This window comes from Ambystoma mexicanum, chromosome 1q (genome assembly GCF_040938575.1).
Source record: "Ambystoma mexicanum isolate Mex_15411 chromosome 1q, UKY_AmexF1_1, whole genome shotgun sequence".
Lineage (NCBI taxonomy): Eukaryota > Metazoa > Chordata > Amphibia > Caudata > Ambystomatidae > Ambystoma > Ambystoma mexicanum.
The window spans coordinates 58,559,705-58,848,062 of NC_090922.1; positions in this window are offsets into that span (position 1 = coordinate 58,559,705).

Sequence of the window (288,358 nt, forward strand, 5' to 3'; positions counted from 1 at the left end):
ATGTTTTCTCTAACGGTGTTATAATTTTCAGCGGATTTCGAGGTGTAAGTGGTCAAATTTTGTTTGCTCATGATTTCTGTATTATGTATTAATTGTGCCATTTCTGTCACAGGCGGAGTTCGGGGAAGTCCTAGCCAGGGAGGAGAGTACGCTGCGGCTTGAACCGTGGGCAGGTCTCCCGATGGCCGCACGCAAACCAAAATCGGACGAAGGGCACTGAGTCCCTTAGGGACACTTGAGATTCCTCACCTTCAAGATTCAGTGGCCCAAGGAGGAAGTACTCCGTGCAGCACAGAGCTGGAGCCTATGTCCGGTGCCTTGCGGAAGCCAGGGGTGGCAAGGGGACACCGAGAACATTCAGCAGTAGAACTTTGCCCTGCTTTTGGGCCACTTTGAAAGTATGGTTGTGAACCATGATGTTTGTGGGCTGGGACTGCCCCCGAGTTGTATGCTCCAATAAATTGTGACCTGTTGCTTCCAAATGTAAAACCAGTGTCTGTCTATTGTAATTAGTATGTAGGTCCCTAGGTATGTTTCTTCCTCACAACAAGAGGGGGTTGGTCAATGGGGGCTGACACTGCTATGTCCTTGGTTTGGTTCAGAGATTCTCTGGCACTTTCCACCTAGGATGCCTGCTTGCAGAGCCAAGGAGGGCACGCTGTGTGCTGGCTGGGTCCGGTCGTGGAGCTGCTGGAGGGTCCTCTGAATTCAGTATCTCCCTCTCTTCCCTGGGAGATGTTTAGGGGAGGGATCTTGCTTCTCTCTTTGAAAATCCTGGCATTCCTTCACTAGAGGAAGCTATAAGGCAGACTGTACCTTCAGCCAGGGTCCAATGCTGAGTTCTTCTTGTTACTCCTTGCAAAGTCTTCAGATGATCTGCCCAAGAGAGGGACGAAGCCTTCTTTTAAAGCCAAAAAGGCCATAGTGATAGGTGTAGACTAAGCCTACCTTAATGAACCAATCATGGGTCCCCACCAACAACCTAGTTTATGCATGAGATCATAATCAGAGAGCTTTGAAACAGAAAAGGTAGAGGTGAAAACATGTAATACAAAGTCCCACCCATCTTCATGTCTGTTGTGGATCAAAGGGTCTCTCTAGCTAATGGAGTTCTCTATGGTTCCTGATTAAAGTGGCAGGTCACTATTGAAGGTGCAGCGAGAACAGACTTTCTGTCTCTGTCAAATCACGTACTCCTACCTTCTGAATGGGATTTCCCTGCGGGGATGACTACTGTAATCCATGCATTTCCACAAATGACATTTCACTGTCCATTGATGCTAAGGGTGGGACCTGGCTTCAGGTTGACACAGTGCATACCAAAGGTTGTTGGGGTTTCCTGTCTCCTTTGTTAAACCTCCACAGGCAGGCCCCATGTGGGCCTGGTTGAAGTATACTTTATTGCTATGTTAATTATGTTAATTGCTGTCACCACCTGCAGAGGGTAAACAAAAGGACATGGTGGATCCATGTAGCCATTGATAGTTAATTAGGCTGGCCATGGCAGGGGGAAGGTTTGCCCCTCCCCTTTCTTGAGATAAAGTGTGCACTACACGTGTCCGATCCCAACTAAATAAGGCAGGGATGACTGTGCCTGTAGGCTGTGTCCACCCAGAGTACACAGGTCTATGTGTATGTCATGTGGTGAGCATAAGAAAGTGTGTTGAGATTAGCCCCACATATTTTTCAGAGGTTGATCTACCATCATTCAATTTCATATACAATTTTTAAAAAGCCCAGGTGAGTGCACACCCACCGTGCGGATGGTCGAATTCCTCACAGAAGGACTTTTTTGATTTGGAGTGTGAAACCAGTAGAATCAAAACAAAGAATCTACATACCTAATATTGAGTAAACCAAGATATACAAGAATGTGAACATTTAGTTATCTCTGAAAAACAGAAATAACATAATACAATGTCAACATATTGTGAGCAGGAGAGGACACCAAAGGAGGTACCACAACAATATATTTGTATACAATTAACACAATGCCTAAATACTGTTATGATATGTGTACACACTGCATGTTACTAACAGCACACGGATTTGAATCCCTGATGAAAAGCAGATTGCTTGGTACATGCGTATGCTGAGGTTTGCCATCCTTTACAGGATGCAGCCAGGTGCACGTATTCACTATTTGCTTCTAAATGTTGATATGTAGTTACCAGCGTAATCCCATAAGCAATACATGGCACTGTGAACAATGTACAGTGAACCAGGTGAAGACAGGTTCAGGACAGGACATGAAGCAGAGAGGAGTAACTGCTGGTGGTTGCCAGCATATATACACAATGAAGATATGGGGGGGTGGGTGGGGGTTCATGTGTGGGGCAGGGATGTACAAGGACAGTGTGGGGCCGCCTCAAGGTTTAACAGAGGTAGCTTCAGGGGCATTTTGAATGATTGAATTCTGGTAATGTTTGTGATATTGTGGACTAGGAAGTTCTAGTTAAGGGAGTGAGGAGGGGGGAGGAGGTGAAGCAAAGGTATGCACAGGGTGGGCGAGGGGGCAGCGAGATTAGAGGACGTGCTAGAATGAAGGGAAAGAGTATGGGAGAGGCTGAAGCTGGAAGTTGCCAAGCGGGGTTACACTTGCTGAGCAAGACAGGTAGACCTTGGGAACGGGAAAGTGCCATTACATAAATAAACATTGTTTGGGCTATACAGAGGCAGGGAGGGGTTAGGTAATGTCTTGTTGTTGTAGAGCTGCTGCTTTAAATGTGGCAGTTCTGTCATTAGGAATAGATTTGTCGAACGCAGCGCTCAAGCAAGTGCGTCTGTCTGCCAGGCGGGCTCAGACCTCGCGCACTTTGCCAGCCTGTAATGACATCATCACCATGAGGCCGAGGGCGGCAACTGAAGACGCAGCTGTGGGCCCCGGGCCGGCCAAGCAACCCTCTTATCGGCTTAGGACATTAAGCCAACTCTCCCCTTTTTTAAACCCTGGGAGTGACGCTGCCGGGTTGCACTGCCTAAAACTGCAGACGCTGATTTCAGCAAAGGCTTTAACCCGCCCTTTGAAAGGAAACATGGCAGGCTTTTCATTACTAATGAAATTAGGAGCGCTGCTTTGGGAGATCCTGTATCCAGGCCGCGTTTCCGCAGAGCAGAGCGGGATCATTTTACCGAGAGCAGCGCAGTGCATGGGTGTGAAAAGGTTTCGCCTGTCAAAGGGAATCGGATCTGTTGCACAGGGGCACGTTTAGCTCGCTTTGTTGAAAGCCTGACTTTGGACTACTGAAATCACCATTAGAAGTGGGAGAGCCAGGAGACTCAGAGGGAGCGTCGAGCCAGGGCCGAGTCAGGGTGACTGGCCTGGCTCTAAGGGCCAAACGCTAGCCATACCAGGAACATAGCCGGGGGTGGGGGGTCCCCCATTGGCCATCCCCCACCTCTTGTGGCCAGTAGGTTATCATTAAATCAAGCAATAACCACAGACAACTTTGTAAGGTTTTTGGAAGAAACAAGGTTACAGTTTTATTTGGAGCAAACATAAAAATGGGACGGTGGCCAAAGGCGGCGGGGGCTGCTGGACAAGAGACTGAATCACAGCAGCCCCCGCCTTGTATGCGTCCACCAGGTGCCTGCCTCCGGAGGTCAGGGCCCGGGGGATGCCTCTTCCGCCTCCACTGGGGAGGATGATTACAGGCTGGCCAACCCCCCGGAAGGTGACAGCCACAGGGGACAGCCCCCTATGTAGGCTGTCCCTCTAGCGCCCCCTACTGGGGCCGGTCCACCTCTTTGCTGTGTGATATAGGTGCCAGGGCCAGTGTTTTCATGCATGGTGGCACCAAGTGAGGGGCTAGGAGAGAAAAGGGGATGTTGGCGCAGGGATGGGAGCAGTGTAGTGTCAGCTACAGTGTTTTGGGGATGGAGCAGGGGAGGGTGCCAGGGGGAGAGAAAGGGGGCGAGCAGCTTCTAAGGACAGTAGGGAAAGCACTGTTTTTTTTGGATGACATGGCGGTGGGGGACTGGGGAAGGGAGAAAAGGCGATGAACCCGGCGTGGGAGTGGGCTATGGGAGCTGTTGGATTTCAGGAAGGGGAGGGTAGAGGAGTCAGGGCTGCTGTAGAAAGTGATGGCAATTATCTTTCGAAGCATCAGACATGCTTCAAATTCACCTCCAGTTGGTCAATGAGTGGCAGTGGGTGGGACAAGGAGTCCGGCAGCCGCGTTCCTGTACATGCAGTCATCATGTAAGCAGTGTTTTTTTTTTTCTTTTACAAAACAAAAAATTATTATTCCATGACGGGAGGTGGGCAGTGGGTGAGGCTCATGGACGGCCCCTGCTTTGGGTAGGAACTGACCTAAAAGGCAGGTCAGGCCACAGCTGCGGATTTGACCCGGGTTGCCCTGAGCCAGGCCAGGCTCGCCCAGCTCTAATCACCACGCTTTACATACCTATAAAGATATTGAAGCCAAAGGGAAAGATCTGCATTTTTGTTGCTATATGCAACACTATCCATTACCTTCATGGCACGCTTCTTCAATGCAGTCCTTAATTTTAACAAGGTCCTTCCTTCCTCTCAAGAAATGTTTCAAAAATATAAATACATATATTCACTGACCTTATGGGGCTTCCCTGGAGACCAGCACCGACGCCCGATTCGCCAGCCGTGCCTTATAGCCTATCAGGAGGTACCGGCAGGCGTGAGCCGGCCTCCAAGGAAAGGCAGACAAGAGAAGGCTCCTAACCTGAGCCTGACAAGAGACTGCCAGAACCCGGGGCCAGATTCTCTGCGGGGATGCCCCCATGATTGTCAAGGAACTCAACTCTCCACGTGGACCCTTCCGAGACGTACCCATAACAAAGCGCACACAATCTGTGCAAGGTGCCACCTTCGTCTGGTTCCTCACTAGCTGCATGCACTGCCCATTCAGCCGGTAAGCGAGGCCCCTGTCCGTTACCTCTGCCTTGTAACAAACATTGTGCAAGAAAAGCCTTTATACTGTGCTAGAAGGTGTGACTTTATGACCGCACGCAGTCTTGTGTGTTGACTCTGAACCGCAAAAATTTTCGCCTTAACTTGATACGTAACCAATGCCTACTGTATGACTATTACTAAATGTGTTCGCCTCCTTAGTAAACGTTAGCATGTGCCTTCCGTACTGCAGCCATAACCACACATCTCGCACACCTAGCCTGCCCTGCCGTCTTTAATTCACGGGCCCGGTCTACTGTTGAAATAGCCTATTCTACCGAATCAATCCCAGCAGACTGCACATCACAGCTGCTTATATCTTACACAGTCCATCACATGTAACTTCCATTCAGCCCGCTCCAACCTGTCTAGATGCTTACTGTATGCAACATCGATAGTAACTCGCTTGGCCCACTACTCGTAACTCCCACCTTACCCATTCCTAACATTGTGTCTTCAGCATACTGTTTGCACTGAATACAGCTGACCCTGTTTCATCTTTCAGCTTACTGTACATAATTCCGACTTCTGTCTATCTTAACTTGTGCTTCTACCCATCGCAAGCAATGTTGATTCCAGTATGCCTATCTTAGCCCACTGCATGTATTTTTGAGTACAATTCCCTTGTAGTCCTTTTAAACTTGAACCATTATAAGTAATGTGGAATCTAGCATGCCGGGCTATACTTTAGCTTACTGTATGAGTATCACTTCATTTTTAATCTATTTAAACGTGTGCTTTTAACCGTTGCAAGAAATATGGAATTTGATATGTCTGGTTACATTTTAGCCCAATGCACGTAACTCCAAACCCAGCATATGTATGCGAACTTGTTGCTATTCATTACCCACTGTATGTAACCTTGAACTTAGCTTACTGGCCTACACCTATTTAGCGCACTATATGCCAGCCCGATTCCAGTTTATTCTACAGTTATTTGTCCCTACCTACCCTATGCAATCCTGAACCTACCTTAGCCATACTCACCTCAGTCGTAGCTCTCTACGCCTAGCTCGAAATAGCCATTAGCTTTACTGTGTAACACTCGTTATGCTATGCGACCCAACTTGCTTGCATATACCTGACTTAGGGCCTCATTACACGGTAGGCGGTAACCATGGCGCCATGGTTGCCGCCGGTATTTTATTGTGTCCGCCTTGGTGGATGGCGGAATTACCGCCCTACTCCAAGGTGAGCGGGGGCGGTAATTCCCCATTCACCAGGGCTCTTCCCCATTCCCATTTTTGCCCCCATAGGGCATAATGGGAATGGGGAAGGTGCTAATTATGGTACCGCAAATTGCGGTACCGTAATTAGCTCCGAGGTCCCTTTGCGGCACCCAACTTTAACGGCTGGTAAAACCAGCTGTTAAAGTCGGGTCCCGCAAAGGGAACTCGTAGTAAGGCGGTAGGGGTTTACTGGTACCGGTGCCCTTACCGGTACCGGTAAACCCCTACCGCCTACTGTGTAATGAGGCCCTTAGACTTAGCCCACAATATGTGGACCTATGGTAGCCTACCTGTCTCCTATTGTTCTATGCCCCTGTTCAACTAGCCCTGAAACTTAGACTTGAACGTACCTTCCAAGTGTTCCACTCATACTTAAAATGTTCACATTAAGAAACCTCCTGCCCCTGCTTAACATATTTGTGGGCATATCCTGCATATTTACTAATCTCCCAGTACATCACGTCTACACCAGCACTGACTGTAGCACATCCCTATACACCACCTATATAAATAGTCCAAATCCTACTAAACAGTCAGCTGAACTTATCATGGCCCTTCAACTACTACCTACACTAAACTCCTACCCTTGCAATACAATTGCTAGAAATAATAGACTCTGCTCGAGACTTGCTAAAATATTTGAACCCCTAACTAGAACCCGTACATGCCTTAACAAATGAACTATCCCACACTCTGAAGCTCCCAATCTTATAAAAAAAAGGTGACAGTAGGTCGTGCTCTGCATATGTTAAATGTTAAATGTTAAAGTTATTTGTACCGTGCACCGTCACCAACGGAATTGGTCCCCAGGCGCTCTGGCGGATCTGTAAATGATAAGGGGGGGATTGGTTAGTGGGGTGAAGAGGGAGTAGGATAGTGAGAGGAGTGGTGTTCTGTTGGCAGCTTCAACTCGGTGTACACCGGGTGCTGAGCTTTGGTGCGGGTAATGGATCGGTGTCAGTCCGCGTGTACAGTTGCTCCGGCTTATGTGTTGTTGCAGTGTTGTGAAGTGCGTGCGGCTTGTTGTGCGAGAGATGGTTGTGTGAGTTTTTTGAGTGAGATAAGTATGCAGAGTTTGAGCTTATATTGGTTAGTGGGTTACATGAACTTTAGCATGCTAACATTCACAGTTTTGTCTAAGTGTGGCACTTGTTGGCCTTCACATGCGGGAATCCCAACATTCACAGACTTTTCCAGGTGCGGCGCAGGCTAGTGTTTAGAAATCTGTCCAGGTGTGGGCATGCCAGCATTCATAACCTAATACGGACGTGGCAGAGGCTGGTGCCCACAACTCCAAGTGCGGCACCTGCCAACATTCAAGTTTCATCTAGGCGCGGGCATGTTATCCTTCAATCAATCCTATCTGCCTCATTTATCCGTATTTCACCCAGAACCCAAAAGTCCAAAACCTTGCCAGTACCAACATTAGCTATCCCTAGCCTAAAAGGTGCACTGTTAAATGTTAGATCATTGGTAGCACATGCATCTGTGATAGCTGATATCATCCATTCAGAAAACCTTGATTTCCTGGCAATCACCCAATCCTGGTTACACCCTGCGGCAGGCCCAGTCCTCTCGCTGGCCATACCTAATGGTTACACCATCCTTAGATCTGACAGAAACGACTCACGAGGAGGAGGCATTGCCCTCATTACCAAAGTGAATCTACCAATCAGATTAGTAACACCGCTCGATGTTAAATCATGTGAACTCCTCACAGCCAAGCTTACTATTAACAACACTCAGACTCTCACAATCCATCTGATATACAGACCTCCAGGCAACATCAGCACTTTTGAGGAAGGTATCTCAAATATTGTGTCTAATAACCTCAAAAATACTTCTCAAGTACTATTACTAGGAGACATGAATTTAGGACTAAACGACCCTAAAGATCTACAGGCAGCTAGCCTGACAAATACCTTAACTGAATTAAGCTTTACTCAGAGAGTGCTGCACCCTACTCACTTCAAAGGTAGAACGTTAGACTGGGTGGCAGACCATAACTGTAACACTATAATATCCTCCATATACCCCCAGATCTGGACTGACCACCACATGGTCTCCTTCTCCCTAGTAACTGAAAGACCTATGCCCATGCCTACACTACCTACCCCTTCCACTCTGACCAGGAAGAAAAAGAACATTACCCATGACAACCTACTCCCTCTCATTCTCCCCACACTCAACGCGCTCCCAGCCGATTTAGCTCCGGACGATTTAGTGAAAGAATTCAATCAAATTATGTCCATCTAGGTCCACCTAGTTAGATTTTAAAGTGCCACTCAAAAAAAGACAAAGTAAACCTAAGGCCCACCTCAACTCTTGGTACACACCACACTTGAAAACTCTGTGAAAGAAAAAGGCAATGTGAGGTATCTTGGAGATCACTTCCATCTGAGGAAAATAAAATTAACCTTGCTTCCATAACTGCTCTCTATAAAAATGAAATACTCTTAGCAAAGCGTGAAACCTACAACTCCAGAATTTCCCAGGCCAAATCAAGTACGAAGGAACTCTTTGCCATATTGAAAGAGCTTGAAGCCCCTATCGCTATACCGGATAATTGTATAAAAGATAATCGTTGGTGCTCAAATATTCAGCAAGCACTAGCCAACAAAGTTATAGTTATGACCCTACAAACTAAATTTTCCAAGAAAAAAGCCTCACTAACTAGCATTCCCTCTACCTCTGACATAACACCTAACAGCCATGACCACCCCTCACGTTTCAAATTCACTAAAGTCACTATAATAGAAACTGAAAAAATCATCTTATCGCTCAAACCTTCCAACTGCAAGGGAGATCAATGCCCTGCACAACTCATGAAGGATGCTGCTAGAGACCTGGCCCCGTTTATCACTAAACTTATCAATGCCTCATTCTCATCAGGTAAAATTCCAGCTAACCACAAGGAATCGTGGGTGCTCCCACTACCAAAAAAACAGCCGTTGGACCCAACAATCTGCACTAACTACCGACCAATCACTACAGTGCCATTTCTGTTGAAGATTCTAGACAAAATGGCTTACTCACAAATCCAAAAACACTTGGAATCTAACTCTTTATTGGGTTCACATCAGTCTGGCTTTCGGCCTCAGCATGGTACTGAAACAGCCTTGCTAGACTTGAAGGCACAGATTGACGAACTTAGAGATAAGGGGTTCTCAGCCCTTCTTCTTCTCCTGGATTTATCTGCTGCATTCGACCTAGTCGACCATGGGGTCTTATGTAGTCAGCCCACTTTTCAGACAAAGCTATAGTCTGGATACAATCTTTTCTCAGCAACCGGACTATGAGAGGCTTCTCTCCTACTTAAGCCGCAGACCCTATCCCTATCACTTGCGGAGTGCCGCAGGGATCTTGTGTCTCACCTACCCTCTACAATATTTTCACTAAGCCCCTTTTCGATGATCTGGACCATCTTGGTGTCCCCTACACTAACCATGCAGATGACACTCAGATCCTCCTACCTCTTTCTGGTGATTGTGACAAGGATTTGGCCTTGGTGAACAGGATATATCTCATCATCCAGGCATGGATAGCCACCCATGGACTATGCCTGAATGATGATAAGACTGAGATTATCATTCTGGGCACTACTGCATCCCTTAATAAATTGAGCTCTAACTACTCTGCCTTTAACATTGATAATAATATTATCTCTGTGGCCAAAGAGGTGAAGACCTTAGGTTTGTACCTAGACACAACCCTATCTTTCAACAAGCAAGTCAACGCTGTGGCCTCATCCACAGCTAACACGCGTAAACTGATCAGAGCAAGCAAACCCTTTCTATCAAACAGTAGCTGCATCACCTTGGCCCGAGCGCTTATTTTGTCAAAATTGGATTATTGCAGTGCTTTGTACATAGGCGCTAACAAACAAATCATCAAGAAAATTCAGCTTTTGCAAAATAACACCCTTAGAGCAGCTCTAGGAATTGCCAGGAGAGAACACATTTCCTTTACCAGAAGAGCCAATAATTGGTTCTCCACTTATGACAAAATCAAGCTGAAGGTTACGACACTGACCTACAAATGTTTGAACAATACTGCGCCCAGTTACCTGTCGGAAAGATTCACCAGGAAATCTGCGACCAGGACTACCAGACTTTCCAACACTAGCTACCTTGCCATCCCTATATTCAAGCTATCGAGAATTGGGGGATGCAGTTACCCAGTCAAGGCAGCCCAACTGTGGAACTCACTTCCTCCTACCCTAAGAGCAGATCAATCCCTCCATAACTTCCGACAGAGCTTCATTAAATGGCTCAAAGACTCAGACTTCTAGACATCAACTTGTTATTGTATTGTACTGACCTGCAACTGCAAATTCTCTTAGCTATCAAACTCACCTACGGATGTATCGCTTACTCCTATGCTACTTGATTTGCACTTTCATGACTCTGCTTCTACTGTATTGCCTTCATGCTACCCACCTTATGCCCACTTGACTTCTTTTGTATTATACCCTTGTGTTGTACAAATCTTGTAATTTTAATGTTGTGTAACTAAGCTGTGAATTATCTTATGCTATGTGCCCTGATACCTACGGGTCCGGTGTGCAATAAAAATAATAAACAAACAAACAAACAATAATAAGTGACGAACAGTGCAGTCACATTATAAGACACATCCTGCAATAAAGACATTAGTTGAGGGGACGTTATGGGTAAACTTATGCTTTAAAAACCATCAAAATTCGGTGGGAAAGAAACGTTACAGTGACGTTATGTTTGCAGAGCAAAAGCCAAAAACTTAAACATTCACCTCTCAGCTACGTAACCATAGCTTGTGCCCCCACCATGTACTGCTCATACTAACACACATAACATCACAGATGACATCACAAAAAGCATCATCAACACCACTGATGAAAACACGTATGACATCACCAATTACAACAGGAATTAGACGATTACTGCGCCCCCATCACTGCGATCTCCGAATATGTTGACTTTTTTTATTTTGACCCTTTACAGCACATATATATATGGGGGTGGACTTATGGTATATAATGCAAGTAGGGGGGGGGGCTGCGAGGCGTCTCCCCTGCATATAAATGTGGTGTCAAGGGAATCGCAGTGATGGTGGTCACAGTAATCGTATAGATTCATTACAACATATATACATGGTGGCACTTTAAGAACAAGGCATAAAATAAGCAGTTTCGAAGTAGCAATTTGCTATGCAATTCTGTAGGTTTGCTAATTAAATTGGCACTTTTGGAGAAAAACTAGCTATATAAGTTATCCTGTTCAATGAAAGCACAGATCGCCCTGCATTCCTCACTTGCCTTCTGGGCTCCCTCCAACCTCTTTTCTCTGTTCACTGCAAGTTCAAAGGGCTAATGGGAAGAGGGTGCAGCAGTCTTCTGCACCCTTATGCGCCAAAGACCTATGTGGGTAAGCAAGCAAGAATTTAATTTTCTTTTTCAAATAATTGCACACCAGAAGTAATCAAGATGCTACCTTTATTAAGCTAACTCTACACTGTCTGCCAAAGGCAAATATGTGGTAACTTTATATATTTTTTAAATTCAGCCATTCAATTCCATTTCTAAAAATGTAATTTGTTACATAATGCATATTTACATTATTGTTACTGTAAAACTCTGCATTGTCTCCATGTGTTGCTGTAAAGTGTAGGGTAGTGTATCTAAATATCACAATGTCAACTATATTTCATTTAGTTGGGGAAAAGGCATCATATTGACAAATGGACACTTTTGAAAATGTACATGATCAAACGGTCAAATGCTTTTGATGGCAAACTTAGTTCTGTAACCTGTTGGTTACATGCAGCTTGCAACTGGTGCTTACCTCACAAGCTGATCCAGTGCTCCTTGACATTGGGCCTCATTACAACTCAGGCGGTAAGGGTTTTACGGCGGCGTAAACAGCGCCGACCCTTACCGCCTGAGTACGAGGTCCCTTAGCGCCATGGCGGACTTAACACCTGCTTTTAGCAGGTGTTAAAATCCATGGCGCTAAGGGACCATGGAGTTAATTACGCCACCGTAATTTACGGTGGCGTAATTAACGCCTTCCTCACTCCCATTATGCCCTATGGGGCAAAATGGGAATGGGGAAGGGTAAATGGGTAAATGGGGATTTACCGCCCCGCCAAGGTTGGAATGGGGCGGTAAATCCGCCAACCACCATGGCGTAAACGTAGTTTACGCCATGGTGGTAAAGTCACGGCCCAGGCGGTAACTTACCGCCTGGGTCGTAATGAGGCCCATTCTGTCTTATTACCCTGTTGCTTTATACCAGTTACCCTGAATGTAAGATGGACGCTAACTCCAATATTCCACCTTGTTTGCCCAGTTATATGCATGCTTCACCATCCACACTGCTTAGTCTCTTACTTTCTTTCCTCTTACACAATGAATAGACAATGCTAACTAGATGTTTACGCATAATAGTGATCAATAGTTCCATCCAGTCTGTACATCTATAGATCTACTGCACTAACATGACTATAGTTGGCCTCCAGAGCTCGATCTGCTCTAGGATTATGATTGCATTATATATTAGCATCTGCCGTAGAGAGAGCTGGCCAACTGTTTCCAGAGCCTTTATATCATATTGATTTGTGTCCATTCATGCACTTGACCTTTCTACAGACACTCACCCAGTGCTCGCACAATATATTTTCGCTCACTCACATAGTCGAGTAGATTTTAAGAAGCACCAGTATTATTTGGAGCGGATTTTTTAAACATTTATTTAAACTTTACTTTGTTTGCAGTAAATATCAAATAAAGGTTTCACTGTGCAAGGTTGGCCTCTGGGTGGCAGCAGTGTGCCAAACCAAAGTGGGGTTGTGGTGACATGCACTATTTTACAGAAAGCACATTTAAATGTGTTGCCATCCGTTGCCATGGGTCTAATGCATTTCTCTTCGGTCGAGTGAGTGTACTGAGTTACTCAACCTGCAGGTTTAGTGGAATTTTAAAGAACTTGCAAGGTCTGACTTTCAGTGGTACACAAAACTGGTGCACTGTTGTTAATTTTTATTTGTATTGCACAATTAATTTCTGGTGGCGTTACAAATATTAGTCCAACTTTGCTAATCAAATGGATGTGTTTGCTAATCAAGAACATTTTATTTACCAAACTTTGCTAATCAATTTTGGAAAACGTATTTATGCCTTGAAGAATCCTATGCAGAGAGTTTACACAATCAATTTGGCCCACACAAAGGCTATGCCATATGAGGTTCTTCTTGTGTAGTGATGGTAAGCAGGGCCCTTGTCCTGTAGTCCGTTGAGAACATGTTATGGTATAACGCTTTTAGACTGCGCCAGTCACCACAGCAGTAGTCTTACAGCGCTGGCACCTTGTCTGATGAAAAGGATTGTTGTGCCCCCCCCTGCGAAGAGATAGACTGGAAGGGCTGTGTTAACTTTGTGGACTGGGCTTAGGGTAGAGTCTTTAGGATGTGGCTTGTGTACCTGGTGTACATACACTGAACCTATATGCAGCACAGATTCCGATTATGTAATAATTTGATCATCTGATATTTATATAGCGCTTTGATCCAAAGTGATTTACATATCACATATTTAGATACATTATCATGATATCCTTTGCATACCTTGTCTGTATGATAGCTGTCGCTAGCCCTAGGTGCATGCGTTTACTCATTACCAGAGGTTAACTGACTGTGCATCAGATTAGTCTACACCAATTCTTTAGGAATACTCTTTATATCCTCATGCATGTCCAGTGCATGATCGATATTTAGACCGTGTCCTCAAGTTTAACCTTACCCAGTGTTCGGATAGGCGTGGACATTTAATTCTCCTTCTAAAATATACCACACGAGGCATGCTCTTCTTCCATGGTCCATGGTGTAGCCTATGGTAATCTATTATAAATTGCTATAGTCTCCACAGAACGTCAGTAGACAGTTTCTCTTAGGAAAAGTGCATTATGGGAGGCCGACCTGTCAACCTGCATGTGCTGTCTGACATACCCTAAACACCTCCCCTACTAGGAACGTTCTGTCAGGATTTCTACAGTTTAGTGATGTCATCAATGATATCGATGATGCCATTTTTGACATCATCTGTGATGTCATATATGTCAGTATATGCAGTGTTTGGTGAGTGCGAGAGTTATGACTGTGTAGCTTACCATGACTGGCAAAGTTATATGGGTTTTCGATTTTCCGCCGCAACCATAATGTCCCTTTCACAAAGTCTTTTCACTGGCTTTGCATGTTTTTTTTTTTTAACAATAGCTTCACTATATGTCTTTCCAACTAAGATTTTCACTGAATTTTAAAGGTGTGACTAAGTGAAGGTGTCTCATAGTGTTACTGTGCTGAGCATCAATTATTAATAAGCTCTCTTTCTACAAACATTGTTTAACAATAATGTCTCTTTAACGAACTTTTAACTATGTTTCCATGTTTTCTAAAACATATGCTTAATCATAATGTACGTTTCACAAAGTTTTTCCAATGAATTGCAGAGGTTTTTGTAGAACTGAAAGTGTTTCATACTGTTGCTGCACTGCATGAAACGTATTGAAATACTGTATTTTTAGGCAGATAACTTAACCCTTTTAAAAAATGTTATTTTTCTGCGCCGCATTTGGCTTTGTGTCAGTATAAGTAGCGCATGCAGGGGGCACGCGTTATGGTTGCGTAAACCTGGCTTTGACTTTCGGCCATGAACGAAGCCTTGAAAAACCACCCGCAGTGGTTTCCCTGGTCTGTGGCAAGACCAAGTGGCCGCTTTACCCCATAGCATCTCAGAGGGCCACTGGCCACCCTGTCTGGGTAGCCACATTAGACACTAGGGCTGGCCAGAGCTAGTGGTCACTTTACTCCCATAGCCAGTACATGTTCCTCTGGCCATGGCCAGAGGATACACTGCCCATGGCATAGCAACAGGTCTGGCTGCATGCCGCACCAAGCTACAGTAGCCTCTTTACCCTCACAGTGGATCTGAGGGCCACTAACCACATTTCTCTGTGCATGACCTTCAGCTGGGACAGGGCTCCATGTGGTCGGATACCTCCCTGAGTTAGTCCAGTTTCTCTGCAACTTGAAGAAATGACTATGTCCCATGGAGCCTTGACCCGGACACCTCAGTTGCAAGGTACTGCTGAAAGCTGGCATGAGGTGGCTGGATCAAGGATCTACGTGGTCCTATACCTCTACGGATTGGTTCTGTGCCTCTGCAATTTAAATGCCATTGAGGCTCATCATTTGTTTCCAGATGTGGAGGACCGGGACAATCCAGAAGAAGTGTCCAACCTCATGGAGCCATGATCATGCCACTGCAGGCTGAATGTCTCTTTAAATGATCTGCAGATCTGGACAGGATCTTTATCTCCTGTGGCCAAAATGCAGTGGTCGAAGTGGGCGGGAGCTGTCGGGAGCGGTGCCCCTTTACTTTTTTTAATTAAGTTTTACCGTTCCTCTACTTTTATTTTAAAAAGAAACTGTTCCCGAACGGTTTCGTTTTAAAATAAAAGTGTAGGAATAAGTCGAAACTTGCACGTTCAGTGCACTGCACTGGACATTCCCGTAAACAGCAGGCACATGGGTTTTGGGGTTTGTATTGTGCATGGGAGGGTCGTGGCGATTGGGTTTGTGGGGAGTGGTGCTGACCAGTAGGGAACATAGTTCCACTACCTCTTTTCGTACACTTCGACCACTGCCAAAATGCATTGTTTTTTTATACAAAAAAGCCATATTACACCACTCTGGCCATACCCTCACCCACCAGGGGGGAAAGCATACTCTAAGGGGTGGGATCCATTTGCCTGTTCTTTTTTTTCACACGGATTTAAATGCACCGGATCCACGGGTCTCGCATCGGACCTGCAGATCCAACATGGCAGATTTTTAAAAATATCAGCCAATTAAAATAGCCGATTTTGTGACCTGGCGATGCACGAATATCAGAAGATATCCTCAGCCAATCAAATTGATTTGTTTTACCAAACAAATTGCAGTTTTTGATCTTCAGATACAAATCAACTATTTTAACAGCCAAAAGATATGTAAGTAAGATTGTGCTACATTGTAATTTATTTTTGCAAAAAATACACTGAAGCGATTTTCACAAAATCATGCCCAGGTGTCCGCACCTTACAAATGTTTGTTGCAAATCCAACCAGCAGTTTTCTCTGTAGATGAGAGCCAAAATTCCCAATGATAAAATGGATAGAAAATGCAACTTTTGGGAATGTTCCCCTATATGGAGCTTCCCAAAAATGTCCAAAGGAAATCGAAGGTGCATGCATATATTTTTTCTCCCAAGTTTCCTGCAACTACATAATGTGCCAAAGTTACAAGCATCTCAATATATGGAAACTTAAGTATAACTTCAGAGTCACCATCGCCTGCTCTGTGATATAAATCCATGGACGCATAAACCCTCCTGCGGCTCATGAACTTCATTTGTTTTTTTCTATCTTTCTGTATGGGGACACCATTCAAGCATTCTGGACAATGTTCAATTGTTGCCTGCAGAGCACCCCAGAGTTATTCCAGGCATGAAGAATTACCATCAAAACTCCCAAGGACCATGCTGCTGAGCGTTGAAGGTTGCAGTTCAATAAGGGCCGGTCTGACCATAATGGGTGCGGGGGCTGTGCCCTTCTCATTATGCATGGGCTACCGCCAGCGACTGGAGATCACTCGCCATCAAGTCCACTGGGCTCAACAATCAGCTCCACCCTCACCTGCAGGAACAGTAGCCCTGCAGGTCCGTTTGTCTGATGGGGCGTGGCCCACATCCACATCGGAGGACCTGCAGGGCCTTTGTCCATGCAAGCAGATGGTTGCGCTTGTGAGAGTCGCCCCATCGAGGCAATTAGTGTGTACTATTTAGAAACTCCCATGGCCTCGTAGTGGTTGCAAGCAGATAGGACTCAGGGCGCCAACTTGCCATTCAACCCCCCACCCCCGCTTCTTGTTTGCACCCCAGGAGCCAAGAGCTGGAGTCAGTGAGGAGCGGCAAAGAGGGACCTGACAGAAAACAAGAAAAAAGGCACGTTTCAAAACATTTGTTTTGTGCATGTGTTTGTGTATGTGGGTGCGAGTGTTTATGTATGTTTGCATGTGTGCGGGTTAATGGGGTCGTTTTCGGGCCAATGACAGTAACACTGCAGAACTGGGGGTATTAGCATACCTGATTGAAAGTCAAATTGCCCTTTCCTAATTGACTGAAATGTTTTGATCATTTTTTTGTTAAAATTCGGTCAAAATAAAATAAATATATGTGTGGTGTGGGGTAAGGGAATAGGTTAAGATTGGTGGAAATGGGGAAGGGGGTGCTGGTGTTCTCCCCTCGCCATTTCCAACAAAAAAACGACCAAATAAAATTGGGTCAAAAAGGAAAAGGTCCATTTTTTTGGGTCAAACAGACCTAAACCGAACTGAGACAGGGAGAGCAAAATAGAGCTGATTGGGGCAATGAAAGCGTATGTGGCAAACGGAGGCAGTGGGAGGGTGATGTGAGCAAACTCGGAGCAATGGGGTTTTATATATAAAGCATTATAATATGGGTTCCCGGGTTTCCCCTGCAACTACCAGCACCAGTGCATTTCCACTCAGGCAACTCCTTGGAGGAGGAGTTATCATGGTCACAGTACATGCACCATGGAGTGCCACCCACCGGTTTTATATTTTCAGAAATTCCCTAAGATACTCAAAGATACCGTCAAGTTCTAAAAGCAAATGCAGGTCATCATAGATTGCTACTGCAACACGTGTGCAAATCTGAACCAATTACTGCGAGCAGCTCTTCCTACCAATACTGTTACTCTACTAAATGTGCACTCCAACTAGCAAAATGAAGAGACCCTCATTGAGGGGTTAAAGGCATTTACCGATAGGCTAGTACAAACCATTCTTGAAATGTGTCCCCGAAGACGGATTGGTTAAAAATTGAAATAAATCCTGCAGAATATCTTGAGCACCTAAAACGATGCTTTGAACAATATTCTGGAATCATTGATGCAGATGTCATAGCTCCCGAGGCTGTCGTGGCGCGATTTGTTATGGGGTTCAAGACAAAGTTATGTACGGTAAAAATGTGGTCCTAATAGGCTGAGAGGGAAAGAACTTGACTGAGGTTTTATTAGCTGCACAACACTTTCAAGAGAATATCGAAAGACAAAAATAAAATACTGAAGCCAAGCTTATGGCATTACAGATACAGCAATTACAACCTTCCCAGGGAGGAGGGTTCTGCTGCATGCCCAGTGGACAGGGGCAGGGGCAGGGAAGAGAGAGAGGTGCTGCTCAGCCTCAGAAACAAGGGCTGGGTAACGAGAGATATCACAGGAATGCTTACAGTGCCAGTGCATTTAGTGAAAAGAGTTTGGGCACTGGAAAGCGAAATGTCCAAATTAGCCCCAATATGACAGTCGTGGCGGTCAGCCAACCGTGCAGATCGGATTGGCTGTGCCCTCGCCTTTCCCGCCATCACCAAAGAACAATCATTAGGCTTGTCAAGGAGGCCCCAGAACCTGTTGCACCACTCAAACCACATAATCCTGCTGCTCCCTATGTTGATTGTACTATTGCTGGTCACAAGATATCATGTTTGGTTGACACAGGAGGATGATGCTCAGCACTAAATGCTTTTGGATTGCTGCATGCTGTGCACTCTGATAAAATGGTCAAGGCTGTTGGTATTGGAGGTACCCCAATACTTCACCGTGTGTCTCCCCAGCTTATTGTCACACTCGGTCCTATTTCAGATAACCATGATTTCCATTGAGCCCCTGTTAATTTGTTTGGGTTAGATTTGTTATGTGATCTGAGTTGCTCTATTTACTGTTCCCAGCACGGCATATTCCTTGACATCCCCGCCCACAAAGAAGACAAGGTTTTGGCTGAGTATGTATGAATGTATGTATGTAACTGTATTTGCTAAGCGCAAACCAAAGCCCAAAGTCATCTGAGCGCTGACAGCCAACAAAGAAATCCCTGCAATTGTGTCACAGTTAGAACAGAAACGTTTTTCGGAACTGAAGATGGTCAGAGATCCCTTGCAAATGACCAGGAAGAGAGTTCCACAGAGATGCGGCCAGAACAGAAAAAGATCTCCCTCTAGACCACGCTTTATGAAAGCACAGGAAGGTTTTGAGAAGCAGGTCACACGACCCATGAGGGGGCATAACAGGTTAGCTTAGCTTAAAGAAAGGTAGGGCCAGAAAGAAGGCTGTCCCAATGTACAATACAAAGAACCTTAAATTGAATACAGCTTCTCACTGGGAGCCAATTAAGCTGAGCCAAAAACGCGGCAGAGTGAGCAGATCTAGGATCCTTCACAGCTAAGCGTGCTGCTGAATTTTGTAAGATCTGGAGCCTCTGGATTCGCATGTCAGGCTGTCCCAAGTAAATACCATTACAGTAATCCAGGGAGCTCATGATTGAAGCAGGGATTACTGAAGAGTGAAAGTGATCTGGAATAAATGAGACTCTTCCCTAGAAGTTCAAGTCTAAGGAAGCCAGTCTTGCACAGCGAGGCAATCTGGTCTGCATGAAAGCCAGTGGGAAGAAGCTTTATCCCTAGACTCTTAACACAACTCCTAGGAACCGGGCAGGGACCTAGAGAGTCTGGCCAAAAGTCTGAATGGCAAAATGATTGAGAGCCTGAAGATCCCACCACCAAGACCTCAGGTTTCTCCCCATTCAGCCAGTTTGCAGACAACCATTAACCAATCTCCACCAAACACCTCTTAATTTTAGATGGATACTCTAAGATTGCGGAATCAGGGAATCTGAGGCCGTAGATACAAGTTGAAAAGAAGTGGGGACAAAGAAGACCCCTGAGGCACCCCACATGAGAGAGAGGATGGTGCAGAACAAAAAGGAAACACAGAGAATGTCTGCTTGCGGTCTACAAGGAAAGAGGCAAACCCAGCCAGAGGGGCACCTGAAAGCCAAAACACTTCCAGCCGATAGAGGAGAATTCCATGTTCGACAGTATCAAATGCAACAGAGAGATTTTGGAGAATCAAAACTCTGACCTCCCCTGGTAAAGTCAGGTCGTGAAGACAGTGCTACAGGAGATTCCCCATTCAAACCCTGGTGACCGAGCCAATGCTTCCTTGCTGCAGCAAGAAGTGTTGGGCCGATAGTTCTAGCTAAATAGTGGTCTACCCATGCCAATAAGCCGGTAATATGCTCAAAGACGAGACAGTGAAGATCACCCTGAACCCAGTCAAACCTCTGTCAAATGTGTGCCTTTGTATCCCATATTTTGACAGGCGGAAGATGGCATCCACCATATAATAGAGTGCCGGCTTGAGCAGGGTACTATTGTAACTACATGGAGCCCCTGTAACACCTCGATTTTGCCCATTTCATACAAGAGCTGAGGGCAGTTAATGCTGCTATCCTGCTAGCCTTTCTTGTGGTTCCCAATCTAGCCACCATCCTGTCTTGTTTCCCAGTGTCAGCCACCTGCTTTACTGTTGTGGATTTGCGCTCAGCTTTTTTCTGTATCCCGACCCACCATGACAGTACCTGAGCCGCCCATAAGGAGTATCAGGTAGGGGTTCTGCAGGTAGACATTGAACAAATCAGCTCTGGGGGACAGAAGCGTTTCAACAACAATTAGGCAATCATGCGGTTCCCTGTCCTGCAGGGCTGAATACAGAAAGGCGGGGTTCAAGATGGGATAACAGTTCAAAGTAACATTCAAAGCACATGTAGCAGATTCTAGTACTTGGTGAGGCAGAAATTAGACATATGTTGTAGCTTTCCCTTAAGCAGCAGGGCCAATACGGAGTTGGGTACAGAAATGGACAGAGTGACCTTTTACCAATCTATCAACAGGGTGTCAAGAGCCCACAGGCAAGCTAGGAGTCCTGCCATTACTGGGTCTAGGGGTACAGTGTAGTATGTCACAGGCTGATGCTTTTCCCTAGGCAACTGTGCTAACACTCCTTGAGTGAATGCATCACGCTCATCGCAATACAACACAACTTGCTTATCATAATCAGGAAGGCCCAAGGCTTAGGCCGTTGCGAGTGCCTGCTTTATGGGGAAAAAGGCGTCTTCAGCATCCTGGGACCATGGCAGGGGTTCTTGGGTCGAATCATGCATGAGGGTCTGAAATGGCAATTAACCCTCTCGTTTGCTTCTTGTCAGGGGCTTGGGAACTTGTGGGATCTCCACAATACGAGGAATTACTGAGGGTTCTTTGTTTTTACTTGCACTGCAACTTGCTTGAACACGCTCACTACCACTGCGACACCAACTTGTTACAATGTTTAGCAGAAAGGTACGTCATAGAAGCCCTTCTTGGGCATTCCCTTCTCTGCTATATTGAGTAGAGAAACTAAGGTTTTGACAGAGCAGTTGATGTGGATTTCATCCCTGCAGGTCCCACTTGTTTGGGCAATTTCATAAGAAAATTCTACCCTAGTTGAATTGTTGTTCGATAAAATCAATGTCCAATAATGTTGTCTGCATCTTTGCAATAATCAATGAGAAGAGGGCAATCCAAGCTATGAATAAAAATGTGTGCCGTTGGTCAGTGGTGGTTAATGGAAAAAATGTGGTGGGGGATCCCACAAGGGCCGGGGTGGGGGAGGAGTTTGGGGGGCAGTGCCATAGGGGGCGTGGTCTAGAGGGGGCGGGGTTGGTTGTGGCCATCTAATCAAATGAATACTTAAGAAAATAAAGCACCCGCAACTGCAGCATTGCCTTTTACCGCCGGCTTTGGTGTAATGTACATTGCTCGCTACATATAAAACTGATTCCTTTCAGTTGTACATGTAGCGAGCATTGTGCATTACACACCAGTGCCAAAGCCGGCAGTAAACGGCAATGCTGCCGTTGCGGGAGCTTTTTTTTTGTAAGTATTACAGTGCGGTTCATGGGCTTGGGCGGCTGACTCTGGCCGGATCCTGAGATCCGGCTACACATCTTGTGCCGGATCTCGGATCCGCCGAGAGCTGGCCCAATGACCAGCACTGCTGTTGCTAAGAGGAATGATAACTTATTCGCACATGGATGTCATTATCGACCTCCTCTAAACCAATCAGAATTCTAAGAATGCAGTCAATAACCTCGGCTATTGACCTCATTCCAAACCTTCTGCCTTCAGCAATAACCCAGTTGACATTGCATACACTATTTTAACAAGAGCCGTATAGGCCTTGGGTGAGGTCATTAGCTCCTGGGATAATGCCCTTGTGGTGGGCAATATCCTGAAATAATGACCAGTCTTTTGGTCTTTAAGACTTAAGTAAGGCTATTGAAATGTACGTACTGTGAGCATTGTCAAGCTGTGCCTCGTTTTGCACTCTAATCACGGAAAGGCATTTGTGTTCATTCAGATCTCCCTGATGTGGTTTGGAGGCACAATGAGACTTGGTCAAATAAATTAATAAGCAATAATAAAGTACCTTGGTGCTGCAAGAGGTGGCCAAATAAGCTCTCCCTTCATTACAGTTTGCGATTGAAGTGTTTTTCTCACCACAACACCTCCCTCCCAACCCCCCCCCCGCACCCCCTCCACTCCCTCGTTCCCCTGTCCTTCGATATCAGTGCTCATGAGCTGGGTGGCCATATAAAATCGTCAGCTTGGATTTGTCGCGTCGACGACACGCAGCTGTGCTCCTTCCAGGCTACCACCCCCGTCGGGCAGCTTGTCCAAACTCTTTGGGCCTGTTCCTCTGCCAAGAATGCGCCGCCGTCTCTGGCCTGACTGGAAAGAGACCTCCAAAAACCCGAAGTCTTATTCATCCGTAGCCCAGGAATACTGGCTCAGACAGCCATCTGGGAGCCGCGTTAATTGATGGCGTAAACCTACGGATGATTTCTGATCCAACTCTTAACACGGTCATTTTAGTAATCTCAACATAAGGGCTTTCTTTTCTTTTTTTCAACACAAGCTGTTATGAAAAAATGGAATGCAGTCGTTAATTCCTTTGAAACAGTAATTCCTACAATCATTAGTTCCAGGTCGAGGGTATGGAAATGTTCCAGGCCTGGCCTTCCATGATCTGGACCTCGAGAGGGTCAAAAAAATGGAGACCGCCCGTGATATATGAGGGATGAAGAAATTTGAACGCATTACTCGGGTGCTTAAACAGCTGCTCTGGTGTCCTCTACGTTGGGGGAAATGACTTCAATGGGCTTAATGTTGCGCAGGGCTTTGCTTCGCCTCTGCCCAGGCTACTGTGCTCCCAGGGAGCTGGGGCACTCCCACGAAGCGAGACCTCTAGGCGTCTGCGCCACTGCGAGCGCTGCAGATTGCCATGGATCTAATCTGTATGTTATTATAATTATTATTGGGGTATTTGCATAGCAACAGAGCGCTTTCAAGTCAGAGGGGGAAGTACGCAGCAATTGAAGCAGAGATACAAGCGAGCAGGAGCTAACTATGGGAATGGGGAAGGGCGGGTCATTTGTCAACAAGTGATCGACACGGGGAGTGCGCATGTGCGAGCCGCGGATGAGGACCTAACCGAGCTCGCTCCTGGCGGCCGCTAAACATCCTGGCAATTATCCTTGCCTCTGCAATAAGGCATAGCGGATAGCCCACCTGCCGACGGGTGAAACTGTGCTTCACCAGCGGAATACTTCACTGACACGAATTGTTGCGGACAAAGACATAGGCGGCCGAGCAATCCCCCATGGGGAGGATTGGCCGCCATCTTGCCCTTGCCACAGCCGGGGGATACGCAGAAGACAACCCCCGCCGTGGTCGGACAGACTGTAACCACGACCCCCCTCTTCCCCGGCCCAAGGGGGAGCCAAAATAGAGTGTGACTGTGCCGAGTTCCAGCGCCAGTGTCAGAAGACCCCTGCAGACCCGTATGGGTGCCGGCTGTGCGGATACATATCCGGGATGCCGCAATCCCCGCACGGCTCCTGGAATGGAGGTATGAGCATGGTCCAGCCCCCCCCGAAATTCTGCTCCAAGTGGAGCTGTGGTAGCTCCTTTCTCCCTCCCCTCTCGCCCGACGCCCCCCGGTTTGGCGCTCCATCTGTGTGGAGGGAACATCACCGCTCCCCTGCATTGACTTGGGCTGAAGCAGGCAAAGGTCTTGAGGCCACCGCATGCACTCCACCCTTTACACTGTGATACTCTGCAGCTGAGAGGCCCGACCCGCATATACCTCCCAGCGGGGCCAATATGTAGAGGAGGACACCTGAAGGGCTGCACTACATGACCAGGCACTCCTGATGTAAGAAAACACCCTTTAACACGTGGGGAAAGAGAACGGTCTGTGCCTGGGACCTGTAATAACAGACTGTAGCCTGGAACGGGCAATACCGGCTTGCCGGACAACGGAACCTGGCGGTGGTGTGACACAACCCAGTGAGGAGGAGCAACGAGGGCCCCCTCTGAAGGTATAACGGCCAAAATGACACAGAACGAACATATTCTACGCCAACAGTACCCGGGGGCCGGCGCAAGGTGCTGGGAACACTTGGTGCACAAAGGGACAAACACCCTCACTCTGCAACTACTATACATGGATAAGGGTCCAACTTCTGCAATGCAGAGACGAATGTGCAGGGACCAGGCTGGCGAATACCAGTGAAGAGGCCCTTCAAGGTGGAACTGCTCCTCCCTGGTTCTCTGCAAGACCTGCGTCCTGACAAGCCCATCTCCTCTCGCAGGTGGCACAGAGGCAGGGCTAACCTCCACGCAAAATTGTCCCCAATCACTCCGACACCCCCTGTGGACTGGCATATTGGGTCTTGCACTGTGCGGCTAGTGGCATAGCGGGATCCACCCCGAGTCCGCTACAGGCACCAACAGTAGGAACCCATTGACAATAAAGATGGTCAAGGACAAGGCCAAGAGGCAAAACCTGCAAAATTGACCTCTTCACGATCGGAGCCCCCCCCCCCAGGTCTACAACACAAATCCCTGTAGGCGAGGAACCAGATGAGGAAAGCCAGAACCCTGCCATATCCCTCACGGACGTCATGAAGGCGATTGGAGACTCAAGGACGTCACTAGAACTGAAGATAGGGGGCCTTTCCGCGGAAGTGTCCTTCCTCCACCAGGACTTCCACAACTTGGCGTCCAGGGTGGGAGAATCAGAACAAAGGATCTTGAACACTAAAGACACGGTCCAACATATGGAAAAGCAACTGGCCACAATCTCCAATAAGGTTGATCAACTGGAATACCATGCAGAGGATAGCGAGGGAAGGGCACGAAGGAACAACCTAAGGATCCTGGGGATCCACGAAAAAGAGGATGGCCCTAGCACGGAACTTTTTCTTGAGGACTGGCTCGCCCATCTCTTCGCCCCCAAGAAACTCTCCAAGTTCTTTTCAATAGAACGGGCACACAGGGTCCCCACAGGACGGCCCATCCCTGGGGCCCCAACAAGGACCATCATCACACGGCTCCTAATCTTCCGGGATGGAGACACTATCCTCCAGATGACCCAGGCCGCTGGTCCTGTCACATACAACGGCTACTGTGTTGGCTTCTACCCGGGATTATACTAAAGAGGTACAGAAGGCCCGTCAATCTTTTGACTCTGTGAAAAAGAAACTCCAGTCCCTCTCGATCAAATATGCACTGTTCTTTCTGGCATTGTTGAAGGTTCACCACGAAGGGGCCACACACTTTGTTTTACACACCCAAAGAAGCATTGGAATGGCTGGAGACTCAAATCCTTAACGACTCCGGATCTCATCGATCTCCGAACGGACCAACTGGACGCCGGCCAAGAATGAGACGCTCTCCCCCATTCGTGACTCCATTGGACCAGTAGCCGGTGGTGGCACTGCAACCCGGAGAGAGAAACACGGAAAATGGGTGAACGCTGCCACACCATGTCCGTGGGCTGCAATGCACTAACTAATGAAGGGTTTTGACACAGGTGGCAGCGCCTAAAAGGTGAATTTCACTATCACAGTCGGGATCAATGCCCCATAATGGTTGGTTTACAAGTTCCCTGTTGGCGCTTGGTTCGGTCTACAGTTGCTCTGGTTGGGGGAAGTACAGGGTGGGGGGAAGGGGCAAGCAAAGCAATCACTCTTGTCACTTGGGAACACGGTTGGGTCTGAGCTATGGGCGGTCAAGTCAGGATACGAAAGGATATGGAGGGAGACCGAAGCGGGGGAACACCGCCCTTTGAGGCAACCAGGTTATTAGACCACGACAAGGGGGGGGAACACCACCCCGAGGTAAAAGCAGCCACCATACACATACCAATGGCACAGACTAGCCAGCTAACACTAATCACATGGAACGTAAATGGTAAGGGCTCTGGAGTGAAGAGGCGACTCGTTCTCCAACAATTGAACAGACACTCATCTGACATTGCTCTCTTGATGGAGACACACCTCATGGGCATGCAGTGTACATTTTTCAAGAGGTCCAATTATGCAACCACCTTTCATGCAGGGTTTTCCAGCGGGTCTCGGGGCACCATGATCTTCTTTCAGAAGCGGGTCCCATTCCAACTGAAAGGGATCCATACGGACCAGAGAGGGTGCTTTGTTGTCATCATGGGTGATATCGGGAGAGTCTCCTGGGATATTGTGGCAGCTTACACCCCCCTAACCCACAAACTCCTTAACGACCTACAGTAGGTAATGCTGGGGAAACACGCAGACAATTGGGTACTGGGTGGAGACTTCAATGATGTGATGAATGTGCGTAAGGATAGAACACATATGGGCAATAGGAACCCCGAAACACAAACCAAGCTCCACTCCTTCGCATCTGCACTCAGGTGGGTCCGAGCATGGCGCTCTCTTCACCCCATGGATGCAGGGTATTCCTTCTTTTCCAATACCCACAACTCCATGTCCCAGATAGACTATTTCTTCGTCCCACAAGATATGTCACATTTACTGAAATCTAGCTAGGGGTATCTCGGACCACTTCTCACTTCTACTTACCATCAAACAGACTCAAACCATGTGCAAACACATACTACCTAGGAGTCCCCGAGGTGTATGAGGGCCTCGTCCAGAAGATACCCAAATACTTTTCCCTGAATGAAGGCTCCGTAGCCAGCCCCATAAAACTCTGGGAGGGATACAAGGCAGTGCTCCGGGGGAGACTCTCTCTCTGGTCACAACAAACCATCAGCAAAAAGTTCTAGAGATCACTGAAAAAGAGGAGGCCACAGCAGGTGCGAGGATGATTTTCTCACCTACGGGACACCAGAGTCTAAAGAGGCGATGATTACGGCCTAATAAATATTTAAGAACCTGGCGCTGGACAATGCCAAGACCGCTCACTGGACTATGCGCAGTCAGATCTATGCCACTGGGGACAAAGCCGGCAAGACCCTGGCCTGGCTGGAGAAGAGGGGAAATACCCAAGGACACGTTAGGGCCATCTGATGGGCTGAGGGGAGTCGCTCCAAGAGGATGAAGACATAGCAGATGCCTTCGCCGCCATCTATGAAGGTCTCTATGCCTCCAGAAAGGCCACGGCCGGGGGGGGGGGGCGGCCCTGCACTACCTGGACTCCATTGAGTTCCCCAGACTCTCTGGGGCCCAGACAGAAAAGCTGGAGGCGGGGGTCACGGAAGAGGAGGTGGCTGCGGCTCTGTCCCAGCTCCAGTCTGGCAAGACCCCGGGCCTGAATGGCTTCTCAGTAGAAACTTGGAGGCAAATGAGTGATTCTGTGGTGGACACATGCACCGCATGCTGCTGAACTCTCGGACAGAGGGAATTGTCCCACACAACCTTAAACAGGCTACCATAGTCGTCATTCCCAAACCCGGGAAGCCCCCGGACCTCTGTGCCTCGTACAGGCCTATCTCGCTCATCAACGGGGAGGCCAAAATCCCCTAGCCCGGGTCCTGGCCAATAGAATGATATGGGTCATTCGTTCTTTAGTCCACCCGGACCAATGTGGGTTTGTGCCGGCGAAGTCCACCAGGATGAACCTGCGGCGGGTCCAGTTTGCAATTAGCCAAGCCTCAATAGTTAAGGAGCCACTTGCCCTACTCGCAGTGGACTTCGAAAAAGCTTTCAACTCCATCGGGTGGTCTGCCCTATGGGATATCATGGACCGCATGGGGTTTGGGCCCAACTTTATTTCGTGGGTTAAGATACTATACACCGCCCCCAAAGCGGTAGTGCGGGTGAACGGGATCTCCTATAGACCCTTCCCGCTGGGCAGCGGAACGAGGCAGGGATGCCCCTTCTCCCCCTCCTATTCATACTGGCCATAAAACCCCTAGCGATCTGGTTTAGGACGTCTCATGGGTGGACCAGGTTTGTTTGGCTGTTAAGATGGATTTCTGAACTCTGTCCTGGAGGGGCAGAGGTTCAGAAGGCCAGCCTAGTTTCTTGGAACAGGGTAACATCTGGACATGCCAGACCAATCAGGGTAGCGATGGAGGCGGTCAAGACTAGGTCTCAAGAGGGGTGAGGGTGACTGAAAGCCCGCAATGAGCACACAAAGCAAGGACACTTACAAATCACTCCAAGCAGGTGTTATATAAAAAATATAGACACATTTATTACAAGGCCTCTGTAACATTGACCATAGTAAAGAATCACGGTAAATCGCAAGTAAACCAACACATCACAATCAAATACAATATATATACAATTACCGAAGGGTCTCAAGAGTTAGAAGCACGAAATATGCAGACCACCTAGATGGGGAGGAAAACAGGCAGTGCAAGTAATCTTTAGACCCAGTTCGCCTTCAGAGGCCACCTAACTAGAAGGAAGTCCGAGCCCAACGAAGAGTGGAGCCTTGTGCTCAAAAGTACCTGCACACGCTGGTGCCAACGGACCAAGGGGAGTCTCTTCAAGGAAATCAGGCAGTTCAGAGCGGTGAACAAATGAGGACGAACAGATCTCCGCTACTCAAGCGTGGCCTCCACTTGTGGGCAGAAGCAGAGCGCGAGTTCGAAAAAGGCGTGCTGTTTAACACAGTGAGGAAAAGCTACAAGTTACTGCAGGAGGGCGACCGGTTCCTAGCGTTGCTACTCACCGGTGCCCGATGCAGGAAGACCCAGGCTTCTCCCCGTCAGTTTCAGTGCTGGCAGGTTCAGATACGAGCAGGGGACATCTCAGCCTCGTGTAGATTCCATGGCAGCAGAAGTTAGAGGTGAGGATGTCCCAAATGCAGCGAACCCACACAGATTGTTACCACAGAAGGGCAACGCAGCAGCCGTGTGTATTTTAGCCCAATGCACACTTCTCACTTCAGACCTGGGAATGCCACGTGTACGAATCGTGTGAGAGTGTCAAGGACTCGGAATACAGCAGCAACCTGACGGCGGTGACAGAGCAAGGCTCCTGGGTAGGCTGGTCAGTCCACTGGATGGCCCCGGGACGCTTCCGAAGGCTTACGTGCAGGAGATGATGAAGATGCCAAGAATAGTTGTTCCCACTATTCCAAAGGGTCGAAGTGCCAGTACAGGCCTTCTCGTTCGATCAGAGGCAGAATGGTCTCACAGGGCGACAGCAGTGCAGAGGAGCAGTCCTTCAGCGGGTCACCAGCGATTCCTCGGTTCAGCCTCTTATATTGCAGGATACTTGGCTCCTTTATCCTTCGTTCGTGAGAACTCAGGAGATCGACATGGTAGTGGTGTTTCCAGCCTCCTCTTATCCAGATTTCCCTTTGCGCCAAAATGGAGAGGACCCAATGGGAGATCTGCTCACAAAACACTCACACCATACGTGGACCTATCACGGACCACTGTGGTCCCAGGCATTCAAGACACACTAGCCTCTCTGGCACCCAGGATGTGTATTGGGACCAGACATCCCAGCCCACATCCTGGAGGCACACACAAGGCATGCATAAGCCTGCGAAAGCATCTGTGTTTTGCGGGAAAGTACATGCCCAAATAAGGAAGGCCCCGGGTCGGCTCGACCTGGGGAAGATGAAGGGGGCAAGACGGTCAGCGGGCAGGACAAAGAACCTTGTGGTCTGGCCATTTCGGAAGCCAGGCCACCCTTTTGGGCTAAGCGCGAGAAACACGCTGAAACAGCCAAAAGGAGCTCAAAACACAAAGAAACGATCGCTGCCACCAGTCCCGTCCGTGATTCACTTGCACCGTTCGTTAACAATCCAATGAGAGTTTCTAGGGCCTGTAGAGTGACTAGAGACCCAAGAGAGCAGTAACTTAGTTTACAGTGCCCTCCTGTGTCATGTTGCGCAAAAGCTGCAACATGAGACAAAGAACTACGGAAAACAACGTTTCCCGGTACTGACTGTCTTAAGGGCATGTCAGTTTCCCTGTAAGAATGGAGCGAAAGCCCAGAGGAGTGCGGCGGAAGGCTGTGCTTCTCTGGTAAAGTCTAGATCAGGGTGTAAAACAACAGCAAAAAGTTTAGGGGTTGCCACATGGAAGGAAAATTACCTACAATTAAGACATCCTTCCTAACAGTGGCCTTGTGGGGAGGAGGACCGGGTCTCACTATACACAGACAACCTGCTTATCTACATGAGTAACCCCAGAATCTCGTGCCCCGAAATCACCTGAATCCTTACCGAATGCCAGGAGTTCTGTGGGCTTAAAGTTAACAAGCACAAGACCATTTTCTTCCTACTCCAAGGTGGAGATGATGTGATTCCATAGCACTGTCTCTACCCGGATTCTCCATCCAGAGTTTTGTCTTCCTTTGCATTCGAGTTGCCCCCAACTCTGACGATTTGCTCCACCTTAACCTCCACCCAGTGGTGAGTAGATTTGGAGCAGATGTTACCCACTGGAAATCCCTTTTGCTAGGCTTACTGGGGAGGGCTGCCCTCTTCAAAATGCTCTCCCTCCCGAGGATCCTTTATGTCCTCCAGAACCCCACTTTCCATATTTCGCACACAACCTTCTTGACCATAGACTCCACCCTCTGGAAACTGCTATGGGGTGGGAAGCAACCCTGTATCACCCTGACCACGCTACAGGGGTCAGTCTGGGAAGGGGGTCTGGGAATACCCTGTCTCAGAGTATATTATTGGGCAGCACAGCTGGGGTCTTGAATGACTGGCTCCACGTGAACCAGGCGCTTATACATATCAGGAATGAGACCAGATGCATGGACGAGGGAACGCCCCTCTGGGTATTGTACGGACCGGACACAGCAGTTGCTGACCTCCCAGGGATGATACGGCAGATACGCTAGGTGTGGGAGGAGGCACTCCAACATATCGGGTGGGGTAGACGGCCGACATTAGGTCAACCTATATGGGATAATGGGTTTAAACCGGGGCTCCTGACAATGGGCCGCTTTCCAAGCTGGGAGGAGTGGGGGATACAGACTTTAACAGAGGTCCTACAGGATGGACACCTGAAGCCATTTGAAGCAATATGAGAGGAGTTTGGTCTTCCTCCCGGGGACATATACAGATACATACAATTGATACATGCCCTACGTGCCCAATTCCCTGTGATCTCAGACGTCCCAAAAAGTTCCCCCTCGAGGTAAATGTCCTTCACGCAAGGATTCTGGTAAAACCCACGTCAACACTGTACCAGGTGATCACTGCATTCGGGGCCCAGGACTTAGCCCGCCTGCAGGAGATATGGGAGGGGTTGGTGGGACCCTTGAAATCGGAGGAGTGGGTGAAGGCACTAATGTTCCCACGCGAAATAGGCATAGGTGCCAAACTCAGGCTTATTCAATACAAATTACTTTACCAGGCATATCATTCCTGGGGTGCGATGGCTAAATGGGGGCTGGCGGAGGACGCTGACTGTTTAAAATGACAGAGGGTCACAGGCACCTTTTGCCAAATGCTGTGAGAGTGCAAGGTCATACAGGAATTCTGGCGCAAGTGTATTGCGAAATCAACACAGTCCTTGATACTACGGTTCAGCTGGAGCCTAAGGCGGCTCTGCTGGGGAACTGGGGGGGGGGGGGGTGGGGACCATATACGAGCTAAAAAATCATTCTTAGCTGTTGCAATGGGCCTAACCAAGAGACTCGTGGCCACCATGTGGGGGGCGCCTGAAGTTCCAGCCCTGATTAGATGGACCAATGAGATGGACAGATGTGCGTCCCTGGAAAAATGTATATACACTGCCAGGGGCTGCCCCCAAAGATTTCTCAAGATATGGGGAAAATGGATAGGTACGGCATAGTCAGAGCAACCACTTGTAGCAGCCTGGATTCAGCTGCTGCAGCCCTGGGCCCTACCTTATCGGTGCTCCTTGCTTCTTCTTCCTGCCATGGACTGTTGACGCCCACAAGATCTGTAATGTAATATACTTCACCTGACCTCACTTGTTCGTTTGTACTAAATTTGATATCTTCTCCTTGTTTTGACTCTGATCTACTGTAGAACATTTAGTTAGCTGCCACTGTGTTTGGCGCAATGGGTCTGCCTGTCCGTTGTTGTTATAATCAATGAAATGAATTTATCCCAAAATAAAACGAGTGATCGACAAGTAGGGTGACCAGACGTCCCGGTTTTGCCAGGATTGTCTGGGTATTTGCACCTCCGTCCCGGGGTCCTGAGACTTTTTTATGTTTAAAAACTCTGTGCCGGAATTTGGGGATCGGGTGGATACCATTCCGCTTTTTTGCCCAGATATCCTGATTTTAACACCAGTTTGCCAAAAACCGGGATGGTCGCCACCCGATCCCCAAATCACGGATGGGTTTTCTAAATTTAAAATAGCCTCGGGACCTGAGGCGCTGCAACATGACACGGGACAGGCCACCCACGTAGAATTAAGACTACACTTTCACTGCTGAAGTTGTAGTCCTACTTCTATGTCAGTGGCCTGTCCCGATTTTTATTTTTGAAATCTGGTCACCCTATCGCCAAGCAACCAGCGGAGGATAAAGCAGGGGAGCAGCTGATCTCCCAGTCTCAGGTTAGGTTGGCAGTGTGTGGACCTAGGCAGTGCTTTAAGTGGCCTGCACAACCAAGCTGGGGCTCTTAGGGAGCGTGGCCTGGCAGGTGGTCAGTGCTGAAATTAGGAGGCAACACTTACCTCACCTGAATGATGCCTGTTAGGCCACACCTCTGTAAGAGCCCCAGCTCGATCGTGCAAAAGGGAAGGGGCTGTGGCCTAACAGCTACCATTCAGGTCAGTTAAGTGTTTCCTTTCTGCCATGCACCCCTTTCACTGGAGATGCGGGGATCATCAACCTCTCACTGAGGGTGAAGAGCCTGACATCTCTAATGAAAGGAGTGCCTGGAAGGGAGTCGGAGAGGCAATGAAAAGCTAGGCTTTTTGTGTGTAAAGAGTGAAGTTCTCGCTTGCACACAACAGTTTCAGGCTTTACAAAAAAAAAAAAACACCTTCTGATTGTGTTGTCGACCCCCCACCCCCGCCAGAAACCGCTTTCATTAGAGATGCAGGGAGGTTCGCCACACAATGACAAGGCAAGGCTTTTTTCTAAAGTCTGAAGCTCTCGCTTACACGCAAGAGCTCCAGACTTCACAAACAAGCCTTGCCTTGTCATTGTGTGGCCAACCTCCCTGCATCTCTAATAGCAGCTTAATGGGTTGGGGTTAACAGGGGCCTTCGGGGCCCCAGCAGGGCCCCATCTCAAATACCATTTTTGCAACCTGCTGGTACTCTGCCCCAGCTAACCGAGGCCCACTTACAGCCCTGGATGTAGGTGTATGCAACATTCGAGCGTGCATCTCATCGGTGCACACCATCATTACTTACCACCTAGGCATCCGTGCTGCTTAATCTGTTGTACCATTTCTTCTGTGTAGTCTGGCCTATCCTGAGGCATACTAGCCTGCCATGACATTATGATACAGTAGCATACTTGCCAACCTTACTGATTTAAGCAGTAGGCTACTGCTTTTTAAGGAGTCCTACCGCCTACAGATTTGGGTGACAGATCCTACTGCTTTTTACAGGGGCTGGTAATGTATGTGACTCTAAGGCAGGCTGCTTGAGACCGGCCCAGTACAAAGCATGCAACACATTAGTTAGTCTCTCTGGGCAGTGGGTGGGTAAGTGATTACTTTGAGTGATGGGCTCAGACCAATCCATTGACCTGACAGCTACATGACTCTGCCCTGCACTCTGGCCCGGACAGCCAGGCCTTAGGTGAACCACCAGTGAAGGCAAGTGTCGGAGCGTACCACCATCACACAGCATCTGCCTATCAGATTGAGGAATATATCAATCTCCATGTTGTTCAGTTATTCATCTTGCACGGCAGAAATACATATGTATTGCCCAGGCTGCTACTACAGAGCAGTGGCAAACTTTGCCTACTAGCTCTGTGTGATTACCTCCTGTGAAGTTAGGTAATTAAATTTGGCGTTAACTTACCATTCGGAATTATACATTTTATACACTTGAATATCCTTCCATGTTGTGCTGTTTGATGTGTTGTGTTTTTTAGAATCCTCCAGTGGGGCCAACAATGTAAGTTTTGTATTTTCCTGTGATGTAATTGTTATGCGAAGTATTATTTTTGAAACTTGAAAACTCCTACATCTTTTTGGTCACAGAATGTTGGCAAGTATGATATGATATGATAGTTTATTTATATAGCGCCTATACACAATGTGTTTCAAAGCGCTTCAAGGCAAGGGAGGGAACAAGGGAAAAAACCATGACATTCTTACAAGCCATGAACAGTAAGGATGTGAAATTAACTATCGTACTCGGCCTGACGACATTTCAGATAGTGCAAGAGCTAAGACATAGATAAGGAAGGGAGGGGGAGAGTGGGAAGGAAATGGAACCAGACAGGCGACTACCGTACTAGGCCTGACGACATTTCTGGTAGAGCTGGAAAAAAAACAAGAGGTGAGGGAGAGGGGTGCAGAAAGGTAGGGGAGGAACAAAACAAGCGACTATCATATTAGGCCTGACGACATTTCAGATAGTGCTGGAGGGGTGGTGGGGTGGAAAAAAACAGTAAGGGGAGGGAGGAGGTTACAGACGAGGTTGATATCATACTAGGTCCAGGGACAATTCTGATAGAGTAAGTGCATAGAAGAAAGTAAGGGAGGAGATAGGAAAAGGAAGAAGGGAAAGGAGGAGAGAACAGAGTTAGCAGTCAAAAGAGTGGAGAAGCAAGAGGGGAGAGTGAAAACAATTGCAGACGTCAGTAGTAACACATAATGTTGCAAGCCAGGATACAATATGAAGATGGGAACAGCATGAATCAGGGCCACCATGAGTACAAGATGCAAAGAAAGTCCAGCATGAGAGTTGAGAAAGGGTGACGCATCATGAATGAATGAAGTCCATAAAAGTCAAATCCAGCATTGTCCACAAGACGATGATGGTGAAACCAGAATGTATCAGGACAGACTCCTGCAGAAGTAGGCTTGAGTGGGGTGAGGGGGGAGCAGGGTAGAAGAATCAAGCAAAACAGGCAACACCTGTGTGCGAGAATGGGGGGCACAAGGGAACATCACGGGGGGACCAGAGGGAGTAACACATGTTGGTGCATGCTTACCTGCTGTCTGAGCAGGGGGTCGGGCCCTGGGTCCTCCAGGTCCAATTAGGAGCTCCCCATGAGCAGTTGAGAAGGAGGGAGAGCAGGACGACAAATATATGCAACAATACTTTGCCTGAAGGTCAAATGTTTAGGGTTTGCGCAAAGGACTTCCAAAATAATTGTATGTGTTAATACTCCACCGGACTGGGGTGGTGGATGTGTATCTGAATCCCCAGGATTACTCTCACCCCTCCAGATTCTAAGCCTTACCCCCCCACTACGCTACTCTACCTTGACTCAGTCGACCAAACTTTAGTCTTTCCTATTCATCATAAAAGGTTGGTCGCTCAGAATTAATTCTGAAAGTCCATCTTAACATCTCTCTAAAAAGAAACAAAAATAAAAAAAAAAAAACACATGTAGCAAAGACTGCATATAAACATTTGTAAAAAAAAGGACACTGTCCAGAACACAGCTTCATCAAGGATGTGCATTTGGGTAAAGGATTCAGTTCAACATTGCCCTTTCCAAAATTCTCCACCTCCAACAAGAGCATCTTGCGTATAAGCATGTAAAGTACATCATTGTTGGGAGCCAAGTCATGCATAGCTTCTGCACCTCTCCCGACCCAATACCACACAGGTGAGAACTCACTGAGGCAACAGTACCACGCTTATCCCAGGCAGGTACAGCAAGACAGACCTTTTAGACAGAAGATAGAAACAGCAGAAAATGACACGGTGAACAGTAATAAGCACACGCATTAGACACGAAGCTCACATGCACTCCACATGAAGAAACGCAGACATGAGGTAAAATCTGCATTTATAAATGACATTAAGTACACAAACAGAAGCAAAGTACAAGTTAGATGCAACATGAAAAACATGCAAATAAAGCTAACTAACACAGAAGCAGCAGTATAACCAGGCAGCCATCTTCCAAGGCATAGAACAAGCAGTGTTGCATAGCAATTTGCTATGCACTTGTGTAGGTTTGCTAATCAAATGTGCACTTGTGTAGCAAAGTTAGCCATTTAAGTTGCCCTTGTCAATTAAAGCACAGCTTGCCCTGCATTGCTCTCTTGTCCTCTGTGCTCTCTTCGCCCTCTTTTCTCTGTTCACTTCAAGTGCCAATGGAGAGAAAGTGCAGCAGTAATCACCTCCTCCACTCTTAAATACCAAAGGCATGTGTGGAAGTGATAGGCAAGAATTTCTTTTTCAAATAATTGCAAATCAGAAGTAATTGGCGTGATACTTATATTAAGCTTTCAATATCCTCTCTGGCAAAGACCACTATGTGTCAATTTCTTTAAAGAATCATTTAATGCCAGTACTAAAATGTAAGTTTTTACATAATGCATAATTACAGTATTGATACTGCAAAACACTGCATCATCTCCATGCTTTACAGCTAAGTTTAGGTTAGTGTATCTAAATTTCATAGCGTTACCTACATTTCGTTTTGTTGGGGTGATGCATCATATTGACGAGTAAACACTTTTGAAAGTGCACATGATCAAATGCTTTTGATGGCAAACCTAGTTCTGTAACTTACAGGTTGCATAGATCTTGCAACTGGTGTTCCCATGAGCGAACCCATACTTCTTGACATTCTATATCATCACCCTGTCTTTATAACCAGGTATCCTGAAAGTGAGATGGCCACAAACTACAATATTCCACCCAGTTTGCCCAGTTCTCTGCCTGCTACGCAATCCACTTTGCTTAATCTCTTTCTTGCCTCTTACATAATGAATACACAAAGCAAACTAGATGCTTACACAAAGTATGCAGTAGCAAGGATACAATTAGAAGAACTGACTAGGGGATGGCTAGGAGAGGGGGCTGCAATCTGAGTCGCTTCAGATCCTTCAGGCTACGCCTCACCATTGACTACACTGGGTAGGTAGGGGTTGTCTGGAGAACCAAAGGTTGCAGACCCCAGAGCTAGAAGGATACTGCAATTGCGCATGGTGTGTGTTACAGGCAGGTGATACGGGTTAAGGAGGGAAAGCCGGACTCAGTAATCTGGCGAGGTTTGGCAGCTGTGTTGCTTTTGTTGCTATATTTTCAACAGTCTAATCTTTCTAACTAACATGCTACGCCCCCCGGTCTCCTTCAGTGATTCCCGTGTACTAAGTACAGTGGTCGAAGTGAGCAGGAACGGTCGGGAGCGGTGTTCCACTACTTTTCTTTTTTACTGTTAACAGCTCCACTACTTTTTGCAACTATTTTCACCGTTCCAGAACTGTTCTTTATGAAGTTAAAGCACACTTCTTCACTTCACCATCGGATATCAGTTACAGCTAAACTGAAATGTATTTCAACTCAATTGGCTGTCAACCAGCAGGACTGCAACCCTTAAAAATGTGTTGCACGCTGCTCCTTTCCTTCCTGCTCTGTCCCCCGCCGAAGTCACAGTTCCACTACTTTTTTGGTGCACTTCTATCACTGAAGTATATGGGTCTGCATCAGCATCCCTCCTTGCCGCCTTCTTCGGTGAGACCGGAAGCAAAGTTGCTCCCCTTAAATCGCCCCGGGAAACCCCAAAGGTGTCAGATCATTAAGCAACTCCTCCCTCATGTTCCCCGCCTTTTTTATGGGAACACTTACTAAATGAATACAAGCAACACTTGTTTTATTTTGGGAGGAGGTGTCCAGGATTCACCGCTTGCACTTATAGTCTCTTCTATTTCCAATGCATTTCACTAGGCTACAATCAGGAGAACATTCGTAGACTTCAGAGGAAGGTAGAAGGGGAACAGTGGGGTTCATCACAGGCACAGGAAAGGGAGCAGGTCCTCCCGGCCCAACACAGGCCCCAGCAGCATCAGCCCCGGGCTCGCAGCTGTGCTTTTATGCAGTAGATACAGCTGAACACAATAGAACGCATGCGCGCAATGACTCAAGAGAGGCCTACCAATGTTAGGCTCTCATGTGTATGCATTGGGGTGTATGCAGTGCAGATCCGGCTGGGAAGCTGTGCATTGACAGCAAGCAGCTCACAATGCCTGAGCCCTACTTGCTTTCCAGACACACCAACCTCAAAGAGAATCTCTCAATATCCCAGCATGCCAATCGGATCCTAACAACCTAGTGCACAACAAGACCATATCATGGTGCATTTGCTACCAACGCTCTGTAGAGCCAAGGTTCGGATTCTGGGAGTGGTGGAACAGCCATATCCTGAGCTTCCCCTGCCCACGAAAAGCAAATGGTACACTTCCACCAATCTTCAGCTTTGCCTAAGAACCAAAAGGACTTGAACCTGCAACCCCCTTTACAGCACCACAAGGGGAAGGAATTACATTTGGGGGTATGGAACACCGCACATGCTACTGATCTTATAGCCACTCATGCATTGTTCTCAGCCTGGATACCCTTTGCACTGAGTGTAAATAAAATACCTAACATCAGTGGCGGCTGGTGAATTTTAGAATTCGATGGGCATAAATACTTGCCATAAATACGCTTGAGTGTCCAAGCGTAGCGAAGGAACCCAAAGCAACCTACGAGGGTTTGCAGGGGTTCTCGCCCCGACAATATTCTTTGAATAATGGGTGAACCTGATGCATTAAACAGCAGATGTAGTGTTCGAAAATGGGTATAAGGCCAGACAGTGTTCAATTGTTTTTGTAGGCTAACGTGATATAATCCAATAAATGCAAGTCACCAGCATTGCACAGCAGCATTTCCAACACATTTTCAGAATGCCTTTACCCACAATATATGCCAGTATAAAAACATTGTCCTGCTGGCTGTGCCCTTACATTTCCAGGCTGGCTTCACCTATAAATGCCAATATGCCCATACAGGAGTAGTGATACTATAAGAAAACTTGTCCAAGCTGGGTCAGCCAATATATGTGAGTCCCTGCACAGAATATACACGTGTTTGCTTTGCTATTAAAAATGGCTTGCCACAATAACAAAACGTGGCCGACACAAAATTACACATATGTTTGCTCTATCATAGATGCCCAGTAAAAAATGTCATGCCTCAGTAGGAAATGGCTAGACTGGCTGCACCAGAATGCCAGTAGAGCCATGTAATAACACTTAACATACTTGATTTATCATAAATTCCCAGTAAAAATGTTATGCCACAGTTAGAAATGGCTGAATTGGCTGCACTAAAAAGCCAATCTGGCCACGTATTTACACTTAACATGTTTTATCATAGATAAGCAGTTACGATTCCATGACAGAGGCAGGAAACATAACCAGACTGGTTGCAGCAATGCAGTCAAGTCTAGCCAGGTAGCTTTCATGGTAATTTGTGTTACCTGGCTAGACTGGACTGCATTGTTGCAGCCACTCTGGTTACGCTTCATGCCTCTAGAATTGCATTTTATTCCTGGGCATCATTGTTAAAGCAACATCTTTTTTAATAATTTTTTTTTTATTTAATGAATGAGACCAGAGACCCACAGGGTAGCGGGTCTCTGCTTTGATTCATTAAATAAGAGGCCTGCTCACCATGCAGACGATCTGGCCTCTGATTTGATTCATTAAATAAAAGTAACTGTGCTGGTTAGCAGGCCCCTGATTTGGGGCACACCCCCGCACCCGATATCAGCTCTGATTTGGGAGTGCAGGGTAAGGGGGTGCATTTTTTCACACATTCATACACATACAGAAGGATTTAGGGTTGGAGAAGGGGTTAAGTGTATTGAAGCGGGTCCTACCAAATTCTCCAGTGATGGTCACCCCCAATCTCATAGGGGAATTCCTTCCCCATGTGATCCTCCCTTAGTGCACCACCCCCAGAGGGACTATTGTACTTTGGATGTACAGCCCTGGCCCCATGGGAAAGGTCTCCCCTTAGGGGGGAAGGGATGACATCTTCAGATTCGTCACACAGTCAAGAAAACAATGGAAGGCTTAACGAAGGAAGGAGGGTAAAATAGTTTATGAATGGGAAGGGCAAAGGAGAGTTTAATCAAAGAAAGATAGGAGGGAGGGAAGGAAGGGAGAGAGAGAGAGGGAGCAGTCAGGAAGATAGAGAGGGGAAGAAAAGAGCAAATTGAAACATACAGGAAATAGTGGCAAGGAAGGAGCGAAGAAGGTGGGATATAGAGAGAGGTTGAGGGGACGATTGTTCGAATAGTGTGATGAAATTATGACTTTTCTGCAGGAGAACAGGCATGAGTAGTGACTACAACGCCTACTTAGCCTCACACTATTACTAGATCAGCATTGACCCCACTCATAAATGGGGAACAGACACAACCTGAGTGGTATACCTCTTGCACCTTTTATATCAGCTCAGGCCGGGGGTAAGCAACACTCTCCAATAGGGGTGCGAGCTGGCACGGAAGCAATCCATACAATAATAGGCACCAATCAAAAGAAATGTCCAATCAAGATTCAATTAAATACAAAACTTTAATCAACTAGAAGTACACACACATCTTCTAAGAACACTTCCAACCCACCCCTGCAAGAGAGAAAATAGAGAATGCAGACTTGCCACAGTGAAGAAGTATGTCCAGACTGGCCCCACCATGGTGGGCCTGTATCATGTAAAAAACACTCACCATGCTGCCTGCACCCTAATTGCCCAGTAACAAAATGCTATGCAACGGTAAAGAAATATGTCGAGATTGGCACACCTATGTGGGCCAGTGCCTTGTAAGAACACTCAGCATGCTGCCTTCACCCTTGATGCCCAGTAAGAAAAGTCATGCCACAGTAAAGAAATATGTCCAGACTGCACCCCCTGCCCACAAAGTGGGACCAGTCTGCACATATTTTCAGACTGCTCCCCTCCCCCCCGAATGTGGGCAAGGATCACATAGGAACACTCATCATGCTGCCTTAACCCTTGATGCCCGGTAAAAATGCTATGCCACAATTAAAATAAATGTCCTTGTGGCTGCCACCCCCTACCCTAATCAGAGGTCTGCTTCCCAGCCCAGTACACATGCATCAGCATTCATATGGCATTTATTATTAATTGCCATTGACATTCAGATACACCCATCAGCAGGCATATGGCATTCATTCTTCATTCACTCTCGCTTTCACACACACCAGCAGTTATCCTTTATTCACTACGCACCTATACAGCCTTTATTTCACATGCACTCCTAAACAAGACACACTCTCTCAGTCACGCAACACTTACAAACAGAAATCCTCACATATACGCACACACATACTTTATTTTTAATTTTCTTACCTGCAGCCATGCTGCAGATTCCAGTCGACTGGGGCTTGTGCTGCCTGCTGCAATGAAGGCCCGCCTGCTCCCATGCATCATATAGTACCAACTTCCTGGTCCTTGGTACCAGGCCAAACCTCCTTTGCCCTTCAGCCCTCCCTTCCTCTTCTCCCTTCCCGCCCCCTTCCACCTATTGGCTGCTGCACACGAGTAAGCTGACCCGGGTATCCAGCCCAGCCTTGTCGAGGTGAATCCCCCCTTCTTGCTGTCCCATGTGGCTCAATCCTTTCCGCTGCTGCTGCTAGGAGAGGTAAGTCTCAGCTCTGCTCCTTTGTTTGGGCCTCAGCATTTATATCGCTCTTGGCCCTCGACGTGAGCCCCTGTACCTGTTCCCGCTTCCTGGTTCTCAGCATCAGGCCCAACCTCCTTTCAAATCCAGCCTTCCCTCCCTCTTCCCCCTTCCCGCTCCCCTCTACCTCTCCCATCCACTGATTGGCTGCTGTGCAAGTGTCAGCTGACCTCATAAGAAGCACCCCCAGGGCAATCTTGTCTGGACAGCCGGCTAAAGGATCAGGCAAAAGGCACCTCCCTGTGCACCCCTATTAGCTGTTTGCCTGTTCGCCATTGTAACGGTTTATTGAGAGGCCACCCTCAACACAGGAAGTTCCTTCCCTCTCCAATAAAGGGTTCACCCAACAAACTGCCCAACACATTTTTGTTATTGGCTCTACTCTTGTCCCTGTAATGCCACATAGCCCCCTCACCCGTGCCACAAATGAGCCAAGAACCAGGCTCGTGTGCAGAAAAATATATATATTTATTTGAATTACATGTTAAGAAAATCGCACTAAATTACACACGCCTCCTTTGTGCCACACAATTGAACTTCTTTTTACATAAATAAATCACACAGGTTGTTTGGGACAAACACAAACCACAATACTTTATACCGATTTCAATTCAAGAAATAATCAACACTGGTCAATGAACAAAATCAATTTACATATGCAGGGCAGTGCAATTTCAATTTTCCTATACGCTCAAAAGGCTAGGAGTTTGGTTTACAGATTTGTATAAATGCATATTGCAATTATTATTTCACACACACTTTTGCTTTAAAAACAAGGTGATTAACCAGTTTGTTTTTCAGACCCCCCCTAATTTTGTCTGTGTTGGAGTAGCTGGACAGAAAAATTGGGATGATTTAGGAATTTGAGATTTTAGACCACCCTCCACTTAAAGGCCCTGGTAGGTAGGGAATTATGTCTCTAGCACATTGGCACTGCTGTGAATGTGCATTTGCATCCTGCTGTATTTTGAATCTAGGTACTGTTTTGTGCCACTACCCTGCATCTTTTCCCAGAAGGATAGTGCTGTAGGCCAGTACTCTGATTTAAGCTGTAATTAGCTACCACTTTGTGCCACTACCCTGCACTTATCCCATGAGAATAGTGTCGTAGGCCTGTACTCTTAATTTTGCTGTATTTTGAAACTAGCTACTCTTTTGTGCCACCACCCTGCATCTTTTCTCTCAGGGATAGTACCATATGCCTGTATTCTGAATTAGCTACCACCTTTTGCCACTATCCTGCATCTTATCCCACGGGGATAGTGCTGTAGGCCTGTACTATGCATTTAGCTGTATTTTAAATCTAGATACTTTTTTGCACCACTAACCTGCATCTTTACCCACAGGGATAGTGTTGTAGGCCTGTACTCTGAATGTAGCTGTATTTTGAATCTAGATACTTTTTTGTGCCACTACCCTGCATCTTATCCCACAGGGAAAGTGCCGTAGGCCTGTAGTCTCAATTTAGCTGTATTTTGAATCTAGCTATTGTTTTGTGCAACTACCCTGCTTTTCCTCAGGAATAGTACCATAGGCCTGTACTCTTAATTTAGCTGTATTTTGAATCTAGCTACTGCTTTGCGCCACTACCCTGCATCTTTTCTAACAGGGATAGTACCATAGGCCTGTATTCTGAATTAGCTACTACTTTGTGCCGCTTCCCTGCATCTTTTCCCTTAGGGATAGTACCATAGGCCAGTACTCTGAATGTAGCTATATTTTGAATCTAGCTACTGTTTTGCGCTATTAGCCTGCATCTCTTCACACATGGGTAGTACCATAGGCCTGTGTTCTGAATTAGCTACAACTTTGTGCCACTTCCCTGCAGCTTTTCCCACAGGGATAGTGCTGTAGGCCTGTATCCTAAATTGAGCTGTATTTTGAATCTAACTACTGTTTTCTGCCACTACCCTTTTTTCCCCACAGGGATAGTGCCATAGGCCTGTATACGGAATTTAGCTGTATTCTGAACCTAGTGACTGTTTTGTGCCACTACCCATCATCTTTTTCCACAGGGAAAGTGTTGCAGGCTTGCTTTTACTTGCGCAGGAGTTGGGCAGAGTTGTCTCACACCTCACATTGCTTCCTCCCCTCCTCCTTCCTGCGCCCACCTACAGACTACTCCCTATAAGAGATCCGCCAACACTCTCATCTAGCCATCCCGGACATCGCGCTCAAGTGTGGCTGTTCTCAGCTCTCTTGCCACTTTCGTGCACCTCCCTACCTTAAGGCAGAGGCAGGATGCAGGTCCCTAGCAGGAATTTGTTTACTGCATGGAGAATGAATCCACAAGCGTCCCGTCACCGTGACAGGATGCTTGTGGTTCCTGCTAGGGACCTGCATCCTGCCACCACTTACCTGCGGTCTGGCGGTTAGGAGACTCACTCCAGACCCGATAATACCTCATGAGCCCTGCTTTCTGGACCCATTAGGACCCACCCAGAGACTACACTTTGAATATATTTTGAAACATGAGCACATCCAGTCCTGAAGATGGATTAACGTAATCCAAAACGTGTTGACACCCAACACCACCTAGGAGTGCTTATTCTATGTTGAAAACTTGAAAAGATTGATGTGGGAAGTTCTAAAAGTTATCATCAATGATGTAATTGTGATACAACCTGTAACACCCATTGGATTGACCTTATTTTGGTTTACACAATCTTTTACAGCTCAAACGGTACCATTGTTGTTTTATGAAACACTGTCTTGTGACCATTTTTTACTATTCTTTACTGTTTACACACTGCACTGTGGAAATTAACAGTGCAACGCACAGAGCCTTTTAAATATAAACATTTGAAGCTTTCTGTTGAACCTGCCTTGAATTAGTCTGGTTGATTTCCTTTCTCTACTCTAGCAGACAGACAGAAATATTGAAAGAAGTGGATACTTGAATGATTATAAGATTTTGTTAAATTGTGGAGCACCTTGACATGGTACTCTCCACGAAAATTGCAACTTTATTCACTCAGCTATTGTGGATATTTGACTCAGTTGAGTCTTCTTTCTCGCACTAGTTGAGCTAACTGACCTGGGATACGATCCCGTTAGGAGTGCGGCATTGGGCACCTGGGCAGCAACGTCCAGGGTGTGTTTTGTGCCTTTGTATTTTGGATCTCGAGTGGCCTCGAGATTTCCTCCAACAGACATGGCCCTTCCCCCATTTGGTTCACCCCAACTTTCAAATCTCTCAAAACCAAAAACTGCATCCTTGAACACAGGTGGTAGTGTCCAATTCTGTAGCTTCCAGCCCTTCTTCCTCCCCACTCTCCTCACCTGCGTCGTGGATCTCCAAATCTCTGGGGCTGAGGTGCCGACGTGTCAGGTAATCTCTCTCTTTCTTTGGTGGTGTGTGCCTGCCTTGAGAGGAAGCCACAGTGACTGCTAACAAACCAGCAGTCCTGCGGCCCCGTTCCCGTGGCCAGGCAGAAAAAAAGGGAAAAAGCCGAATCGGCAGAAAAAACCCTTTTGCAGCAACGAAGTACCAGGGAGGTGAGATGAACCAGCTATGGGCGATAGTGCTAGCAATAGGAAAACCACAGCGGAACTGCACCAGTTTCCTAGCTGAAGGATACCACAAGAGGCGTGGCAATAAACAAATACAAACTGCAGGAGGAAGGAGAGTACTCGCAGTGGCGGAGCTGCGCCGAACAAGAGAGAACAGCCGAAGAAAAGGTAAGGAGGGAAGGATAATAGGCAGAGGTACGGAAACGCCCGAGGAGCGAATCCGAGGGAAAAGAGAGTGGCTGAGAACAAGCAGAGAAAGGAACACTTAGCGTCTTACCCAAAGATGAGCGAAAGCCTAAACTGAGGGGTTGCAACGCAATGGTCACCGGAAGGAGGAAGAACAAGTACCTCCCAGCGGCCGCCATCTTGGACAACAACTAGACCTGCACCGCACGTATGGAAAGGAACATGCCGGAACTAGTGATGCACTCGTCCGCGATGAAGCCGCCAACGCGGAAGTAACCGCCACTCAGTGCAGCGGATGACAAGTAGGTGGACCATTCACCGCAGAACAAAACATCTTACGCACAGCAGATCAAAGCACACATGGCAGACTTTTGCAAGGTCAAAAATCCTTTTACTAGAACAGAATGGCCAATATCCCTAACAACTACGGGGAACTCCACAAGATCATTTCATAATTCAAGGCCCCTCTTTCCACCTCCCCCTCCTCAACCCACATGCATGCTCTCTGTGACTCTCTCTTTGACCACTTCCACAGCTTAGCCCTGGAAGGTAACCTCAACATTGGCTCGAAAATAGCTATGCTCATGCCCCAGTCCATTGCATCCATGCATGGCTCTCAGAACCACCAGTCGCCTGCCCACTCTTCTCTTCTTTTTCTCCTATCTCCCACCATGAATTTAAAAGGTACTAGTTAGCAGCCGTCCCTCAGGATCCCCTGGAGATCCCTGCCCTACTTCTCTTCTTAAATAAATCCTCTCCTCAACCTGTGCCAGCAGCATCGCAAGATCAATTATTCATAAATCCCTTACATCAGGCACTTTCCCAGCAGATTTCAAGGCATCACACATCAAACACCTGCTCAAAAAACCTACTCTGGACCCCTTTCTCCTGGCCAACTATAGACCTGTCTCAAGCAACTAATTGGCTGAACAGCCTACCCCCAGCTTTATGTTTCCCAGGAGGTAAGGATCTATGATGCCCGCTAGGACATCCAGACACAACTTCCAGGCCAGGCCAGATTTTGGAGCCAATCTTATATAAAACCCTTGAGGGGGTATCAAGACTAAGGGCCTCATTACACAGTAGGCGGTAAGGGTTTACCGGTACCGGTAAGGGCACCGGTACCGGTAAACCCTTACCGCCTTACTACGAGGTCCGTTTGCGGGACCCGACCGTAACGGATGGTGTAGACCAGCCGTTAAAGTTGGGACCCGCAAAGGGACCTTGGTGCTAATAACGGTACCGCAATTTGCGGTACCGTAATTAGCCCTTTCCCCATTCCCATTGAGCCCTATGGGGCAGAAATGGGAATGGGGAAGGGCCATGGAGAAAGGGGGAATTACCGCCCCACCAACCTTGGAATAAGGTGGTAATTCCCCTTTTCTCCATGGTGGTACCGGTATAGTACCGGCGTCAACCATGGTGCTAATAGCACCATGGTTTACCGCCAACCGTGTAATGAGGCCCTAAGTCTCTGGGAATCATTCCTCTTTTGCCTGGAGGGATAGTAGCTTCCATGCTGCTACAGATATCAGAACCTATGGATTCTTTCATGGTGATAGAGGGATCTGAGGCTCTATGACTAAGGTTCTGGTATTTGAGGGTTCCCATTTCGTCGCAATTGAGTCGCATCCCACTCCTAACACCATATATAACAAAGGCCTGGTATCAAACAGTAAGACAGACACAAGTGATCACAGTTCAAGGGTGTTTATTGAACTTCCACTGGGTTTGAAAATGGCTATCTAATCCGAAATCTATAGATGTGAGCAAGCTACAAACATCAAATAATAATAACACAGTCCTAGTGGTGTCTTGTCAAAATAAAAGGGCCTATTCTAATAAACCAAATGCCAATCCTTACTTCTAAATACAAATAGTGTGGGAAACAATATTATGCAAAAAGAAAAGTGTTCAAAAATTGATATATCCGGATATTGAAGCCGTTGGCTTCCCTTCTCCATGTTTTCAGCATGGGACAAGGTGGCAAACTCGAGCTTAGCACAGTCTCTGTCTTCTCTAGCACGAAGATGCAGGTCAAGAATTCAACACCAGGGCCTTCTGTGCCAAAGTCTCTTTGCCATTCAAAGGGCCTCATCACGACTTGGGCGGTAACGCTATTAGCGTGGGCGGTATTAGCCCTACCGCCGAACTCCCCGGTGCTAATAGCGCCGGATCACGAGTTTGGCGGTAATGTAAGTCCCCATTCCCCACTGAGCCCATTCGGGAATGCCCCATTCCCCATTGGGCTCAATGGGGAATCTTCGCGCTAATACCGCCGGCGGATTTCTCGCTGGCGGTAATAGCGCAAATTTTCGGCGGATCTCCCCCTAGCTCAGAGCTGGGGCGAAATCCGCCAAAGCCCTGATTCGGCGGACCCTTAAATCCGGCAGTAATAGCGCTACCGCCAGATTTAAGGGTTACCGCTGAAGTTGTGATGAGGCCCAAAGTCTCTTATTTCAGAGGGCCTGATGCAATACAACAAACATGAAAGTGCCTTTAGAATTTCACATGTATCAATTATCAGGTGATTTTCCGTTCACCCCGGGACCCCCTCTGTCACGCTCAGACCCAAATTAACACAAATCCTTCACTTGGTCTGCTTCTGCCGGGCTCAGGCCAAACTCATGTAATTTTCTAAACATTCTCGGTTTCATCAAAATCGAATACTTTTGAATGTGTGCAGGGTTTTGCTTGACCCATCACAGCACCACTTCGATTCACATTTTTAAATTCTCTTTCAATTGGTCTCCCGGGCTCGGACCAAATGTATCTACTGTAATTACTTCTCATCTGGATACCTTACAGAGACCTTCGATTGAGCACCCACGCAGTGCCGCACCACTCCATAAATGATATTGTAGCTTGCTTTAAAGTTCAATCACTCATCAGCAGTTTTACTTTTCTGTTGGCTGTTATCACATGCGTTTTAACAATGTTCATTCAAGAGTTGCTGCTTGCAACCTTGTATTCAAAACAGACCATTCTTGTATCAGTCTCCCCAACTCACCGGCTGTGCTGACTTCACTGATGCTGCTTTGTTCTTGGAGCTAAGGACGGTACCATGGTGGCTGGTGATTCTCCACGCCTGATTACTGACGCGGGAGGGCCATGGGGTTCTCCGACACACAATGCAGGATTTTTTAGACTGGTTTTCTGGTCTTACACTTTCTATTCTCGAGGCCTTTGGAAAGTAATGGTTCCTTTTCGAAACGGTCAAGAGAATTTCCCTCCTTGCTATACCCTTCAGTTTTTCTGTCTTTCCCCTCGTTCTCAGCTGTCGTTTTGAAACTGCTGTTTCCTCATGTGCTTTGCCGCACTCAGGGTGTGGTCTCGTGCTCTGCCTTTATCCATGTGGGGAAGTGTAATGGGCAGTCAGGTGTGAATGATTGTGGATAATTGCCTGACCTCACCTGACCATAATATTGGGACATGTCAGGTACACGGCTCGGGTGTTAGTCTGTTTTCCCTTACAGCGGGCTGTCCGTGAGAAAGTGTTTGCATTGAAAAAGGGGGTGGGGGTACATTTCCTAAATATCTTACAAGGTAGGAGAGTGTAAAGATGTTACAGAGAAAGGGATGCCACGTATCACCATCCAGTGTCCCACTCCCATTTCCCAAAGACCCCTCACCCAGTTGATCCTCCCACACTGCTCCACCCCCAGGAACAGGATCCAAAAGCGATGGCTGTGTCCTGGCCACCTCGATGACAGATCCCCAAGGACTAGTGGGTGGGACACCTTCTGGTTTTTCACACATCTTTGACATTGAACTTGGAGAAGAGAACCCTGAGACCTGCTGCCAGGAAACTGTGTTGAACTTGGGGAAGGGTGTCCTGACATTTTGAAAACATGTAGAACTGTATAACCGTATCACCAAGAAAAGGTGACTTGAACATTGTGGTAAACAGTTTTATATTTAAAGAGAAGAAGCTGAAGAGTAAGCTTGAGCTGGAAATAGCTCAGAACTTTACCCTTGGAACAATGTTTAGTGTATGGTTGACATTCCTACACATTGTTATGATGTTAGTTGTGAGGGACAGACTTTTAAGTTAAACTTACTGACACAGATTATCCTTAGTTTTGTTGGGCAAGGAAGTCCCACCTTAGCATAGGGCACGTTAGGCCTTTCACCATCCTGACATTTAAGTTAATAAAAGTATTTTTGTTATGTTCAATCGGATGTCTGTGTCTCCTTCCATGATGCCAACCCCATAGTCCTTTGGCTCCCCAACCCTCGTCGGGAAAATGGTATATTTTGGTCATGGTGGATCACGCCACCCAGTACCCTGAGGCTGTCCCTCTGAGAAGCATCAAAGCACCTGTGGTCACAAAGGCTCTCATTGGATTCCCTAAAGATGTCCTATCGGCATATATGAAGGCAATGTAGGACAAATGTGGAGTAGCCTACAAGTTCTCCACAGCATTTCACCCACAAACCAACTGGCTTGTTGAGCAGTTCAACAAGACCCTAAAGGGAATGATAGGTGACTTGGAAGAGCACCTCAGGAAAAAGTGGGATATTTTCCTGCCATGCCTGCTGTTCTACTACAGGAAGTGCCAGAGAACAGTTTTGAGTTCAGCCTCTTCGAGCTTCTGTTTGGTCTTCCCATTAGGTGCCGCTAAGTCTGGTGCAGGAAGGATGGGAGGGCATTCCTGGAATTCCTCCCCATGACATAGTGGACTATGTGCTTGGTCTTCGATCCAAGATGACTAAGTACATGTAACAGAGAACCCAGAACTTGAAGGCAAGCCAGGAGCTCATGAAGCACTGACTTGACCAGAAGGCCACCATGACAGAGTACACGCCAGGCCAAAGGGTCCGGATCATGGAACCAGTCAAGCCAAGTGCCTTGTATGACAAGTTGACTGGGTCTTAAGTGGTGCTGGAAAGGATCAGTGAGATTAAGTATCTCATTACCACTAAGACCCCAAGGCAGATGCATCGGGTCTTCCACATCAACCGGCTTAAACCCCATTACATCCGGGATGACTTATTGATTGTTCTGGTCATGGACGATGAGACCGAGGAGGATGCTGACCCCCCCCTCACCCCCTGACTTGTTGCACGCTGAGCTCACTGACCAGTCTCTTGAGGGCGCCCAAATCTCCCCAGACTTCACAGAACAGCAAATGCAGGACTCCCATTGGTTGCTGAATCAATTTGCAGGACTGTTCTCTCTAGCTCCCAAGAAGATTGATTGGTGTGTCTATGATATCAACACCAGCGACAGTCAACTGGTGAAAAGCAGGATACACTGCATGTCTGACAAAGTCAAAGATACCATCATGAAGAAAGTCTCCAAGAATTTGGCCTTGGCGCTTATCGAGCTGCCCACAGCCCCTAGCCTGGCCCAGGGGTCCTGGTCCCTAAAAAGTCCAGTAGTGGGAAAATCGAGGTCTGCTTTTGCATGAATTATCCAGGGCTCAGCTCTGTCATGAAGATGGATGCACACCAATCCCTTGGGCAGATTAACTCATTGATCAGTTAGGTGCTGGCAAGTTCACGAGTACCTTTGATCGCACGGCCGGATACTGGCAGGCTGTTCTGACCGGCTATGCAAAATAAAGGTCTGCATTCTCCACCCCAGACAGGCATTATCAGTTTACGGTTATCACCTTCAGATTAAAGAATGCCTGTGACATCTTCAAGAGGATGGTGAAACAGGTCCTAAAGGGGATGGAAAACGTCAGTGTTGCCTACTTAGATGGCATGGCAGTATTTAGCAACACCTGGGAAGCCCATCTATCCCTTCTGGAACATGTGCTTTAAGCCATGCAGAAGGCTGGCTTGACTATCAAGGCTTCCAAATGCCAGATAGCGCAGAGTACTGTGACTTACTTAGGTCACCAAGTAGTTGACGGTAAGAAGCAGCCTCTACAGGCCAAAGTCCAGGCAGTGAAGGATTGGACATCCCCACCACCCAGACTCAAGTGAGGGTCATGTGAGGCCTCACAGGCTACTGCTGACCTTTTATTAAGGGATGTGGGACCCTTGGCCTTCCTTTAAACAATATCATATCAAAGAAAATGCCGGTCAAGAAGGTCACTTGGACTCCTTCCTGTCAGTCATCCTTCCATAGCTTGAAGGATAGGCTGTGCCAGTACCCAGTTCTGAATATCTTGGATTTTGGGCAAGAGTTTATCAACCCGACTTGTGAATTTGGCATTGGTGCAGTATTAGCACAACTGAACTCTAAAAGGGTAGAACAACCTTGCACGTACATAAGTAGATGCTTGACCAAGCGAGAATGCAACTGGGCCACCATTGAAAAGGAGGCATTTGTGGTAGTTTGGCCAGTACACAAGTTGAAACCTTACAGTTTTGGGTCTCCCTTCACTGTCCAACCTTACACAGACCTCTGAGGTGGCTTATGGCCGTGCAGGGAGAGAACCCCAAGTTACTGCATTGGGCCATATCCCTACAGGGCGTGGACATAGACGTCCAACATAAACCTGGGCCACAGCACTCCAATGCAGATGGCCTCAGTCAGTACTTTAACCAGAAAGATGAGCCAGACCCTTAGAAGTAAGTCCCAACCTTTTTGGCTGGGGAGCGTGTGAGGAACTGCAATCTGGCCTGGGTGCAAAGCCGTGGCTTTTTTGAATAATAAAACATTGCGGGTTGTTCTAACTCAGAAATGGCAATCTGCTGCCCCCCTTTAGTCCATAGTATACCTCTGCTGCACCCTCACACACTCCATTTGGACATTGGTGGTTAGCAGGGTATTTGCCACCATCACATAACATTAATGGCTGAAATGCACACACATATAATAGCACCTCTCAAATTCCCTCAAATGTTTGGACTCCGGTCCTTCCGAGGGCGTTCAACCAAAAGTGCTTTGGGACCATACTTATGGTGAAAGGTGCTATAACAAATGACAACATTAATTAAATGAATGAATGAATAATCTCTAAAATAAATCTATGTCTGAGTTACGGCATAATGCATGGTACTATTTATGTTCACGGCCGCCGCATTCCAATTGATATCGCGTATGGGTCAGCTCCTGTGAGTCAGCTCTGCTGTGAAAAGTGTTGTGTATTCTGGTCAGCTGGGTGTAGCCTGCCAAATGGCAGGACAGGAACCTTGAGGGCTAGTCCTCCTCTTTGAACTCTTTGTGAGGGCAGGTAACACCCTCTGCCGATACAGCCACCAGAGGGCAGCTCTGGTGGGCCCAGGCATCAAGGGAGCACACCCTTTCAAAAGGAGTAGCTCCATGCCAGGGTGCTATGTCTCTAAAGGCCTTTGTTCTCAGAGAGAATGGAAGGGGCAGGATTATGATAGGCAGGAGGGCTCTGGGCAATGGAAAAGGACTTCCACCATTTTGATTCTCTCTGTCCCTCTCTCTCTTTCCTGTCCCCTCCACTTCCTCTGGAGCAAAGCACTTTGGGTGTGACATCTGAAGGGCAAGGTCCACTATGTTCAAGAGCAGGGATTGAACCACTAAAGCAGGCAAGCTACAATAACCTTTGCCTTTAATAGAAGAGGTCTCCCACTCCTTGTTCACATTTGCTCATATCCTCTCGGATCCTTTAACGCTGCAGATTCGCTCGGAATATCTCACTGGACTTTCTTTGGGAAAGTTGTACTTTCCAAATCCCTCAGCCTGAGGTGAAGAAGGAATCACCCAAGACAGATGAAAGATCTGTTCCCGATCCACTCCCTGGGCACATCGGCCCACCCAAGATCACCATTTTGACTGTCGCCCACCAACTTAAACTGCTAGAGCGTCACTCATCGAACCCCTTCTGGTGGCTAAAACTCAACTTGGTCAGGCCAACTGCGAAGCATTCCCGGGACTGCTCCAACCTGCATCTTTGAGAGCTGCCCTTCTTCCCCATACAACACCTGCCTTCGCCTCTACTCAGCACCCGCTTGCTGCTTAGGCCAAAACGATTCAACAGGCCCGAACAAAGCTTCATCTTTTCTCATTGACGTTCGACACTGGATCCGATTATGTCCACAAAAGAACTGAATCCAGGTACTGTTCACTTTGAACTTCCCCCTTGGTCCACTTGGACCGTAGAGACTGGTTATGTCATGGGGAGCATGTGCAAGTGGATCTAGGTCACCTGGCCTAAGCCCTGCCCACCTGGCACCTTCCAGGTTGCCGTTCTTTTCCCCCACTTAGTTAGCAAGCCCCAACCACCTGGTGCCTTCCTGGTTGCTGCTCTTTTTCCCTACTTGAGGAGCCCTCCAGCCTCTTTTCCTTTGCAGGTGGGGAGCAGATGCAAGTGGATCTAGGTCACCTGGCCTAAGCCCCGTCCACGTGGTGCCTTCCATGTTTAGCTCTTTTTCCCCACTTAGCAAGCCCCGCCCACCTGGTGCGTTCCTGGTTGCTGCTCTTTTTCCCTACTTAAGGGGCCCTCCAGCCTCTTTTCCTTCGCAGATGGCGAGGAGGTGAAAGTGGATATAGGTGACCTGGCCTAAGCACCACCCACCTTCTTAGCCCTGCCTTTTCCTTCCTGCTCTTAACTCTTAGCTCAAGGGCGTCTCTCGCCCTGGCATCCGAAGCAAAGGGCTGACGAAGAAAAGGGCAATTCCTGTTTGGGCCTGTTCAGACCAGGAGGACCCAGGGCCTGACCCAACTGCTCAGGCAGCAGGTATGCATGCATCAACATGTGTTTACTCCCTCTGTCCCCACAGGCCATCCCCAACCCCTATACCCCCCCTGTGATGTTCCCCTGTGCCACCCTCCCTTCTCCCTGTTGCCTATTTATTTTGCTTGATTCTTCTACCCTGCTCCCCCTCTCCACCTGCCCCCCTCCAGCCTACTTCTGCAGGAGTCTGTCCTGATACCTTCTGGTTTCATCATCATCGTCTTGTGGCCAACACTGGATTTGACTTCTATGGACGTCATTGATTCACGGTGCGTCACCCTTTCTCAACTCTCATGCTGGACTTCCTTTGCATCTTGTACGCATGGTGGCCCTGAATCATGCTGTATCCATCTTCATCTTGTATTCTGGCTTGCAACATTATGTATTACTATTGACTTCTGCAATTGTATTCGCAATCCCAGCTTGCTTCTCCACTCTTTTTGACTGCTTACTCTCTGTTCTCTCCTCCTCTCCCTTTCTCCCTTTTCCTATCTCCTCCCCTCCTACCCTTACTTTCTTCTATGCATTTACTCTATCAGAATTGTCCCTGGATCTAGTATGATAGCAACCTCGTCTGTCGCCTCTCGCCTCCCATTACTCCCCCCCTCCAGCACTATCTGAAATGTCATCAGGCTTAGTACGATAGTGGCTTGGTTTGTTCCTCCCCTCCCTTTCTGCACCCCTCTCCCTCACCTTTTGTTTTACTCAGGCTCTACCAGAAATGTCGTCAGGCCTAGTATGGTAGTCGCCTGTTTGTTTCCATTTCCTTCCCACTCTCCCCCTCCCTTCCTTATCTATGTCTTAGCTCTTGCACTATCTAAAATGTCGTCAGGCAGAGTATGATTGTTAATTTCACATTCTTACTGTTCATGACCTGTAAGAATGTAATTGTATTTTCCCTTGTTCCCTCCCTTTCCTTGAAGCGCTTTGAAACACATTGGGCCTCATTACATGATATGCAACCGCGGAATGAACGGTGCTGGTAAGGTACCGGCACCGTTCATTATGGGCCGCCATATTATGGGTCCGCTTGCAGGTGACGGTAAGCAAGTCTGGTCCAGACCAGACGTGCTTACCACCACCCGCGAGCAGACTAGAATGCTAACAATGGACCCATCATCAACGGATCCGTTGTTAGCATCCTCCCCATTCCCAATTGAGCCCTATTGGGGTTCAAATGGGGATGTACCGGGTCCGGGTCCCGAGAAAGGGAATTACCGGGCCCACAAAAGTCAGCATGGCCCGATAATTCCCTATTTTTGGGACCCGGACCCGATACCCGGTTTGGGGGTAGCCAAGCCAGTAAGTACGGCATGGATACCTCCAAACTCCTAATGAGGCCCATTGTGTATCGGCGCTATATAAATAGATTATCATATCATACCATATCATATCATGATCGCTGCTGATTTCATCCAAGATATCTTTTTTGTGGCTAGTAATTTACCTACCACTCTTGGAGCTACGTTCAGAGTGCTACTTTCTCCAGTCTGTTGCACCTTCGCTGTGCATCCTTTGTGGTTGTTTTTTGTACAGTATTTTCTATTTGTTCTATGTGCATATGTTGTGTTTCATCAAAGTATATACATTTTTATAGAAGTTTGATTGGACATTTCCTTTATTTTGTACTTTGATACTGTCTTGTTTAGGTCACTGCTGGTTCACCTTCGCACCCTATTAAGAGCATAGCCTTCTCTCGGCCCACATCACCACAAAAGCCGAAGTAAGGATATCTCTTAACTGTCCCTGTTTTACCTTTATGATTGCGTTGTGTATTGGTTTGTAAATGTGTGAGGGCTGAGTGGCCCATTTTACCCCTACACACCCTTGTATTCCCGCAGAGTAGAATCCAGTTTGTCATACTATGTCTGCAGGAAGTGAGGAGGGGCACAAGGTGTTTGAGAACCCTAGGAAGTCCGAAGATGGTAAAACTATTCTCCAACTGGAAAGTCTGATCCTGGGCTACTCTAATTCTGTCCCTTTCCTCTGTTTGCCTACATGAACACGTCTCTAGCGATGAGCACCCTAGTGGGAGAGGTCCATTGCACTGCCAAGACTGCCTTTGAAGTGACTGGCTCCCAACCAATCCCCCAGGAAGATACCCTGTTCGCTGGAGAAGCCGACAAACTTTCTCAAGGGTTTATAAAGGGAGGGTGAACCCAAATGGTTGTTTTTGGTGAATCCCAGCCCAGCTGACTGAATACACATAAGGCCTCGTGAGGGATGAGACGCTGTCCACTAAGCAGACCCTTCAGGATATTGCAGCACGAAATCAAATATACTGCAGCAAATAAAACTAATTTTGCGCCCCAAATTGCATTTATTGCTTCTTTTTTCCAGCATGTTTTTTATTGACTGGAGGGTGTAATATTGACAGGTTGCAAGAAAGGCTGCAATAAAGCCAGGGTGTCATGTTTTGAGCTTTTCTATCAATGTAATGGGAAGAGTCCCAGAGGTCCCTGATTTGACAGAACAATGTTTGTTTTACCCTATTATTTTGGTTTAATGTGGATGCCTAATTATTTTTATTTATATTATTGCTCATTATCAGTTCTAATGGTGAAAATATTCACCCTCTGTGTTCTACAATCCGGCAAGCACCCACATACTCCACTCTGCAACATCCCTCACACTGCTAATTGCCCATTCCAACTTACACTCCCAAGATTAACCCAACATATAAACCCAACGCACAGAAAAAGATCCAGACGACCCCCGACTAACCCTACTAAAAACCCTCTAATACTCTGCATGCCGAACACTGAAGAAACAAGACGCGTACCTTCACCACAAAAAACGACAAACTACTAGCACTCTGCTGACTCTTCACAACACCCAAGACGCACATAAAACACCTGCATTCACCCACCCACCAAACACCACACAAACGTCGATCAACTGAAAACATACCAACACACAGTGACACTTTGTTCTTCCAAACTGAAACCACCAACAGCATTTCAAAGCTATTTTGCGCTTTTCCCTCTCAATCGCACTAACTAACCCATCCCCTCCCCCTTCCTTTTCAGATGCGCCTGGGCACCTGGAGACCAGGAAAATGGCAGCGGCGCACGGTATAAATCACAGTAACATAACATGCCTCCTAAACCTATCACTCTGCCAGCCATGTGCATACTCGCGTGATCTGTCACACTGCCAAGTCACAACGTGCACTCCCCACTCCCTGCCACACTCCCAACAATGTTCTGCACACCGTGCGCTCCCCCGTTACTCCTGGAGTCTGCAGTCCTTCATTCTTTCTCGCTCTTACAGTGTCTTGCATTCTTTCTCCCATTCTATCACACTCTTCCCCCATCCTTGCTCCCAATCTGCAGCTCGTGCCTCTTTCCAGCCAACTGCTAACTCTGCTTTCTGGATCACTGATCCGGCTCTAACCGGCCCCTCCCTCTGTTTTCAGGCCCACCTCCCCACCGCCGGCATACCACTCGCTCTCTGCTCTCTTGCCCATCACTTCCTCCTCTGGCCGACTGCTCTCCCTTTGCTTTCCTTCCCCATCACTCCTCATCTGACCCATTGCTCCTTCTCTCTAAATACCACCTCATATTTTGATTATTTGTTAAAAATGTAGATTTTGGAACAGCACCTCCACAACATTCTGCAGATAAATATAGAGCAGAGGATGCACTGCTTTTAGATGTCCCATTTTTGGAAATGTATAGGTCACTTTATTCTCAAAGGTGACCTGTGCATTTCCAGGAGGCTGAGCGTGAGCGCAAACAATGCGCTGGCCCGCCACGTCGAAAACATTAGTGCCAGGAGTGCTCTCCCGACGCTAATGTTCCACAGGCTCCAAGTAGACAATGGGAGTGCATTTCACTGCGATGGGCCCTTAAAGGGACCGTCACTGTAAAATGTGATCCCAAAAAAACATTACTATACCTGTTTGAGGAACAGAAATGCAAGTGAGACAGCAGCGTTTCATACCATTGCAGGGTGAGCAAAGAACCCCAAAATGCTATGCGCACCTCCTGCGCCTATTCCAAACAGGCACATGGGGTTACCTTGGTTTTTTGCGCATTTGAAAGAGCACCCTGTTTGTGAATTTGGGATGTGCTTTTAAATGCGCAGTAACACACCCCGACCCCCACCATTTGGGCAAATGCACAAAGGGATGAAAAAAGGGCATCTGAATGGGAGCATAAAATGCACTCATTCAGAGGTCCTTTGGGAATTGGGTTGTTCCTTTTTTGGGCGCATGTGATGAGATGCGTTCACGATAGAAATAAAATATCAATATCAAAAACTCTCAACAATCATTTTTACTGACATAGCTTTGGAGGAGACAACCAGCCTAGCCCACGTCTAAGGCCTGATGCCACATCACACAAAGCAGGTGCATAGAAAATGCCCAGGAAGCATGCCCTTTGGTTTCTGCAGCTAGAGCATCTGCGACCCTTTCAGAGGACCGGACCAGCACCCTTCCACCCCAACCCTGGGTGAAGAAACGGGCCTCCCAGTTACTTTGCTGAAAATGTTGGGGGGACATGGCATCGAAAGGAAAGGGGCCCCTGCCAAATGAGGGGGACAAAACGGTGTGCCACGAGATTTGCGGGGGGGGGGCAAAAACCCTTGCCCCCGCAAAAAAATGACGCCATGCACCCAATCAGAGAACAGTCCGCACAGTGAGGGAAGAAACATTCGCCAAGGGTAACTGACCCGAGTTCGGAACTTCAGGCGTGAGTTCCGGGGTGACAGCAAGGTGAGCAAGACCACACCTGCATGGATGACTAAATTAATACCTAGTCACCTGGGCCTCCTCTTGCTGCCGGAAGTGGGGCCAGGGAATAATAACACGGAAGTGTAGGCATTCACAAGCAAGAGACCATCAAAGCCACTAAAATTCCAGCAGGCGAACAGCATGCGCCGGAGTGCAATTACATGAGAAAAATACCAAATACAATATGAGCTATGAAAATAGGACGAGAAAAAGGCAACGTGAGAAGAGGCCTTCAGGGATTTGAGTGTCCACCCTGCCCACGGCACCTCTGAACACCAGTAACCGCCTACCTGGGAATAACAACTGTTGACTGATTTCCTGAAAGATTTGTGCGTGTGTTTTATCATTGTATTTCTTTCCTGAGGCTGGAAGAGAAAGGCAGGTGCATCCCATATGTACGTCCATTACAGAACGGGCTGCAGAAGATTTGGAGCAGGTGTGGGAAAGGGGGCGGGAGCCTTTTGGCCCAGGTGCGCATTGATGGGCAATCGAGGCAGAAGGAAGTCAGGTTTGAATCGCTCTGCGATTCGCCTTCACTGCCAGGATCAGTGCCAGCAGTGCAAACACAGTGCTTGGGGAAGCAGGACTTCCAATTGGTGGAATGGGGTGCCCTGAGGCCTCCATCGCAGTTCTTGAACACTGGCACCTCATTAAGAGTATGGAGGCAACGGTCAAAAAGTGGTATTTCAAATCCCACTTGTTTTTAAAATACCACTTAGTTGGGAGCACATTAGTTAATGCCCGCATGGGGCACATAGAAAGTTCCACAGGGCATAAATAACTCAAATTGAAGATACCACACGCCTTTCCCACTACCACCGCAAACACTACTAACTGGATAGCAAAGGCACTGCGCAGGGTCGAGCGGGGAGGACGAGCAGAACTAGTCATTGGTCCACGCCCAGAGACCAATTCTGTGATTCATCTGTTGATGGAGGCCACTTGCAAAAAGGAGGTCGAATAACACAGACCACGTCTTGATTACAGTCCCCCAAAACGGACCTTGTCCTAATGGCGGTGGCTCTACTCCGACCACTTCCTTTTTGAATCAGCTCAAGATGGATCACTTCCTGAAACCAAAATGCTCAGAAAAAAAGTGTTGCATAAATGATGCAAAGCAGGAAAAAGAACTCCTAAGTTTCCCAATGAAAAGCACCAGTCACAACAACACCACTCTGTATTGAGCTCTGAAATGTCTGGCAGCGTCTTGGTGCACTGGATTGGTGTAGCAGCGTCAGCGCAAAGGCCGCTTCCTCATCATCCAAACTGTTCAATATGGGCTACTTCCTGGTTGTAGTGGTTCAGTACAGACCGTTTCCTGATTCAAGCGGTTCAGCATGGATCATTTTCCTAATCAAGCGTGTTTATATGGACCACTTCTTCATCAAAGTGATTCAGTGGGGAGTTACTTGTCCTGACTGTTCTGGTTCAGAAGGGAAGGCACCAATTCTTGATGGAAGTGGTCAGAGCAAACCGATTCTCAATTAAACTGGTTCAGCAGGGACCACTTTCTGATTGAAGTGGTTGGGCACTCTTCACTTCTTAAATAAAGTAACTTCTTAGCTCATTAGTGACCACTTCCTTCTTGCTATGTCTTAACAGGAGAGCTTCCTGATTGAAGTGATTCAGTAGAAACCACTTCCGGATTAAAGGAACTACTGAACATTTCCTTATTGAATTGTTTCAATAACGGTAATTTACAGGTTTAATTGGGATATCTATAATCACTTCACATTTTAATTGTGTTCATATCAAACACTTACTGATTGAAGTGGTTAAACACCTGTCTCAGACATGGAGAAAGCCTGCACTTCCCAAGTTCGAATGCTGCCGCCCTTCATCCTTCTGGGGTCTATACATGACGTACCATTATGTTATTGCAGTGCTTAGAAGTGGGAGGAATATGGCCCGAACCGCTACACAAGAACACAAATTATGATTATTATTATTATTGTTGTTAATAGTACTGCTACTACTACTAATAATATTATAGAAGAGGCCCCATGGAGATTAGATTGGCTCACCACCGTTCACTTACTAGCAGAAAGGGTTAATTAGGGACCAGCTCATGGTTGTGAAAGCTGCGTTCAACAGGCATGAAGCAGATGATGGCTTGCAACAGCAATCTTCCATATATCCTGCGTTGCCCATCTGGTCTGGGGTCATGCCCTCTTCACAGATAGGGTTTTCATTTTTCAGTGCAGTCACTATGCACAGCTGGTGCCTTCTCTGTTAACTAACCTGGTGCCCTCTCATGTGAGCATGCATTCAATTGAATGACTCCTGTGCCATATGCAGCCAGGGGCAGTACGCCCTATTAAACAAATTACATGTAACTCCTGTGTGCTGTGCACAGGAATGTTTAACAACAGTGATGGCCGGTGAATGTTTTAGTTGGAGTGGAGTAAATGTTTCTCAAGAAAATGCATAAGCTTCCGAGCATAGCGGGGGAGCCTGAACCAACCAAGTGTGGCATCACGGGTGTGCTCACTTAAGATCATTTTTAAAATGATGGTTAAAATTGTGAATTTTACAGCATGCTTTCAGTGAAAAATTGGGTCAAAAGCCACAAAGTTTACCTTTGGTTTTGGAGGGTAACACATGAAAAAAACCAATAGATGCAAGTCACCAACAGCACACAGAGCATTTTCTAACCCATTTTCATGATGACTTTTCCCAATATATATGCCTGTGAAAAAACAATTTCATGTCTGCTGTGACCATACATGTCCATGCAGGCTGCATCAATACATGCCAGAATAACCATAGAGAAAATACTCCTGTTGGCTTTGCAGGTAAACAATGCCATTACGCGGTTAGAAAATATATTCAGACTAGCTGCATCAATGTAGGCAAATCTAGCCTCGTGATAACACTCATCATGTTAAGTTTAACCTTGATGCCCAGTAAAAAATGCCATGTCACAGAAAGAAAAAGTAACCAGACTGGCCGCAGAAATGCATGCCCGTCTAGCCACATAACAACAATCATGTGTGCTTTAACCTTGATGTCCAGTAATAAATATCCATTTGCATTTCAGTCTTTGTCCTACGCACAAGGGTAATCCAGACATGGACCCCTTGCTCACTGTGCCATAGAGAGGCTCAGCTTCACCTCACTGAGTAGACCCAACAAGGCCGAAACACATGTTCGGGTTGCTGATAGTACTCTTGTTCAGAGGAGAATTGCCTAGCATTTTGGTGCTGGACTGCCCTTGTGGGTGGCACAAAAAATGATATGCACATTGAACCTTCCCCTCTGTGAAGGGTGCTGTGAGCTAAAACATGGTTTTAGATCCTCCTGAGTGGAAGAAATTCCATAGAACAGGGTATTTGACCTATGTTCGCTCTCAGTAGAGGGGCTCCCACACTCCCTTTCAATTATGTTAAACTTGGAGTTTCACCCTAAGTAACCAGGGGCAATCTAGACATTGACCCCTTGCTCACTGTGCCTTAGAGAGGCTCAGCTTCACCTCACCAAGGAGTATAAACAAGGCAGAAACACATGTCTGTGATTGCTGATGGTACTCTTCTTCAGAGGAGAATTGCTTAGCATTTTGTTGCTGGACTGCCCCTCTGGGTGGGACAAAGACTGATATGTAAATGGATTCTTCTCTTCTGTGAAGGGTGCAGTGAGCTGAGTTGAAGAAATTACATAGAACAGGGTATTTGACCCATGTGCGTTTGTTAAGTATTTCAATCAGGCGATACACTCTGGTCTCAGCCTAGTATCCAGCGCACAGCTGAAATGCTTATTTTATTATGTCTATAGGTTCAATATTCTGAGTGATATACCACTCATATCACACCCCTTCTCAAATACCCCAGGTCACAATGGACCAGGAATCAGGCTGGTTGGTAAAGGTAATATTTATTTATTTATTTAAAATTCAATCCAACATATACTTTTGAATAGGGAGCAGCAATCACCAATGTGATGACAATAACAAATAAAAAGGTATGTAAGGCACTTAAATTCACTATTTAGCAACACAGAATATAAAACACCAGTGAAAATAACACTTTTGGCTTGTTTAGAAAGATGGCATTTAAGTTAAAGTTTCCTCTTGCAGGATTCCTCAATCCACAAATAAACAATTCTAATTAGATATAAGGAAACAGCAGGTAATAAGGAATAAGGAATGAAAAACAGAATTCGAATCCGGCCTTCCCTCCCCAAACAAGAGAGAAAAACAGATTTGAAGTCTTACACTTTAAAGTGATATTTCGGAAATGGCAGTGTAAAACAATAAGAGGCCGATTCATGGAATAAATAGTGCGGCGCAAGTGGGCAAAAACGTGCGAATCGCAGTGGAATTGCCAAAATCGCAGTGCAATTGCAAAAATCGCACGAAAAGCAGCGCACATCGATTCATGGATGGGCGTGCGCGAAAAAACCATCTGATGTGCCCTAAAAAAGTGCGCGGCGCACGTTGGCGCACAGGCCATCTAACGGCGTGCGCCAGGTCACAGCAAAAATCGCACAGGCCACAGCGAAAATCGCACATAGCGCGGCGCACGCTACAAAAGTAGGCGGAACACGGGGCGTAACACTCGGAATGGGGAACAACTTGCCAAAATGTGGGCGTCACGGGGGAAGTACAGGGTGCAAGTGCGCGGAACGCCCACACGCTCGCCTACAACACGTATTCATGGAATCGAATAGGGCAAAACAGCGCACGGTCAAACCAGCGCACAGGCACAAACACGACCGCCACAAGAAAGCAGGCGGTAGCGTCCCTGCGCCTGTAAAAAATGTGCGCCAAAAGGTGCGCCAACAAATAGCACCTATATACAGCTATGATGAATGTCCAATACTGTGGCCCTCCAGGACAAATGACGTGCAAAGGGGTACCCACAAACACGGACACCCGCTGACTGAAAAATAACGTGTGCGTGTATTTCGGGGTGCGCGGGAAGTTTCACACGCGAATTGGCTGGGTACGTGGATTTCAGGGGTGCGCGGGAAGTTCAACACGCGATTTTGCTGGGTACGTGGATTCCAGGGGTGCGCAGGAAGTTCAACACGTGATTTTGCTGGGTACGTGGATTCCAGGGGTGCGCGGGAAGTTCAACACGCGATTTGGCTGGGTATGTGGATTCCAGGGGTGCGCGGGAAGTTCAACACGCGATTTGGCTGGGTACGTGTATTTCGGTGTTGCAGGGGAATGCTACACGTGATATGGCCATGTGGGTCCCCCCAGGTGTTCCCCCTCCACGGCCCCTGCAGGCAGCCCACACCACAGGGTACTACCCTGCACCCCTGCTCATGTCCCACAGGCAACCCATCCACCATGGCCATGCCCACCAGCCAACCCACATGTCACCTTGCACCACTGATCACCAACACATGTCTCCCACCACCCCCACCCCCCAGCCACCAGGGGCAGCCTCCACCAGGCTCCCACTCATGTCCCCCTGCACCCCCACCCCCCAGCCACCAGGGGCAGCCTCCACCAGGCCCCCACTCATGTCCCCCTGCACCCCCACACCCCAGCCACCAGGGGCAGCCTCCACCAGGCCCCCACTCATGTACCCCTGTACCCCCACCCCCCAGCCACCAGGGGCAGCCTCCACCAGGCCCCCACTCATGTCTACCACCACCCCCACCCCCCAGCCACCAGGGGCAGCCTCCACCAGGCCCCCACTCATGTCTCCCACCACCCCCACCCCCCAGCAGTGCAGGGGCAGCCTCCACCAGGCCCCAACCCATGTCTACCACCACCCCCACCCCCCAGCAGTGCAGGGGCAGCCTCCAACAGGCCCCCACACATGTCTACCACCACCCCGACCCCCCAGCCACCAGGGGCAGCCTCCACCAGGCCCCCACTCATGTCTCCCACCACCCCACCCCCCAGCAGTGCAGGGGCAGCCTCCACCAGGCCCCCACCCATGTCTACCTCCACCCCCACCCCCCAGCAGTGCAGGGGCAGCCTCCACCAGGCCCCCACCCATGTCTACCACCACCCCCACCCCCCAGCCACCAGGGGAAGCCTCCACCAGGACCCCACTCATGTCTCCCACCACCCCCACCCCCCAGCATTGCAGGGGCAGCCTCCACCAGGCCCCCACTCATGTCCCCCTGCACCCCCACCCCCCAGCCACCAGGGGCAGCCTCCACAAGGCCCCCACTCATGTCCCCCTGCACCCCCACCCCCCAGCCACCAGGGGCAGCCTCCACCAGGCCCCCACTCATGTCCCCCTGCACCCCCACACCCCAGCCACCAGGGGCAGCCTCCACCAGGCCCCCACTCATGTCCCCCTGCACCCCCACCCCCCAGCCACCAGGGGCAGCCTCCACCAGGCCCCCACTCATGTCCCCCTGCACCCCCACCCCCCAGCCACCAGGGGCAGCCTCCACCAGGCCCCCACCCATGTCTACCACCACCCCCACCCCCCAGCAGTGCAGAGGCAGCCTCCACCAGGCCCCCATTCATGTCCCCCACCACCCCCACCCCCCAGCAGTGCAGGGGAAGCCTCCACCAGGCCCCCACCCATGTCTACCACCACCCCCACCCCCCAGCAGTGCAGGGGCAGCCTCCACCAGGCCCCCACTCATGTCTCCCACCACCCCCACCCCCCAGCAGTGCAGGGGCAGCCTCCACCAGACCCCCACTCATGTCTCCCACCACCCCCACCCCCCAGCAGTGCAGGGGCAGCCTCCACCAGGCCCCCACCCATGTCTACCACCACCCCCACCCCCCAGCAGTGCAGGGGCAGCCTCCACCAGGCCCCCACTCATGTCTCCCACCACCCCCACCCCCCAGCAGTGCAGGGGCAGCCTCCACCAGGCCCCCACTCATGTCCCCCTGCACCCCCACCCCCTAGCCACCAGGGGCAGCCTCCACCAGGCCCCCACTCATGTCTACCACCACCCCCAGCCACCAGGGGCAGCCTCCACCAGGCCCCCACTCATGTCTCCCACCACCCCCACCCCCCAGCAGTGCAGGGGCAGCCTCCACCAGGCCCCCACCCATGTCTACCACCACCCCCACCCCCCAGCAGTGCAGGGGCAGCCTCCACCAGGCCCCCACCCATGTCTACCACCACCCCACCCCCCAGCCACCAGGGGCAGCCTCCACCAGGCCCCCACTCATGTATCCCACACCCCCACCCCCCAGCAGTGCAGGGGCAGCCTCCACCAGGCCCCCACTCATGTCCCTCTGCACCTCCACCCCCCAGCCGTGCAATTTGCCTGGGCATGGTGCGCGTGAAGTTCCACACGCGATTGTACGTGTACTTCGGGGTGCGCGTGAACTTCCACATGCGATTTGGCCGGGTACGTGGATTTCAGGGGTGCGCGTGAAGTCCAACACGCGATTTGGCTGTGTACGTGGATTTCAGGGGTGCGCGGGAAGTTCCACACGCGATTTGGCCGGGTACGTGTATTTCAGGGGTGCGCGGGAAGTTAAACACGCGATTTGGCTGGGTACGTGGATTTCAGGGGTGCGCGCGAAGTTCACACGCGATTTGGCCGGGTACGTGGATTTCAGGGGTGCGCGGGAAGTTCAACACGCAATTTTGCTGGGTACGTGGATTCCAGGGGTGCGTGGGAAGTTTCACACACGATTGGGCCTGTGAGAGTGGGTCATATGTATTCCAGGGGTGGGCGGGAATATTTACCCGCGACTGTGCCTGTGAGAGCGTGCTACGTGTATTCCTGGTGTGGGCGGGAAGATTCACACGTTCGCCTACGACGTGCCGAAAAAGTGTCCAATCCTGACACACGTACGCCAGCATGAAGCAGGCGTACGTCGACCCACGCAGCATAAAAGTGCGCGAAAACCACAAACAAGCTCATACGCCAGGATGAATATACCATTCCTAGCAGCAGTGGCCGTGGGTTACCAAAGGAGGAGGAGGAGGATAGTGAGGGCCCGAATTTTCACTCCCAGAACCAGCCTTTTTGGGATGCCTGATGACCAGGTGTATGGGAGGTACAGGTTTCCCCCACACTTGATACTTGACCTGGTCAGTGAGTGGGAGGATGACCTCACATCACCCACCCTGTGCTCCCAAGCACTCAGCCCCCTGGAGAAGGTCCTCAATGTACTGCACTTCTTGGCCACAGGATCATTTCAGCGGACAAGTGCCATAGTGGGTGGGGTGTCACAGGCCACGCAGTCACACTGCCTACACCAGGTCTTGAACATCATCACTGCACGCCCATCAGTCCGTAGGCACATATACCTGCCCAGGACACCTGCAGAAAGGCAGGCTGCCACCCTCGATTTCTACAGTGTGGCACAATTTCCAAAAGTGCTAGGTGCCATTGACTGCACCCATGTGGCACTACGTCCCCCCAGGGCATCTGAGCACATCTATAGGAACCGCAAGCACTGGCATTCCATCAACGTGCAGGTAGTATGTAATGCTAAGGGAATCATCACCTCAGTATATGCAAACTATCCAGGGTCCACCCACGACAGCTTCATTTACCGAATGTCTACCCTAAGCCGGGACCTCGAAGCTGGGCGGCATGGTGATACATGGCTGCTTGGTGAGTATGAATGCCACTGCACATGCATGCATGTCAGATGCAGAGTAATGTCACTACCCCACTAATGATACCCATCACCTCCTCACCAGGGGACAGTGTCTACCCTCTGAGCACCCACATGATGACGCCAATTCGGAACCCCATCACGCCTCCAGAGGTAAGATACAACAAAGCCCATATAGCAACCCGGGGCATAGTGGAGCGCACATTCGGAGTGCTCAAGTCACGCTTTCGCTCCCTTGACCGTTCTGGCGGGCAGCTGTTATATGCGCCTCCAGTAGTGTGCAGGATCATAGTGGCAGCATGTGTCCTGCACAATGTTGCAACACGCCGGGGCCTGGCCGTGGACATGCTGGTGCCCCCACATCCCCAACCACATGCACGCCCGCTGCGCATGGGAGGGGAGAGGGCACGGGGTGAGGCAGCCCGTACGCAGCTGGTGGCTAATTACTTCACATAGAAATCACACCCCAGTGGAGTGCACACAGGCCTGGCACATACCATCTGATTAGCAATGATGACTCGGCCTGACAATTAAGACGAACAAAGGGACTGTCAACTGTCAGAACCATAGCAGCCTGAGATTGTTCATGTGGAAGTGTCACAATGTGTGCATCCCTACCTACACAAACACCACCAATGCAGTGTCATGAAAATACACTTCCATGCTGCATAAATGAATACCCACTTGCAAAATACTACATGAAAACAGTGCCATGTCACCCACCCCCTCCGCGGCACGGCCACACAACACACCATGGCATGTCATGCAATGTGAGAGGAAAGAAATGAATCCCCACAACATGCCCCAAGTGTCAGCAGCTGCAGTGTCCCTAATGGAAACCTGTCCACACATGAAATGCTCACAGTAATGCAGGACCTACAGCCCACATTACCAAATACTTACCAATAATACCAATCACCTACACAACCTCCAACCCACCTCAAACATGACATTACAGACTTAAAAATTAGCTAGCCTCACCACCTGATGAGGACAGCCCTCCGAACACTTGCAAGTATACAGTGTTGGCGCCACGCAAGAGTGTAGGTGCACTGCTTACAACATGGACTCCAGTTCCAAGGTGGACCGCATTGTGAAGACATGAGGAATGGACCTGCAAATATGGAGGATGAGATGGATGCAGAGGCACATATGAATACACCACGCAGTGTACAATACAACAACAATATGCACTATGAATGTATACACAGTATTGACTACAGACTGCCCACACAGCTCATGTTAGTCCAATGTCACCATGTACGTCAATGTCACTTGGGCACACCCTTTGCAAGCCCATGGAAACGGGAAGCAGGAGGGGTGTGTGTGACAAAAACCCAAGCATCTGAACCAAATCCATGACAAGTCTGCATGTGCCCAGCCACAATGCAGCGTATGCCCACGGGAGCCACACAAGGCAACACACTGTCCCAAAAAAAAAAATAATTATAAATAAAAATGGCCTTTAATGGGCCCGGGGGGGTTGGGGAGGCCACCCAGGAGGTCCGAGGACAGGGTGCACACCAAAACCCACCTGTGTGGATCTTGCGAAAAAAAAACACCTCCATGGGCTCATGGCCCACACGGCTACCCTATTGTGGGAGTATCACTGCTGTCGCTATTCTCACCCTGTGCAGCTGCATCCAGAGGTAGTGGCACTATGGGAGGCAGCCCACACAAGGCCCTAGTCTGTTCCTCCATGGCTGCAAGCATGCGGGTGTGGTAGGTCTCGTTCTGGAGGATGAGTGTGCGGAGGTCCCCATGCAACAACTCACGGGATGCCCGGACCTCCGCCCTAGTTGCCTGCATCTCAGCTGAGAGCGTACGGGTGAGACGCTCCAGCTGCTGTTCTGTCCTTCGGTCTGTTGAAGCCTCAAGCTCAACAAGAGTCGTCCTGAGGTGAAGGAGTTCCAGCCTCAGGGCTTCCCTGTGGCCCTGGGACTCTATGGAGATGGCTTCCTGCAGAGTCGCCAGTGCCGCCCGCCTGTCCCTGTTGGACACCAACATGTCCTCCCTGTGTGACTGGCAGATGGAGTCGGTTGCCTGCTGTAGTCGCTCCATCAGCCTCTCGGGGGGGACAATGGAAGTGGCCACCCTATCCATGGCCTGAGCCATCATCTCTGATGATGCTGCCTGTTGGGTTGCCATACCGTAAATGGATTTCTCCCATGCGGTATTGCCAGGTGGCGTACGGCCACCACGTCGGCGGGCACCACACCTGTCTGGGGCAAGGCGAACTGCGCCTTGCTGTGCCGGCACTGCATGAGGCTGCAGAACTGCATTCCCCCTCTGATCTGCTGGCCCAGGAACATGATCAGATGTCGCGGAGTGTGACCCTGCATCCGTAACCACCAAAGGCGTACCTGCCAACACTGACATCCCCATTGAGGGTTCTAACCCTGGTGCAGGTGGGTCGGACAGAACAGAATCCCTCCCAGGAACACTCACCTGCGACGACACGTAGGTCTCATCATCCGAATCAACACCTGAGTACAGCTCGGGGGAGGTGCAGCCAGAGACACCCCTTGAGAGCACGACCTGCAGCAGTTGTGGGTTCTCACCCACCACCACACCACGTCCCTCACTGGTTGTCGGTCGGCCCTCAGACCCCCCCTGGGTCTGCACCATCTCCACAACCCCAGCAGTATCAGGTGCGTCTTCCCCTGCAAAGACATAAAAGAAAACAAATGGAAACAGGCATTAGCACCATGGCACACAATGAGGGCTGAGAGGCTATAGAAACAGTACTTGATTGACACATGTCCCACATGACTAAGAGACTCCCATGCATGCACCGTCACTGCGTGTGATGGGGAGGCAGATGCCACACATTGATGACACCAAGATGGAAGATGAACACATTTGCTGCATGCTGCCTAGCAGTGGCATAACACATTGGCCAGTGATTGGCAGGTCAAATACACATGCCATCACACAGATGGCATGTACCCTAGCCATGAAGTGAAGAGGGAGAGGAGGTCACCAATTGTTCATTCAGTCCAGTTTGTTCATATGATTGATCATTTTCATTGTAATGGTTCTAATGTTTAACATGCAGCTGCCAGTCAAAAATGGTCCTATAGCACAGGGACATGTCCAAACTAATCATGTCCACGAAACAGAGCCAGTCCACTGTACCATAGCCATGTCAGACATGTGACAATAGGACTGAGAAATCCCGAGTAAAAGTGGTGGTATGCAAACAATCTGCCTGAATAAGCAGAGGTAAATAAGCAACAGTGTAGTGGCAAGATGACACTCCAAGGGCAACTGGCGTGGTGTTGGGCTGGATGTCTAATGTTGGCCGAAGGGACGCTGCTATACCCAAATGCTGGTGCAAAGAATGTTTTGGAAGAGGCACATGGGTGAGCCGAACCACTCAGGCACACACACCCTCCCCTGGCACCCAAACAGAAGCCCTCCCACACACAACATGCACATGGATGACACACACATGCATGTGCACTCACCGGACAATGCCTCGTAATCTGCCACTTCTCCCACGCCTTGGATCTGTTCCTCCGTGACGTAGGTCCCAGCAACCTGCTCATGTGGAGTGAGTTCTATGTCGTCTGCTGGAGACCCACCTCCAGTCACTAGAGTTGCGGCATGACTTGAGGCCAGCTTATTCTTTGCCCTGCGCTTCAGGTCATTCCAGCGCTTGTAGCAATCATTAGCTGTGCGCCTCACGATTCCAAGGGCACTTATGATGTCCGCAATGGTCTGCCAGTGTGCCTGACGTTGTGCAGGTGTGGTCTTGGATCCTGCAACAATCACCATTTCGCGGTCATGTGCGGACACATACTCTACAAGTGCATTCAGTTCGGCCTCATTGAAGCTGGGCTTCCTTGACGGGCCGGACTGTGTAGCCGTGTCTGGGGCATCAGCCTCTACTGGACGAGCACTCTTCCTCTTCCGCTTGGAAGGTGGTGGGGATCCGGAGTGTCCTGCGCCGCTCTGGACACTAGGGGCAGGAGCGTGGGATTGCACACTCAGCATGGGAGTTGGTGCAGGCATTATCTCAAGTGTGATGGTGTCAGGGGGAATGTCAGCATGATGGACTTGGACCGACACTGTCCTGGCTGGGTGTGTGAGCGGTGGGGTGGATGGAGCCGCAGCTGCCCCTGCAGCCTCCCCAGCCTGCCTACGCGGGGCAGCAGATGACCTAGCTGCCCCTGATCCACGTGGCCTGATGACACCAACGTTCACCGGCGCACGTGGCCTAGACCTGCTGACCTGGAAGTCAGCCATGGAGTCACCCTGTGCCAGGTCTGGTTCCACAGTGGGCTGGTCCAACAAGGGCTGAGCATGGATGGTGTCAGCCATGGTAACCTCAACCAGGGAGGGGGGGCATGGGTGTCCCTGACTGCTCCTCCACACATGGGGGGCTAGGGACACCCTGCAAGTCACGGCCACGTCCCCTACCGGATCCACCACGGCCACCACTTGGGGCTCGGCCACCTTTGCCACCCTTACGGCTTGTTCGCCTCCCAGCCATGGCACTGATGTTATTATGCGTATGGGAGTTGATGTGAACTATTGTCCTGGGCAATTGGGGGTCAAAGGGCTTGGGTACCAGATGGTAATCGTACCCTAGTGCTCTAGCAAGGCTGTATGTCACCCCTGGGGAAAGATGACGGGTCACGCAACGCACAGGCAGCCCAAAAAAGGGAAGTAAGGTGCACGCAACCCCTCCTAGACCACGTGCGTGGAAAAAAAAACCTCCACTACGCTGTGGCACCCAGGAACACAAGAATGAACGTATGCGTGTCACACGCAGCCTAGAATGACCTCTGAAGGGGTACGCGACACACGGGGCAAGCACAGATGTTAGATACGTGCGCGACTCACCGTCTGCCAGGAACAAAAGCGTGAAAAATATGCGCGTGTGCGCGTTGGCAAAACCCCGCCAAAAGAAGAATTGTACGCTGTCTGAGGAGACAGGACAACAGTAGTAGGGGAGCTGTTTGAGGAAACAGGCCCAGGGAAAAGAGGAAAAGAGAAAAAACTGTCAGAGGTAACAGGGAGTACGAACTGGAAACGCCGTGAAGTAAATCGCGTGTGAACCGACAAGAAGTACAGATTTCACCCACTCGCTCTCCACGAAAAGCACGTACAAGGAAATGGCGTCCTACACGTACCTTTTATACACACGTCACAGACGCGCATACGCGATGAGGCCATTTCCACCAATTACGCGCTTTGACACTCGGACGTGTATCTCTTCATTTTTACACGCGCCATTCTCTACGGCCATGCGCGTGACGTCACAGCTGCGCATGGTGGCCTTTGGGCCAATGAAATGAAACTGCACGTCCGAGTGTCATCGCGTGTAATCGGAGGGAAGTGAGCGTACACGCAATTGGCCTGGGTACGTGTATTTCTGGGGTGCGCAGGAAGTTCCACACGCGATTGGTGGAAATCCACGTGTGCTCTGTCATCACGTGTAATGAGGGAAACACCCGAGCGCCTCATGTCACAGACGCGCTCACGCACTAAGGGTCTTTGGTCCAATGAAATCGCATATGCGTGCTGACGTGCATACGCGCTAAGGGCCTTTCCTCGATTTACACGCAGACGTGCAGGATTTTCACGTGCCAAATCACTCCGTATCAAGCTGGCCACGCATAAGCACACGGAAGACCACGCTCCTGCCCAAAAGGCCGAATTACTGCCCCCCAGAACCCTGGGCAGCCTCCCACGAGCCATCTGCTGCTGCCTGCCTACCTGCCTGCTTGCTGCCACCGTTCCCTGCCATTTGGTGCCTGCACATCAGCCATCTGCAGGGGTCCATTTGCTGTGTCCACCCCTGCTGGAACAGAGTACTCCCGACTGGGATACCATCGCTCCACAGCCCAGCCCCAGGACCCAGTTGCCCACCCACTCCTGCCTCTGGGGTTGCCATGTCGGGCACTGCTACATCTGGCACCACTGGCATTCCCCGGCCAGAGAGGCAGAGGGGCACCAGCTTCAGTGCCACCGAAGTTGGTGTCCTGGTGGAGCAAGTCCTGGGGCAGTATGATGCCCTCTTCGGAAGTAAGTGCGCCAACAAGGAAGGACGGACTCGGATCTGGACGGACATCGTGACTGCCATCAACGCGGAGGTGGTGGCAGTCCTCGACTACCAACATGTCAAGAAGCGCTGGGATGACTGCAGGTCCAGGACCCTCTTGAAGGCCCAGCGCCTCGTGGAGGGGGGCCGGGGCCGCATGAGAACCATCCAGATGAGGGTCCTGGAACGCGTAGGCCCAGCGCTCCACGGCCAGATCCTTGAGAGGCAGACCCGTCTGGAGTTGAGCGGTAAGTGGCCAAGCATTGCTGTGTGAGACAGGGCATGTCGCAGTGTGCTGGTTGTCTGATACCTGCCTGTATGTGTGACATAGCCCGTGTATGCATGTGTGTGTGCAGGGACGTCATGCATGTGAGACCAGTAATGTGTGAACCACACGGTTGGTGCATGTGTTCAATTGCAACATGGGTTGCCCTATGCGGAATGGCCACATGAAAGCATGCCAGTCTCTGTTCCTGGACATGGGTGAGGGATGGGTGCTGATGCCATGTACATATATGCTGTCCATGTCTGTGTGTCTGACCAGCGTGTCTGTGACTTGTGAATGCCTGGGATGCATGACACATGTCTGTGGCAATGTTCCGGTTCACTGATGCAGCCTAGTCATCCTTGTATCCACTGTGTCTGTGGTGTACGAGGCCAGATGGATGAAACTATGGTGAAGTGTGTGCATGTGATAGGCATGGCACATGATGCATGTGAGTTCCAAAACAACAGTGTATGTTTGAAGAATAACTTGGACATGTATGCTAATGTCCATAGCATGCAGCATGCCTGTTACTGCATGTGTTTTACCTGCACTGAGCCATGTGTTGTGGAGGGACATGATGGAAGTGATCTTTGACAGTGCCACTCATCTGCTATTGCTTCCTGTCTAGGGGACCATTGTACAGTACCCTGATGCTTGCGTTCTATGTCTCCCTCTACACAGCGCCACGTGAAGAAGAGGGCGGAGACGGCTCTGTGGAGCAAAGCGGCGGGGATGCCCCCACGGCTGCAGCGGAAGGGGGAAGGGGTGGGTGAGCCCCCACAGGGGCTTGCAATGGCGGAAGACGGGGTGGAGCCATCCAGGTTGGTAGTTTCCACAGAGGAGGAGGAGGCCGCTACTGAGGCGCACATGGGGCCTGGTGGGGGCATCCCTGCTGGTGCAAGTGTTGCAGTCCAGGGGCAGGAGGCAGCACAGGTCGCCGTGGAGGGGCCTGTGCATGTCACTGTCCCTGACACTGTGACTGCACCCCCATGCACCAGCAGGGATGCCCCACCCCAGGCCCGTCCGCAGGTAGGGGGGATGTCCATGTCATCTGACTCCCCTCCACCTGCGTACGAGGGGACCCCTGGCCGTATGGAGAAGGTCCTGATTGGTGTCGCGTTGCGCACAGGTGCAATTTGTGATGAGGTGCGTGCTTCCCGGGAGGAGCATGCATGTCATCACGGAGAGCACCGTGCCGACGTGGCCCAGTTGGGAACGGCCATGGTCGGGGGTTTCCTACATGTGTCGGCCAATCTGGCGACCCTCTCCTCCTCTGTGGAGACTATGCACCAGTCGTTCCCCATGCCGTCTTCCGGCCCAGATGCCACCGGGGCCCCCTGTGGACCTGCCCCGACCAATGCAGCCGGCTCGGTGGGGATCCCATCCCTGCCACAGTCGGGAGACGGAGGTCCAGCAGGGGTGGACACACCAGCAACTGGACCCCAGCAGATGGAGGATGTGACGGCATCATCGGGCAGGGCACGTGCACGACGGCGTCGGTGGATACCATCAGCCTGGATGCCGTCGTGCTGGCACAGACAGTTGCGTCTGAGGCAGCGGCAGGCTCGACGTGGGAGGCATCATGGCTCGGGGCCATCAACATCAGGAGTGCAGGCATCGGCCGGAGGGCAGGAGAACCCTGGAATGGGAGTGGCTTCCGTGTGGGAGCAGTTGGGCCAGCGGATAGGTGCGGAGCGGCAGCGGGCAGAGGAGGAACGGCTCAAAATGGTCAGGGTGGAGAACTCCATGCGGAGGGCGCTGAGGCGGGCTGAGTGCCTCGAGGGTCTTCGCAGGGAGTTGGAGCTGGACACTGCTTTATCCCTGCGAGACCTCGGGGCCAGGGAACATGACCGCCTCCAAGCCATTGAACAGGAGTTCGATGATGCCCTGGCCCATGACAACATCCAGTGAGCCGTTGGACTAGCCCGCTGCCCATGTAAATAGTTATGTAGTTAGTGTTAGGTTTTCTTTGTTTTTGCTTTTTCTTTGGACCTTTTGGACAATGGGCCACATTTTTGTATATAGTTATTTTTTATTAGGTAGTGTTGTTAGATAGGTTTCATTTCTTTTGTTGGGATCATGGACCCTGGCTTGTTCACCTGTACATAGTTATCTGTTGGATTTTCGTTTGTTTTTACCATTTACCCATGGAGCAATGGCTTTCTATTATAATTTCACATTGGATTTTCTTTTCAGGACTGTGACTTTGGACACCATTCCTTTGGATTCTGATTTTTGGTTTAGCTTTTTTTCATGGACATGCTTCTTTTTACTTTTTTTAAATTCACATTTCTGTTAGTTTATGTTTGATTCAATTCTTGTTTTCTTTAATACATATTTTTAGATCAAACTTCAATGTGTAGTATCATCTCATTGGTTTCATGCATATCATGATACAGTTTTGGAGATTCACTGACACCCATTGGGTGTATGTGAGGGACATGTGTTCGTTTCCAAACTTGCAATTGCAGTTCTATCATGTTATTTCCATTTCTGAGTGGGTGGATGCAATACTCGGGTGGGTGTTTTGCATTTGGAGGCTGACCATGGGGACCGGGATCTAGATTGTGATGACATGTGGGCTGGGGTACATGAGTTGGACATGAGTGGGGGCCTGCTGGCAGGTGCCCCACGGTGCTGGGGGGTGGGGGTGCAGGGGAACATGAGTTGGACATGAGTGGGGGCCTGCTGGCAGGTGCCCCACGGTGCTGGGGGGTGGGGGTGCAGGGGAACATGAGTTGGACATGAGTGGGGGCCTGCTGGCAGGTGCCCCATGGTGCTGGTGGGTGGGGGTAATAGGGGACATGAGTGGGGGCCTGTTGGAGGCTGACCCTGGTGGCTGGGGGTGGGGGTGGTGGTAGACATGGGTGGGGGCCTGGTGGAGGCTGCCCCTGCACTGCTGGGGGGTGGGGGTAATAGGAGACATGAGTGGGGGCCTGGTGGAGGCTGCCCCTGCACTGCTGGGGGGTGGGGGTGGTGGGAGACATGAGTGGGGGCCTGATGGTATCTGCCCCTGGTGGCTGGGGGGTGGGGGTAATAGGGGACATGAGTGGGGGCCTGGTGGAGGCTGCCCCTGCACTGCTGGGGGTTGGGGGTGGTGGGAGACATGAGTGGGGGCCTGGTGGAGGATGCCCCTGCACTGCTGTGGGGTGGGGGTGGTGGGAGACATGAGTGGGGGCCTGATGGTATCTGCCCCTGGTGGCTGGGGGGTGGGTTGGTGGGAGACATGAGTGGGGGCCTGGTGGAGGCTGCCCCTGGTGGCTGGGGGTGGTGGGAGACATGAGTGGGGGCCTGTTGAAGGCTGCCCCTGCACTGCTGGGGGGTGGGGTGGTGGGAGACATGAGTGGGGGCCTGGTGGAGGCTGCCCCTGCACTGCTGGGGGGTGGGGGTAATAGGGGACATGAGTGGGGGCCTGTTGGAGGCTGCCCCTGCACTGCTGGTGGGTGGGGGTAATAGGGGACATGAGTGGGGGCCTGATGGTATCTGCCCCTGGTGGCGGGGGGTGGGGGTGGTGGGAGACATGAGTGGGGGCCTGGTGGAGGCTGCCCCTGGTGGCTGGGGGGTGGGGGTGGTGGGAGACATGAGTGGGGGCCTGGTGGAATCTGCCCCTGGTGGCTGGGGGGTGGGGGTGGTGGTAGACATGGGTGGGGGCCTGGTGGAGGCTGCCCCTGCACTGGTGGGGGGTGGCGGTAATAGGGGACATGAGTGGGGGCCTGTTGGAGGCTGCCCCTGCACTGCTGGTGGGTGGGGGTAATAGGGGACATGAGTGGGGGCCTGGTGGAGGCTGCCCCTGCACTGCTGGGGGTGGGGGTGGTGGGAGACATGAGTGGGGGCCTGGTGGAGGCTGCCCCTGGTGGCTGGGGGGTGGGGGTGGTGGTAGACATGAGTGGGGGCCTGTTGGAGGCTGCCCCTGCACTGCTGGTGGGTGGGGGTAATAGGGGACATGAGTGGGGGCCTGTTGGAGGCTGCCCCTGGTGGCTGGGGGGTGGGGGTGGTGGTAGACATGGGTGGGGGCCTGGTGGAGGCTGCCCCTGCACTGCTGGGGGGTGGGGGTGGTGGGAGACATGAGTGGGGGCCTATTGGAGGCTGCCCCTGCACTGCGGGGGGGTGGGGGTGGTGGGAGACATGAGTGGGGGCCTGGTGGAGGCTGCCCCTGGTGGCTGGGGGGTGGGGGTGGTGGTAGACATGAGTGGGGGCCTGTTGGAGGCTTCCCCTGCACTGCTGGTGGGTGGGGGTGGTGGTAGACATGAGTGGGGGCCTGATGGTATCTGCCCCTGGTGGCTGGGGGGTGGGGGTGGTGGTAGACATGGGTGGAGGCCTTGTGGAGGCTGCCCATGCACTGCTGGGGGGTGGGGGTAATAGGGGACATGAGTGGGGGCATGTTGGAGGCTGCCCCTGCACTGCTGGGGGGTGGGGGTAATAGGGGACATGAGTGGGGGCCTGTTGGAGGCTGCCCCTGCACTGCTGGTGGGTGGGGGTAATAGGGAACATGAGTGGGGGCCTGGTGGAGGCTGCCCCTGCACCCCTGGGGGGTGGGGGTAATAGGGGACATGGTTGGGGACCTGGTGGAGGCTACCCCTGCACTGCTGGGGGGTGGGGTGGTGGGAGACATGAGTGGGGGCCTGGTGGAGGCTGCCCCTGGTGGCTGGGGGGTGGGGGTGGTGGTAGACATGAGTGGGGGCCTGGTGGAGGCTGCCCCTGGTGGCTGGGGGGTGGGGGTGGTGGGAGACATGAGTGGGGGCCTGTTGGAGGCTGCCCCTGCACTGCTGGGGGGTGGGGGTGGTGGGAGACATGAGTGGGGGCCTGGTGGAGGCTGCCCCTGCACTGCTGGGGGGTGGGGGTGGTGGGAGACATGAGTGGGGGCCTGATGGTATCTGCCCCTGGTGGCTGGGGGGTGGGGGTGGTGGGAGACATGAGTGGGGGCCTGATGGTATCTGCCCCTGGTGGCTGGGGGGTGGGGGTAATAGGGGACATGAGTGGGGGCCTGGTGGAGGCTGCCCCTGCACTGCTGGGGGGTGGGGGTGGTGGGAGACATGAGTGGGGGCCTGATGGTATCTGCCCCTTGTGGCTGGGGGGTGGGGGTGGTGGGAGACATGAGTGGGGGCCTGGTGGAGGCTGCTCCTGGTGGCTGGGGGGTGGGGGTGGTGGTAGACATGAGTGGGGGCCTGGTGGAATCTGCCCCTGGTGGCTGGGGGGTGGGGGTGGTGGTAGACATGGGTGGGGGCCTTGTGGAGGCTGCCCCTGCACTGCTGGGGGGTGGGGGTAATAGGGGAAATGAGTGGGGGCCTGGTGGAGGCTTCCCCTGCACTGCTGGGGGGTGGGGGTGGTGGGAGACATGAGTGGGGGCCTGGTGGAGGCTGCCCCTGCACTGCTGGGGGGTGGGGGTGGTGGGAGACATGAGTGGGGGCCTGGTGGAGGCTGCCCCTGGTGGCTGGGGGGTAGGGGTGGTGGTAGACATGAGTGGGGGCCTGTTGGAGGCTGCCCCTGCACTGCTGGTGGGTGGGGGTAATAGGGGACATGAGTGGGGGCCTGTTGGAGGCTCCCCTGGTGGCTGGGGGGTGGGGGTGGTGGTAGACATGGGTGGGGGCCTGGTGGAGGCTGCCCCTGCACTGCTGGGGGGTGGGGGTGGTGGGAGACATGAGTGGGGGCCTGTTGGAGGCTGCCCCTGCACTGCTGGGGGGTGGGGGTGGTGGGAGACATGAGTGGGGGCCTGGTGGAGGCTGCCCCTGGTGGCTGGGGGTGGGGGTGGTGGTAGACATGAGTGGGGGCCTGTTGGAGGCTGCTCCTGCACTGCTGGTGGGTGGGGGTAATAGGGGACATGAGTGGGGGCCTGTTGGAGGCTGCCCCTGGTGGCTGGGGGGTGGGGGTGGTGGTAGACATGGGTGGGGGCCTGGTGGAGGCTGCCCCTGCACTGCTGGGGGGTGGGGGTGGTGGGAGACATGAGTGGGGGCCTGATGGTATCTGCCCCTGGTGGCTGGGGGGTGGGGGTAGACATGGGTGGGGGCCTGGTGGAGGCTGCCCCTGCACTGCTGGGGGGTGGGGGTAATAGGGGACATGAGTGGGGGCCTGTTGGAGGCTGCCCCTGCACTGCTGGGGGGTGGGGGTAATAGGGGACATGAGTGGGGGCCTGTTGGAGGCTGCCCCTGCACTGCTGGTGGGTGGGGGTAATAGGGGACATGAGTGGGGGCCCTTTGGAGGCTGCCCCTGCACTGCTGGGGGGTGGGGGTAATAGGGGACATCAGTGGGGGCCTGGTGGAGGCTGCCCCTGCACTGCTGGGGGGTGGGGGTGGTGGGAGACATGAGTGGGGGCCTGGTGGAGGCTGTCCCTGCACTGCTGGGGGGTGGGGGTGGGGGTGGTGGGAGACATGAGTGGGGGCCTGATGGTATCTGCCCCTGGTGGCTGGGGGGTGGGGGTGGTGGGAGACATGAGTGGGGGCCTGATGGTATCTGCCCCTGGTGGCTGGGGGTGGGGGTTGTGGGAGACATGAGTGGGGGCCTGGTGGAGGCTGCTCCTGGTGGCTGGGGGGTGGGGGTGGTGGTAGACATGAGTGGGGGCCTGGTGGAATCTGCCCCTGGTGGCTGGGGGGTGGGGGTGGTGGTAGACATGGGTGGGGGCCTGGTGGAGGCTGCCCCTGTACTGCTGGGTGGTGGGGGTGGTGGGAGACATGAGTGGGGGCCTGGTGGAGGCTGCCCCTGGTGGCTGGGGGGTGGGGGTGGTGGTAGACATGAGTGGGGGCCTGGTGGAATCTGCCCCTGGTGGCTGGGGGGTGGGGGTGGTGGTGGACATGGGTGGGGGCCTGGTGGTGGCTGCCCCTGCACTGCTGGGGGGTGGGGGTGGTGGGAGAGATGCATTGTTGATCAGTAGTGCAAGGTGACATGTGGGTTGGCTGGGGGGCATGCCCATGGTGGATGGGCTGCGTGCGGGACATGAGCAGGGGTGCAGGGTAGTCCCCCATGGTATGGGCTGCCTGCAGGGGCCGTGGAGGTTGTAGAGCGAACACCTGGGAGGACCCACACGGCCAATTCACGTGTAGTACTCCCCAGAACCCCTCAAATACACGTACCCTGCTGAAATTGCGTGTGTGGAACTTCCCGTGCACCCCTGAAATATACGTACCCTGCTCGCAGGGGGACAATCGCGTGTGGAATTTCCTGCGCACCCCTGAAATACACGTACCCTGCTCGCATGGGGCCAATCGCGTGTGGAACTTCCCTCGTTCCCCTGAAATACACGTACCCTGCTGGAATCGCGTGTGATACTTCCCACGAACCCCTGTTATACACGTTCCCCGATTGGCGTTTACTGTTTGCCAGCCCGTTCTTGGGGGCGTAACTGGCGCTGCTGCAGGGTCGCTGCGCCACGCTGCGCCACGGCTGGTTTTGGATGCGAAAATCCATGAATACGCTGTGCGCGGAAATCGATTTTAGCGCACGCGGCTGGCGCAGACATTCGCACGGACATGCTGTGCGCCAGTCGCATGCGCCACTTTTGTGCCATTTTCTATGAATTACCCTGTTAATGTGTGCAAAAAATCTTAAATCATTACAAATCTCTATGGGAGCAACATTGGAAAGATGCTAACAATCATGAACTATAGTTTGAGCAAAAATGCAAACACTTTAAATGTGAATGGAAGGTCGAAAATAATTTATACTGAAAATCACACGTGTAAAACTTTGCTAAAACGTGGCTTCCCGCATAAAATTCACTGAACGGTTTTTAAGAAAAACGGGTGGAATACACTGATTTTGGTTGGGATGTAGCTATAGGTCCTAGGTAGAATTCAGAGTTGAAATGAAGTCTCTAGCTATAAAACTGAGGAAGATATGCAAGGTTGAATGAGAGGCGTTTTTAGAAAAATCGGGCAGTGAAAACAGAAAAGAAACTCAGTTTGGACAAGAAAATATTTTCCATAGTTTTAGTCTATGCTAGAGCAGTCCGGACAGAATACCAAGGAGGGACAAAGTAAGCTCTAGAGTTGATTCATGACTTCAACCCAGATCCCCAGAATCCTCTCCGGCGGAAGCAGTCGGATCACTCGAAGTAGGATTGATGATTTAAGATTTACACAAGAGAAAAATGACTAAAGAAATGGTGCTTAACAAGATAAATCAAGTTAGGATTGCAATAAGGATTTTGACAATGTTACAAGTTATTAAGGTCAGGATAGGATGGTTTAGAGATTGGGATGAGACAAGGCAAGGCAATTTATGCTATGGTTTACTATGATTCCTATTAATACTTACAGTCCACTTTAATTTAGGATTTTGGACCGTCAAGGGTTCTGGTCATCACACGGATCAGGTCTAACCAAGGACAGCTGGGCAACTCGGGCGGGACAGGATCATCTAGGCCGTTCTGGACACCGGACTGTACTGGTTACTGGAGACTGGAGATCAGTGGGATGGCGAGTTTGCAGGCATGCATCTAGCAGTAGCTAGCCAAATTGGATAAGGATGCTTCCCTTGAGTTTTTGGGATTTTTATAATTTGAGGCCTAGCTGAAAAGGGGTTCAGCAATGCATAGGCCTTGGCTTAGCAAAGAAAATCTGGAATCAGGATCAAGTAGAATGAAGAATTCAGGAACAGGATGCCACGCAGAAATTCAGGAAGAAAGACAGGAATCAGTCTGTTTGTGTGTTGTCAGGTGCCCTTATTTATCATTCCAAATGACATCAGTAAAGTATATGACAGGGGCAGGCTTACTACCCACACCCATAATGCTATGATTGGGCAAGAACATAGTTTCTGCCTTGCTCTTTGCTGATTGGATCACAGAAAAGGATGTCATGTTTATGGGATGATTTTTACAATGACTAGAAACCTCCCCTAGTCACTGGAACCAAAATCTAACTTTCCCACAAATACATATATATACAGTTATAACTTCTGAGAAAATCAGATGCACCGGTTACATATTTTGTGGGTCACATTTCAATTCAAACCCCCAGTCTGTGGGACCTGGTTTAGGCTTTCTGCAACATTTTGGCAATTTTAACCATGAAAGATTTGGCCTAAAATTTCCCAAATTTGTACACAGATGCGCTTTTACCCCTGGGATATGTGTACAAAATGTCAAGTGCGCAATATCAATACTTTCCCCACAATTTGTTATTCTTTACAACTTCTGTTCCTTATGCAGTACTGTATTCAATCACGCCTTCAAAGAAAGAGCATAAAATTAGATTTAAAACTACAACTTTTTATATTTTTTCCTCATTGTTGCTGCAAAGTTAAATGTCTTTAAAGTTCAGTTACAAAATAGGCTTTTAAACCCAAATGTCACTTAGTCAGTTTTTTTTCTTTTCTTCCAACTGCAGGCAGCTGTCATTTCCTTTGAAGCAAGATGAGGGGCCTCTTTCCTTTGATTGAAATTTCCTGCCCTTTACACTTGACAGGTGAGAGTCTTAGCCTGCTATTGTCTCGGCCTTAGGCAAAGACGAATGTCTGATGCACTGGGGGAAACCCCATTGTCCTGGGCATTCAAAGACTGCATGCTAGCAATTAGCCTTTCCTGCTCCAGAGTTTATGAGGTGTCACCCTTTCTCAGGGCTAGCAACTGGCAGAGCAAGTTTTTTTTTCTTTGACATAGTTTGCCAACTCAGCCTGGGTTTTAGCTTTGATGTATAATTTTACATCTTAACTTTAAACAGGTAGAATTAAAACCGTTTATAAGTGTATCTTTACCATTAACAAATTATTTTACATTTCTTAAGGAATTAAGCATTGACACAACAATGTACTTTTAAAATAGGCGATTTTCCTACTTCAGTCAGGAAAAAGCCTGTTTTACTATTCCTTTAAATTCAGTTTTCATCTCAGCAAATATACACTTTGTGCATTTTATAGTTCTTGTCTTGAGTGCTAGAATTGTTTTGCAGCATGGATACAGTTACAGTCATCTATTCTGAGTATCTCTATGGACAGCTGATCCTTCATACTGTTGCAAAGAAATAGCAGTGTTTCCCATGAAAATGAAAACAAAGCCTCAGGTGGATTTTCCAAAGATGAATTGGACTGTAGTTGTCTTTCAAATGAGGCCCTGTTTCTCTGAGCCACAATGAATGATCCTGGCCATTGCAGGTCCTTTATAATCACAGTGGTTTATGAGAAACTGATACACTTAGCGCCAAGCAGCACTTTTAAGGCTGGGAAAGTGTCATTTTAAAAAGGCATTTTGGGGTTTTCAGCACAATGATGCTGCTTCATTCACTTTGCTACATGTAAAATGTTGCAGAGCACACTGGCACATTCCTGCAGTGAGTATTCTGTTTTACCCCACCTGAACTGTGTGTGGCAGGACATGTGCAGCCATTTTCTGGTTGTGACGAAAACACAGTTTAAAGATCTTGGCGCGCACAGGAGTCAGCACAGTCATTTTGTGCTGTTTCTTGCACCAACGCAGTAAAGTAATGTAGTGAGGCACATCTGAGTGGGTCAAAATATCCCACACGTTCTCAGTATTTGGGCTCCCACACTCCTTTTAAATGAATCAACAAAACATAACATAACATAACACTTGTCATGTTTGCTTTAACCTTGATGACCAAACAAAATGCCATGCCACACTAAGAACACTTGACCAGTAGCTGCAGCAATGCAGTCCAAGCAATGTAACAACACTTATGTTTGCTGCATGATAAGTATTTTTAATGGGCTAGACTAGACTGCATTGCTTCAGCCAATCTGGTTACGGGGTTCTGCCTCTTGCATGGTACTTTTTCTTTTACTGGGCATCATGGTTAAAGCAAACATACGTGTTATTATGTGGCTAGACCAGCTTATATTGCTGCAGCCAGTCTGGCTATGTTTTCTGCCTGTGGCATGCCATTTCATTTACTGTGTATCATGACTCTTTGTTGTTCAGTAAAAGATGCCATTCCAAAAGCATAAAACATAACCAAACTGGCTGCAGCAATGCAGTCCAGTCTAGCCACATAAAAACGCTTTTGATGTTTGCCAGACATGATCATTGTTGTTACATGGCTAGACTGCATTACAGCAGCCAATCTGGTTATGTTTTCCGCCTCTTGCATCCCGTTCCTTTACTGGGTATCATGGTAAAGAAACATGATACATGTTATTATGTGGCAAGACTGGCTTACGTTGCTGCCGCCGGTCTGGTTATATTTCCCCCCTCTGGCATGGCATATTTTTCTGAGCATTAAGGTTGAAGGAAACATTGCTTGCTTTAAATGTTACGGGCAGTAAAAAATTCCATACCAGAAGCATAAAACGTAACCAGAGTGGCTGCAGCAATGCAGCCAGATCTAGACACATAACAACCCTTTTCATATTTGCTTTAACATTAATGCCCAGTAAACAAATACAGCCCCTCTCCACACACCTCCAAAGTAGAGGTCCGCTCCCCAGCATGACCTCTGATTTTGGGGTGCGGCAACGGCGGTGCATTTTTCATGCCAGCAACCACTCTCATTTAGCATTCATACCCATTCACTCACGCCCCATACCCATTTACTCACGCACCCATATAAATTCACCATCATCACAGGATCCCACTCTGCTGCCATCTGGACAGGACCGACGATGGGCATCCAGTTCCTGCACACAATTAACAGGAGCCAGGAAGCAGCAAGAGCTTCCTGGTTCCTGCACATCCGTGCAAGAGCTGAAGCACCCTTTGGGGTACACCTGAGCAGCTCTAAATGTGTTGGGAGGTGCAGCAGCACCCTGTAACATATTCACAGCTACAGTACCTCAACCTGCCTCCCCAACAGACCATGCAAGGCTGGGTAACTAAAACACCCATGGCCCTGCATATCCCATTAGACATGCGCACTGGGTTACGTAATATCAAAGGGAAACCTTGTCTCCCTTTGACAGTTCAAACCAGCTCAGGTTCTACCCCTCAGCTGCTTGGTGCAGCTGAGACAGCGCTTAGTGTTTTCAATGGGCTGGCTTGGTGGATCATCCCAAAAGGGTGGGACGATAGACCGTCACCGATTGTGGACGTGCCACTCCCACACACCAAACACTGAGAGAATTGCGGCTGAATCGGGCACTCTGTCAGTGTGTAGAGGTGGCTGCCTGATCTTTAAGGGCAGCCTAACCCAGCCTCACTTGTGAGGGTAAGTGGCGTTCGAGAGTGCACCCAGTAAGGGGGTGATGTGACAAAGTCACATTTGGAGGGCTAAGTGGGGTGGATCAGGAGACTCTGGGGATCACAGACACCCATGTGATTTATGAGGAGCAACCTGGAGAAGGCATAAGATGGATCACGTAGGGTCTCTTTCCCCATCCCAGACTCCTCAGCCAAGTACGATCTACCACGAACTGCATAGGAAGGGGGGACACCTTCTCCTAAATGCTCATTCCGCTCCACCCCTGATAGGATCATGTAGCACAGCAAGGTGATGGCGACAGGCAGTCCACTGCACTCTGTGCGCACCAGTCCCAGCACAAGTCACGCATACATCAATCATGTCAGGAAGAGCCCCCAGTCTCGCGGGCCTCAGTCAGAGAGCAGGAATGCTTCCCAGCACACATACATACAGCCTCTCTATGGAGCTGCAGGCAGAGCATGGAGCCCTATACCGCTGCCTGTGCTTCCTCTGACTTCAAGAGGATGCCCCAATGCTTTAAGCTTCGGTCTGCGTTCAGAAATCCAAGTGAATAAAGAGGGAGAAAAAGAGCCTCAGCTGGGAATGCTTAAGCTATCAACAGAATTATTTTAGAAGGAGGAGGGGAGCGTATGGCCTGGTCAGTCCCATGATCTGCAGAAGACATGGATATGCCTGGCCAACCCCAGAGTTTGTTAGCACAGTCCTTTAAAGGCTGGAGGACAAATCAAGTGATGGCGCACGTGAACAGTGATTCAGAGGGCAGGAGCTACAGGGGAGGCATAGAGAGGGAGAGACCTCTGACACGGCTGACGGCTTCTGCTCAGCTACTGGGCGAATGCCACACTCCATGAAGCAGAGAGAGCAACAGCTTCCTGAGAGCTACAACATAGACACAAATTACACTCAAATAACAATACCCCAGTTCCGCGTGGCCTTATAACATTTCGATTTTTACATACATGTTCAGCAGCCTGTGCACTGAGTTTTCATAGCCTAAATTCCTGACGTGTTTTGTTCTTTAAAGGCACTTATGGAGTTAGAAGATTAACTCCCCCTTTTTTCTCAGTTGGACCAAATAATGCTTCTTGACGTACTCAATCAATAATTGACCTGACTGACCGTCTCTACACTGCTGCTTGCGCCTCCTGAAGAAGACCCATAAGTGCCTGTGGGGAATGAAACATGTTAAGCATTTAGGGTATCAATACACAGCACACAGGCTCTTAGAAATGTGTGTAAAAGTCTAAATGAAATGGGGCCCTACTAAATTAGGGTATTCTTACTGAAATGTGTGAATTATAATACTGGCTGCAATCATGCCATAGTTATGGCCTGTTAGAATGTCAAGAGGCAGGATTGTATAATACTACTACATATTCTGCCATGTTTTGGGCATGATACAACCAGGTTTTATTACTTTATCTATCTATGTGTAAAGTGAATTGTGAATAAAGCTAATTGTATGTAGGTGGAGACGGGTCATGATTGAGACAGTTCACCGAGGCAGAGTTGTCCAACTCCAGGCCTCGAGGGACAGATTCCTGGTGGGTTTTCAGGACATCCCTCATTAATATTCATGGGGAAAAATGTGCATACATTTAGAATCACTGTATGCAAATTTATCTCATGAATATAAATGCGAGGTATCCTGAAAACCCAGCATGGATCTGGCCCTCGAGACCTGGAGTTGTTCAACCCTGCACTAAGTGATACCTTTTGAGTTGAAACATGAGTTCTTCAAGGAGCCACTGGTGGTTACTTCCATTTTATAAAACACAATGATTCATGACAGCGCTTTTAAGTGACTGTTTCATGCGTATGAGTTTTTATTTCTGCTTGCTGCTTCCCTTGTACCCCAGACAAATGAACTCGTCAGCCGATCAGAAAACCACCACAACCTATCGAACTGACAGAAGCATTTCGTGCAAGCAATTCCAGAAAGGAAAAACCCTAACTAAAATGACCACTGTGAGCAGACATTGAACTGCAGATATGCAGTGCCTCTCATCAAGATGACAGTTAATCAAATACTGAGCAAGGAGCAGTCAGAAAGCAACATTTTGGGAATGTGAACAGATCGCAGTCAAATTCATTACGACCCTGGCGGTAAGGGGTTAACGCCAGCGTTAGCTGCGCCGACCCCTTACCGCCAATTACGAGGTCCCTTAGCGCCATGGTGCTTTTAACACCTGCTTTTAGCAGGTGTTAAAATCCATGGCGCTAAGGGACCATGGAGTTAATTACGCCACCGTAATTTACGGTGGCGTAATTAACGCCTTCCCCACTCCCATTATGCCCTATGGGGCAAAAATGGGAATGGGGAAGGGTAAATGGGGATTGGGGACTTACCGCCCCGCCTAGGTCGGAATGGGGCGGTAAGTCCGCCAACCACCATGGCGTAAACGTAGTTTACGCCATGGTGGTAAAGTCACGGCCCAGGCGGTAACTTACCGCCTGGGTCGTAATGAGGCCCAATATGTACTATGGCGCTTTCTAACATATTTTTACACACTGCATATACTTAGAAATTCTGGAGGTGCTTAAAAAAAATGGAGCTGGGCCTCTACTTTGGCCGACAGAGATCTTTATCTGTATGAAGTACCAATTCTGCCCTAGATTTGTGTATGTATGTATGTATAAGTTTGTCATTGCACAACTGTTTTTATTCTGTAAAAATAAATTTAGAATTGAACACCATAGAAACACAATATAAAATTGTTATAAATGCGCATAGAGTTAGGGAATTCATGCATATAGTAAATATTTTGGCATACGCTGAACAATACTGTGGCTAAAATTGCCTTTTCAAGATGGCCACCGCTAATCTGCAAGTTGTTTTTTCTTCTGCATTTGTCAGAGTAGAGGTAAAGGCAACAAAGAAGATCAGTGAACTACACGCAACTGCAGCTGATCCTATTGTGGCAAATAGCACATCATCTGTTAACCGATATTACAAATGAGTCCCACACTTCGACACTGACAACATCCATAAAATAGAAAATGGACAAGCATTTTGAAGCAGACACAAGGTTACTTGCAACACTCTACAAAACACCCAACAAATAATAATAATACACTCTAAGTGGCACTTGGTTCATCAATATGGCTTTGAGTCCCAAACATAGCCCTGCAAATGTTGACTAAAGAGGGATACTTCACCCCAGCAGCTTGGCAGAAGACATTGAAGGTGCACCTTCTTGCCACCCTTTAAAGCAAGCCAGTAACTGTGGCTCAGGGACGGAGTTTGGGGAGAAATAATAAATGCAGATGAATTCCAGAGCCTAGAACCGGTTAAGATGGACTGTGTCTAAACAACACCAATGGAACCGCAAAAGAAAAATCAGGGTATGGGGGACTGCTGGTAGACCTAAAACAGGGCTTGGAGACTCAGCTAGAAACTTTCAAATCAAAACACACTATCAATTTAGGTGTCCTTGTGACAAAATGACTACTTCTTTGCAGGAATACAGGGATGAGCAGTGGCTAAACCTCCAAATCAGCCCTACACTACTAAACCAGCAGTGATCCCAATCATAAAGGTAAAACAAAGACTGACAGACAGGCAAACCTTCTTCGCTTTTTATGTTAACTTGGGCCAAGGGCAGGCTATACTCTCAGTGGGAGTGTGAGAGGTAACAGCAGCAATCCAAACAACAATAGGACAAGGATTCCAAAGTAAAAGAATGTCCAATCAAAGTTTTATAAAACAAAAATATATTTATTTAAAGAATACAATCAATTACAAAAGGGAATATCTGGAGGGGACTATTGGGGTTAACTACGTATACCCCTGTTCAGGCAATTCGCCTTGAACTGGGATTGATCTCTTTATCCTCTCGTATAGAACTAAATTGAGCTATTCTCTATATTAGGATTAAATATTCTCATCCTGATACCCTGTTATATATTCACCGAGAGCGATTAGAAGGCGGAAGAAATAAAACTCTGAATGGCTTCCATGAAAGAATTTGCCAACTGTTTGATAAAATAGGTTGGTCACCTAAATGGGAACATGGTGAAGGAGCAGTCATGAAATCCTGTAAAAAATCCATGGAGAAATGGGACTGGATTATCACTCATGAGAAGGTGGCTAGCATGCAATCATTGAGTAAGTATACTAGAATGCCCTGTGGATTTAAAAAAAAAAAAATTACTTAAAATTGATACCATCGCAAGCCACACGTAGAATCTTCATGGATATCAGATTCAATTGACTTAATGTATTAGCAATCAGAGGTGCGTGGCTGAATATTCCTGCTGATAAGAGGACATGTAGACTATATAGGGGGTCAATCCGAGTTGGGCGGTAAGGGTTTACAGGCACCGGTAAGGGTGCTGGTGCTGGTAAACCCTTACCGCCCTATTCTGAGGTCCCTCACCGGGTCCCAGCAGGAACGGGTGGTCTGACCACATGTTGTCTGCAGTTCCTGTTAAGGGACCTTGGAGCTAATAACGGTACCGCAATTTGCGGTACCGTTATTAGCCCCTTCCCCATTCCCATTGAGCCCTATAGTGGCTCAAATGGGAATGGGGAATGGTTTACTGAATGGGGACTTACCGGGTCCTCCAGGATCGGAATGACCCAGTAAGTCCCCATTCAGCCAGACCAGACCCGGACCCGGTATTGGAGGCAGCCATGGCTAATAGCACCATGGCTACTTCCAATCTCGGAATGACCTCCTATGTCTTGAGGATAGCATAATTGAATCTGCAAGACAAGTACTCACTTGCTGTCCAAAGATGGGTGGGATATATGATAAATACTTTGCCAAGTTCGAGTTTGAGCAAGAATATATTGAGAATGAAACCTGGCTTAGATTTCTAGCAGGATTCAGTAAAAGTCTTATTATTGCTATAACACAGATCTGGAAGATGGCAAATGAGCAGCTACGTAAATTTGAGGAAGAGGTTAAATTGTTGACTGACCTTGATAAGTAACATCTACTAAATGCTAATATGCTTCCTCTCCTTCCATCGCGACTTGGTTGCTGAATGATATTCATCATGGTTTAGTGTCAGATTGTCAAACTAGAAATTATATCGTGCCTCCTATTGCTATGAATATATGTATATTGGCATACGCCAAGCTGCTAACAAGCTGCTTATAAACTACATGAGAATAAACTCGCATTGCAAGGTCCTGACCTTAGAAACCATGTAAACTGTCATTTTGGGTCAAGCCGCCATTTTAGGTTTTCTTGCTCTATAAAGTCACCATGTGAGCTAAAATGGTAGCCTATGTTATTCAGAACAGAACTCGATTGTCATGACCCCTGTACAGCTAATGTATAACTTGCCTGCAGGCCACTTGTTAGGGTCATGAGCTGAGACCTTGCCCTTCTGCTGACCTGTGTGCAATGGATTACCTGTATCACCGAAACTGATCTATAATTGAATGAGAACACCTGCTTAACTATATTGTATAAATTAAGTCCCGCATTGTAATGTTAGGCCTAGAGCATACATTATTACCATTTCTTCTCGTTAATGTATAAACCTAAGATGAACTAGATTTGACCTGGCAAGGGACCCTAGAGCAGTAACTTATTTATGGAATGGTTAACCCAAAGGAGGGCTGAACAGCAGGCTTGAAATGTATAAAAGCCTGACTGTTTCAATGAATATTTGCACTCACTGAGCACACCGAACCACGCCGGAGTTCGCTGTGTTGTACTGAGGGTCGATAGCTATCTGAATTTTGTTCTGTTCTTTTGTAACTGGATTCAGTATAAAATAAAGTACTTTGTATGTTCCTTTGTAACCTATGTTTGGTGTGTTTCCTTTTTGGTTACCCTGCCTCATATTATTTCCTTGTTTTCACAGTTGGCGCCCGGAATAGGGACCCTCAAGATTGATGCCGGATTATTGAAGGTTGACGCACGCTATCGGACCGGGATCGGACGGTGTGACATAACGGGCCCGACTGAACGAGAAGCGACACCTCAACAGCGCTGCACGATCCGTTCCCTGGACGATAGCCGTGTGGTCTGAGACGGCATCTTGACGAGGGTCAATTTTATGAGGCGGGCAGATTTGCCGAAATCACCATACACAAGGTAAAATTAGTTAGGTAAGTCCTTTGTAAACCGATCGGTCCTCCTTAGGTTTGGTCAGGTGAGTCGTTACCCGACTCTTAATTCAACCCTGACAATTTGAATTTGGCGCATTGTATCTGCAGACACAATTATTGACCAGGTAACCCCGAGTATTTGAGAAATGCCTGGGAAATTGTCTAGCTGCTTTAGGGCATTATTCCGCAGCGATAGACAATCTTTGGAATTTAGCCGCCCGGCACCACAGGAGGGGTCGCCGGCATGTACTATGTACTGTAAGCTTGGCATTGGAAGTGTAGTATTTAATAAAATTTGGCACAGACAAACCAGATCCGAACTTCAGTGGCCAGTCAATGGTAGTTTTGAGATCCCTCGTATTGAATATTTAGAGTACGTCTTGTTAAAAAAGAAGGCCAGACCTGCAGCATTTGATGTTTTGCAAAATTGGAAAAGAGAAGCGTTGCAGCAGCTTAAAAGTAGGGAAAAACATGTGCGCCGTCATAAAACAAATGCTGAAAAGGCGTTGTTATATGATCAGGACAAACAGTCTGAGTTGGTTAGGAATATGGACAGGGCTTTCTCACTCGGTATTCAGAAAATCTATCCTTCTAAAGATCTTCATGTTTCTGATGAGTTTATCGACAAATTGTTAAATGAACAAAGGCCTGGTGCCTCTGCACCACCTCCGTATGTTCCTCTTCCTCCTGCTGTACCTCTTCCTGCTGTTATTCCTGCTCTTCCTGCTCAACCTGTTGTTCCTATTCCTCCGGTTGTTGTTCCTCCACCTGCTCCTCTGCCTCTTCCCATTGCACCAGTAATAGTACCTCCATTGAATTTGCCTGCACCCTCACTCCCAAGTAGTTCTGTACCGCTTGTAGTTGAATAGGGTGCGGGGTCGAGGATTGTTACTCGTAATACTGTTCCTACAGAAAAGAAACAGGATTTGTTTGCATGGGCTAAGCATTGCATGGAGAGAGATGATCGAGCTAATGCTCTTGCCACACTTTCTAATATGGATAATTTTCCTGAGAAAAATGTTTTCATTGAAGGTTTAGGGATTCATTTATGTGTAATGTGGGGTAAATTAAATAATGCAGACCTCCCACAAGGGTTGAGGGACCTGAATATTTTAGCGTTTTCAAGAGACACTGTGGAGAAGGTACATGAGCATGTTGAGAGGATATTTGAGTATAGAAAGGAGTTGGAAAGGTTACGGAATGAGGATGACGAAGAAGAAAGTATGTATGTACAGAAACGATTTCTTCCGTGTCGTAAATCGACATCTGAGGAGGCGCAAATTTGTACAAAGGATGCGATTAGATGGATTTCAGACATATCGATAACTCCAGTTGAGGTATATGACACATACAGTCAATACACGCTAGAAATGCAGAGGAAAGTGATACAGGTAATGGTAGAGTACGTGCAGGATGAATGTTTAAAGAGAAAGGTTAGTTGTCCCACAGAGTTATTGAGCATTTATAAGAGAGCTTTTTCACTTGACACTTCTTCAACTGCTTTAGCGCTCGACTTAGCTCTGTTGCTTAGTAAGCGTTCGGAGTTGCCTACATCTCAGTTGCCTATGAGAGAGGTTCCTCCGACATTTGTCCCAAAGGTTGAGATTCCTGCTAATGCTGCAGCAGGTACACCTGCTGTGGACATTCCTGCACATTATGTATCGCAGTTTGTTCACGTCCCGTTTTCACGGCAGGAAGTGAATACTATTAGACAAAATATTCCTGACAATAGGAAAAATCCGACAGGGTGCTATAAAGAGATAGGGCCTCATTACGACCCAGGCGGTAAGTTACCGCCTGGGCCGTGACTTTACCACCATGGCGTAAACTACGTTTACGCCATGGTGGTTGGCGGACTTACCGCCCCATTCCAAGTTTGGCGGGGCGGTAAGTCCCCAATCCCCATTTACCCTTCCCCATTCCCATTTTTGCCCCATAGGGCATAATGGGAGTGGGGAAGGCGTTAATTACGCCACCGTAAATTACGGTGGCGTAATTAACTCCATGGTCCCTTAGCGCCATGGATTTAAAACCTCCATGGCGCTAAGGGACCTCGTACTCAGGCGGTAAGGGTCGGCGCTGTTTACGGCGCCGTAAACCCCTTACCGCCTGGGTCGTAATGAGGCCCATAGAGTCCGTTTTGCAGTCCTCAGTGTTTACCCTAGGCGACATTGATTTGCTATTCCCTGTACTCCTGCCTGTAGATTTGTGGAAACAAGTTAGAACTATAGACGATGTACCATGGTTGGGAGATACATGGGCTAACATAGTTAGGCTTGATGGGGAAAGGCCAGCTGGTGAGAGACCACCTCAGGTGATACTAACTGTGCCTGACAGAATCATTGCAAAACTGAAAACTATAATCCCCGAAAAGAGAATTATTTGGGACAAGCTTACGGCCTGTGTCCAAGGAAAATCTGAGGGTGCTACCAAGTTCTTTAATCGGTTTGAACAGGTATTCTCGGATTTCAGTGGACAAGACTTAGGCACAGAGTCTGGGAAAAGATTATTTGTGGACAAATTTGTACGTGGATTGCTGCCTGACATCCAGTCACAAACTATGTCTTCTGAGAGCGCTTGGCAGGCGAAATCCCAATCAGAAGTACTGCACATGGCTCAGTACTACGAGAACCATGTCAATAATGAAAAAGATAGAGTCGAGAAGAGAAAAGGTGATTTGAAGACTAAAGTATTGTTACAGCAAATTGTTAGAGGCCCCAGAGGGGGTTATTTCGCAGATTAGAGGTCAGTATGTTCCACAAGGGAATGTGCCCTTGGGTCCTGTGAATATTAACCAGTGTGCCTATTGTCACCAGGAGGGTCATTGGCGTGCACAATGCCCCGTCCTTCGACAGAGGTCGAATAACACATTTGGAAATATGGGTAGACGATCCAGAGTTCGCCCGGGTGTAGGGGGCCCTGGTAGAGGCCAGTTTTCGCAGGATCCCCAACAACCTTTTTCACAGGATAATCAGACTTCGAGTGTGGATACTAGAAACATATTTGATCATCCTTCTGCTGCATATCTATCTGAAGAGCTTCCTTTTGATGATATTTTGTTTTGTTAGGATTGCCCGAAGCAGGGTTTGGAACCTACACCTATTCCCGTTAATCAGACAGGTCCCTACGTTGAAATGGTAGTGGGAAATAGGAAACATCAATTTTTGATAGACACTGGAGCACAGAAGTGCTCCATTGATCATTCTCGGGTTCCAAACATTCCACTGTCAGGGCAAACCAATGTTTCTGTAGGGTTTTCTGGCACACCAGTTGTTTGTCCGGTTTCTTCACCGGTACCTTTTCTTTGGGTCCCTTTACGGACCACTGTCCATTTCTCTTGACTTCGAATTGTGGAGAGAATTTGCTGGGGTTGAATCTGTTGAAGGAATTAAATGCGGTAATTCATTGTTCTTCTGATGGAGTGCGTTTGACGATTTCACCACAGCAATGTTCTGTTTCGCAATTCTTGACTAGACCTTTGCCGCCAGAATTCAGTAATGTACCAGAGTGTTTGTGGGCAGTTGATGACAATGATGTTGGTGTTTTGCAGATTGAGCCTGTTAAAATAGTTTTGAAACATGGAATTAAGCTGCCCCGTATTCCACAGTATAAGATCTCAGTTGAAGGCGAGCGAGCTTTGAAGAGCATTGTTTCCGATTTTGTGCATCGTGGGGTGATTGAGGAGATTGCAGGAAGTTTGTGCAATAGTCCGATTTTACCCGTGTACAAAAAAGGTGATAATGCAATTCCATTTCGTTTTATAATTGATTTACGTGCCATTAATAAAGTCGTCGCTCCGCAATTTCCAATTGTGCCTGATGTGACGACAATATTAACCATGATTCCAGCTACGGCTACTCACTTCAGTGTTATGGACCTAAAGAATGCTTTCTTCAGTATTCCTATACATGAGGATAGTAGATACTTGTTCGCGTTCACCTTAGGGGGACGCTCATTCACATTTACTCGTGCACCTCAAGGTTATACTGAGAATCCTAGTATTTATAGTAGGGCTTTGAAAGAGCAGCTTGATACCCTTGGAATTCCCCCTACTTGTACGTTGCTTCAATATGTTGATGATTTGCTTTTAGCCGCTGACTCTGAGAGCTCTTGTAAAGAGGGCACTGTGTTGTTGCTCATCCATCTAGCTAAGCATGGTCACAAAGCTTTGCTCAAAAAGTTTCAATATTGTTGCCAGGAGGTCGCCTATTTAGGCTATCTCCTGTCAAAGGAGGGAAGAAGATTGACACCTGAAAGAATAAAACACATTTCTGGCATGTCTGTCCCAAATACACTAAAGGAAGTTAGAGCCTTGATAGGTATGGCTTCTTACTGTAGGTTATGGATCCCAAACTTCTCACTAGTGATAAAACCGATGTTGGCCTTGACGAAGAAGGGTATTTGTTTGCCATTGCCATGGAATACGGAGCATCAACATTCATTAGAGTTGATCAAGACTGCATTATGTTCGGCGCCAGTTTTGGGCACACCGAACTATGAGAAGGCCTTTGTGTTGTTTGTGCATGAATGTGATGGATGTGCTTTGGCTGTATTAACGCAGGAACATGGAGGGAAGAATAGGCCATGCGGTTACTACTCTTCCGCCCTTGATCCTGTTGAATGCGCTTTGCCAAGATGTTTGCGCGCTGTCGCTGCTGCTGCTGCGTCTGTAAAACAGAGTGAGGGAATGGTCCTAGGCCATGATTTAACCCTGATGGTGCCTCACTCTGTAGATATTCTATTGAACAAAACCCAAACGCAACACCTCACTTCCGCACGACTGACAAGATATGAATTAATCTTGTTTGCTCCCCAGATTCAAATTAGGAGGTGCTGCGTTCTTAATCCGGCTGAACTCCTACCTTTCCCGCAAAATACTGTTTGCGGTGACGAAGAGTCACATGACTGCCTGTATACTACTGAACAAGATACAAAAGGCAGAGTTGATTTGAGGGACACTCCTTTGGATAACCCACAAGGGGAGCTGTTTTGTGATGGCTCCTGCTTCAAACTACTGGATGGTACATCCACAGCTGCTTATGCAGTCACTACATTGAGTACGGTTGTGGCGACCAAGAGAATTATGCATAACTCTGCGCAGGCCGCAGAGATTATAGCATTGACTCGAGCTTGTGAGCTTTCCGAAGGGCTAACAGTAAACATATATACTGATAGCCAGTATGCCTTTGGGGTGGCTCACAACTTTGGGAGACTTTGGTCAGAGAGAGGGTTTTTAACTTCGCATGGCACCAAGATCCAACATGGCTCCCTGATAGTACAATTGCTTTCAGCGCTTGCGCTCCCTAGTCAGTTAGCAATCATTAAGTGCGCAGCACATCGCAAGATTATAGATGATGTAGGGAAAGGGAATGCTTTCGCTGATCAAATAGCTAGACAAACTGCCTCTGATCTCTTCACGGAGATGTATGTTTCAAGGGAGACTGTAGATGCCTATGCAATGGATGAGGGTGTTGGGTCTGTACGGGATATCCAAGCCGATGCCACATTAGAAGAATCCAAGAGGTGGGCTGAGGGCTTGGGGAAACTCGATGATGATGGGTGTTGGGTGGACATGGTTGAAGGGAAATGGTTGCTTCCTAATGCCTATATAGTAATGATGGTTACCATGGCACACGGTCCCACACATGTGTACGCTCAACAGATCACGAAAATGTTAGATAAAGCCTGGGTAAATGATAAGATTTCAAAAATTGCCCAGCATTATGTCCAAAATTGCATGATTTGCCTACAACACAATGTGGGAAAGGGGACAGCAACTCCAAGTGGTAGCTTTGGGCCTCCTTCTGTCCCGTTTGAAGTGATTCACTTTGACTTTATTGAAATGGAGCGATGCAACAATCTAAAATATGTCCTTGTGGTCATTTGCGCCTTTAGTAAGTGGGTCGAGGCTTTCCCTGTTAAAGACGCTACAGCCATGACCACTGCAAAGACCATGTTAAAGGAATTCTTCCCACGGTTCGGTTTGCCAAGAGTTATCTGGTCGGATAATGGTCCGCATTTTATCGCTGCTGTAATTCTACAGATATGTACGGCATTGCAAATTGACAAACGATTCCATTCGGCCAGACATGCTCAGAGCGCCGGATTAGTGGAAAGACACAATGGTATCATAAAAAACAAGCTCGCTAAGACGTGTGCCGGCACCAAACTAAAATGGCCGGACGCCTTACCGATCGTGTTACTTTCAATGCGGACAACCCCTCAAACTAAGACTGGGCTCTCTCCCTTTGAGGTGGTAATGGGGAGACCTGCTAATATTTGGGGTTTGCCTAAAAGCTGCGCATTGCGCGATGTAGAAAATGTACTTCTCTCCGACTATTGTAACCGATTGACTAAAAACCTGTTTTCAATTTATCACCAGGTGCGAGAGGCATTGCCGGTGAGGTACGAGGGCCCCGGTCACAGTCTACGACCAGGGGATTGGATCCTCGTTAAATCCTTCGATGGAGCGTCTTGCCTCGCACCACGTTGGAGGGGCCCCTACCAGGTGCTCCTGGTCACTCAGACTGCGGTGCGGGTAGGAGGACGTCTCCACTGTATCCACGGCAGCCACACCAAATGGATCCCACACCCAGTGCCATACGATACAGAAGACGCAGAACCCCTTTCCGACATTGAAACCAACGTACCCGAAACGGCAGACGGTTGAGAGAGAGTATCGGAGGCCGTTCCGGAAGTTGTAAGGCCCGACAAAACGGCCATCTTGCCTCCTTGCTCTCCCACTGCATCGTTTGTGGATCATCCATCTTCTGATCCAACTTCCGTTCACTCGCCACCTCCTGTGGGAAGTGACGACACCCTGTCTGCTGATTCTTTTGCACCGGAAACTGTGAAGTATAATCTCCGCCCAAGGAGATAGGTTTGCAATACGGCTCTTGCTGTACAATTGAAAGAATTTGAGGGCTTGCCTTTTTTTGGACCAGTTGCATAAAGGGTTCTGCTGGCTAAGGGTTGTGGGAAAAGACATTAAGAAGATGCGCAACCGGAGTCGCCAGCAAACGAACAATTGGTGTTTCTCGATTGAAGACGACAATGCCCGCATCCGCTACCGTTTGTACTGAACTTTTGGACAAAAATGTGACTAGGAGAGACAATGAGCAGATATGTATGGGGGCCCCGAAAACGTTTTGTTGTCTACTGGTGATAATCACGGGACTTTTAGTAACTGTTGGTTGTGGGTTTTGCTATTTGGAGAGAATGTACCCTTTGAATGATTTCTTACTTGTTGAAAATATAACTGTTGTTCCCACTCCTTCTGTGCAACTACATACCTTGTCACCTAGAGATCTTTCGCATAGACGTAATTATCAAAATAACACTCTACTTCTAATTATGAATGCTACCCATGCAATCTTTAACAGAACCAATTGTTGGATCTGCTCGCATTTACCGCAACATGGGGATAAGGGGCTAGGTTGGTATATTCACCCTTTACCTTTGACAACTGCTTGTTATGATTCACTTAGAGCACTGTTCTTTGGCCGATGGAACGATAGCATCTCGGGGAACTTTGATGGCACTAATTTGAATAGTTTTGAGAAACGTGTTCTGACTCCCCTGGGATGCTCGCTTTTCGCAAATAGGAGTAAGCTCAATATTGCTTCTATTAGGCCTTCCGATAGATTGTCTCGTCCTTTCCAATCTTTGGTTTCCTTTAAAATGGCTCTGATAGGCAATAAGGATGCCGTGCCTCCTTCTTATACTGTTAACCATAGCCCCGATTCAGTTTCTTTCTGCATACAGAGGAATGGCACCCGGTCAATGGGAGATTTTAAAGGTTGTGCCAACGTTGCAAATTTGACTGGGGAAGACAGACCTTGTATGTAGGCGAACCTATCTATTTTGTTTGCGGTAATGTAGCATTTCCATGGTTGCCCAGGGATTGGCAGGGAACTTGTTATCTAGGAATCCTGTTACCTGGGGTGTTTATAGCAAGCACTGTAGAGGTTTCGAAGGCTCGTCCACGGCGGGACGAGAATGGCGACACTCCAGCACAGGTTTTAAGAGATGTAGCGAAATCATTCCTTCCATTCTTTGGGCAGATAGCGAATTCCGAGGATATCAGGAAACTAGCGAGAGTACTGGAGAGAACCATCAACCGGACCACAGTATACTCTATAATATGACTTTAGAGCAGAAAGCGATCAGATTGGTATCGCTTCAGAACCGGATGGCATTAGATGTCATTCTGGCTGAACGTGGTGGAGTATGTAAACTAGTGGGGTCCGCTTGCTGTGTTTTCGTACCGGATTCCTCCCCAACTATTTTTAAGGCAATACAGAATCTGCACATTCTTAGTTCAGAAGTGCATGTTCCCGAGGGAAATTGGGATCTTAGCGCTTGGTTTTGGGACTTCTTGCGGTCTTGGGGTTGGAAAGTGCTTTCAGTTTTGCTGATTATTTTAGGAATTCTGCTATTTCTTTGTTGTTGTATCCAATGTCTACCAAGTATATGTTCAATGCTAGGGGGATGTTGCGCTCAGGCGATAGGTACAATAGGACATAAAGTGTATGCCCCGGATAAAACCTCTAAGGAGTATGTACTGAAAGAGATCTTAGTAAAAGGTCTAATGGCGATAGATATTTCTGACAGCTATTCAGGGTGTATGGACGATGACACATGGAGTTATTTGCAGGGAGATCAGAAGTAGTTTAGCACTTGGCATAGGCCAAAAGGAGGGTTTGTCAAACTAGAAATTATATCGTGCCTCCTATTGCTATGAATATATGTATATTGGCCTACGCCAAGCTGCTAACAAGCTGCTTATAAACTACATGTGAATAAACTCGCATTGCAAGGTCCTGACCTTAGAAACCATGTAAACTGTCATTTTGGGTCAAGCCGCCATTTTAGGTTTTCTTGCTCTATAAAGTCACCATGTGAGCTAAAATGGTAGCCTATGTTATTCAGAACAGAACTCGATTGTCATGACCTCTGTACAGCTAATGTATAACTTGCCTGCAGGCCACTTGTTAGGGTCATGAGCTGAGACCTTGCCCTTCTGCTGACCTGTGTGCAATGGATTACCTGTATCACCGAAACTGATCTATAATTGAATGAGAACACCTGCTTAACTATATTGTATAAATTAAGTCCTGCATTGTAATGTTAGGCCTAGAGCATACATTATTACCATTTCTTCTTGTTAATGTGTAAACCTAAGATGAACTAGATTTGACCTGGCAAGGGACCCTAGAGCAGTAACTTATTTATGGAATGGTTAACCCAAAGGAGGGCTGAACAGCACGCTTGAAATGTATAAAAGCCTGACTGTTTCAATGAATATTTGCACTCACTGAGCACACCGAACCACGCCGGAGTTCGCTGTGTTGTACTGAGGGTCGATAGCTATCTGAATTTTGTTCTGTTCTTTTGTAACTGGATTCAGTATAAAATAAAGTACTTTGTATGTTCCTTTGTAACCTGTGTTTGGTGTGTTTCCTTTTTGGTTACCATGCCTCATATTATTTCCTTGTTTTCACAAGATATCTAGTGGGATCTATATACTTATGCATCTAGAACATAGTAACGGATAATAATATTACTAGCCGTGCAATGACTGTTTATAGGCTATTTTCATGATGCATAGGTGTATACGTGTGACACGTATAGATTGTTTTTGTTTTATTTTATTTAGATAAGATGGATTTGGAGTAAACAAACGTGAGACTTTCACGATTTTATCTGCCTGCATAGCACATAAGCTTTTATACTTTGTGTGTTGTACTAAGCGGCATACCAACAGCCCACGCTGACCAATTTAATTTACATCCTTTTGTTGAATATCGTGTTGAAACAGTGAGCCCAGTGTAAACAACATGTCGCTACTACCTACAGGCTATTAATGCGCTCAGCTGATTGAATCGGCCCACGCGCATTTGTCGACCAGTTGCGGTAGTGTGTCTGAGCAGTTCACTGCTTTTAAGTCTTTCACATATGTGCCCTAGTAGCTTGCGGCTTTACGACCTGCAAACTTGTGCCATGATCAGCGCGTCTTGTATCTATGTCATGCACATCTTGTACCATGCCTATTAGCATTAATGGCACTCGAGTGCATTGTGTGCAATCCTTGTACTAGGACCCCTGCTTTCATTAGGGCTCTTATTGTGCATCGTCGCTGATCTCGCTCACCCCTCTGCCTAATGAGCATTTGACTGCAGCCACCGACCTACTTCTGTGTCTTTATGCTACGTTTGCCATGCTTATGCTATATTAGGCGCTATACTTCGTTTGCTTTGCCTATTCTAGATTAGGCACTATATTACTATTTGATTCGGTATATGTCTGCAGTAAAATGCTGGAGTGAAGAAAGATCAGATGTACTAGCAATTGTAACACTTGTGTTTAGGCGCGTTACAAATGCCATATCATATCATATCATATCATACCTCCACCGCTTTTCGTATCTACGGGTATTACTAGCTCACCTTCTGTGCCTGTATAACTGTGATAGTTATTAACTCCTGAGGCTCTTCGAGAACTGATTACAATTTATTCTAACATACAATCTATTCTAGTGTAGAGACAAAAGCTTATTCTTAAAAGAAATGAGTCATGCTGTATCCTTTCCATACACTAGCGTACTTACTGACTTGCCTGGTTCACTGAGACCCACCACCCCCAGAAGCAAGCACTGTCCACTCCCTCCCCAGAAGCATGAACCCCCTAAGAAATCCTTATAGGAACACTACTACGAACCTTACCATGGCTCCAATTCTCCCAGCCTCAGCTGCTATACCACTTTCAACCTTTTTAAAATCAGGCCTGTACCCTGATCTGAAACATCCTCTAAGAGCACTACCTAAGCTTTGCATCAAACACTCCTCTCAGGACAGTCACCTAACAACTTACCTCACATCTCACCAGGAAAACCCCCAGCACTCCATCACCCCCTTCAACCCACATACCGCTTCATGCTCACTTTCTCTCAGGAATCATAAGCTCAGATCCCGCTTCATACCTCATATTCCAACTAGTAACAACAACCCCAGGTCAGAACTCTCAGCCTTATCCACCACTCCCACCTTGTACTTAAAATCTAAGAATAGACCACACCCAACCAAACAAAATACCACTACTCCTACCATCAAAGCAGGCCTCATCAACGCTAGATCGCTACCTACACACGCACTTGACATCGCTGACTACATCACGACCCATGACCTTGACTTCATTGCCATTACCGAGACATGGCTCCACTCAGCATCTGGCCCAGCTCTAGCCTTAGAATCATCGATTGGGTAGCGGCTCTCAATTGTAATATTACCTGTAAAGCCCCCCAACCTCTCGCTTGGACTGACCACTAACTCATCCCATTAGATATTATTATCAATAACTTAGATCCTAAACAATTCCCTATGGCACCAGCTTGTCCAACCAGGAACAAGCGTAACATCACTGCTGAAGCCCTAATACCTTTAGTCCTCCCCACTCCCAACGCACTACCGGCCACTGCTGACCTTAACCTACTGGTCAACACCTTCAACTACTCCATGGCCATTGCCATTGATACCATCACCCCATTGAAATTGCGCAAAAGAAAACCTAGAGCTCATTTGAACTCCTGGTACACCCCCGAACTCAAAATATTGAGAAAAAAGAAAGCTAAGCTAGAAATACTATGGAAAATGGAAGCATCTATTGAAAACAAAACCAATCTTAGGAATATATCCTCCCTATATAAAAAAGGAGATAATTCGCACCAAGAAAGAAGCCTACAACGTTAGGATAAATCAGGGCAGGATCCTGCACCAAAGAACTATTTAATATACTAAAGGAATTAGAAAACCCTATTCCACCCACAGATACTTGCACGAAAGACAAACCCTGGTGCACCAGTATCCAGAATGCCCTTGCCAATAAAATTACAGGGCTCCAAATCAAAATAGAGGATAAACAACAACAACTTACCAGTAATAAGCCTACCAGCCTAAGTTCACTACCGACCTCTGACACCTACTTAGGCTTCACATTTAAAAAGGTAACTATACTGGAAGTACAGAAAATTATAGCCTCTCTAAAACCATCCAACTGCAAAGGGGACAGGTGCCCGGCCCAGATCATGAAAGACGCAGCGAGAGATCTATCCCCTTTCATCACTAAACTAATCAACCTGTCTTTCTCTACTAATTCAGTCCCTAGCAACCTGAAACAATCATGGGTTCTCCCACATAAAAAAACCAATCATTAGACCCTGCCGTACCCACTAATTACAGACCCATCAACACGGTCCCATTCTTGTTAAAAATCCTTGACAGAGTTGCCTACCTGCAAATTCAGGACTACCTGAAGACAAACAAACTGTTCGGAATACGTCAATCTGGCTTTAGACCTCAACATGGAACCGAAACGGCCCTTGTTGACCTCAAAAGTCAGATTGATGAAATCAAAGATAAAGGCAACACCGCCATCCTACTCCTTTTAGACCTCTCAGCGGCCTTCGATTTGGTCGATCACAAAATCCTCTGCAACCACCTATCTTCCGCAGCTCACTTCTCCTCCTCTGCTGTCATATGGATACAATCCTTCTTGGCTAATAGAACCATGAGGGTTTTCTCACCAGTAGCGGCAGCAGACCCTATCCCTATCACCAGTGGTGTCCCACAAGGCTCTTGTGTTTCGCCCACTTTTTACAATATATTTACAAAGCCACTCTTTGACAAACTGGACCATCTGGGTGTCACCTACACCAATTATGCAGATGACACCCAGATACTTCTTACCCTCTCAGGTAACTACAATGCTGACGTCACCCGGATTAATGAAATCTTCTCCATCATTCAGGCATGGATGGCCATACACGGCCTCTGCCTGAATGATGAGAAAACAGAGCTTCTCCTTGTCGGTTCACCCAATAACCTGTCGAAACTCAGCCCTAACTACAATAGTATCATCATCAATGGTAACACTATTCCTATTGTAAAAAGTGTGAAAACCCTTGGTTTTTACCTTGATGCCAACACTAACCTAACCAAACAAATTAACATGACTGCCTCAGTCACTGCCTACACTGGTAAACTGATCAGGGCCTGTAGACCTTTCCTGTCCTCTAATAGCTGCCTTACGCTGGCCAGGGCTCTCATACAGTCCAAACTGGACTACTCTAACAGTCTATACCTAGGTGCAAACCAATCCATAATTAATAAACTACAGGTACTCCAAAATAACGCGCTACGAGCAGCCTTAAACATCCCCAGGCGAGAGCACATCTCTACCACCAGAAAATCGTTCAAATGGCTCTCCATACAACAAAAAATCGACCTTAAAACCATCTGCCTCACATACAAAGCCTTAAACCATCTAGCCCCACCTTATCTCACCAACAAATTCACCATGAAATCTACCACCAGAATTACTAGATCCTCCAACACCTTATGCCTTACAGTGCCCAGATTCACCTTAAAAAGAGCTGGAGGATCCAGCTTTACGGTCCTTGCCTCAGAACCTTGGAACACCCTACCACTTAACATCAAAACTATCGAGTCGTTTCAGTCTTTTAGGAAACAGGTTATTAGATGGCTACTGGATAAAAACTAGCATTTTCCATCTGCTCTCCCCTTTGCCTGACGATACTGCCTTTACTTAATTGTGCTTTTTACCTGTAAACTGTATAAATGTAAACTGTATAAATGTATAAATGTAAACTGTATATTATGTAGCATGTAACTGTTTCCCGAAGCGCCCTTTTACCTCTGGGTCTGGAGCGCTATATAAATAAATATAACAAACAAACAATGCCATGTGATGCCAGTTCCTGTTTTGTCAAGGGGTGAAAGGTTGTGTGCCATCGCTTTCTGTGATATCACTTCGGGGTGGGGTCAAATGACATCACTCCCTGTGATGTCATCAGATGTCAGGGGTCTTGTGATGTCACTTCCACTACCCCTGGCATTTTGGTGAAATGACGTCCCTGAAAGTGCAACATTTATATAAAACCATAATGTCAGTCATCCATCCTCATCCTCCTTGTTCTGTCTGCAGTTTTTGACACAGTTGACTATCTTTCCCACTCAGGATTTCTCACATTTTGGCCCTCATTACAACCCTGGCGTTAAGGGATTGCCGGTACCGGTAAGGGTACCTGTACCGGTAATCCCTTAACGCCTGATTACGAGGTCCCTTTGCGGGTCTCGACCTTAACGGCTGGTCTGTACCAGCCGTTAAGGGAAGGACCCGCAAAGGGACCTTGAAGGTGATTGTGGTACTGCATTTTGCGGTACCGTAATTACCGCCTTCCTCATTCCCATTGAGCCCTATGGGGCAAAAATGGGAATGGGGAAGGGCCAATGGTAAATGGGGAATTACTGCCCCGCCAACCTTGGAATGGGGCGGTAATTCCCCATGTCACCATGGCGGATCCGGTAAATTACCGGCGTTAACCAATGGCGCTAGTAGCGCCATTGGTTAACGCTGGGGTTGTAATAGGGCCCTTGTCTTTCAGGGCACCATTCTCGCTTGGGCAGCCTGCTATCTGGCTCATTGCGGCTTTTTCTTTACAGGAACACTGGGGCCTACCTGAACAGCTCCCTCTTGATAAGTCTTCCAGAAGGGTCTGCCCTTAGTCATCTTCATGGCCTACACCTCCTCTCTCTGCTGAAAACATACCTTTCTTTGGATTCTCAATAATCTATTTGCCAATGACATCCAACCTTTTTCTTCCCTTCGTTTCCCTCTGAACTGTCCTCTCACTTCACTAACTGCCTGGGCCTCATTACAAGTGTGGCAGTCTGAAAATAAGGGCACTGGTCGCACCGTACTGGCACCCTTTCCGGACTGCCAAACTACAACTCTGCCTCTCTAGCAACGGTGCCGTTGCTTCTGTGTCCCATCGGACTCCATTGGAATGGGGACTTACAATTTCCGCTGCCTTATATCCCGGGCCACCGGGACTTATAATGTCCCGGTGGCACTGGGATCTCAGGCAGCGGAAATGGTGTGACGAGTCCGGCGGCAACCCGGTTGCCGCCAGACTTTTAATGAGGGCCCCTATCTGTTATCTGTTAATGCGTGGTGCTGTGTTGTTTGGTTCTCAAAGCCTATGAAACTAAAGTGAACTTTTGCTTAGGGAGCTGCTATCCTTCCTCCATCTGTTTGAGTATATTTAATAGTGTATTTCGATTTTGTAAAGGTTCACAAAACACCCAGCAATGGGACCGATGTATGGCCTTTTTACCACCCTTATTGGAGAAAAACGTCCTGTTTTTAATGATAAAGTACAATTACATAAATTAAAAAAGTGCTGCAAAGTGAGCAGATGATCCTTCTGGCTAGGCCATGTATTTCAAATAAGCCCTCCTAAAATGTTTTATCATGTTGCATTTTAGGAGGGCACGGGGCCCAGTTGCACATGTGTAGTATCTAGCACACCCATGCCTACTTAGTATGGGCCTCATTACGGGTCCGGTGGTAACCCTGCTGTGCTGCCGGAGGGTTGCCGCCGCACCTGTAATATTTTACCGGGCCTGACTTCCCGGTGCCACCGGCTCATTACGAGTCCGGCGGCCCGGAAGTCAGGTGCCGGCATATTGTAAATCCCCATTCCCATAGAGTGCTACAGGACTCTATGGGAGTGGGGACACGGAAGCACCAGCACCGTTGCTAATGGTGCCAGTGCTTCCGTGAAGGGTTTGGCTACCATGGCCGCTGCGCCCGGCAGGGTCAGACCTGTCGGGCACAGCAGCCACAGCAGGCAAACACATAGTGTCCCAGTCCGGAAACAAGGGTGACAAACTCGTAATGAATCCCATAGGGCTTCTATCTGCATGCAGGGCTCCAGATAACCAGCCTACCTGTCCATTTCACTCCATAAAATCCAACGAACACGTTCAAGAAAATAAAATGGGGGTATCCATTTGCAGGTTGCTGACTCTTGATGCCACCTGTACTACTCATTAATGCTTGAGACCAGTGGCATCCAAAAAGGCCTAGAAAGAGGAGCTCTACAGACGTGTTTCCTGATCTTAAGACGGCCTGCAAGAAAACAGCACGCTGCTTCATTTCCAGGTATTACTCAGTTCAAAGACAATGTGGATCAGACACAAATCTCTTTAAAAATGAACACAAATCTCTTATAAAATAGCACATATATTTTTACTTGATTGAAAATACTCCAGTCGAGAGAGCGCGCGGAATGCTAACCACTAGACCACTAATACCATTCATTTCACAGAGCACGAGCTGGTCCCAGAGCATGTGGTCATGACGAAGGAGGAGGTAACAGAGCTGTTGGCAAGACACAAGCTGTGAGAGTCCCAACTCCCCAGGATACAGGCTGGTGACCCTGTGGCACGAGACTTTGGCATAAAGCGTGGCCAGGTCGTGAAGATTATGCGGCCTAGTGAGACTGCAGGAAGGTATATCACCTATCACCTGGTACTATGAGTGGCTGTCACAGCTTACTTCTAATAAAGATCCAACTACCTGAGCTGTGCCACCAGCATCTCCTCCTGTCCTGCCTCCTGAGCTTCCAGGTGACGTCTGCCATCTACCCCCATAGAGCGCAAGCAAGCTCCTTCCTTGACTTTTGAACACCATGAAGAATTGCACTGTGGGTTTGGAAGACTCTCCATTTTCTGACTGAAGCCTCCCATTTACTATCGGAAAGAGTGTTTCCACTATGCGTTTTATTTTTTGTTTTATTGTATAGTCAACTATTCCCTAGCTTTGCCTCTTAAGTGTTTTTTATGATGCAAAATAACACATTTTTTCTGTGAAAAAACAAAAAAGAAAATAGTCCAGTCGATAATGGAAACACTTTTTCACTTGCTAAGCTTCCTTCACACTCCCAGCTTCCGGAAGTAGGGAGTACAATATTCCTGTCTCAAAAGCTTATCTTATGCAGCGTCTGTGTGATCTACTGGAACTTGACAAAGCACATTATGTGAAAAAAACATTGTCCTCTCCTATTGGGGGTCGTTATGACTCTGGCGGTAGGCTGCCACTGGAGTCATGAATTTTCCAGCGCCCGGCGGACCTGGTATTTGCCCATTTCCGAGTGCTGAAAATATTACTCCCCATTCCCATTTGAGTCCCAATGGACTCAAGGAGAATGGGGAGGAGGGATTCACCGGCACCATTCATGAATGGTGCCGGTGCATCCATCAAGGTCTGCGAGCAGGTGCCGTTCCGGCCGCCATGTCAGACCTGGCGGGCTGAAAGGCACCCGCTTGCAGAACTCGTAGTTTGCCAGTCCAGAAATAACAGTACCAGCAAGCTTACCGGTACCGTTGTTTCCGGACTGGCAAACTTGTAGCACACATCTGTCCTGATTTGGGTTTCCCAAAAACTGGAAGTAGATAGCGCTGCATCTCTGGCCTGACGCAGGCATCGCTGTTTACTCTGAAGATCGGGGATCATCCATATGCCTGGAGGAGCTTATGGATTCTAAAACTCAGGCCTTACTGTGGCACACAGAGCTGTTTCTCTAGAGCTCTCCTATGTTATGGCAGGTATGTTACGGGCCTCTCTACACACACTCTCAAATGAAGTATCAGTAGAGCACCCAGTATTCCATAACCAGCCCTTCTTTTGAGCGCCTGCTGTTCCTGTTCCCCAATAGTTCCAAGAGCGGGGACCTCAACACTTCATATGGCTTGAGATCAATGCATTGCTAATCATAAGCTTTTCCAGGAGAGATCTCCAGATTAAGAGGACTTGAGGCAAAGGGAATCACACTTCAATCGCATGCCGACTACATGGACAACTGAACAGGTGCTCCCTTCCTGTGTGCAATGGAAGAGGCCTTTAGATGTCAAACTCCATGGGAGACATTCCCCACAATTGAGCTGTTGGAAATAAAACGGGTACATGCCAGCAGTTGCATTATCATTTACATAGACTTTGGGCAACACCAATGATGCCACGGCAAGAGGTGGCGGGGCCAGGGAGAGACACCATACACAGATATTGTTTGGAAGGCATAGGCCGCAATTTATTATTTTTTAATTCTGCAGGTCTACTGTTCAGTTCTTGGGCGGGGGCAAAAGAGAGGGAGAGCCTCACCCTTCTCGTTCGTTATACCTTGCCCGAGACCCCTGAACATCATGCATTCGGCGCGGGTGGCAATGCCAGAAAATGACCTCCTTTGCGCCGCCCGGGACACTGTTAATCCTCACAGCCCCCTGGTGTCCTCCCCTTTTAGCCCACCACCACGCCCCCCAAGTTGCATCCCTCGCTATGCACCCAGGCTGCTGCTGGAGTATCACAAAGTCCACATTCTGGAAAATATGGGAGAACATTCATCATAAACACAGATATCAGCTACCACGCAGCTACGCTTTGAGTTATTTTCCTGTGCCATCCTCCACGCACCATAGTAGGATTAGCTAATGATCACACAGCATGGAGCAATTCTAAATGACTTTGGGGCGAATTACAGTTTCCCAGGTCTGGAATAAATGCTGGTAAAATTGCCAGTAATTCTGGCACTGGCATTTTTTCCAGACTGGGGAAACAAAAGTTTGCCGGTGGGTGCCACAGAGTTACTTCCAGGCCGGACCTGCCGGTAGATCAGGCCCCCAGTGGCAATAAAATGCTGCAATCACCCTGATGGAGTCCCATGGGACGCCATTGAAAGGGACGTTACCGGCATGCATGCTGCCCGGAAATATCCTGGTAATACCGGGATATCAGGCGGCGGGAATGCTAATTCCGTTTTGCTGGCATTACGCCAGAATTACTGGCAAAATACCACCAAACTCGGAATGAGACCCTTTGTCTTTATTGCGTTAGCACTCCCGCTGTCGCTAATAACCAAATTCAAATTGCACCAGCAGGCGAGGGCACTAGAGGCCCAGCACCGCTGCTGAGTTCTTCAGAATATCCTGGACCACCACCACAGGCAGTACCTGGCCATTGGTTGCAATTCAATCAGCCCTTACACATATCTAATTAGATTTCCCTTTAAAGAAATAAGGGAGGAGAGAAATGGTGCCATGACGAGCGAGCACAGCGCGAGACACCGGGATAAAGGGATGTAGTCAGCGCACCTGCACCCGTGGCAGGGAATCTAGCAAAGGGAAGAGGGCCTTAAAACGTGGTGCAAGCACCCCACACAAGACATTTAAGAACAATGCACAAAACAGAACGATGCAACAAAATGGCCGACATTGAATAACAGATGCTTGAAGGTCATCGCCGTCAGGATTGCCCCATACCTTAGACATTATTGGGTTTAATAAGTGTGGCTTTGAATTTGAATGGTCATATCAAAACGAGCCTGCGGTAAACAGGTAACTAGAATTTGGGCTTGTGTGTGCTAAGAAATGGTCCTTGTGATGCACAGATAGAGGATGAAGGTCTCTGTGCCCTGGGTTGTAAAACAGTGATTCTCTGTGGGGAGGGTTGTGCCCAGACACAGTGCCAGTGATGCAGAGACAGGCACCACTTGGGGTCCCTGTAGTCTGGGAAATAGTACAGACACGAAGGCTCCAGCATCCATGGGTAATATTAGTCATGTGCATAGTCAGTCACTCGACTGCACCAGTGGCCAGGAGCCATATTTGTGAATTACACACACAGACATCAAAATGTACTTTTGTTGTTCAAGGGTCCAATATCTCGAGGGTGCTTTTGGCCAGGGCTAGCATCAGTGCCCAGGGGTACCAATAGTGATACACACATACAGACAATGTGCGCCCCCTGTATATCAGTGAAGCACAAATATAGTGCCTGTTGTATTATTAATCAACATATGCACAGATGCTGAAGGAGTCTTTGCTGTGATGAAAGCCAGCATCAGGGAACTATAGTTACGGACACGAGAATGTTCCGGAATTTCCAACACCTCTAATACTTGGCCTGGATGTTAGGCTCATCCGTGCCCAGGTCTGCTTCCTTCTTCTTAAACTCCTCGCAACAAATTGAACGTGCCCCTTTCCTACCCAACACCCACCATTGGGCATGACACTACTCCCCAAGTGTCACTCCCTTTCGCATGTTAGGTTTACTGCCACCAAAACCTCCTTGACTCTTTTATCTCAAGGACTTTCAGCCCTGCCCAAGTTAACATCATCTGTGTGGAGTTTCCTCAAACTACAACCCTTCAACACTCAGCTACGTGACACTTGACACACAGAAGAGTGAGTGGTCAGCGTAGTCCGCCATTTTCTCTGTCTCGTCCGAGATTTGACTCTATTTTGTCTCCTGTATGGTAAAAACGCGATAGAATGAGCCAGCCTATTCTGCAGACTCAGCAACGCTGCTCTCTCTATCCAGGTCTGCCAACGTTCTACATGCCCTGCAGTCAGCTGGAAGGCTGCACACAGTTTGGTAGTGGGTTAACACCCTGGGACCTCATCAATACCATCCTTGAAGATAACCCATGAACACCATTCCAAAACTCTCTGCCTTAACTGCAGATGTATTTACAGCAAAGCTTCAAAGCACATCAGCAGTAAAAAGACACCACCAGGCCCCAGGAGGGCAACCTTTTCCGGATGAATGAAACATATATAAACAATATCCCCAGCATATCGGGCACATTGGAAGGTATGCAACCATGAATGAAACATATATAAACTATATCCCCAGCATATCGGGCACATTGGAAGGTATGCAACCCTCCTTATGTAGGAACTCAGATTAAGACTCAGATTAAGGCTGCCCTCTTCAGCTTCACAACCATAATAAGGCAAGTCACCTGGCCTTCAGAAAGAAACTCAACGCCTGCACTGCCTCCTCAGCTAGGGGCCTCATTACAAGTACGGCGCTATCAGTACTGCTAAAGTACCGCTACCGCCAGTGGTAATGGCAGTTTCTGTAGGACTTCTTTGGGGAATGGCGGTATTCCCACATGCGGTAATGAAGCCCAAACCATTACCGCCGTTGTCAGCAGAGGCAACGTCTCCACTCACAAGCAGGCAGTTGTTTTGTCCTCTGTGTTTCCAAACCCATAATCAGGTGGCGTGGCAAAATAAGCAGTACTGCCTGTTTTGCCATTACCGCCATATGTGCGACCAAGTCCTACGAAGCATCTACTGTTTATTCACTTTAGAGTGATGCAGTGTACAAGTCCCCTCATTCGTGCATCATTTTGTCTCCTCCCTACAAGACTTCAACCCTGCCCCTCCTAGCTCGAGTCAGGAATGGAACATTCATGGCACCTTGTACGTTTTCCCGTCTCTTCCCACTGCCTTGCCACTTCCAAGTTTCTTTGCACTTTGAAGTGATTTTATGTGGCAATGTGTCACATTGCAAACAACAAATAAAATACATGTAGCTGTGTGGATTAATGCCCAGATATGCGATGCCTTGGGGCGTTAACAATACAGCAATGCGAAGAGATGGAGTGCCAGAAGGCCGCTGCTGCTAGAAGCTATTGCAGCAGAACACATAGCGGTGTCAGCCTCCATTGGCGCCCCCTTACTCCTCTTGTCATGAGAGGATGACATACCCTGAGAACCTAACCTGCTAATAAATAATAGCCAGACGCAAGTTTATATTTTGGAGACAAAAGATCACAGTTTATTGGAGCATACAACACAGGGGGCAGTCCCAGCCCTAAAGCACCATGGTTTACGACCATCTATACCATAAAATCTAGTCCAAAAAATAGGGCATCCATCTAAATGTTCTCGGTGTACCCTTGCTACCCCAAGGCTGTCGCAAGGCACCGGACATACGCTCCAGATTCTAACTGCACAGTTCTGAATGTTCTCGGTGTCCCCTTGCCGCCTCCATGCATGTCGCAAGGCACCGGACATACGCTCCAGATTGCTGCACAGAGTACTTCCCCCTTGGGCCACTGCACATGAAGGAGACGAGTCTCCAGTGAGACGGCCGCCCTCCCCACTTCCTGGAGGATTAGTGAAGGAGTACAGTCGATGGGGGGGGGCAGCCACAGGGGTGTCCCACTATGTGGGATGTCCCTTGAGCGTCCCCTGCGGGGGCTGTCCCCTCCCCTCAGCATGTGCTGGGCCCTGCTTCTGCTGGTATGCATAGTGGAGCTCCTTTTGAAAGGTCCATGGATCATTAAGGAAGATGTAAGGGCAGGAGTATGTGGGTTACACCTGTCTAAAGACCACCTTTAATGGTCAGTGGGATTTTTTGTTTTGAGGCGGAGTGGGGGCACTGAACTGACAAACAATGCCTGCCGTGTTTCCCTGTTCCGCCGACATAAACAACACTTGGTTTAAGGCCGGCATGTATTTTCATGCTGTGTTAAACCAATGGATTCCCAATGAATCTGCATGACTTTTGCAACTGGCAAAGGCAGGTGGATTTCGTGAGAATCAATTGTAAATGGATTGACGTGATTCCATCAAGTTTTTTTTGCCACAGATGATTTCATCGAGTTTTTCATTCCGTTTCACCGCAAATATATGCAGAGACACACACACCCCACCCCTTGCAGCACTCCCTCACCCTCCACCCCCTTTATTGTTACTCTAACCCACCTGGCACACACATTTGAGGTGAAATTCCGTGAACAAAATTGAATGAAATCGTCTGCGACAAATTCTAACACGATGGAATCTATCTGTATGGTAAATGCTCCCCACAATCGGTAACTGTCAAAAGTAAAGTTCAGGGCGATTTCTCCTGTGTTTGACACTTTGATTTTTCCACTACTTGCTGGAAATGCACGGAGGAGTCCTTTGGCAGAGAAGTTCAAATGGACGTACTCCCAACCAGTGCAATTACCATTTTATTGAAAGTGCGTCAGACAGATGTGTGAGATACTCAATCAGAAGAAGAATACAGCAAAGGGACACAGGCCCCTTGCATGCAGCACCCCGTGAGCAAGAGTATTAATCCCCTTTGTGACAGGATATGCACATTCTGGGTCATGGGACTCGCTGAGTGTCATTGCTTAAAATATCACATGTGGAACTCAAGATTCTGCCTAATTATCGCTCGGCAGTTCCACCTGATGAGAAGGTGAAGGTTATCCCTAATTAGCTAAATCCGTGTTTGCCCTCATTTACCACACTACATATCACGCCTCAATGTGCAAATGAAGGCCATTATCTTGTCAGCATCCACCCGGTCTGCCTAGTAGCTTCCGTAAACACTGGGCCCTCTAGCTCCCAGGCACGCCTTGAGCCCCACAGGAGAGGGTTGGCCACAGGTTGGCATGCTCTCATTTGCTTTACCGGCACGTGTGAACTGGGAACACTTCATTGGTCTCATTAGCACCTTGCTGTAGAACAAACACTGATGTCACCTCGCTCCCTTGTTGCCATTTGGCAGCCAGGGCTGGGATAAGAGCCAGGGTTTCCTTCCTAGGTGGGCTTTTACATTATACACGTGAGTCCTGCGCAAGTGCCCCTTCAAATGAAGGAGATATGGTATCCAGTGATATTATCGAATAGATAACAACGAACAACTGCAACGAAACAGTGAAAAAGCACAGAATTTTAGTTAAAAATATGTATGGGGTGGAGCAAGGGATGAAAACGGCTGAGGAGGGGGTTGGGACGTGGTTATAAATCTAGGAAAACTGCGGTCTTGAGATGGACTCCCCACAATAAAACAAATAAAAATAAATCAATATTTTTCGCCGTTTATGTTTAATCAGGCCTTATTGCCATTAGAACCCCAGCCTTCTCCCTTTCCATGGCAGCCATTGATGTACATTGAAAATAACATTAAAAAAAAAGGCTGCCATGTAATAGGGAGAAGGGACTACACGTAGTCCCTTCTCCCTTTTCATGGTGGCTGGAAGAAGAAAAAAACCAAGCGGGGCGAGGGTCATGTAAAAGCGTGAAAGGGCTTACAATCAGGTAAGGCTCACAAACGAACCAATCGGTTCATTTGCGAGCAACAAGAAAACCTGCGGCGGGTACTAATGTCTATAATTTGGCTACCTACTCATAACTCCTGACTAACACATTGTGGTCTTCATTGGGGGTGGCTGCCCAGTTTTTACAATCCTAGCTCTAGACCTGCACAATACTGATGTTATATAAGTTTTTATAGCTAGCTTTTTCTAGCACTGGTACGTTGTTTCGTAACACATTGCAGTTTATACTATCAGCAAAGTTTCTATATGCACGTTTATCAACCTCAGAGAGAGGAGAGGTTCGCTCTGCCTAGCCAGGATTTGCCACTGTGATCTGGCAGGGTAGTCTACTTACCACATCCTGCATAGGCAGCAAGCACTATCATGTCTCAGTGTTGCTATACTTTCATAGCCTACTTACAAGTAAGGCACCATCCTGTCTCATCTTGAACTACAATAAAGCCTAGCACGACATGCCATGGTACACACTCCTATTAACAACCTTTCTGAAATCAGGTGGCAGCCTTTTATTAATCTGACCACTCCATTCCCTTACTTTCTGCTGCCAAGAACATTCACCTTTGTGCCCAGTCTAGCCTTGCCTGTACTACTTTGGGCTCAATTTTGTCTGTCACTGAATTACCGTTCTGGAGTTTGAAGTGAGGTGCGCAGCATAGACACCACAGGCAAAAAAGCCCTCAAACTTCCAGGATTGCCGAGCACCCTCTCAAGCCCCTCATGCATCCAACATCACATTGAGTAGTAACTCACAATTCTCCAAACACCACCCAATCATCTCAATACCTTAGGACACATCTGCTTACTCATTTTTGCAGAACCAATGGCCACCTAACAGGACTGACATGCACGTATGATATCACAAGATATTCTCCCCCTGCATCAATCCCTCCCTGTGCTTGTAGCGTCTATTTCCTGCTTTACCATCCTCTTATCTTCCCCTCGCTCTTTTTCATACTTCCAGCAAACTCAGGCTTGGCTACACCTGGGGTGGGACACAGTATGCCACTCCACAGACAAGCCTGTTTGCTCTGAGACTAACATGATGGTGATTTGATGCAGTACAGAAGTGTATTAACATAACATATGAACACAGATGTCTGTAACATTTGGTTGATACTGAACTATGTAATGAATCATTCTAGTACTCAACTGATAAAGCTGCATTATCAATACATTCCCCAAAGAAATGCGAAAATACAATATAAGCACTGCTATGTTGATCTCACAATCTGTATGTACTGTAGAGGAGGAGCCAAGTACCTCTACCGGAAGTCCCACCCCCATTTTGCCTATATGCTGGCAACCGGAAATTGCGACATGCACACAGCCATTAATGGTACCTATACAGCAAAGAGTCCTTGAAACAAGGTATCCATTGAAATAACCCTATATGATGTACCCGCAAAGAAATGACAGTCTTCTGAAGGACATTCTGGAAGAAGTGTGAAGATGAGTGAAAGAGAAGACTGGTGACGTCACATGAAGTAGAACTGACGCACCCAGAAGAGATGCCAATGAAGAGAGTACATAGACCTTATAGAATCTGACGGCAAAGTAAAGAATTGAGCAACATTTCATGAGCACACGTAAGGAGAGCACTGACGAAAATGCAAAGCCATTCTATAATTGTACAGATGCATTAACGCAAGTAGACTAAGTAATCATAAGACTGGCTATACGTAGTGAATAGACTACATTCAGTGCTGCAAATATATATATATATGTGTGTATAGAATATTGATGTTCCATGACACATTTTAGCAAACATGGACCCCATGAATAGAAGGGCTGAAAGTGTGGCGCAGTTGAAGAAAACAGCTGACAGCGAAGGAAGATTCGAGAAGGCTTGTCTGGCCCAGTATCAAGGGTTGGGGCAGCCAAGAAACTGGCTATCTATTTGAGGAGATACAATGAATGTGAGAAGCAAGACGGGCTCCTGTTAAGGTGTAATGGAAAACCACTAGAAGCGCCAGGTTTTAAATAGTGTTAAATAAAAAGAAGACGCTTAAAACATGGTCTCCTGTCACATGGTCAGATCAAAATAGACTTTGGGCAACCTACATCGAGACCAGAAGATAAGGCCATGTTCACACTCCCTTTTATTCTCAGGCACAGTGATCCTTTGCAAGGCCGAGTTCAAAGGACTAATTGAATAGCAGACAGTAGGAGTGATGATGGATGTTGGGCTAAGTGGGTGGGGAGGTATGGTCAAGTCCAGCCTTCCAGCACCTGGGGTACCAGCTTGCGTGCTGCTAGCGAGTGCAATATTCCAGAAGGGTACAAGCGTGCCAACCACTTGTAGAGGGCCTTGTTGCAAAGAGCCCTATAGTTTCAAAGCCAATGAAACAATGAAATGTTGTGTATTAGTATGACACGGAAGATGAATTGCACTAGGGGTGGTTTTAGCAGTCCTTCTGACTGTAGAGATCCAATCAGAACCCGTCCCTATAGAAAGTATACTTAGATGTTCCTCTTAAGCCTATCACCACTCCAAGTAGGTTTTCTTACTTTGCCACATGGTGTGCCGTCAATGATGATGGGTTTTTGCTATAAGCTGTGTTGTTTCATGTGAATCATTGAGAGAAATGCTTGTGCGACACCCGTTGATGCCTGTTGTACTCCCTGTGTTAGATAATTGTTATTAGTACCCGGCGAGGGCGCAATCAGAATGAAAGAGCCATTCTGATTGGCCCTCGCCGAGTCAATACCAGGCCGGAAATCCCTCCGTTAGGATTCCATGGCCTTTGTCCCCGGCGGGGGGTGTGGCAGCCCCTCAACCAATGAGGAGGATCGAAACGGGGCCATCCCCACTCCGAGCCTCTCTGCGGCTGAGAGGCTGCCTTTGCCCCCCACCGGGGACTCGGGTAGGTCTTTTTTTTTTTATTACCTTCCCTCCCTCCCACCCCCCCAACTTACCTTCTTGTTCCTGCGTCCACGGCGGGGCACGAGGGAAGCCTCCAGCCATGTGGAGACTCGGAGCGGGGCCATCCCCGCTCCGCGCCTCCACAGGGCTGGAGGCTTCCCTCGTCTCTCGCCGGTGGTGCAGGTATGTTTTTTTTGTTTTTTTTCTTCCCCCATCCCACTCCCGCCCTCCCAACCCCACTTACCTTCTTTTTGATCCTTTTTCGGTAGCGGACATGCTGGGAACGCTTGTGTTCCCAGCGCGTCCGCTCCCGATGGCCGCCATGGAAAGGCAAAACGGAATCCGTTTTCCCTTTCCATGGCGGTGGCCATTTTCTTTGTCATCAACAATTTTTTTTCTCCCGAAACGCTGCAGCGTTTCGGGACAAAAAAATGCTTTTAGTGCCCCGGTCATGCAGTTTTTGCGGGCCGGGGTACTAATAGCTATATGCCCCTTGCGGCGGGGGCATTACCGACTCTGGTAATGCCCCGGGGCCTTCGTTAAGGCCCTCGCTTCACTCGTGACCTATAACTATGGCCCCGGGGCATTACCTGAGTTGGTAATGCCCCCGCCGCTCGGGGCATATTGCTTAAATAAAACAGCAACAGTTTTTGCCAACTTCCTGAGTCGGTCTGATTATTGGTGCGAGAGTAAGATCTGCATCCCCATCCATCCATAGAGTGTTATCTCATTTTAAAGGGCCTACGGGTTCACTTGGTAGCAGAAGGAGGATGGATCATGCCCATCGGTTAGTAGGTCTTTAGTTTTTGGAAAATCGGACACCCTCCGCCATCTAGCGGGAGGATCACGAGGGTTCCTGTGGAGAGCGGCCGATTTAGAATTCTTGCTAGAAAATCAATACAGGTGGGACGGGTCTCTCTTTGACGAAATCTCTCCTGGTTTCCACAGGCGTTGAGTGGACCAAAGGGTATGATGGCCGGTTGGAGGAGGGGACGATCCCGAAGATCTTGAGCTTAAAAGTGAATGGTGAGTAGATTGAGGGGACAGGCAAAGTTAGGCAATGGGGTTGTGGTGATAAAGAAAAGTAACAGGGGGTTTGTTTAGTATATGATGAGAAGTGTGTGTATGAGGAGCGTTTTATAGTGCCCAGTTCCTAGCTGAAGGAGCTTTAGAAGGAGTCATTTCAAAACCCAAGTGGGTACCTAGGTGGCACCTAAACATGTTTATGATAGGGAATGATTAAAACTCCAATCAGGGTATTTTAGGGGCTAAGAGAAACGGAGTATCATGATGAGATATATGTAAAGTTGACTAGTCTGTCTGTTTGAGTATTTTGAAATGGAAAAGAAGTGTTGAGGAGCGACAAGGGCAAACTGTGAGGTTAAAGAAGAGATCAAAATGTGTTACCTATTCTTTGGTTATTGTCGGCGCTGCTGAAAAGATAGGATGAGATCATTGAGAAGTAGAGAATTTAATGCACCGGTGCAAGACACTGCCAAAACACACACCCAAGCTCAAACAGTACAGTGCGGAGTCGGTACAGGCCACAGCAGACAAAATGTTCATGCCATGGCCACAAGGCGGATCGCTGTAAAAGGCGGTTTTGCAACACATGACCACAAACCTGCATGCTGCGTACACAGGAAAGAAGTTGGAAAAGAGGTTAGCTATTCTAGAACTCTAGAAGATGTACCAAAGGAACGGGAAGATCCACCTCCTGAGGACTGGATGCTTAATCAGTGTAGGGAGGCAGGTGTTGAGCCTTCTGCTCCCGTTACCTCGCCCGAAGTAAATGGCAATAGTTTTGGAGATGTAGAATATGTCCGTCAAGGGAACTGAAAGTGGCAACGGGATATAGTAATCCGATATATGAACCAACTGCCTATGGCAGTGACGATAGTCCAGAGGAAAGTAAGAGAAAATAGGAGATATTTAAGGTCTTGAAAGACAAGGAGGAGAAAAGTAAATGACCAAATGTGACCCTAATTATAGAAACAAGAGATAAAGAGATGAAGGGAGAAAAGGATAAAGCTGACGAAGTAACGCTCATGCAGAACGAATGGATGGGTGGACAGATATTGCTCAAACTCCATGGAAAATGTATTGAGGAAGTTAGGCAAAGGGATGATCAGGATGAACAGGATAGAAAAGACAGGGAACGAGAGAAAAGATTGAAAGAGGATGAACAGAAGAGAAAGAATATGCAGAGGCGAGAACAGATGTATCAAGAGGAGTAGCAAAAAAAGGAAGAAAGGGCAGAGAAGAGGAAGTATGATAACTGACAGAGAGCAATCGAAGAAGAAGACAGGCAAGAGAAGAAGAGAAAAGAGGAGAAAGCACAGAAATTACAGGATAAAAGAATGCAAAGATGAAGGGAAGAAGAAGAGCGTAGAGAGAATGAAAGAAGGGCAGAAAAAAGACAAGAAGAGGAAAGGGTTCGACAGGAAGCGAGAAGGCGAAGAGAATTAGATGAAGAAAAGGAGCGAAAGAGGAGACAAAGGGAACGCAATATTGATTGCATTCAGAAAGAGTTCATGTAATCATGTCCAGTAATATCATGGAGCCACATAGAGAAGTTCCTCCCGTCTCAGCAAGCAACGTTAGGGCCATCTAAAGTTACATTAGATGAGAACTTCGAGATAGGGAGTACCAGGGATAGGATTGATAGAGTTTATCAAGATATGAGAGCAAGAGGTGAATCAGGAAGCAGAGGAAAAGAAGTTTGATCAAGAATTGCCCAATCACAAGGTGAGGAAAGAAGCCTGTTTAGTCTCGAGCATAGATACTTGTCCTTAGATAAGGGCGAAAGAGAAGCAAGCCATACTAGTTGAGGACTAGATATGTCAGACGAAGAGAGAGGAAGCTTCCGTGGGGAGGAGAAGAAAGTGCATGCGGTCCTGATGGATGTCTGCAGACAGATAAGGAAGTAAGATGGTCTGATTTAGAGCAACCTAAGGATAGGACGCCAAATCCTACTGCATATCCAGAGCACCCTAAAGGACGATCCCATAGTGAGAAGGGAGAGCCACCACTATATGTGTGCAGGCTGAGGTCATGCCAGGAAGAAGGTGATCAGGAACCATTGTCCCTACTATGCAGACAATAGGAGCTGATTGCGGATTTGGGTTCATGCAATTCCCTTTATTAGACAAAGGAGGGGTCAGACTACAGGATATCCTCTGGCCACAAATGGATGAGGATAATTTAATGTGCAAACTCCCAAGTTTAACAGCTCGGGTGGGGAAATGGATTTATGAGCTAGAAAAGATGACAGGAGGAAATACTCTGGCAATAGGGGACAGTAAGGGTCTCTTAGCAGCCATTCTTGGCGAAAGGGAAAGGGCTGATGACATTTGGACACGAGCAGGCTATTCAGTGTCATGGCACAGAACACAGTCCATGACGGAGCACCATTTAATAATTGTAGAGCAGATGTCTGGAGAGCGCTCAGGATACAGCATCCTAATATGTCAGATATGGGTGCAATTATGGCATGCAAGATGAAAGATGACAAAGATCTGCTTGCTTATATTCAAAGTATTTAGGAATGCTGGACTTTGGAAACGAGGGAGCTGTGGGGGAAATCAGTGCCAGTATTTTACCTTCATTCTGTGTGAGGGATGCCAGAACAGGTACAGAGGCAGCTCAAGAAATTAGTGGGAATGGAAGCAAAGCCATGGGTGGAGATACATAAGATGCTAGAAAACTTGAGGAAGCCAAGTTAGTTCAGAAATTGTCAAAGTACACCACAGGCAAGCGGAGAGGGACTGGGAATGCAGCAAGCAGTGGCTGCATTACAGGCAGATAATCAACTCCACATGGACCAAGGAGGGAATGGGTTTATGCTGCGGGCAGAGGAATGGGCTACAGAGGAAGGAGTGGTTTTCAAAATAACCAAGGCAGGTTTCAGAATATGCAAAATGATAATCAGAATGGGCAAAGGGATTCAACCAAGGAGGACTAGTCAGAAGAGCTCCCCCTATATGATGGACATGTGGAATGACAGGGCGCATCATGCAAACATGTGGAAGCCTAGAGTATGCACAGAATGGGCAATTCTCAAGAGGGGGAAAGCTTATCCTCCAGCATATAGCTCACAAAATAAGGATAGGTTTCCCAAGATCAGACAGTGTATCAAGCACAAGCGCTGCAAATGCAACAGGCATTGCAACCACAGTAAGCACCATTGAATCCACAGCAAGGGCTGTCACAGCACGCACCCATGCAGATACAGCAAATGCAACACAGGACAGTTATTGACACCCAGATTAAGTGGTGTCACTATGGTGGGAGGAAGTAATTTTACAGGTATGGGGTTAAGTAGGTATCCACAATAGGACAGCTCACAGGGCGACTTGATGTGTTCAGTACTATCGGTAACACTAAAGCCCCAAGAGGAACCAAGGGTTGATGTTACCATAGGAGGCAAATCTTTTTCTTTTTTAGTAGACATGGGTACAACGCGCTCATGTATTCAAGAAGGAAAATATCCATTATCGGGAAATGCCACGAATGCGCAATTTTTCTCTGGACTACACAAAGAGTTCCTTTTACTGATGAATTACCAGCCTCCATAGGAGAGTGTGACATGTCTGTTCCATTATTGTATTCAGGCCTAACACTGGTTTAACATTCTGGGCCGAGATTTAATGACAAAGCTAAATATAACAATTTCTTTCACTGATGAAAGCATGGTGTGTCCCACTCCAGGGATACATTATCTAAACATGGGTGAATTTATATTGGCATTTACAGGGCAAATGGCTCTGCGAGGAATGCCATTAGAGCCAGAAGTCTTTCTTTATGGGGTATGCATTTTGTTGACATGGCTACCCGGCCTAGTGGGAAAGATTATGAGAATACCTGATGAATTTTTGTTCAGGCCACAGATACCTGTGGATGAAGACTATTCCCCTAGGGTTAACTGCAGCCATAGTGTGAGGGGAATTAGCCATGCTATAAGGAATCGATGACTAGGGCATGCCATGGAGAGCAGTGATTGCCATTGTAGAAGGGTATAGATTGACTGATGTCACTGACGAGGATATGTTCAGAGATGACCCGTCAGATGAAGGAGTAATATTCGAGATGAGTATTACATATTGGATTAGATAGAGAAAAGGGAAATCCCACAGCAAATGATAATAATGTGGCAGCGCCCAGCATTTTTTGATGAAGATTTGGAAAAAGTGCCAACCTCTTTATGCACTACAGTCCCCTATGACATAGGCCTATTGAAGAGGGTAGGGGCGGATAAGATTAAGCTGACGCCAGGAGCAATTTGACCTCAAGCAAGGCAGTACCCAATGTCTTGAGAGGCAGATGAGGGTATTTTCAAGCCTATATCAGCACTAATAGAACATGGTATCCCAGTGACGTCAGAGTCACCGTGCAATACCGCAGTGTACCCTGTGAAAAAATAGAAAGGGGGGGTCACAGAGACTAATTCAGGACATGTGACCAATTAACCAGATTGTAGACGCAGATTTTCCTTTAGTTCCAAATCCAGCAACCATATTATGTTATATCCCCACAAAGGCACAATATTTAATGCTGATTGACTTGAAAAGGGCGTTTTTCTCAATCCTGTTGCATAGGGACTCCCAAGACCTTACGTCATTTATGTTTCATCAGACTACGCTGAAGAGCACTTGTTTGCCCCAAGGGTACTGTGAATCTCCATCGATCTTTAATAGGGTCCTGCAGATGGACCTAAGCAATGTTGATTTGCAAAGTGTTGTGCTGCAATACGTAAAGGACTTTCTGGTTTGTAGCACAACAGAAGATGAGTGCAGGCAAGATTTGATTCAGTTAATGATTATTTTAGCAGACAAGGGATATAAAGCAGACAAGGAGACGTTGCAATATTGTCAAAAAGAAGTGTTGTATATTGGTCAGTTAATCTCACACAAGGGAAAGAAAGTTACACCTGAAAGAGCTGAGGCAATTAGGAAAACAGAAAAACTGCGCACGATAAAACACATGCAGCAGTTTTTGGGACTGCGCAACTATGTTAGAGCATGGTTATTTGATCAGAGTTCATACACAAGACCCCTTTTGCTGCCTCTGAAGAAAGCACAAGTGAACAAGGAAAAAATAGAATGAACTGAGGAAATGGAGAGAGGTTTTGAAGAATTGAAGAAAGCAATTTGTACTGCTTCAGTTTTAGGAATTCCGAACTATTCTGAGGAGTTCTTCTTATTTTCACACACAAAGGGGACAGTTATGACAGCGGTGCTTACACAGATGACTACACCAGGGTACAAACCTCTGGCATATTGTAGTGGGATTTTAGATCCAGTTATGACAGGGCACTTTCCTTGCAAACAATCGCTGGCAGCAGCCGCGTTCACCATTGAGAAGTCTACCAGCATTGTGATGGGGTGTTCTATGACGTTGTTTGTTGAGCATGCATTGTTTGCTGTGTTGGAGAAACCTAAGGGTACATTGACATTTCAGAGGGCTTCTGCATACAAGGTAGTTATACTGAATCCAGCAATCAAAATAGTCAGGTGTAAAATAGTGAATGCTGCCACGTTTGTAGCCAAGCCTGTGGCAGAGGGTGAGCAGGTGCATGATTGCTCGAACTACGAGGAGTTCTCTGATGATATCCCAAGGGTAAAGGAGAATGCGCTAGCAGGAGGGGAGGTTCTCTTTATTGATGGGTCTTCAAAAATGTATCAAACTGATGTGGAAAGGCATTCAGGTTCAGCTGTGGTAAGGCACATAGCTAATGGGGAATTTGAAGTGGTAGCAAGTGCAAGACTACCGTCTCACTTTTCAGCCCAAGCAGCAGAATTAGTGGCGCTTATTATTGTCATGCTCGAAAAACACTCAGGGCAACAAGTGACGGTGCACATTGACTCCGCCTATGTGACGTCAATTGTGCACACAGGGCTAGCACTTTGGAAAAGGAGGGCCACCTTCGAGCGGATGGCACTTCAGTGCAACACCCAGGATTATTAGACAGGCTTATCAATGCACTACAACTCCCAGTAGCCATCGAAATAGTTAAGTGCGCAGTACATACTAAGCAAACTGACTTTATCTCTTGCGGGATCAAAGCCGCAGACAAAGAAGCCAAAAGGGTTGCATATTCACTAGATATTTCAAATTATGATATCCGAATGTAAAAGAGAAAGTAGTCACAATTATGATTGTAAATGAAGGGTTCAATCATTTGTCAAGAACACAGTTGAGGGAGGTTCAAGGCAGTGCTCGACAGGAAGAGAAAGAATTGTGAACACAAAGGGGCTGTTCTTTATCCCCCTCTGAAGCATTGTGCCGACAGGACATCACTGGAAAGACGGTGATGCCTGTAGGCTTGCTAAGGGTAGTGCTTGAACAGCTGAACTACCCTGCGCATGTAACTAGGGAAAGTCTTACAGCAGCTATTGGGGATGACTTGTTTGTACCGAACCGGTTAGAACATATTGCATTTTATGCAGTAAATTGCATTGTATGTCAAAAGTTTAATGCTCTGCACACACTGCGAACAACCACAGGAGTGATTCCTCAACCGAATGGTCCTTTTCAGCATTTACATATTGACTATGTTGATATGCTGCAAGTATGTAGTGGATGCAGGTATATGATAGTGGTGGTGTGCCCCTTTTTGAGATGGATTGAAGCAGGTCCATGTAAACACCCTAATGCCACTTGCGCTGGAAGGTTTTTTGTCTATATTGCCTGCCCCTTGCATTATATGCAATAAGAAATCAGGCTGGGTCTGACCACCACCTCACACCCCATGAGCTAGTGACAGTGAAGTGAAAGAGAATGCCCTTGTCTCCTCTGCAGCTTCCTGAGCATTTAACAATATTGCTTGATTTAAAAGTTTTTTTCCTTCCTTAAAAGTAGTACACAGGCACAATGTGGACTGTTGAGAATAATGCAGTTCCAGAAAATGAGCAACCTCAGCGACATGTGGAGAATCGAAAGTGGTTGGGACTTATGTATTGGTGCATATTTGTCACGACCCTCAGGCCTGATCCCCACTAGCAAGCCCATTGGCCACGTCGAAACAGGGCTCGGATCACTAATAAGGCCTGGCATCCACTTTTCAGGCCCTCTTGGGGCCAGTCCTGGCACCTTTGGCGCCAGGCTCATCAGTAAGGAAAGACATCTGCTTGAGGAACTACTTTATTTAGGCTTTCAGCCAACATGGAGGTATCCACATAGCTTGATTCCTAGAACCAAGCTATGCAGTCTAGTGTTTTGAGTGTGGTGGCCTAGGGACTACTTTACCTGGACTACTTTACAGTGGCTATTCAAACCACACCCGAACAAGACAACACGCTTCGCGTTACTTTGCTTCTGCAATGTGACACTCACCGTGTCCAGCTTTCTCACGAGCTTGGTGAATTCCGGACCTGCAGAAAAACCAAGAACATTGTTAGCAGCAGAATCTTACCTGCATTCATCATCCTTCACTGCTCGCAGCTCCTGAGGAGCTCGGTTGATGGAGTTCACCGCCCGGATCGAAGGACCTGAGAAAAAGAGGAAGACATCATTAAAGGAGGTAGTGGAGACATTACAACCACAAAGCACTTAAAGATTTACCTGGTTGGTTGCTTTTCGGCCAGCATAGCTCTGGAACTCCATCTGCGCTGGGAACTCACCGCGACCTACGAAAAGAGAAAAGCACAGGTCAGTGAGGACAAGGCATCGCTGCGCTATGCAAAGCGCCTCCTTACCGCATCATAGCGCTATAGCGCGCCATCATCTCCCGGTGAGAACCAGCATATCCAGTTCTCCAAGCGGAAACTCCGCGCTCCTGGGGAGATAAAAAAAGAGACATTTAGAACAGAGAAAAGCATGCAAGAATTACGACTCCATCAATCGCAGTAAGACCTACCTGAAAGACACTACAAGGGCAGCAGTCAGTGAAGTAACTGGACCGCCCGCGCCCACAAAAGACAACGCGCCCCTGCCCAGAGAGCAGGACGGAAAGCCCAACGATTCCGACAACCAGGCGGAATCCCATCGACACCGAGACCACACCAGGGAAAAATTGGGAAGGGCACCAACGACCAACTGGCTGGGTGGCGTCCCCGTGGATACCAGGTGAGCGTAACAATATTATACACGTGTTCAACATTCATTATTGTTTTTCTGATTTTACTGATCCATACTGTCTGCTTCATTGGCCCCAAAAAGAAAGGAGTCCCCTTGATTCTTCCCTCTCCAGTGATTTATGCAGAATTAACTGTTGCAAAGAGACCAAGGTCTTATGTGATTATCCCTACCCCAGTGACACATGTAAAAACACCTGTTTCTCTGACAAGTGTTCCTATGATCCCCCCTGTAAGAAGGTCCATGGTTGATATACTCCATGAACATTATGCACAAACTCACCTTGCAAGAGGGAGATACAAGAGAAGTACAAGGAAAGATGATTATGAGTAAAATAATTCTATAAACAGTACAGCATATTTGAGGAATAACATGTGGTATAAGCACATGAAAGAGGTGGGCAAATGAACCTCTGAGAACAGTTGCTATGTTTGTGCTTTTCTACCTTATGGTATGGGGAAGTCCAAGAAATTCATAGCTATAGAAATAGAAGTCCAGCTCATCGCCTGACTCACATTGCACTCTGCCATACAAGAGGTCAGTTCCAGGGTCGAACAACATCCTTGGTATGGGTGACTGAATCGTCAGCTCCAGAAGAAGATGATTATGTGCAAGATTTGAAGACAAGAGCGAGAGCACACACCAGAGATCACGTGATAAGATACAAACAGCCTTGAATGAAGGGAGCAGGAATCAGATGGGAAATAAATAGAAAGCTCAATTGTCAAGGAAAGAATGATGAAGAAATATGAAGATGCAAGGAAAGAGGCCAGATGCAAATCTGGGGAACATTACTTGCTCCAGATGGATGGGAAGAAGACATAGTTGTATGCAGAGCAGTGGCAGTAAAGGACATCACAAACCAGTTATATATCGTGTGGAAAAGGGATGCAAACCTCTCTGGCCAAAGCTTGCAAAGCTTCTAACATGGGTTGGGGACAAAGGATGCCAAGAACTATGCTTTAGAAACAATGGCACTGGAAAAGTTGGAGAGGACCAGCAGTGTGGTTGAATCTTTGATGTACCAGGAATGAAGGATGGGACAGTAGTGATAATGGACCACTACTGGGCCTGTGGGTCCAGAGTATACATGAAGTTGCCCAAGGACTGTGGAGGGCTGTGTTCTAAAGTACTTGTCCATGTTCCAGCATTGGTGATTCTGAAGAGTGACCTCAACATTAGAGAGTTTCCAAAAGCAGATGCTCACCTGAGAAAAGAGGCGAGCAGTTGAATTCCTCAATTGAACAAAGAGGGAGAGATACTTTTCAGCTAAATCAATAGAAGCCTTTAACTCTATTCCGTATGAGCACAGGTTGTTCAGTCAGACTGCTGCAGTATTCACGACTATCTTCATGCCAGGGATCCAGACGATGGGGAATGTGAAGTGGTTGCAAATCACTCACAAGGAGCTCCTGCAGACGATCAACTTTACCATAAAGTGATTCAATGCTATCAAGGAAGAATTGAGAGCCATAAGACAGATGACTCTTCACAATAGATATGTCCTGGACATGATTACAGCCATGGATGGAGGTGTTTGTGCTAAAATAGGAGAATCATGTTGCACATTCATACCTTCTCATGATGAGGAGAATGGGACCTTGCCAGAGGCCATAATTGTTAACTGTATGCTACGTTGGTAGGAGTGATATCAATACACAATCTCACAGGCTTACAAAATGTATTGAAAGACTGCCACAGTGATTAGCAAGCAAGTAATAGAATAGGAGGTACACCAACCTGGTCTTCGGGTTCTGAGTGTTGATTAGAGAAATCTACCTGATGCCCTCTCATCCCGCCTATGCAACAGGCGCTGTGAAAAAGCGCCAGGGAAACGCTTGTGGGGATGAAAACCCTGCGAAGCTGGGGAGCGCTGCACGGTTCATCAGAGCTGTTTCTGAGGCTAGGGAGCGATGTCAGGAACAGTGGGTAAGTGCAGTGTTGAGTTGAAGATCGTACCCCCGGGAGACACAGATAATGAGGGAAGGAGAGAGCTTGGTGTACCTGTGGGATGTCGGAGTGTACCTTATTCAGAAGCCTCAGGGTTTCGTATGAGAAGGAGGTGGGGCTTCGTTAGCTTTAGCTGAGACCCGTCCTTTGGGAGAGATAACATAACTGTGAGGAGTTTGTATCGAAGAGAAAGGGAAGCGTGTTGTAGATGTGGGTTTAAAACCTACCAGGTTTAGTGGATTACAATGAATACACCAGCGTTGAGGTTTCCTTGATGAAACTGCAGGGTATGTAGGACTATGTAGTCCGAGAGAACGTGAAGGCATACTCTCACTGAAATGAATAATGGGAAACCGTTATTCACTCTAGGGAGAGAGAGAGAGAAGAGTGAACCCGGGGGAGAAAGACACGTTATATGTAAAGCACTTACGCCAAAAAAGGACTTGTCGTATTCAGTTTCTGGAAGTAACCGAATAGTTCAACAAGATTTCGCCAAGGAACAGAGATTTTCTTTAAGCATATGGAAGAAAGAGAAGTGTTAAAGGAGAGGCAAGGGTAAAGTAGATAACAACAGATGTGTCTAAGGGAGCGATAACTCACGGAGCATAGCCGCAGAAACTTGTAGCAACGCACTGCAGTGCCAGATCAGTGTCGTGAAGTACAATATCCAGTTGAAGGGGAGGAGCTACTTTCTCCCATTTCTTCTGGAGAACTGAACCGTAACCCTGTGTAATGGACGCCATCTTCGTAGAATGCATCCGTACGCTGGAAAGATGACGCCAACGGCGCCATAACGACCAGCCCTGGTGACCACCCATGACAATAATAATGCTGACGAACTTGCACATCAAAATGGAAGATGAAGTAGAAGATATTGCAGATGACAGCTGGTTTGCATCAATCTTCTCGTGGGTTCCATAATGGATGGCGAATATCTTCAAGTTTCTCAAAGCCTTGTTGGTGATGATTATGTTCAGATTCTGTGTGATCAGAATAATAATCACACAGTGCAAGAAAACAGCAAAGAAAGCAACAGGAATGAAGATCATGATAGATGTCAAGTCAGGGTTTGGACCCAAAGAGCTGACAGATGAAGAAATCAAAAAACATATAGAAGCCAGTATCTATGCACCTGAGGGAATGAAGTTCCTGTATCCGAGAAACCACAAGAAGTATGTGGGAAGATGGATCTACTGCAGTCCGAATGGACAATGTAATCTTATGACCTGGAGTGTTGATGAGCATGTAAAATCAGCAGGATCTCTGAAAGAAGTAATGAAGATATGGACTCCAAAGAAGCACTTTTTCAGATGGGGATGTCTAGATGTGAAGACTGATGGGAGAGTGGTCGATGAATCAACCAGAGGGGGGAGTGTAGAGTAGGAGCCAAGTGCCTCTACTGGAAGTCCTGCCCCCCTTTTGCCTATATGTTGGCAACTAGAAATTGCGACATGCGCAAAGTCAATAATGGTACCTATACCGCAAAGAGTCCTTGAAACAAGGTATCCATTGAGAAAACTCTAGATGATGTACTGCAAAGAAATGACAGTCTTCTGAAGGAAATTCCAGAAGAAGTGTGAAGATGAGGGAAAGAGAAGACTGGTGATGTCACATGAAGCAGAAATGATGCACCCAGAAGAGATGCCAATGAAGAGAGTTCATAGACCTTATAGAATCTGATGGCAAAGTAAAGGATTGAGAAACATTTAATGAGCAAAATGAATATTGCACGTGCGTAAAGCAGTGACGAAAATGCAAAGCCATTTTATAATTGTACAGATACAGTAACGCAAGTAGACTAAGTAATCATAGGGCTGGCTATACGTAGTGAATAGACTGCAGGCTGTGCTGCCAATATATATATATATATGTGCGTATACAATCTGGATGTTCCACGACGCATTTTACCAAATGTGGACCCCATGAATAGAAGGGCTGAAAGTGTGGTGCAGTTGAAGAAAACAACTGACTGTGAAGGAAGTTTCGAGAAGGCTTGTCTGGCCCAGTGTCAAGGGTTGGGGCAGCCAAGAAACTGGTTATCTATTTGAAGTGATACAATGAACATGAGAAGCAAGTCGGGCTCTTGTTAAGGTGTAATGGTAAAACACTAGAAGCGCCAGGTTTTATTCATTTAATAGTGTTAAATGCAAAGAAGGAACTCAAAACGTAGTCTCCTGTCACATGGTCAGATAAAAATAGACTTTGGGCAAGCTACACCAATACCAGAAGATAAGGCCATGCTCACACTCCCTTTTATTCTCAGGCACAGTGATCCTTTGCAAGGCCGAGTTCAAAGGACTAATTGAATGGCAGATAGTAGGAGTGATGATGGATGTTGGGCTAATTGGGTGGGGAGGTATGGTCAAGTCCAGTCCTCCAGCACCTGGGGTACCAGCTTGCGTGCTGCTAGCAAGTGGAATATTCCAGAAGGGTACAAGTGTGCCAACCAATTGTAGAGGGCCACATAGCAAAGAGCCCTATAGCTTGAAAGCTAATGACACATTGTGTATTCGTATGACACAAAAGATAACTTGCATTAGGGGTGGGTTTAGCTGTTCACCTGACTGTAGAGATCCAATCACAACTCTTCCCTATATAGAAAGTAAACTTAGATGTTTCCTTTAAGCCTATCACCACTCCAAGTAGGTTTTCTTACTTTCCCACATAGTGTGACGTCAATGATGAAGAGTGTTTGCTATAAAGCTGTGTTTATTCATGTGAATCATTGAGAGAAATGCTTGTGCAGTGTCCGTTGAAGCCCGTTGCACTCCCTGTTTTAGATAATTGTTAATAAAACAGTGACAGTTTTGCCAACTTCCTGAGTCGGTCTGATTATTGGTGCGAGAGTAAGAAATGCAGCCCCATCCATCCATAGATTGCTACCTCATTTTAAAGGGCCTACGGGTTCAGTAATATAATGAATTTAGAACTAATTACATGATTAATCAAGCAATTCAGAACTTAGTTAACAACAGCTATAAACACATTTAGTGTCTCATCAGTGAACCCTGCAATGGGCCTCATTAAAACTGTGCCGGTATCCTGGCGGCAAACCCTACAGGAAACCGGCAACGGCTGTTACCGTTTACTGCAATTGGTCCGGTGGCACTGGCGCCAGATTCCGAGTGCCGGAGTGACAGTGTTAATCATAGGACCCTATGAGGGGATTTACCATCATTACCGGCAATGCTGGTGCCGGTAATTATTATTTTTTTTTCCAGTGGCGCGCCTGCCTTACCGCCAGCTTTTAGCTCAGGTGTCCCACCGACAAACCGGTACTCAACCTGTCCGGTATACAACAAGACCATCACTTTTTTACTGGACTGGGCGACCTGGAATGAGGCCGAATATAACGTGTCATTTTTTAATAAAAATGTGCAGTGACTACTTTATATCAGACAACCAAGTTGGGGTCCCCTCCCATGGTTTTAAGTGTGTTCACTTATCAGTTTACCTCAATCAGTTTTCCAGTGAACTAATGCACAAGGCAGCGTCCCACTCCACACAGGTTTGGGCCCTGTGGAATAGAGGTCGGGCCCTGCCCCTGAAGCCAGAGCCTGTCTACATCACTAGATAAGAGACACCCGAGGAATCAGGACTCACAGGGAAACATTTCCATGTGTGCTTGAATCAAGGTTTAGGACTATAAACCAAGTTCTCCATCATTGGTATCTTCATTAAAATCATAAACACTGAATGGCTGTCCCTGTGTCGGGGATCTCGAAACACTTTTCCCAAAACAGAAAAGAGTAAAGACTACTCCAAAAAAGCCAATTCCAGATATTTGAAACACAGTCTCAATTTAATCCCCAGCAGGAACATTAAATAATTAGGAAACAAATCGGCATTCAAAGACCAGCAAGAAAAAAAAGCAAGCTTGACAAAAGCAGTCAAGTGTCTCCAGTATCCTGTCATGCAGTGACATTAAGAATCAGCTTATTTTTCCTCGACAAAGCCTGTTTGGTCTCTAAGTGTACATTTCCTCTTTTGCCCCGAGTTCACGAGGGATGGTGGTGATTCCATGATTTCAGAAAGGGCCCTGCATTATTTTAAGATGGTAGCTCTGGGTGAGGAGAGGGGCAGGAGGTTTGGAGGAGGCAGTATGGAACATCCCTTCAGTGATGGGACAAGGCACTCCTGGTAAAGGCTTTCAATTAAACCTCTATGTTAAACTCACCCAGACACACCCTACGAGACCCCGAGCAACAACCATGAATCTGTCAGAGAACTCGCTACTTTAAGTCTGGCTTTGACAAAACTGTAGCATAAGCCAACGTGCCCGATCATGCCACTGTTAAGATGTGTTAAGATGTGATCTTTTTATAGTTGCTTTTTTTTCCTTTGTGTCTGGGACTTTTGGTCTTCATTTCCCTATATTTACTTTATTTTGAGTTTTGCAGTGTGCCAGATTGCACTGCACTCGTGTTGGAGCGTGCATCAAGGACTATAAATCTGGGACTACAAGACCCAAAAATCAAAGAAAACAACTGGACTGCACGAGCATTTCCTACAAAGCCTCAGGTATGCTGGTATGTATTATTTATTTATTTGTTTTTACATTTGTAAAGTGCCTAAACCCTCAGGCATCAGGGCGCTGTTGCAGACCAGTTACATTAAAAAGCTTCTTAAGCGCTGTATATCATGATAGCACCTATCAGATCGATCTAGTTGGGTACATCGTTTGAGCAAGGGCAAGCAATTAGGCAAATAACCAGGTTTTCATAGTTCTTCAGAATGCCCAATGCGAATCCTCTGCTTTTAGTTCAGGAGGTAGGGAGTTCCAGTGTCTTGCCGCAATAAATGGGAAGCTTACCCCCTCCTTTGGCTCTTTCCACTTTGGGTAGTTCCAGTCTGTGGGTGTACATCTTATTGCTCTGTTAGACTTCGATCTTTCTATTTTCTGTGGTAGGTATTTTGGGGTGGTTTTACTCAAGCATTTGAGAGAGCCTTGAAAAGGATCCTTTCCTGGATGGGGAGCCAGTGCTCCTTTTTTCTGACTGCAGTGATGTGGTCCTTTTTTGGGATGTTCTGTGCCGCTCTTAGGGCGGTGTTCTGTATAATCTGTAGTTTGTTTAGGTTCTGTTCAGAGGTTCCAGCTAATAGAACATTACAGTAGTCTAAGCTAGCCCCCGTTATTGCTCTGGCAATGGTCATGCAGCTCTCTGTTGTAAGGAATTGTCTCGCTGCACTGATGAGCTTAGCCGTACATGCTGCTGATGATGCAACTGCACTGACTTGTTTGTTGGAGAGGGAGGAGTCCAGGTCTACACCCAGCGTTTTTTAATGCATCAGAGACCGGTAACTGGATCGCATCTATCCAGAATGAGGTAAATTGCTGGGTTGCGTTTTTTTAGTTTAGCAGTGTGGCTGGAGCTCTTTACAACACCTCCTATGTGTATGTGTGTGCACATCTTTTCTGTTCAAGTGTGTGCTGGGAAATGTTTTATTGGAACAGTGTGATATCAGGCACCTTTGGAGGAGGAGTAGGAGGGTACTCCAGTGCTGATTGCCCCATTTAAATAATCACAGGACAAAACTATCTTTGGAGACCTTCCTTGTAGTGGTGTAGCACAAAATATGGGAGCCATCATGAGGGCCCTTCAATTCCCAAAAACAAAGCACAGGCCGTGCCACACTCTGGGGCAGCCTTAACCACCACGCACGTGCAATGCGCATTATGATCATACTGCTGCAGGGGCACGCCACACACTGCACTATGTGAAAGATGTATGTGTTTTAATCAAACCTTAAATCTTTCACCTGGTGTAGAAACAAGAGGGCCATGCCTGGATTCTGAGTTCTGACACCAAAATATACCATTCAACTCTGTGTGTAGCCAGTAATATTACATACAATAACAATCACATTTTATTTTTATTCTATTGTGTAAAGCGTGGACCTAGCTCAAGAGAAGCACAGTGCTGTACAGAGTGTGGGTAGCCAGCATTTGGGCTTGCATCTTTTAACAGTAGCGCAATATTGTGAGTTCAGCTCTGTGTGTCAGTATGTGCATCCATTGGAATGAGTCCTTGGTCAGATACCTTAAGAAAACATGCCAGTATTTGCCAGTATCCCCATGTACACACATTCTCTTGTTGGCTTTGCCCTTAATGCCACTTAAAATCTCCTGACACAGGAAGGAAATATGTTATTGCTGGCTGCACAAATGCTTGCCCAAACCCTGCATGACCATGTAAGAATACTCTTCATGTTGGCTTTGTTGTCAACGCCAGAGAAACATGCAATGCTACAGTAAGGAACCATTTCCTGTGTTGGCAGCACAAGTGGCTCCACCCACCATGGAAGAACATGTATCATGTTGATGTTTCCCTTCCCAATAGTAAAGCATGCAATGCCACAGTTAGAAAACAGTTACTTACTGACTGAACAAGTGCTCCAACCCTTCCCATGTAAGAACACCCATCATACTGGTCTTGCCCCTGATGTGAGTAAAAAATGCCATGTCACAGAAAGAAAATGTCCAGTCACCCTGCCCCATTGTGCTATAAACCCATCAGCCCCAAAACCTCCTCTATGTAATTTCATTAATCAAGTTGTCTTTGCCAAAAAACATGTAAGAAAACATCCATGCACCAAATACCCCTTTGCCTGTGCCCAGTCTTGCACACAAATATGCCAGTGCGACCGAGTATACATTGTTTTGTCAGTTTTGTGTGTGGAATTTGGACATTGCATTATTGCACTTTAGGTGGTTAGACAGTTGCTATACAATTGTGGAGTTTGCACAGCATGTGATATAAATGTCAGGCGACCTTAATCTTTTCAAACTGGGCTGTATGCAAAATTCATATATTACTCCAGGTATCTGTGTCTGTTTATGTTTATTTTTGTTTTAACAGAGTCAAATAATGGGACACCCTTGACCAAAAAATATCTGTGATATGTTTTCAAAAAGTCTTTTCTCTTAAAAATTGTAATTATGATATAAAATATTAAAATAATTTGAATGAGTGATATACACACTCGAACAGATGATCAATTTCTTGAAGGACTGTTCATTTGTGCAGACATTGAATGTCGGACAAAAGTAACAATGCCTAATATTCTTTACTAACTATGCTGTTAGGCCTTCCTCCCTCTCGTTACTAATACTCTTTTGAATAACAGTCTGACAGGGTACATGGTTCTCCATATATGGAGCGTATGTGTCATTCTTGATTAATCACACTGCACATCTTATGAAGTTATTTCGTGGAGTGAAGTCAGATGTGAGTGAACTCCGTGTTTATTCACCTGCCACCAGATTCCTTTTTTGGATACATTATGAAAGCATAGGAATAGGACTAGTATATGAATTGCTGCACAGGCAAGGCTGCAGCACAGAGCGTTAGAGTGGGTGTAGTAGGTTGAGGTAGAAGAAAAGGGAAGGGCAAAGGCAAAGCCAGCAGTGAGCATGGACATAGAAATGAAGAGATAGAAATGGGTGTATAACTGAAAGACACCTCCTGTGTGATTACTGCTGCGTGTCAGTAATTGGCATGCCAGTAGAACGTGCATGGCACTAACTTTAAAAAGTACTACTGCTGATGTTTTTCACAAAAGAGTATAGCTACGATTCTGTTTGCCAAACCTGCTACAAAAGAACAAGTCTAGAATTTAGGGAGACCATTGAAGACTACCATCTGGCATTTGTAGTACGCAAGTTGCGTTCACGTTGACCTATTTTGGACTAAAAATAGAAATCCCATTGAAAATAAAAAAAGCTTTTTTGAAATTATATATAATTGTGTAACCCCACAGTCGAGTGGCAGTTTGATTAACATAAATACCAGTCATATCTAGTTTGATATGTTTGTCTGTGGCCATATACAATTATGAAAGCCAAAACCATTTGATATCACTTTATTCGCAGCATGATTGCTGGAGTCATTTAACTGTCAGAGTTGATGGATTTCCCTGCCTTGGTTGACATTTACCCGATTCACCCAAAACACACCGTTGGGCCCAGCCCAAGAAACACCCTTTTTGATTTCTCTGGGAAAGCTTTACACTTCTCCAGATAACAGGACATCTCTCAAAGAGGATAGAGCTGGGGGGTATTACCCAAATTGACCTTTTACAATTGACCTTTTGCACAATTGACCTAATTATAGTGGTCCTAATTGACCTTCTGCACAATTGGCCTTTATATTATTTTAATTATTTTATATATGTATTGGGTTGGTTTTGGATTATAAATAATATAAGGGGATTGGGTGGGGGTGTTGCAGGGGGTTTCCCCCCGCATATATGTCCTAAATGACCTTCTAAATGAGGTAAATTCTCCAGAGGTCAATTCTCCTAAGGTCAATTGTGAAAAGGTCAATTAGTATACAACCAGCTGGGGACCAGTGCTTCAAAGGTGGGCCCAAGCAGTACAGTGGGCAGGTCCCACCAGGCTGTTACTTACCCTGGCCTTGCCCCTTTGAAGCAGAGCAAATAAGAAGAGGATGGGGTTAAGGTAGCTCAGGAGGGTAATGAACCACAAAATAAAGGTTCCACCATCTCAGTATTTCTCAGGCCATCGAATTTTCTGTGCCCCCCACCAACTTCCTGCAGACAAGGCACTCTGGATAGGGATCATGAGGCAACAGACTCTGCTCATGATTGGGGCCTCTTACAGAAGGGTAGAAGAGAACCAATCAGCAATGGCAGATTTCCCATTTAAGGGGTGAGGCCACTACCATAGTGTAATCATTTTTTGGACATCAGAAGAAAAAGGATTTTGCTGGAACTGGGGTACACTCTGCCCAAAGTCCTCAGCCAGTGAGGTGAAAGTAATGGTTTTGTTGCAGGGTGAAATGAAAGATCTGATACTCAGGTAAAGGAAGTGAACTTGTTTACTAAGTTCCAGTGACAAGGTATATACATCTGGTAAGTCCCAGGGTAAGTAAGACACTACTTAGCAGACATCCACCGGCCTCCTCTGTCACAGGCTGCTTCACTCCACCTGACATTGATGGAGCTTACAGGGGCACTCACACCACAACATTCCACAGACATTACATTCCTTCAGGCATTCTCTCATGCAAGCATTCATGCAGGAACAAGGCAGGGAACAAAAGACACAACAGGTTTCCAAGAAAGGAGCAACACGTTTCCCCCAGTGGAACATTTCGAGTGACTTGCTGTTTGGACCAGCCCTCCTAATGCCGTGAGATGAATGGTATCCAGGACTCTGCCTGCTGGGTAGGGGCCAACCTCCAAGTGCTGTCTGGCACACTTCCTGGCTGGGTAGTACAGGAGACAGACTTACCATATACTTTGACACTCTAGACTGAGTCTCACAACAACGCCAAAACAAAGGAACAGCTCTGGACTCTGGTTCCCACCTCAAACTGCTTGTAAACTACATTGACCGAGACATCAACCGTCCACCCTAAGATTCTTCGTGCCAAGTGACATTGCCTCTTGTTGAGCCGCACCAAGTGTTGAGCGCAGTCGACCGGCTCATCAACCCAATGCTGTATCACTGCCTAAGTAATCGTTCAGCCTTGTGTATTGTTGCTGTCAAGCCAAAAGCAATCTGTATGGTATTGTCTGATGTTATGTTCTGCTGGCGATCATTTAAGGGCCCTGTTGACATTTAAGACCACACTCTTTACCTTTCCACATGACATATTCTCTAAACTTAATATTTCTACAAAGGCTATTGCCTGTACACCATTTCTACTGTTCCAGATTTCCCCTTTTATCCAAAGGTCTGTGTACTTTATGCCTTCATTTATAGGTGTGGATTATTAGTAATTTTAGTAGTTTGTGTGGATTTTAAATGGATTAAAGTTGGGTATTTTTTATAGAACATTGATCGGACATTTATTTTATTTTGGTACCACAATACTATTATTATTTTGGATGCTTCTGTGCTAGCTCACACCTGCTTGAAGAGTACAGCCTTCCATTCGCCGATGCTACTCTAAAGAGGAAAGGGAGGTTTAACATACATGTTGTACCTATTTCAGCTTTATGATTGAGATCACTGCTGGTTTAGTAGTACTGTGAAGCTGAGTAGGAGTTTATAAACCACTACTTTTTCCTGTATTCCTGCAGAGCAGTAATCATTTTGCCACAGGATCCTCCCGGCCCCCAAGCCAACATCCAAATAATAATCCCCAAGCCAGCATCCAAAGGATTATCCAAGCCTTTGTCTTTGGGTTGCAGGTTTCCAGGGCTCCTGAACCATCTTCCAGCAAATCCACAGCACGTGCCATTTGAGTTCCACAGGCCCCTATCCAGGGGTGCACTGGGAACCAAATGATGCCATTGAATTAATTTTCAAAGTGGCCCCAAACTACACATTTTTAGCAAGCCCAACCCTTTTCCTACGTGAACATTTGAAAATAAGAGGCCCAGGGTGCAGAGGCCTACCAGGAAATCTCGAGAGGTTCCTATAGGTCAGTCCACCCCTGCTCCTGGCCTGGCGCAGTCCTCGGCTCCCTTTGAGTAGCTGTAAACATTGGTTTATCTTTCTCAGTACAGGTTTGTTCTCCCAGGATCGTCTGCATGGATTTGAAAGGAGGATCTGCATCCCCGGACTGCCTCCCTGCTCTAGGGCCCTTGTCACTGGGGTGCCCGCCTCCTGACTACACCTGATGTGGCCTCCCTGGCCCTCTTTGAGATTGCACCAACTCATCTCCCTGCCCACACCTGAATTCTCCCCTGGATGGACCTGGTTCACTCGAATCTCATGACCTTGCTGGCTATTGGAGGTGGATGCAATTACTCACACTTCTTCAGGTCTTGCACCTTTATTTCCTTCTCTTGCTTTTCACAATCCTCTTCCCCAGAAGGGAACTTTCTTCTCAATAGAACTCTGCAAATAGTGACTTTATCCTTCCAACCTCCTCAATACAAATTTCCTCAAATGGTGATTTTTCTCCCTCCAACATCCTTAATAAACATATCTCTCGATAAGTGGTGTTCAAGCTGGGGAGATTTCCATGGAGCACAACCCCTTTAAAAAGGGATTAATCTGACAGTTTTTAATATCAAAAAGGATTATGGTGACTGCTTTTAATGGAAAATCGAAGGAGTGGAAAATCGAAGGAGTAGAAAATCTGCGTGCCCTCTAATGGGGCTAACGCTAGGTGCGGGGCAGAAACAAGATTTTTTCTCCGGGGGAGCTAGGTATGAAAAAGTTTGACTACTACTGCACTAGATGATAACATTATCCCTCCAACCTCCTCATTACAATTCTCTCCCTCCAGCAATCTCCTCCCAGCTTTCCTCTAACTATACTGTTCACTTGCCAGTCTCATCAAAACCCCTTCCTGAAGCTCCTTCTCGAACATGTCACCCTGCCAGACTGAACTGGCTTCTTTTGAAAGTGTGGTCTCTTCTCACCTAGGTAGGTGCTTGGGAGCATGGATTGCACCTGGGTAGAGTGGGATGTGCTGCTTTGTGATGGGGTCATGTGCTTGTGATCAGGTGGTTTGTGTGGGGGTTGACCAAAGCTTACATTAAAGCCTGCTGCCATCTTGTCTTTCCAAACTGCTGAGACATGTGTGAGACCCCCTTCCCTCCCTCTGGAACTCCTGCTGCCATTGCCTCCTTAACACTGTGCCTCTCTGCTTTGCCACTGTGTAAATCTACATTTTGGAAATCCTCTGCTGAGCATAGGGATCTGTTGGCTATAACTGAAACTTAGTTGCAAGGAATTGTAAGCTTTGTTTCTTCCATGGTTGCAGAGGTAGCAAGGAAATAGTGTTTCTTTGTTTCATTCCTTGCGTGAGCAACCCGGGTCAGTTTAAGCATATGCAAGTGCAACTATGTATCAATGGGACTCCCACTGACTGAGCAGTCTGAGTCAAGTTCAAAATGATTTACTTGGGGTTGGTGTTGAAGAGAAAAATGTGGTTCCCTGTTCATTTGTGTTTTAGAACAGTCGTAACTTTGTATCCTTAAATTGTAAGGCATAATTTCCTGCACTGGGGTTTTGATCTGGTTTGTGGGTGGGGATGGCTCCCTAAAGGTCTCAACCTACTGATGTGGGGTACTTTTAAGTGTCCCCTTTTTCCTGGTGGCCACTGGAGTTTGTGAGTCTGGGTAAGTTCCTGTGACTGCCTTAGTTGGGAACCGCGTTTGGGTGGTCTTGGGTTCCCCTTAGGTCCCTGTGGTTCCAACATCAACTAGCTTGTGTCACCCCTTGACCCCTTGGACAACTTGTGGTTGCCCCCCATGGTTATGCAGGGGGAATACGTCACAAGTGGTACAGGTGGAAAGGTGGAAGGGTAGAGGTGGTAGGGCTAAGAGATAGTGGTGTGGAGGTAGAGACAGAGGTTGATCTGTGGCAAGTGGGTGGATGATGTGTAGTTAGAGAGAGTAAGGATGAGGGCTAGAGGTGGAGTGTGGGTAGAGGGTGGTGTAGGGAATATTTACATAGAGCTAGACTTGGGTATAAGATAGAATTGGAGAGATAGAGATTTAGGCCAGAAATGTAAAGCGATAGAGAAGGTGGAGTTGGAGAGATATTGATGTGTAGTGGTAGAGAAGTAGAGGTTGGGCAGTAGAGGAGTGAGAGGGTGGAAATAGAGAGGTAGGAGTGATGAATGGTAGAGAGGGGAGTGCATTGTGATGGAAAGAAAGCGGTAGAGCTCAAGATCGAATGGTGGTGTGAAAAGGTAGAACAGGGAATAGGCAAGCGAGTGGGTTAGGTTGTAACTTTAGAGCCGTCAGGGTTAGTTGCTGCAGAGGTCGTCGCAGTGAGAAGTAGAACAGGAGGCGAGTAGGCTTGGGTAATTTGAGGGGGTGGAGGTGAAGAGGTTGCGGTTGGTGGAGGTAGAGGTAGGTAGTGATGAGTCAGAAGGTGATCCTGTAAATTTTGAGAGCACACCATTGAGCTCAGACAGGCACTAGAGGATCAAAACACATTGTAGGAATTTCCTTTAAAAACCTATCAAAAAGAACTTTCCTGAAGCAGCCTGGCACTCAAATGCCAACTCTCAAATATCCCACAGAACCGCAATACCAGAAAAAAGGTCCATTAACAAGCAGACAGCGAGATAGGCCAAGACCATCTGAGAGCCAGAAAATAGAAATCCAAATTGAGAACGATATAAAACAAGGGAGAAAAAATGGTGCGGCCCTCAACTTCTTCAGAAAATGTTCAAATGATGAATACAAGAGCTATTGGATATAAAAAAGCTTTGATATGGTGCTTCCTACCTCTAAGCCTCTAAGCGTGGGACCAGGAGCTCTGTGTTATTTTGTTTCCAAGACAAATGCATTGCCCCGGCGCCATTCTCTCGGTTGCAAAACACTCACTTGATTACATGTTTATATGTCTGCTGTAAATATGGTTGCTGCCAACGTGTGAGTCACTCAAAATAAAAGGAAATGCGGGACACCTTTGCACAGAATCGCAAAGCCAGACTAAACCTCACAGCCTTACACCCATAGGTTTAAGGTGTATGCCTTGGACCTCCAGGTCTGTGTCGAATCAGAATTTCCTGAAAGTGAGAGACTAATATTGACTAGTTGAGGTCTCCTCTTACTAGATCCAGTGATATTTATTTCTTTGGATTTTATATTCTATCATTTGAGGAGGACAAGGAAAGAGTATTTCAAACAGAAATACTGTACAATGAAGAGGTAACAGCGATCGAGCAACCTTTGCTCTGGTGCCTTACAAAAGGAGAAGTGACTGATTTATACAGCGTCAACTGAGTGATGGAGCGCAATCCTAATGGCAACATTGGATGAGAGAGCATGAGCAGAGTTATCAATCAAGCAATCATAATATAAATCTGCAAATAGTTTCTTTTTTTTCTTTTTTTTATTAGCATTTGGTTTACAATAATAAACCATAAGCTATTTATCCAAACATCACAATGAATCACAACAGGCATTAAGTAAAAAGGAAAATAAGAGAAAGAGAGAAAGAGAAAAGAATAAAAAAAGAAAAACAAAGTGAAAAAACAGAAAAGTATATCAAAGCTAAAGCTCACGAGAATCAAGAAAGCCAAGACAGAATTTAACAGCAAAAGCTATAACAAATCAATAGCAAGAAAGAATTCCATCACCTTCGCTAAAACACAGTAGGTTCAGTAAAGACCAACTTGAAAGAGTTTGGGGAGGAATTTGAGAAAGTGTACATGGGTTCCTCCCACGTCCACCTCTATGTACAAGTGCCTTGCTTCCCTTGTTTTATCACATTGGCACCTTCTCCATCAGTTCTTTTATCTATCATAGCAAACACTTCTTTCAAAAATGATAGGAGGGTAAGGGTTAACAAAATACTTTTGCCTATGAGAATGGCTGACCACCAGTCCTCTAGTGACCTCGTAGTAAATTGCAAGAAGAATTTCCCCAACCATCTATTTCTCTGTTGTTTTAAACCAGGACATTTCAAGGTCAGATGTCATAGCGTCTGCCTTTGCCCTTAACAAAGTCTACATCCATAAATTCTAAGCCTTCTTTCTTTTCTTGCTTCCAAAAGCTCTTGAGTCGGCATCATCCAAAATTGTATAAATTCTGCTCTCGATTGCTTGCAAGGAAATATTTCCGAATATTGCAGAGGATTGCCTCTTGCTCTATGTTCGAGACCCTTATGGCCATAGAGCTTCAATTCTCTGACCTTCTTTCTTGTATTGGCCCAGTCTTGGTCCAAAAGTTTTCTTTTTACTTTGGCTGGGTCTTTCAATAATTTATCTTCTGATGTATTCAAGATCGCTAACGTATTTAAACAGGAGTTTTGCCAATTTTGTAAAGCTGTTTCTGAATTATCCTTCAGGGCTCTATTCAATACTTTCAATCCCCCGTTTGATGTACCTAGAAGACATTTAAGGAACCATCCTTCCATTTTTGGCCAAAGCACAGCTGGAAGAAGGAGTGACGTTGACAAGCCATACGTAATTATGGGCACCACCTTCATTTTTATAGAAGTCAATTACTGGTTGTAATGTGAATTTGCAATATTTGTTTAGAATTAGTCTTGCCTGCAAGGTTAGGCTTCTGATCCTTATTTTTAGTCTAATTTCTTGGGGGGCTTCAACCACGCTGTCATTCTTGAAACTTCCAGTTTTGTTCTCCTTTTATGAACGAAGATTGTTTTTTCGATAGGTTGTGACCAGTTTTCCTTCCCAGAGACAGAATACAAGATTTTGCCATATTACATTTCAGGGTGTTGTTGTCTAAATATTTTGCTGTTGCATCTAATTGTCTTTGCAGACCGACTTTTGTCTGATCTCACAGAATTAGATTGTCTGCATATAGCAATCTTCCCACTGCTTCTCCGGCTAGTCTGGGAGGAAACATTCTGATGTCATTGAAGGCATCCGTTAAGTCAGAGATAAATTGGTTGAATAAGGAGTGGGCCAATGTGCATCCCTGTTTCAACCCTTTAATGTTCTTATTGGGTCTGTTAGGTGACCGCTTTTATCCAATCTCACCTGCAAGCTTGTGCTAGTATGCAGGACCATAAGTGCTTATCTTATGTCATTTGGACAGTTCCATATGTTGAGTTTGTCCCACAATTTGGATCTATTGATCGTATCGAAAGCTTGTGTGAGATCAATTGATGCTAAATAAACCCTCCTTTTAGGCTTTGATTTCACAGATGCTTTGATTAGATTAATTAAGAAGAAGTTGAAAGCGGTGCCTATGCCATTCTCAAAACCAACCTGCCATTTGTCATAATGACCTGAACTTATTTTCCAAATGTTGAAGTCCTTCAGAATTAAGGCCCCGAAGATCTTGCCATTACATCTAGAAGGGCGATAGGCCTATAGTTAGATGGATTAGACCTATTACCCGTCTTAAAGATTAGAATGACGATGGAGGAACTCCATGATGTGGGTATCGTCTTGGTTCTCTTAATTTCCTTGAATGGATCGTGCATCTCTCCCGTCCATCCATCCGGATCCTCCTATAAGTTACAATTTGTCAGGCCATCGGGCCCTGGAGCCTTTGAATTGCTTGCCAGCAGGATCAATGTTTTTATTTCAGATCTTTCTGTTTCGAGAAGGACCAATCCGTTTTTGATAACGCCAGCGCATCTCTCATCTCTTTGTCTAAGTTAAACAGGACTTCAAATTGTTTCTGCCAGATCTCGGCTGGTACTCTATTAGTGATTAGCGAATTTTGGGGTGCGTTTAGATTGTTTGAAGTCCTCCAAATTCCCATGGTATTTTTTGTAGAGACCAGATGGAGCATTTATTCAGCATCACGTAGGTGTGGGAGCCACTTATGGCTTTTTATCCAGTTTTTATATTGCTGCTTCAATTTTCTAATAATGGTAATGCCCTAGGATTTATTCCTGTCTTGCCTCATGTTCTTTCTCCTTTCTCCTCCTCATTACCTCAACATCAAAGGAGTGGTGTTTCTTGAAGTCACACTTTCCGGACTCCTTGGGCACCTCCCCAAATGCTATTAAGTTCAGACCCATCCCATTCTGCTCCTTTATACATTTGTCAATTTTCACTCTGTTCCCCCCTTGATGAATATACAGTTCCATAGCTCCTTTTTTGGGCTTATCAATCGTCCAGTTCCGTATCGACACTAACAGTATATCATGATCACTTTTCTCTGTCCTCTTGATCTTGAAGATATTTAGGTTCACATATAGGTTTTCTGAGGCAAACAGGTAGTCGAGAATGTGTTGCTCCTCGCCTCTTCTCCATGTGGCTTGGGCGGGGATATCACAGTCTATGCATCAGTTAACCATGAAAATATTCCGCTCTTCTAATTCCTCTCACCAGCTAATCCCTCCAATGATTTGCATAGAAGGATTCATGGGAGGGTTTGTTATTTCAATTGAGTTTTCATTCAAGCAATGGAAGTTTAAATCTCCCCACATTAGGATTTCCAGGTTGGATCTTAATTTGCTTGCGTACTCTATAGGGTCTAACACTGTTTTCACCAAATCAACATCCGTTTTTACCACAGGATTCCAGTATAGGTTGAGAATTAAGAGATTTTTTATCTGACGTACGACCTTCGGGCCTTCGTCAGCTAAAATAGCAGGAATCCATGGTGAAGGGCAATATTCTTTGATCACCTGAAATTTTATGGAATTCTTTACAGCAATTAACAGGCCGGCTATGGGGCGACCTGTCAATCCCTTAAATGCTGGGTTGATGTAGACCGAAAATCCCTCTAATAATGGAAGCTCACCAGCCATGTCTCTTGAAGACAGATTATCTCATAATCTTCAAAACGTGAGTCGCTAGCACAGAAGAGATGAGCAAAACCTTGCATGTTCCATGATGCCAGCAAATGATTTCCTCCCAGGTCCTTAGTCTGACAGGCTGCTCTGGATTTTGCAAGCTATGTAGTAGAATTTCTTCCGGCCAGCACTCCAGCTAACCAGATCCAATTTTCTTCCATTTCCGTTTTTTAGCATAGGATGGACCCTGTGGCCTGGGGTTCCTTCTTTTCTGATTGTCCACAGTTATTTGTAGATTTCAATTTTTTGTTTTAATATCTATAGAGCGTGTCTCTTGCATACCCTTATATTTTATGTCTTCCGGTGTTTTCTATCTATTGCTTCCGAGGGCTAGATTCATGGTATCCTGTCTCACATGTTGTCTTCCCTGTTGTAATTCCCCTCCATCGTATTCGTAGAATGAAAAGCCCATGGGTATTCATCTGTCCGCTGCTTCCATGAGCCGGTTCTTTTCCCCCCGTGAGGCCCCATAAATTATCGCCTTATCAAGTCTTTTGTCCTCTGGGAATTTGATTAGGTGGAAGTCGCTGGACTCAATATCTCTCAGAAATGGAAATCAGCCGCAGGATGTTAGCCCTATTTAGCCCTAAGTCATCCTTTTTCCTCAGGACACGCTCTATCAGTAGTCGGTATGTAGTATTGCCTTTACATTTTTTGAGCAGGGAGCCCTGCTTTCTGTCCATGACTGTCAACCCTGTATGAGGATCTGGTTTCTCCACTGCTCCTCTTAATTTGCTTGTCAATAGTCGCTCTTTTTTCATCCATTGTTTGAAATACACTAACTTTTTTTATTGTACACTCCCTACATTTTAATGGTACAAATTTAGAGGGCAGTTCCTTTGTTATTTCTCATTGCTGTGGTTTTGTCTTATCTTCCAGAATGATGGTTGTCTGTTTTGATTTGTCCATATCAGCTCTCCTTTTATTTTTTTCCTCTATGATGGGTTCAATTACACTATGTAAGATATTTGCAATTTGTTCTGCGTTCTTCTCGAGGTTTAATTGGATAGCCGTCACAAATCCTTCTATGAAGATCAGCTTTAAATGTAACATAGCTATTAAGGTGGATTGATCTCTTATTTGATCATTCAGCATCTCATGGAGCTTCATACATGGAGTTAAGGTTACAGTTAATGCCGCTATTAGCTCTACATCAATAGACGACTTTTTCTTGGGCACTTTCTCATCAATGGCCGTTTCCATTGCCACTAGGATGTCCTCGTCTGATGAGGCTGTTTCTACAACTTGGTCGCAATTCACTTCTCGTATTTGATTCAAATCTCGAGCCTCCTCCTCTGATTTTTTTTCCAAGAGATCTTCCTTCAGGTTTGGCCAAAGGTTTCTCCAAACTATTTGTGCCCGGTTCTCTGAGGTTGACATAGTTAAATTCGGTCAGCTTCTTAGGGCTAGCCACTCGGCCTGAAGTAATCAGAGGTGTCGTTCTTCCTTTCTGTGGTTGCACCAGAGAAAGGTTTTTGTGTTGTTCCATTTTACGGAAGAAAAATCTTTGCTTAGCTATTAACATATCTGAGGTTAACATGGAGGGTTTCCACTGAGTTCTATTGGTGTCAAATGGTAGTTTTTTTTTTGGAGGTGGGCAGATGCCCCCGTTGACAATCCCAAATCTGTAGACACTGGGGGGGAGTCCAAGCGGCCAGTCAGACACATCTCAACTGAAGGGCCCCCCGGGTCCTCCTCATAGTTTCTTTCTATAGACCAAACAAAATAGCCAGGCATTGAAGAAAAAAAAAACCTGAAAATAAGTTCAAACTCCCTGATTTCGAAAACGAGCAAAAATTAACACATTTCAAATGACATCCCTCAAACAGTACATGGTTAGTAGGGATCAGGTTTAAAGGGGCTTGGTGTGGGGGGCAAATGGGGCTATGGGAGAACACCCCCAAGGAGTACAAGGGAAGGGGTAAGAAAAACATAAAATTCAAAACAGAGGATGGTTCCTCATACTTCCTCATAGTTCCATACTAAAGTAGTCCCAACATGTGCATGGAATAATTATACAATATATTGAAAAGACAAAAGTAGACGTAATTCTCATAGTAAGTAACATACGCACCATCTTGAATGTAGCCAGGGGTTTAGATCACTTGGATAGATTGTTTGCGGTAGGAAATGCATTGTACCTAGATGCATCGTTGGGGAGAGGAAAAGTGTTTCTCTTAGATGTGGTGTGGGGGCAAACAATGTGCTGCACTTAGAGGCCTCCTGGGGCCGGCTATGCTTTTCACTAAGACAAACTTCAGGGGTGGGCAACAAGGGGCACTTGGAGAATTTTTAATGACTATGTCATTATGTCAATTTAAGCCAGGCTATGATTCACCGGTGCTCTGAGCTCTGGCATGGAACCCTATCCCGCCTACTATGGATAGGTAAACTCCTGTATCACACTAGAAGAAATGTGCAGATAGCCCTGATCCGCACTCGGTGGAGCTGTGAAGGTTAGACCATGTATTGTACCAGGAGGGATCATGGAGGTTGGCCCTGGTTTGCACCCTTTAGAATTGAGAGAATTATACCATGTGTCACGCTAAAGAAAAACGGTGTAGAACTTAGTGTATAGGCACAATAACCATACAATCCACCAAATATTCTCATTTCATTTCATAACGTTTTATTTCGACAAAACATTTCATAAAACCAACATATGCCTGCAATTTGTTTAAACAATGCACACAAGAAGAATACAATCCTGAGATTACAAAATTAGGTAAAACTGTATTATAAAACCCTCTCTGGAAATATAAAAACACAACATCATTGTCAGTCCCGAAGTAAGTTTTTCGCTCTTAGTCTCGAGGCCCACACGAGATATTTAGAAGTGGCATAGACTGCAAGCACATCACTAGAATGGAGACAGACTCTCATGGCCTCGCCCGCCGTCCGGCAGCCTCAAGCCAAAAATAATGGCTTTAAATATCGTTGTCTCACTGGCAATGTTACTGGGCATATCATCAAAAAATAGACCATATGCTCATTCATATTACCACACAATGAACACATGGCAGTTACATTGTTATTCCATTTATGGTAAAGGCTTGCAGTTGGCAAGATCCCCATGCACAGCTTAATAAACAGGGACCTTTCATATTTTGGATTTGCATAGTCTAAATACTCTTTGAAACCCACTGATGCGTTTATACTACAGTAGCGTGTCAGGATCGTCGAGCCTGCAGCCTTCGAGCAACCCTTATCAATGCTTTGGATGCATTGGATATGGAGTTTGGATTAGTCCAATACTCTCTAAGGCCCAGGTCACTAACATTTCCTTAACGTGCCTAGCCCACAGCAAGGAAAAGCCCCCTGCTTGATTATGACATCCATCAAGGCATCTTTATACTTTAAAAGGTTATGATTTGACCATAACCAAGCACAGTAATAGACAGGCCGCACTTGACAAATGTGTACAATGCTCTGCATCCCTGTTTCCAAGAATACTGGTAGATTGGGCACAGTGGATGGTGGCCCCAAGATATACTTATGGTACTTATTTTCTGAAATGGCTAAGGAACTAAAAACTTGCTGCCGCATAGCTCTGCCCCATAAATTGCAGCCTGTCCCACTTGGGCTTTTTAAGCTTCCAAGGAGACGCAGACTGCAGCATTGCCCTGTTCCCTAGTAAACCTAGCAAGGGCATCACTGTACCTTGCCAGTGTTGCCCTCGCTTTGTCCAAATGCATGCTCCATCTGCAGGATGACGTAACCCTTACCCCCAGGTAGTTGTTAAAGTCAAGCCGTCCAATTGGGCCCTCGCTCAGGACCATGCTTAACCCTCTACTCTTGCTCATAAATCTGGTGCTGAATACCATTGATTTTTACTTTACTTTTATTGCTTTATTTTGGCAAAATAGTCATAAAAGCAGTTCACAGAAAAGTTAAAAAACACATTAGTTACATGGTCACAATCGCTTAGCTCATAATTACTCCACTAAAATTACACAATCAGTGCTTCACCTTAAAACCATATAAAAACAGATCAACATTATACGGACAATAGCAGCTCGTACAGAAAGATGTCTTTACCCCATAGCACTGTTCAGCAACTTAGCCTTCCTCATATAATTTTTTCTTGCCCAGCTTAGATAACTTGTAGTGGCAAGCACAGCCTCCTTATCCGAGGCATCCAGGCAAATTGTCATAGCACCAGCTACGGAACTACATCCACGGCTTAAGAATAGAGGTATCAAGTAGCGCTTCCTCAGAGGCATTTTGGCCAGACAGAGTAACAAATGGTGTTGTGTCGTCCCTTCAGACTCACCACACAAGGATGCATAATGCGGAAACAGCAATGTTCCATCTATGCCGAAATGCAGAAGTTGGCAAGATTCCAAAATGGAACTTTAAATATACTGCTCTTTCCCACATGGGCAAGACATAGTCCAGGTATTCTTCACAGCCCGCCCACGTCTTTATTGAAAGATATCCGGCCAGCTGCTCAGAAGCCCTGGATCTTCCCTAGATGTCCTCCCGCGCCTTTGCCCCTGCTGCGCTCTTGATTAGTTCCTTTGCAACCGGTGTGATGATTGAGGGATTTTACCATAATCCTCCAAACCCTCCAAACCCAGATATCCTTTCACATGGGCAGCCCACTTTAAGGAGCTGCCCCCCTGCTGGGATAACACATCTGTAACTGCCTCTTTGTATTTACGAAGGTGAGGTTTAGACCAGAGGCGAGCCCAGTAAAGGACCGGGCGTAATTTACAGATCATCTCAAACCCCTCCAATCCAGTTTCCAAAAGCACTGGGATGTTCGGGACCGCAGTGGGCAACCCAAGGATATTTTCTGAAATGTTAGTTCAGTCACTGCAAGGGACTAGGTCTCCACGTGCCCCCAGAGTTCCGCCCCAAACAATGCTGTCTGACATGCATGTGCTCTGTAGGCCTCCAGCGAGACCCGCACTGCCCCATTCCCATGCTCGTTGGTGAATCTAGTGAGGGCCCCACTATATCTAGTCAAGGTGAAGTTGGTCTTCTTAACCTGCATTTTCTAACTGCATAATGCCATAACTCTCAGACCTAGATAATCATAGGACTGAACCAGCTCAATTGCACCCCCCTCTAAAAAGAGAGATAAGGGCTTATGTTTCTTCTTGGAATTGGCACTGAAGATCATAGACTTGGATTTTGTGATATTCAAGGCAAGCCCATTCTTCTTTGCAAAAGACACAAATCTCCAGTCGTTTGTACACACCAGCCGGCATGAGAGAGAGTAGCTAAGCATCATCGTCAAACAACAATGCAGGAAACTTGTCGCATGCTAGCAAAGGGCAGTCAGTCTGGGTAACCTCTTCAAAACGTCATGAATGAAAATGCAGAACAGCCTCGGCACCAACACACATCCCTGGCGAACTCCCTTCTGTATAGCAATACTAAGGGAAGTGCTTCCCTCTTGGCTCCAGCGGACCACCGCTAAGTACTCTGTATAAAGACCCTGAATTGCTGAAAGCACAGCCACAGGGATCCTAAGCTCCTCCAGGACCTTCCACAAACGTGCCAGTGGGACCGTATCAAAAGCTGTGCGGAGGTCCACAAACACAGCATAGATGCTGACCTTTTTAAGAACAGAATACTTCTCACAGATCAAGCGCAGCCGAAGACTTTGGTCTATCATGCTCAGGCCCTCACAAAGTCCCGCCTGGCGATTATCAATTACACCAGAGCTCAATACCCACTCATCCAAGTCGAATAAAGTGCCCTGGCAAACGTCTTCCCCCCAGCAACCAGCAAGGAAATCAGTCTAAAGTTGACCGGGTCATTGCGTGCACCCTTTTTATGTATTGGGACTATTTCAGCCCCAGTCCAAGACCCCAGAATCATGGTGCTGGCCAACACATTGTTATATAACTTGGTCAAATAGGGCACCCATATTGAAGACTTGTTCCTGAAAAAATCTATCGGGATTCTATCTGGTTCCGGGGCCCTGCCCAGCTTCTGGTGTGCCAATACACACTCCACCTGGTCCTCTGTGAGCATTATGGTAGATAGGGGTAGAGCCGGGGCCAGCACAGGGCAATCGCCAGCAGTGCAGAACTCCATCGAAGTCCCGGGTTCCTCGCGGTAAAAGGGGTACCATAATAATCTGCCCATACTGATTCTGGAATTAAACCATACAGCTGGGTTTGGCTCCCCCGGTGTACACCCCCCATCTTGGACCAAAATCCCCTAGAATCCCCACAGGTAATTGCTTCCAGGAGACCACCCCCTCAGCCCCTCGTGCCAGCCCCTTTTCTTCTCACTCAACAACGTGCAGTAAGCAGATCTTGCCTGTTTAACCACAATGCATCTCAGGGGCCCTTTACAATTAGAAGCAGCTATAAGGTGCCCCTTGGCTTTCCGACACTCCCTGTCGTACCAGAGTGTTGCTTTCTCCCTAGGTTTTTATGTGTTCATTGCAGGTTTAGAACAATAGGCTTCTACTGTCCCCATGATTTCCTCATGGAACTTAATCAAGGCTGCAGCATCTCTCGGGTCTGACCTTGCAAAGTCCTCGAGAACAGGGCAAATTGAAGCATATACCTGCTCGAGAACCCCTTCCAGGTCCAAGCGACCCAACCTCACATTCTTCCTTGCCTGGTGCAATACATCAGGGGCAAATGTTATGTCAACTTGGGTGCCCTTACTCCCTCCTATATCCCCCCCGAATTCCTTACGTAGGGGGTGGTGGTCGCTCTCCACCCTCCTGGTGATTTCAAATGCCTCAATAAATCTCCAGGCCTCTAAATTGACAAACATATAATCAATTTTGCTAGACAACCGACCATTGGCAAAAGTATGTGCTGCAGGGCGGTCGCCCAGAAAAGTTCATTACATGCCCTAAGATTAACCGAGGCTAACAGGATGACCATCTCATCTGCTGCCTCGTACTGCCTCCTTGGGGGGCTAGTAAGTGGGGGAATCACACTCCCAGACATTTTCCTCCTCTGTCGTGGCTTCAAACAAAGTGGACACCGGCTCTGTCTGGGCATTAATATCCCCCATAATCAAAATTTATTTTGTTTTTGTAACGTGGAGGGCCAGGCCATTTTCCTTGCAGAAGAAAACAAATATCCCTAGTTGTTTGCACATGCCACTTTGTGATAATGACAATATCACTGTGTCTCCAACACTTGTGGGATCGCTATTGGGTTATGTGCGCTATTTACCACCAAAAAAATCCTAAAAAATTGGTCGGCAGCAAGTGATATCTTACCCTCAAACTTCCCACAAAGTTTGTAACAATAATACAAATAAAAACCTGATTCGGGAAGATATCTCGCGCTCACACCTATACTTTAACAAAATTTCTAATCAATTTTAATCCAATAATATTGATGTAATACAACAAAATCAATTTAAAGAGTCCATCAATGCAATGATTCCCAACAAAAAATGTTTTTTTGTTTTTTAATTTGTCAAAGAAAAACAGCCGACACGTGTTTCGGCCTTGGGTCGTTCTCAAGGCTGTGTGGAATTGTACAGTCAAATAGTATATAACCATTAAGAAAAATTATAAAATTATAAAATAGAAAACCATACCATATAGTTCCACATGTCAGGTCAGGATGAGAGAGGTTTTTTGCCATAATCAAATATTTGAATTGATATGAAAGAAAAACACAAATACAAAAGCCACAAATTAGTTCCTCTATCATAGAAGTCTCTAAAATTGAGACATAACCCCCATAAAAAACTCACTCTTTATTACAACTCCAGATTTAACTAAATTTAGAAGAAATAATATTTAAAATTTCAAGATGTTTGTTACATGCATAGTTAGTTTTTTAACCACAAAATCCTAATATTTTCACCTTGTGAAACCATTCTAGCTAGACCAAAATATAAATTTTCAAAATTAAAATTGAAAAAATTGAAAAAAAATGTTATAAAGATTTTTTTGAAAAATGTTTTTGGTGAATTTGTAAATTTGACTGTATTTCCCTGTTAGTACTTGATCATGCAATATTACTGTAACTAAGGCTTACCTCATATATATATCACTAGTTTGAAGTATACAGGAATACTCAGTTTACTTGGTCTTGAGTTGTCAATTCAATTTTCAGATCTGTATAAGAGATTCCTTTTTATTTTAATTTATTAATTCAAATTACTAAACTGACTGGTATAATGAAATAATAATAAATGCTCACCAGCTTTTAACGATTAGGTTTCTTGAAACAATTTTTTATATAGCTGGATGCTATCACATTCCAATCATTTTGACACATAAATTGTGTGGTCTGGAAATAAAGTTCACCTACAAAAATAATAATAAACTCATTCGTATATATCACTGTGATTCATTCTCCATTACAGCATTGATCTTAGATTATTTTAAGACTCACCATTTAAAGGGTTAGATCCCACGTCTCTTATTTTCTAAAGGGATCCTGCACCCATCACAGAATCTTATATACATTTTGCCCGCGAAAAACCGCGGGCCGTGTTTACAGTGACGTCACGCGCACATGGACGCGATGACGTCATGCGTTAAATGCCGTGATGACGTCACGCGTACAGGCGCGCGATATCGTCATCAAATGTATTCAGCAAACGCGGGCGTGTAACTTATCATTTACCATTCTCGCATCAAATGTCTATTCTTTATCGAGTTTAAATTCTCACAAAGTGACTCAGCACCCCTCAAATGGACTTCGAAACATTAACAATAGATTTGGACTATATAAATAAAATAAAATTATAAAAAGTACAAAATATATTTATGTTACCTTATGGAATGTGCAAATTAGGCTTGATGTGCATTATTGATTTTAGTATATGATAGAATGGCTTCACAAATGATGAATATATCATAAATATTCATAAAAGAAATATTTCCATTTTATAGAAACACATGCATCTCATGATCATGGTTGAGACCATATAAGGTGCTCCTAAAATAACAAATTAGCTTGCATTCTTCTTGCCTTAATTTGAGCCTAAGATTACCACCTCGTTTCCCCATTTTAATCTGTGTTAGTCCAATATATCTAATATTATCTTCATTATCTAACTGATGACATTGCTGCCAATGAATTGCAAGAGGTGACTTCGGGTCGATACTTCTTAGACTGGCCAAATGTTCCCTTATTCGAAATCTCAATTGTCGAATAGTACTACCAATATAGAGTTTACCACATGTACAGATGATAGCATAAATAACATAACTAGTTTTGCAATTAATAAATTCCTTGATCTTAATTTTCATTCCATTAGCATCAGAAAAAACATCACAATTTACATGTGCATACTTGCACTGATTGCAATTACCACATTTGAAAAAACCCTTCTTTCCTTTTAACCAAGTCTCCTTAATATTTTCCTCTTTGATGTTCAAAAAAGACGGACTCAATTTTTGTTTTATAGTATGTGCTCTCTTGAAAGTGAACTTGGGTTTTTCCGTCAGGAAAGGTAGCAGATCCTTATCAAGTCTCAGAATGTCCCAATGTTTGGACACCATTTTGTAAAGATATGATGAATCCTGAGAAAATTGTGTTATTATAGAAATATGTTCACCTGGTTGCTTCTTTACATGTTCGCATAAAAGTTCCACTTGACTACATTCTTTGTACTTTTCAGCCGCTTTCTTTATGCATCTCAAATTATAACCCCTATCTCTAAATCTGTTCATGAGTAATTTAGTTTCTTCATGGTAATCCATATCCCGACTACAGTTTCTCCTGGCTCGATAAAATTCCCCCACTGGAATATTCTCTATTGTAGATCTTTGGTGACTACTTTGTGCACAAAGTACAGAGTTTACCTCTGTTGGCTTACGGTATGTTTTAGTCTCAAAATGCCCATTGTTAACAAAAATATGTAAGTCTAGAAAATCAATGTTTTCCGAACTAGCTGAACCAGTAAAACTGATACCAAATTTGTTGTTGTTGGTATGTGTCACAAAAGTTTCAAATGATTCAGGTGATCCTTTCCATACAATTAATACATCATCTATAAATCTCCTCCATACTATTAAGTTGGTTCTAAACATTTCTTGTTCATAGATGTGTGTTTCCTCATATTGGGCCATAAACAGGTTGGCCAGGGACGGAGCAAATTTTGCACCCATGGCCACCCCTTTGGCCTGTACAAAGTATTGCTCGTTAAAGATTAATATATTGTTATCTGATGTGAATCTCAAAAAACTCTTGAGCATATCTATATGTTGCATATAAGAGGCAGACGAATTTCCAAAGGTGTAGTCTAATGTCTGAATTGCCAAATCATGATCTATGCTAGTATAGAGTGCTGAGACATCCAGCGTAGCTAAAAGATAATCTGGTTCCCATTTCAGATTTTTGAGAAATTGTAAAACATGTCCACTATCCCTAATGTAGGATTTCATTTTGAGAACATAAGGTTTTAGGGCTTCATCCAAGTACTGTGACATGCCTTCTGTTACCCACCCTATACCACTCATGATAGGTCTGACTGATGGTAAAGTTTCGTAAGCCTTATGTATCTTAGGCAAAAAATATAGGGTGGGCATAGTTGGTTCCGTATTGGTCAAAAAAGCCTTTTCATCATCTGATAAAAAGCCCTTGTCATACCATAACTGTATTAGTTTCAAATGTTCAGTTACAATTTTCTTTGTAGGGTTAGATTTCAAAGGGGTGTAACATTGTGAAGTATCTAAATGTAACATGGCCATTGTAATATAATCATTGGTATTCATCACTACAATGTTACCCCCCTTGTCCGCTTCTTTTTTAGTTATCATTTTGTCATTCATTAAAGCCACTAAGGCATCCGTTTCCTCTTTACTTAAATTGGATCTGCATCTCTTTCTCTTATAGGTTCCACTGTCCATATGTCTATGGATATCCTTAATGATTGCCTTGTGGAAAGTTTCAATTACATTTTCTGTACCCAATTGTGGAGTAAATTTCGATTTCGGCTTTAATTCTTTTAAATCAAGATGTCTGGTACCGACCCCTAATGTTTGACAAATTGACTCTGTATCCACTATAATATCTTGATTTAAATTCGTCAGAATAGTAATGTTGTGAATATCAGAGATAGTATACAAACTCAGCGGGTTCAAGGTGGTCTTAGGCTGAGACACTTTTACCTGAGTTGCAAAGAATTTCTTTAATTTCAATTTTCTTATAAATTTGAAAATGTCTATCTGAAAATTCACAAAATCTGTTTTTACACTTGGTGCAAAGGAAAAACCTTTATTCAACACAGCAATTTCCACCTCTGAGAGGCATTTATCCGACAAATTGATAACCAGATCACATTTCATTGGTTCCCCTGTCGTTTCTTGGAACTGGACCTGGTCAGAATTCCAGGACGACCCTGATCTTCGTCGGAGCTTCCACTCCCGCTTCCGCTTACCCCCTCTCCTGCCCCTTGTGTGGAACCTGGTGTTGGTATAAATGCTGCTGGTGGTGTTGTGAATCTGACTTGTTTTTGATTTATAAATCTGATATTTCCCTTTTTGTGTCTCCGTATCTGTTCTAAAAAACTTTTTCCTCCACTAGGTGTGGTATCCATCACTACTTTGGTGTTATCAGAGAGTTCCGTATTGTCTATGACATCTTCCACTGAATCTGGATCTGAGCTGGCAGGTGTAGAATTAAATGAACTTACTATCGATGGTGGTGTTATATTATCATACTTAGGTTGGAAAGTATATACTCGTTGTTGTCTATAATCCTTGTCATCTCTAAAAAACTTTCTAAATTTTCTTAATTTAATATCATCTTGATATTCTCGCATAATATCATTCATTTTCTCATAATTCTTCTCTTTTGTACTTTCTGCATTTGGCATACCCTTGATTTCCTCTTTAACTTTATTGATTTGTTCTATAACCCTCTTGTGTTCTCTTGTAGCATGTGTTATTAATAATTCTAGCATTGTTCTAGAGCTCTGATTAAGATTCTTCTCCCAATTTTCTGCCAGATCAGCATCTTCATCCTTATCGAAGTTTGGGAATATCAATATTCTCAAACCTCGGGGAATGATGTTATTTTCTAAATAATTTGCTAAGGATGCATTTTCCCAATACTTATTAATTTCCTTTTTCGACAATCTCTCCAATTTAACAAATTTCTGTTTAAGTGTTTCTGTTGCAGTGTAACTACTCCTAAAGGGGTTAGATGTGCTTCCCCTAGGTGCAAACAATGCAGCTCTATCTTCATCCCTGTTACTCATATAATTTGCCATCTCTGGTAGTGGATTTCAGCAGGCACAAAGAGCGAAAATAACAAAGTTTCCAACACTTGTGGGGTCGCTATTGGGTTATGTGCGCTATTTACCACCAAAAAAATCCTAAAAAATTGGTCGGCAGCAAGTGATATCTTACCCTCAAACTTCCCACAAAGTTTGTAACAATAATACAAATAAAAACCTGATTCGGGAAGATATCTCGCGCTCACACCTATACTTTAACAAAATTTCTAATCAAGACCAAGTAAACTGAGTATTCCTGTATACTTCAAACTAGTGATATATATATGAGGTAAGCCTTAGTTACAGTAATATTGCATGATCAAGTACTAACAGGGAAATACAGTCAAATTTACAAATTCACCAAAAACATTTTTCAAAAAAATCTTTATACATTTTTTTTTCCATTTTTTCAATTTTAATTTTGAAAATTTATATTTTGGTCTAGCTAGAATGGTTTCACAAGGTGAAAATATTAGGATTTTGTGGTTAAAAAACTAACTATGCATGTAACAAACATCTTGAAATTTTAAATATTATTTCTTCTAAATTTAGTTAAATCTGGAGTTGTAATAAAGAGTGAGTTTTTTATGGGGGTTATGTCTCAATTTTAGAGACTTCTATGATAGAGGAACTAATTTGTGGCTTTTGTATTTGTGTTTTTCTTTCATATCAATTCAAATATTTGATTATGGCAAAAAACCTCTCTCATCCTGACCTGACATGTGGAACTATATGGTATGGTTTTCTATTTTATAATTTTATAATTTTTCTTAATGGTTATATACTATTTGACTGTACAATTCCACACAGCCTTGAGAACGACCCAAGGTCGAAACACGTGTCGGCTGTTTTTCTTGTTGTTGTTATTTTTTGTTGGGAATCATTGCATTGATGGACTCTTTAAATTGATTTTGTTGTATTACATCAATATTATTGGATTAAAATTGATTACAAATTTTGTTAAAGTATAGGTGTGAGCGCGAGATATCTTCCCGAATCAGGTTTTTATTTGTATTATTGTTACAAACTTTGTGGGAAGATTGAGGGTAAAATATCACTTGCTGCCGACCAATTTTTTAGGATTTTTTTGTTGGTAAATAGCGCACATAACCCAATAGCGATCCCACAAGTGTTGGACACTTTGTTATTTTCGCTCTTTGTGCCTGCTGAAATCCACTACCAGAGATGGCAAATTATATGAGTAACAGGGATGAAGATAGAGCTGCATTGTTTGCACCTAGGGGAAGCACATCTAACCCCTTTAGGAGTAGTTACACTGCAACAGAAACACTTAAACAGAAATTTGTTAAATTGGAGAGATTGTCGAAAAAGGAAATTAATAAGTATTGGGAAAATGCATCCTTAGCAAATTATTTAGAAAATAACATCATTCCCCGAGGTTTGAGAATATTGATATTCCCAAACTTCGATAAGGATGAAGATGCTGATCTGGCAGAAAATTGGGAGAAGAATCTTAATCAGAGCTCTAGAACAATGCTAGAATTATTAATAACACATGCTACAAGAGAACACAAGAGGGTTATAGAACAAATCAATAAAGTTAAAGAGGAAATCAAGGGTATGCCAAATGCAGAAAGTACAAAAGAGAAGAATTATGAGAAAATGAATGATATTATGCGAGAATATCAAGATGATATTAAATTAAGAAAATTTAGAAAGTTTTTTAGAGATGACAAGGATTATAGACAACAACGAGTATATACTTTCCAACCTAAGTATGATAATATAACACCACCATCGAGAGTAAGTTCATTTAATTCTACACCTGCCAGCTCAGATCCAGATTCAGTGGAAGATGTCATAGACAATACGGAACTCTCTGATAACACCAAAGTAGTGATGGATACCACACCTAGGGGAGGAAAAAGTTTTTTAGAACAGATACGGAGACACAAAAAGGGAAATATCAGATTTATAAATCAAAAACAAGTCAGATTCACAACACCACCAGCAGCATTTATACCAACACCAGGTTCCACACAAGGGGCAGGAGAGGGGGTAAGCGGAAGCGGGAGTGGAAGCTCCGACGAAGATCAGGGTCGTCCTGGAATTCTGACCAGGTCCAGTTCCAAGAAACGACAGGGGAACCAATGAAATGTGATCTGGTTATCAATTTGTCGGATAAATGCCTCTCAGAGGTGGAAATTGCTGTGTTGAATAAAGGTTTTTCCTTTGCACCAAGTGTAAAAACAGATTTTGTGAATTTTCAGATAGACATTTTCAAATTTATAAGAAAATTGAAATTAAAGAAGTTCTTTGCAACTCAGGTAAAAGTGTCTCAGCCTAAGACCACCTTGAACCCGCTGAGTTTGTATACTATCTCTGATATTCACAACATTACTATTCTGACGAATTTAAATCAAGATATTATAGTGGATACAGAGTCAATTTGTCAAACATTGGGGGTCAGTACCAGACATCTTGATTTAAAAGAATTAAAGCCGAAATCGAAATTTACTCCACAATTGGGTACAGAAAATGTAATTGAAACTTTCCACAAGGCAATCATTAAGGATATCCATAGACATATGGACAGTGGAACCTATAAGAGAAAGAGATGCAGATCCAATTTAGTTAAAGAGGAAACGGATGCCTTAGTGGCTTTAATGAATGACAAAATGATAACTATTAAAGAAGCGGACAAAGGGGGTAACATTGTAGTGATGAATACCAATGATTATATTATAATGGCCATGTTACATTTAGATACTTCACAATGTTACACCCCTTTGAAATCTAACCCTACAAAGAAAATTGTAACTGAACATTTGAAACTAATACAGTTATGGTATGACAAGGGCTTTTTATCAGATGATGAAAAGGCTTTTTTGACCAATACGGAACCGACTATGCCCACCCTATATTTTTTGCCTAAGATACATAAGGCTTACGAAACTTTACCATCAGTCAGACCTATCATGAGTGGTATAGGGTGGGTAACAGAAGGCATGTCACAGTACTTGGATGAAGCCCTAAAACCTTATGTTCTCAAAATGAAATCCTACATTAGGGATAGTGGACATGTTTTACAATTTCTCAAAAATCTGAAATGGGAACCAGATTATCTTTTAGCTACGCTGGATGTCTCAGCACTCTATACTAGCATAGATCATGATTTGGCAATTCAGACATTAGACTACACCTTTGGAAATTCGTCTGCCTCTTATATGCAACATATAGATATGCTCAAGAGTTTTTTGAGATTCACATTAGATAACAATATATTCATCTTTAACGAGCAATACTATGTACAGGCCAAAGGGGTGGCCATGGGTGCAAAATTTGCTCCGTCCCTGGCCAACCTGTTTATGGCCCAATATGAGGAAACACACATATATGAACAAGAAATGTTTAGAACCAACTTAATAGTATGGAGGAGATTTATAGATGATGTATTAATTGTATGGAAAGTATCACCTGAATCATTTGAAACTTTTGTGACACATACCAACAACAACAAATTTGGTATCAGTTTTACTGGTTCAGCTAGTTCGGGAAACATTGATTTTCTAGACTTACATATTTTTGTTAACAATGGGCATTTTGAGACTAAAACATACCGTAAGCCAACAGAGGTAAACTCTGTACTTTGTGCACAAAGTAGTCACCAAAGATCTACAATAGAGAATATTCCAGTGGGGGAATTTTATCGAGCCAGGAGAAACTGTAGTCAGGATATGGATTACCATGAAGAAACTAAATTACTCATGAACAGATTTAGAGATAGGGGTTATAATTTGAGATGCATAAAGAAAGCGGCTGAAAAGTACAAAGAATGTAGTCAAGTGGAACTTTTATGCGAACATGTAAAGAAGCAACCAGGTGAACATATTTCTATAATAACACAATTTTCTCAGGATTCATCATATCTTTACAAAATGGTGTCCAAACATTGGGACATTCTGAGACTTGATAAGGATCTGCTACCTTGCCTGACGGAAAAACCCAAGTTCACTTTCAAGAGAGCACATACTATAAAACAAAAATTGAGTCCGTCTTTTTTGAACATCAAAGAGGAAAATATTAAGGAGACTTGGTTAAAAGGAAAGAAGGGTTTTTTCAAATGTGGTAATTGCAATCAGTGCAAGTATGCACATGTAAATTGTGATGTTTTTCTGATGCTAATGGAATGACAATTAAGATCAAGGAATTTATTAATTGCAAAACTAGTTATGTTATTTATGCTATCATCTGTACATGTGGTAAACTCTATATTGGTAGTACTATTGGACAATTGAGATTTCGAATAAGGGAACATTTGGCCAGTCTAAGAAGTATCGACCCGAAGTCACCTCTTGCAATTCATTGGCAGCAATGTCATCAGTTAGATAATCAAGATAATATTAGATATATTGGACTAATACAGATTAAAATGGGGAAACGAGGTGGTAATCTTAGGCTCAAATTAAGGCAAGAAGAATGCAAGCTAATTTGTTATTTTAGGAGTACCTTATATGGTCTCAACCATGATCATGAGATGCATGTGTTTCTATAAAATGGAAATATTTCTTTTATGAATATTTATGATATATTCATCATTTGTGAAGCCATTCTATCATATACTAAAATCAATAATGCACATCAAGCCTAATTTGCACATTCCATAAGGTAACATAAATATATTTTGTACTTTTTATAATTTTATTTTATTTATATAGTCCAAATCTATTGTTAATGTTTCGAAGTCCATTTGAGGGGTGCTGAGTCACTTTGTGAGAATTTAAACTCCGATAAAGAATAGACATTTGATGCGAGAATGGTAAATGATAAGTTACACGCCCGCGTTTGCTGAATACATTTGATGACGATATCGCGCGCCTGTATGCGTGACGTCATCACGGCATTTAACGCATGACGTCATCGCGTCCATGTGCGCGTGACGTCACTGTAAACACGGCCCGCGGTTTTTCGCGGGCAAAATGTATATAAGATTCTGTGATGGGTGCAGGATCCCTTTAGAAAATAAGAGATGTGGGATCTAACCCTTTAAATGGTGAGTCTTAAGATAATCTAAGATCAATGCTGTAATGGAGAATGAATCACAGTGATATATACGAATGAGCTTATTATTATTTTTGTAGGTGAACTTTATTTCCAGACCACACAATTTATGTGTCAAAATGATTGGAATGTGATAGCATCCAGCTATATAAAAAATTGTTTCAAGAAACCTAATCGTTAAAAGCTGGTGAGCATTTATTATTATTTCATTATACCAGTCAGTTTAGTAATTTGAATTAATAAATTAAAATAAAAAGGAATCTCTTATACAGATCTGAAAATTGAATTGACAACTCAAGACCAAGTAAACTGAGTATTCCTGTATACTTCAAACTAGTGATATATATATGAGGTAAGCCTTAGTTACAGTAATATTGCATGATCAAGTACTAACAGGGAAATACAGTCAAATTTACAAATTCACCAGAAACATTTTTCAAAAAAATCTTTATAAAAAATGTTTTCAATTTTTTCAATTTTAATTTTGAAAATTTATATTTTGGTCTAGCTAGAATGGTTTCACAAGGTGAAAATATTAGGATTTTGTGGTTAAAAAACTAACTATGCATGTAACAAACATCTTGAAATTTTAAATATTATTTCTTCTAAATTTAGTTAAATCTGGAGTTGTAATAAAGAGTGAGTTTTTTATGGGGGTTATGTCTCAATTTTAGAGACTTCTATGATAGAGGAACTAATTTGTGGCTTTTGTATTTGTGTTTTTCTTTCATATCAATTCAAATATTTGATTATGGCAAAAAACCTCTCTCATCCTGACCTGACATGTGGAACTATATGGTATGGTTTTCTATTTTATAATTTTATAATTTTTCTTAATGGTTATATACTATTTGACTGTACAATTCCACACAGCCTTGAGAACGACCCAAGGTCGAAACACGTGTCGGCTGTTTTTCTTTGACAAATTAAAAAACAAAAAAACATTTGTTGTTGGGAATCATTGCATTGATGGACTCTTTAAATTGATTTTGTTGTATTACATCAATATTATTGGATTAAAATTGATTAGAAATTTTGTTAAAGTATAGGTGTGAGCGCGAGATATCTTCCCGAATCAGGTTTTTATTAATATCACTGTGTCACCTGCAAACAGTGGGGTTGGAATATTGTCACCTGCTAGCATGGGGGCATCTCAATCGGAAGCCAAGAGCTCATCAAGTACACCATTAATACAAATGCAAAATAGGTTGGGGGCCAGTAGACACCCCTTGGCATACCCCTTTCTCAATTTTGAAGGTTCTAGAGGTGCTCCCATCTAGTCCCCATCAGACTACCGCCCAGTTACCTGAGTACAAAATCTGGATAGATATCAGAAGCCGGTTTAGCCTTCGTTGAATCTTCCACAGTCGGCAACTTGGCACTGTGTCGAATGCCATCCTTAGGTCAACGTGAATCGCATTGATGCACATTTTCCTAAGGACAACATACTTGTGACTGACCAGTACCAACCTTAGACTTTGCTCGACTGTACTCAGCCCCCACAGAACTCTGCTTGGCGGCGATCGATGATGTGATTATCAGTGATCCAGGAACCGAGGTGGGAAAGAGGTGGGAAAGTATAGCTCTCGCATATGCCTTCCCCGTCCTGCATCCAGTAGGGATAGTGGATGATAATTGTCAGGTGACTCTATGGTTACCTTTTTGGAAATTGGGACTATCTGGGCAACAGTCAATGATACATGGACCACATTATGTTTCAAGACTGTGTTAAATAATTTGGTCAGATACAGGATCCACATAATTGGCTCTGTGGCCTACAAATCTATTGGGACCCTATCTGTGCCTACGGCCTTCCCCAGCTTTTTGCTAAGTAGGGCTCTGCCTACTTCCTCACTTGCAAAAACAAGTGGTGGGTAATCATGTGCCACCGCCCCCGGTCTATGATCCCCCTCCTCGACAGGGCCAGCAATTGGGAATCTTTCTTCACTATACAGCCCGAAAAAATACTCAACCCAACTGGATTCTGTTATACAACCTTGCATCATGTTGTACCCAGGGTTTTGCCCCCCCGCCCCATTATTCTCCAAAGTCCCCTGGAGTCTCCTTTACCCATCGCCTTCAGCAGAACTTCCTAGGTCTCCTCACACCAATCCCTTTTCTTATCTTTTAGAAGCCTACGGTACTCAATCCTAGCTCCCTGCAGATCAGAGATATCTATTGAGTGGCGCTTTCTAACCTCCCGGACAAGTTTACCTTTCGCCTGCCTACACTCTGTGTCGTACCAAGGGGTCCTAGCCTCTGTGGCTTTGTGTACAAGTTTCAGTGGTTGAGAGTACACATGTGCGAGTTTCCCAGTAAGCTTCTCATGCACATTAACTATGGTAGCAATATCCTGCGAGTCTGCAAGTGCAAACTCGTCCAGCAGTAAGACATTGTCATGACATTGCATGGGCATGATTTTATCTCGATCGAGGTTCCCCCACCTGATATTCCATCTGGCATGGCCAGTGTGAACCATAGGCACCCACCCTCCGCGATCTTAGGATCTCCAACCTCCACCAGTCCCAAAAAAGGTTCTCTCACCTCTATCACCAATGGGTGATGGGCAGTTTCAATTCTATGCTGGATACTTAAAGCTTCCACGTGGTGCTAGGCCTCTAAATTGACCAAGATTATTCTGCTTCAGCATAGTTCATTCTCAAAGGTTGGAACCGCAGGGTCATTCCTTTGGAAAGCGTGCATTGCTTGACCTGTGGTTTGCCGAGAAAAACAGCATAGCTTCCTCCTCTTCGTTTCTGTGTTACCTTTTTGGCATAATGAAGTTCAGGCTGCCTATCTCCCAATGGCTGTCTTCCTACTCTTATAATTTGGCCATGCTATTTAGGGGCTCAAACTGAATGTTCAAGTCCTTCATGATCAGAACCCTCAACGGGCCAAATAAACTGGTTCTCCAAAGGTGAACGCGCTCCATTACCTTTATGATGAGATCAGTGCCTGCTCCAAAAATGTCACTCTAAGGGAGGGAAGAATGTAGCTAGTGCTATGATCCTGGTAAAATCCTTGCTGAACGTCGAAAGTAGCTAGAGCACAGAGGCATTCATTAGTTACAGCCAATGCTTTCTAAAACTGCACTCCGTGCTTATGCAACTGGAGCCGATGTCAGAGCCGCAGATCTGCATGCATCTACCATCATACACCATACAAAAACACCTCTCGCATTACCTCTGTAATAAGAATGCAGCTATTGTTCACAACAATAATTTGATGTATAGCTGCACACACTCTCTTGCATACCCTCTAGACTGCCTCCCACCACCCATCCATATGCCAGTTCGACATGGGTGGCTAGCCCGGAATTTAGCCTCCCCTTCACACCTCGTACTGGAAGGGAATGCATACAAGCACACCTGTTTTTTTCCATACTTGTACTTCGGTCTCCCAAGGGCGTTCACCTACAGCGCATTGGGACCATACCAATGGTGAATGGCGCTATACAAATGATACAATACAATAGATATACAGCATATGAAGCAATGCAAATTACATGCAGCGGACAACCAATGTTTGCACTTATGTGCTGTGGGGTCCCCTTCATGCAACCTTCAACTTTTGCAAGGCAGAGTGTAAAAGTAAAGGGTAAAACAGGGCAAAATCACCTTTACTCTTTACTTTTACTCTCCACTTTGCAAAAAAGTTAACTCTGCCTGTTTGTTAGGTTTGCGCGGGCAATGTTTACTAATGGATCACTTTCGAATCCACCTGCTCATTAGCAGGTGCCAATTCGAGGTGGATTCCGTAGGAATGTATTGATTTTACACCTGTGGGAAAATCCCATGCAGGGGTCAACAAAGTGCTCTCACAAGATGGAGGAGGAAAGCAAGGCAGGAATGTTTACACTGCCACACTGCTCACCCTGGCTACAAGGCTTCTATATGACACGCTGGGGAAGCCTAGTGGGATTCTGACTTCTCGAACGGGAGGATCCTGAGGTCGCATGCTTATTATGGGGGACTCATGCTTTGCATTGGAAAGGACAAGGTCCCCCTAAAAAAGGGGTGTATAATTTCAGTCATCTGGTGCATGTGATTTTCTACTTCTTCAGATTGCACCGATCAGGTGCTCTGCTCTGATTAAGGTAAAGGTTGCAGAACTGCTGCTGCTAAGGACTCTTGTGGTCTCAGGATCAGCTGCTACTGGATTGTCTATGGTTAACAAGCATCTACAGTCCACAAAGGAGATTCACAGAAGCTTAACTACTTTGAAGCCATTCTGACATTGGAGAAGCGCATTTCCAGTGGCAAAGAGGTGCAGCGGCACTCAAATAATGAATAGCAAGAAAGGAGGTACACACCTGAGTGCAGACATCATGGGTGGGTGGTTCAGTTTTGGCTTTGAGTATCTTTAGTAGCTGCAGGTTATCAAGTATCTCCACTCATGCCTCACCCACTCATCTGGACTGATCACAACAATATACTTTTCTCAATTCAATACCTCCCCCCTCCCCACCACTTACATCAAAATCTCTCAACTGCCCCTGTGACCTTCCCTCTTTGGAATAAAATCATCAATCCAGACTTGGCCAATTCCTGACTTCATACACTACCACATCTCTCTCCATCGATCTTTTCGACCTATGGCTCTGCGAAGCAATGACCCCCCCACACACCATCCCATTGCCCTCCCGATGATCGACCCCACTCCAAAAGTGCTACACCCCTTCCCTAAAAGCTCTCCAAACCCTCAATCATCACCTAGAGTAAATCTGGAGGACCACCCCCACTCCTCCTAACAAAATATCCCTTGCAAGACTGAACAGGGCATACTTGTACGAAATCAAGAAAGCAACAGAAAAAAACACTATGGAAACAGCATCTCATACTCCAAAAATCCATGCAGGGAACTCCACAAAATCCTAGGGGAATTCAATTCCTGTCACGACCCATGCCCCTGACCCCCTCAAGTATAACAGCCCCCTGGCAGCAGTGGGGCTAAAGCCCTTCACACTGGCCCAATGGCCTTAAAACTCCATCAGAAAGATACATGGAGTCAGTCCTGGCGCCTTTGGCGCCAGGCTCATTATCAGAAATAAAGTAATACCAGTTTTGGACCTTAATCCAACATGGAAGCCTATTACACAGATCAGTTCTTTAGAACCAAGACATGCGGTCTAGTGTTTTGGGTGTGGCTGGGCCTGGAACTACTTGGCCTGGAACTACTTTACCCGGGCTATTTAAACCACACCCAAACAGCAGAACACGCTTCGCGTTATTCTGCACTCCTGCAGCGTAACACTCACTGTGTCCAGCTCCTGCTCATCTGCTTCTCCGGCGGCCCGATCCTGAAGCCCTAGATCCGGATTCCATTAATAACCTGGAAGAACAAGAACAGCATTAGGGAGCAAGAACACTTACCTGTGAAGTAACGGGCCTTGAATCCATCCTGCACTTCACTTACCTCGCCCATCTCCGGAGTTTGCTGCAACATGCAAAGGTAAAGAAACAAGGGCAGCATTAATAACAATTCTTACCTGGGCAAGCAGCGAGTCCTGGCAGCACCCTGCGCTTCTCTTACCTCCCCCATCTCCGGGTTTCACCGCAACCTGCAAGGGAGAAGGAACAAGGTCAGCATTAACAAAGCACTTACCTGGGCAAGCAGCGATTCAGTCGCTCATCACTCCAGCACATCACCGCAACCTGTACAAAGAAGAGAAGAGAACACAGGTTAGCAATTAACACCAATAAACAGTGCAGCGCTCCGCGCATCAATAACTCATGTGGTCTTTGCCATTGGAGCGGCAACTTCGAGTTCGCAACCATCCCTGTGAAAACAAAAGAGACATTGTTAGGGAACAGCGTAGTGGAGCAAGACGCTGAGAAGACAGAGAAATTGGAGGGAAAGAAAGAGACAGAATAAAGATGGAAAAGACATTATAACTCACCTGGAAGACAGCAAGCAGAGTCAAAGTCACAGCCGGTCTGGACCCGACATAAGGGCACACGGACCAGTGAAGCAACTAGGTCCACGGAACGCCCACATCATCCACGCGCCCCTGCACAGAGACTCAGGACAGAGAGTTCAACGCACAAAAACCTAAGGTGAGGAATATCCCCAGGGGAGGGGATTTGGACCAGAGGGAGGTGGGAGTCCACCCATCACAGAACCAGTATCTTAACCCTCCATTCTCCTGTTAAAGGCGCTACCCAATGTCTGGCACATAACCAAGCAGAGAGAGGTCCAGGATAGCGCTTAGACCTCCATCCAGTATCGTTTGGCACCCCTGTGGATACCAGGTGAGCGTACAAATTCCCCCAGTTCCCTAACCGCCTACCCCTTCCCCTCCCTGAACTCAAAAGCACTCAGCAATGAACTTTCCAACCACTTTCAAAGTGCTGCGCTTGAAAGACACCATGCCATCTCCACAAAACTAGCTTGGACCCCCCCATCGACTTCCAGAACCTCCACAATCTCGAACTCGTACTCAAACTCCCAACCTACTTTTTCTTCTTTCACTCCTCTTTCCCAGGCCAATATCTGCAACCTACTAGCACTTAGCCGACCCTCGAGCTTGCCTGAGATCCTTGCCCATCTCCACTTCTGAAAAAAGATCCTTACCTTCACCTGTGCTAGCAGTGTAGAACGCTTCATCATAAATAATTTGTTCTAATCAGGCACTTTCCCAGAGGCCTTCAAAACCTCTCATGTCAAACCACTTCTCAGAAAAACCAGCCTCAACCCACTCTCTCCATCAAGATACTACCCAATCTCTCAGTGCCAAACTAATTAACCGTGCAGCATATAAGCAACTTGACCATTTCAAAGCAGCCAGTAGACTCCTCGGCCCAGCCCAATCGGGGTTCCAACCCCTCTGTGGAACAGAATCCTCTCTGGTCCCATCTGGGACAACCTAAAAATAACTGCTGATTCAGAGGGCGGTGCCTCACTCATCTTCCTGGATCTATCTGCAGCCTTTGATACAATCGATCATGCAATACTGAGGAACAGGCTCCTCACCCTAGGCATCAATGACTCTGCCCTCAATTGGATGGCCTCCTTTATTTCTAATCACCAGTGGTGGGCGGGAGCGGTTGGGAGCGGTGCACTTATACTTATTTTAATTAAGTTTTACTGTTGCTATGCTTTCATTTTAAAAAGAAACCGTTTCGGAACGTTTTCGTTTTAAAATAAAAGTGTAGGAAGAAGTTGGAACTTGCACTTTCAGTGCACTGCACAGGACGTTTCCTTAAAGAGAAGGGACATGTTTTTGGGGTTTTTATTTTGCATGGGAGGGGTGCAGCGGTGGGGTCTGTGGGGAGCGGTGCAGGCCAGTAGGGAACATAGTTCCACTACTTCTTTTCATACACTTCGACCACTGCTAATCACTCACAAATCGTTCTCCTCCCTTCTTTTCTCCTCCACCCCTTGCCCAGGGACGTCATTTCACCAAAATGCCAGGGCTAGCGGAAGTGACATCACACGACCCTTGACCCCCTGATGACATCACAGGAAGTGATGTAATTTGATCCCACCCCGAAGTGATATCGCGGGAAGCAATGGAACACGACCTTTCACCCATTGACAAAACAGGAAGTGGCATCACATAGCATTGTACACTACGAAAAATATGGTTATGATATCACTATAATGTGATGTACATTTCATACAAGAAAGGTACGCCATATGTTTCGTTAAAATCAGTGTGTATAGGCCCATATTACCAAATTACTGTGAATGCAAGCAGACGTCCATTGCCAAATAATAATGATGTGTTATTGTATAGCACTGACGCTTAAGCGCTTTATATAGAAATAATATTCACCCAATATCACGCAACCTGTGTTGGTACTCATTTATCGACCTCAGAAGGATGAAAGCCTGAGTTGAGGCATTTAAGAACAGACTAAATCAGTGACTCACCCCCTGAAGTGTGCCTGAAATAAACCTTTAATGAGTCTAGCAATTATTGTATAGAATTCCATAAAGACACATTATTTGGTATTCCTATTCTTTCTTATTTAGGGTCACTGCTGAAAGTGTTAGACTTGTGGCACTCCTGTTCTTATTTTACTTCTTTTTTTAAGGGGCCTGAACAAGAAAGCCAGCCACTCCAGAAGTAAAGAGCCACATGGTGCTGGCAGCAGCCCAGGAGCTTGCTTTACAAAAAAAAAGTATTTTTTGTTAACAATTTTTTTAGAGGTCGCAAGAGAGACCACAGAGGTCGCAAGGGAGACCTCAGAGGTCGCAATTGTGACCTCTGGCGACCCCCGAATGACATCCCTGCCTTCACCCAGTCACAACAGGGGTGCCACAAGGAGCATACCTTTCAACCCTCCTCTTCAACCTCTACCTATGCCCACTGCCAGCTCTCATCCGCTGCCACAATCTTACCTGCTACAACTACGCTGACGACACTCGGATCATCTTCAAAATCCCCAAGATTCAAGCCTGCGCACCTCTGGACCTCACCTCTTGTCTCTTGGATATCGACCATTGGATGACTAACAACCACCTATTTCTCAACGCAGGCAAATCAGAGATCCTAATATGCGACAAAACTGCTCTGATCTCCCAACCAGTTGCCCTCGGAGCCCCATCCGCCGCTGCCACCTCCGTTAAAAATCTTCGATGCAACATGGATGTAGACCTATCTCTCTCCAAACACATGAACTCTGTATCCAAAACCTGCCAGTTCGACTTAGGCACCCTAAAATCAATATGTCCCTCCCTCTCTTACCCTCAAAGAGTCTCCTCAATACTGGCAATCGTCATCTCCCGCCTGGACTATGCCAACTCTCTCTACCTTGGCGTCCCGGTATGCCAGCTCCTGAAACTTCAAAGTATCCAAAACACAGCAGCCAGACTGCTCCTTGCCCTCTCACACAGAGAGCACATCACAAGCGCACTCAGAATTGTGCACTGGCTTCCAGTTAGCCTAAGACCAACTTCCATACCCATGTGGATCACAGACCGAGCCCTCCATAATACGGGACTGGAGTTCCTTCAGAAATAAATCATCCACTACCAGCTACCTAGAAACCTCAAATTGGGCTCAACTCTCCTCCTGGCTATTCCTCCTCACCACTCCACCATAGTTGGTGACTCAACTTTCTCTATCCTAACTCCCACCATCTGGAACACTCTTCCTCTTCCCATCCACCATACCGAAGACTACCTCTCCTTGACAACAGCCCTCAAAACCTGGCTATTTACTGCATTATCCTGAAAACCTCACTAAAACTTCAAATCCCCACTCCAAGTATATGAACAGTCACACCACACTGTGCCGGCTGCATTTGCGGCACCGGCTGTTTTAACGGCAGCCTGGACCACACACACTATTACAAACCCATAATGACCCTGTTCCCCTCAAGCACCACTAGTTGAATCACAGCCCTAATATATATATAATGTCACAGGATTGATGAAAGACTGCACCTTGCACATACAGGAAAACAAGCAAATCGCATACATAGTGGTATAAGCACAGTGGTGTAATAGAACCAACACCATCGCAATCAGACAGATTGGGATGCACTGCACGGATTTGTCATGGAAGGTTGTGCCGCCATGGCCATGTCCCAAACCATCGTCTTCGGCAAGCTACGTATAACACACAGCTGGCCGCAGGCATGGGTATCCACACACATCAGTATACAGTAAGGACTGTTCAGTCATGCTGTTCACATAATGTTCTGCCTACTTACACCAGACCACACCTCAATACCTCTGACAGCAGAATGAGCGCAGACCTATGACACATTTGGGCAGGCTGAACACATAGCGAGCCTTTAGCACTCCCGCCATCTCCTGACTCCTCTCAGCACCCATCCACATGCCTGACCACATGGGTTGCCTCTCTACCAGAGCCGGGCCAGCCCTGCTAAGCCTTTTTGAGCCAAATGCACACGCATCCTAATCGTACTCCATGACCTCCAACACTCTGGATTTCGGTCCTACGAGGACGTTCCCACAATGCATTGGGACTATAATAATGGTAAAAGCCGCTACACAAATGACGAGTACAATACAATACAATCCTATGATCTGTCAGCCACCAGTAAGTCTTGGTGCCAGTTCTTCGACTCTTCGTGGTCAGGGTCTGGATAGTAACTGGGTCCAGCAAGAGCTGAGGAAGGCATGTGGGTTGAGGCTTGGCCTCAAGGCTGATCCTGCTGGGATCAGGGAAATAAGCACTGACCAGGTCTTACCCGGATAGCTGGGCATCCATTTACCACAAATGTGAGACAAAGCTTGGCTGTAAGGAGATTATTTGATGGTTGCAGTTTCCAGCAGGACTTGCTCTCATCCTGTCACCAGAGCAGCGCCTTCAATAAATCACATTTCTTCCCCAACTAACTAGAGCAGACCCACCACATTTCTGGGGAATTCATGAAAAGATAGAAATAGGTGAAAGGAATGTATTCAAACGTTTTGGTTTGATTTGCTACCACATTCACTATTCATGTGAACTGCTCGCAGCTTTCGAGTTCTGACTCCATGACCACACATGGCAGCCACCTCTGCATCACACACTCTCACTGGTGTAAGTCATGTCTGGTTGCAGGATCTTGCACTGGATTTTACATGGTGGTAGACAGACCCACTCCCTGAAATTGATTTTTTTAAAAAGCTGCCACAACCATGGAGCCCTCACAGGCGACTAGCAAAGTAACTTTCAGAGTGGAAGAAAGGACAGGTGGGGTACCCCGAACCCGGGCTTCCTCAGGATGCACATCAGCATTTGTGTATCTTCTGGGCTGTGAGATTAGAGTTCAGGAGGGAAACATCTGCAGAGGTACAAAAGTGAAAAGGTTCAGATGCTGTTTTAAAGTTTTTCGCTCTCACACGGCAGGCCACTCGTGCACTGTCCTTAAATGTGCCAGTCCAAAATCATCAAGGCAGTGATACCATCAGGTCTAGCACAAGGACTCGCGCCACTGCAAGCAATGTGCTATCCACCTTCCTTGGTATCGGGCCAGTTTTGATGTTTTTGGTGCAAATATGACTGCTCACGATGCCCTTAGCTAGTGGTGCTGAAGGCGGTAACCTAGAATGTGCCTTATTGTAGCACCAGCACCGCAGCAAAAAGAAGAAGACCTTGGTACAATTCTTTGACGCCTGTTAGAGCCCGGACGTTCTCGAGTAACCAGACTTAGATACAAGGTCAATCAGTCACTAAGGAAGGGGAACCCTTGCAGGCTGAGGTCAGTACTGAAGGGCTTTGCTTCGAAGGACCAAAAATCTTAACGCATCTGTAGGACACCACCTCAAAGTCAAAGAGGCAAATGACTCTCCAGCACACGGGGTCCCAGACAGAGGCCCTGAATTTTCTGCTGTCACTGTGCCTGGTAAGTGTTACAATAAAGCTGGATTAGCTACTCGAGACTGCTTTAGGACGGATATAGAGCATTTTTGTCACGTACTCATACATGCTAACCCTCCCGATTTATGCAGGATTCTCCTGTTTTTTTTCATTAAAAATATTGCTGTTTTTTGCTTTCTCTCGTCTAAAATAATTATAACTCCAATGCAATCCTATGGGACAGCCAATTTCTGTGGTGAAATCTTCCTCCTAGGTGCTTCGGAATGTTGGCATGCATGCCTACTGCCTCTTTGAAGGCCAGGTTGAAATGATCTGGACCCCTCAAAGCATCTGGCTTTCCACCCCAGAGGCAGCTGCACAATGGGAAGGCTTGGACACACCCCCAGCAGGATGATCGGCACTATATCTGCCCACTTGGGTCTATCCTCTGGATTCCTTTTCTTTAGGGACTGGTGGGTGGGTTTATGGCAAAAGGAGGTCTCTGTAAATGTTTTATTTGTAAAAAAAAAAAACGAGCAATCCTTCTAGCTGTGCTAAACAGTGAAATTGTTTATACATTACTCAAAAGGGCCATCGGTCAAGGTTTATAGATATTTGAGGGCTGTTGCTATTGACTGCTAAATAACAAGCCTATAAAAGTGATCTTTATTCCATTCTTTTCAGAAAAATGGGGGACAGCACCGCCAGCTGCGCCCTTCTTCAAGGGGTGCGCTTTCCATGCATAACACCCTCCCATTACGTGATCCAGTAACCCCTTTCATTATTAATATTTATAATTACTAACATACATCATTGCTTAAACATTGCAAAATGTTGAGGGCTTTCTTTCGTGCAGTGGAGTAACTTTGCTGAAAATTCTGGGGGCGGGGCATGAAATCTAAAAGAAAGAGGCCCCTGCCAAATAGGTGGGACAAAATATTGTACCACAAATGTTGGGGGCGGGGGGGGATAAACACCCTTTTCTCCCACCCTAAAATGACACCCATGCTTCCCGACCACTGCGGCCCTCTCCTCTAGTGGATGCTAATTCCCTCTCCTTGTTCCATCACCAGAGGCCCAATTACCGCCCACCAGCAGGAAAGAGCCCTCGTTTAATGCGGCCGCTTCCAGTCGTCCGTCATTTGTGTCTGACGTCCGTTTTTAATAATGGCGCTTTAATGCAGGCTCAGAGATGTTAACTTCTTTCTCTCCCGTTCTCGGTATCGGATCCTGCATAAAATTAAGCCAATGCTGTGTTTTGAAAATACAGAAGATGCAGTAAGTGTTGGCAGGAAAAAAGGAGACAAAGAAATGAAAAGCAGGGGGAGGCTCTTTGGTATCAAGCACATTATTTTGCAGTTAATAACATAAGTATGCTGTTAGGAAAATTACCCAGTGCTGGTGACACAATACATTTATAACAAATTTCACTCCATAAATCATTTGATTCGCCGACTCCAGCCAAGGAGGGGAATATCACAGCGGGGAGATTAACATCTGAAAGGAAGCCGATCTTTGCGTGGAAACAATCACTGTCAGTCGCACGTCAGACGGCCTGGCGCAGTTTTCTAAAGATTACCATGAAGAATATCCATTCTGAGTCTTGTGGATCCCATAAAAGCATTAGGCATTTCATTTGCATGAGAGCCGCTTGCGCTCTCCCCACCTGTCGCCCTCACCCTGAAAGGCGTAACTCCTCTGAGAAACAGCAACTCAATCAAGGGTGCATCAAAATGGTGGGCTAAGGATGATGATTGGGGGGACCAAGGCGTTCCTTTCCCCCTCTAATCCAGTCTCTTCCTGTAGGGTCAACGTGAAATAGTCAAGGTTGAAGGCCTCTTCCGGTGCATTCAACTCCTAGGACAGTGGTGAGGACGCTCCCTGATTCTGTTAGCTGTGCACTATTTTAATAATGGCAGTGTTTAGGTTTGTGCCTTTCAACACGCTTGGGCCCTTTCACACGCGTTCGTCAAATTGTCATCCGTAAGAGCCAATAACTCAGATTAATCCTCTCGTTTCCAACCATGCCAACATTTTGTAGCACCATGGGGGGAGATGTTGTCACCAAAAGGGGGGGAATTGAATTTTGCCATTGGATTGCATTGGGGTTCGAATTATTTAGGAGGAAAAAGTGAAAAAATAGCAATATTTTTAAAAAGAAAAATGGGGAGTCTTGTGCCTAAATCGGAGGGTTATATGCCTCAAACAACATCTGAAAGTCTTTATCTGATTATTGAGCTGCGTATGACTCTGCTCTGATGTTGAAGTTGACTGACTATAACATGATATGATTGGTTATTTATAACACGCTTAATACCCAGAGGTTTCTAAGCGCGGCCGAACCCTTGTTGCTCCGTGTCGTCTTGCTTCCAAGGCGAGCATGTTGCCCCTGGGCTATCCTTCCGAGAGTCCCAGTGACAACTCCTTAAGGCGGATTCCACCTTTCGGACCGTGCATTGGCATCATCTAGAGAAGAGGATCCTGTCTGGACAGACTAGCCATAAGTGAATCGACTTTTACCACTTGCGGAAATTCTTCTTCAAACCCTTCGAATAGATATATTTTGGGCAACAATCTAGGTAAAGCAGGATTCTCCAAATCCTTATATTGCTTTACAAGTATCGAACGAACGGCCATATGGAGTGGAAGAGAATTTGTATATGGGGCATGGGGGGGACTAAAGAAATCTTCAGCACCTGCTTTAGGCTGCACTGGGAATCCAAGTACATCGTGATAATGCTGTAGCGCTTCCTAATACTGAACCCTTTGCGTCAATTTCCCTATGACCTTGGCACCAGGTGCCTCATTAGTCACCCTGAGTGGGACGGTATGCACAGATGCAGGGCTAGAAAGCCAACTTACTCCTCACTGATGACGCTCAATAACGCTGGGGATGCTTGTGGTCTTGTGCAGATGGGGTGTCACCTAGCAGTCCGGGCTGAACTGCCCCTTTTGGTGTGGGACCAAGTTTGATTTGCATATGGTCTTTTCTCTCTCTGTAATGGCTTGGCAATCTGAAGAAAGAGGGTCTGGAGGGTTGCCCAGAGTTGTGCCAGAGGTTTAAGATTAATTCTAAACCTTCCAGCCATCACTTTTTGTTTTGCATTGTCAGGTTCATCAGTATAATTTCTCAGCTGCTTATTTGATGGGTTAGAATGTTTATATTAACTTAATGCCAATGAAATAGACTAATTCATCATTTCTTGCAGCTCAGCTGGCTCCTCCTCGTCCGCATGGGGTTTTTTCTCTGTGGGTTCAGCTGGCTCCATGCTGATGCTGATTGCCTCTGTTTGTGTTTGCTCTGCTATATCACTAGCAAGCACAGTGGCAGATAGAGTTGCACAGCTTGCTTCCTGCCTGGCCACCTCTGATAGGTTCAGGGCATTGAATCACGCAAAGCTACCGTCCCCATGATAGGGGCAGGCAAGGTAATTGGCACTGGCAGCCTGTCCCCATATTGCACCAACCACAGCAAGCTTGTTTTGGTGACCAGTGGGCCACCATAGCGCGGTATTGCCATAGCTCTTTGTCACCTACAACAGAATGGCTTCTTTGAGGCTAAAAAGTGATGCAGAGGACCGTTTACCCCTTGACAAAACAGGAAGTGGCATCACATAGCATTGTTTCTAAGTACACTATGAAAAATATGGTTACAATATCACTGTAACGTGATATACATTTCATACAAGAATCGATCACGATAAAACATGCTATAACTGCAACTTGCAAAATACATAGTGTGAAATGGATGCTTATTCTACTCTAGATGCTTGTTGGAGGATTTTGTCAGCAATGTGAATTTAAGGTGTTTAAGAACAGACTAAATCAGTGACTCACACACTGAAGTGTGCCTGAAATAAACCTTTAATGAGACGAGCAAGTATTGTATAGCATTCTAGAAAGACAAATTAGTTGTTATTCCTATTCTTTCTTATTTAGGGTCACAATTCAAAGTGTTACACTTGTGGAACCCCCTGTTTTTTTTAAGAAGCCTGAACAAGAAAGCCAGCCACTACAGAAACAAAGAGGCACGTGGCATTGGCCACAGACCAGGATCTTCAATTTGTTAAACAAATAAATTGAAAGAGTTTTTTAAATTTGTATTTTTGGGGTAGCAAGGGAGACCATAGGGGTAGCAAGGGAGACCTCAGGGGTCAGAAGTGCGACCCCTGGCGACCCCTAAATGACATCCCTGAGTGTACTGGTCCTTGAATCATACAGTAAGACGCTTTCATGCTAATCCCTCACAATGCTGAATTGGTGAGTAGTGTACTGGGTCACCTGTCTCCAAAGAAGACAAACAAACAGGAAGCCTGGGGGCGTGTTCTGCCTTTGTAAGGAAAGAGTTTTAAAAAAGTTGTTTCTAAAAAAAAATGTTCATTTAGTGGAATTTAAACAATTTAAACAATTTCCATGGTATCATGGGGCTGCAAGTATGCACTCACACATAGAGGTGATGGCCGTGCCTGGGAAGATGAATGAGGAGTCATGACTCCTATTCGAAACAAACAAAAAAATAAGGGATGGAGTGTATAGGGTAAGGGTATTTGCTATATCTGAGGCACGTGTTGTGCACTTGTGCAGGTGGTAGCGTGTATCTTGTTGGACACAATGAATGGCAAGGAAAAGAACAATGATAGGTCAACTACCCCTTCCTTTTGTCCCTGAGTCGCAACAGGCCAAATCCAAGACAATCTAGTCAACTCTCAGATTGGTGAAGGCCACAACCTTTTGAAGTTAAAATAACATACTATTTTTTTCAGTGCATCTTCTGCACAAAGGACTGAAAATGGGTCCTATAAGCAAAACAGAAAGAAATATAAAAACAAAAACTGTGTTAACCACTTACATTCTAATTGGTGTAATTACACCGTGCCATTAAGGTAAATACAAAATGAGAATCAAATCAACAACATATTTTTAAAGATATTTATAAGAAAAGGGAAAGAACAGTCTGCAATCCTGTTGCAAAGTGCTAATTGTTCGCCAATTCTGGGATCAGTAACCCTGACCACTCTTGCATTTGTTAATGTGACAAATGTCTACATAGGCTGCTGTTTCTTGGTTCATTTAGCACAAATCTACAACCTCTCAATATTACTCTATAGCATAGGTACAAGGTATATATAATGTTGTACATTCAACAAAAATCACCTTTTCACTTGTTAATATATATAGAGACATAGGAAAAAAGGTAGTAACAGTTTCCTAATATTAAGTCGACATATGTTTCGGCCATATAAACTCATGCAGATCACTCTCACAATGCCGTTGGTTTCGTTGGTACGGCCCGTCTTCAGGATAGAACAGCACGTTTTTTGAAAACATGTAATTAATGCTTTCCCAGGTTCAATATTTCTTGTGTTATGATCTAAAAACATTTAAAAGAAAAGAGATTTTTTAGAGGATTTTCTAAAAAAGAACTGATTATCAGTTCTTGTGTTTAAATTGTGGCTATGGCATATTTTTGTTTGTGCCACTGCGTGGACTAACCTGTTTATAACTCGGATTTCCTCGGGACATCTTAGGAAAAAATCTTGATAAGACATTTCTTGACAATGTCAGGCTCTTTATCAGATGCTTAGTTCAGAAGGTGTGTTCGTTCCATACCCATGGGTGCATATGCCTTTGTCAGTGTAATTCTCATTTCTTTTTGAGTTAGATAAATTATCTAGGACTAAATGAAGCAAATGTTTTACATTAGAAAGATATTGAATGCGTCTGATGGAGACTGATTTTTCTTTATTGGTCTCCGTAGAGTAATTATGGGTGACAGTCTTAGTACTATCAGTGTGTTAGTGACTGTACCTCTGTTAGATACACGTGTGCACCATCTATAATGGAAGACAAAAGAACACAAAAGCCCATGCATACGTTACTTTCTTTGTGCGGGAACTTGTGTTTTGATCTACCAAAGCAAGGTGTTTCTCATGTAGTGCCTTTGTATATAGCGACATCATCTATTTGGGGAGCTTTTATCCTCTATTGGTATTTGTAATTACAAATGGCATATCACCACCAGGAGAGGCGCAGTTTTTCCGTTAAAGTTAAAGATAAGACCGTGACAAGCCCTGTTTATGCATCAGTCATTCCAAAGAGGTTCAACAAGGTTCGAGCGTGCAGTGTTACTAGGAAGGAGTAGCGACATTGTTATCTACAAAACTAGTACATCTAAACTAACAAGCTTACCTCACGGAGTTCACTGAAATCCTCCTGCTTATTTATGTGGTTGACAGTGGCGTGAAAAATGAGCACATTTATGGTGGATCACTTTAATCCATAGTTAGATACAATATTGTGAAATGTATTTTTTGTGAGGCGTCAGGATCAGAAGTCATTAAATCCAAAACCTCTCCATAGATTTGATGCTGAATTGGCTGAGCGGAAACAACGGGTAAGAGCAGAAATTAAAGAATTTAAATGTAGGTTTTGAGAAGATAGAGAAAAATGTTTAGTGCTATAAAAAAACATGTCTTGCCTATAAAAACTGGATAAAGGGAAGACGTGATTTACTTCTCCAAAATGATTGTGAGCATATGCTAAGGATTTTGGGCTCTAAAAACTCATTGTCATTTTGGAGGCTGATAAATGGTACTGATTGCTTGCAGGTACTGCAGCAACTAAATCCCATTTCTGAGCAGGCATGGGGGCATCATTTTGAAACTATTTTTTCTGGGGTGCATCTATATCTACTTTTGAGTTCCCAGATAGACTTGATGATTGCCAATTGAAGTCAGTCAGGAAGTTCTTCTGGAAATGGTTGCACCAGTTAGTTCTTCTCGTGCTCCTGGTCTGAATAAATTGTCAAATCTGGCCATTCATAGTAGTCCTGTTGTCTGGTCGAATATTTTGACATATCTATTTAAGAATATAATTGAGACAAATTGATTTCCAAAATCGTGGCATTTTGCATATTTAGTGCCAATTTATAAGAAAGGGTTACGATTGGAACCAAAGAATTATTGTCCTATCTTACTTCTGAGTGCTGATAGCAAAATATTTGCTAAATGGCTATTGGTTCATCTAAAGAGTTGGGCGAAGGAGAGAGGACATTTACAAAAATGGCAAACAGGGTTTAGAAAATGTATGGAGACGTCACTTAATGATTCATCCTAAAAAGTCTCCAAACTTTGGCCTGGTCAAAAAAGTACAAATCTATCTTTGTTGCGACAATAGATCTGCCTTTGGTATGGTGAACAGAGAACTCTTGTGGAAGCAGTTACATGCATGAGGGCTTCCGAATGGTCTATTAAGGCTTATAATTGCTCTCCATCATAACTCCAAGTTACAGGTTCGTCTCAATCATGAGGTTTGATGCCTAGGAAAGTTTTGGTGACAAGAGCAGTTAGGCAGGTCTGCATCCTTGTTCCTTGTCTTTTTAACTTGTACATGTCAGACATCGGGGATCATCTGGAAAAGGCAGCCTTTGCATCTCCGAAGTTGTACCATCTAAAAATTACATGATTGAGCTATGCAGATAACTTTCTGATGTTTGACTGTATGGAGCGAGGTTTGCAGTACCTTTTGAATTTCTTTGACACATATGCCAGTGAGAATGGTCTAGAAATCAAATCAAGTTATGCAGTGCACATCGCTAAAAAGGGAGTCTTCATATACTTGGCACATTGGAGTTGATATTTTGGAAAGGTAGATCATTTTATTTACTTGGGATTTCCATTTTCTTGTAAAAACGAGTGTGACACGAGTCAAGGGCTGGTTAAGAGCTTGTACAATGGCATTAAGTATTGATATGAGATGCATTGACTAAAAATTCTGAGAGCTTTCTGTAAAACCGCTCACAACATTTTATGAACGAAAACTGATCCCAAGGGTGTTCTATGGTATTGAGACCTTTTTTTGTGGGTTTACATTTATTTTAAAACAATTAGAAGGTTTTAAATGTACAAAAATCCACTTGAAATATGATTACAAAAGATTGGGGACCATGGCTCCCTACTTAGTTAGGCATTCTAATAGGTTCATACGAAGACAACTATTTAAGTTTAGATTGAATCTTCATTTAACAAAGGAGTTGTGTCTGAGATATGGAATCTTAAGGGAATGCCCATGAGTCTCGCTTTTGTAATGATAGAGCTAGGAAGGAAACTCTTTGTCACCTGCTGACACGATACCCAGTTTTAATAGGGAAACATTCCACTCTTTAATAAAAATATTTAAGCGGAAAATATTCAACGGTATTGACGAGGAGAATTTTTGGGCAGATGTCTATCAGGTCGATAAGCTTTTTCTTGTTATAGCCATAGTTGGCTTTCTGGACTCTCTGCACCTTGGAGATATTTGTGTAGGTTGAAAATGTTTAACTCTTTGACAAGAATGTGATTTTGTTTTTTATACTGTTTTGTAAAGGTTAATGAATTGTGAAAATCTCTTTTAATGTACTAAATTAAATGTATTTCTATTTATCATGTATATGTGAAAAATGTAATATTTGCTTAGGTCAAAAGTTATTTATTTAACTGTACGCCCTTATTTAAAAAAAATAATCCTGGTGGATAATCTGTGTGACAGATGATTGGTAAATGCATGTAGACATGCTTATACAAGGGCTTTATGGATGGAAAAAGGGCTTAATAAAAGGGACGGTGGATTGATCTTGAGAGGGCTGCTCATAGTAAAGATAGAAGCACATTTTGGAAGATTGTCTCGCTTGGTATGAAGCTGTCCCTGCTTTAGTGGGAAATGACTCTGTGTATTGGTTCTATTAGATAGTTCAACCATTTCTCCATATTGCACAACCCTATCTGAATCAGTGCATGTCAATGCCAACTTTGTACACATTAGGAACTATTGAAGGTCAGTGATGTCTTGACAATTTAGATCATCTAATCTTCATCTGCGAAGAGGTTCAGACTGCTGTTTTGACATCAGCTCATGGTAAATGATCAAGGATAGGCGTCCCCAAACAACGTGAACCCTGGGGAGTAACAGAACAAGTAGCAAAAAAGGGAGTGGGGTCACGGTAACCATACTACTAGAAAGATCAAGCGGGGTAAATTGCTCTCAATCTAGGAGCTCAATGAGGGGATAGGCCAGGTTAAGGATAGTATAAAATCAATCAATCTTTATTATTCGCATATCAAATTACATAAACATAGTGCTGAATCCATGGTAAAACAGCATAAAAACAAACGATCAATGTTAAATATCTACAATTAAAGTGCATAGTTATCTACTAATCCTCCTGCAATGTGAGATGGACATAGAGTGCACAGTGCAAATACAATTTAGAGACTCAATGCACAATAGAGAAATCCGATTTTCAAAAATAATACCGAACAATTCCAACCAAAAATATATAAAAAAGGGGAAAAAGGAAAGAAGGGGGGAGGCAGAACACACTGAGTGTGAAAACAGGAAGTAATGTCCCCTGTGATCTTCTAATTTTGTCCCCAATTCCAAATTGTATTTAAAATGATCTGACAAGTTGAAAATGCAATGATGGTGAAAAGAATTGCACTACTTGTCACCTTTCCGGCCTATGCCCTCATTGAGCTCCTAGATTCAGAGCAATTTACCCCGCTTGATTGAAAGGGGCCCCTAGGGGTCCCTCGCGTTATGGAAACAAGGCAAGTCACCACACACGAGAGATACGCCAGACACAAGGTTGTATTCCAAAAGCTAGGGTTTATTGCAAAGCAAATAGTCTCAGTTGGCCAACTCGGTCTCACGCCCCGCGACGTGTATCTCTAGACCTCGAGGGGCGCAAGAGAGCGAATTACGTACATCAGTTACATATATACAAAATGCATATCATACAATCAACTGTGACATGTTTAATACCCCCCTTTATTGGGTTTCTTTGAACTCGGTTTGATGATGGACAATTTCGACGAATATGACACCTTCAAATATCTATTATAGCAACAATATGCAACCTTGCAAGTGTGGAGACATCTTTTCTTTGTTGAACAGAACACAGTGCTTCTGTTCTTGTAAGCGAGCTACATACGGGGGAAGAGTCACATTCCAGACCTTGCTATCTTTGAGGTGCTATTCGTGTCCTGGGAGCCTGCACGCTCTACAGGGGTCAGAAAAGGGAGGGCGTAAGAAGAGCATAATTAAAACCTTTAGCTGCTTTATTCTAACATATTCTACCATATAACGAGACTGACTGGCAGCTGTGAAATGATTAAATGCCCTGCGGCTCTCCTTCAAGGCTACAATTGGGAGGGAGCCGGGCATTCCTCTCCGGAGCTGCCTACGTTGTGTTTCAACTAACTCTTATTAGCCTCGCGGCCTTGTCCTTTCACGTTCAGACAACAATGTTAACAGTTGAGCAGAGTAAGCAGAAATGTGCTGAGAAGCAGTTTGAACAGAAAGCAATGAGCAATCGTTAGAAAACAAAATGGCGATCCTTGTTACATCAAAATGGCCGCTCATTGGTCAAACTTGGAAACCAGGATTTCTATCGTTATGTGCATGAGACGGTTGGTCTTCGGCCACCAAAATACGTTTGCCGTCAATCGTGAGAGGTGTCCATTTTTCTAGACCGACAAACCCTCCTTTTGGCCGTATGCCAAACGTCTCATTCATTCATTGTATCCTCCTCTGATGACGATAAGTCTGAAGTACCTATGTCTGAATTTTGCATGCTATTATAAGCATCATCATCTTCATTAATATCTATAGCCATTAATTCTTTCATTGTTTTCATTTCATTCATGTCTAATGTCATCACGGCCATAAATTTGTTTTCTTTTTGTTATCATATGCATACATCCCTTAGTACATCCCTCAGTTATCTCAGTGCAAACTATCGGTAGGCAGCGTATGCAACAACAGCCCGTTATGAATATTCCAAACACTACTACTAATATTGCAATCACCTTCCATCCCCAAGAACGCAGTATTCCCCAAAACCAGGACCCTATTTCCCAGCCCCCTTCTCCTGTAGGGAGTTCGGAGTTTAGGACATGCATTTTTTATTGCTTCAAAAATCGTAGGGGAGTAGTCATCTACGAATATGCAGCACGCTGATCCCACAATCTTGCAAATTCCCCCATGATCAACCAGGATTACATCGAGAGCCATTCTATTTTGCAGCGTCATTAACCTAATTCCCTTTTCTTCCAACGTCATGTTAAATAGTATATCTGTCGCTGTGTTTATCGTATCCTTTTTTTTTTTAACACTCTTTTTTATTAGTGGTCCAGAAAACACATAACACAGTTACAACTTCATCGTGCAAATAAAATAAACATGACAAGATAGAAAATCAGCACATATACCATACATCTCCAAGAGGTGGTAAGTTTACACAGCTTCATCATTATCGGAAATCATATCACACAGAAACACTCTAAAGGGTCCCCAAATATCTTTAGGTCTGCTCACCGATGGGCGAGTGAGGACAAACTGTTCTTCAGCCTCATTTACGTATGTCAATTCCCGAAGGAACTGCTTCACAGCGGGTGGCGCCGGATTTTTCCATTGTTGTAGAATACATTTTTTGGCCACTGCACATGTGACATTGAACAGTCTTCTGATCTTTTCAGAGCATTTGCCTATGTCCCCGAATAAATATTTCTGTGGGGTTAATGTCGGGGGGATTTGTGTGATTTCTTCAAGTATTTCCGCCACCTCCCTCCAGAACCCCGCATCCGCCGGACAACTCCAGTACATGTGGAACGAACCAGCGTTATCCGCTTTACACTTGGGACATTTACCTGGATTATCTGGAATAAACTTGGCTATTTTGGCCGGGGTGTAGTGCAATCTGTTAAGAATTTTAAACTGGATTAAACGTAGTCCAGCGTTTAGGGAGACTTTCTTCGTAAGGGAACAATACCTATCCCAGGTTTTATCATCTATAGGGATTTGAAGATCAATTTCCCATTTGTCTTTGATCGAATTAGCCGTAGGTGAGTGCGCTTGTAGCTCAGCATACAGACTGGATATCCTCAAACGGTCTCCAGCCGTTATCATCTGAACGCAAGGGTGTATGGGGGGTTCATCAGGGAAAGACGCCCAGTGCTTCTGGAAGGCAGATCTCATACGATAATGTTGCAGCATCCTAAGTGGGCCCCTGCCAAACGCCCCAATTATTGGCCGAAGGGTCGCAAATTTCCCCTCAATAAACATATCTCCCAATCTCATCTCACCATTGGGATCCCAGGCCTCACGCAAGCCAACGTCGCGTGTCGGTGGAATACCAGGGTAGTTCCAAAGGGAAACCTCAGGATTATAGGGGGTCATCACTCCCAGTCTTTTAAACATAGCTCTCCAGGCAGCAATCGTACAGCTTACCGGGTTAAAGTCACATGTATCCTTGTAGTGTGCATCAAAGATTAAAGACTGTATATTTGTGGGGGAAGTGGTGAGCTCCTCTACCTCTACATGCGGGGAGCCGACGTCCCTAGAGTACCAGTATATCGAGAATTGGGCTTGGGAAACGTAATAATACAGTTCAAAGTTAGGTGCTGCTAGGCCGCTCGAGGAGTATGGTTCAGTTATCTTTTCCCATCCTATTCTTGGAGTCTGCCCATGCCAGAGAAAGGTCGTCGCCATTGATATAAGTTTGTTAAAGAAGAGTCTTCCCGGCCATATTGGGACGTTCACAAATAAGTACAATAATTTGGGTAGGACTACAATTTTAAGGACTGCTGTCCTGCCATGTAGTGATATCGGGAGGCGGTCCCATAATAGCAATTTAGTCTTCAAGGCCTGTAGTGTGGCATCATGATTGTAAGTATATAGCTTGTTTTTCCCATGAGAAATGAGTATCCTCAAATATCGGATGGACTCATTGAACCACTTCAGACTACACAAGGATCCGGGGCAGTTGGTTGTCAGCGTAAGAGGGAAAACCTCCGACTTGTCTCCGTTTATGGAGTACCCCGAGTGTGCGGTAAATTCTTGAATCTCCGCCATAATAGGTGCTAAGTTGTTTTCTGGTTCACGGATATATAAGAGTGTGTCGTCCGCATATAGGGAGATTAACTGGGTAGCCCCTTTCAGGTTGATGCCCCTATTGGAATGCCGAAGCCTGACCGCTATGGCCATTGGCTCTATTGTCAAGGCAAACAGTGTGGGCGAGAATGGGCAGCCCTGCCTAGTGTCCCTCCCCAACAGGAACAGATCCGAAATCGACTGGTTGGTCAATACCCACGCCCCGGGTTCCGTGTAGGGTAACTTCACGTATCTAATAAAATTCGGGCCAATCCCAAATGCCTCCAGTACTGCAAACAAGTAGGCCCACGAGACAGAATTGAAGGCCTTCTCCGCATCCAGTGATAGGCTACTGCGTTTCTGCCCGGGTCTATCTAGGCCATAATACCAAAGAGGTTGAGGGCTGTGGATCTAGCAGGGATAAACCCATTCTCATCATGGTGAGCAAGTGTAGGGACCACCGGCAAAAAGCCTATTGGCCAGTACTTTGGCAAATATCTTGGCATCTGTGTTAATCAGCGATAGCGGTATATAGGACGACATGTCCTGGGGCGGGCGGCGCGGTTTAGGGAGTACAGTTATCAGAGCCTCTCTCATGGACGGGGGCAATATCTTACACTGGAGGGATTCCTCCCAGACCTGCAATAACAATTGAACGAGCTCCGTGCTGAACTCTTTGTAGATTCTGCGCCCAGGCCGTCTAACCCTGGGGCTTTTTTTGGATGCCAACTCCTTAATCGTCTCTGAAAGCTCATCTGCAGTGAGAGGTTGTTCCAATGCCAGGCAGTTTTCTTCAGGGAGTTTTGGCATTGCCAGCATATCCTGGTACGCCCTGATCTCAGTGACTGACTTAGTGTCTCTGTTGCTGTACAGCCGTTGATAAAACCCAGCAAACTCAACATTTATCTCATTCTCATTCAGCAACACCTCACCACAGGACGTTTGTATGCTAGTAATTCGATTGGGGAGCCTGTTTGTTTCAACAGATTGGACAGTGTCTTCCCTGCCTTGTTGCCCTCACCATACCTACAAGCTCTGATCGGGGCCGCCATGTACTGCACTTCCCTTGGCCTTATTTTGTGTGCGTGTATAGGAGTCCTCCAGTTTCCCCAGTTCGCCTTCGGTTTGGGTCAGTTCAGCTCTGACTCCTTTCAGAAGACCAACATACTTAGATAGTAACGTCCCTCTGACCCAGACCTTAAAGGATTCCCATACCGTGGAACATCTATCAACTGAGTCTATGTTAATTTCCAGGAACTCCGCTATTTCAGTGTGTAGCCCCTCCGCCACCCCACTATCTCTAAGCAATCCTTTGGGCATCCTCCACCTTCGGGGAGGTCTATGGCAGTTGTGAAAGGAGACCTAAAGTGTTATCGGGGAGTGGTTAGACAGTGTGCGGGACAGTATCTCACATGATTTCATTATAGCAATCATAGCAGGGGAAATGAACCAATAATCAATTGTGGACTCGGAGTCGTGAACCGTAGAATAGTACGTGTAGGTCTTCTCATTTGGGTGCAGAACTCGCCAGGCATCTTCGAGGGAGAGCTGAGAGAGGATATTTTGTACAGCAAGAGCAGTCCTACTCGGTGCTCTAATGACCATGCTGGATCTATCAAGTCTAGGGTCCATTGAAATATTGAGGTCCCCACCCCAAACCAAAGTAGGGCTATCAATAGCAACAATCAATTGGTATACATCTGTATAAAAGGCAGGGTCATCAATGTTCGGACCATACGTGTTAACCAATAGTATCCGCTGTCCTGCAATCGAGCCCCACACAAGAACATACCTACCAAGGGGGTCTAATTTATGGCCATCTAGTCCCAGATTCGGGTGTATGAGCGTAGCGACACCCCTGGACTGGGATGAGTAGTTAGTACAGAACCTGGATTTGCCCCAGCCAGGCAATATGTACTCATTACCAGTGCCAACAGTATGCGTTTCCTGTAGCATAACAATCTGGGTACCATGTCTGATAATGTCATTTCCCACCTTCTTAGCTTTCAACCGATTATTCAGTCCCCTCACATTCCATGACAAGAATTTAACCCTCAGTGCGTGGGCCAGGTTTTACACACAAATGTTCTGATAATATCACCAACCTCCTGGATGTTTCCTTCAAACATTATGGATCGTGCTAGCATTTTCCAGACCACTTGTTCAAACAGTAACCTATCACCAATTCCCCGGAGAACTTCTTCAAAACAAAGGTCCAAACAGTGGGGGAACTTTCCCACCCCAAACCATGGGACAGTAGATTGTCAACACCCCATTCCAAACCCCTTAACCCGCCCACCGCCCTCACCGTCACCCCCAACTTGATGGAGTCTATCCCTAAACTTGTGGAATACTCCCGGGGTAGCCATGTTGCCTCACATGACCGCCGTCCCCGGCTTGCAGCACCACCATCTCACAAAAAATGGTCGACTGTATTAGCAGTTCACCAGGGCCTCTGAAGAAAGGCAGACAACCGTTGAAACAGGATTAATAAAGTATGTTCACCTTAGTCCGCCGGCCGGGGTCTATTGTTCGGCGCAGGTCTTTCCCCTCTTGGAGGGAGTGGTATAGAGGACTCAATATACGATAAGGCTTCAGATGGATTCTCAAAAAAGTGTGCCCTTCCTGCATGCTGAATTCTCATTTTGGCTGGGAACATCAAGGCGTACGTGATCTGCCGTTCTCTAAGGAGTTTCTTGACTGGTTCGTAAGAGCATCTGCTCGCCTGGACAGAGGCGGAGAAATCCGGATATATGTGTATACGATTGTCCTCATATTGCAACGTGTCGGCCTCCCTGGCCAGACAAAGGATTGTATCCCTGTCTCTGTAATTCAGGAGATGCGCAATTATTGTTCGTGGCGGGGCTCCTGGTTTGGGTACAGGCACAAGAGTACGGTGCGCCCTCTCCACAAGGAAGTGTTCGGATAGTGCTTCAGGTCCAAATAAGGATTTGAAAAGTTCTTCCACATGTTTCTCCATTTGGTTCCTACCAAAGGATTCCGCCACACCGACCATGCAGACATTATTTCTTCTAGACCTGGATTCGAGGTCTTCACACTTGTTTTGTAGTTTGCTCATTGTGTCTTTGATGTAGGATATATCTCGGCTGTGATGGCCAATCGTATCTTCGTTCACGCTTATCCTGTTTTCCGTCTCAGTGACACGTGCACTTTCCTTATCTATTCTGGCTCTCAGGGAGCCGATGGTGGCAACTATTTCATCCAGTTTTGTGTTCACTGCCAGGAATCCGTTTTGAACTAGTGCGGTCATTTTATCTTCTCTGTCCATCACATCTTGTTCACCCTGTGCACCTTCATCCAGATGCGCGTCAACCATCACAGCATAGCCAGCCGTATTGGTAAACGAGTCCATAGGGCCCTTCTTCTTGCCACCGGTGGTCTTGGATGCCCTGCTTTTCTTGCCATGCTCCCCCATGTTTATATTGAATCTTGTGTGTATATTGGATTCGACTTATGAGCTCCGTAAGGTTGGGCCCTCAAATCCTAGGCAAGGGCTCAGGAAGACCACAGCCCAATGTAGTAGGCCACCACCGCAGGGCCGGGACACCTGAATGGATTGTATCCTCCCACGTATATAGTAGCAAGTGCTCCCAGCACCACGACCAGTGCAATGGCACCCCACGGTCCGCCCAAGCTGGCGGGGTGAGAGAGGAGAGGCCGTGAAGCAATATAAAGCCAGCAGTGAGGAGTCCCTCCAGCCAACACGGACCTTCGCACAACAGGCAGCCTGGTGCAGTCTAGCCGACTGAACAGTGCAACTGCAGGTCCAACAAGGAAGGTAGGGATCAGGAGGTCTGCAGCCCTAGATCCGGTGGTCTCGAGGGTCGTTTTGGAGTACAGCACTAGATCGCTCCGCACCACATGACCAACTTCAAAGGAGCCCCAAGCATTCACAGGTGCCCAGGCCAGCCGACAGTACGCCAGGCGTGGAAGTATGTAGATTGTCCAAAAAGCGGCAACATCAACCGCCAAGAACTAAATGTGCAGCCTGGCATGAAATCCCGCAGGTTTTATGCATGAGGGCCAGCCGATCAGACCTGGCGGCAGGGGTTTCAGGGGAGTCGTGGCCCTTTCACGATGGCGCAGGAGGGGTATAATGCCCGCCCGGGCCACCCGTCTCCTCAAAGTGTTCCTCCTGATATGAATCGGCACGGCGCCATCAGGAGCTGCCTCTGAGGCACAGCCGGAGCGCTGTGTCTCCCCTTCCCCCTCCCGGCCGCGGCTTACTTGGTCTCCCGGGTCCATCGCACGCAGAACCCTGCACAGGCGGGAGCCGTGTCCCTCCTTGATCGAGTGGAAGAATACAGCCAGGCAGCAATGGATCAAAGCTGGGGGCCAGGGAAGAGCTGGACCATTTAGCGCAGAGACGGGCTCCCTCCGACGTCACTTCTGGAGGATAGCAGGTCCGGGCGCGAGCCGGGAGCGAGAGCTCCACCCCGCCGCAGCACTCAGCAGCCACGTCTGTCGGGTGAATTCCCCTGGTGCCGCACTCCGGCCCGGCAGCACCGCTCGTGTCGGCGGGACTACCCCCGGTCCAATCTCAGCACTCCAGTGCAGCAGTGGGTCCAAATTTTCACCAGGCGTGGATGAACCCACCAGTTACCAACACATCGGATTTCGGCCCTCTAGACAGCCAGCGTGCAGATCTCCAAACGCAGGATTTTATGGTGATGCAGGAGCTTTGGGTTTAAGCGGCCATTCTGTACGTGCGCAACAGCGCCCCCCGTGTTTATCGTATCCTTTAATATTCTAGACAGCTGCTTTATGTTATAGGAGTTCACTATCTGGGACAAGAATGGTATGAATGATTTTGCTACGTCCTTCGCTATCAAAACACCTTTGCCACTCCTTTGGTTTCTAGATCTGGATAGCCTGGCCATGTCTGCTGTTTCTAAGAGGAACACTCCCGGGAACAGTAGACCTAGGTAACATGTACCTCCCCAGTTTCTGGGCAACCAAGGATATTCTTTTTCTCCACATATAAAATAAACAGGATCTCCCACATATACTGGTTCTATTTCCCATTTTAGTACCACTGTATTCACGCATCCAGTAAATGTTCCTACTGAATAGGAGCCTTTCTTTTTTACACAAAAAGGGATAGTTCTCGGGTTGTAATTCACTGTGTAAGAAGGGGGGATTGCATCTTTGTTCCCGTCTGTCCTTACACGAAACGTCATCACAGATGTTTTAACTGGCGGGGACAATCTATCTTGTCTATTTTGTCGTGTTATTTTTTGCTTACTTTTAGGCGTAGGTTCTGGGATCATCACTTGCGCTTTATGGAATATAGAACAACCCACAGGCCTCATAATTATTTCTTCAAACTCATTCATGTTTGTTCTATCTAATTGACCCGTACTACTCTTATTCCACTTCCCATAAAACATTGCACTTAAAGATGCACTGCATGCAGAACTTAATGGTAATGGTTGTACATACCAGCCTATTCCTTTCCCCGCATGCTGCGGTAAATGGGCACACACCCAACAATTATTTTTCTTTAGAATTGCATGCGTCATGTTCATGATGAGTAATAGCGTATTGTTCCCATAACCTTCTCTGTGTCTCTCTTCCATTGGGGACAAGGTATAAGTAATCACCTCAACCGGGCTTTCAGTAGTGGACATATTAACTATTGGTAAGAAAATTCCCAATGGGTGTATAGACTCCACATAACATAACACAAAGGCTGTCGTTATTGGTGCTACCACACTCATGAAGCAGATGATTATTGTCAAAGCCAGCATACCATTTTTTTTACCATGCGTTTTCCCTAAGTTTACAGGAGGAGGCTGAAACCGGTCCCGACATTTTTCTCACCGTCCTTCTTCTTCCTGACAAAGTTCGTCATGGACATCTCTCTTTGTCGCACTTGTCCGGATGTCAATAAGTTCAAAGGAATTGTCAACAGTTTAGTCTGCCAGCCCTTTGCAGACTGGATTGCTTATTCGTTCTAGGCAAGATCACTTATCCTCTCTCACACTGCTCAGAGGACTTCTCAACAGTTCTCTATTGCCTTTGTACCATGTGCGCCCAGCTTGTCCGCTCTGGTGCAGGACACATGTACTTTTTATGATCACACCGAGGAGCCGCGAGTTTTGAATTGTCCGACTTGCACAACTCTCACGCTTCTCTCCTCTACACCTCTAGTTCCTTCTCCGTCCATGAGCGGAACCAGAGGTTAGTATAAACACCAAAGAACTGTGGATCACTCTGTCTTTCAAGGCCGCAAATCATATCGCCTCACTCCTGGTATTGTGTGATCCATGGACAGTGCCAGTGCACTTCCAGATCCAGGCTCAGAGTCAGCCTGTGGCGCAATGGTAGATGCTGGTGTGCGCCGCGACAGTGATGCGGATTCGGTCTTTGGCTCTGGCGCAATGGCAAGTGCTGGTGGGCGCCAAAGGGGTACATGTTTAGTGTCTGCCATTATTTGCAATGCCGATTTTGTGACAGCCAACAGTGATGTAGGTTCTGATGGACAACGTTGGGGCACTCTTTGCCCTTCCTCCTTTTTGGCAATCTTTTCAGGCTTTGTTTCGAGTTTCACTTCTCGCTCGGACACATTTAGCCGTAGTGGACTGGCAGCAGTTTCTTTCGTTTCTGGGACCGCTGTCTCGTTCCGGTCATCTGGATTGGGCAAGTCCTTCAGTGAAGATGGGATCTTTTTGGCATGGGTGGCATGGATCCACACCTTCCTTCCATCCATCTGTATTGCCGTCTGCGTTGCCAGAAGCACTTGATAGGGGCCGCGCCACCTGGGTGCTAACGATGATTTTCTCTCAAATTTCTTAAGCAGCACCCAGTCTCCTGGCTCCAGCGCGTGCCCCGGACCAGTATATCTTACGGGTAGAGCCTCCTGCACCTGCTGATGAATCAAACGCAATTTCTGCATTAAAAGGCCACAATAAGTGCTAAGTACAGGATGCTCCACTTCACTCAGTCGCTTTGGCTGAGGTGCACACCAAACATTCGCCGGCCTCTCCATCACAATCTCATACGGGGAGAGCCCAGTTCTAGCCTGTACAGATGTACGCATGCACAATAGCGCTATCGGTAATGCATCCACCCAACTCAACTTGCTCCCTGCACATATCTTGCTAATTTTTGACTTGAGGATTCCGTTGTGCCTCTCAAAAAGACCGGCCGAACTCGGATGCCTCGAACTATGAAATCTCTTATCAATCTGAAGACCTGCACATATCTGTAATACCACTGTGCCCACAAAATGTGGACCGTTATCTGACCATATGGCACGGGGCAGGCCAAAACGGGAAAAGTAATCTTTAAGCATTACTTTTGCCGTACTCATTGCTGTGCAGTCTTTTAAGGGATATGCCTCCACCCACTGGCTGAATGCACAGATCACCACTAAGAGGTTATTTCAAGTTTTGGCACCTCTCCATCTCTATGAAATCAAAATGGATTACTTCAAAAAGCATAGAGGGCGGGCCAAAACTGCCTATTGGAGTCACCGTTCCCTTTCCTACATATTGTTGTAAACACGTTATGCATTTCTGCACCAACCTCTCTGCATTCTTCTTTATATTTACATTCTTCCATACCGTAGATAGGTGCTGTATTATTTTCTTGGCACAGATGTGGGTAGCCATTGTGACCATTGCAGTTACATAGGAATTTGGCAACATCCAGTTTTTAGTTCCCTTGTCCACCCAAAAACCCTCTAAATCTAACTCAGCAGAGCCCTCTGCCCACCCTTGTATCTCATTGGCCGTGTCTTCAGCCTGCATTTCTTTGACAGTGGCAATTCCATCTTCTATCATACAGGGTACTTCCTCAGTCTGGACTGTCATCATTTTATTATTCAAATCAGTGGCAGTTTGTTTCGCAATTCTGTCTGCAAATGGGTTTCCCTATCCCACTTTGCATGTTACCTTCTTATGTGCCTCGCATTTCACTATTGCTAGGTGCTTTGGAAACGTGAGTGCAGGCAGCAATCGTGCAATCAAAGGGCCATGTAGAATTCTGGCCCAATGCGATGTCAAGAAACCCCTCTGAGCCCTGAGTCGAGCAAAGTTATGAACCACCCCAAAAGCATACTGACTATCAGTATAGATATTCACGTTCAAATTTTCAGAAATCTCACAGGCTCTGGTCAATGCTATTATTTCTGCGGCTTGTGGCGAGTTGTAGGGGATTCTTTTGCTTTCTACAACGCTCTCTAGGGTAGTGATAGCGTAAGTGGAAGTTGACGTGCCATCAGGTAGCTTAAAACAAGAGCCGTCACAAAATAACTCTCCATCTCGCTCCTTTTGTGGGATGTCACTTAAATCAACTCTCCCCTTCGTTTCTTCCTCAGTGACCATTAAGCAATCATGGGGTGGTGATTCGTTGTCACCAATTTCTTCTGTGGGCAGTGGCATTCATTCTGCAGGATTCAAAGCGCTACACCTCATAATTTGGATGTGGGGCGCGAATAAGATAATTTCATATTTTGTCAGTCTAGCAGAGGTGAGGTGTTGCGTCTGTGTTATTTAATAGGACATCTATGGCATGTGGCACCAGCAGAATTAAAGTATGCCCCAATACCATCCCTTCCGTTTGTTTCACTGACGCAGCAGCCGCCGTGACAGATTGCAATCATCGTGGTAGTGCGCGCTACAGGGTCCAGCGCAGAAGAAAAATAGCCGCACGGCCTATTTCTTCCACCTTGTTCCTGTGTCAAAACAGCCAATGCACATCCTTCATTCTCGCATACAATCTACAAACTTTTTCATAATTTGGTGTGCCCAAAACTGGAGCAGAACATAATGCTGTTTTCAATTGATCAAACGCTCTCCGACATTCTTCATTCCACTGCAAAGGTATCACTGTATCCTTCTTAGTTAATAGCACCATTGGCTTCACAATCAACGCAAAATTACCGATCCACTGCCGGCAATAAGAAACCATGCCTATTATAGCTCTGACTCCTTTCTGTGTCTTTGGAACAGACGTACAAGAAATACTTTCTATGCGTTGTGGCGTTAGCCTTCTCCCTTCTTTCGAAAGTAGGTAGCCCAAATAAGCCACCTCATTTCGATTATATTGAAACTTCTTCAAATTAGCTTTATGGCCATGTGCCGCCAGGTGTGACAGCAGTAATACGGTGCTCTTTTTACAAATCTCTTCTGTATCAGCAGTGATCAACAGATCATCTATGTATTGCAATAGTACACACCCGACTGGTAATTCTAGCATGTCTAGCTGCTCTTTTAACGCTCCACTGTAAATACTCGGACTTTCCGTATATCCTTGTGGAATGCGCGTGAATGTAAATGATCGTCCCCCTAATGTGAACGCGAACAAATATCTACTGTCCTTGTCCACCGGAATACTAAAGAAAGCATTTTTTAGATCAATTACACTAAAGTATTCTGCTGAGGCAGGTATCATTGTCAATATTGTAGTGACGTCTGGAACCAAAGGAAATTGTGGATCTACTACTTTGTTTAGCGCCCGCAAATCAATTATGAAACGATATGGTACTTCATTGCCTCCTTTCTTATACACTGGAAGAATCGGGCTGTTACATGTACTGCCTGTAATTTCTTCAATTACCCCTAATTTCACCAAATCTGAAACAATACTTTTCAATCCTCTCTCTCCGTTAGCCGAAATTTTATACTGGGGAATTTGCGGCAGTGTAACTCCTTCTTTCAAAATGATCCTTACTGGCTCTATCTTCAAGCATTCTACATAGTTATCATGCATCGCCCATATACAGGTTGGCACTTTTCTTAACTCTCCTGGCAAAGTTTCAGACATGAATTCTGACAAAGGGGCATCTTGTGGCCAAATCATCAGAAGCACCCCATCTGACGTGCAATGTATAATCGCACCTAGCTTTTTCTACAAGCTTAATCCCAACAAGTTCTCCCCAAAATGTTCTGTTAGGAGAAAGGGACAATGTTCAGTGAATGGTCCTATAGTAACTGGGACTGATTGGGACACTGGGTTTATGACTGGTGTACCTGCGAACCCTACGGAAACATTCTTTTGCCCTGACAGTGGTATATCCGGAACCAAGTGATGGTCTATTGAACACTTTTGCGCTCTGTATCTACAAGGAAGCTGTGCTCCTCATTCCCGACTCTCATTTCTACGTAGGGTCCTCTCTGATTCACGGGAATAGACACTGGTTCAGACCCCTGCCCTGGGCTGTCCTATTGGGGAAATAACACATCATCCAATGTGTAGTCACTACTATTACTGTAATACGTATTTGGCTGTGTATTGAAAATGTTCCCATTCTTTCCTCTATTTCCCCCACTCTGATTCCCATACTGTTGGTTTTGCTGACCCTGAATCTGGTTAGGAGCACTTTCGTTTAGGGCTTGGTTTTGATTACCTTCATTATTGTGGTGCTGCTGCATACTATTTCTATTTGGTCCATTCGCTCCTTGGTGCACTCTGTGCTGTCTTCTCTGGCCAGTTCCATTTCTATTCTGTAAATGTGGACATTGTGCTCGCCAGTGTCCTTCCTCCTTACAGTATGCACACTGATTTGGTCCCAATGGCCCCCCATGCATATTCAAATTTCTCCTCCCTTTTGCGTTCCCTCTTCCTCTATTATGTCCTGCTACTTGCTGCAGTAACACCCTTGTTTTCAAATTTACTCTACCTTCCTCGTCCTTCTCTTTTTCCGCATTCACTCTCGTCTCGTAATATTGGGCCATGTGCAATACTTCACCCAGCGATTTTGCTTGCCATGCACTTTCTGATGTCATTATTAGGTTCTGAATTGGAAGTCTCAACCCCCTCACATATTTATCAACCAAATAGCCTCTTCCCCGCTTCCGAAGTCACATCCTGCCCACTGAAGTCTGCGAATACTTCCTCAAACCTATTGAAATAATCTGTTGCTAACTCATCCTTGCCTTGCACACATGCAGTCAACTTGTCCCATTGAATTATTTTCTCTCAGGCAATTTCTTTTAATTTCTGTATTATGCGTGCTGGTAATGCTACCATGTTCGCTCCCGGTGTCCCTCCAACCGCTTTATTTCTGTCTTCTATTACCAAGTCCGCCCATGTGGCGCCATAGGCCGTTACGCCATCCACCTTTCTTATTTGCTTCCATATGTCTGTTGGCAGGATCACTGGGAATATTAGGTCTATGTCACCCATGGTAAGCACAGATGATTGCAGGCAGGATTCTACTTCCTTGTAAAATCCTGCAGGATTCTTTCTTATATCGGGAATCGTCTGTTTTATGTTGTTCACCTCCTGTCTGGAAAAGGGGACATGCACATATTGGGCGGTATAATGGGCTGGTGTTACCTGCGCCACTACGTTGCCCACTGCGGAAACCTCTGTTTTTGGCACAAAGGTAGGTGGGACCTCCCTCATAGGGAATGCCCCACTTACTGTCCCTCCCCCTTTTCTCATGTGTAACAATATCCCCAGATCAAGCGATAGGGCTGTTTTTCCTGTCCCTCGCTCTAGTGCTCTCTTATATACTGCCATTATTTCGAGTGGGCTGGCCTTGTCGTTTTTTATATCTTTATCTATCAAATGTTCAGCCATCGACTGCAGTGCTTTTCTATTCATGGGCATGGAATATTCATCAAATATCTCATGTATCTCCATTGTGGGGATACTGGGATCCGACATCCATCTTAACGCCTCTCGTATGCATACTTTCAATTTGTCGCCCCTCTGTACTGACGACATTGAATGTCGTCGCTGTATATATGGCTCTACCGCTTCCTTCCTATCTCTCCCGATATCCTTACTCCTGTACCCAGGTGTAGTAAAAATTTCAGCATAATCATTATCCAATTCATTTTTGAGCTCAAAAAGTCCATACACATGTTCCCTTACTTCTTCATCTCTTTCTCTACAGCGTGCTAATGCATTCAAATCTAACAATCGCTGCAGTGGTAATTTCCCAATTAACTGTTTCCATCTCTCCACCAAATATTCACCCATGCATTCCAACACTACCTGTCTTTCGTTGCTTCTTCGGAAGTCATACATCGAAGCCAATGCTGCCGTCCCATCATTCCTGTCTATTTACATTTTTGCCTGTTGCTGCAATTCCACCTTCCTTTCTTTGCTGATCGCACTGCGAGTTACCCTTGTGCATCTACTTTGTTCAGTCCCGCCTCTCGCCCCCGTGGTTTCAACTTCAACCCCTGGAGGGACGGACGGGACCGAGTCTGTATCTAGGGCGGGAGGTGTGGATGGGACAATAGGATCGGGGACTGTCTGCTGTGGGCCTGGTTGGCTAATAGGAAGTGTTACGCGCGCGGTCTGTGGCTGTGGGAGGGCTTGAGCTATGGGAGGGAGAGTTTGAGCTATTGGAGGGGCTTGAGCAATAGTTACTGCCGTGTTTGGCCTCTCTTCTGATCTTGGGCCTTGTTTTGTATGGATCAATATGTTTTCCATTACTTCATCTGCTATGTGCAATTCCCGTTATGGGTATATTTTTTCTATATTCAACTGGTCACGACTACCTGACCTCCTTAGACTGTCCGTCCACTCCTCCTCCTCCTTTTCTTCCGCTACTTCATCTTTCGATTTATGCCTGCGCGCATGCTTCGCTCTACTTCTAAATCGGAGCATTGCTTCCCTTCTCCAGTCCTTAACGATATCAAATGCTGCGGGATGCGCTTTCTTTCTTATCAACACCCTTTCCAGGTTATCTATTCTCGCTATCTCTACCATTTATCGGCCACTGATGGTCTTGTTGCTTTCTGGTTTGCCTAGGCCAAGTCTCACAGAATATTATCGTTCCCACACCATACTTCACATACATCTCATACGCCGGTGTTCCCCCAGGTGTTGCAATTTGGCCATCTTCCAATGATTGTCTACCGCAGCGGAAAAACCCTGCTAAGGTGGGCAATACCCAAGGCACGTTTCAACCTCCCCTTGGTTAATCAACCTTACCTAGGGTGTTTGATTTTGCAAAGTCAACTCTCATCCAATATCAGGGCTATTTTGAATCGGGGTATGACTCACCTGATAAATCAAATTGTCCTCCAGGACACAAGTTGTCTGTATACTGACGCAACCAATGACGTTGTGTCTGCGTTTCTTGGCTTCTGCCTCGTTTCGGGACCCTCGCCTCCTTGTTCTCTAGCCAGATACGTTGATCAGGGATCAGATGTGTGCAGATCTGCAAAGGAATCTCTCATCACTTCTACAGGGTGCCACAAACACCTCTTGATCCCGGCTCGATCGTCCCGTCCTCGTCGTTCCCCGCCTTTACTCAATTACAACGTACACGATGGAACAAGTGGGGGAGGGTCCCTATTCGGGCGCCATCTTGAAAGGGGCCCCAGGGGTCACTCGCATTATGGAAACCAGGCAAATCACCACACACGATAGATACGACAGACACAAGGTTGTATTCCCAAAGCTAGGGTTTATTGCAAAGCAAAAAGTCTCAGTTGGCCAACCCGGTCTCACGCCCCGCGACATGTATCTCTAGACCTCAAGCGACGCAAGAGAGCGAATTACGTACATCAGTTACATATACGCAAAATGCATATCATACAATCAGCTGTGACATGTTTAACACCCCCCTTTATTGGGTTTCTTTGAACTCGGTTTGATGATGGACAATTTCGACGAATGTGACACCTTCAAATACCTATTCTAGCAACAATATGCAACCTTGCAAGTGTGGAGACATCTTTTCTTTGTTGAACTGAACACATTGCTTCTGTTCTTGTAAGCGAGCTACATACGGGGGAAGAGTCACATTCCAGAGCTTGCTATCTTTGAGGTGCTATTCGTGTCCTGGGAGCCGACACGCTCTACAGGGGTGAAAAAGGGGGGCCTTAAGAAGAGCATAATTCAAGCCTTTAGCTGCTTTATTCTAACATATTCTACCATATAACGAGACTGGCTGGCAGCTGTGAAATGATTAAATGCCCTGCGGCTCTCCTTCAATGCTACATTCGGGAGGGAGCCGGGCATTCCTCTCTGGAGCTGCCTACGTTGTGTTTCAACGAACTCTTATTAGCCTTGCGGCCTTGCGGCCTTGTCCTTTCACGTTCAGACAACAATGTTAACAGTTGAGCAGAGTAAGAAGAAATGTGCTGCGAAGCAGTTTGAACAGAAAGCAATGAGCAATCGTTAGAAAACAAAATGGCGATCCTTGTTACATCAAAATGGCCGCTCATTGGTCAAACTTGGAAACCTGTATTTCTATCGTTATGTACATGAGACGGTTGGTCTTCGGCCACCAAAATACGTTTGCCGTCAATCGTGAGAGGTGTCCATTTTTCTAGACCGACATGATCAGCTCATGGTAAGGCACCCAGGCCTGACTCAGTCCCTGTGGACGTGTTTAAGTGTGAGAGCCGTGGTGCCAGTATTTACGAAAATGTGAGGATAAAAATTGGTCTATAGGTTTCGCACGACTCCTTATCCCTCCCCTTTTTGTGGATGACAGTGATAACAGATTCTCTCAGTTCAGGGGGTAACATGGCCATATCTCTAAATTATTGCAACATATGGAGGGTTTGCAGTGAATATATTGAATACAAAGCAACTAATGCAAAAATAACAAATGAAAAAACAACTAATACCAAAATAACCAATTTTGAAAATAAAAAATGTGGTTGTGAGAGGGAATAGTGGTTTTGGGGTTGGAGGAAACGTATTATTTAAAAAAGGGGATTTTATGGGGTACCCCCCCCCAAAACAATGAAAAATAAATTTGTTATTTTGGAATGAGTTATTTTGCATACAGTTTTTTTTCATTAGTTATTATTTCATTAGCTATAATCACATGTAACCCATATGAAGCATACAATGGCTCACCCTTTCCCCCACAGGTTTCCAAAGCTCCATTGGAAGAGCATTGGGACAATGGGTTTTGGCTGTCTATAGCTGAGAAATGTTGCGCTCCATTTTAGAAAATGACAGGTCCTCCTCCAGAGCCTCCCTCTGTGTTGTGGAGATACTGCTTATGGGGAGTTCCTCAAGATACGCCACCATTTCCATCTCATCCCTTCTCAGAGTTTCGGCATATAATCTAGCATAGAACGCCACAAAGGTGTCTGCAATCTCCTGGTCCTCAACCTTAAGTGTCCCAGCTTCATCCCTAACAATAGCTATCCACATATCTTGTTCCTTCTGCTTGGCAAGTCACGTCAACAACCTCCCTCATTTGTCTCCCTGCTAATATAATCTAACTTTACTCAATCAATTTGAATACCTTGCTTCATCGAGTGCTAGCGTCCTGAGCCCGTCGCAGTTCCCTATGCACCACATCAGAGTCGTCCCCTTTATATCTGTCTTCTATGATATGATATGATTGTTTATTTATATAGCGCCTATACACAATGGGCCTCATTATAAGTGTGGCGCTCCTGGAATGAAGGGGGCTGGTAAAGGACCGGCCTCCTTCATTCCGGGAGCGCCGATTACAAGCTTCCAGGCGTGCTTTCCAGCTCCCGCGAGGGGAAGAGGAAGGCAATAACGGGACAGATGTAATCTGCCCGTTATTACCTCCCTCCCCATTCCCATTGAGCCCTATGGGGGCTCAAATGGGAATGGGGATGGGTTCCTGCAAGGAAGACTTACCGGGTCCTCCTATCTCGGAGTAACCCAGTACATCCACATTGCAGGAACCCGGTAATGGAGCCCGGAACGGTGGCAGCCATGGGGCTATTAGCTCCATGGCTACCGCCGTTCTCGTAATGAGGCCCAATGTGTTTCAAAGCGCTTCAAGGCAAGGGATGGAACAAGGAAAAATACAATGACATTCTTACAGGCCAAGAACAGTAAGGATGTGAAATTAACTATCGTATTTGGCCTGACGACATTTCAGATAGTGCAAAAGCTAAGACAAAGATAAGGAAGGGAGGGGGAGAGTGGGAAGGAAATGGAAACAGACAGGCAACTACCATACTAGGCCTGACGACAATTCTGGTGGAGTCGGAGAAAACAAAATGTGAGGGAGAGGGGTGCAGAAAGGGAGGGGAGGAACAAAACAAGCGACTATCGTACTAGGCCTGACAACATTTCAGATAGTGCTGCTTCATCTTGTTTTTTGCCGCAATCTGTTACTGAATTTTGCTCCTTGCCCTTCTCCCAACATCTGTCATAGACACTCCTCTTATGACCGTTTTGTATACCTCCCATAAAGTCACAGCACTGTCTTTGGAACCCTCATTCTCTAAAAAGTAGCTATCAGTGGCTTCACCCATGTTGTCACCCATACCTGGTGATAACAACTGGTAGGCATTAAGGCTCCACACTCCCTGTGGTTTGGCCTTGCCCATCCCCCATTACAATAACAGCAGGTATTCCAATCCTTTTGACCCTGCAAACATTATCCCTCGTAGTAAAGAAATAATTGATGCGATATGAGGAGCTATGTGCCCCAGAGAGAAATGAAAAACCATTCTCGGTCGGGTGCCTTTCCCTCCGAACATCAGTGAGGCCCTGTGACATGGCTCAGCCCTGTAGTTTCGTTGGGCGAGTGTTTCTAGAGGTTGCCATGGTCAGTCGATCCCTATCAGTATTCATTGTGTCATTAAAGTCTCTCCCTGTAAGTAACACATCTGACTCAGTGTCCAGGATCATCTCCCTCACTTCCCTCAGAAGTTCCTGCTTCACCGGGGGAGAGGCATAGACATTAACCAAGATAGCCAGTTCCTGACCCATTTTCTGAACCACGCATAAGTAGCAACCCTGATCGGCCACAAGTTGTCTGGTGTCCCACGGGACCGTCTTTTTGATCAGAATTACTACACCGCTAGAGCCCCTGACAAAACCTGCATAAAACACTTTTGAGTACATGATCCTTCCCAGGATGCTACAATTAGTGCCCTGGAGATGTGTCTCCTAAGGCATGACTATATCTGGGCTATGGCGCTGTATACATTGAAATACCCCTCCCCTCTTGGTCTTGTCTCCCAGCCCATTTACATTCCAAGACATATACTTCATCACCGCCTCACCCATTTCAGCCTCTTTATACTATGATTATGCACGTAGCCCACCTAGAGGACATCTCATGCCTGGGACAGTGACTGTTTTGTCCCTTTCCCATACTTCCACCCCTAAGTAGTATCTTTTGCCCTCCTGCTTTAATCAAACTCTCCTGTACTCCCACCCTGTAAAACCTTAAAACACACAACAACAGTCTAGATGCCGTCAACAAGGCTGTCGAACCAGAACTCTTCCCTATGAACTATCCCCAGACATGTCCCAACTCATAAAAAGCAAAGAACCCCCCTCATGCGTCCTTGATAATTCCCCCTGCCTTCTCTCCCCTTCTCACTTTCTTTTTAGCTTTTTGTGCTGCCAACAGAGGGGCTCCTACCCCAAACTATGAGACACCGCACCTAACAGGATGGTGTCTCCTCTAGCACCCATAAATACAATTCAACCGCTGATAATATCGTAGTGATACTTCTTACAACGTAAACCTTAGGAACGACATTGCGCAACAACAGGAGGGGGGTTCACACCCAACAAAGGAAGGTAAAGATTTACAATGGAGATCCTGCCGCCTATGGACTGTGTGAAAGAAAGATGCTCAGTACATGTTCACAGGTATAAAATTAATAACATACTGTTTAAACTAAATAACAGAACATAAATGGTTCTAAGTCAAGAGAGCACCATGGAGTACAAAAACAAATTTATTAACAATTTCATCATAAAATCACCTAAAAGACATTAGAAAATTATATAAAGTCACATGTACAGCTACTAATGTGACTTGTACATATCATCACAAAAGTGCATACAAATATGACCATAAAAACAGACAATACAGACCCTGGGTAAGGCAGAAATAATCACCAAAGACACAGCGCCAAATTACATTTAAGAACACGTAAAAATTAACAATCGTGTTCATCCACAGGGGCCTTATAGTGCCAGAGCTAATTAAATATAGCTCCTACAAACATAGATGTAATGTTGAGGAGACTGCTGAACAAATGCAGTCAATAATAACCCAACATGTTTCGTTCTACTAGTAACACTTGGAAGATGGTAGAACTTCTTCAGGCGATAAACATAGCAGCAAAAAACATGAATGTGTTCTTCCTTAGACCAAATGTCTGAGCGCCAACAATTTCACATTAATTCAATGCAAGTGTGCCAAGTGTCTTGTCAGTAGACAAAAACTAAGACCAAAAATTGGACTGCCATCTCCTTTAAAGAAGTTCTTAGGTTTGATTTGGAGGTATAATAACACTCGGACAAATTTAGTCGCAAATCTTCATTATAGCTCGAAGCTATTAGGAAAACATCTGTGAGACAGACAGTCAACCAGCACTGCGTTCAAATAGCTAGAAAGTTACACCTTAAATCTGTTCCATCGGGTCTTATTGTTCTCTAGGCTTCCTCCACACATTTAACTCTTTAAGTCCTGATGCTGCCTGGAAACTGAAAAGGAGCGATGAGAGAACTTGTTCTTGCTGACTGTGTTGATGATGCTCCTTGTCATCATGTTGTTTGTATTTGTGATTGAATCAGAAGATCTAGCCCCCATCGAGCTTGTCTTGATTTTCATATATCCAAATTCTGCTGTCTGCATTCTCCCAGGACCAGGCTTAGCGGGCACATTGGAAGAAGTATGCAAGTTATATGTTTAATTTTCAATTGAATCTCATCCAAAATAGGTCTGCATGGTTGGGCAAAACCACCACATGTGAGCCAAGTCCCCCAGGGTGGGCACATCCATGCCAACAGCTATCTGAGTACTCAGGAAGAATCGTGTTTAACTTCCGTGGGGTCATATACCAGCGGAAGAACAGTTTCAGTGCACTCTCTTTTATCAGAGTGCACCAAGAGCTTTTATGGGCTCTGGTCCAAATATGCTGACAGGAATCTTCCGGAATGTCTAATCCCAGTTCTTGCTCCGACCACAGCATGTATGAAAGCTTTGTCCCAGAAAGGTGCATTCTTCAGCAAATGGTAACAAGTGGTTATCCTTGTGTCTCTTGCCCATCCTGCAGTTCAAGTCCCGTTGCGGCCCTAATTCTGTTTTTTTTTCACCCCGTTATTGGTTATCCAATGACGTATCTGAGAATAGCAGAACTACTCAGATTCTAAAAGGGAAAACCTCTGAGGAGGAGTCATCTTTAAACAGCTTGCAAAGTCTCAATGTTCCCTGTGTTTGCCAGTTAGTGAAAGCCCTAGTGTACATCCCAGGAGTGAAATCTGGATTTTGGAGAACTGGAGAGAGAGGTTCCAGTCCAGAACGAATACCTTGCTAAGTAATTGCTTTATTCCAATGATTTAAGCTAACGCCCGTGGTCACCAAAAGGCCTTGGTTGGAGCGTCTCGCTGTGCCCCACCTAGTTTTAAGATTGGAGGAATTCAGGCAGAAATGCCTCCAGGAGGTGTTTCTCCTGAAAAATGCAGACAAATATCACTGGTGGAATTACCACTAGTGTCACTTCCACCAATCCCTAATAGTGTCTTAATGGGGAATTATTTAAACTCATAATTAGCCAGATTTACCAACAAAATGGCCAGCAGTAATGGCATTTCATTTTGGTGGAATTAACACGCCTAATAGCACCAAACTTGGAACGAGGCCCACTTTCTCTAATTGCACCTCCTCTTCTCTATGAGGTGGATGAAAGGGGTCCTTGGTTTCCAGAGGCCCTGAGGGCTCTGAGGCTTAAGGACCTCTGTGGTGTTCTTAAAAATTAATGTCATTAGATATGTAAATATATACAACCAAAATGGATCATGAAGTGCACAGCAAGCATAGGGAAGATTTGCATGTTTTCACATTGCTGAATTAATTTTATATTTTGAACCATTGTTTTGTTCAGGGGGTTGCCTCAGAACTCACCAGTAAAAATTACAAGAGTAGTCAAAAAGGGAGTGTACGCCAGTGAAGAGGTAACACAGTTTTATTCAGGGCCCCAGACACAGCTGGGACGGCAATATTCAAACAGAATGTGGAACAGAACTGCATGAAAAGGCAATGTCAAAGAAAGGCCCCCAAATCAAAAACTTTTATAATCATCTCAACTAATTAACATCAATCACTTTGCAACCACAAAATGTCTCCCCATAAGAAGCTGATTGGTGAAAACATTTCATAACCCTATAGAAGGGCATACATTATCTTCTATGATTGGGTCCCGCGAACCTTACCACACAACCTCTAGCTTCCCATTGTGATATCACAATCCAACCCCCAATTCCAACATCATAGTGCCAAATCATTGAAACAATTGAGATGAGCAGCGGATATTTATTCATCTGTACCGGTCATCTCATCTACGGCCTCATGAGAAAGTTGTCTATCATGAGACTGTCAAGCCTTGAACCAAGAAGAAGTTAGTGTGTTAATGTTGCACATTAGGAACTCGTTGACCTTCTTCCCAGGCAGAAAAGTACTCAGGAGCAATTTGAAACTGCCACAGGCTTTCAGAAACTGTCAGTAGATCAGGCTTTGCAAATTAATACTCCAAATTATAAAATGATGGTGCATTCATTGCCTTTCCACAGCACCCAGGAGCTCTGTTTTATGACCTTGAAAGTAACAAAGATTGTTCGCTTCCTACTGTGTGATCCTTGGATTTGTTATGTGCTACCAGCCACATCAGCTTCTAAGCAAATTAATGAAACGAGCACTGATTTTTGAACAGTATGTTTTGAGACCTATTTGCCGTGCCTCAGCCTAATGCTGAACCTTGTATACTTACCAGTGACCCATTTTCTTTAACATGAAAAATGACTATTTGTGAAATACTTTTTTTTTAGGGAATTCTCCAGCTTAGTTCAATTTACTGTGTGACTATCAAAGAAGCCCTCTCCCTGTTCCGAATGCTACTCCCGCAGCTGATAGGTTTGTGTCTTTTTACCACGCTGAACTTGCATTTTTACCAGTTTTGCAAAGGTAGCGGGCGCCCCTCTCTCGAAAGAACAGACTTGATAACCTGTTCAGTGGTTATTAACCACTTGAGAGTTCGCAGCCACTGCTTTTACTCACTGTGCCTTTCACAGATGGGAAATATCCATTTGCATATCAGTCTTTGTCCTGCCCAGGGGCAGTCCAGCACCGAAATGCAATGGCAATTCCAACCTGAACGAGAGTACCACCAGCAACCCCATACACGTGTTTCACCCTTGTTGGGGATCATCAGTGAGGTGAAGCTGATGCCTCTCTAAGCACAGTGAGAGGGAGACCACGTCTGGTTGCCCCCAGGAGACCTAGGGTTACCAATCCCAGGTTCCTTGAAAAATAGTTTTGCAAAGGTAGCGGGCGCCCCTCTCTCGAAAGAACAGACTTGATAACCTGTTCAGTGGCTATTAACCACTTGAGAGTTCGCAGCCACTTCTTTTACTCACTGTGCCTTTCACAGATGGGAAATATCCATTTGCATATCAGTCTTTGTCCTGCCCAGGGGCAGTCCAGCACGGAAATGCAATGGCAATTCCAACCTGAACGAGAGTACCACCAGCAACCCCATACACGTTTTTCACCCTTGTTGGGGATCATCAGTGAGGTGAAGCTGATGCCTCTCTAAGCACAGTGAGAGGGAGACCACATCTGGTTGCCCCCAGGAGACCTAGGGTTACCAATCCCAGGTTCCTTGAAAAATAGTTTTGCAAAGGTAGCGGGCGCCCCTCTCTCGAAAGAACAGACTTGATAACCTGTTCAGTGATTATTAACCACTTGAGAGTTCGCAGCCACTGCTTTTACTCACTGTGCCTTTCACAGATGGGAAATATCCATTTGCATATCAGTCTTTGTCCTGCCCAGGGGCAGTCCAGCACCGAAATGCAATGGCAATTCCAACCTGAATGAGAGTACCACCAGCAACCCCATCCACGTGTTTCACCCTTGTTGGGGATCATCAGTGAGGTGAAGCATTTTTACCACATTATTCCCCCCTTTTATTGATCTATCAATAACTAACTTTTTTCTCACCCCAGTTTCTTTTCTGCTACTTTGTTTGTATGAATCCATATCTTTTGTAATCTCCAGCTTCTTCCCAGCCATCAAATGAATCCCCACCCATATACACCCCTGACCATCCTTTAGACATGAGATCAAAAATTGCTCGTTGCTTTCTTAATCCCCAGGCTGTGTTCTCACCCAGCCATCAATATCGTCTTCTACATTTTCCTCAATTAGTTAATTACTACCCTTCTCTTTTATATTAACCCTATCAACACTCAAGAGCAGCATAAATTGTCCTCTTCGCTTGTTAGTATCAAGTCTCAACATATGTTTACCAATGCAGAAAGTGACGAGCATGAGGACCAATGCGGGGACAGTCACTCGAAATCCTCCAAAAAGCCAGGTGGGCACCCATGTGAAAATGCTGTCCAGCCAGGTACTTGACTGCACTCTGCATTGGGTATTACGGTGCAACAGCTGCTCTCAAACTTGTCACACACTTCACCTTATATAGAAGTTAGAAGCTCAAGAACATAACGATTTTAGAGAGCCACCAAACTTAGAGCCCTCAACTCTTCCTTTACTGCATTTAAGCCTTTTGCTGTTGAATTGGCCAATTGCAGCAGCTCATAACTTGTAAGCTGAAGCCACTTCGTATTGGCTGCAGCCTGTATACCTGGAAGCAATAGGGATGTAAGGAAAGTGGCAGCTTTGGAGAACAACCACATTTTTCAGGGATAGTGGCCAACCTTTCAGCACTCTTTTCGGACCTTGCTTTCTCTCCTTGTCAGGGGTAGACCCAAGGTAACACAGGCAAAACATGTAAATAGAACTAAGGGAGGTAGATATGTGTGTGTCTCGCACTATGGACCATGTATTGATAAAATACACACAGTAAAATCAAGCAGAAGGAAGGTGCTGCCCTACAGGAGACTGCTTTGTCCCTTCTGTAGGCAAAAGGCACATCAGGACCACATTGCCCAGCATGCTGTGCGCAGAGGCAACCAATCAGGAGTCAGACCGGGCGTGGAGCGCATCAACGCGCATGCGCAAATTCCTCAGCACGGGGCTTGTGCTTGAGGACTCAGAGGAGGAGGACGAGCCTGGGAGAGCTCCAGTGAAAAACACGTGCGAGGGACCCCGCCCCACCAGATTGAGAATCCGGCCCCTCGCCAAGCTACAGATAAGTCTGGGACTCGCTGCAAGGGGATTGGGAAGGCACGACACGGAAACCTTAAGAAGCCCACAGAGGGAGTTGGGGGAAGCGCAAGGGGCACATTGTCCCAGCCCATACAGGTCGCCCCTGCGCCACCATTACTAGATAAGTAGAAGTGCTGGGGTTTGTACTAAATTGTGGTGATAACCTCCACACTCCGGAGGGCATTAGACCAGGGAGAAAAACACATGTAACAATGCGTGTAAAGTCTGTTACAGGAATGTAACGCTGGCATCACGGAAGCAAGGAACAACCTAATGCCACAAACCACACACGGCGAAGTTTGCGCTGGCATCCAGTGAACGACTTGTTTACTGGAGACAAGTACTACGTGAAGCTCAGTTCGTGGGAAGCCACGTTGTTTACATTGGAATGAGAGCATGAATGCGGCATGGAATAAATGATCATATGAGTGCATAACAAAGAATAATACAATATTCTTTCTTTGTAGCTGAACCCAGCCTGCACAACCCTCGAGACGCAGCACAGACTGACAGCTTGAGACGGTGACACCAAGGACCGCGTTACCGGACAGGACAATGAACAGAGCTAAGTGTTGCATGTATGGCTAACTTGTGTCAGTGGTCGCCCACTGCCAAATTGTATATCAAAGTTGTATAAGGTGTTTAAGCCTATGTCTATGTGATTTTGAAACATAGTGTAATGTGCATTAGAGAGTACTGCTGGGGGACAATTGGCCAGTTTACAAGAAGTGCAGGAACCACCAAAACTGATGTGCATTGAAGGTGTGCAGCAGTTGAACCTCACCCAAACTCCCCATACCTGTCCATAACCTCTTCCTAACCCTTTTTCCGGTTTTCCTAACTACCCCAACCCATCCAAACAATGAGACCCAAAGCCTCTTTCCCTGCTCTGGTTGTGACTGCCTGCGTAAGCTTCGACTTGCAGGTATCAAGACCAGTGTGGGGGTGGTTGGTTAAATCCACTCCTGTGCCAGGGATTAGTGTGCCCCTGACACTCCTCTTTCTGCTTAGCAATTTTTGCTTCTCACTTTGCTGCGCCACTCACTCCTGTAGTGCAGGTCCCACAGCAGTGCTATTTCGAAGCACCACCAGAGCAGGGCTGTGCAGAGTGACAATTGAACAGAAACCACTCCAAACAGGCGGAAGCTGGATGTAGGCCTTTGATCCACAAGCCCACCACATGTCCATGTTAGCTGCTGTCCCCTGCGTCAGCGCCGCACTCCTCACCACCTTGGCGCAGCCAGTATTAGTCCCGTGATGGATAGACCCACTGGACCTGAAACATAGAGGAATTTATGTCAACTGGTTGGTATTTTTCATTTAACCAGGTCAATGCATGTACATATTTTCTCCAAATTGCCTTACAACTTCCATTCACCTTGGCTGCCACGCTTTGTTCATATCCCATCAACCCTTCAGCATGACATTGCATTATTCCCCCCTCCCATTGGCCGCCATACCACACTGCCCCTTTTTTTTCTTATTAGTGGTCTTGTGTGACACCAGGGAATGCTTTGACCCTCCTTATTTATGAACTGCAATTTTTTGTGTTCACTTATTTTCAGCTCCCCCCTTTTCGAACCTTTGGTTATATATTCTATTATCATATTTTTGGTCTCCATTTTTTGGCCATTCGGTTGAGTTTCATGTAGTTATTGGCATAGACATTTTCCCCTTCATCCACCCACTGGAATGTGACACTTGCCCCTTTGGAATAAACCCCTAGTTTTGCAGAGGGATAGGTGCATTAGGCATCCTGCCTCCTCATAAGACACACCCTGAGGTAGGAAGAGCTTGGGTACCCCTATTACGTGTGGGATAAGTAAGTAGATTTAGCATGTGCTGTTCAACCTTTCTCTTCCCACCCGTAACATTTCATTGTACCAGACGTTACCAGATGATAAACTTTGCCCTTTTTCAGTGTCATGATGAAAACCCCCTTCCATCCATTCTATTCCCTTTTCCTCTATTCACATTGTCATTTAACTGTGTACCATTTTTTTCTTTCAAAACCAAATAAATCACAAATATGAATCCTGCACTAATGTTAATCTTATCACACTCCAAAAAAAAAAAGAAATTTTGCTGTCTCCTCATGACGACATTGGGCCTCATTCCAGGTGTGGCAGTCCAAAAATAAGGGTGGTGGTCGCACCGTACCAGCACCCTTCCTGGACTGCCACACTCCAACTCTTCCTGCCAGGGCCATTGCGCCCGGCAGGCCTGATGGGCGCAATGGCCCCGGTAGGCGGGGTTGTCACGAAGCACTGGCACTGTTAGCAATGGTGCCGGAACTTCTGTGTCCCCATTCCCATGGACTTAAACTTTCTGCTGCCTGATATCCTGAGCCGCCAGGACTTGTAGTGTTCTGGTAGCACTGGGATACTAGTTGGCGGAAACGGTGTTACGAGTTCAGCAGCAACCCGCCGATAGCACCGGCGGGTTACCGCTGAACTCATAATGAGGCCCATTGTCTTTAAAAACACTCTCTCCTCCCTCCTTTACTGTTTTTTTTTAATAAAGTTGTATTGCTGAAAAGAAAGTTAATGAAAGTTTGCAAATACTTTCCATTATGCTGTGCTCTGCTCCTCTTCTCAATAGGTGGTGGTGCTCTTGTCTTTGTGCACATCAGTGATGTGAACCCATCCTCGGTGACCCTCAATCTTCACAGCTGTCAGTGTTGCATAAGTCACTGTGTGAGGTCCGGTAATGTGCTCCTCTTTCCACTTCCTGGCGTGATTTTTTTAAGTACACACTGTTCCATGAATAGAGAAGTGCCGCTTGCGGAAACTGTCCTCCTTGATCATTTGTTTGCTCTACCCAAGCTCTCAGCCTTGTCTGCAGCGATATAAATTGAAGCGTTTTTGTAAGTTCTGTGAGATACCCATGAAACTGTCCCCCAGAATCCAATAAGAGGAATTTGCATCAGAGATTGTACGTGACGGAGGTATAGGCACATGCATTCTCCAACCTTTAACAATCTCATGCGGAGTGAGATGATCTCCTCCAGGCAAGTTGGCAAAGTGAAAAGTGAAAGAGGTAAGCAGTGCACCCAAGATTTTTCAAGGGTTTGCTTTAGCTTTGCATTTTTCATAGGCCATTCATGTTTTCAACCAAACTATTGGCTTGTGGGTTATAAACCGTGGACAATGTGTGCTTTATCCCCAGGAGGGCCATTATTTCTTTAATTAAATAATTTGCAAAATGCTGACCATTGTCAGAGCGAATTTCACCTTGGATCCCCCACCTTGTGAACACCTCCCTCACCAAAGATTTTGCTGATGAACGGGCATCATTATGGGCAAAGGGACTGTCCTCAAGCCAAAGTGAGAATGGACACACTACAACAAGCATGTATCTGTAAGACATACATCTAACTTGTGCCAGAAGGGCCCCTACGGTCGCGGCAACATTCCCCTAACTAATCTTAAGATGTGAACTGGTGGGAATTTCTGGCAAATCATGCAGCGGTTTACAAATTCAGAACCATTCTCATATAAGTTTGTCACAAACCAGTCTTCACTTATCCCGGCAGCCACATGTTCTTTAGATATGTGGGCGGGGTAGTGAAGCTGTTCTAATGCTACTACCAACAAATTCTTTGGCATTACCACCTTGCCTGTGCTATCATGCTGCCAAATTAGATCTGTTGGGGACAGAGAACTCCCTCTTTTCTTTCACAGTTCTTTTTCATCATCTGGTGCTTCTCTCTGCAATTCTATTATTTGCACTTTTGGCGTTGCATTAAAATGTTCTGGCGATGCCTCTTTTTCCTTGCTAGTTTTAATCACGGCCATATGAGCTATTTTTTCTCCTTCGCCAGGAAACAGCACATGTGTCGCCTCTGGCAGATGTGCACAGCCCTAGAAACAGTTGCATTTCTTTCACTGACTTTGGTCTGGGTGTTTTATGTATGGCCTCAACTCTCTCTAGAGTTATTTTTCTCCCGTCTGCTGACACAATCTGGCCCAAATAAACTACCTCTTTTTCACAATACTGCAATTTTTCTTTGTCCACTTTGCACCCTTTGTCAGCTAGCAATGTCAGTAGTGTCACTGAGTCCCTTCTGCAGTCCTCTTCTGTTGCGTTATAAACTAAATGGACATCCACCTATTGTATTACTGTACTTCCAACCTGTAAATTGCTCAAATCCATTTGTATTACTCTGTTAAATATGCTGGGTCCCTCAAGTACCCTTGAGGCATTCTTGTATGTTTGAATCTGGTCCTGCGATAGGTAAATGCAGTGATATACCTGGAGTTTGGGCGCAGGCCAATTGAGAAAGTGGAATTTTTCAAATGCACAACTGTGAAGTAGTGTGTCTCTGTTGAAATGCTACAAAGAATTGTAGCAGGGTTTGGAACTAATGGGTATTCTGCCTCAATGATGTTGTTAAGGGGGTGTAAATCCTATATGAAACACAAAACTCTTCACTTTGATTTTTTGATTGGATAGATAGCCGTATTGCAAGGTGATGTGGATTCCTGTACTATACATTGCTGCCATGTATGCCCTTATCTGCTTCTCAGGAGAGGGTGTATTGCTTTACTCATGGTAACAGAGCTCCTTCTTTTATTTTAATGTGTACTGCCCCCACCCCTTTTAGTATACCGACATCATGGGGTCCTTTTGTCCATAGAACCTTCAGAACCTTCTCCAGATCCTTCTGAAAATATTTCATTTATTTCTTTGTCAATTGTGTCATCTGAGACACTGTGCTTTCTTTTATACACTGGTGTATGAGCACGATACAAATAAAATATCATATCATATGTGCACTGGACATGGTATGCTCAGTTCAAACACTATCTGTCCCTCCTCATGGTCTTTTGTAGTGAACAATTCTGTGTCTGTTACTCCTGTCAGTGTCAGGGTGGGATCGATGTATAAGATTGATCGCCACTGTATGTTGTCATCATCAGTAGCAACCAATATAATCATGTCTTTTCTCACCACTACTTTCTCTAGTTATAGCAGTGTGCGTGTACCTGAAGTAACAGTGGAATGGCAACATGGTATGAACAGAAATTCATTGGGCAATCAAAACACCTTTCCTTCAATTCCTGGGATGCATCCAAGCAGCACCTGCACCCACATACAGAAACACCTGCATGTGTGTAGATATCCCTCGCATTGTGCTGTGTGCACAGTATGCCTGTATCCACACTGCCACCCTGGCTGGGTACATCCCAGGTGTGGTGCACACCAACCCCTTCTCTGAGAGTGAAATTGTGGCATTCAGTTTGCTTAGCAAGTCTCTTCCTAGAATGTTGATAGGTGTGTCTTTCTAATACAATAATGGCGCTACAATATGCTGCGTCCCTATTGTTATTGGTAAATCTTTAGTTAGAAGAACCTTCAAAATTGTCCTCGAAAAGCCTTGTGTGTCCAAATTTGTGTTGGATAATGGGAATCCTTCTTCTTTATACATGATCTAGTCGCCCCAGTATCTATGAGTAAGGAAAATCCCCCTGCCATAGTTGAACTGCTACCTCGGGCTCCTCTTCGGGGTCTTAAATTACTGCTAGGACAGGGCACACTTGCACTTCCTGTGGGTGCCCCTATTGGGAAAATTTGTGTGCAGAAGACGCAAATGGATTGCTGCCCAACACTGTCACTCCCATTTATTGCGGTGCTGCATTCTGTCCCAGTATTGTTACTTTTTCTAGTACATGTGTCTGTGCTAGTGCTTGAAGTATGCTCTCTGTACCCTGCATTCCCATCATCGCCCAACCTTGCACTTGTGCTTGTCCATGGGCTGGTATAACTTGTGTCTGTGTGGGTAGCAATTGAAGTTGCTGCTGCGGTATTACTTGCATCTGTTGAGGTGTCTGAGTCTGCACAAATGCCTTCTGTTGCTGCACTCCTTGATGCCCCGTTTTTGCAATTAGTGGGCATGTTCGTGCAAAATGACCAAAGTTGCTGCACGCAAAGCATTGACCTCCAAAGTGTGGCCCCATATCCCTGTACCCCGATCCCCTTCTATTTGGATGATATCCTCTTCCTATCTGGTACTGTCATGTGAAATTGTTTACCCCTCCCACGTATGAAAACTCAGGCTGGTGTGTGTTTGTGAATGCAGGTTGTCATTGCATATGTACAGTCCCCCACTGCTGATTATATGGTGCTTGTGTGTATCCTCCTTGCTGTTTTATCACTGCTACTGGGGGCTCCCCTTGTTGGGCGGGTGGGACAACAACTGGTCCTGTGAGTACTGCTCCTTCCATGCTTATTTTGGCAAGTTTTTTTCTGAACTCATTTAATTTCCGCTTTTACCGCATTGCCTGCTATCTCTTTATCTTTCTCCTGCTTTGGTTTTCAATAGTGCACAATAGTTGCCTGTATCTCAGGCCATCCTTTTGCTTCTATCCCAACTATCTTTTCTAGGGAAACCTGCATATCCGCGGGTGGACCCCTAACCAAGATGTGATAAAAAAAGGTATTTTTTTGTCCCAAGACGGTTTATTTTCCTGTGTCCACATCTCTTGTATGGATTGTGTACACTCTGTGGGGTACTCATCTGGCTTCATTTTCTGTGCTAATATTGACCCCATATCTGATGTATCTGGATACAGCTCTCTCAAAGCTTTCCATACATGTGCTTGATAATTGTTAAAGGGTGCTCCGTCATGTATGTTAGAACTTAATTTTACCTCTGCACATCCTGCTTGATGTCACTTCACTCCCCCACCAATACCGCCAATAAGCTCTTAATGTCTCCTATGGCCAGCAGAATCCCTGCTGGCTCCTTCTCAAAAACATAAATCCACGTACTCGCTCCCACCATTAGTGACGGTAAACTGTAGACCAAATTATCCCTGTCCATTGTCTGCCAAGGCGTAATGCACCTCTCCTTTTGCTTTCTGCAAAAGGGGAATCTGCATTCGTACTTTGGGTTTATTCCCTCACCATGCTCTTTTTGCCCCTGCTATTCTTGTCTTCCTACTCCGAAGCCTATTTCCCGATTCCCCTGAGGATTTGTCTCTTTCCTCTTCTTCCCTATCGTATCGTCTCCTTCCCCTGCTCACATTTGTTTGATTGCATGTGTCAAATTCATCATCCCTATGTTCGCTATCGCTGCTGTCCTCCTAATCTGATACAGTGCAATCACCCTGTCATATCTAGTTCACTGTCGTCCAAATCTTGTCCCCAGTTATCAATTTTAAATGTTATGCGTCCTGCTGTCCATCCCTGTTAGTCTGCTGTCTTTACTTGTTCCTTCCCTTTTTCTCTATCTCCCTTTCAATTGCTTTTTCTGCTTCCCTGAACACTGAGTCAATTTGCTGTTGTGTGCTCTTTTTAATGTCCACTAAATATTTCTTTTTCCCCTTCTCATCCTTATTCTCAGAGTTAGTTTCACATTCATCTTTCTTTTTGTTTGTTCCCTCCTTATCGTGAGATACTCGCCTAGGATTTGTATATTCTGCAGCTGGTTTCAACAGTGGGTACATTGCATAGGGAGGAGGTTGCACCCTCCCCTTCTCCTTCTCCCCTTCTCACTTCTCTGTTTCTTTGTTAGCTTCTTTGTACAGCTTCCAGAGTCCTAAAATGTCCTCCCTCTTTTTGAGCTTGGTTCCGACAGTATGAGCACATACTGTCGATATTACTTTTTATTGAATGTTCTCTCCCAGGGCCATTCCTGATAACACTTCCCCACTGTGTCGGTTGCCCACTCAAAATGGTACTTCATTATTTTATCACCATTTTGGGGCAACGTTTTCCACATATGATTAAGAGTTGCATCCATGTAATCAAATGACATGGTTTTTTTAAAACACTTTCCCCTTCCCCTTTTACTTTTTAATCCCTCCTTATTATTCCTCCCGTTACACTTACCTCTGATCCTACTCACTCTCATACTTACCCTTTTAACTCATTCACCCTGACTCATTTGCTCTGGCCTTCTCCACAGGCCCCACCCTTTCACACTGCTCACACCCAATGGTCTTTTCCACAGGCCCAGCTTGTTAGTTTTGTTTAGTACATAAATGTCCCTCTGCACAGGCCCACCACCTTAACATCAAGGCCCTATGTTAATATCCTGAGAGAGCGGTTGCTCCTCCCTTTGTTCAAACGCACCCCCTGCACATGCAACACAGCTCTTTCGATATTTACACTTTAATTCGGCTCGACACTTCCATAATTTCCACAGCCACAGTAAACAGAAAACTATGACAACTTCCACTGTATCACGATAAACTGCTACTACTCACAAAAAATGCAAGCACATAAGCTTCTCCGCCTTTTTTCTTCTGTTGTTCAAACTCTTTAACCCAAAATAATATAACAAATGACTCAACTATACCAATTGCCTGCACTACGCGCAACTCTTGTCTAACAAGTTCCATCGCTTACTATGCAACCCTCTGCTCTAACGCAGATGTGCCACCGCCCACTTATTCCCTATCGGATAAATGGACCTAAAATCTAAGACTACTATGGCCAATCGCCCTCCACCTCTTGAAGGTGCATCCTATACACCATTACAATAATCCCTCCCGCTCCCTGCACGTTCATGCACGGGTACACTCACGTATCCTTTTAAGAGATTCTCCATTCCTCTCGACTGCAGAGCCTTCCTTTAAAGGCCAGTACCCCTTCAGAGCAAAGGCAGCGCTCCTACCAGGTGGACATTCATCAACTCAGCATCTACAGGCCTCCTCAATATTTGAGCTCTTAGGACTGTTCAGAAAACGCTATCCTGAACTCCTCCGGGGATACAGCTGGAATCTACACGCCTGGTCGGGAGAGCTGATGTATCTTGCTGGGGCCTCCAAAAATGTTCAGGGGGTTGTCTCGGAACTCACCAGTAAAAATTACAAAAGTAGTCAAAAAACGAGTGTACGCCACGCAAGTATTAACACAGTTTTATTCAGGGCCCCAGACACAGCTGGGACAGCAATATTAAAAAAAGAACACAGAACAGAACTGCATGAAAAGGCGCTGTCAAAGAAACGCCCCTAAATCAAAAGCTTTTATAATCATCTAAACTAATTAACATCAATCACTTTGCAACATTAAAATGTCTCCCACAAGAAGCTGATTGGTGAAAACATTTCATACCCCTATAGAAGGGCATACATTATCTTCTATGATTGGGTCCCGCAAACCTTAGCGCACCATCCCTAGCTTCCCGGTTTGACGTCACAATCCAACCCCCAAATCCTACATCATAGTGCCAATTCATTGAAATATTTTAGATGACCAGCAGTCATCTCAATATTTGCGATAACAGATGATCTTTCTTCATCTGTCCCGGTCATCTCATCTACGTTCTCATGAGAAAGTCTTCTACCATGATGTTGCACACTAGGAACTCTTTGACCTTCTTCCCAGGCAGCAATGTACTCGGGGGCAATTTGAAACCCCCATGGGCTTTCAGAAACCGTCAGTAGATCAGGCTTCGAACATTAATATGCCGAATTATAAAATGATTGTTCATTCATTGTCTTTCCATGGCACCCATGAGCTCTGTTTTATGACCTGGAAAGTAACAAAGATTGTTTGCTTCCTACCATGCAATCCTGGGATCGTGGGATTTGCAATGTGCTACAAGCCACTGCAGCTTCTAAGCAAATTAATGAAACACGCACTTCTTTCTGAAAAGCATATGTTGAGGCCTAATGCTAAACCTTGTATACTTACCTGTGACCCATCATTATTATCTGTTTCTTTAAAATGAAATACTACGATATGTGAAATACTGTTATTTTAGGGCATTCTGTTCAATTTACTGTGTGGTCAAGGAAGCCCCCTCCCTGTTCAGAGTGCTGCTCCTGCAGCTGATAAGTTTATGCCTTTTTACCACACTGAACTTGCATTTTTACCACAGTTTTATCCTTTTCTTTCATACATTTGCACACTGTGTGGAGTGTAACATGTATGCAAGGCTAACCTGTATGGGAAACATGATTATGTGCTGACCTGTGGAAACTTAAATATCTGCAACAACATAACAGCCATGACTGATTCCAGCCTATTGTTTAGATATTCATTTCGTACTTACGAGTGATGGCTTTCATAGTGTGTCCCGTATACCGGAAAGGGAAAGGGATTACAGACAGAGGTTACAATATGCATTTAGATTTCTTAATAATGCTGTGAAAAACTAGTCACATGCATAATTTGGTTGTTGGTGTATTTTATTTGTCCTAGTTTAAATTCTTTGTTCATATTAGCTCTAATGTTGGATGCAATATTTATAGATATATTATGATGTCACAATAACATAAAATCATCACAAATATCCAGGAGCTCAGTCGGTTAGGCAGTCAAACACTTATTTGCATACTAAAGATTATTACATATCATAACATTTGAAATACAATTAAATACAGAAAAGTAACATAAAACAGCGTACATTACAAATGCAGTGAAATTATTCTAAAATATACAGTTTCGACATATACAATCTTAATGCAGTCCCACTGTCTTAGCCGCTTCAGATTCTGAAACATCTAACACAGACAAATGAGATGCCTTACTTTTGGTCCTCCATGCACCCCAGATGTAATTTGCCAGTGCAATTTACTTCACTGGCACCTTGAGGTATCACCACTTATTGCTGCTTATTGAAACCCAGTGCTTCGCATACCACTCCCGTCTACCCTTACCCTCATTTGTTTACACCTCCCCACTCTCATGCTTACAGCCCGCTCCCTACCCTTAATACTGGGCATCCATACTCATCGTATCACTGCCCAGGTACTCTTCACTACCTTACCTCCCTTCTCCTATCCCATCACTGTCCTACACACCATCCACAAAAGCTACCTGTCCACCTCTTGTGCTCCAGCTTAGTCCATCCCACTTTCCTACTATTCACACGTTCTCCCTCGCCTCCCCCGAGCCGTTCCATCTACCACCTGCCAGAATCAGAAAATCTCTCTGCAACAACACTTACGACCTCACTGATCACTTTGACTCTCACAATCCCCAGCCTGTTCACATGGCCATAAAGGAGACATGGACCACCCCCTCACAACTCTGCCAAGCTCGTTGTTTTGCACACAGACCCTGTTACGTCCTACCACACTATGTAGCCTGAAAAAAGTAGTGCTTGGCTGGACCCATGATCAGCAATGTTCTACTACTCAACCCCTTCCTCCCACCATCACTATCCTCATTTTGAAAACAAAACAAAAGAGGAAAATAATCACACCGACTACTTGTGGAATATGGCGTACAATGGAGGGATTTCTGGGAAGACTGGGGCCTAATAGTGGCAAAAGGTCAGTTGCCGGGAGACTTCGCCCCTCAGCCTACCTGGCATAGAGATAAACAGACCTCATAGCTAGACTATGTAGTAGTATCTAAAAATGTGTATTCACAGTCAAGTTCCTTTGGAGTGTAAACAACGTATTCAGTGACCATGACTTGGCGGTTCTATACATTGATGTAATGGTCACCTTGCCAACGATAACATCTTGTAGAAACCTAGTAGTAAATCAGAACGGATTTGCTGACATACAAGGAGGCTTAATAGTTTACATAGACTGATTAAGGAGTTTGGGAATTTGACGATTCTCGCTGAAAAGACAAGACACCTGGGTATGGAGAATTTCAGTAGGTTTATAAAAGATAAAGTCATGAGCTCTTTGAATAATAAGCCTGTTGGCAGTGGTTCTAACCATCCGCACAGGTATTCTAAGGAGGTACACACAAGAACATCTCTAATGCGTAGAACAATAAGAGAAATACTACAGGGATCTAGTACCAAAGAGGAAAGAAATGCCAGGATCAGGAGAGAAAGGCAGGCTTACAAAAACTGGGTTAAAAGCAACAGTTATCTTCTCCTGCCAAGAGATGGGGAACAGGTGCTTGAGGTGGTTCTACAGAACAAAACAAGAAACCTCTGGAGAATTGTTCACACAATAGCTATGGGAGAGGTCAAGAGCGAATTAATACTATCCCAGAAGATGTTTGGTGTAAACATTTTGAAGACCTGTACAAAAAAACCAAGCAAGGAACCCCTAAAATGTGCATACGTAGATCAATGGCAGTTAGACATCTCCAGAGAGCACTTATTGGCAATTATAAAATCGCGGTCGAATTCGTGTGCGCTGGGCCTGAACGGCCTGTGTAACCTCATTTTGAAGCGGGACCCTGAACTGTGATCCTGGATTCTTGGAACTTTTGGACAAGAAAGCCTTCCCCCAATCATGGCACTCTTCAGTTATCCTGCCGATCTTGAAGAAGGGCAATTGTATCGACCCAGGGAGCTATCATCCAATTGCTCTTCTCGGCGTTGAAAGCAAGGTTTTTGCAAGATGCGTCTTGAAGAGCATGGATGAGTGCATGGTGTCAACATTGAGACTGTCTAAATGTCAAACAGGCTTTCGAAGGGGCACTGGCACAGATGCGAGTGGCTTCCTTATCCAGTCCTTGATGGACCAAGCCAGGACAGAAGGGAATGATCCACTGTACGTGGCCAGTATAGATTTAATTCTAGCATTTGACAAAGTAGATAGGATGAGGTCATGGTGAAAGCTCCAGAGGTGGGCTATTCCAAAGCACACCTTGGACATTTTAGTTAAGCTACATAGCAACACAGAGGTCACAGTGAGATTGACAACAAATGGGGAGGTATTGAAGTCAATAGTAACTAATCGAGGTGTAAGGCTGGGGTGTGTTTTTCCCCCATGACTTTTTAAACTGATCTTAGCTGACTTTTGGGAACATCTGGAAGCAGCTGCATTTGTTCCACCAAGCGTATAGGGGGAGCCCTGTATTTGGGTGGCTTACGCTGATAACCTGTTTTTACTAGATAGGACTTCTATTGGCCTTCAGAGGCTGTTGGGTCGCTTTGCGGACTATGTAAAAGTAAACAGATTAGTAGTAACCCCCAGTAAGTCCGCCATCCTCTGCTACAGGGGAGGGAAACCTAAGAAAATACCATTTAAATGGAAGTTAGACTTTTCTATTCTAGCTGTAGTGCCCGCAATAAAATACTTGCGGTTCAGACTAATGAGGCCTTCGGAGTACAGGAGCAGAAGGTCGGCTCTATGGGTTAGAGGCAACCAGTACTTTGGCCAAATGAAGTACATAAAAACATATACTGTTGCTTCACATTACAGCCATTGATATTGTTCTATACGCGTAAAATAATTCCTTCTCTATTATACAGCCTAGAAATTCTTAGCCAGTATGAAAGAATGGAACTGGGTAAGCATGAAGGAATGATTTGGCAGAGAGTTCTCCTTCTGCCAACCTGCGTACCAGTAACAATCCTTTGTTTTGAACTGGGACTGAACTCACTCTTTTCGTTGGTTTAACTGAAGACGTTGTTATTATTAAGGAAACTAGGGGTGAGCGTGCCCGACTCTCTATACACACTGATGGGGGTGGGGGGGTAAGACGGGGAAAGGAGAGGGCGAGCCCTTTAGACAATTTCACAAGAACTGTCAGTGTATAAATAGGTAACCAACATCAGTACTATAGATATACTACGCCTCGGGGAGACGTGGTGGTGTGTTCGTTAAAGTTTGATGTCTAGTGTGATGGACTTTGCATATATTTGTGAATCATTTAATGTAGGGTGAGTGCTTGTAGTTACCTTAATGGTGGTGTTTCCAATGTTTATATTATTTACTTTTCATGTGTAGTAACCTTAACTCTATACAAATATTGTTTACAACTATGTATACAGAGGCAAGGGACATGCACTGACGAAAACCCAAACCTCCTTTAATATTCCTATAAGGTTTGTGGGGAAACCCTTAGGAGAGCTAAGCTAACCAGTAAACAAATCTAAAACCAACCATGTAGGTTAAGAGTCATTTCCCTTTAAGAGAAAGCATTTCCAGACCCAGATGCAGACCCTTGTCCATGGTGCCGCCCAAGGGCAGGAGATACCACAATCCTTATGCCCAGCAGCTCAGACTCAATCTGGTATGAAAGGTGCTAGAGAGAGGGCCACAAAAGAAGGAGTTCACTGGAGAGTAGACCCCAGAAATGGAAGGAGAAGGTGAGACTCGAAGAGAGTAGGAAGGGGATTTAGAGGAGAGGTTCAGGGGCACTCAGAGATTTCGAGACAGATGTGTGGGGTCACCCAGAGTTTGGGTACAGGGCTATAAGCGTCACCTGTAGGTTTGGAGAGAGAGGAGCAGGGGTCACCCAAAGTCTTGGAGATACGTGTACAGTGGTCACCGGAGATATGTAAAAGCGGGTGCAGGGTGTCAGATCTGGAAGAGGTGGTGCAGTTGGCACTTAAAGGTTTTAAAGAGGGGGTGCAAGAGTCACGCCAACATTTGGATGAGGGGATGCAGAGGTGACCCTGAGATTTCGAAAAGTTGGAGCAGAAGTAACCTCGAGATTTGCAAGTCCCTTGAAGTGACCCACTCATCTAGTAAGCACAACAAACTCAAGGACCAAGACCTGATGGTGAATAGCTGAAAGACTCAGTTTACAAGCAGTAACGTGGGTAAACAAGAAAGTAAGCCATCTACAAATGTAGTCTCAATGTTTAATTAGCATTCAGCCTTTGGGTTTTTGCATATAAGGTGTACAAATATAAAACCAACCAAAAGGATTAGATTTTTAGAGTGAGTGAATTACTCAACCCAACATACAATTGCAGAACACTAAATGGGCAACTAAAGCAGGCTATCAAATGCAATGATGCACCCAGCCAAGAGGTTGAAAGAGAAGCAATATAGGAAGGCCTGCCTTCAGAACTGTCAAGGGACAAGCCAAGACCCAGAGCCTCTCTGATGAAAATGAAAAACGCATAATGGATGGAAAGAAGATAGAATATAGAGTCACCCATTTACATCAATTGTCCAAGGTGAACAGAGACATGAAAAACTCAATTATTCTCTGCCACAAAAGAATCAAACATCTCAAAGACTAACACAAATGTTTCAAGGAAGCAGTGAGCCAACCCAAATATCACTATGCAGTAGGAATGCAACCTTGCCAAGAGATTATAAAAAGGACAGAAGTGGCTGAAGCAAGAGGTTTGCAGAAGTCCCAAGAACCAACAGAGAAAGCCCCAACAATATAGTACAGTGATGTGTAACGCTCACCTGATTCTCGCAGAGGCGCCGGTCTTGACTGGGCGACTACCGTATCTTCAAAGGTGATGTGTAGCACCCGGTTGGCTCTTTGGGCTGGACCTCTGTGCACTGTATGCCTGACTTCAAGAGCAAGATGTCTTAGGTAAGTGAATGCCGAGCTCTCCATCTGCCTCGGGGCAGGGTGCTGTAACCAGTTTCTTCACTGGATCGGTAGCGCAGGCCTCTTGACTTCAGAGGACTGCTGTCCGTCGTTTACTGCACGAACGGTAAGTTTCGAGTAATTCTATTGTCTTTAAAGTCTTTAGCAATGATGTCTCTTGTTTTGCAGGTTCCGGCGAAGGCGGATGACGGGCTGAAGTGAGTTGAAGATGGAGTCCGTATGATGAATAGAAGCGCCTGGAAGCACGTAAGTAAGCGCTTGTTGCCTGCTTCACGATGCGCTCTAACTGTCTTTTATTTTGCAGGTACGAGTTCGGAGCGGCTGCAGGGTGCCGGAATACCCACTGGGGTTGATGTGGAAAGGAGTAATGGCACGTGAGTATTAAAGTTCCCCAATGTCTTTAAACGCACCTTGTTTTGTCTTTCAGATGCAGGATGCAGCGCCGAAGGCCTCCGGAGCGTGCGAAGAGTCGGTAAGCTTTTGTCTTTCAGATGCCGGAATGCAGTGTGAAGACCTCCGGAGCGCACGAAGAGTAGGTAAGCCTTTGTCTTTCAGATGCCGGAATGCTAACCTGTTCTTTCTTGTCTTTATAGGTGTTGCTGAAGACTGGATTCAGGATGGTAAGCCTTTTTCCTTAGGCCCAGGATCCGATGCAGAAGACACGATGAGCGTTCTGCTGCAGAGGATGCAGAATAACGCAAAGCAAGATTCATCCACCGGGTGTGGTTTAAATAGCCTCCTGTAGTGCTTAGGTGTCTCCTTCCACAGCCACGCCTAGGTAAGAAAAGAGTTCCTGCTTTCCAGAAGAGTTCCAGTGTTCTGAATCTAGGGAGTGGCTCCTGCCCCACCCAACAGGAAAAGTAGTTCCAAACAGAAGAGGATCAGAGTCTCAGCTGGCAGGCAAGTAAGCAGCATGGTCTGCTGCAGGTAAGTCCACCCAAGCATTATGAGCCCGGCGCTTCCAGCACTGGGACTGGGCACATTTATGAGCCTGGTGCCACTGGCGCCAGGACTGGGTCCAAAAGGTCCCAATTGGGACTGGTTGGCCCTCAGAACCTGGGTTATGGATCTGCTTCCAAGGGAGTTGGGAAAACCCTGACCTTTTGGAAGCAGAGATCATGACAGTACCCCCCCTCAAGGCCCCTCCCAAACCGGGCTTCTCCGGGGGTTTTGGCTTGTCAGGAAATGTTCGGTGAAATCTTTTGATTAGGCGAGGAGCGTGGACATATTCAGCAGGTTCCCAGGATCTCTCTTGGGGGCCGTAGCCTTTCCAGTCAATTAGGTAAAATAGTTTAGATTTGGAGATCTTGGAGTCCAGAATGCTTTTGACTTCAAACTCGAGTTCTCCATCAACTAGGATGGGTTTTGGAGATTTAGTTAGTCGGGTTTGAGGTTGCACGGGTTTTAATAGAGAGACGTGGAAGACCGGATGTATCTTCATGTGAGGGGGCAAGTCCAACTTGACCGCTACTGGGTTTACTATGGTAGTGATGGAATAGGGACCAAGGTATCTTGGGTTGAATGTGCGTGGCCCTTTTAGAGGTAGATATTTGGTGGATAACCAGACTTGGTCCCCTACTTGATATTGAGGGGCTTCCTTCCGATGTTGATCTGCTCCTTTCTTGTATTGTTCTTTAGCCCTTTGAAGGTGAGAAACAGCTTCCTTAAAGGCTTGGGTGATTGTAGAATGCAGGTAGTCTACTGCTGGTGTTTCAAGATCTTGGAGGGGATCCAACTCCGAGGTTCGAGGGTGACTGCCGTACAAAAGAAAAAACGGTGTTTTCCCAGTTCCCGAATGGACAGAGTTATTGTAGGCATATTCGGCTATCCAAAGGATGTCTTTCCAAGTTTTTTCAGTTTGTTGCAGCATGCAGCGTAAATACTGTTCCAGACTTTGATTGGTCCTCTCGGTTTGTCCGTCGGTCTGAGGGTGGTGACTGGTCGATAGTCTCACATCAATTTGAGCCGACCGACAGCAACTTCGCCAAAAATGAGAAATAAATTGACTACCTCGATCCGAAATTAGAACCGAAGGAAAACCATGTAGTCGGACGATGTTTTCGAGGAATTCTCGGGCCAGAGTTGCTGCTGTTGGCAAGCCTTTGAGCGGAATGAAATGCGCCATCTTGGAGAATAAGTCCACGATTACTAGAATCGTATTGTATCCGGAGCATGGAGGTAGATCGGTGATGAAGTCCATAGAAAGCGTATGCCATGGGCGAGGTGGGATGTCAATAGGGCGTAAGAGGCCTGCTGGTCTTTCCTTTTGACTCTTGTTTTGGGCGCATACTCCACAAGACATTATAAAGTCTCTGATATCTTTTTTCCAAGACGGCCACCAGAAGTAGCGCTTGATCTTTTCTGAGGTCTTGGCCATACCGGGATGACCTTCCATTAAAGAATCGTGATAACAGGAGATTACTTTTTTCTGTAAATCTGTGCTGGGTAGGTATAATCGTTCTTGGAAATACAATAAGTCGTCCTTTACTGCAAAGTCCTTTCCCTGCAGATGCCAATTCTGTATGTCTGCTGGAGTTACAAGTTGCCTGGCTTTATCCTTAACTTCCTCTATGGATTCTGTGGCGATTACACACAGAATTCTTTGTTCGGGAATGATTGGTACAGGTTTAGGGTCGATCAAGTGTTCTTCCACTCCCATGCGAGAAAGGGCATCAGCTTTACCGTTCTTTGTACCAGGTCGATAGGTAATTATGAAGTCAAACTCGGCAAAGAATAATGCCCAACGGAGTTGTCTAGAGGATTGGGCTTTTGCGGTTTTCAAATATTGCAGGTTTCGGTGATCCGTAATCACAGTAACGGTGTGTCGGGCCCCCAGCAGATAATGCCGCCAAGCCTTAAAGGCAGACTTGATAGCCAGAAGTTCCTTGTCAGTAATCGTGTAATTGATTTCAGGAGGCGAGAATTTGCGGGACCAAAATGCCACGGGATGCAACTGATTGGTTACCGGGTCCTTTTGTGATAGAACTGCCCCCATGGCAAGGCTTGAAGCATCAGTTTCCACGATGTAGGGGAGTTCGGGGCGAGGGTGTTTTAAGATTGGTGCAGAGATAAATTTAGTCTTCAAATCCTGGAAAGCTTGTTCCGCCTCGGTAGACCATTCAAAACGTTTGTTTTTCTTTAACAAGGCAGTGATGGGCTGGACTATTCGAGAGAATTCGGGGATAAACCTGCGGTAAAAGTTAGCAAAGCCTAACATGCTTTGCACACCTTTTACGGAGGATGGTGATGGCCATTTGAGAACTGCATCGACCTTCTTTGAATCCATACGTACTCCGCCAGGTGATAATATGAATCCCAAGAATTCAACTTCAGTCACGTTGAAAACACATTTTTCCAATTTAGCGAAAAGTTTGTGTTGACGCAATCTTTCGAGGACCATTTTCACGTGTTTCCGATGTTCAGATTCCGATGAAGAATAAACGAGGATGTCGTCAATGTAAACAACAACACACACATCTATGAGCTCTCTGAGGACATCGTTCATAAAATATTGAAAGGCGGCCGGGGCATTGCAAAGTCCGAAGGGCATGACCTGATATTCAAATAGCCCATACTTGGTGCGGAAGGCAGTCTTCCATTCATCGCCCTCTTTTACTCGTACCAAGTGGTAAGCTCCTCTAAGGTCCAGCTTTGTATATATGCATGCTTTTCTGACTTGGTCCAGGAGTTCAGGGATCAAAGGTAACGGATATCTATTCTTAACGGTGATCTGGTTCAGGGAGCGATAATCGATACAAGTTCTAAGGTCTCCTTCCTTTTTTGGAACGAAGAACAAAGCTGAAGAAGCAGGGGACTTGGAAGGACGAATAAACCCATTCGCCAGGTATTGATCCAGGTATTGTCGAAGGTGAAGGTTCTCAGGCTCGGTGAGAGCATAAATTCTACTACAAGGAGGAGTAGATCCAGGTAGCAGGTCTATCTGGCAGTCATAAGACCTATGAGGAGGTAGAGTGTTAGCCTGATCCTTCCGGAAAACATCTTGGTATTCAAGGTATTCGGGAGGTAACTGGGGAGTCTCTGAAGAAATTGCTGCCAGTGCAACACCAGGTGGAAGGTGACAAGTAGAGACACATTCTGGAAACTGGACCGTTCTTGCTCGCCAATCGATCAGAGGATTGTGTTTCTCTAACCAAGGTATTCCTAGAATAATCTGAAACTGAGGGGCCTTGATCACATCGAACACGATCTTCTCATGGTGTCCATCTTGACTTACTAGCGTCACCTCTTGAGTGGTATGCGTTACTGGCCCGGAGGCTATCTCCGTACCATCCACTGTAGTAATGACGTCCTTTACAGCCTTGGGACAAAGAGTTAGATTCATCCTCAAAACCATTTCATGATCCACATAATTGCCGATGGCACCGCTGTCGACGTAAGCTTCAATTGCATGTAATCGATCCGGATTATCAGGGCTAATGAGGACCATAGGTATCACGAAATGCGAGGTCACGGAACTGGTTTTCACGCTCGGCAAGAGGACCTCTATTCTTGTCGGGCGAGGTCGTTTCCCTGCTCAGAGTTTGTAACTTTGGTAACTGCAGCTCCTACTGCCTTCTTGGCAGGTTTGACCGGACAGCCTCGAAGAAAGTGCCCTGAGTTTCCGCAATATAGGCATAATTGCAACTGGTTTCTCCTTTCCCGCTCCTTTTGTGTTAGAGGACCTTTCAGACCCCCAATTTGCATGGGTTCCCCGGAGTCTACTCCTTTGGAAGGAGTTGGCGGTTTGGAAAATACTCGAGCATCAAACTTGGAACTGTCGGCCTTCCTGTTCTGCAGTCTATGATCTATTTGAACGACCAAGTCTATATAATCCGAACAGTCTTGTGGGGGATTCACTACTTGGGCTAAAACATCTTTGAGCTCTCCACGTAGACCTCTGTAAAACAGCGTAATCCTTTTGTCCTCAGGCCATTGAGTTTCCACTATTAGTCTATTGAAAGATGCAATATAAGCCAAAAGGTCTTGATTACCCTGTCGCAACGAAAGAAGCTCGTTGTCCAAGGCCTGCCCCTGTGAATGTCTTGCGAACAGTTTTTCCATACTAAGCTGAAAGGCTTGAAAATCATGGAGAACCGGATCATCTTGATTAACTAGAGGGATCGACCAGTCTGCCGCATTGCCACTAAGGTACGAAAGTACAAAAGCTACTTTAGCTTGATCAGTTGGAAAGGCTGCTGGCCGGCATAAGAAGTGCAACCGGCACTGATTGATAAATACTGCAAACCTCTTTGGGTCACCAGAAAATCGTTCGGGCGGAGCCAGAGGTACATTCCCAGGTAGGTTGATCTGCACTGGATTCATAGAGGATGTTGAAGGAAGATTTGCCCCTGATGCGGGTAATGGGGTTTGTCCGGCTTGTGACTGTAGCAATTGTCTAGCAAGACCGTCTGTTCTCTCCTTGGAAATAATTAGTTCCCTTCTTAGAGCATTCGTTTCCTGACGAGCTGCATGCACTTCTGCCCTTAGTTCCCCAAGTAACCGGGCTAGGTGGTCAGTATCCGAGGTTTCCATAGCGCCTGGGCGAGAGTTTTGCGGTAGGCTTTGAGTTCTGTAACGCTCACCTGATTCTCGCAGAGGCGCCGGTCTTGACTGGGCGACTACCGTATCTTCAAAGGTGATGTGTAGCACCCGGTTGGCTCTTTGGGCTGGACCTCTGTGCACTGTATGCCTGACTTCAAGAGCAAGATGTCTTAGGTAAGTGAATGCCGAGCTCTCCATCTGCCTCGGGGCAGGGTGCTGTAACCAGTTTCTTCACTGGATCGGTAGCGCAGGCCTCTTGACTTCAGAGGACTGCTGTCCGTCGTTTACTGCACGAACGGTAAGTTTCGAGTAATTCTATTGTCTTTAAAGTCTTTAGCAATGATGTCTCTTGTTTTGCAGGTTCCGGCGAAGGCGGATGACGGGCTGAAGTGAGTTGAAGATGGAGTCCGTATGATGAATAGAAGCGCCTGGAAGCACGTAAGTAAGCGCTTGTTGCCTGCTTCACGATGCGCTCTAACTGTCTTTTATTTTGCAGGTACGAGTTCGGAGCGGCTGCAGGGTGCCGGAATACCCACTGGGGTTGATGTGGAAAGGAGTAATGGCACGTGAGTATTAAAGTTCCCCAATGTCTTTAAACGCACCTTGTTTGGTCTTTCAGATGCAGGATGCAGCGCCGAAGGCCTCCGGAGCGTGCGAAGAGTCGGTAAGCTTTTGTCTTTCAGATGCCGGAATGCAGTGTGAAGACCTCCGGAGCGCACGAAGAGTAGGTAAGCCTTTGTCTTTCAGATGCCGGAATGCTAACCTGTTCTTTCTTGTCTTTATAGGTGTTGCTGAAGACTGGATTCAGGATGGTAAGCCTTTTTCCTTAGGCCCAGGATCCGATGCAGAAGACACGATGAGCGTTCTGCTGCAGAGGATGCAGAATAACGCAAAGCAAGATTCATCCACCGGGTGTGGTTTAAATAGCCTCCTGTAGTGCTTAGGTGTCTCCTTCCACAGCCACGCCTAGGTAAGAAAAGAGTTCCTGCTTTCCAGAAGAGTTCCAGTGTTCTGAATCTAGGGAGTGGCTCCTGCCCCACCCAACGGGAAAAGTAGTTCCAAACAGAAGAGGATCAGAGGCTCAGCTGGCAGGCAAGTAAGCAGCATGGTCTGCTGCAGGTAAGTCCACCCAAGCATTATGAGCCCGGCGCTTCCAGCGCTGGGACTGGGCACATTTATGAGCCTGGTGCCACTGGCGCCAGGACTGGGTCCAAAAGGTCCCAATTGGGACTGGTTGGCCCTCGGAACCTGGGTTATGGATCTGCTTCCAAGGGAGTTGGTAAAACCCTGACCTTTTGGAAGCAGAGATCATGACATGATGCAACTTTGCTGCGACTCTGTGCTCACCAAACACAGAACACACTTTCTCCCGGCAGAAGCAATGCGACGGCTCTACACGGCTACCACAATCCTCAGTAGGCCTTGTGTACTTTCGAGATAAAGGCCCCGACACAATAGGATTTCCTCCGTGTGAGGGAGGAGACACACATCCCATTCACAGCAAGATCTAACAGGATGTTCAGAATGGTCTCCAACTTCAAACATTGATATGAATATCTCGCCCTCTCTCCTTAAAGGAGCGGCAGAAAGATTACGCATAACATTGGGAGGCCTGAGGCACTCAACAATGTTCAACAGCACACAATCAGCAGAGAATGAATAATGGACAAGCCTAGGAAAGTGGGGCCTGTGAAGGGCTGAGTAGAAAGTCGGGCCCAGGAACAATTATAAGAAAGCACTTGAGACATATATAAATAACAAAAGCTTGGGCCGGGCTCGGGACCACTCTGGCAGATCTGATACTTGATGAAGTCAATTCTCTCCTGTGATTCATCCTAAGAACTAAGCCCCTAATACGTTGTTCTGCCAGGAGTTGTACACGTCAAACTTCAATAACTTCCTACACGTGGCAAGTTATGATCCAATCACATGACATTAAAAAAAACAATTATATACATTCTGTATGGCCAAATCAGTTGTGCAAAACAATGTGAGGGGTATGAGTTAGGGTCTAATGGTAAACAGCTTTATTTCTTAAGCAAGTTTACTATCTGCCCATTTCGGGGTTTGGTGAAATACCGCTTGTGGTATTCCATGTGAACACTGCCAGTGGTATTCCAGGCGAATTTTCTGCAGACAGTCTGCCTATTTTTACATCGATCTCCGAAGTGGAGGTCAAAGTTCCCAAGTGACCCCAAAATGACACTTTTTTACTCTTCAGCAGGGAAGCACATGCCTCCAATATAGTGAAAGAACGTCTTTTCAATGGGCCATGGTAGGGAGCAAAAAGGTAGCCATTTCTAATGCCCCCCTGCACCCCCCTACCCTTCCAATGCATAAAAGGGACAGCATTGACAATTTTCCGCAGTACAGCTATGTACAGTAGTGGCATCAAACACTACTGTACAGTACCCATTCCACCATCACACTGAAGGTGGAAATGGACATAAACCTGTTTTATTTTATTTTTTTAACAACTTTAGGGGGTAGTTCTGGAATTACTTTTTAAGTATTCAGGAAATACCCCTTCTGCCAGTGGTAAACTCCGAATAGGACTGATTTGCAGACATCCCACCAGCGGAAAGGTAATTTACCTCTGGTATTGTTTATCTAAAAATGTCTGTCCAGCTCTGAAAAAAGCCCTAGTACCTGCAAGTAAACATTTCATATAGAATGCTAATAGTGCACCCCTTAGTTATTTCGATAAACTAGTAAAAAAAGGAATGGGGGATAGAAATATTTCTTTCCATCATACAGAAGTAGTTACTATGTTCTTTTGTGTTTTGCTGCCGTTCAGCACCACAAAGAAAAAATCATACTACCCTTGCGCCAGGGATGGAAAGTTAGAAAGGACTACTGGCTACAGCTACTTTTTGTGTAGCTGTGTATCTTTGTTTTGTTTTAAATAATAATAATAATAATTTGCATTAGCAGTATGGACCCTCAGGCGTCTGAGCTCTGCGGTGCTCATTTGCCGACCTCGGAAGGATAAAATGCTGAGTTTGGCCTTGACGGGATTCGAACCTGCAGATGTCAACAGCGAGCATTTACACGCTGTGCTATCTGACCAGCTATAGTGTACCCTGTCATTCCTGACCTATATCAAAAGCGAAACCTCTTCTTGTCCATCCTTCACCGTCTTGCACCTGCCAGCCCAAGGAGCTCCTGTTCATACACCCACACAACTACTCCCGTTGGCTTATTTTGTTTAGGTCGGCGGACAAGGCGCAGAACACTCTCTGCGACTGGAGCTTCCAGGGAAATGCTGACAGGTTGCCACTACCCTGCACCTTTCTCCACCTATGCTGTGATAAAGAGTACACCTGCCCCAACCTGGGGAATTAGCTGTGAACTTGTGGGGGAGGCAGCTGTGTCCCACTCTCTGAGACTCTGTCCGCCTCATCCACCAGGTATTTAAATGTTGGTGTCGTGGCTCCACAGTTCCAAAGAAAGCGGCACCTATTTTCCACTCGCCCCTACAACTTGAAGTGAAGTGATTTCTGCATCATGATTAAACGCATATGAGATGTAGACATGTTCCCGTCATTCCGTGCAGACAAGTGACAACAGGGAGGGTCGTAGAGGCCCACAGCCCAGTTTAGACCATCCCATGTTAAGAGAAAATATTGCAATGCCTGGTGTAAAACTGGTTGCCACTTTGGTAGTCCAATAGCCCTATTGGACTACCACATGTATGTGTGAGTACTGGCAAGCTGTGTAGCAGAATCTATTTATTTCTGCACACATGTTTCTGCCCGCCCCCTTGCGATGGATTTTTTTTAATGATAATTGGACAGCAACAATTGCAAAAGATGTGAAGTGTAATTTGAAAATAATATGCTTTGATCTTTCAAAAAAATGTTATACTTTAGAGGCTTCCTTTCTCAGTACTCCCACTGCCCAATGAGCTCCTGCTGGGACGCGTGAATGACGCTGGCTTTGCTTTACCTTTCCCTGATGTAGACACCAGGTTGGAGAGTTTTGTTGGAGTGCCTACACGCCAACCGGAAGTGCGTATTTCTACTCTCCACACAAGGAAGGCATGGGCCTGTCTGACACACGACCCTGCACAGGACGGCCATCTGGTTGAGACCAAGTAGCTCAGGCCGCATCTTGTTGCGGAAGAGGGTAAAGTAAGCAGAACATGTGGGGAGAACATCACTGAGCAGGAGCAGTCCACAGTACATCCTCCTGCATCTGATGACTTTTCATCCTAATGGAGGATCCCAGGGGAAACCGAAGCAGACGACCCGCTGTCGGTAACTTCAATGGGCGAGGAGCGCCTTGCCTCTGGATAGCTCATTCGTCAGGAGGAGTCTGCGAGAGTTGAAAGCTCTGCCATCTTGACAGTGAAATCAGCTTTATAGCGCATCCTCCGAGGCCACCATTGGGAGCGAAGGAAGAGAGCGGGAGGGCTTTCCCACGATGAATGGCTCCAACCACTGCGCCGGTCAGACAGGCGTACTTTTTTGTGTATCCAAGAACAGCAGGATGGTTCTTGGCAGATATCAAAAGGAAGGAAAACAGGACTCGGAACAGTGATGAATACAGGTTTTGTTGGAATAAAGGAAGTCATTTTTCTCTTTTATATCTGACTTAATAAGGAAATAGTAGAAGCCAAGTGAGAAAGGGAGGCCGCCAAAGGCGGAATGTGCACCCCTGCTGTGCCCGTGGTGCAGCTGGGGCAGTCCATGTCATGCAAGTGTTCACGGCTTGGCCGAAGGCCTTTGTATAGGTCTGGGTGGCAAGAATCCCATTGGCCCGTTGTATCTCTGATAGACCCCTCCCACCCTTGCATTTCATGTATTTACCTTCGATTATCAGCCTTTTCCAATGAAATCATGAGGAGTATCTCTGAGGAAGAACTCTTAGCGTGGGTATCCCAGTGCCGCCTCTCTCTCCTCTCCTCAATCATGTTCCCTTGGCCCTACCTCCAACCCCTACCCGTCCCTTGTGCCGTCTCAAACCGGCAGCATTGTTCGTGCAGAAATAACACACAGACGCTTTGTAAGGTTGGAAGAGTTAATGCCACAGCAGCTTTATTTGCATAAAGTCTTGGAGTTATCTTACAGGCGATCCGTACTTCAACACACCACAGGTTCTTCTACGCTGTGTGTGGCTACCTAGGTATGCCCCGGCCGGCCCCCCCTCCTCCCCTTCCGTCCTCGACCTGTGGACGCCTCGGGTTGAGCCCGGCCCTTTCTAGCAACCTCTCTCTACCCCTGGCCTTTTTCAATGTTCCCCTGATGTCATTGATTGATGATTTTCACACTCCCCTCTTTTGCGCTAAGGTCCCCGTTGGGAAATCCCCCCCTGCCCCCCGACACCGGGCCCTGTGTCGGGTTCTAGGTAAACAGGCAGCCACCCGGTGCCACGCTAAGGTACAGGTTCCTATACAGACACCATCACCGGTGTCCCAACACAGCACTTACCCCGCATACTTATCCATTCTGGCCGTCACTGTCTTCCAGTGCGGTCAACACGTTACTGCCTGCCTATACAGTCATCGCTTTGCGATGTCCAGCTGTCCTTGAGCGCTTACTACTCTGATCTGCCCCCCGTCCCACAACTGTGCCGCTCCTACCGTAACCCCCCCAACTTATCCTGAGCCCTCTCCCCCCAGACCACCCTACGAAGTCTAGCCCAGTGCTCCCCCACCCCTCAGCCTCCGTGGACCCTAGTCCTCCCCATGTCTATCCCTAACTCGCTCCTCCCCTCCCCAGGTGCCCGGTTTCTTTGCGTCAGGCCCAAGCCCCCCCCGAGCCTAGGCTCCCTTACTTCCCCGAGACACGCTTCCCCAGCCCTGTTCTTTCGTACCCCGTCTCTTACCCCCCAGCGTTGGTCCTTGCCCCCCCATTCCCTTCCTCGGACCTAGTTCCACCCCCCTGTTCCCTCTGCTCGCCTTTCAGCACCGTCATGGTCCCCCCACCTCCCCCTCGTGTCACCCTTCTTCTGTGCAGACTTCCCCCTACTGTTCCCTCTTGTCACCCCTCGGGGCCAATTTGTTGACCCCCCACATCCCCCTTTGTATCTTTCCTTCCGTTATTCCTACCCCCCACCTGTTTCTTTGGCAACCCAACTTGTACCACCATACCTTAATCTCGGTCCCCCCCTACTTCATTTGTAGACCTTTTGGTTTTCACCTTGTTTACCAATTTACTTTCCACCCCCCCTCAATCTTGGGTTGGAATTGGCTTCCAAGTCCCCTAAATCCCTCCCCTTTTTCCCAGGGCTTCCCCCGAGTCTAGAACTCCTGGGGCGCCGTAAAATATAATCTGTTGGCTGAGCATTCCCCTATGGGCTTGCCAGTGCTTTGCTAAAGGGATCGACCTGTGACTCCTCCAAGACTCTCAGCTGGCAACCAGCGGCGGAGAGTTCCCCCCAGCATGCACAGGGTGCTCCCCATCCCACGCGTTCTTATGCTGCGTGCCCCCTGAACCACCCTCCCTGGTGAGGAAGGGGGGGAAAATGGGGGGTTATCCCCCTCCCCCCCAAGCGGGTCCTGCCACCCCATGCGTGTGTGCACAGCTATGTGCAACCTGCGTTTTTTACGGCCTCCCTCCACTCCAAGGACATCAGTGCAGTGCCCACATCGGATAAGTGTGTCCGATCCCCCCCGAAATAACCGGGGACCTTAAGGGTAATTAGGGGGTGACGAACCCACACCATGCCCCGCCCTCTTTGGAAAACTCCCATCCGGCAGTTGGTTTTTCTTCTTGCCTCCTCAATCGCCCCGTGGCGTAACGCCCCCCTCCATGCCTGCCTTGGTATGATCTCTGACCACATCACTTCGCAATCCCGGAAAACCCCACCGATCCTGGTTAAAAGTGAGCGCAAGAGCTCTGTCAAAACCCTTCTCCCTTTGTCCACCAGGTCATTGCCCCCAATATGTAGCAACAAAATGTCGGGTAAAGGGTGTTGCTGGGCCGCCTGTTGCAATATATCCCACATTTGTGTGCACTGGAGGCTGGCCCTGGCGATCCACCTGATCTGAGTATTCCTGAGGCCCAAGCTGCCGTCCCTTGGAGCCGTCCGAGCCGTGACCGCTGCCCTGCCCACGAAGGAGTGTCCCACGACCCATACCCTGGTGGCTTCTGTGGAGATATGATAAGTCAATCTGGTTAGGCAGGTACCCACTCATGATCGGCTGAATCCAGCCCCCCCAAGGCCCGAACTGGCCCAATTAACGAACATAAAGTTTATATTTGTCAGACTCCCACCTCCCGATTTTTTTTTATCATGTCCTCGCCCAACCCCTCCCTGCTCGCTGTTGTAGCTGCGCCTATGCAAAATGAGTGGGTCGAATAGTGCGCTGGATTCATGCCGGAGCTTGCCAGGGATGCCTCCAGCACTCGTCTAAACTGGAACTGGGTGAGTGGGACTCCATCCTCGTGCGTGAACAGATATCCCGGCCCCCTCCCCCCTGTTCGTTAGATATGTAGCCATGTTTGTGACTGGGCAAAATGCTTCTTGACCCAGTTTCGCTAAAACCAATTCACAGCCCTTGCCCCGTTGGTCTGTTTTGGATAACCTTATTGTGACCAATAGCTTCTCATCCATAAACTGCACATCGCCAATTAACAGGGCCCTGTGGTCGTGGTCCGACCTTGCTTTAGCCACCAACTCGCTGACCCTTAATGCCCCGAAAAAGGCCAAAGAAAAACATGCCTTGAACATGGTGCTTTCGTGCTGAGAGTAGCACACCCTTGCTGTAGCGGTCATGACCTTCTGTAGTAATTGGAAATCGATGGGTTTCCACACCGTAGCTGGTTGAGGGGACCCCCCCGTCCCTGTCCCAACCTTTCACTGCTGCCCTCACCAGGAAGTCTTTTGTTGCATCGCAGCCACCTGCTAACTGCCAGTGAAATGCCACAGCGCTAAGGTGGGCCGCCAGCCATGACCTTGATTTGCCCGACCCTTTGGCCCAAAGCACAAAGCTGTCCACCCGCTCCCCCTCGCTGGCTCCCGCCAAGTGCTTGGTGATCTCAAGGAAAGTGCTAAAGTTGGCCCTGTAGCATGCTCTTGTGCTTCCGGCCAGTGCTCTCGACACTAACTGTCGCATTCCTTGTCCCAACTCACTAGCTGCCACAGTTGATTGTTGAACGGAGTCATGTTGGGCTGAGCTTGCGGGTGGACTTTCCTGAATCGTGCCATCTGCGAACGAGAAAGAGCATCGGCCGCTGTGTTAGCTACCCCAGGTACGTGGCGCGCTTTCACTGCTGCATTAATGTTTAGGCATATGCGTACCATTTGGCGCAGTAAGCACAAGGTGGCAGGGCATCGAGCTGAATGCGTGTTTACCACCTGTACTACTGCCATATTATCCGACCATACCACAAGTCGTTTGTTCTTTAATTCGCTCGTCCAGATGTGCAGTGCTGCGACCACCGGGAATAATTCCAGTACAGTGATATTTTTGCATAGGCCCTTCCTGCTCCAACTCGAAGGCCAATCGCCCCTGCACCATTCCCTCCCCAAGATAGCCCCAAAGCCTACCCGGCCTGCCGCGTCGGTGAACAGCTGTAAGTGTGTACACGCCGTCCATGGTGCCTGCCATAAGCATACCCCATTGAACCCCCTCAAAAACGTGCGCCATACCTTGAGGTCCTCTTACAAGCCCGTCCTATGCGTATTTTGTGCCAACCCTTGGCCTTGCCCCCCGTTGCTGCCGCCAGTCTCCTTGCAAATACCCTTCCCGCCGGTATGACCCTGGCAGCGAAGTTGAATTTGCCTACCAGGGATTGAATGGTCTTGACTGTGGCTCTGTCGCTGGACAAGGCTGCGTTGATGTCCCCAATGAACTCCTCTATCTTATCCCCAGGTAAGCGGCATACCCCCTCCTCGGTGTCAATCTCGATCCCCAGGTAAGTTAGCTTTGTGCATGGCCCTTGTGTTTTGTCGCCTGCTAGCGGTACCCCCAATTCTGTTGCCAATGACATGAACTTCGTTAATAATGCGGCGCAGACGTCTGAATCCCTCCTACCCACAAACAAAAAGTCATCCAGGTAATGTGTTTTGCCCCCCTTGCGCTCTAGATTGTCAAGTACCCATTTGAGGAAGGAGCTGAAGGCTTCGAAGTAAGCGCAAGAGATACTACACCCCATTGACATGCACTTGTCGACATACACCTGTCCCTGTAATTGAAAACCCAATAGGAAAAAACTGTCAGGGTGCACCGGTAGCAATCTGAACGCTGACTCTATGTCCACCTTCGCCAGGAGAGCCCCCCTTCCCGTTAATCGTGCCAGGCTCACAACATGATCGAACGAGGCATAAGAGACAGAACAATCCGCCTCGTCCAACCCGTCGTTGACCAACCCCCCCCCTTTGGGTGCGAAAGGTTGTGGATGAGGCGGAACTTCCCACTCTCCTTTTTTGGTACTATCCCCAATGGCGAGATGATGAGGTTACTCAATGGGGCAACTGGGGATGGCCCTGCTATCCTGCCCAAAGCGATTTCCTTGCCGATCTTGTCCCTGGCCACGTCGGGCCATTCTGAGATTGATTTGGAGTTGTTCGCTGTTCTAGCTCCTATGGGCCCTTTGTAAGGGATGCAAAACCCATGTAAAAAACTCTCAGCCAGTAGGTCCCTATCCTGAGCCAAAGGGTACCTGGATAGCCAAGTGAGTAAACTGTCGACCTTGATGGGGGAGGACCCTTTGCAGTCCAGACCATCGCCTGTTCCCCCTATTCCCGCCCCACCCTCGGCCCCCTGACCCCCCTCATTACCCTTGCGGCTGTGCGTGGCTTCTCCGGCCGGTGCGACTGCCCTTGCCCCTTCGCTCCTTGTCGTACCAGAATCAAAGTCACCTTGAAGGAAAAAATCGTTTATTTTAGTGTACAGCCATGCTTGGGTATCGTTAAACAGTAAAACAGGAATATGTAGCCTGAGGGCCAATGCCCCCTACTAGGGTAGCCCTAATGCGCTAGCCTTGGTTGTTCATTTGCCGCCTGCCGGGCCCTACAGCCCCGTGCTGAGTGCCCTTGTGCCCCACACAGGGAGCATGCATGTCTGAATTTGCAGTTAGAGCCCCAGTTGCACACCCCGTCATTATAAAATCTGCAGTAGAGCAGGGCCCTCACGTTGGGCTGACTCGGGGGCATTGCGCCACCCGGTCTTACAGTACCCTGTGTGAGTGCCATATGTGCCGGTCCCGTGGGTGCCTGGCCGGGATGGGGCAACATGTTATTACCCCAACCGTTTGGACCGGCTTTGCCCTCCCTCGCTGCCCCTGGTTTGGGGGCTATAGGGGCCATAGTAAATGCCGCCCCAACTAGGGGGAGACCCTCACTTAAATCTGCCTGGAAATTGTTGCGAACACCCGCCAAGACTATTGTGCCGTCCGCCTGTTCAATAGTGCCCCTGGATGACCCCAGCCAGTCCTCCCCCGACTTGTGGTACCATTTCAAGTCGGGATCATGCTCCATTCTGAGGCGGAAACGCTGGTCCCTCAGGAACCACTCGTTGCCGCCCAATTGATTATGCTCGTGTATGACACACGCCCTGTAACTCATCAGAGCCGGAACCGCAGTTGGGTCTTTCTGATGAATTGTTTGTGCCAGAATTTTGAAGGCCGCAAGCCAGTTTGCTAGGGTTTCTGCGGGTCTTACTCTTTTCCTGGCTTTGACCGTCTCTCTCCCACCCATATCTTGCAATGTATCCTGACCCTTCATCTCGTGTTCGAGGAGAGAGAGTATGTCTATGAATTTCCCTGCCCATATCTGATTCCTCATCCATTCTGGGAGGAGCCAAGAGGAATAATCGCCCCCCCATCACTGCAGGCAAGTTGGTGTGGATCCTTGCGCCTGACCCCCCCAGTTCTTGATTAGCCAGGGTGCCCCCCCCCGGTGCCAGCTGCCGCGCTGGCGGCCGGCCTGCCGTTTATTGCCCCTTGCCCTGTCCCCCGCCACACATTACTTGCGGGTGCGAGGGCCGGCACCGGATTGTTGACTAATGTGGGAGCCGGTGTGGTCTTTGTCCCTCGAGCTGCTTTCACAGCATCAACAATCTTGTGAATTAATTCAGACTCACCATCACTGATTAAGGGCACGTTGTTTGCGACCGACCTGACTTCCCTTTCCAGGGGGTCACTGGTTTGGGCAAAGCCTTGGGAATGGGATTGAGCGGCTGCGGCGTGTGCGGTGGTACCAATGGGGTGCCTGTGGGCCTGCAGGGGCCGCTCCCAATAGTACTTTTAAAGCCGCTAATTCCTCCTCCAGGTCCCTTTTTGTTTTCTTCTGGTGTGGGCCGCTTGTTTTTGCCGTCTTGTTATGTGGGGGGCACACTTCCAGACCGCCACTTGGAGGCGGATGGTCTGGCCCGTTAGTGCCTTCGTTGCTTGGTGGTTCTTTCACCTCAGGGGCAGTTCTTCCCAGCTCGGGGTTGTGCCCGCGGGCTATGTTCGTGTTGGCCAAAGTTGGCCCCCCCATCCTTGCAACGGCTGCCTGCCACCCTAACACCTCCGCGAGGGCAGCATATTCTGCCCATGATTGTGCATCCATTCCACGCCCCGTTGATGACGATCCCGCTACCTCCTCCTCCGTATGCCCGTCCTCCACTAGCACATCGAGCCCCGGGTTGGTTGCGTTCGCTTGAACTGACATGGTGACTATTGATTCTCTCCTTCCCACGGCCCGGACTGTACCCGATTCGCTCGAACGCCCCTCTTCCCGGACAACGACTCCTCGTGGCGAATGCGCCCGACTCCTCGTGGCGAATGCACCCGACCTCGCGCTCCGACGAAAGGTCTGAACTCCGCCGACGCTCCCTTCTAAGTCGAACGAAAAAGGGGCGACCCGAAATCCAAAACGAAAATGCATGCTATGGCGGGAGCAGGCACCGAGGGCAAGTGACCGTGTTGCTGTATGGTTGGCCCCTTTATAGGGGCCTCCTCTCCCTCGGTTGCCTGCTCCGCCTATCCATCCCCTCTGCCTATCACTTCCGGGGTTGGTCTATCCAAGCGTGGGCCCCGCCCCCCTGATGTATACAAGGAGGGGGGAGGTGCTGGGCCGGGCAACCCCCACTAAGAGGCGGCGCCCGCCATGCCTCCTTCGTTGGCGCGTTCGCCCGCCAGAGAGATCATATGGGAACATTACCAGACAGACAAACTCTGCGGTCAATATAATATTTCAGCGTAAGAAAGAAAGGGAATTATGCATATCCTAATCGGGGATAATTTGGGGAACAGTACACCTGACGCCACTCTTGATAGACATTGGCCTAAATCTTCACTTCTTCTGATAAGCACTTCTTCAGCTCCGCCTGTCCTCTCCTGCTTCCACCAGAGACCTGCCTGCTATCCACTATCATTCAATGTTGTCTACCGTGGGAGGGCTTTACAGTCATATCCCCTCATGTGTGCTCGCTTCTGTTTTGAAAGACATCAGCAGATTGTGCACAGGCTCATACAGGCACCTGCATGCTGCCCTGCTGCAGCCCTGGGAGAAAGCTATTCCATCGCAGACTGCATGCACTGCTTTAAAAAATACGGATGCATGGCGCAGAACCATTCTTGTTATGCTCAGGTCCATGTATTGTTAAGTTGCAGTTGCCGTTACTCGTACACATAAGATGTCAAAGGGGAGCCACTCCCTGGCCCATCTGCACCCTGCCAGCTCTCACTGCAACTGTCGAACTTGGAACATTCACTCAGCTCACACACCAACATTCCACACTGGCATCACATCAGCAGCACAGATGCAGGACAGGCAACCACATTACTGCACACGGAAACCGGGAAGATAAAGTGGTTAACGGCTCAGGGAATGCTACATCCATTGTGCTGACTCCATTTTGAAAACTAGACATGGGAAAACGAGAAGCTGAACACTTAGGTTAAGCTTTGGGTCTGGGGGTATAGAGTGCCAGTGCGAGGCTGCCCCCTCCCTGACTCCATCACTGCTGTGCTCTACGCCATGCAGAGTTTTAGAAGTGACTTCCACGTGGGACTTTCGGGGCCTTAAAGACAAACATAGCGCTTGGGCTTCAGGCAAGAGGCCACGTGGACCATGGCAGAACATGGACAGAGCTCTCAAAGGAGGGCCTTGGGGAGAATGTGTGAGTGTTTCCCCCCAGGGTTTTTTGGGCACTGCACTTCTGACAGCGAGCGATTGCCAGCTGTGCTAGAGATCCCCTGTATAAAGCTGGGGAAGGGAAGGTTTGGGAACAAGCGATGGTTGGTGTTGTGTCATGTTGGCCACTTGTTCCATCCCTCTCCCCTCCTTAGGGTTTAGCGCAGCAGCCTGGGCTGGGTTTGGAACACATGGATATGGCGGTTGGGTGAATAGGTTGTGAATAAAAAACAAAATAAACAAACATAGAATAGTTAATATGGTCTGTCACGTCCGGTATTTCTTTGCTCAGCCCGACCCCAGTGGTGTGGTGAGGTCTACGGGCCATGTGAGTTAGCGGAAAAAAGGGGTTAGTGTCATTGGTTATCATTTTGAGGGGCAAGTGGAGGACAGAGGTGCAGTGTCCGGGTGGTAGGAGCTGAGCTGCAGTCATTCCTCTCCTGTATCGAGCAGGTGGTTGGGAGCCTCATTTCCAGTGAGGGCAGGCAGTCAAGTCTGGGGGTCTTTGGTGCAGGGCGCGTGATGAGGGCACATACCTTTGGTACGCTGTTGGTAGCGGGTAGTTCGGGGCAGTCACCTCTGTGATGGATTGTACAGCATCGGGGAGCGGCTGTGGGGGGCACACAAAGTGAGTTTGCATCTGAGTGGAGCCTGGTGTGCCCAGCTGGCCAGCAGGTGGCGGTGGTGCACCAGCCTTGTGACGAAACCAGGCGGTCCTTGTTTTTCCACAGCCAGAGGCGCAGTGCAGCAAAGAGGTGGTTCTTTGTGGAGTGCACAGATCGTTTTGGCTGGGCCCTGTGAGCAGAGCAGAGAAGGTTCTTGGCAGGGCAGTTGGCAGGGAGGTCGCCAATAGGGGCCCTCCAGCTTTATTGGCCATTTAGGGATGGAGGCAAATCGAGCGTCTAGCAAAGCAGTTGCCAGTCACCAGTGGAGGGTGTCACACTGTGAGGAGGGGCAGCAAGGGCGATCATCTGCACAGAGGGTTGGCTAGGCAGGGCAGGATTCAGGGTTTTACCATAGTATGGTTGAAAGTTGCAGGCGCATTTGGGGCATTGGTGGTGGGTGTTCATTGGGGGGCTGCAGAGGGCACATAACAAATGATAAGTGTAACTACAATAGAGTGGTGACGGGGCACTGTGTATTGAGGTCAATACACTGGGTGCAATAGAGGGGGGTCTGCAGTGAGTTTTACTAGCGCAGGGTGCCATATCTGGGGGCAAGTGGATGCACGGGCTCTTCAGGAGGCACTGAACCTCATAAGCAGGGCAACAAAGAATCAGTTGGAGTAGGCAGTGCAGGATGTCAAGAGGGAGAGCAGACCTAGGGAGGATAGACCCCAACACTGGGCAGCCTTGGATGGGGTCCTAGCAGAGGTGGTGGTTTGCACTCCTTCAACAGTTAGAGAGGCAGTTAGAGATAAGAAGAGTGTGAAGGGGTCAGGAGAAGTAGGGAGGAAATAGTGAGGGGGCAGGTAGGGGGTGGGGGACTGCCGGGATAGGGGTAGCGAGGGTCAGCAGTGGCAGAGTGTTAACGTGAGGGAGGAGGGTGGTTTTAGGAGATGTTCGAGAGGGAGAGGGGGAAGAGTGTGGGGTGAAATTGAACGCCTCGATGCCAGAAATACAGAGGCCAGAGTCAGTTTTGAGTTCTCACCGAAATATAAGGCCAGCACAGAAATCAGGTCTGACATAAGGTCTATGGAACATAAATCATAAAGGAAAGAAAGTGGGCCTAAATCCGAAAATGCTAAGATATGCACAATGCATTTCAAGAAGGAAAAGGAAGACTTGTGGCTGACAATCTATGGATAGCTGCACTGACATATAAAGAAACCGCAGTTCACAATATCTTCAATGGGATACCAGAATTGTGCTCCAGGTAGCTAAAGTGAAACTGAGCATTTCAAGTGTAATGAATAAAAGAATTTCATTTCCATTTTTCCCTCATCCAGATTAACAATATGCTCAGCAAAATGCTCACCAGACTTTCAAAGTGTGAACATGGTTTCTGCCTATAACAAGCTTATAGATATGGACAATTTCAAAGCAACACTCGTATATGTTGAAACTGTGAAAGCCTTATAAGATGCTGTGTAAAATTACAATTATGTGCAAGTTCAAAGGCTGTTTGCTGCAGGATACATGGACGGTAATTTCTCCAAACTTGAAACTAACCTACAGGACCTCTCTCTGTTACCCTGGAGATTCTGGCCTGGTTGTCTTCATCCATAATTGCCCTTTTTTAAAAATACAAGAAGGAATACTTTTAAGATCAGAAACGCAGTGAAGACCAGATAAAGTCAGGTCGGTTCTGCAGCCCTTTTGACCCAGGTCACAAGTTCCATAAAAACTCTCTTAGGGGGGGGGACTCTAAACAGAGACATCTCTGCTTATGTCACATGCCTGAAGAGAAATTAAACTTTAAAAAATCTGGGGGGGGGTTTGTGAAACTGCAGTTTGTTTAAATGGGAAAAATAAATGTTATCGCATAAGAAAGGGGCAGTGCGCGTCACAATGGTCAGTCTAAGCTTTTATTAAAGGTGACACTAACCCCTTCTAACCATGCTAAAACAATTTTGGTGGGATAAACATGACTAAAGTTATTAATGAAAATGTGATTTGGACCTTCCCTTGATTCCAGGAGATGCGAAAGTTGGTAAAAGCATACCAGTAATAATTAATATGACGACGGTAAAGTGGCTTATTTTTCTTTGATATGGCGCCTGAGTAAATTAAGAAAAACTGTATCTCTGCACAGGAAGGACATGCAGACTCCAGACTAGGATCATCTTATTTGCTTTAAAATGTAGTTCTTATAAATATATTGATACATGTAAAGATTTGGATATTTAGGGTATGTACAAGAGGGGGAGTGATCTCTAACGGGCCCATAGGATCAGAGCTCACCCTCGAGTACTTTAAGACGAGATAGCTGCACCTTGAGGTGGATGGGGTGTGGGATTCTCTTACCCCAACACCAATCAATAAGGACAGCTCAATGGTTTGGCAAAGGGGAGTCCTTTTAATGACAAGTACAGAAACCGGGGAAACATGGAAATCAACAGTGATGCGATCGCCCATCTCGCTTCAACTCCCGCAATCTTCATTCAAACAGCAATAGTTATAGTACAAATTCTTCATCATTGACGTGTAACACTCAAAAGTTTGTCATACAATTCTATTGGTTGGAAAAGGTAACTTAAGTATAGGTGCTATATCTGTATATGGTAACAGAGTGTGAGGATTGAATAACTCTTATCGGGTGGGCATCTACGCCCTTCCCACTACATTACTCATGCAAAATGTCACTACAAGTACAACGTCTCATTGGTTGTAGTAGCTATAGGACCATAGATTACTTTGTCCATTGTGATTGGGTCAGTTACACCCCTAGGCATAAATCTCCACTTTAATTAGCAGTATGCAGAATGGTCACCTAGATGCAGTATGCCCCAAGATTCACCCTGCCTCCCTTCGATAAATCAGTTTTTTTTATTGCTATGTGTCAATTAGTTGGCTGTGTTCAGCCTCGAAACTGTAGCTTCTTATCAGGAAAAGTTATGGCATCTTCTGGTTTTGGGTGACATCAGACATTGGTACCTCTTTGCGCCTAGCTGGTACGTGTTAGTACACTGTGAATCTGCTTAGTTTTCCTTCTATTTGCGCATTTGATTCTCCTTTCAGCCTCGCCACCGGCCTGGGCCTCCTTATCTTGAACTTCACGGGTCAGGCTGCACTGCTCTTAAGTTTCGATTCTCCGAAGTTACTGTCCGCCTCTCTCTCTTGGTTTGACCTCGACTTCCCAGTCATGAGCTGCTTCTTGCTAAGTTTTGATTCCGCTGTCTCTTCTTGCTTTTGCTGGAATATGAATCCTGGCCTGTTCGACCTCTAGTAGCCTGGGTTTAATTCTGCTTTTGTATAAAGTGGATTTGCACTTTTATAATCTGCTTTGTTGAGGTAGATGTATAGTTGGCGCTTGCCGCTCTATTCTCCTACTAAGCATTGCAAGCTGCACTGTTTTCTTAGCATCTTGCGTTTCAAGCATATGTACAGGCATTAACTGGTTGGATATTTTCATCCGGCTTTATAGTTTGAGTTTCTTTATATTTCAACATCGTCTCTTCTTCTAAGTCAATTAAATCCTTATTCATAACATTTCGTCTTTGTGTGTCATTCTTTGGTTGTTGTTTCGTTCATCTGCACGTCTGTCCAGGCCCTTGTGACATCACCATTCGTCTTCAATTAAAGCTTTTTGAGTTTCTTCTGGGACAGTGTTTAAACAGTCTTCGTTTCGTGTCATTTGTTGGTAAGGCCTGTCTCAATGGATACCTTCCTGCCCATGGTTGTCTAGTTATTGGCACTTCAAGAGGTATTGCTCTTCTGTTGGGCACTGGGCAGACCCCTAGTGCAGCTTTCTGCTGGTTTATTTGCACATCATATGTCACATATCTCGGCGTGTACGTTACTGGTACTTCAAAATGGGTGGCTGGAGTGCAGAACATATCTGGGACCTCCTCTATTCTCCTCCCACTGGTCGGTTTATCAACCCCTTCTGCTTCCCCCTTTGGATTCGTCTAACTTGGTAATTCCGTATCCATGTCTTCGTCTTCTGGGTTTGTACATGATGGTGTGAAGGAATGTCTCTTTGGAGTCCATGGGCCTCATTACACGATAGGCGGTAAACCATGGCGCTATTAGCGCCATGGTTCATGCCGGTAATTTACCGGTACTGCCTTGGAGGAAAGGGGAATTACCGCCCTATTCCAAGGTTGGGAAGGCGGTAATTCCTCCATCCTCCATTGTCCTTCCCCATTCCCATTTTTGCCCCAAAGGGCGTAATGGGAATGGGGAAGGTGCTAATTACGGTACCGCAAATTGCAGTACCGTAATTAGCACTCTGTTCCCTTTGCGGGTTGGATTTTTAACGCCTGCAAAAAGCAGGCGTTAAATTCTCCAACCCTCAAAGAGAGCTCATAGTAAGGCGGTAAGGATTTACCGGTACCGGTAAAATACCGGTACCGGTAAACCCTTACCGCCTACCGTGTAATGAGGCCCCATATCTTTATCACTCCTTTCAAGTTTCCTGCTGTTTTCACATGTTCGTCTTTATTCCATGTCATTAGTTGACATTGTCCATTTGGGCTGCAATAGATCAATTTTCCTTCATACTTTCTGCGTTTACTGGGATACAGGAACTTTGTTCCTTCTGGCGCATATTCGCTGGCCTTCACAAAGTCTCTTATTTCTTCGTCAGATAAGTCTCTGCGCTTCCATCCTGGCTCGACATCGATCATGATCTTCATCCCTATAGCTTTCTTTGCAGTTTTCTGGCATTGTGAGATTATTGTCTTGATAACACAAAATCCTAGTAGTATCATCAATAGCAGGGCTCTCAGAAACTTGAATATGTCTGCCATCCATTGTGGGACCCATAAGAATAGTGATCCAAACCAGCTATCATCATCAACTTCATCAGTTTCATCGATCATCTGGTTCTGCAGGTTTGTCAGCATACTTATGGCTTCTGTTAAAGTTCCATTTTCTTCATCGTGAGAAGGTATAAATGTGCAACATGATTCTCTGATTTTTGCACAAACACCTCCATCCATCGCTGTGATCATGTCAAGTACATATCTGTTCTGGAGAGTCATTAGTCAAATTGGTCTTAACTCTTCCTTAATCGCATCGAATCCTTTTATTGTTGAGTTGATGGTCTGCAATAATTCCCATCTGGTTATTTGCAACCATTTAGTGTTTGCTCCAACCTGGAATCTTGGCATGAGGATTGTCTTGAACACTGATGAGGAGAGGCTGAAAAGCCTGTGTTCATATGGGATTGCATGGAATGGTTCTTCTGATTTGGCAGAGAAGTAATTCTCTCTCTTCATGCGGGATACCAGTTCCAGAGATCTCCTTTTCCTCAGGTGAGCGTCGGCTTTCGGGAAACTGTCAACATTCAGGTCACTTTTCGGGATCACTAGTGTTGGGACGTGGATGTTCACTATTGCGCATATGCCTCCCCAGTTCTTTGGCAGTCTTATGTATGCTTTGGATCCACAAGCCCAATAATGATCCATAATTACTGTAGTTCCGTGAGTCATTCCTGGAGCTTCAAAAATGTGTCCGCAGTTTTGATTCTCTCCCATCTTCTTTCTGCCATTTTTCCTGAAACACAATTTTGGGCTTTCCAGTGGCACTATCTGCAGAGGTCCTCCTTTGTCTTCGACCCATGTCAGTAATCTTGTGAGTTTTGGCCATAGATGTTTGCACAGCCTCTGTGAGTTTTCCATTGCTTCTGTGCAGGCTCCAAGGACCATACATGCTCGGCAGATCACTACTCCTTCTTCTCAGCTGTTGGGGGAAAGCACTGTTTCCCAAATCTGCATTTGGCCTCTGGTCTTCCAAATTTGAGCCTGTTCTGGAGTTTTTCCTTGGACGTTCAGTTTCGGGTTTATTTCCCATCGTATTCCTGCTCCTTTAACTTCAGGCTTCTCATACCTGATCACGTGATTCCTAGTATGAGCTCTATTTCTCATCTTAATGTCCTGAACGTAATCATATTCATCTGGGTAATCTGTTTCAGTTGCCCATATCAATGAGGCACCCTTCCCCATGAACTGGCCTCTGGTGTTGCACATTGCTACATGTGACAGACAATGTGCTGTTGGGACGTCACTTTCTACAGCCACGAAGATCTTGGATTTCCCCATGCTGTATGGTAGGAGTGCACAGACAAAGCATTCTTCTTCTGAATTTCTTGTTCCAACTTCTTTCATGTTTTGGTACCAAATGTTGTTCCCTAGATGTGCTGTTCTGTCCAGGTAGTTGTTCAGTTCATTGTTATCTTCATGTAGGCTTCTCTTGATTCTTAGTGTCTCCCTGTAGTTTGCTATAACTACATTCCTAAATGCGTCTGTATGGCTTTTCTTGCTGGAGGACTCTCGGGTATTCTGGTCCATGGTGCAGGTCTCTTTATCTGCATCAATGGGGTAGGTGGTGGTTTTGCAATTCTCTCCTTCTCTTCTTGCATCCTTTTCCTGCCATCTATAAGTGCCTTTATCAACCACCAGTCTCTCGGTGGCCCAGTATATGGCTGTATCCTGGGCCTGGTACTTGTCCCTCGTGTTGGACTATGCATGCTGGATAGTACAATCTCTGTTGTTCTGTTCTTCAGTTCCTCCTGTAGTTTTCTCCCTCTAGTCAGGTGTGGAAAACGAGCGTCCACTAACATTTGTGTCCTTGCGGAGAGTCTTTCTGCAGCCGCTTCTGTTCTCTTTAGGGCTTCCGATATGACTACTTCCATTGGTCTTTCTCTTGATTCTTCTTGTTTTCTCTCACTATCTCCTGTGAAGGCTTTTATGATAGGCAGTCTCGTACTCTCTGCTGCTTTCGTTTGAGTTTCTGTAGTTCTTGCCACTAGGCCTGGTTCGTGTGCATTCAGTGTGTGTGTGCGTGTAGTTGTCAGTGCTATGTTTTCATTCATCCTGTGCTGACCTTGTCTCCAGCTTTTCTCTTCATTCGTTACCTCAAGTGTGTATGTATCACCGCTAATTACATTAATTTTCAGTTTATTTACCTTACCATCAGATTTTCTCGGGACTGGAATAACTATACAGGGTCTGGGTGCTTTTGTGGGTTTCATGCGTACATCAGCTGGGTGCACTGAAATTGGAACGCTTCGTGCACCAATAAAAAATGCAGTTCTGATCGTTAATGACAGCAAAATAAAAATAAACACAATGCATAGGTACATTATAGTTCGGTAAGTAAGGCGGCAGCATTTTCTTCCAGAGAAGCGAGGTTGCCCCTCTGCTTGTGGGAGGACCAGGTTACTGTTCTGGCCCCCCATCTCGATCATTTACCAAATGTCAATGTTATCCCCTCCCCCCAATGTTGTTCTTGAACAGTTTTGTGTCATAAAGTGTCTGGTGCTTCATAAGTGTCCCCCCTCTTGATACAGGATAAGTTCCTTTGCTACTATGGGAAAAATAGGTTAAAATAACACTTTGGTGACCCGCTTTCACTGTGCATGTTCAAAATGCGTGAGTTCCCAGTCCACTCCCCTAATCTGTTTCAGTCCGGAGGACATGTTGGACACTAGTCAGTATGAAGAAGTAAGAAAAAATGGCAATAAAAAAAAAGAAAAAGGTGAAGTTATTGTCTCTGCTTCCTCGATCTGTCCCTCGGCAGAAAGTTTCACTAGAATCTCCTCAGATGCTCTCTCTGAAAGTTAGAAAGCTCCACTTGTAACATTATACCATGGAGGAGCATTCCCATCTGTGCGACCTTAGTTGGAAGTTTGATGAAGGTGAGCACGTCAACCTCGATAGGTCTCCCCACCATCTCTGGAAAGTCAGTGACTAGGCGAAAAACGACATTATGTGCCAGTCTGCTGTCTTCGGGTGACAGGGACATTTGCCCTGCCTTGCTGGGTTCAGGAGTATAGGCTCTTCCCTTGATGTGAACAATGCTTGCACTGTCCGGTTGCGTGGTGTGCGACTAAATAACTAATTTTGTTCAACAGCTGGCTCAAATGTTCAGTGTTTGCTGGATCTCGAATAAACATCAGAGTGTTTGTTGTTGTCCTGAAAATAGTTGGGCAATTTTCGATCATGCGAAAGAAAAGTGTATTCATGAGTTCATCTAGAATCGTCTGCGGTGGAAGCATTTGTGTCTTTATCACTGTATTCTGGTAGTACAATGAAGGCTTCTGCTATAACAATAAGCAGGTTTCTGATTACCTTTTCTTTGGCAGGATCTTGAAGAAAGTCTGTGACACTGGTGACCCTCCCTACCAGTGATGGATATGATAGTAGTACTAAATGGAAGTAGGTAAGCACATCCTTTGTAATGTCTCTACTGGGGGACACCATAAGTGCTGCCAAACAAAGTCTTGGTACTGGATGACTCAGGATACTGTATTAGCTTTCAATGTAAAAGTCCTTGATCAACGTTTGTTATAGTCTTTTCCTCAACAAGGCTTAAGTGTCACTTGATTCAAATGTTTGTGTCAACAAATGTGCTGTGGCTTGTACGCGCAATTTTCTTCTTCACTCTGCAACTAGGATGCACAGAGTGTCCATTTTTTATGTCCTTATCTCCTTTTTTGCTTAGGGGAAATGTCCAATCTAAGCCACAATTTGCAAAAGGGTTCTTTGTCATGCTTTACTGCTCATGCGTCCTTCTTCCTCGTCATGGATCTCGTCTGCATGTGCTGTGGTTCTTCCCTGTTGTCTGTAGTCTCTTCGTGGTGGGATGCAGTTAGGGGGCTTTCTCTGATATAGGGCTTAATATCATTGAGAAAAATCCATGCTCTCCTGCCCTGCAGCTTCACGGCTGATGGCGTGAAGTCCTCCACGATGAAAGGACCATTGAATCTTGGCTCGTCCCACCTCTTCCTCGTGTGGTTCTTCACCAACACAGCATCTCCAGGGAAGACAAGTGGAACACGTAGACCTTGAACTGAGTCTGTTCCAGTGTCTCCTGCTGTGTTTTGTGCTGCGCTGCACCCTTTTCGTCACCGCTGCAGCTGGTCTGAAATTACAGTAAGGCTGGATGTCATGCAATTCAGGTACTTTTGCATTTCGGATCCTAGGACCTCTCTGGTTGACCGGGCATCACATCTAGCTCTGTCTCGAGGGGTTAGGGGGGATCCTCATTCTCCTTCCAGTGACTATCTCGTGTGGCGTAAGATGATGGTCGGAGCCTGGTTAGTTCCGAAGAGCATAAAATGCCAATGGAAGGCAGTGCAACCATCCCCTCTTTAGAGTAAGCTTCAACTTGGCTATCCTTTCCTTTAACAAGCCATTGAGCCTCTCACAAATACCATTACCCTCTGGATGATACGCCGATGAGAACTTGTGCTTTATACCAAGGAACAAGCTAATCTGCTCAAAAACTGCATTTACTAAATGAGCCCAATTGTCTGATCTCATTACTTCACACACCCCCCACCTAGGGAACACTTCCCTCACTAGGAATTTGGCCGCACAGGTAGACTTTGGGTGTGTACATGGACCTGCTTGTATCCATCTAGAGAATGGACACACCACGACAATTAGATATCTGTACCCGTTGCATACTTGAATCATGTCGACATAATCGACATGCAGATGCTTAAAAGGCCTATTTGGCCTGGGGATAACTCCTCTCATTACTTTTAATGTGTGTCCAGCGGTGAATTGCTGGCAAATTATGCAGTTCACCATAAAGAATGCAACATGCTCAGCTAAATTCGGTATAAACCAATCTCCCGCGAGCGTTGCTGCTAGATTCTCCTTTGACATGTGCATCGGGTAATGCAATTGCTCCAACGCTATTTTTAGTAGGGCTACAGGCATTACAGGCTTTGCTGGTTTACCAGAGCTGTCTTGTCGCCACAAGCTGTCAGAGGGGTTTAAAGAACACCCTTGAGTTTTCCACAGGTTTTTCTTTTCCGGCGGTGCCTCCCCTTGAAGCTCCATTAGTTGTGTTTGCCCCAGATTACTATAGGCTTCAGGTGTGGTTCGTGCGACCATCATTCTCTCATGGGTGCATGCCACTTCCACTTTCATAATCGTCTCACTCATGGATGCCATACACTTGACTTCCGTGTCTGCTGCGTGATTTCCGCATGAGACAAAAGCTGTCCCTTTCGTGTGGAAGGTGCATTTCATGACTGCTATGCCCACTGGGAGCAGTAGTGCCTTAAGCAGCCTGTCCAATAAGGCTGCGTGCTGTACCGGTGTGCCGTCTGCTCTGAGGTAGCCCCTCCTTTTCCAGTGCGCTAAGCCTGCGTGCACTGTCGACGTCACATAGGCGGAGTCACTGTACACTGTTACTTCCTGGTCCGCGTGATTCTCAATGGCGAGTATCATTGCCAATAATTCTGCAGCCTGTGCTGAATAATGAGATGGTATTCGTGCACTGACGAGTACTCGAAATTCTACATTCACTATGTGTTTCATCACAGCGACGCCTGTGTATCTTTGTCCATCTTCTTGATCGATTCTTGAAGAACCGTCAATAAAAACGATCTCTGCTCCTGCCAGGGCATTTTCCTTCACCCTGGGGATTTTGTCATAGAATTCTTCATAATTAGCACAGTCATGTATCGGCTCTCCTTCGGTGACTGGCTCTGCTATGAACGTAGCTGGGTTCACTATTTTACATCAGACTATTTTATTCGATGGATTAGATATGATCACTTCATAAACAGAAGCTCTCTGAGATGTTAATGTGCCCTTGGGTTTCTCTAGAATGGAAAATAGTGAGTGCTCGACGTATAACGTCATGGAACATCCCATTACAATGGTTGTCGCCTTCTCTATGGCGAACACTGTGACAGCTAAACTTTGTTCGAATGGGAAATGTCCCTTCATTACTGGGTCTAGATTCCCGCTATAATATGCTAGGGGCTTGTACCCCAATGAAGTTTTTTGAGTAAGTACTGCCGTCATGACGCTGCCATCTGTGTGTGAAAACAGGTAGAATTCCTCTGCATAATTAGGAATTCCGAGAACTGGACCCGTACAAATCGCTCTCTTGAGTTCTGCAAACCCTTTTTCCATCGCCTCAGACCATTCAATCTTTTTCTTTGTCACCTGGGCCTTCTTTAGGGCCTGGAGCAAGGGCTTGGTATACGAGCTGTAATCGAAAACCCATTCCCTAACATAGTAGCACAGGCCTAGAAAGCTCTGCATTTGCTTTATCGTGTGTGGCTTAGCCGTGTTCAAGAAGGCTTCAGCCCTTTCTGGGGTCACCTTCTTACCTTCATGTGAGATTAGCAGGCCTATGTATAGCACCTCCAGTTGACAGTATTGTAACTTTTCCTTGTCAACCTTATATCCTTTCTCAGCCAGTACAGTCAATAGCTGGACAGAATCATGCCTGTATTTCTCCTCTGTGGCGCTTCAGATTAAGATGTCATCCATATACTGCAAGACGACACTTTCTAATACAATATTGCTTAGGTCCATCTGTAGGACTCTATTGAAAATGGATGGGGACTCACAGTACCCCTGGGGCAACCTCGTGCTTTTCAGACGCATTTGTCTGAACGTGAATGACGTCAGATCTTGTGGCTCACGGTGCAACGGGATTGAGAAAAAGGCATTTTTCAAGTCAATCACCGTGAAATATTTTGCCTCGACAGGTATATTACATAAAATTGTAGCCGGGTTAGGGACTAAAGGGAACTCGGCCTCCACAATATCGTTTATTGCTCGTAAATCCTGGATTAAACACCATGACCCCCACTTTGATTTTTTGACAGGGTAAACTGACGTATTACATGGTGACTCTGACGTCACTAAGATGCCCTGGTCCATCATGGTGGAAATTGTCTTCGCGATACCTTCATCCGCCTGTCTGGACATGGGATATTGTTGGGCTCTCGGTAAAATTGCTCCAGGTTTCAGAGTAATTTTCACTTCTCCCACCCCCTTCAAGAGGCCTACGTCATAGGGTCCTGTAGTCCATACTGAGACAGGCACTTTAGCTATTCCTCATCAAAATATTCCGGACGCTTCAGTGCCAACATCATTCTCTGAGGCACTTCTCTTTTGATCATTTTTACCCAAAATACGAGACTCACTTCCACCCTTGTCTCTTCCGTGTCTGATTGATCTTCAAACAGACCGTCATTGGTGACATCAGTCACTCGATACCCTTCTTCAATGGCAATGATCACGTACCATTGTCTGCCTTCATCATCGTACCCTTTGACCAACACTACTTTCCCTCGTACTGCGGCTGTGTGTATCATTAAGGGAAATCCTTGTTCCTCTTCCTCATGCATAGGTATGAAATTCATATGGGGTTCTCATGACTTTGTCTGCAAGGCCTGGCAATCCCGCCATAAGTACACGCATGCCATATGCGAAAACTTCTGGCTCCAGAGGTATAGCTTGCATGGCTATGTGTCCTGAGTATGCTCTAATCATTTTGCATATGTTTGAATAATGCATTCCTGGAGTGGAGCATACTATGCCCTCCTCCGTGAACGAGATTGTCATGTTCAATTTTGTCATTAAGTCTCAACCCAAAATGTTTACTGGGGTCTGACGTGAATACAATAAAGGTACATACATTTCGCACTTTCCTATGGAGACTGGGAGTGTGTCTGTAAAGGGAACTCCACTGTGAGCTCCTGTAAAACTCTGAGTATCTATGGCCTCACCAGATAAGGAAAACTTGCCTTCTCGTATGCACGAGTGTGTTGCACCCGTGTCCACTAGGAAGGAATATTCTTTACCCCCTATAACAACATTCACCCTAGGTTCCCTATGAGGGTCTGGTGTCACTGATAGGATAGAGCACATCAGGGTTCCCAGTGAGCTGTCCTAGTTTATATATAGGTTTGGCCCACTGTGCACTTGCAGATTTTCCCCATTCCCAGTGTTGTTTCCCCTTCCAAAGGTTCTGGACCTGCCCTGTGCTCATCGTGTGTGACACATGCAACGGTGTCTGTTGGGATTGTCCCTGTGAAAAATTCCCAATATTCTGTGGTTGCACCCCTTGCTGCATTCCTTGTGCTTGCTGCTGCACCGTGTGATTCTGTAAATGCCCTGTTGTGAGACTGCAGTTGGATTCACCGTGCCTGCTCCCATTCCTTGGCCATTCTGCACCATGCCTTGACTTCTGCACCTGCGCGCCAAGTGCCCTGCATTCCACACAGCCAACATACTGACAGTGGTCGGATTATGTGTCCATTTGACATATCTGAATTACCATTTTGCACGTTTTGAAAGCCTTCTTGATTACCTTGGAAACATACCTGATTGCTCTGCCATACTCTTCGTCTAAATCCTCTTCCCATCGAGTAAAATCCTACGTTACCCTTGTTGTTCTGCTGTGGATTAGCCACCTGTTGCATGTTTTGTTCAGCTGGGTTAGTTAGCATGGCTCCCTCAAGAGCATAATTCAATAATTTCTTTTGCACCAGCTTTGCTTCCTCACCCTTTCGAGTTGCCTCCTTTTTTCCGTTCTTTTCTTGCAACAATCTACAGTAATGTGCGATAGTTAACTGTATTTCAGCCCAAGGTTTAGCCTCAACTCTCAACAAACTTCGTCCAAGATTCATGCGTTTCGAGTATCCACACGTCTTGGAAATTCTGGATATAAATTAATGGATCTTCTGACTCCTTCATTTTTCGAGTCATCATAGCTCCCATATCGGAAGTGTCTGTATACAGCACTCGTAGCACTTTCCATAATGCAGCTCTGCAATTGTTAAATGGCGCTCCGTCGTGCGCAGTGTTAATTGTGGTTACACCATGGTACCCTGCCCGCGTCATCGTTTGCTCTCTCACCAAGTATGGAGACCTTTAATGTCCCCTATAGCCAGCGTGATTCCCCCTGTCATTTTTTCTAACTCATGTGTCCACTTCCCGGCTCCCGATGTCAGCATTGGAAGCTTGTTTTTCAGGTTTTCTCGATCCATGTGTGGCCATGGAATATATTGTGGTCTTGCTCCCCCCCTTTTCTAGTAGTGGAAATTGGAATGTGTAGCCTTTTTTCTCTTCTCTCATAGCTCTTCTGTCTTTCGCAGAGGTAATATTCTGCCTGGCAATGTCCTCAATTTGTCTACATAGGCTGGTGACGATACCCCCCCTCTGACCCTGGGGTGTTCCTTCATGCCGGTCAGACTGTGCGGCAGACTCTGATGTCCTCGGTGTGGACTCACTAGCGTCTGACCATCGTACCCCTTTGTCCCTTGGGTGCCGTCTTTAGCGCCGTCTCCCTTCTTCATTTGTCTCACGCTCCTCCTCTTCAGAGTCAGACATTGTTCCCAATTCACACAACTCCTTGTGTCATCATCGTTTCTACTGATTTCTAATCTGTCCAAGGACAGTTTCCTACTCCCACTACTTCGTGTGACATCCTCAGTGTCATATAGCTGAGTGCTTTCCAAGCACTCGTCTTCCCATCTCCTTGGGATATTTGTTCTAGCCCCATTTCATCATATATTTTGTCGATCGTTTCTCCAATGCTTCTGGTGTCGAAGTCATCTTCAATATTTGCCCTGATGTGCCTGGTACTGAGTCGTACACAGGAAAGAATTCTTCAATGTCTTCCCAGTCTACCACTGGATCTGGTTTTTTAACTTCCCTCTCCAAATATTCGAGATCGCGTGCCCTCTGTCTACATTTACGTTCGATATCATCATCGAATTCTTTGCGTTTCCTCGCCTCTTCTCTGACTTTATCTTCTTCCCTTCTCTTTTCATTTCTACGTTCATCTGCCCTTCAAATTTCCTCATCTCTTCGTCTCCTTATCCTTTTTTCACATACCCTTTGCTCTTCTTCCAACCTTTGCTGTTTCTGTCTGTCATGGTCGTAGGCTGCTCTCTGGTTCCAATCGAGCTGCTTTTCTTGCTCTTCGCGATATAGCTGTTATCACCCCAGCCTATCTTTCCTTCTTATCCTTTTGTTCCTTAACTCCTTCTCTTTCTCCTTTCTCTGTGCCTCATCTAACCTCTCTTTAGGTCTGAAATCATCACTTCCTTTCCCATTGAGTTTCAATAAAATTTGTCCTCCCATCCATTTGTCTTTTGCGAATGATATCTCATCAGTTCTGTCTTCACTTCCTTTCCACTTCTTTCCCTTTCTCTCCTTATCGAGAGATGCACTTGTCTGTGCCTGATCCTTTACTTCATCATTGCGTCTCCCCTTGTCCCTCGGGACTGCGTAGGTAAGATTCTTGTCCTTATCCTTCCCTTTATTTTCATCACTATTGTATGTAGATGACTCATATGCGGGGTTGCTATACCCTGTGGCTGCTTTAAGCTCCCTTAATGGGTAAAGTCCCTCAGGCTTACTTCCCTCGGGTTCTGTCTCAGGCGGGGCACGTGGAGCGGTAGGCGTCTCACCCCCCTCCGTGCATATATTTAATATCCAGTCTGCAGGTGGCTCTTCCTCCTTTGCCTGTTCGAACATTTTCCAGAGTTCTAGAACAGCAAGGCGTTTCTCTAGCTTCTTGCCTGTATATGTGGCATGCAAGTATGTCGTCATATGCTTTAAGACGGCTTTAGATAAAGACCCATTTTGTGGCCACGGCATAAATATCTTGTGGGCGGTACCCTTAACCCACTCGGTGCTATATTTCTTTAGCTTAGGTGCGTGTTTCGGCAGCTGTTTACATAGGTGTGCTAATGGAGTAATGCCTTCCATGCCTAAATCTGTTTCTGTTCCTCTTATACAATACCTTTCAACACTTTCATGTAACATCAACACTTTAAAGAATATGAGCGAGCACCAAATATTGCAAGCTCCAATCCAACGTTTTCTCGCCAAAATCTTTTATCTCACCAATTTACTCAAAAACATCAATTTGTGTGCGATTCCCTCTCAACTATTGAATCGTGTAAAATCCTAATAATTTCTAAACAACAAAGTGACAAAATTCCTTACATGTGACACATAACAGAACATATACGACAGACATTTAACAGACTAGACACACACCAGCTGGACATAAATATCTCTGCCTCTAATTATTGCCCCTACATGGAGTTTAAACGAACCCCGTTCACAACGTCTTTAAACGTGGTGGTAGCCTAGTCGTCCCCTATTATGTGGGACTTTGAGTTCAAGGTTCTTCTGACCGCTATATTAAAGCGCAGGAATAAGGCGAATCCTCTCACTTCTCAGGTGTCCGCCCTGGTATCCTCTCTCTTCTCAGGTGTCTGCCCATTCTTGTACCCTATCTCTTCTCGGGTGTCTACCCCGGTATCCTATCTCTTCTCGGGTGTCTACCCCAGTAACCTCTCTCTTCTCGGGTGTCTACCCCGGTGACCTGTATTTATCCAATTATTCTCAAGTCATTATCCCTATATATATATATATATATATGCAGTCTTCTCTACTTCTGATTATTTTGTTTTCCGTCCTCCCTGCGTTGCCTTTTCCCTTATTTGTTCTAAAGCCTATGACATTTGCCAAAGCACTCAATTTTTTATTTCACTCACCGTTCGCATCGTTCCTCTCTGGACCCTCGGGATCACCGCCTCCGTTACCGCCTCCTTCAGTCTTTAGCCTGATCCGCTGCCCGTAGGAATGGGAAGGGTTATGTTTTTAAAACGGGTCCCTTCAGGCCCACTGCAGTTTTGGATCAATTATACTACCATTGTCCACGGGAAGCTTCACAGTCAACTCAGCCGAATGGCGAAGGACTCGTGATATTGCTGAAGACCTAGAGTTACTTTGTGTTGATGGTCAATAGGTGTCTTATTAATAATCAATAATCAATAATCAATAATCAATAATCAATAATCGATGGTTTCCAACCATCCTCTGCTACCAAGTGCACAGGAGTGGGAGTGACCTCTGACGGGCCCATAGGATCAGAGCTCACCCTCGAGTACTTTAAGACAAGATAGCCGCACCTTGAGGTGGATGGGGTGCGGGATTCTCTTAATTACTCCAACACCAATCAATAATGACAACTCAATGGTTTGGCAAAGGGGAGTCAGTTTAATGACAAGTGTAAAAACCGGGGAAACATGGAAATCAACAGTGATGCGATCGCCCGTCTCGTTTCAACTCCCGCAATCTTCATTCAAACAGCAATAGTTATAGTAAAAATTCATCATCATTGACGTGTAACACTCAAAAGTTTGTCATACAATTCTATTGGTTGGAAAAGGCAACTTAAGTATAGGTGCTATATCTGTATATGGTAACCGAGTGTGAGGATTGGATAACTCTTATCGGGTGGCCGTCTACGCCCTTCCCTCTACATTACTCATGCAAAACGTCACTACAAGTAAGACGTCTCATTGGTTCTACTAGCTATAGGACCCTAGGTTATTTGGTCCATTGTGATTGGGTCAGTTACACCCCTAGGCATACATCTCCACTTTAATTAGCAGCATGCAGAATGGTCACCCAAATGCAGTATGCCCCAAGATTCACCCTGCCTCCCTTCCATCAATCAGTGTTTTATTGCTAAGTGTCAATTAGTTGACTGTGTTCAGCCTCGAAACTGTAGCTTCTTGTCAGGAAAAGTTATGGCATCTTCTGGTTTTGGGTGACATCAGACATTGGTACCTGTTCGCGCCTGGCTGGTCACATGTTAGTATACCGTGAATCTGCTTTGTTTTCCTTCTATTTGCGCACTTGATTCTCCTTTTGGCCTCGCCGCCTGCCTGGGCCTCCTTATCTCGACCTTCACGGGGCAGGCTGCTCTGCTCTTAAGTTTCGATTCTCCGAAGTTACTGTCCGCCTCTCTCTCTTGGTTTGACCTCGACTTCCCAGGCACGAGCTGCTTCTTGATAAGTTTTGATTCTGCTGTCTCTTCTTGCTTTTTCAGCAATATGAATCCTGACCTGTTCAACCTTTAGTAGCCTGGGTTTAATTCTGCTTTTGTATAAAGTGGATTTGCACTTATATAATGTGCTTCGTTGAGGTAGATGTATAGTTGGCGCTTGCCGCTCTATTCTCCTACTAAGAATAGCAAGCCGCACTCTTTTCTTAGCATCTTGCGTTTCAAGCATATGTACAGGCGTTAACTGGTTGGATATTTTCATCCGGCTTTACAGTTGGAGTTTTTTTATATGTCAACATCATCTCTTCTTCTAAGTCAATTAAATCCTTATTCATACCATTTCATCTTTGTGTGTCACCCTTTGGTTGTCATTTTGTTCACCTGTACGTCTGTCCAGGCCCTTGTGACGTCACCATTCGTCTTCAATTAAGGTTTTTTGAGTTTCTTCAGGGACAGTGTTTAAACAGTCTTCGTTTTGTGTCATTTGTTGGTAAGGCTGTCTCAATGGATACCTTACTGCCCATGGTTGTCTGGTTATTGGCACTTAAAGAGGTATTGCTCTTCTGATGGGCACTGGGCAGAGTGCTAGTTAGGGGGCTTTCTCTGATATAGGGCTTAATATCATTGAGAAAAATCCATGCTCTCCTGCCCTGCAGCTTCACGGCTGATGGCGTGAAGTCCTCCACGATGAAAGGACCATTGAATCTTGGCTCGTCCCACCTCTTCCTCGTGTGGTTCTTCACCAACACAGCATCTCCAGGGAAGACAAGTGGAACACGTAGACCTTGAACTGAGTCTGTTCCAGTGTCTCCTGCTGTGTTTTGTGCTGCGCTGCACCCTTTTCGTCACCGCTGCAGCTGGTCTGAAATTACAGTAAGGCTGGATGTCATGCAATTCAGGTACTTTTGCATTTCGGATCCTAGGACCTCTCTGGTTGACCGGGCATCACATCTAGCTCTGTCTCGAGGGGTTAGGGGGGATCCTCATTCTCCTTCCAGTGACTATCTCGTGTGGCGTAAGATGATGGTCGGAGCCTGGTTAGTTCCGAAGAGCATAAAATGCCAATGGAAGGCAGTGCAACCATCCCCTCTTTAGAGTAAGCTTCAACTTGGCTATCCTTTCCTTTAACAAGCCATTGAGCCTCTCACAAATACCATTACCCTCTGGATGATACGCCGATGAGAACTTGTGCTTTATACCAAGGAACAAGCTAATCTGCTCAAAAACTGCATTTACTAAATGAGCCCAATTGTCTGATCTCATTACTTCACACACCCCCCACCTAGGGAACACTTCCCTCACTAGGAATTTGGCCGCACAGGTAGACTTTGGGTGTGTACATGGACCTGCTTGTATACATCTAGAGAATGGACACACCACGACAATTAGATATCTGTACCCGTTGCATACTTGAATCATGTCGACATAATCGACATGCAGATGCTTAAAAGGCCTATTTGGCCTGGGGATAACTCCTCTCATTACTTTTAATGTGTGTCCAGCGGTGAATTGCTGGCAAATTATGCAGTTCACCATAAAGAATGCAACATGCTCAGCTAAATTCGGTATAAACCAATCTCCCGCGAGCGTTGCTGCTAGATTCTCCTTTGACATGTGCATCGGGTAATGCAATTGCTCCAACGCTATTTTTAGTAGGGCTACAGGCATTACAGGCTTTGCTGGTTTACCAGAGCTGTCTTGTCGCCACAAGCTGTCAGAGGGGTTTAAAGAACACCCTTGAGTTTTCCACAGGTTTTTCTTTTCCGGCGGTGCCTCCCCTTGAAGCTCCATTAGTTGTGTTTGCCCCAGATTACTATAGGCTTCAGGTGTGGTTCGTGCGACCATCATTCTCTCATGGGTGCATGCCACTTCCACTTTCATAATCGTCTCACTCATGGATGCCATACACTTGACTTCCGTGTCTGCTGCGTGATTTCCGCATGAGACAAAAGCTGTCCCTTTCGTGTGGAAGGTGCATTTCATGACTGCTATGCCCACTGGGAGCAGTAGTGCCTTAAGCAGCCTGTCCAATAAGGCTGCGTGCTGTACCGGTGTGCCGTCTGCTCTGAGGTAGCCCCTCCTTTTCCAGTGCGCTAAGCCTGCGTGCACTGTCGACGTCACATAGGCGGAGTCACTGTACACTGTTACTTCCTGGTCCGCGTGATTCTCAATGGCGAGTATCATTGCCAATAATTCTGCAGCCTGTGCTGAATAATGAGATGGTATTCGTGCACTGACGAGTACTCGAAATTCTACATTCACTATGTGTTTGATCACAGCGACGCCTGTGTATCTTTGTCCATCTTCTTGATCGATTCTTGAAGAACCGTCAATAAAAACGATCTCTGCTCCTGCCAGGGCATTTTCCTTCACCCTGGGGATTTTGTCATAGAATTCTTCATAATTAGCACAGTCATGTATCGGCTCTCCTTCGGTGACTGGCTCTGCTATGAACGTAGCTGGGTTCACTATTTTACATCAGACTATTTTATTCGATGGATTAGATATGATCACTTCATAAACAGAAGCTCTCTGAGATGTTAATGTGCCCTTGGGTTTCTCTAGAATGGAAAATAGTGAGTGCTCGACGTATAACGTCATGGAACATCCCATTACAATGGTTGTCGCCTTCTCTATGGCGAACACTGTGACAGCTAAACTTTGTTCGAATGGGAAATGTCCCTTCATTACTGGGTCTAGATTCCCGCTATAATATGCTAGGGGCTTGTACCCCAATGAAGTTTTTTGAGTAAGTACTGCCGTCATGACGCTGCCATCTGTGTGTGAAAACAGGTAGAATTCCTCTGCATAATTAGGAATTCCGAGAACTGGACCCGTACAAATCGCTCTCTTGAGTTCTGCAAACCCTTTTTCCATCGCCTCAGACCATTCAATCTTTTTCTTTGTCACCTGGGCCTTCTTTAGGGCCTGGAGCAAGGGCTTGGTATACGAGCTGTAATCGAAAACCCATTCCCTAACATAGTAGCACAGGCCTAGAAAGCTCTGCATTTGCTTTATCGTGTGTGGCTTAGCCGTGTTCAAGAAGGCTTCAGCCCTTTCTGGGGTCACCTTCTTACCTTCATGTGAGATTAGCAGGCCTATGTATAGCACCTCCAGTTGACAGTATTGTAACTTTTCCTTGTCAACCTTATATCCTTTCTCAGCCAGTACAGTCAATAGCTGGACAGAATCATGCCTGTATTTCTCCTCTGTGGCGCTTCAGATTAAGATGTCATCCATATACTGCAAGACGACACTTTCTAATACAATATTGCTTAGGTCCATCTGTAGGACTCTATTGAAAATGGATGGGGACTCACAGTACCCCTGGGGCAACCTCGTGCTTTTCAGACGCATTTGTCTGAACGTGAATGACGTCAGATCTTGTGGCTCACGGTGCAACGGGATTGAGAAAAAGGCATTTTTCAAGTCAATCACCGTGAAATATTTTGCCTCGACAGGTATATTACATAAAATTGTAGCCGGGTTAGGGACTAAAGGGAACTCGGCCTCCACAATATCGTTTATTGCTCGTAAATCCTGGATTAAACACCATGACCCCCACTTTGATTTTTTGACAGGGTAAACTGACGTATTACATGGTGACTCTGACGTCACTAAGATGCCCTGGTCCATCATGGTGGAAATTGTCTTCGCGATACCTTCATCCGCCTGTCTGGACATGGGATATTGTTGGGCTCTCGGTAAAATTGCTCCAGGTTTCAGAGTAATTTTCACTTCTCCCACCCCCTTCAAGAGGCCTACGTCATAGGGTCCTGTAGTCCATACTGAGACAGGCACTTTAGCTATTCCTCATCAAAATATTCCGGACGCTTCAGTGCCAACATCATTCTCTGAGGCACTTCTCTTTTGATCATTTTTACCCAAAATACGAGACTCACTTCCACCCTTGTCTCTTCCGTGTCTGATTGATCTTCAAACAGACCGTCATCGGTGACATCAGTCACTCGATACCCTTCTTCAATGGCAATGATCACGTACCATTGTCTGCCTTCATCATCGTACCCTTTGACCAACACTACTTTCCCTCGTACTGCGGCTGTGTGTATCATTAAGGGAAATCCTTGTTCCTCTTCCTCATGCATAGGTATGAAATTCATATGGGGTTCTCATGACTTTGTCTGCAAGGCCTGGCAATCCCGCCATAAGTACACGCATGCCATATGCGAAAACTTCTGGCTCCAGAGGTATAGCTTGCATGGCTATGTGTCCTGAGTATGCTCTAATCATTTTGCATATGTTTGAATAATGCATTCCTGGAGTGGAGCATACTATGCCCTCCTCCGTGAACGAGATTGTCATGTTCAATTTTGTCATTAAGTCTCAACCCAAAATGTTTACTGGGGTCTGACGTGAATACAATAAAGGTACATACATTTCGCACTTTCCTATGGAGACTGGGAGTGTGTCTGTAAAGGGAACTCCACTGTGAGCTCCTGTAAAACTCTGAGTATCTATGGCCTCACCAGATAAGGAAAACTTGCCTTCTCGTATTCACGAGTGTGTTGCACCCGTGTCCACTAGGAAGGAATATTCTTTACCCCCTATAACAACATTCACCCTAGGTTCCCTATGAGGGTCTGGTGTCACTGATAGGATAGAGCACATCAGGGTTCCCAGTGAGCTGTCCTAGTTTATATATAGGTTTGGCCCACTGTGCACTTGCAGATTTTCCCCATTCCCAGTGTTGTTTCCCCTTCCAAAGGTTCTGGACCTGCCCTGTGCTCATCGTGTGTGACACATGCAACGGTGTCTGTTGGGATTGTCCCTGTGAAAAATTCCCAATATTCTGTGGTTGCACCCCTTGCTGCATTCCTTGTGCTTGCTGCTGCACCGTGTGATTCTGTAAATGCCCTGTTGTGAGACTGCAGTTGGATTCACCGTGCCTGCTCCCATTCCTTGGCCATTCTGCACCATGCCTTGACTTCTGCACCTGCGCGCCAAGTGCCCTGCATTCCACACAGCCAACATACTGACAGTGGTCGGATTATGTGTCCATTTGACATATCTGAATTACCATTTTGCACGTTTTGAAAGCCTTCTTGATTACCTTGGAAACATACCTGATTGCTCTGCCATACTCTTCGTCTAAATCCTCTTCCCATCGAGTAAAATCCTACGTTACCCTTGTTGTTCTGCTGTGGATTAGCCACCTGTTGCATGTTTTGTTCAGCTGGGTTAGTTAGCATGGCTCCCTCAAGAGCATAATTCAATAATTTCTTTTGCACCAGCTTTGCTTCCTCACCCTTTCGAGTTGCCTCCTTTTTTCCGTTCTTTTCTTGCAACAATCTACAGTAATGTGCGATAGTTAACTGTATTTCAGCCCAAGGTTTAGCCTCAACTCTCAACAAACTTCGTCCAAGATTCATGCGTTTCGAGTATCCACACGTCTTGGAAATTCTGGATATAAATTAATGGATCTTCTGACTCCTTCATTTTTCGAGTCATCATAGCTCCCATATCGGAAGTGTCTGTATACAGCACTCGTAGCACTTTCCATAATGCAGCTCTGCAATTGTTAAATGGCGCTCCGTCGTGCGCAGTGTTAATTGTGGTTACACCATGGTACCCTGCCCGCGTCATCGTTTGCTCTCTCACCAAGTATGGAGACCTTTAATGTCCCCTATAGCCAGCGTGATTCCCCCTGTCATTTTTTCTAACTCATGTGTCCACTTCCCGGCTCCCGATGTCAGCATTGGAAGCTTGTTTTTCAGGTTTTCTCGATCCATGTGTGGCCATGGAATATATTGTGGTCTTGCTCCCCCCCTTTTCTAGTAGTGGAAATTGGAATGTGTAGCCTTTTTTCTCTTCTCTCATAGCTCTTCTGTCTTTCGCAGAGGTAATATTCTGCCTGGCAATGTCCTCAATTTGTCTACATAGGCTGGTGACGATACCCCCCCTCTGACCCTGGGGTGTTCCTTCATGCCGGTCAGACTGTGCGGCAGACTCTGATGTCCTCGGTGTGGACTCACTAGCGTCTGACCATCGTACCCCTTTGTCCCTTGGGTGCCGTCTTTAGCGCCGTCTCCCTTCTTCATTTGTCTCACGCTCCTCCTCTTCAGAGTCAGACATTGTTCCCAATTCACACAACTCCTTGTGTCATCATCGTTTCTACTGATTTCTAATCTGTCCAAGGACAGTTTCCTACTCCCACTACTTCGTGTGACATCCTCAGTGTCATATAGCTGAGTGCTTTCCAAGCACTCGTCTTCCCATCTCCTTGGGATATTTGTTCTAGCCCCATTTCATCATATATTTTGTCGATCGTTTCTCCAATGCTTCTGGTGTCGAAGTCATCTTCAATATTTGCCCTGATGTGCCTGGTACTGAGTCGTACACAGGAAAGAATTCTTCAATGTCTTCCCAGTCTACCACTGGATCTGGTTTTTTAACTTCCCTCTCCAAATATTCGAGATCGCGTGCCCTCTGTCTACATTTACGTTCGATATCATCATCGAATTCTTTGCGTTTCCTCGCCTCTTCTCTGACTTTATCTTCTTCCCTTCTCTTTTCATTTCTACGTTCATCTGCCCTTCAAATTTCCTCATCTCTTCGTCTCCTTATCCTTTTTTCACGTACCCTTTGCTCTTCTTCCAACCTTTGCTGTTTCTGTCTGTCATGGTCGTAGGCTGCTCTCTGGTTCCAATCGAGCTGCTTTTCTTGCTCTTCGCGATATAGCTGTTATCACCCCAGCCTATCTTTCCTTCTTATCCTTTTGTTCCTTAACTCCTTCTCTTTCTCCTTTCTCTGTGCCTCATCTAACCTCTCTTTAGGTCTGAAATCATCACTTCCTTTCCCATTGAGTTTCAATAAAATTTGTCCTCCCATCCATTTGTCTTTTGCGAATGATATCTCATCAGTTCTGTCTTCACTTCCTTTCCACTTCTTTCCCTTTCTCTCCTTATCGAGAGATGCACTTGTCTGTGCCTGATCCTTTACTTCATCATCGCGTCTCCCCTTGTCCCTCGGGACTGCGTAGGTAAGATTCTTGTCCTTATCCTTCCCTTTATTTTCATCACTATTGTATGTAGATGACTCATATGCGGGGTTGCTATACCGTGTGGCTGCTTTAAGCTCCCTTAATGGGTAAAGTCCCTCAGGCTTACTTCCCTCGGGTTCTGTCTCAGGCGGGGCACGTGGAGCGGTAGGCGTCTCACCCCCCTCCGTGCATATATTTAATATCCAGTCTGCAGGTGGCTCTTCCTCCTTTGCCTGTTCGAACATTTTCCAGAGTTCTAGAACAGCAAGGCGTTTCTCTAGCTTCTTGCCTGTATATGTGGCATGCAAGTATGTCGTCATATGCTTTAAGACGGCTTTAGATAAAGACCCATTTTGTGGCCACGGCATAAATATCTTGTGGGCGGTACCCTTAACCCACTCGGTGCTATATTTCTTTAGCTTAGGTGCGTGTTTCGGCAGCTGTTTACATAGGTGTGCTAATGGAGTAATGCCTTCCATGCCTAAATCTGTTTCTGTTCCTCTTATACAATACCTTTCAACACTTTCATGTAACATCAACACTTTCAAGAATATGAGCGAGCACCAAATATTGCAAGCTCCAATCCAACGTTTTCTCGCCAAAATCTTTTATCTCACCAATTTACTCAAAAACATCAATTTGTGTGCGATTCCCTCTCAACTATTGAATCGTGTAAAATCCTAATAATTTCTAAACAACAAAGTGACAAAATTCCTTACATGTGACACATAACAGAACATATACGACAGACATTTAACAGACTAGACACACACCAGCTGGACATAAATATCTCTGCCTCTAATTATTGCCCCTACATGGAGTTTAAACGAACCCCGTTCACAACGTCTTTAAACGTGGTGGTAGCCTAGTCGTCCCCTATTATGTGGGACTTTGAGTTCAAGGTTCTTCTGACCGCTATATTAAAGCGCAGGAATAAGGCGAATCCTCTCACTTCTCAGGTGTCCGCCCTGGTATCCTCTCTCTTCTCAGGTGTCTGCCCATTCTTGTACCCTATCTCTTCTCGGGTGTCTACCCCGGTATCCTATCTCTTCTCGGGTGTCTACCCCAGTAACCTCTCTCTTCTCGGGTGTCTACCCCGGTGACCTGTATTTATCCAATTATTCTCAAGTCATTATCCCTATATATATATATATATATATGCAGTCTTCTCTACTTCTGATTATTTTGTTTTCCGTCCTCCCTGCGTTGCCTTTTCCCTTATTTGTTCTAAAGCCTATGACATTTGCCAAAGCACTCAATTTTTTATTTCACTCACCGTTCGCATCGTTCCTCTCTGGACCCTCGGGATCACCGCCTCCGTTACCGCCTCCTTCAGTCTTTAGCCTGATCCGCTGCCCGTAGGAATGGGAAGGGTTATGTTTTTAAAACGGGTCCCTTCAGGACCTAGAGTTACTTTGTGTTGATGGTCAATAGGTGTCTTATTAATAATCAATAATCAATAATCAATAATCAATAATCAATGGTTTCCAACCATCCTCTGCTACCAAGTGCACAGGAGTGGGAGTGACCTCTGACGGGCCCATAGGATCAGAGCTCACCCTCGAGTACTTTAAGACAAGATAGCCGCACCTTGAGGTGGATGGGGTGCGGGATTCTCTTAATTACTCCAACACCAATCAATAATGACAACTCAATGGTTTGGCAAAGGGGAGTCAGTTTAATGACAAGTGTAAAAACCGGGGAAACATGGAAATCAACAGTGATGCGATCGCCCGTCTCGTTTCAACTCCCGCAATCTTCATTCAAACAGCAATAGTTATAGTAAAAATTCATCATCATTGACGTGTAACACTCAAAAGTTTGTCATACAATTCTATTGGTTGGAAAAGGCAACTTAAGTATAGGTGCTATATCTGTATATGGTAACCGAGTGTGAGGATTGGATAACTCTTATCGGGTGGCCGTCTACGCCCTTCCCTCTACATTACTCATGCAAAACGTCACTACAAGTAAGACGTCTCATTGGTTCTACTAGCTATAGGACCCTAGATTATTTGGTCCATTGTGATTGGGTCAGTTACACCCCTAGGCATACATCTCCACTTTAATTAGCAGCATGCAGAATGGTCACCCAAATGCAGTATGCCCCAAGATTCACCCTGCCTCCCTTCCATCAATCAGTGTTTTATTGCTAAGTGTCAATTAGTTGACTGTGTTCAGCCTCGAAACTGTAGCTTCTTGTCAGGAAAAGTTATGGCATCTTCTGGTTTTGGGTGACATCAGACATTGGTACCTGTTCGCGCCTGGCTGGTCACATGTTAGTATACCGTGAATCTGCTTTGTTTTCCTTCTATTTGCGCACTTGATTCTCCTTTTGGCCTCGCCGCCTGCCTGGGCCTCCTTATCTCGACCTTCACGGGGCAGGCTGCTCTGCTCTTAAGTTTCGATTCTCCGAAGTTACTGTCCGCCTCTCTCTCTTGGTTTGACCTCGACTTCCCAGGCACGAGCTGCTTCTTGATAAGTTTTGATTCTGCTGTCTCTTCTTGCTTTTTCAGCAATATGAATCCTGGCCTGTTCAACCTTTAGTAGCCTGGGTTTAATTCTGCTTTTGTATAAAGTGGATTTGCACTTATATAATGTGCTTCGTTGAGGTAGATGTATAGTTGGCGCTTGCCGCTCTATTCTCCTACTAAGAATAGCAAGCCGCACTCTTTTCTTAGCATCTTGCGTTTCAAGCATATGTACAGGCGTTAACTGGTTGGATATTTTCATCCGGCTTTACAGTTGGAGTTTTTTTATATGTCAACATCATCTCTTCTTCTAAGTCAATTAAATCCTTATTCATACCATTTCATCTTTGTGTGTCACCCTTTGGTTGTCATTTTGTTCACCTGTACGTCTGTCCAGGCCCTTGTGACGTCACCATTCGTCTTCAATTAAGGTTTTTTGAGTTTCTTCAGGGACAGTGTTTAAACAGTCTTCGTTTTGTGTCATTTGTTGGTAAGGCTGTCTCAATGGATACCTTACTGCCCATGGTTGTCTGGTTATTGGCACTTAAAGAGGTATTGCTCTTCTGATGGGCACTGGGCAGAGTGCTAGTGCGGCTCTCTACTGGTTTATTTGCTCATCATACATCACATTTCTCGATGTGTACGTTCCTGGTACTTCAAAATGGGTGGCTGGAGTGCAGGCCATATCTGGGACCTCCTCTACAGGTACTTGCCATGTTGTGAGATTTCTATGTCCTAAATCATGCTGAGCCGACCTGTCAAAGTGAGATGATGAAGCTCTCTCCTCCCACAGCTATCCCAAAGCACTCCCCCATCCCCTTGTCCTATCAGCACACAGGTGGGAGGTGAGTAGGGAATACTAGCCAATCCCTTTCACGAGAATCATGACAAGTTAGAGATCACATTTGCCCTATAAATAAACCAGTTTGCATCAGAACTGGAAATCTTCCACTAATTCGGAGATCCAACCTGTTGCCGAAATCTAGCGAGAAACATCCCAGCAGAGAGGCCTAAGTCTTGCATTGGAGACAGGAGCCAGGAGACATTGAAGCTGACTGGGACCCCTTGGAGGAAAGAGAGGAGACCATTGACTGGCCCCCTTGCTGTCCCAGCGGTGCCCAGATGCACCCTGATGACCAGTTCCAGGCCTCTCCTGTAAGTAGTCTACCCCAAAGCCACAGATTGTGTAGGCCCTATATTCTTCCAGCATTGTTTTAGTTATTTCCCCAGTGAAAATATCCTGTTGCCTGTGTAGATCCCTAGCATATTTAATCAAAGTAAATCAATTAATTCCCCTACTGAATTCACAGGATCTGTATTGTGGGTATTCAAAACCAACAATCTCTGCCCAGTGTGTTTTGAACCGGTATAGACATAAAGATCTGTCAAAAGAATTAACCCAAACCATGTTTCCACGTGTGGGCACAGGGTGCAAAATGAAATTCCCACTTGAACCCATTCATTTTAAATCAATAGTGTGAAGCCTGGTAATGCCTTTGCATATGCAAGGTGCAAAAAACGAAATTGCCCCTTTGTATCCATTGTGCTCTGACCAAAACCCCATAAGGCCCACCTGTTCTTTGTAGGTGTGGCAAAAACACATTTTCCCATTTGCATTTTCTTTCTCACATTGCATCTGTGATTCCAACACAAACAAACGATTTTCCCATTCTGTTCTGACCAAAACCCCAAAGTCCTGTGTGTTAGTGTTAGTTGTAGCAAAACAAATTTAACATTTCTTTCTATTTTTTCACATTGCAGCTGTGCTAAAGATCCCAAAATCAATGTTCCCATTGTGCTCTGATAAGCCCTGTGTGTTATTGTTAGGTGTGGCAAAATGAATGGTTCCCATTGCATTTCTGTCTCCCATATTGTTTCTGTGATCAAATATACCAAAAACCGATTTTCCTATTGTGTTCCCACTCCCTGCCACTGGCCTTCCATTCAGAGGAGTCAAGTTTAATTGATGTTTGGAGGGTCTGGGTTGCTGGGAGAAAGTGTAATTAAATCTGAAATCACTGTGTGTGTTGAATTGTTCTTTTCTTGTTTTGGTGGGTGATTTAAAAGGAATTCATTGTGACAGCATATCTCTATGTTGGTGCCTTTACGGACGTCATTTTGTTCTTGTGTTGCCACAACATTGGTGGCTGATGTTAATCTATTTGTGATAGTTGGCTAAATAAATAAATTAATAAATATATTCTGAATACACACCGGCCTGGTTCCTATTCTATTGTGGCACCAGATACTTGTTGGGGTTGGGTGTGAGACGGGTCGGAGGCACAACCAAATAGAACCTGAATCAAAACCAAAGTGCTTTACTGTGTGCCACATTCATTGTGGGTTAAGGAACTCCATGAGTTGAGTGTGACTGCGTAATAAACCAGGACAGGGATAGGGAAGGGGGGCAGAATGTGTGGGCAGCAAGGAAGGGCCACGGGAGATAGTTCCTGCGGAAGAGTGTGGGGGGGTTGGGCGGATGCCTTCCCCGGTGGTTAGAGGAAGCAGGCGCCAGGATAGTTACTCCAGGAAGCGGAGAGGAGCAGCAGAGAAGGCGCGGTATGCCCCTAAAACAGCAGAAGGAGGGGCAGAGGATGGGACACCTCTGCCAGGAAGAGCTGCAGAGGAAGGGGTTGGGGCGGCCCTTCCAAGAAGACGACAAAGTGCATTGGGGTGACCACCCCTTACTGGCAAGAGGAGGATCTACCTGACCCAAGAAGGCTCACCCAACAAGAATGGTATATGGAGGTGGAGAAGGATGGCAAGGAGGAAGATTGGATGGTCTGGGAGGAAAGAGGGCAAGGGGATTGGGGTGATGAGGAGAGTATCAAAGGGATAATCGGGTGAGTCAGGATGCTGGGGCAAGGTAGGCTAGAGGGATATCCGCTGTAAGGGAGAGGTGGTCTAGGGGTGGGCATGACGGCCAAGCTTACATTCAGAGTATATCTGCCAATGTTTTTTGTTCCCGCAGCAGGAGTCCCACCAGGAAAGAAGGGAGTAGTGCCAGTGGTGCAGCCAGGATGGTGCAAGTAGATGGTGCGGACAGACAGCTAAGAGGTGAGCAAGGCATAAAATGGTCTGCTGCTTGGGTCGGGTTGGGGGTGAGGTGAGGGTCACAAAGGAGTGGGGGTGGGGAGCAGAGTTTGGGCAAGAATGATGGTGGAAGGACTGCTGTGGCATTGGTGAGAGCAGAGTCGTGGAGGATGAGCACGGTGGAAGTACAAAGACACAAGGCGCTGGACAAGGAGGTCTGGGTGTTGGAGGGAGCAAGTGGTAGAGGGGTTAATAAGAGCAAAGAGAAATTAATATGGGTATCACAAAGCCGCTAGTGGGTGCATTTGATGGCAGCCTCCAAAGAGAATTTGTGGATGTCTTTAAGCTTTTGCATGGGGAAGTGAGGTCGAAGGAAGGATCAAAGGAAGAGAAGGAGCTGGCAGCAAGGCCCAAGGTCCCGGTAACAAATGATAAGTCCCAAGGTCCCGGTAACGATTGATAGTTGGACATCAGCCCTTTTGATATAGTCCAGTGTATATTGTGAGAAACATTTTGATGCCGGTGCAAATGCTGTGGATTCCTATGGAGTCCGCCTCCTACCTAGGGCAGCAAAAAAACATGGACTTAATAGCAATCCATTCTAAATGACCCTTGCCATGCACACATGGCAGATGGCATTTACTTCTTTATACATAAGATCACTGATACCCTGCTGGAAACCTAACTCCACGGTCCGAGGCTAACCATAAATATTTGTACACAAAGGAGAAACGGTACACAACCTTTAGTCTATCGGATTGCTCATCTGTCTAAACGAAGATGATTAGTGATAACCCATACCTATTAGTCCTGAAAAAATGTACTTAGTGTATAACACAAATTTATAGATTAAATCATTTTAACTTTTATATTCAGATTCAATAAAACATTGTTAAAACAGCTTATTTTGAAACACACTGTGTACCCAAGATTATGACCCACATGGTGGGTATAACACCAATCTAATGGGATGAAATATACCACAAAATTTACAATAAAAAAATTCACAGACACATGACGATTAACATCCACTAAACATTAAACAAGGTGTTGATTAACAACATATCCCGACATGTTTCAGTTCTTCAGGCTTTCAAATGCTAGAACGTTCTTCAGGGGAGAGAACCTTTTTAATTAGTTTTCACCACCATGTGATCATGAATCAAGGGGTACGGTAATCCAACAATGGGGTCACCTCTATGAGTGCTAGTAAGTAGCGCTATGGACACTGTCCAATCGATTAGCAAAAACTTCTCAAGTCAAGTTTGTTTCAATCGCTGGGTACTCCAAGTCACCCTCCTGGTTCCAAAACCTCTAATCTTTACTACAGAAAAACACCATCAGAGTTTCACAATAAGAATCTCATGTTTGCCAAGAGTGCTCACGGCATTGCCTCAATGCTTTAATGTTGAAATGAACCACACTAATCGGTAGTTGATCACTGCGCCGTTTTCGCGCATGTCTCGGTCTCAACATGTTTCGCAGGACCCCATACAGTCGTCACTGCTCTCCGCGGGCTATCACTAATCATCTTCATTTAGATGGCATTTACTTGCACAACGGATTGGAAAAAGGTGGCATAGAAGCATGTACGTCTTTTTATCCTCGTCTTTTGCACTTCGGCGTGCAAATGAGGAAAATTACGTGGCGGGAACCTGTCTACGATAAAGTGAAAACTTAACAGGTCCCTGCCGTATTTTTATGGGAAATTCGAAAACGAACCCCAGAGAATTTCTGGTTCCATGTTTTAAAATCGCTGCAAGAATGTCCGTTTACACAAGAAATTGCAGCAAAAAGGCTGTGGTTTTGCTGCTGCAATCCATGTAAAGTAAGCGGGGGGACCCCTGCAACCCCCAGACCCATTATACCATTTAAGGGGAGCGGGGGACACCCCTGCAACCCCCTCTCCCCTTAAATGGTATAATAGGGTACACCTTTATCTGGTCAAACCACAGCATTGTTGCCACTATTTTTTGTAAAGGCGATATTTTTGCCACGATTTTATTACTGCATACCGATTTTCCATAGTAGTGAATCGCAGCTTGACATGAATAGGTTCATTTTCCAAGGCCTGCGGTGCAAATGTAATGTCTAAATGTAAGGTGTAAGCCATTTATGTCTTACTTTTACACTCCAGGGGATTTCAATGACATTCGAAGGAGGAGGAGGGTATGGAACAGCGTTAACATTTCGGCCGTGTATTCTCCTTCCACCTTCAAAGTCCTCCTGCTTTATGGATTCCTTCCAAAAGGAAGCGATTTACATTGGTTTACAAAATGTAATGTAAAAGCAAGGTGCACAGTTGATTCAGTCTGCTTTTTCACTTTGCTTTTGCATTCTGTTTGGCAAATGTGGAAAATTGCATGGAGGGGACCCAACAGCACGTAAGGGCTAATGGCAGTGGTCCCCTCAATGCAATTACCACTTCTTACAAAATGACTCACTTAATTTTACAAAACAGATTCTTGATACTGAGGACTTCAAATTCCTAGAGTGACCAATAAGGACATTTATAGTCTAGGGCAGCCATATTCAGGCTGTTGGTGCTAGACACCTTTTGAGTGGCCAAGACTGATTTCCATATTGTTTCCCCTTTCTGAAATAGCACAGCAGCAACTCCACTGGTTATGATGGTTCAGCGTGTTTTCGCCATGGTCACTTAACCCGTTTGCACTTTAATTGTGCAGTTTTCACCATGGTCGTTTACGCCGATTTCTTTTTTAAATGGGGGGTTTCCCCCACATCTAACAATTCCAAAATTCCAATGGCTGTTTGGCTTTCCCCCATTCCCAATAATCACTGTAGACAATATATGTGGGACCATCGTATCTCACAGGGGATTCCTGTGTAATTTCCAAGACCCTTGGCAGGGTAACACTGGGTGTAACCACGCACCAAGACATCTGTATTTATCCAATTAGCCCCACACGCTCATGTTTCTCTGCTTCCCTCACCATGTCCTTCCCCCAGTGATTGTAAAGCGCTTCATTGCTTCCCGAAGCAAGGCCTGCACTCAATAAATTCCCTAATAATAATAAATCCAATTCACATATGCATCCAAGTAATATCTGGTGCAAGCATGCAGCGTGGAGCTCCGCCACTGCAGCCCCACTCACCGCTTCAGCAGACTGGAGGGCCAAGATGGCTGGGTCTTCGTTTTCAAACAGGCAGGGGCAGCACCACAGCAAGGCAAGAGTGCTGCGTGTAGTTACTGCTCACCAAATCCCAATCTTGTCCTGAAAATAATAAATGCCTGAATCTGGTTAAGTGAGGGAGGTCCCTGTGCGAGAGGCCATCTCTCTATCTAAGCTGGGAGATCTCTGACAGGGTTGTGGGTATTTGGAGGAAGAGAAGTATCGCTGACGGGAGCTGGTGACCCAGGCAGAAGGATATTGTAGCAGAGCAGGAAACAGGAGAGGAGTGGCTAGACAGATAAAGGAGGGAGGGAGTTGGAAAACCTAGAGATGCTGGAAAAGAACATCAGAGATAGAGGCATTTGTCCAGAGGATTTCAAGTCAGAATTAAAGGAGGAAGAAGAAAAAAGGTGGTTGGAGAGCATATCAAGACAGGAGAGGGAGCGTAACCAGAAAGTGATTAGATATACCAGGAGAGGAGGGTGATTACAATAAGGAGAAGGGTGGAGGTGGCAGCAAGGGTGAGGAAGAGGAGTGTATGTCAGAGTTGGCTAGAGGAGACTTAAAGATAGAGGAGACGAGTTACCTTAGGAAGGAGGAAGCAGATTGTACTGACAAGAAAGTCTGAGGAGGAGTTGAGGAGGAGAGTGCTATCGGAGAGGACGTTAGAGGAGAACTACAGAGGGAGTTGAGGAAGGAGGAGACTCTTTCTGTATATGAAGAATAGGAGTGGATGGGGGTCTCGATGCGAGCATATCCTCTTAGACATGAAACAGTTGTGACCCATCAAGGAGCAAGATAAGAACACAGTGCTGGGGCAAGCATGCTGAGAAATGAAGGCAGAGAACATGGCCTCATTACAACTCAGGCGTTAAGGGTTTAATGGCGCCGTCGGCGCCATTAACCCTTAACGCCTGATTACCATTTTAACGCCTGCTTTTAGCAGGCGTTAAAATGCAAGGCGCTAACCCGCCTTGGTGCTAATTACGGCACCGTAATTTACGGTGCCGTAATTAGCGCCTTCCCCACTCCCATTATGCCCTATGGGGCAAAAATGGGAATGGGGAAGGGTAAATTGCGAATGGGGATTTACCGCCCCACTCACCTTGGAATGGGGCGGTAAATCCGCCATCCACCATGGTGTAAACGGAGTTTACACCATGGTGGTAAAGTAGGGAACTTACCGCCTGGGTTGTAATGAGGCCCCCAGTCTGTAATGAACCTCAGGTAGATGGCCTCCTGGTGGAAGCTCTGGGGCTCAGATTGGCATTGCTCTGCCCTAACTTTCCACGGCCCAGGCCAGACATGCAAACACACATGGTTCCAAGACCCAGGCAAAGTGGTCTTGCAGGAGTCCAGGATGAGTAGCAGAGAACCTGAATCTAGGGAACAACAAGCCAGTAAACAAGTTTAGGACAATCAACCACTTTACCTCCCAAATTGTGAGTGACTGAGAAAAATCATATAGACTGGGAAAGAGATCCCGCATTGAGGAATACAAAGTTTAATAGAATGTATTATTGTTTTGTCCCCCAAGTTGAAATCCATCCTGATTTGCTTTTTTTGTTTTTCTTTTTGCTACACAGTTTGGCCATGGAGAAAGGTCACCCTGTGGATCCCACTTGACCCAAGTTCGGCATGTAGTTGGAAAGTAGTTGCAAGGAATTTACTTTGTTGGCCTGATGTTGTATCTACCCTTAATAAGCCTATAGTTTATCTATTCCTGTCTGTGTCTTTCTGGTGTTGCTCTTGCTCCACTTTGTGACAGGTGTCAACATTGAGTGAACATAGAACCCAAAAAGTGCTGCACTGTGAATATGACAGTGATACAATAAGAGGATTCTGGGCCAATACGTAGGGCTCCAGCACCTGGATTCTTGTAAGGGGAACCATGAAAACCCTAAAAAATAAATGTGGCCCCATTGTAAGGGGCCAAGAGACTACAAATGGCACTTTGTCCGGGGCAGTAGACATATTTACACAGGACCCAATGGTGAACTGAAACACCTTAAGGCACATCTGACTTGGAGGAGCGAATAATATAAAAAAGAGCACAAGGAGAAATTGTAGGCAGGTACATTTTCAATATTGAACGTCCACTCTGGTCTTCATTCTTGTGAGAATTTGCCAACCAGCAGCTTCTGCGTGTGCCTAGATTCTGTGGTGATATTCCTCAAAGTCCCGGGAGGATAGCTCAGCAGCAACGTGTTTGCTTTAGAAGCAAGACGACACAAAGCAACACAGGTTCGATCCCTGGGTCTGCGATTAGAAACCTCTGGGTATTTAAGCGCGTTATAAATAAATACGCGACTAAGACAAACAAAAATAACAATTATGCAACCATTCCTGTCACAGCTCCTTGATGCCTGCGGGCTGTGTGACTGCTTTAAAAATGTAAATATATAAAATAAAGGTACCTTACTATGATGTATATTATGGATCTATGCAGAGCACGTGGGCAGTTTGGCAGGTTGTCAACAATAAAGCAATACAGTAACTTAAACACAAGTTGTTAGCTTTCTTCACTAAATAATCACACAAAAGGCAGGTTTTCATACCTTTTATTGGGCTAACTGAAAATACCATGCAGCGATAGAGCAAAGCATTAGCTTTCAGAGGACCACAGACTTCTCCATCAGATGTTGCAGAGGGAAATGATTAGTAAAGAAAGCCATAGTAGAGATCATTCTCACAACAAAGAAAAAAAGGAACATTTTAAACTGGCTGAAGGAACAATATGCCTGGAAAGTGGTTCTGGAATTCCTGTCTTATCTAAAAGACCATAGACCTCTGTGAAACAGGGAACATGCAATGGTTTGGAAAACATACATTCTGAGAGTTGCATTTAACAAAAAAGAAAAAAACAATTCCTTTTCACATGTTACAGTTAGGTTAGGCCCTGGCAGTCTGAAGGCAGGCCCTGTTAGTTTCCTGAAATTGCTAATGTTATTTAAAAAGAGTATTGAAGTTTTACCTATGAAAATATATAATTGGGAAACAGGGTCGGTATTGCATTTTCCTCACATAGGGTCTAATAATGTGCATCTAGTGTCAGCACATTGGGCCTCATCACGAGTTTGGCGATAGCCCTTAAATGCAGCAGCAACTGTATTGCCGCTTCATTTAAGGGCTGACCCAATCCTGAGTTGGCCGCTAAATGGGCTGTTTTACCTCCAGCTTTTTTTGGAGGTGAAAATCTGATTTAGCACCCTGTTTTCAGCCCAATTACTACCGGCGTTATAAGCGGGCGGTATTTGCACCAAAAATTCCTCTATTGGGTCCAATGGATGCCCAACCCGTGGTTGGCGCTAACGTAATTACAGTTGGGCAGCATTACAGCCGGGATACCCCCCAACTCGTGATGAGGCCCACTGTATGGATTCCAACGCAACATTTGCCACACTGTATACAAGCCATGAAACCACTGTGAAACGTGAGGCATAATGAGGTAACATTGGCTACTGCACCAGTTATACCTTGAGAGCATGTTTTGTAGTGCCACTTTGTATGACAGCAGGCTAACATTAGCAGCTGCATTAGAATCAATACAATGTCCTGGATAATTATTTATGCACCTGAGAGACATCAGTCAACAAGTAAAAGAAAATATCACAAACTTTCATCATATCTAGTCCTTGTAAGTAAATTGTGTACAGAGAATGAGCATTGATACCAAGGAATAGCCGGGCATGAAGAACTATTCCTGTTTAAATCAGAATATTGCCACATGTAAAAGGATAAGGACTGGAATTTAGGGAGTGGGCTTACTAGCAAAATAACTCATCCTGGGTCACACAACATGTATTTGCAGCTATGAAACTTTAAATAATAAACCTGTGATTTGCCATCAACTTTAACTGTAGCAACAGTAGATTTAGGATGCCCCTTACATCAATAGTGTAAAAGGCCAGATTTTGAGCTTTAAAAATACAAATGTAAATGGTGTATTTATTCAGCTACTGTCTGATCAGTGCATGAAGTCATGGTGGTACATTGGATTGATTCACATTAATGTGTTACATCTTGAGCACATTGAAAAGCCACATTTTGTGTAAGTTAGAAAGTGGTAATGATTTCTTTCCTTCATGATGCTGATTTGAATTGACCTGGGGTTCACCTGAGTGCAACCCCAACCTCACAAATTTGTGTCATAAAACTGATCAGGCAGTTGTTGTTTTGTCCAAGTGGGAATCACCTGCCTAAAGCCCATTTAAACCAGTTGTCCATGTTATGATCACAAGAAGGTGTTTACCCCAAGAGAAAATCATATTTGAGCTTTTTAGAGCAGTATCATGGAAAAAGGCTTGTTTGCAGTGCAACGTTGCGGACCTCCGGTGGCTGAAAACGGTATTTTCTTAAGATACATTTAAGTCAAATATGAACAAAAAGCTAATGTTTTGCAATTCAATCTGAAAATACAATCAACTAAATTCCTAACTTTATAGTCAAAAATGGTACAGAAATAAAAACCAATTGGGGTTTGAAGAAAATAAATATGTCTTTCAGATGACAAATTGTTGATAATTATGAAAATGATGACAAAACTTATGAAAAAACAATATCTTTGAAAATATAAAACCCACACAATCATGTAACATCTCAAATTGTAATTCCTGATTTGTAGATTTTAATGATCTTTATTTTAGTAAAATAGCACCTTCAGAGTGAAAGTTTAAGTAAATAAACAAAATAGCGATTTTAACATGAGGAGTGATATATGCACATCTTTTCCACGTCACATGACTTTAGAAGTGGCTGATGACAGAGCCAGCCAATGAAAATTAGCACACTGCACATAGATTGCGAGGGACGTTATAATCATTATCCTTGAAATTACTGGAAGGCAATGGATGGGAGAAAGCAGACTTCAACACAAAGGATGGATTTCCAGAGAGGCTGCGGGAATGATGGTCTCTGTTCCTATGGGGATTAGCAGTTTATATGGAAACCTATGCAGAAGTTGAAATGGACCTTTCAGATTGAGACATTACACGGTGAGAGGGCCTAGACTGATTCCCAAAGATAAAAAGCACCATTTCAAAGTAAGTATTCAGCTTCGATATAACTCCAAAATGCTATATAGAATTGGTAGGGCAACTCCCTGGGAGTAATGGTGGCCTGGTAACAACATAGGGGATGCTATTTCTAAAGAGACACGTGTAGTTAAGAGTGAATTGAGAATTTCATTTTTTTATAAAACATTGCATTTCATGAGAAGCACAGTGCAAAACTGGCAGCATTTTGTGCAACTTAAAGGCAGTTTGTTTCTGTAGAATTATGTTAAATTGTAACAGAATCCATGTGTCCTACCCTCAAAGTTGTTGGTGTAGGCCATGGCACAGTCACGAAGCTCCATTGTCTGACAAATATTATTCGTAATTTGTCCCTGGTGGAAAACTTAGTCATAGAAAATGTGTTGTGGGTAAGAGGCAGCTTTAAATGATCCATTTCTATTCACACAAACCGTGCAAAATGTACAACCCATGCTACTCCTTAATATGAGATGCACAGGTGGACCTATGTGTGATATAAAAGGGCACAGGTGCTTTTACCATTGTACCTTAATGGAGAATATTACATCTCAAGCCCAAAACCTGTAGATATGAAGTCAAAGAATAAAGAGTAGATTTAAAGCTACACACACAAGTTTAAAGGCCCCAACACAACATCTATGGTAGAATAAGGGTTCTGATACTGTAATGGTGGGTGTAATTTGGGAAAATGAAGGCTGCATTATGACGGATTTAAAATGAGATTTAATGTTTCATGTTGAAATGTTGTTCAAAATAAGCATTTTGAGAGATATAGGTTGGCAAGCGAAAGGAGTGTAATTAGAATGTCCAATACTATTTCAGGTTGAATATATATGACAGAATGTGACTTTCATTATTTTAAATACATTTGAGTTTTCATACAACTGTGTGTTCATTGCCCAGAATTGTGGGGTGGGACTGAATGAGCAGGGGATATGCGATTAGCCAAGTCACGCTAAGGAGAACTTATGATTTAAATAAAACATATATTTTACATTTTGGGGGTTTGCTGTTAGGGCGTTAGGTTGATGACATCACTGGTGTCCATGCACTTATGCATAAGCAACACAGAAATGTGCACAAGACCTCATATGCATGTGAAGTTGCATTCATGTTTGGAATTAGATGGTCCTTGTTGTATAGTCCCACAGAGTGTACAGGCAGTGTTTGTGAATTTGCGAATGTTCATAGATTGAAGGTTGGCAATTTGAATATATTTATTGATCAGAATTGTAATCAGATATGCAATCCAGCCATGAGATCACAGGTCACAGGACTTCTGGGCAGACATCGAACCAGCTCTTGACCATGCAGTAACCAGTTACTTTCTGCATGACCAATAGGTGACACAAGACATAGAGGGATGAAAGTTTGAAATTAGAGAAATGGTGTGAAAATGTGGATGTGAATATTTTGGTCCTGCAAAGCCGGTTCGATGAAGCTCCAAGAAAATTGTATCTGACCTTAACAAAAGTTGTAGAATCAAATGCTTATGAATGTTTCTGCAGATCTTTTCTTCAGTCTTCAGATGATGAAGAATAATTTGTCAGAAGATGATTTGAGTTGTGCCATTTTACAGAAAATGACCAAAAGGCCTCAGCAGAAATGATGCTCATGTAACTAGCCAATGACCAGCGTGAACAGGAGCTTAAACATTTGAAATAGTGTCTAAGTGTCAAGCAGTTCTCACTAAAGAAACTAAACACAGTAAAAGAGTCAATACAGAATGAACCTAGAGAGTATCAAGAACCAAGCAGTATCTAAAAGATGAACTCTCAGATACTAATGGCATTCATAGCCAGTATCGACAGACACATAATAAGTTAAAGGACAAAATATCTAATCAAGCCTAATATACTGAAGGATTACTAGATGGCATGACCAATATAAAGAGGCAATTGAGAGACAGTAAAGATACAAATACACAACTTGTAATGAAGAAGGTTGACTCACATGCTGAATTTGATCAGCTATATAATGAAATGGAAAGCCTCATAACGCAAAGGAATCAATAGGCACAGGAGAAAGACACAGCAGTTCAAGAAATACATCAACTCAGCTTGCAACTGATGCATGCCCAAACACAAGGTGGTAAAGGTACAGTGGCTGTGCAAGAGTTAATACAGAGACTAGAAGAAAATGTATAATTGAGGAATTACACACATTTGGCAAAAATCATGATGATGCAATGTCAGAGGTTGGACATGTGTGCTGAGGGTCAATATCCTACGGAGTTTCACCCAGATTTCTCGACGTGTCAATTCCGAAAGTCGAGATTTCAAAACTACTTTCTTACACGTCCTTCCGAAATAAGTAGTTGTCTCCTTGATGAGTCAAGAACTTTGGAATGGATCATTGCAAAGGCTATGAGGATCTATGAAGAACAGAACCCAAAAACTCACAAAAATAAATAAAAGAACCACAAACAAACACCTGCTCCAACCACCGTTAATGTAGCTGAGATGGAGACCACTCCTCAGTTGGACTTATTTGTGGATCTTATGCATGGCCTGGGTTTCTCAATCAACTAAAATAAAGTTGTAAAGCTTAAGGTAGATTTAGCTAATGAAGTGCTAAACAGCATGGATGAATTGTGAAAGGAAGATGCATGCACCATGCTGCAGAAACGGTAGAGTTCCTTCAGGACACTCCTGATGGAAACTGAGCCCTTCATGCAACTGTAATGACTTGCTATCAAGAATGTAATGACAGAGATGAATCACAGCCTGCCCATAGCATTGAATGATGCAAGTATGCAGAATTGTTCACTACAGGATCTACTACGGATGGACAAGCCCTAAAGTGCTTGACCATGCCGGTTTAAACCTTTGGAGCAAAGGTTTGAATCATCTCAGGCCAATCGAGCCTCAATAGAGAAGGCTTGCAAGTTGAAATGAGCTGAGTTGGTAAATGTCTGATTCGGCTTGAATACGTTTGGCCCAATTCCATAGGTCACTATGGTTCAAATTGTGTTAAAAAAGGTTTAGACTCCATGTCGACTATTGTAAAGGGTGAGGTAGATTCCCATAGTTTTTTGGCACAAGTGATTAGTTGCTCTTGCGCATCTCATCACTTGCGCCAAAAAAACCTTGCACCCTATTCTCAAATGCAAACTGAATGTGCACATTCAGATGTTCTTTTTCACCCTCTTTTTACTTGTGCACCAATAAGGGGAGAGGGGTTTTGTACATTGCAAAGTGCATCCTGAATCCACAAAGAGAATGCTGTACAAAATAATTGCATTCCCCAGCACCTATTTGGAATCGCCGCAAGGGGATGCACACTACCTGACAGGGTCATTGCTAACTCTGTCATGCATTTTGTTTTAAAAGGAACTGCACTGTTATAAATAGTTGATGTCGCACTTCAAAAGAGCTAGAAAGTTGTTTTCTCTTTTTAACATTCCACAATGAAGAGCCCTTTAGGGCCCATAACTGTGAAATGCTCTCCCTGCATGAGTGCTTTCAGCCAGCCTGGCATTAGAGCCTGGAGCACAGCCCCGACACTAATGAATTCAAGGGGCTGGAATGATGATTCACTAGTGCCCATCACTTCTCCACTGAGGGGAACCCTTCCCTATGAGGCTAGGAAGGTGAGGCTGCTACTCAATAGTCCCCCTAAGGGTGGTAATATGCAGGAAGACCTCATAGGGATGGACTCCCCTCCTGGGGGCAAGGCTGTTCATCTGGGGAAAAGCCTCCCTTAATCCCTGTACCAAAATACTTTACCCTGGTTGTCTCCTCCCTCTTCCCCAATTGACAGAAATACCATATGTTATGCTGACTGCCACAAGCGTGAAGAATACCAGGATGAGGAAGAGTGGAGGAAACATGTGGATTAACAATATGCATACTTCACTAAATACTGAGACGAGGAGGCCTAGAAGAAGAGAAGCAAGAAGATTACCACTGCAATATTGCAACCTGGAGTTGACAGGGCAGAGTGAAGTATATTAAATGAAAAGCAAAGACACACAAATAGAGCGAGACCCGGGAAAGCAACAGAATGCCAGCCACGCCTGGGAGATTCAAACGAGGAGTCTTGAAGGCCCGTTGAAGCTGTTCCTCAGACGGGAAGACACAAAGGTGAGACGTCTCCGAAGGATCTGGTGAGCAAACAGGAAGCCGACTGAAACCAAAACTGCAATAGTCATGGTGGTTGCATGACCACAGAAAGGTGGCTCATCTGGTCCAGATACAATGCAGAGAACGCCAGGCAAATCCGGCTATGGAGCCGCGCAGAGACCTAAAACCGCAGAACTGAATGTCTGCGACCCCGGAAAGAACTGTAGCCGTATCCCCAGGCATAAGCATGCAATGGGAACAGCAGAAAGACCGGGCGGGGTCCAGGGCAGTCCCCAAGCAGTATCAAAGGAGTGTTTCAAGAGT